Source organism: Colossoma macropomum, unplaced genomic scaffold (genome assembly GCF_904425465.1).
Source record: "Colossoma macropomum unplaced genomic scaffold, Colossoma_macropomum, whole genome shotgun sequence".
NCBI lineage: Eukaryota > Metazoa > Chordata > Actinopteri > Characiformes > Serrasalmidae > Colossoma > Colossoma macropomum.
In genome coordinates this window covers 61,936,723-62,225,080 of record NW_023494792.1, presented here as the reverse complement: position 1 = coordinate 62,225,080, position 288,358 = coordinate 61,936,723, and the positions used below count along the sequence as shown (strand labels likewise).

The window sequence follows — 288,358 nt, the reverse complement described above, 5'->3', positions numbered from 1 at the left end:
AGGTCTTTGCTATGTTATCCCAGGTGGTTGCTAAGGTGTTGCTAGGCTGTTGCCATGTTATCCCAGTTGGTCGCTAAGGTATTGCTAAGCCATGCTATGGTATCTATGGTGATTAGTAAGGTGTTGCTAGGCTAATGCTGTGCTATCCCATGTGGTTGGTAGGGTATTTCTAGGTCATGCTATGGTATCCTTGGTGATTGGTAAAGTGATGCTAGGCTAATGATATGTTATCTCATGTGCTTGCTAAGGTATTGCTAGGCCAAAGGGTGCTAAGATGTTACTAGACTGTTGCTATGATCTCCTATGTTGTTGCTAAGGTGTTGCTAGGCTGTTGTTATGTTATCCCAGGTGGTTTCTAAGATATTGATAGGTCATTGCTATGGTATCTCAGGTAGTTGCTAAGGTGTTGCTAGGCTATGCCATGGTGTCCCAGGTGGTTGCTAAGGCTTTGCCAGGGCATTGCTAAAATATGTATATTTATGTGTGCTAGTACGTATATTAGTGTAATGTCTTCCAGTCATGCCCAGTCATCAGAGATAAGTGTTCCAAACTATGATGTTTGGCTGTTATCTGGCTTCAATCTCAGATGAGGGGGCAGACAAGGGTCCTGATGAAGACAGTAGCCAAGGAGATCCATGAGAAGGGCCCAGCGCACGTCCAGAGTTGCCGCCAGGATCTGGAGTTTTCCATAATTCCGAGATCCCTGGAGGATTTGGGAGTGAAGGTTTGAGGTTGGAAGTGAGGTTTCTCCTCACTTAGGTGTTGACCATGCTATAACATCCCAGGTAGTTGTTAATGTGTTGCTAGGTCTTTACTGTAGCATACAGGGGGTTGCTAAGGTGTTGCTAGCTCTTTACTAGGGCATCCCAGGTGGTTGCTAAGGTATAGCTAGGTTAAAGCTATGTGATCCCTTATGGTGGCTAAGATATTGCTAGGTCATTGTTATGGTATCCCAGGTGGTTGCTAAGGTGTTGCTAGGCTGTTGCTATGTAATCCCAGGTGGTTGCTAAGGTGTTGCTATGTTATTCCGAGTAGTTGCTATTGCAAGGCCATGCTTTGGTATCCTTGGTGATTGGTATGGTGTTGCTAGGCTAATGCTATGTTATCCCATCTGGTTTCTAAGGTATTGCTAGGCCATTGCTATGGTATCCCAGGTGGTTGCTAAGGTGTTGCTAGGCTGGTGTATATCTAGAGGGAGAAATAAAGGGTGGGTGGGGCAGTTAGCTTTCCTTGCCTTACTGTAACTACAGAGCTGTAGCAGGTGAATAGAGAAGAACTGTAAACAAGACATGTACCCCCCCCCCAACCCCCACCCCCCACGATCTGGAGTTTTCCACCACGATAATTCCAAGCTCCCTGGAGCTTTCGGAGTTTCCACCCACCTTCCCCTCCCTCACCTCCCCCTCGCTCCCTCTAGGCAGTCAGGCAGAGGGCTAGGCAAACTAATAAGTGCAGCAAATTGGAGGAAATGGGCTTTAAAATTACATTTTATAGCAGCCCACTGAAACGTACGTCATGGACAGGGAGGCCTCCTCCATGAACCTGATATGCCGAAGCGTATCAGGTATCAGTCAGCTGTCGTTGAAGACTGTCTCTTTGTCTCTTTTATGGATGAGATAGAGGTCGTCATTTGCACAGTGTAGCGTACCTCCACTCGTCTGATGTACCATTTTCTCACAGACACGAACTGATTTTCATTGGTTTGAGAGCTAATGGGGAATTTTTGAGATCGGATGCACATTTTGGGGCTCCGGTGGAGAAAAAACAGACTATTTCCCACAAGGCATCTATGTTCTGTGAAGCTGTGGTGCAGGACTGAGAGGTGAAAAAGAGAGGGGTTGAAATTCACTAAAATCTGAAGTTACTTTATCACCATCTAGTGGTTCACCTAAGCAATGTCACCTTGCCATACTTCAGCACTTTGTGTTATGAAACATATAACCATGGGTGTTTCCACCTGTAGATCTTTTTAAACCAATAAAAGTCAATTCTGTGAACCTGAAAGAGAACCAAATGACCTCAGTGCTTTCTGTGTTCACAATGTTATCAAACTTTAAAGGGGACTCTGTTCTCTGTCTGGTTTTCTTTACTGCTGATGAGATCTTAGACCACTTGCTGGTCACCCCAGTGCTCCTTCAGAACTCAAAGCCCACCTGGGTACCACTGAATTATGAATAGAGGTTCAGGTTCACCCTGAAAGAGATCTGATTGGCTGAGCCGCATTCAAACCCATAATAAAAAGCTATTAAGCAATCACACTGTTTTTGACACTTGATTATTTTTACTGAACATTGTATTTAATTTATTGTGTATGATATATTATGCTTATTATACTGTAACCATGATAATAAATTGTCATATTTCTCTTCAAAATCTAAAAAAAATTACCAAATAAATCAGCAAATCTGCATTGTTAACATAATTTCTCTCACACACTCTTAACATGGTCGCATGAAATTTCTGTGACTTATGTCACTGCCTTAAATTTGGTCTCGGAAGAAAGTCCCCATGAGGCTAATGCTGGCCTTACACCAAACGACTTTTCAAGCGATTTCACTGTCGCAGACAAATATCCATGTCGGGATAAAATCATGAGAGGCTTGCTAGAGTTGCGTCGCACTCGCGTCATCGCGATCGTTTAGTGTAAGGTGGTCAAGATGGAGGTCTTAAGTCAGTCTTTTTGCCGTCTTGACGCTGCGACAGAATCAAGAATCATCAGAATGTACGTGTGAGTGCCTGAAATCTCTGTAAAAACGGCAAGTCTGCTCCACTTTAATACAATATTAATCATATTAACTTAAAATGTAAACTGATTGCTTTAATATTTCTGGACTTTAAGAAAGGTATTATTGAATGCTGTCGTTTTTTCCTTATTTTTTAATTTAATTTAATTTTTTTATTTATTTTTTTTGTTTTCTGTTACACTTTGTTATTTATGGTTTAGTTCATAATATCCAATCGACAATGCTGAATCGCTGCATGTTGTGTTGATGTGTAAATTTTTATGTTAAATAAAAAAGTTACTGCACATTTTACAGGTTAATTAAAGATTCTGGGTGATGATCTGCCAGAATATACAGTTCTACAGTGAACTAATCTGAGCCTCAGATCTTTACACACCCAGCCAGCATATCTTCCCATCAGTACCACTATAGAGTGGAAGGAAAAGGATTTCTTTGCTTGTATATTTCCACCAGGTGCATGATGGAAAATAATCTCAGAAGTCTAGTTGCAGTCTTGTAAATAGTGACACTGCAAGATTTCTTGTCTTTTCAAAATCATAATCTGAGAGGGTGCCAGACTTTAGTCTTTCAAAAGTCTTTTCAAAGTCTTCTAGTGTGGTTAGCATAAGATGGCGCATACTTCCACGCATACATTCGACACTGAATAACTCTCACTGAAATGATATCCACTAACGCTGAAGGACTGTACATCAGAGACTGTACTCAGCAGCACAGGAGCACCACAAAGGACTGTACTTCCCCCCTTTCTCTTCACACTGTACACTTCAGACTTTCAGTACAACTCTGAAACGCGCCACATGCAGAAGTTTCCGGATGACACTGCCATTGTGGCTTGTGTAAGGGGAGGGCCGGAGGAGGAGTACAAGACCCTGGTGAAGGACTTTGTGGAGTGGTGCTGTAGGAACAACCTGCTTCTGAACACTGCCAAGACCAAGGAGATGGTGGTGGACTTTCGCAGGGCTGGTCCACTCTCACAGCCAATCTCTATTGGAGAGGGTTAAGACCTACAGGTATCTCGGGCTGCAACTGGATGATAGGTTGGACTGGTCAGTCAACACAGACATCCTGTACAGGAAGGGGCAAAGCCGGCTCTACTTCCTGAGGAGGCTGAGGTCCTTTAACATCTGTAGGAAGCTCCTGCAGATGGTCTATCAGACAGTGGTTGCCAGCTGTCTTTTTTATGCTGTGGTGTGCTGGGGAAAAAAAGAGAGATGAGATGCGACTGGACAAGCTGGTCAGGCGTGCGGGGTCAGTGGTCGGTGTGGAACTGGACTCTGTGGGTAAGGTGGCCGAGAGAAGGACTCTGCACAAACTGCTCTCCGTTATGGACGATGATGGCCACCCACTACACACCATCATCATGGACAGGAGGAGCATGTTTAGTGGCAGGCTGCTGTCACAGAGCTGCTCAAACAACAGACTCAGGAGATCCTTTGTCCCCAGAGCCATCAGGCTCTTCAGCTCTTCCCAGTGAGGCCAGAAGAGAAGACGGAAGAGGAGAGATGAGGACTGAATCTGAATCTCATGCTAAATCATAGGTTTAGGTTTATTTTATCCATCTGAACACATGGACACCTTACTGTACATATTGCACTTTCTGTACCCCCTATCACACATCCTGCACATTTGGACACTCCACACCTGGACACTTCATTTTAGACACTTTATTTCAGTACCAGTATATGCACATGTTTATTCAGTATTGTCATAATATGCAGTTACCTACGCCTGCTTGTACATCATTATTGCACTGCCTTTTTCATCTCAGGTTATAAATCTTATTCCAGATTTTTGTATACTTGCTTCTATGAAGAAAAGGATCATAATACACTGAGAAAGTGTAAAACAGAGAAAATTCTCACATTTGTGGGTTTCTTGGTCTCTTGGTCATCTTTTTTTCCTCATAATTCTCTGTTTGGAGTCTCTGAAAAACCTCCGTTTGGAGGGTCATGTAGCCCCAACACTTCACCCTCCCCCTCTATCTCAACAAGAATCAGGACACCCTACCTCTAGACATGAACATGTAAAACGGGGTAGGGCTGAGTGGTAGGGGTGAGGGGTGAAATGGTATTGGGCCAAAGTATTCCTAAGGCCATGTAGTGATATCCATCACAGACACATGCTGGTTTTCGATGTAGTGCAGTCTGAGGGTGTGGTTTTTGGCCTTTACCCACAGAGATCACTCCAGATTCCCTGAACCTTTTGATGATACTATACACTGTGAAAGTTGTTCTCAACCCCTTAAATGGTCAGGGTCCACCGGTGGGCCCAAAATTTTATTACATGCTCCTATAACCTAAGAAAAGCTCAGTTTGCACTGAAGTGCCTGTAGTTACTTAGTATGTAATAAGCCTGAGATTTTAAGGCGTTAAGCAGTTGGATTATTTGCTGATTCATTTTACGTCAGAATGGCGAGCCTCAACCCGTCCTCACTCACCTGGATGCTCCTTTTATACCCAAGCATGATTTCATCACTGGTTTAAGATGTTTCATTAACACCTCTCGATGTCCCTAGTCTTAAATTGCTCCTGTCCCCACTTTTTTGGAACATGTTTCCAGCATCAATTTCAGAATGAGCGTATATTTACAAAAACAACAAAGCTGATTAGGTAAAACAAGACATATCTTTGTACTGTTTTCGTTTAAATCACTATTAAACAAAAGCTTTTATCTCCAAAATTGTAACTTTACAGGAGAAGGAAAAAACATTAATAACTTTGAATAGAAGTCAATGGAGCTAGATCTTTTTCAAGTAATTTTAGAGCTTTTCTATTGGTCCATTCATCATGAAATTTTAGTTTGTTGTGAACGGCAGCTGGCATTTTCAGATTCTGTAAAAAGGCACAAAACAACAAAAATGGAGATGCAAGGTTTAGTTCCCACAGCAGCGAAATACGTGTCAAAGTAGATTGACTAATCACTGCTTTGTCTCTTTTTCTTTACCCACTGTCCCAACTTTGTTGGAATTGCGGTTCATGTATTTTTCTCTACTCTGTTTGATCTTATAGGCAGCAAAGCTGAAATGGTGTCTGAACTGGTTCGGGGGTTGAAGTACTGGTTTATCTCACCTCTGCGTGTCGTGTTCTGCAGGAGGCCAGACATCATAACACTTAGTGTAAAAAGCCGCCTGCTCATATTAAAAGCCATTTGGACTGGCTGATAGCAGCTGGCCCAGATGCCTGCTGGAGAAGAACCGATCTCCAACCCCCCCAGAGGAAACTGCAGCCTAGCGAGGAGATAATTCCTATCTCGCCAGCAGACGACTCCGAGCCAAAATCTGCTGCTGCTTGCAAGCAAGTGTAATATTCTGCACCAGTGTTGTGCAGCATCACCTTACTGATGAATACAGTGAACATGGCCAGGTTTATCACAGTGAGCAACAAGCTATTTTTAATAATAACACTTTTCTGTAAATGTTAATGCACAGTTACTCCACATCAACTCTTTTAAACTCTTTTAACTCTTTTACTTTCTAACCACGTCCACCCTGCCTGCAACTGTTTCACTTGATTTTCACTTTATTATTGTCTTATTTTCATTATTTTAGTTATTTTACTTTTTACAATTTATTTATTTGTTTATTTATTATTATTCATATTCTTATTCTTGTCTTAATTATGATTATTTTATTATTATTTCAGTCTGCTAAAGCCTGAGTAGACTGATAAATCAATGTGATGATCAGTTATTAATCTCAGTGTTACTGAGCTCTGCTAAAGCCTGAGTAGACTGATAAACCAATGTGATCAGTTATTAATCTCAGCGTTACTGAGCTCTGCTAAAGCCTGAGTAGACTGATAAATCAATGTGATCAGTTATTAATCTCAGCGTTACTGAGCTCTGCTAAAGCCTGAGTAGACTGATAAATCAATGTATTTAGCCCAAACCTGGTAGTAGGTAAATACAAACAGTCTTTTAAATGATATGTTTTGATGAATTGCCCTGCGATGGACTGGCAACCAGTCCAGGGTGTATCCTGCCTTCCTCCAATGACCCCCCAGAAGGATAAGCGGTTTCCGAACATGTGTGTGTGTTTTGATGACTCATTTTAATTTCACCAGAGAAATGAACTAGCAAGTTAAAAAGCAGTCGACTTCAGAGCCGATCGGTTCATCTCTCATTTATCGCCCATTTGAGACTATAAATATGCCACTTTTAGCCTGAACCGCTTGCGGAAACTAAACCAGGGAGAGACATTAATTCCTGCATGGCTGTTCTGACAGTGCAGAGTGCTTCGCTATAAATATGACAGAAGGTTACAGACACTGACTCCAAGCTGAACACCTCCTAAGGCAGAGGGCTCCGTGATAGCTGCTCCCACAGAGACACATTACAGCAGGTTATAAACTGCAGCGCTGTTTTGATTCAAAGATGTTGATTTCGCCTCAATAACAGCGCCGATTTTGGGAGCAGCGCCAGGCAGATAACCTGTAAAGTCAATGTCTATTGTCTAATTAATGTCCCCAGTGAATGGGGCTGAATTGGGCTAAACTCAGATAAAAAGTTAAAATAGTTTCTAATCACTTACATCGAACTTTCTTTCCATTTTAGAAAGTAGAAGGATGTATTTTATTAAAAAAAAAGCAAAAAAAACTCACCTGTATGTTTCCTTTTTTCTACAGCAAACGGGTTTTGGGCATCAGGACACTAACATTACTGATACTGAGTGCTGATTGGTTGGCAAGCGGAGCAGCTCATTGGCTGAGGCATGGTTTTAAACTGCTATAACTCGTTTAAAAATATAAAACCGGTGTTTGTGCTGTTCTGTGTTCGTGAAGTAAATATAATCTTTTACATTAAAAATGTTGACGTGTTTATAAACTATGATTTTGCTCAAATGCTCCGTATTAACCCATTCACTTTGGACTCGCTCGGGAGCGCCCCCTAGAGTTTGAGAAGCCCGGAAGACACTACAGAGTGATGATTCTCCTCTCTACAAGTTCTCTGGTTGTAATAGCAGTAGATCCCTCTCTGATTTGTCCTGTCGCTGCTCCCACAGAGACACTTAACAGCGGGTTATAAACTGCAGCGCTGTTTTGATTCAAAGGTGTTGATTTTGCCTCAACAACAGCGCTGATTTTGGGAGCAGCGCCAGGCAGATGACCTATAAAGTCAAAGTCTATTGTCTAATGAACATTTCTTTTCTTTTGTGTTTCAGGCATTTAACCAGGGGCATTTTTGTGACGTCACAAGAACCAACACATTTACATTTATCTGCCTATTCAGCCTACAGCAGTTTAGCTCCACCCACTCACACTGAAGTGAAGTTATAAGGAGTACTTTATGAAACAAGCTCAGCCAATCAGAACAGAACTCATTTACATACACCGATCAGGCATAACATTATGACCACCTCCTTGTTTCTACGCTCATTGTCCATTTTATCAGCTCCACTTACTATATAGGTGCACTTTGTAGTTCTACAGTTACAGACTGTAGTCCATCTGTTTCTCTGATACTTTGTTAGCCCCCTTTTACCCTGTTCTTCAGTGGTCAGGACCCCCATGGACCCTAACAGAGCAGGTACTATTTGGGTGGTGGATCATTCTCAGCACTGCAGTAACACTGACATGGTGGTGGTGGTGTGTTAGGGTGTGTTGTGCTGGTGTGAGTGGATCACACAGCAGTGCTGCTGGAGTTTTTAAACACCTCAGTGTCACTGCTGGACTGAGAATAGTCCACCAACCAAAAATATCCAGCCAACAGCGTCCTGTGGGCAGCGTCCTGTGACCACTGATGAAGGACTAGAGGATGACCAACACAAACTGTGCAGCAGCAGATGAGCTATCGTCTCTGACTTTACATCTACAAGGTGGACTGACAAGGTAGGAGTGTCTAATAGAGTGGACAGTGAGTGGACACAGTGTTTAAAAATCTCTAGAGTTTAAAAAACCTGGAAGACATTACAGAGTGGCGGTTCTGCTCTCTACAAGCTCTCTGGTTGTAATAGCAGTAGATCCATCTCTGATTTGTCCTGTAGCGCCCCCTTTAAGCCACCACAGTAACATAACGTCACGCAGTGAGTTTGTACAGAAGGACCGAGCGTTTGAAATGCGTTGATCAAACGTTGTCATTTGCGTTTGTGTACTTACGTTGGGTGTGTTTCTGGTCTAAAGGACGCATCATACCAACCTGGGCATGCAGGGCACTGGTTACCATGGCAATAACAGCATGCTGAGTGCAGTGAGGAACACAGTAATAACTGAGTGATGAGGAATATGGTCACACACAGTGTTCGGACATGCAGGCTGTTTGACAGAGGTGCGCGCAGAGGTGTAGCACCCAAATTTGGGTCCCTGGCACAGTAGTGTGCCAAAGCTCCCTCCCAAAAAATCAAGAACAGAATAAAATGTGATAATTATGTTGTATTTCTTTATGAGCAAAACAGCTGATAAACAATAAGGTAAGCTGTGCTTGACTTAAACTTAATCTCTGTTCAAGACAATCAATGTAATTAGAGGGAAATTCAAAAGAGAAAAAGTATATTTAAGTATATTTACTCTCATTTTCACCTAAAACCCCACCTAACAGTGTGTCTTACAGGTGAGCTGCTGGGCTGAGGCTGATGATCACATCTTCTTTATCAGCTTGTTGTTACTAGCTATTCAAGCTAACTTACCTTATGACAACATCCTTACAGTTTGGCACTTTAGGCTCACCTGTTTTGCAAAATCACTACTCAGAACAGTTCTGAAGGCAGCGCAACCCCAAGGCAGAACGAACGTAATTGGCTCAGGGAATAACCAATTAAAATAACCAATAGGCGGGGCTTATCTTCAGAAATGTATCTCTGTTCCTCAGTGCTGCTAATGTGGATGCAGCGCATTGAAAGGTGTGGAATTCCATCTCTGGTGTTGGCTGGAAAAATAGCAGCTTCTAAAGCAGCGTCTTCTTTGACCCTGTGCTCCAGCTTATATCAGTGTATTTGAGACAAACTAGTAATAAAAGTAATAGTAATAATGTGCTTTCAGCGTGACGTGAATTATGAACACATGGGTCTATATATTTGACAAACCTTATAGTACAGGGTGATTCAAAAAGATTCATCTGATTTTAAAATTATTCATTTCACTTGTAAATCATTACAGATCAATGCAGTGAACTGTAAATGGTTTAAATGAGCATAAAGTTTATTATGTAATTGTAGAAGGTCTCAGTTTGAACCTCCTCCAGCTGTACAGACAACATCAACACCATAGTCAAACTCATCCCATACTGGATTGAGCATGTCGGGTGTCGCTGCACTCACGGCTCTTTCAGTGCGATTTCGGAGATCATCCAGTGTTGTGGAACCAACGCCGAACGCTCTGAGCTGTTGGAGCTTCACTGCCCACGAAAATCACACTGCACAGTTATGACGGATTCACTCTTATTGAAGTGGAGAACGCAGAACGCTTTCTGCTCAGGGGTCTCATCTCCTCTCAGACTGAAGGGAGCCATCTTCCACTGACAGTCAGAAACTCTATGACCCCCTCTTTCAATTGGATTCTGATTGGTTCCTCGGCGCCTCGCAATTGTAAAAATATGGCGCTTTGAAATCGGATGAATCTTTTTGAATCACCCTGTATATCTCTCATTTCAACTTGCTCTGTTTAACCAATCACATTCATCCCCACCTGTTGGCTGGTAACCAATTACATTCATTCTACCTCGAAGGCAGCGCTGCCTTTGAACCGTCAAGAGACTCGTCAGCAGCTGCCTCCCCTCTTTCAGCTTTCTCTCTCGCTCTCTGCTCTCCTTCAGCTCCTGAAATGCTGATTCTGGTTTCATTTTGGTTTCAGAATCGGAGAAAGTCTCTGACTGTGGGTGAAGCAGCTAAACATGGATCTTTCCCTGAATTTGTATTTGAGCATCCATTTTCCCCAAACGGACAGCGTGGGGAGTTGATCTTCAGGGACCCCCAGAATTTTGATTTTGAGGCATTCAGGGAGTCCAAGAGGCAAATTAGACCCCCTTAGACTGCTGCTGAGTGCTGATTGGTTAGCATTACTGCTACCGAGTGCTAATTGGTTAACATTACTGCTACTGAATGCTGATTGGTTAGCATTACTGCTACTGAGTTCTAATTGGTTAGCATTATTGCTACCGAGTGCTAATTGGTTAACATTACTGCTACCGAATGCTGATTGGTTAGCCTTACTGCTACTTAGCGCTGATTGGTTAGCATTACTGCTACCGAGTGCTAATTGGTTTACATTACTGCTACTGAATGCTGATTGGTTAGCATTACTGCTACTGAGTTCTAATTGGTTAGCATTATTGCTACTGAGCGCTGATTGGTGAGAAATACTGCTACTGAGTGGTGATTGGTTAGCATTACTGCTACACTGCACTGATTAATTAGTCTTACTGCTACTGAGTCCTGATTGGTTGGTATTACTGCTAATGAGTGTTAATTGGTTAGCATTACTGCTAACGAATGTTGATTGGTTAGCATTACTGCTACTAAGTGCTGATTGGTTAGCATTACTACTACTGAGTGCTGATTGGTTAGCATTACTGCTGCTAACTGGTTAGCATTATTGCTACTGACTGCTTAACTGGTTAGCATTACTATTACTGAGCACCGATTGGTTAGCATTACTGCTAATGAATGTTGATTGGTTAGTATTACTGCTACTGAGTGCTGACTGGTTAGCATTGCTGCTATTAAGGGCTGATTGGTCAGCATTACTGCTACTGAGGACTGATTAGTTAGCATTACTGCTACTGAGTGCTGATTGGTTAGCATTACTGCTAATGAATGTTGATTGGTTAGCATTACGGCTACTGGATGTTCATTGTTAGCATCAATGCTATTGATTGCTGATTGGTTAGCATTATTGCTACTGAGTGCTGATTGGTTAGCATTACTGCTGCTGAGTGGTGATTGGTTGGCATTACTGCTACTGAGTGCTGATTGGTTAGCATTACTGCTAATGAATGTTGATTGTTAGCATTACGGCTACTGGATGTTGATTGTTAGCATCAATGCTATTGATTGCTGATTGGTTAGCATTACTGCTGCTGAGTGCTAATTGGTTAACATTACTGCTACTGAATGCTGATTGGTTGGCATTACTGCTACTGAGTTCTAATTGGTTAGCATTATTGCTACCGAGTGTTAATTGGTTAACATTACTGCTACTGAATGCTGATTGGTTAGCCTTACTGCTACTGAGTTCTAATTGGTTAGCATTACTGCTACCAAGTGCTAATTGGTTAACATTACTGCTACTGAATGCTGATTGGTTAGCATTACTGCTACTGAGCGCTGATTGGTTAGAATTACTGCTACTGAGCGCTGATTGGTGAGAAATACTGCTACTGAGTGGTGATTGGTTAGCATTACTGCTACACTGCACTGATTGATTAGTCTTACTGCTACTGAGTCCTGATTGGTTGGTATTACTGCTAATGAGTGTTGATTGGTTAGCATTACTGCTACTGAGTGCTGATTGGTTAGCAACACTGCTACTGAGTGGTGATTGGTTAGCATTACTGCTACTGAGTGGTGATTAGTTAGCATTACTGCTACTGACTGCTAACTGGTTAGCATTATTGCTACTGACTGCTAACTCATTAGCATTACTGCTACTGAGTGCTGATTGATTAGCATTACTGCTACTGAGCACTGATCGGTTAGCATTACTGCTACTGAGTGCTGATTGGTTAGCATTACTGCTACTCTGCACTGATTGGTTGGTCTTAGTGCTACTGAGTCCTGATTGGTTGGTATTACTGCTAATGAGTGTTGATTGGTTAGCATTACTGCTAACGAATGTTGATTGGTTAGCATTACTGCTACTAAGTGCTGATTGGTTAGCATTACTGCTACTGAGTGGTGATTGGTTAGCATTACTGCTGCTAACTGGTTAGCATTATTGCTACTGACTGCTTAACTGGTTAGCATTACTGTTACTGAGCACCGATTGGTTAGCATTACTGCTAATAAATGTTGATTGGTTAGCATTACTGCTACTGAGTGCTGACTGGTTAGCATTGCTGCTATTAAGGGCTGATTGCTTAGCATTACTGCTACTCTGTGCTGATTGGTTAGTCTTACTGCTACTGGGTCCTGATTGGTCAGCATTACTGCTACTGAGGACTGATTGGTTAGCATTACTGCTACTGAGAGCTGATTGATTAGCATTACTGCTAATGAATGTTGATTGGTTAGCATTACGGCTACTGGATGTTAATTGTTAGCATCAATGCTATTGATTGCTGATTGGTTAGCATTATTGCTACTGAGTGCTGTTTGGTTAGCATTACTGCTGCTGAGCGCTGATTGGTTAGCATTACTGCTACTGAGTGCTGATTGGTTAGCATTACTGCTAATGAATGTTGATTGGTTAGCATTACGGCTACTGGATGTTGATTGTTAGCATCAATGCTATTGATTGCTGATTGGTTAGCATTACTGCTGCTGAGTGCTGATTGGTTAGCATTACTGCTAATGAATGTTGATTGGTTAGCATTACTGCTACTGGATGTTGATTGTTAGCATCAATGCTATTGATTGCTGATTGGTTAGCATTACTGCTACTGAGTGGTGATTGGTTGGCATTACTGCTACCAAGTGCTGATTGGTTAGCATTACTTCTACTGAGTGTGACTGGTTAGCATTACTGCTACTGTGTGCTGGTTCTATCTAGAACAATTTTCTTTACTAAAGAACCTTTACTAAAGAACTCTTGAAGATCCATCATTTTTAAAGACTGTATTTAAAGCACTGTCAGAACGTGAACAGTGTGCAGGCTGTTTTTATGGTACCGTCTGAATCACAGAGAACCGTGTGGCATTCGTGGACCGGAGTCTGCGAGGGAGCTTTTTTTCTGAGAGCAAAATAAGAGTCTCTGGTTCGCATTTCAGGCCGGCGTAGCACTGACAGGTGAAGGCCGCGGTGAACGCCTGCAGGTCCGTGAGCGAAGGCTTCCCCAGGGCCTCGTACCGTCCGGCTGGGCCGCGGCGGATGCTGAAGCTGCCGGCGCTCAGGTGTAAGTAGTGGTCTGAGTTATAGTTCTTCCTCACGCAGCGGCCCTTCCCCTGGCACAGGAAGTTACTGCAGAGCCTGGCGGCGGTGGTGAGGTTGGTGATGTAGGGGTTGATGGTGCTGTCCAGGTGGGCCGAGAAGGCTTCACACGAGGCCTGGTGAGCGGGTGTGTTTGTGAGAGAGAGAAAGACTTTAGCTGCAGTTTTGTACTTTTGCACATTGTGAAATTTCAAACTTAACGTCAGGCTGTCTCAGAGTTTCCGGTCTTGTTGTCGTGAGGCGCTCAGACTAGACGACGAGGCAAAGAGAGAGAATAACACACACAACGAGTTTGAATGAATGAACCTTTTTAGCCAACTGTGTCTGAACACATCGGAATTAGACCTCCGCATTCAACCCATCCGTGCAGTGAAACACCACATACACACTAGTGAACACACACACTAGGGGGCAGTGAGCACACTTGCCCGGAGCGGTGGGCAGCCCTATCCACAGCGCCCGGGGAGCAGTTGGGGGTTGGGTGCCTTGCTCAAGGGCACTTTAGTCACATACTGTCAGCTCAGGGGATCTAACCGGTGACCTTCTGGTCACAAGGCTGGTTCCCTAACCTCCAGCCCACATAAGAACTCAAACTTCCAGATCTCCTCAGATCACACGACACGAACAGAGCAGGGAAACACACTGGTGGTGTCGATATTAAGCCAGCCCAGTTTGTTAAGAACCTTGGCTTTCTTCTTGATTCATCTCTCACGTTTGAGTCTCACGTTAAGCTCGTCACCAAAACTGCACTTTATCATCTGCGCAACGTTGCACGCTTAAACCCTATGCTGAGTGACACTGTCGCTAAAATGTTGATCGATGCCTTCATCTTCTCTCGCACGATTACTGTAACTCACTTTTCTATGGCTTTCTGCCAAACTAATCAATCATCTTCAGTACATCCAAAACTCAGCAGTCAGGGTTTTCATCTCCACCAAGCGCTCAGCTCATATTCCTCCTGCTCTTCGACAGTTGCATTGGCTTCCTATCAGTTCTAGGATTAAGTACAAAATCCTTCTTCTTACCTTCAGAGCTACATTCCTGTCTGATCTCATTTCATTGTGTTGTCCCTCTCGTGCTCTCCGATCCTCTAATTCTGGACTCCTCACAGTTCCCTCAACTAGACTTTCTACTATTCTTAGTCTTAGACTTTCCTTTTTAGTCCTCTTTAGTCTTCTAGATTTTTTTTTTTAAGACACAGTGTAAAGCGTCCTTGGGTTTGTGAAAGGTGCTATATAAGTTGAGCTTATTATTATTATTATTATTATTATTATTATTTCCAGGCATTAGAAATAATACGCCCTGTAATAATGAAAAATGACTCACCAGTGACGGTCACTACTCAACAAGACAAGATGCTCGATGAACTGGGCAAATCTGTCAAAAACTTTTCTCTCAAAGTCCACAGATCCGTGAATGAATTCAAGTGATAGCCTAGCAAGGGCAGGCAAGGAGAGCAGAAGAGTGTTTTTAGCTACACTCACAGTTAGCCATGTTTTTCTCTTGAACCTCTCTGGACTGAAGGAGCAGTTTTTGTCCTTTGCGGACCGAATGATGTTGAAATCCTCTGGCTGGTGTGTCCCAAACGTTTAATCTCTTGTTTCTGCTCTGATGTCAGGGCACCATTTATTACATTTTCGACTCGACTCATTATATTGCCTTGTTATTTTGATTAGCTACCACAACTGATAAGGAACTATTTCTGCGTAGCAACGCCCACACCGTAAACGCCGTTACTGAACATCTGGATGTATGTAAATTTATTATGTTTCATTGGCTGCTCTCAGCAATGTGATCATCCCCACAGCTGGTTGTTGACAGTGTGTTGAATATGCGCAGAGTGTTTTTCAACTGCTCGCTTGGTTAGACGAGTGCTGACGAGCCCCACGCTCACCAAACCAAGGCTGCACTTGCTGTGAGCTTGTCAGCTGCTTCTAAACGGTGCTGCACTGTAGGAAACAAGATGCTGATTAAAGTGAGGCTGGATTTTGTGATTCACACAAACAGCTCAGTGACTGAAAAAAATGACTTACGTGCCCTGAAAACACTATTTGGCTCAGATCTCTTAAAAACACTGACCAATCGCTTTGAATTTGGGGGGAGGCCACAGCTAGGATATGTGGTGATGTGGCCAGAAGCTCATGCTGCTTGACCATCTATAACAACATACACCGATCAGGCATAACATTCTGACCACCTCCTCGTTTCTACGCTCATTGTCCATTTTATCAGCTCCACTTACTCTATAGGTGCACTTTGTAGTTCTACAGTTACAGACTGTAGTCCATCTGCTTCTCTGATACTTTGTTAGCCCCCTTTTACCCTGTTCTTCAGTGGTCAGGACCCCCATGGACCCTCACAGAGCAGGTACTATTTGGGTGGTGGATCATTCTCAGCTCTGCAGTAACACTGATGTGGTGGTGGTGTGTTAGTGTGTGTTGTGCTGGTCTGAGTGGATCAGACACAGCAGTGCTGCTGGAGTTTTTAAACACTGTGTCCACTCACTGTCCACTCTATTAGACACTCCTACCTTGTCAGTCCACCTTGTAGGTGTAAAGTCAGAGGTCATCCTCTAGTCCTTCATCAGTGGTTCCCTCAAAGCTCCAACAGTGGTTTTAAGGTCTGATTGTGAACCTTAAATAAGTGTTTCCAGGTGAAAAGTTCGTATTTGTACCTTTTCATAACCGAATGTTTTAAACAGAACAGTAAAATAAAAGCCTGGAGACGAGACGGGGTGTGTGGAGTCAGTACAGCTTAGAACATATCATTTCAGTGGATTATGGTTCAGTTATGTTCCCTGACTAAAGGTACTGAGATGGACCCTTGAGGGTTCCACCCCAGTGACGAGGGGGGAACTGCCCCAGAGACAGTTTAGCACCTTTATTTTTGAGAGTGTGTACTGAACTCTCCTTATTCAACTATGCCAATGTAAACACAGTTTTCCATTTTATGGCACCTTTAAGGCGAGACACTTCAGGTGAACTGGGTCATTTTTTTTAAATAGAGATCACAATGAATCTTTGCCAGTGGACGACTGACAGTTTGGCTTTGTTCACACAGCAGGTAAAAGTGGCCCAGATCCGATCTTTTTCTTCATGTGTGACACAGATGTGTGTCTGTGTGAACAGATAAACACACTGAATCTGACATTTTCAATTCCGATTTGAGACGCTTTCAAATGGGGTAATGAAATCCGAAACGAATCCGATATGCGGCAATGTAACTCAGTCTAAACAGCCAGATCAGAATTCATGTTACTTTTACATCAACCCAACTGGGAATTCATCATAGTTTCACGCTGCTGAGACTCATAAACATTTGGGCTGATGTTTCTGTACAAAAAATTAGAAGGCACTTATCACAACCGCTCTGAACGTTAAAATTTAAAAGTCTGAAAGCAAAGAATCCGAGGACGCGAACCAAAGAAGTGACCGCGCCCTTTTCACAGCTTGAACACATTCTGGGTGATGAGCCCAGCTGTCAGTCAGTGAAGCTTCATGTCGGCTCCTGTGATGCTGGTGAAGACGAAGCTGATCCTCCGGGAGCGACTGGCGTTCGTTGGCGGTCGTGATTGTTTACCTCTGTTCTTTAGAGCATGTGGGTCAGTTTAGGAGCTGATCTGTTCAGATTGATGTCGCATACAGATCACATTTAAAAGATAATCTGAACAGCCAAACAAAAAAATCAGATTTGGGCCACTTTTACCTGCTGTGTGAACATAGCCTTGTATTGTATTGGAAGTTTGCAAAAAATACATTTAGATATGCAAATGCGTTGTCTACTACATTTCTACTTAAATATGCATAAAGTTGCATATTTAAAAAATACAGGGTGATTCAAAAAGATTCATCCGATTTCAAAGCGCCATGTTCTTACAACCATGAGGCGCTGAGGAACCAATCACAATCCAATTGAAAGAGGGGGTCATAGAGTTTCTGACTGGCTCCCTTCAGTCTGAGAGGAGCTGAGACCCCTGAGCAGAAAGCGTTCTGCGTTCTCCACTTCAATAAGAGTGAATCCGTCATAACTGTGCAGTGTGATTTTCGTGGGCAGTGAAGCTCCAACAGCTCAGAGCGTTCGTCGTTGGTTCCACAACACTGGATGATCTCCGAAATCGCACTGAAAGAGCTGTGAGTGCAGCGACACCCGACACGCTCAATCCAGTATGGGATGAGTTTGACTATGGTGTTGATGTTGTCTGGACAGCTGGAGGAGGTTCAAACTGAGACCTTGTACAGTTACATAATAAACTTTATGCTCATTTAAACCATTTACAGTTCACTGCATTGATCTGGAATCATTTTGAAATCGGATGAATCTTTTTGAATCACCCTGTATATAGTCTATGGATGATGTAAGAAAGAAATGTTTGTTTCATCTCCTGAAGATAAACTCCAGAAAAAAACAGATTATTTTTATCTCATTGTTTTATTATAGTTTAATCAAGAAAACAAAAGGCACACATGTTATAAAATATTTCTCAGGTCATTTTGTAACATATAACCTCGAATATGAGTAATATATTAGGAGCTCCTCCTGAAGGTGGAGAAAAGCTGATTTTGAGGAAAACATTTTTGAGAATTGGGCTCAGAAAACACACAACATTTGTGTGAACGTTGTTATTAGTACAAAAGAAACAGACATATTTGGATGTTCTAGTTAGATTCTACCTTCATTAACGATGCGAACTTTTGGAAAACAAAGTTAAACACGAGTGGACATGAACTGACTAAACACACTGTAATAAACCTAAACTATGTGGCCAAACATTTGTGAAATTTCCTTTTTTTAATTGTATGTAGTGAAAGTGGCAGATCATTTCTTGTAAACAAGTAAAATGATCTGCCAATGGAATAAGGCACTTTCACAAAATAAAATTACTTAAAACAAGTAAAAACACCTAGAAATAAGTTAAATAATCTCATAATATTCTTACAAAAGTCTCATAATGAGAAATATTAGATATATTAACTACATTTAAGATGTTTTCACTTTCTGAAATGCTATTTTTGCAACGCTTTTACCAGTTTTAGGAAAATTTACAAATTTATGCTTTTTTGAACTTTTCAAATAAATAATAAAAATCCAACTAACAAAGTTTTGTTTTTTTATGTTGTTTTCTGAGTCTCTAAACCTTCTAAAATCAATGTTTTAAGGCTGTTTTCACCAGAATTAACTGAATAACAGGGTTGAATACAGACATCATATTTCCCATTAAGCTGACATAGAAGGAGAAATTTAAAAAGTTTCTAAAATGTTCAAATTATTTTCATTAAATTATTAGTTTTAAGCCATTTTTACTTCATTTTCATTTAAAAACAACTGAAGGTTAAAAGGGTTTGGGTAACAAAGCCACACAAAAAATGTGGGACACACGTTAAAATGGCTTTTTTGTTGAATTAACAGGGAAAAATAGCTCTTTTAACATTGAATTACTTGTAAATGAACCACATAACATTGTAAATATGGTGTTAGCGAAGGATTTTAATGAGTATATTTCATAGAGATGTTCAGGTTTTAGGTCACAGCATGTCTCTCTCTCTGTCCTCAATGTCAAATGACTGCCTGACTGCAGAACTGAATCCTCTACTCTTGCCGTAATTATTAGTACCCGCCATAGAATTAGCAGTGCAGCCTCACACATGAAGAGGGCTGACCAAACAGGCAATTTAACCGTCTTATCACTCAGAATGTCCCTGTTGCACCTGTGGAGAGTAATGTTATTAAAATGGCTCTCGTAAATATCAGGGCGCTCCGCAGCAGAACTGCATTAGTCAGTGATCTTATCAGCGACGATGATCAGTGTGTAGCTGAGACACGGTTAAGCTCTAATGATGCAGCAGCCCTGACTGAAACTCACTTTGCACAGAACAGCTTTTTCTACTCTGTAAGCGAAGTGAATGAAAGGGGATGGACTAGATACTAGAACAACCTAACATAGGGCACAGTTTAACAGGGACTTGCACCAATCAGGCATAACATTATGACCTCAAAACTCAACCATGGACCCCCACAGAGCAGGTACTATTTGGGTGGTGGATCATTCTCAGCACTGCAGTAACACTGACGTGGTGGTGGTGTGTTAGTGTGTGTTGTGCTGGTCTGAGTGGATCAGACACAGCAGTGCTGCTGGAGTTTTTAAACACCTCAGTGTCACTGCTGGACTGAGAATAGTCCACCAACCAAAAACATCCAGCCAACAGCGTCCTGTGGGCAGCGTCCTGTGACCACTGATGAAGGACTAGAGGATGACCAACACAAACTGTGCAGCAGCAGATGAGCTATCGTCTCTGACTTTACATCTACAAGGTGGACTGACAAGGTAGGAGTGTCTAATAGAGTGGACAGTGAGTGGACACAGTGTTTAAAAACTCCAGCAGCACCAGCGCAACACACACTAACACACCACCACGTCAGTGTTACTGCAGTGCTGAGAATGATCCACCACCCAAATAGTACCTGCTCTGTGAGGGTCCATGGGGGTCCTGACCACTGAAGAACAGGGTAAAAGGGGGCTAACAAAGTATCAGAGAAACAGATGGACTACAGTCTGTAACTGTAGAACTACAAAGTGCACCTATATAGTAAGTGGAGCTGATAAAATGGACAATGAGCGTAGAAACAAGGAGGTGGTCATAATGTTATGCCTGATCGGTGTATGTTGTTATAGATGGTCAAGCAGCATGAGCTTCTGGCCACATCACCACATATCCTAGCCGCGACCTCGCCCCTGATTGGTCAGTGTTTTTAAGAGATCTGAGCCAAATAATGTTTTCAGGGCACGCAAGTCATTTTTTTCAGTTACTGAGCTGTTTGTGTGAATCACAAAATCCAGCCTCACTTTAATCAGCATCTTGTTTCCTACAGTGCAGCACCGTTTAGAAGCAGCTGACAAGCTCACAGCAAGTGCAGCTGGGCTTCAGTCCAGCCTCCGCACTGCGGGGTTAGTTCTTATACAGCGTTCCAGCTCAGACACCTTCAGTACACAAAGACTGATCAAGTAAATTCAGTTTTTTTGTTCCAGTTTACACAGATTTTAAACTGAAACAGAGAAACTTCTGAAAACAGAGATTTTCTGCCTGATTAGAGTCTTTCAGGCGTCAGTATTTTGGTTTTAAATAAGTATTGTTACGTCCAAGTCGACTCCGCTGCTGCCCTCTACTGGTCTTTTGTGTTGTCTTTCTTTCTCTGTTTCCTGGGTGGAGCTGTTTGGATCAGCTGATCTGGTGGGACTGATGTCAGCTGACTACCAAGCGTGCTGCGATTGGTGGCTGAATGAAGATTCGCCCTTGAAAAAGTGACAGCCATGAGATGCAGTGGGCCTGCGGTGTTTTCATCATGTGGTCCATGGCGGTCTAAAGGGAAGCGGTGTCTTTTTTTGTGCTGCTCTCTTGATGTTGTTCACCTGGTTGTTTTAGAACTGTAGACCAGTTAGACTTGTAAACTGGATTTTTGTACTGGTGATTGAGATTCAGTGTTTAGCTTTTTAATACTTGTACCATATTTTGCCTATTCCTTATTACCATACCTCAGAGGTCACAACTATGTAGGGGTGGGTGCCATTTATTTTGATATATATTATTTTTCTCCTGTTTACCTGTTGAGGGAGGTGGATTAGGGAAGGTAGATTCATGGTGGCTTTAGAGGTTTTGTTTGTTATTTTGGCGTCAGCCCACCCTGAAGTCAACACCTTTGTGACTGTTTGCCTTTATAAATAATACAACCTGTTCACTTGAGTATTAAATCAGTGCACTGGTCTATATGTTTTTATGTTGCGACCCCCTTTTTCCCTAGACTAGACTAAATCCTGTGTGGACGGTAGAAGGGGGTCGTAACAGTATATTAATGAAATTGACATCATCAGATGATAAAACTGTAGTTATTCAGAAGCAATGTTCATATTTTACTGATGTGGATGTTTTTATTTGCTGTCCTAAATAAATCTGTCACTGTTTGACACACAGTCTCAGTCAGTGTTCATATATAATCTGATGTGTGTGTATCAGTTGGTCTGTCTGTCTGTCTTATAGATGATAATATATAATGCAGTTTGGTTGGAAAATATATTTGTTTCATATAACATAGAATTATATTGAAATGGCTCTGTTTGCACTGATTGATCAGACTTTTCTAACAGGTGTTAAACTGGGGCGGCATGGTGGTGCAGTGGGTAGCACTGTCGCCTCACAGCAAGAATGGCCTGGGTTCGATTCCCGGCCGGGCGACCAGGGTCGTTTCTGTGTGGAGTTTGCCTGTTCTCTCCGTGTCTGTGTGGGTTTCCTCTGGGTTCTCCGGTTTCCTCCCACAGTCCAAAAACATGCAGTCAGGCTGATTGGACGTGCTAAAATTGCCCCTAGGTGTGAGTGTGTGTGTGATTGTATATGTATATCTGTCTGCCCTGCGATGGACTCCTGCCTTCCACCCAATGACAGCTGGGATAGGCTCCAGCACCCCACCGTGACCCAGAAGGATAAGCGGTTTAGATGATGTGTGTGTGTGTGTGTGTTAAACTGACCCTCTGTCTGTTATATGTATACTTTCATTTTTCACTGATTTTGAAAAGGTAATGGGACATAAATTGCCTGGGACAAAGGGACTGACTTTGATTTTGGGAGTCACTGGGAAAAAAGGGTACCTTGTCATCGTAGTCAGCGCTGGCTCCCCACAACACAGCACCGGATGCACCCACGGCTGCACTCTCCCCTAAGGTGCTGACCAGATCTCCCTGCAGACCAGCACAACAGTAGCACGTGTGTAAGAACAGACAGTATGACTTCACCGAAGCAAAAACCACAGCTCAAGATACTAACACTGTGTAACCACAGAGCAATAAACCACACAAGTATGTAATGTATTGAAAGTATATCACAATATATTTTATTGTAATTGTATTGTGATGTTCAGGGATGCATCGATACCTATACTGGTATCAGGTATTGGGCTGATACTGTGTTCATTTACTTATACTCAGAATTAAAATTCACAGATTTAAACATCAGATACCACCTGCTACCGTGTGATGTAAGCTGAGTATACACTCCTGGGCAAAAAAATGGGCCCAGCCAAAATTTAATGTTTTTTCCTGATGATTCTGGCTGGTCAGAGTCCAGATTTAAACCTCTATAGAGAATATTTGGTCTCACATTAAACACAAACTAGCTCAGCGATGTTTTTCAGCTGTTTGAAGCCATCGATGCCGAGTGGATCAATACTCTTAAACACACACAATCACAACTGCTTCCCCATTATGGATGGAGACACATAGGCTAGCAAAACAGAGGAGAAAAAGTCCTTATATGCTGATTTTGCTCTGTTTGACTGAATAGAATTGCAAAGTATAAACGATAATACAGTGATTTTTAATCCCTTAAATGGCCAGAGCCCACCAACAGGCTCAAAGTTTTATTACACACTTCTATAACCTAAGAATAGCTCAGCCAGTTTGCATTGAAGTCCCTGTAGTTACTGAATAATAAGCCTTAGTATGTAATAAGCCTGATTTTAAGGGGCTAATTATGTAATTGTTACTGAATATTGCACTCATTTACATTAACAACTACTTCATCCTAAGTAGGTCATTTGTAATGGTATTATACTCGGTATCAGTAAGTATAAAAATATGCATTCATACTTGGTACTGAGACATTCTTAGTAATGCCCCATATTCAGTATGTGCCATGTTTCTGGCTCTTTCTGACCCCAGCAAAGGCGTGTATGCCTGTAAAACACTAGTTTACAACCTGGTCATTGGGAACCAGCCAGGTGATCCACGTTTTTGCTGTATCACAGCTCTCAGTACCAGGTAATCAGTTCTTGATTGCTGGGCTGTGTTCAAAACAGCATTCTGTGTACTGTTTACTGTATTTACACCAGCGCTGAGTCATTTCATTTGCTGTTTAACATAAAGCTGACATGTTAGAAGTTTGCCAAACCACTCACTGAGCAAACTCACCTCAAAGGAAAACTAATGGGGCTTCAGTGTTTGGCACATATACACTCACTGAGCACTTTATTAGGAACACCTTGTATCTACACTCACTGTCCATTTTATCAGCTCCACTGACCATATAGTTTCACTTTGTAGTTCTACAGTTACAGACTGTAGTCCATCTGTTTCTCTGATACTTTGTTAGCCCCCTTTTACCCTGTTCTTCAGTGGTCAGGACCCCCATGGACCCTCACAGAGCAGGTACTATTTGGGTGGTGGGTCATTCTCAGCACTGCAGTAACACTGACGTGATGTGTTATTGTGTGTTACACTGGTCTGAGTGGATCAGACACAGCAGTGCTGCTGGAGTTTTTAAACACCTCAGTGTCGCTGCTGGACTGAGAACCAAAAACAGGAGGATGACCAACACAAACTGTGCAGCAGCAGATGAGCTGTCGTCTCTGACTTTACATCTACAAGGTGGACTGACAAGGTAGGAGTGTCTAATAGAGTGGACAGTGAGTGGACACAGTGTTTAAAAACTCCAGCAGCACTGCTTTGTGTGATCCACTCGTACCAGCGCAACACACACTAACACACCACCACCACATCAGTGTCACTGCAGTGCGGTGGGGGTCCTATGGGGGTCCTGACCACTGAAGAACAAGGTAACAAAGTATGCAGAGAAACAGATGGACTACAGTCTGTAACTGTAGAGCTATATATATATATATATATATATATATATATATATATATATATATATATATATATATGCAATTCCATTATGGGATGCATTATGGGATAGTACATCATCTAGGTGTCTCTGGCATGCATGAGAAATTCATGTCAATTACATGCATACTCTGCATACTACACTGTCAGAAACAAAGGTACTGCACAGGTAAATCAAGGTTCAAACAATGTAAATACACCCTCAAAGGTACAACAGTGGTTTTCAGGTCCAGCTGTGCACCTTATAGAGGAAAGATGCATATTTGTACCTTTTCATAATCTATTGTTTCAAAACAGAACAGTGAAATGAAAAGTGTGGAGTCAGTACAACTTAAAAATGTAATCACAGTGGATTATGGTACAACTGTGTTCCCTAATTAAAGACACTGAGATGTACCCTTGAGGGTACCACCCAAGTGACAAGACGGGTACTGCCCCAGTGACAGTCTAGTATCTTTATCAGTATGTGGGTAGTATGTAGGCTATTTCAAACAAAGGCCTTGGAATAGAGAAAAACAGTGGACCATCTGGACTGAGTCGGTTTACTAACTCAGAAGAACAGTTTTTAAAACTGACCTGGCTCAGCAGCCGTTTGTTCTGGTCCGTGAAGACGGGCCGAGTATAGACATACACCGGAGCTGTGTACGTCCGTTTGGGCAAGGCTGCCACTCGCAGGGCCTCTTGTACACGATTTCGCACCATCAGCGCAGCAGAGCGGTGGTCTCCAAGTGACTCCTGCAGGTAGATAGAGGGGAACAGCGCCGTGCTCACCTCCCACAACCACAAAAGCATCTCGTTCTGCTTCTGCACCTCCTTCGAGCAGTGTCCCGTGTAGCCCGGCTGCTCCCAGCCATAGTTGTAGCAGTTGGGGAAGAGGTAAAAGCCCCAGAGGTAGCGCGGTCGCAACCGGGTGCCCAGGGTCAAAGTCTCTAGCATGTAGCTCTTGGCGGCAGACTGAAAGCGGCGCTTGGCCAGAGCGACCGCCTGCCGTAAGGTCAGGGACGGGAACTTGTGGCGGGCATAGCTGATGGACAGGGCACGGTAGATTCTCTTGGAACCCCAGTTCCTCTCCCACAGGGGCCGCCAGTCCTCCCAGTCGATGACAGCCAGGCCAGGGGAGCTCTTGGAGGGGATGTAGTGGATGATATCTGCCCTGGCTTTCTCCAGGCTGGCCTGCAGGTTGCCTCTCTGGGGGATGCCACCATTGAACTGTCTCCTGGATTCCAGGTCCACGTAAGGGTACAAGCCCAAGCGATCAGCGTAGAACAAGACGAGGAACTGATCCGGGACTTTGGCCGGGTTACTCACACTGTGGAATGAAGAAGTGTCCAGAGAGATGTTGTACCTGTTACAGACAAGGTCAGGGATGTTCCAGATCACCATGAAGGGCTGCCCATCAAAGAGGGGAGGGGCAGTGCGGGGCAGGGATTGGCTGGTGGGGATTGAGCTGAGAGTGAAAACGCCAGTAAGGGACAGTGACAGGACGGGCAGCACAAACACAGAGTCCTTGCTCATCAAGCCAGACAAGCCCATTCTTTCGCCTGTTGGAGGCAAATTGGTCAGTTTTCCATCTCAGAGGTGCACAAAACTGCTCTGAATGTAATTCTATAACAAATATGTTACTATTTTGACTTGTAGATGACCAATGAGAGACACTATGCTGGGCAATGACAGGTTTGCAGATATAACCAATTTGGTTAGGGTTAGTAACCTAACCCTAACCAATTTAATTCACTTCATTGAAATGGTAAAGACTTCAGAAAACCATAACCCTTCATAAGTGTCCACTTCAGTTTGTAACAAGGTTCTCCTCTGGGAACAACAACATAACCTCAGGCCAAATTACCAAATTACCTAATCATTGATTTCCGAAGTGAAAAAGAAGCAAAAACAACCTCTGCAACAAACGATTTTAAAACATAACACTTTTTCTGGAAAATTAATGCAAAGTTGGTTTATATTTGATTAACTTAAAAAATAAATAAATAAAACTATAATAGTGCATATCCTGAAGAAAATGCAGAGTGATTGCGCAGCTTAAGTGAATTGAGAATGGTTGCTAGGCAGTTGATAGGTAGCTGCTGTGGAATTCCAGGTGGTTGATGAGGTGTTGCTAGGTGGTTGCCATGGTATCACAGGTGGTTGCTAAGGTGTTGCTAGGTGATTGCTATGGTGACAGGTGGGTGATATGTTGTTGCTAGGCATTTGGCATGGTATCCCAGGTGGGTGCTATGCGGTTGCTATGGTATCCCAGATGGTTGCTAAGGTGTTGCTAGGTGGTTGTTACAGTATCCCAGGTGGTTGCTAAGGTGTTGCTTGGCAGTCGCTATGGTATCCAAGGACATTGCTAAGCTGTTGCTAGGTGGTTGCTATGGTATCCCAGGTGGTTGCTAGGTGGTTGCTATGGTTTCACAGATTGTTGCTGAGGTGTTGCTGGGTTGTTATGGTGTAACAGATGGTTGCTAAGATGTTGCTGGGCAGTTGCTATGGTATCCCATGCAGTTGCTAAATTGTTGCTGGGCAGTTGCCATGGTGTATGGGGTGTTTATTTAGTGTTAGCTATGTGTTGTTAAAAATGAATGGGAGTCTATGTGAAAAAAATGACACGTAGAGGAGTGCGGGTCATTATGGCTGTGGATTAGAGCTTGGGGACCTGCCCTGAGTGAGAACATGTGTTTTAGTAGCTGTCAGTCAAAAAAAAGTATATGTCTTGTTTGTGGGTGAAAATGAATGAGACTCTATGGGAGGAGCGAGGGATGAAAAACCAACACACAGAAGAGTGCAGGTCAGTATGGCTGTGAATTAGAGCTTGGGGACCTGCCCTGAGAGAGTACATGCATTTTGGTGGCTGCCGGGCAAAGAAATAACAGGGCTGGGTTTGGGCGAAAATGAATGGGACACTAAGGGAAGGAATGAGGGAAGGAAAAAATGACACATAGAGGAGTGCAGGTCAGTATGGCTGTGCAGCAGAGTTTGAAGCCCTACCCTTAGTGAGTACATGTAGTTTGGTGGCTGTAGGGCAACAAAATAATAGAGTTTTTGTGGTTGCGAAAATGAATAGGACTCTAGGGAAGAAATCGAGGGATGGAAAAAAATGACAAACTAATGTGTCAGAACAACATTGAATTCCTGCTCGAAGGCCTGCCCTGAGATAGTGTATGCGAAATGGTATCTTTCGGTCAAGCAGAATTTGGTATCTTTGGTAGATATCACAGCCGTTCTAGTCGTGATTTAGGAATTTTCACCCACTCTTCCTTACAGAACGCTTCCATTTCGGCGATATTCTTGGGAAGTCTTGCATGTACAGCGTATTTATGATCTTTCCAAAGATTTTCAGTGATGTTTGTCAGGTGACCAAGAGGGTTGTTCCAAAATCTTCATCTTGCATTTCTTGAAGTAGTTGATGGTGGATTTTGAGGTATGTTTTGGATCATTGTCCTGTTGTAGAAACCAGCTTATCTTCAGATTCAGTTTCTTGGCTGACCAGAATTTGCTGATAGTGTTGGGCAAAATACTTTCAGAAAGTAGTGATGGCTGAATACTGAGTACACTGTCCTAAATGTATTCAGTAACATATTCCATCACAATATATAAAAAGTAACATATTCAGAATATATTTAGAATACATTTTGATAAAGGACATGTGAAAAACCTTTTTATTTATTTCACACTGTTCTTCGCTGTTACTGGTTGGCAGTTTTCTTCCTGCAATTCTTCAAAATGTTAATAGGTTTCATAAAAAATTCACATAATGATTTAAGTCAAATTCAGAAATTCTCAACATTTTTCTTTTTGTCTCACCACCTGCTTCAGTCCAATTCCGGTCCCATAATCCCCCTAGTAGAAGTTTAATCATTCCTCAAAATAACTCTGTAATGCTGAGATAATTAACTGGATCATCACATTGATTTATCAGTCTACTCAGGCTTTAGCAGAGCTCAGTAACACTGAGATTAATAACCGATCACATTGATTTATCAGTCTACTCAGGCTTTAGCAGAGCTCAGTAACACTGAGATTAATAACTGATCACATTGATTTATCAGTCTACTCAGGCTTTAGCAGAGCTCAGTAACACTGAGATTAATAACTGATCACATTGATTTATCAGTCTACTCAGGCTTTAGCAGAGCTCAGTAACACTGAGATTAATAACCGATCACATTGATTTATCAGTCCACTCAGGCTTTAGCAGAGCTCAGTAACACTGAGATTAATAACTGATCACATTCATTTATCGGTCTACTCAGGCTTTAGCAGAGCCCAGTAACACTGAGATTAATAACTGATCACATTGATTTATCAGTCTACTCAGGCTTTAGCAGAGCTCAGTAACACTGAGATTAATAACCGATCACATTGATTTATCAGTCTACTCAGGCTTTAGCAGAGCTCAGTAACGCTGAGATTAATAACTGATCACATTGATTTATCAGTCTACTCAGGCTTTAGCAGAGCTCAGTAACACTGAGATTAATAACTGATCACATTGATTTATCAGTCTACTCAGGCTTTAGCAGAGCTCAGTAACACTGAGATTAATAACTGATCACATTGATTTATCAGTCTACTCAGGCTTTAGCAGAGCTCAGTAACACTGAGATTAATAACTGATCACATTGATTTATCAGTCTACTCAGGCTTTAGCAGAGCTCAGTAACACTGAGATTAATAACTGATCACATTGATTTATCAGTCGGAATAGTAGGAATTCAGGATTTGTAAAGATGCATTTAAATAAATCTGTTAAACAAGCATTGTTTATTAGATCTGTTTCTTTTACAGAGGGTAAATATTTGTTAAATTTAGTGGGAAAGTATTCTAAAAGTATTCTCCTACAAATGGAAAAAGTCACAGTACTCTGAATACTGCCTTTAAAAAAGGTCATTTGGACCGAATACAGATACTTCTGTATTCTAAATACATATTCCTAACACTTGTATTCCATTACATCCCTACAGTTAACACGGTGTTCCTTTCATCAGATGCTGCTCCTTTGTTTCTCTAAATATTCCTTTGATGATTGTGGCCAAACTTTCCATTCTTTACTTCATCAGTCCACAGCACTTGTTTCCAAAAAGCCTCTAGCTTCTCTTGAAATTGATTTCCACACAGTTCCGCTAAACTGCCGTTTTATTTACATTTCAGACCGTTTGGAGCACTTTGATGTCTTTTTATAGTCGTCTCCTGCTTTGTAGACATCAGTTAGTTTCATTTTCAGACTTTCACTCAGCTGCTTAGAGGAGCCCATGATTGTTGAGTGTTTGTACACGGTTTGAAGAGTCTGGAACTTTCATCAGCTGAACGATTCCTAATGACAGTTCTTAACCTGCCCAACCAGCCCTAACGAGTCCATTAAGGCCTAACGAGTTAATCAGGTTAATAGAAATTACAAGTATCCAAACTTTTGCACAAGCCACAGTTCTGTTTTCTAAGGTAATCAAATATGAAGTAACTGCGCATTAACGTTTACATTTGCAGAACGTTAAAATATAAAAATATAGCTGCCAAATGTGCTTACTTCTTTTCACAAACAACAAAAAAAATATTTAACATCAACTGTATCTATCTACACTGCAAAAAATAGCATCTTGTCAAGTGAAATTATCTTGATTCTAGTCGATATATAATATTTCTTATTTTAAGATGGTTGTGTGCTTATTATAAGATTATCTAACTCATTTCTAAATATTTTTATCTGCTTTAAGTAATTTTATTAAATAAAATGATCTCACTCCACTGGCAGATAATTTGTCTGGTTTAAGCTCATTTCTTACAACAAGCAAAATTATCTGCCAGTACAGTGAGAAAATTTACTTAATAAACTTACTTAAAACAGGTAAAAATGTTTGGAAATAAGTTAAATAATCTTAAAATAAGCTTACAGCAATGTTAGATGTCTCGACTAGATTTAAGATAATTTTATTTGATAAGTTACCATATTTTGCGGTGTGTTTTTTTATTATTATTGCCAAGCCTGCAAAGCTATTTTCACTGACAACAAAGTGACAGAAAAAGTGACAGTACCTGGACATCACTTCACACCACTGTCCAGCTCTGCAGCCCTGGAAAGGAAAATTCTGTGGAGATGAGAACAAAGTGAGTGAAAGGAACCCGGTGAAAACAAGCCTGTTCCTCCGAGGTGGAAGAAATGAGAGAGAGAGGGAGAGAGAGAGAGAGAGAGAGAGAGAGAGAGAGATAGAGAGAGGGAGAGAGAGAGAGGGGGAGGAGGGAGGGAGGGCGAGAGCGAGACTGACTTAGAGATGAGTAGATACAGTGAGAGCTGTTGGCCTGCATACTCCAGCTATGTATTTGTCTATGTCATGTCAGGGTCATCGTGTGCCAGGTTTGTTTTGGAGAAAGGCAGGAAGGCACACCAGGGTGTTATGTCATGGAGCATGCACTGGTCTAACCTCAAGGCTAGACTGTTTGTGGGGGGGTGAGAGTGACAATGCCAGTCATCTGCACATCCTTGCTATTCGAACATTAACACAGGAACAACATTTCTGCAAGACGCAGGGCTGGAATATAACAGAATACAAGCAAACAGAAATTAAGTATCTGTATTTACACCATGTTACATTTTGTAAAGGCAGCATTCAGAATACACTTACTTTTACAGCCCCATTTCCAAAAAAGTTGGGACGCTGTGCAGAATGTAAATAAAAATAGGATGCAATTATATGCAAATTATATAAACCATATTTTAAAGGAAAATACTACAAAAACAACATATCAAATGTTGAAACTGAGAAATTTGAATTTTTTTTGAAAAATATTTGCCCATGTTGAATTTGATGCCAACAACGCGTTCCAAAAAAGTTGGGACGGGGGCCTGTTTACCACTGTGTTTCATCACCTCTTCTTTATCAACACTCTGTAAGTGTTTGGGAACTGAGGAGACACTGCTGTAGTTTAGAAAGTGAAATATTTTCCCATTTTTGCTTAACATAGGATTGTAGTTGCTCATCAGTTCAGGGTCTCCTTTGTCGTATTTTTCACCTTATAATGTGCAAAATGTTATCAGTGGTGACAGGTCTGGACGGCAGGCAGGTCAGTTTAGCACCTGGACTCTTTTAATACAGAGCAATGCTGTTGTAATACATGCAGAATGTGGTTTGACATTGTCTTGCTGAAATAATCAAGGCCTTCCCTGAAAAAGACGTCGTCTGGATGGCAGCATATGTTGCCAAAACATGTATATATCGTTCAGCATTAATGGTGCCTTCACAGATGTGCACATCACCCATACCATGTGCACTAATGCCCCCTATACCATCATGAATACTGGCTTTTGAACTGTGCACTGATAACAAGCTGAATGGTCTTTAGCCGGAGGACACAGTGTCCATAATTTCCAAAAAGAATTTCAAATATTGATTCGTCGGACCACAGGACACTTTTCCACTTCCTCTCAGTCCATTTTAAATGAGCTCTGGCCCAGAGAAGGTGGCAGCATTCCAGGATCCTGTTTATTTTTGGTTTCTTCTTTGCATTTTGGAGTTGCAGTGATGAACTGTTTTCACAGACAGTGGTTTTCAGAAGTGTTTCTGAGCCCATGCAGTGATTTTCACTACAGAATCATGTCTGTTTTCAATGCAGTGCTGTCTGAGGGCCAAAGATCACAGCCAGCAAATACTGGTGTTTGGCCTTGACCCTTACATACAGAGATTTCTCCAGATTCTCTGAGTCTTTTAATGATATTTTGTACCGTTGATGATGAAAAGCAGAAGTTCTTTGCTATTTTATGTTGAGAAACGTTCTTCTTGAATTGTTGCACTATTTGATGGTGCAGTCTTTCACAGAGTGGTGAACCCCTCCTCATCTTTACTTCTGAAAGACTCCGCCTCTCTGAGATGCTCTTTTATACCCAATCATGTTACTGACCTGTTGCCAATCAACCACCAGGTGTTTTTTTTTATCATTACACAACTTTACAGTTGCCGCCGTCCCAACTTTTTTGGAACATGTTGCTGCCATCAAATTCAAAATGGGCAAATATTTTTCAGAAAACAATAAAATTTCTCAGTTTCAACATTTGATATGTTGTCTTTGAAGCGTTTTCAATGAAATATAGGGTTTAGATGATTTACACATCATTGCATTTTATTTTTATTTACATTTTTCACAGCGTCCCAATTTTTTGTGAATGGGGTTGTAACTGTATCTAGTTAAAGTGGGAGATCATTTTAGAGAAATAATGAAGACAATTTTGTTTAGTTCAAGAAATAATGCTTAAAACAAGTAAAATGATTTACCAATGGAATAAGACACTTTCATAAGACAAAACTACTTAAAACAAGTAAAAATGTCTATAATTAAGTTAAATAATCTTACAATATTCATACAACAGTCTAATAATGAGAAATGTTAGATATATTAACTACATTTAAGATGATTCCACTTGTTTGTACGTGCTGCTTTAGGTGCCAATGACACTCCATTTAAACGAGTTTCTCTGTCGTTGCTGCTACATAACAAGCGACAAGCCGGCACCAGTAAATAGAACTTGCACATGACGATGGTTGATGGAAACTGATTATTTTACATTTTCTTTTACAAGCTTTACAGAAATTTGCTTACAATTAGCCAAACATTTGAATGGAAAACCTCGAGTTTCTCGACCGACTATGTCACATCAGCTTCCAGAATTTGCCAATATGAAGAAAAGATAAAACAGAACTTTATTCATCCCGGAGGAATTTTTTTTTTTTATGGCAGTAGTTGCTCAGAAAAATTACAACATAAGCAAAAAAAAAATGTATAAAAAATAAATAAATTAATAGTATAATAAGTAAGCAAAAATAGAAAAAAAAGCCCAAAAAAAGTAAAGACACAATGTTGCACATGATATTGAAAGTCATATTAGCAACGATATTGAAAAATAATAAAAAGATAAAAAGTAATCATTACACCTCATATTGAGAAATAATGTTGCACATTATATTAAGAAGTAATATTCCAATGATGTTGAAAAAAGCAACATTGTGCATTATATTGATATTAACATTATTATTCTCGGTTCTGGATGTTTCAGCTGTTCTTCCTATAGAAGGAGGAGGTTTAGTTTAGTGGAATCCATTCATTCATCCACCCATGCAATGTTTCCTGAGTCACTGGCTGCCACACGTCCTCAAAGCACAATAGATCCACACTTGGCACGGTGTTCCTTTCATCAAATGCTGCTCCTTTGGGGATTGTGGCCAAATGCGTTTTTAATGTATCAGGTCTCTTCATCAGTTTCCAAAATGCCTCAGGCTGATGTGGATGTTGTTTTGCATACTTCAGATGTTGACTTTTGTGATGAGGTCTCAGGTGGGGTTTCCTTATTATGACTCATCCTTGCTATTGAAACATGAACAGACGGGCCAACATTTCTGCGAGACACAACAGGCCTCAGACTGGCACTAGAGATGTACTAGAGATATTTTTCCACCTCTGAATCTGGAGCGCTCCTCTCCCACACTGCTGACACTGACACACAGGTGTGAACAGCCGTACTGTGGCTGGCTGAGACTGAAAACATGGTGCTGTAACAGCTCTGACACGGAGAAATTCCTGAGCAGAAGACAAAACAAAACACATGAACAGAACAAAACAGGGAAGCAGTCACACCGTTAAATAACCTTCATTCATCCAGCCTTATAAATAAACACTGAGAACAAATATCATTACGTTTTGACGTATATGTGTGTGTATATATATATATATATATATATATATATATATATATATATACACACACTGTAGTCCATCTGTTTCTCTGCATACTTTGTTACTCCAGCAGCACTGCTGTGTCTGATCCACTCAGACCAGCGCAACCCACACTAACACACCACCACCACATCAGTGTTACTGCAGTGCTGAGAATGATCCACCACCCAAATAGTACCTGCTCTGTGAGGGTCCATGGGGGTCCTGACCACTGAAGAACAGGGTAAAAGGGGGCTAACAAAGTATGAGCATCTGTCACATGAACAGGAAGGTTCTTGCTGCATGAAGACCAGGAACGTTTACCTCTCACTAAGGTCTTAGCCCAGGTGCTCCCTGTCCCAGTCATGCGGAACCCACAATACTCACATTTTTCCTGCTTTCTCTCATTTAGCTCACCTGACTGAGCTCCTCAGGTGAAGAGCCTCAGGCCTGCAGGACTGACAGCAGAAGTCCTAACCAAAGCAATAAGAATGAAGCATGTAATTCCAGTCTGTACAGCCTGGGGGCGCCATTGTCTGTTCTTGAATGTTTAGGCACATCAACCAAACAAAGTGGTTAGACACAGAATAGTATGTTTTCATCCCATCCGTGTTCATATTTAATAATATTTGAGGCCTGGCACAGTGTTAGCATGTATCTATAGAGATACAGCATTGATAAACTGATATATATACAGTACAGGACAGTTTGTATATTAATATATAGTCTATTCTAATTGGAATTTTCCAAACTGGTGTTATTTCACAGGCAGGCTCTCAAGTCTTCATGCTGAATTTTGACAGTAATTTGGTGATCTTGCAAGCAAGGGACCAATAATCAATACTTTTATACATTTACACACAGCAAAACATGACAGCAAGTGAAGACATCTGAAATGTTGTCAATACATCTAATATTTCTCATCATGAGACTGTTATAGGAACACTAAGATTATTTCACTTATTTCTAGATATTTTGTACTTGTTTTAAACTCCTCAGTGTCGCTGCTGGACTGAGAATAGTCCACCAACCAGAAATATCCAGCCAACAGCGTCCTGTGGGCAGCATCCTGTGACCACTGATGAAGGACTAGAGGATGACCAACACAAACTGTGCAGCAGCAGATGAGCTATCGTCTCTGACTTTACATCTACAAGGTGGACCGACAAGGTAGGAGTGTCTAATAGAGTGGACAGTGAGTGGACACAGTGTTTAAAAACTCCAGCAGCATTGCTGTGTCTGATCCACTCAGACCAGCACAACACACACTAACACACCACCACCACGTCAGTGTTACTGCAGTCCTGAGAATGATCCACCACCCAAATAGTACCTGCTCTGTGAGGGTCCATGGGGGTCCTGACCACTGAAGAACAGGGTAACACAGTGTGCCGAGAAACAGATGGACTACGGTCTGTAACTGTAGAACTACAGAGTGAAACTATATGGTCAGTGGAATAATGTGCTCGGTGAGTGTGTGTCCATATGAAACAAATATAAGTTGGCTAAGGGAAATTCATACGTCACATACTTGAAATCCAGAGCTGCGACGTGTGCAGAGTTCACGTCTTTAGGTCAGCAGTGCTGACACCCGAGGAAGGCGAGGAAAGTCTGGATAAGCAGTTCTAATCCCGGTTCTGAGGATGTGGGAATGCTGGTTTTGCGATATAAGGTGTATACGTGGTGTTAACTGTTTATATTGAACCGCGTGGAGCTGATTCAGTAGCTGGGAGGGAGGCAGCTCTGAGTGAGGAGCTCTGGCTGTGGGCTGTGATGTCTAACAGTGGAGATCTCCTCCTTAATCTCCTCCTGGTTCAGCTTTTGGAGCTGAATTACTGCCTTCTTATCTTCTGTCCCTCTTACAGTCTGTCTGCGCTGCACTTACTCATTACCCATCAGCCCTGTGTGTGGGTGCCCTAAATGCTTGAGTGTTGCCCAGTTTAAACCCCCCACCAGACTTGAAGACAAGCAGACTTAAAGGGGAACTCCACTGATTTTTCAAAAGTTCTCCATAATTAAATGGTTAAGATGTAGACAGAGTCGTTCAGAGTGGTTTGGTGTGAAACGCTCCGTTCTAGAGAAACGTACTGAGTCAGAACTGGCAAGGCAAGTTTATTTATATAGCACCTTTCAAACACTGCTGTCATTCAAAGTGCTTAAGAGTCAGAGTTGGTTAAAAAAAGTAAAGTAAGCACAAATAGAAAAACGTAATTAAAAACAACTTTAAAAACATAATTAAAACATGATTAAACCAACAAATTTAAAAGAAAAAAATAATTAAATTAAAAATCAAATTAGAAATTGAATTATGATGGTTAAATAATCAAAATAAAAACTAAAAGTTAGATTAGGATTGAAAAAAACTGCCGTTACAGAGAAAAAGGGTCTAGAAACGCTAACAGTGTTTAAACTGAGCTGAAAGTTGCTCAGACAGGAAGGTTTTCAGGCTGGTTTAAAGTGACCAGTGTCGGGGCTCTTCTAATGCTCTCTGTCCACTGTGTCCATTTAAGAGCAGCAAAGTATCTAAACGCTGCTTCTCCATGTTTAGTCTTCACCTTCGGCAGGACTGACTGACCAGTTCCTAATGATCTGAGAGTTCTGCTCGGTCATATCGCTGCAGCAGATCAGATAAATACGCTGCTCCTGCACCATTAAGACATTTATAGAGCAGTAACAGCTCCTTAAAGTCTATTCTGGAACAGACTGGTAGCCAGTGTAAGGGTTTAATAATGGGGGGGGTCCCTCTGTTACTCCTAGTGAGACTCAGGCAGCTGCATTCTGAACCAGCTGAAGATGTTTGATTGTCTTGTTTGGGAGTCCAGTTAGGCGACCATTACAGTGATCAACCCTGCTAGAAACAAAGGTGTGGATGAGGTTCTCCAGCTCTGCTTTAGTCTGAACATCTCTGATCTTGTTGATGTTCTTAAGGTGATAAAAAGCTGATTTAGTCACTGCTTTGACATAGCTGATAAAACTGAGATCAGTCCACTAGATCTGTACTAGATCTTTAGATTTCAGAGATTTTCCAGAGAGGTTAGTCTGTGTCTCTCATTGCTATTCCCAAATAAAATAATCTCTGTTTTATGTTTATTCAGCTGCAGAAAGTTTTGTTTCATCCAGTTACTGATGAGCTCAAGGCACTTCCAGAGTGAGTCAAGGGGACCATAGTTGTTTGGGGAGAGTATCATCTGCATAGCTGTGGTAAGATACCCCATAGTCTTGTAGTATTTGGCCAAGAGGCAGCATGTATACATTAAACAAGAGTGGCCCAAGAATTGAACCCTGGGAGACACCACAGGTCACTGGCACTCTCTCAGAAATATTATTTTCAGTTTCCACAAAGTAGTGCCTTCCTTGCAAGCATGAACTGAACCATTCAGTTGTTCACAGTGGTGGTGATAGGAACCAGACGTCCACCTCTAAAAGCTCCCTCACAGAAAGTTCCTACATGAAATGGTTATGAATTCACTGCCTGATGACTGAGATGCGGTTTTATACGGAGCCCTGAAGGAGGCGGGGATAAAAACAAAAATTAATTTGAGGGAACGTTTTGCAATTTGTACCATTTATCGTGGTCACAATTTCTTAATTTGTTCCCACAATTAACAGTTTGTTTTCTCGTTTCTTTTTAATCAAGTGCATGTTTTCTTTTTAATTGTGTGATTTTTTTATTTGTGTGCAAACAAAACAAACATGTCAAGCTTGCAACAATAGTAGAACCATTCTGGTGCTATACAGAATCATTCTCAAAAAGGTTCTATATAGAACCATCTACAACACCTTCTCCATCAGTCTGAAGAACATTTCACCATGCAGAAAACCATTTAAGCGTGTAATGGATCTGTACAGCCATGTACTCATAGTTCATTCCTTAAGAAACCATTATTTTTAAGTGTGTACAGTTATGTTCCCTAACTAACTGAAGATGTACCCTTGAAGGTTCCACTGCAGTGACAGTCTCTTTCTGAGAGCGACAGATCTGACTGAGGAGAATCAGACACTGTGACTGAGTAATGTTACACGGCTTCTCCTTTTTTCCAGCTTCCATTCTTTTCAGGAGACTCACTTTCAGCTCCTCAAAGAATCTGCAGACACACCTCCAAAGTTCAGTCTTAGAAGCTGGTTGATGATTTTCTGAAGTAATCAAACACATTCAGTGGTGTTGAGGTCTGGACTCTGGGGTGGTCAGTCCATTGTTCAGCTTCTTTGTTTGATGTGTCCGTCTCCTTTTCTCAGTGAGGTTCTTCTTGATCAGCTACACATCCTTTCAGACCCACAGCGCTGAGTCGTCTTCTCACAGTGGAAGGATGGACAGAAACACCTGTGGATGTTTTCAGATCTGATCAGCTTGATTTTCTCCTCTCTCTCAGAGATGAAAGCTTTAAGTGCTGTTTATCTGATGGGGGCAGTTTTGGGGTCGACCAGCTCTTCCAGGTGATTGTTAGGAGCCTTATTTTCTCTGTAGCTTTTAATGAGTCTTTGAACTCTTTGACTTTCCTCTTCACTGTGTAAGTGGATTATCTCAGATCTGATCTCCTGAAAAATGAGGAACTTGTACTTCGTGGCTGTTTTGACTGGAAGTGAAATGAACTGAAGGTGGTCTTTTGATCAGTGCTGTGTGTCGGTCCACCTTAAATGTACGATGTCAGTCATGTTTATTCATGTCGGTGATGAGTAAATGAAGTGAATCCAGGTCTGAGTTCAGTCTGACCCACAGGTCTGTCTCTGCTGGGTTCTGGTTTATGTTTGTTTGCAGTCTTTGGCTACTCAAACCACCAAATCTGGCATCAGCCGAATCCCCTTAAACCATCACCGCATTTAATGTACACAGCAGGCTGGGAACTTTATTTATTTATTTATTTATTTATTTATTTATTTAAGGTATTTAGAGTTTATAGCGTTTATAGAGCTGCTGATCCACATGAACATTTAATTCCCTGTTTCTTACTAAGTTCTCACTTTCTTTCTCTGTCTCTCTCTTTCATCTTCCTTTCATTTATTTCTTTCTTTATTACTTTTTTCATTCATTCTTTTTATTCTTTCTTTCTTTCTTTAATACTTTCTTCATTCCTTCATTTCTTCCTTCCTACCTTTCTCTTTTTTCTTTCTCTTTTTCTTTCCCTCATTTATCTTTCTTACTTTTTTCCTTCCTTTCTTTCTTTCTCTATCTCTCTATTGTTTTCTTTCCTTAATTTTTTATCTATTTCTCAATTCATTTCTTCCTCTCTTTCTTCCTCTCTTGTTCTTTTTTCTTTCTTCTTTTCTTTCTTTCTCTCTCCCTTTCTTTCTTTCCTTTCTTTCTTTTATTCCTCCTTCCTTCATTCCTTCTCTCCTCTATATTTCTCTCTTTTTTCATTCATTTATTTGTTTCTCATTTAATTTCTTCCTTTTTCAGTTCCCTTTCTTTCTTTCTTTCTTTCTTTCTTTCGTTCTTTCTTTCTTTCTAATTTTCTTTTTTATTCCTTTTCTTTGTTTGTTTCTGTCTTTCTTTCTTATTTATTTTTTCTTTCCTTTACTTTATTTTCTTTCTTCTTTCTTTCTTTCTTTCTTTATTTTTTTATTTACTTTATTTTCTTCTTTCTTTCTTTCTTTCTTTTTTCTTTCTTTCGGTCTTTCTTTCTTTCTTTCTTTCCTTTACTTTCTTTCTTTCTTTCTTTCTTTCTTTCTTTCTTTCCTTTGTTCTTTAAAGGTGCAGTGAGATTGAGGGGGATCTGTTATCAGAGATTGAATGTGGTAATAAAGCCCTGTGTTTATCAGTGTATAATCAGCTGTAATCGTTGTGTTGTCGTTATCTCAGATTGAGCCCTTCATATCTACAGAATGAGCAGCTCCTCTTCAACAGAAGCCACTGTGAATGTATACATTTCAGATTCACACATTTAGAAGAACCAGACTTTCAGAATTCTTTAAAAACCCTACAGAGAGAATCAGGTATGAGGGCTTCAGGAAGAGGACGCTGTGCTGGTCAGGAATGTGGCTGAATGTGACTGTAAACTTCACTGTGGTTTCAAGCAGAGACGTTCACATTTCTCACACTGACACCACGTCAATCAAACACACTCAGTCTCACAAACGCAGCGGCCTCAGCGCTCTGGTCCGCTGACTTTAAAGAGGAAATACAGCTTTTTCAGAGGAACTTACAGAGTCAGAACTGTTCACAGTGGTGGTGATAGGAACGAGACATCCACCTCTAAAAGCTCCCTCACAGAAAGTTCCTACACTCCAAAACAAAGATATCTCGGCAAGTGAAAACATCTTCAATGTAGTTAATATATCTAATATTTCTCATTACGAGACTGTTGTAAGTATATTTCACTTATTTCTAGACATTTTACTTGTTTTAAGTAATTTTATCTTATTAAAAGTGTTTTATTCCTTTGACAGATCATTTTACTTATTTTAAGCATCATTTCTTGAAATAAGCAAAATTAATTTAATTATTTCTTAAAATAAGAAATTATTTGCTACTGGAATAAGACACTTTTACTACATACTTTACATTAAAACAAGTAAAAGTGTCCAGAAACAGGTGAAATAATCTTATAGTGTTCTTATACATACATACATACATACATACATCATCTAAACCGCTTATCCTTCTGGGTCGCGGTGGGGTGCTGGAGCCTATCCCAGCTGCCATTGAGCGGAAGGCAGGATACACCCTGGACAGGTCGCCAGTCCATCGCAGGGCTAGTGTTCTTAAAACTCTCTCATAATGAGAAATATTAGACATATTAACTACATTTAAGATGATTTCACTTGCTAAGATATTATTTTGAATATGAATACACTGCATGAGGCAATACGTCTGCGCGTCCGCCATGTTGGAGAGGTCAAGACCCGCTTGTGAACAGATTCGCTTGTACTGAGAGGCGAAGAGTCTCAGGATTAAATCAGCCACAACTTCCTTATTACTCAACCGATTTTCACCAAATCTGTGTAGTTATAATCCTTAGACACAGATTAATCCAGGCTGCACGGATCTGCTCTCGGTAGCTTTTATTACTTTAATAACTGATCGTGATAATTAGCCATTCGGACCAGCAGGAAAGTATTCAGGCTGCACCTGACGCTAAAAACCGAGTTTAGCGTGAGAAACACAATCAGACACATCAGCAAATCCATCAATGTGTCAATCAATTCTAATCTTAATACACAGAAAAATAAAATAAACCCCCAAACACCTAAGGACGAAGCTGAAGGTGGCGTCCTATTAAATGTATAAAACATATATCCGCGGAGCAGAGGTGCATCGGGGGACTTTCCACTGTCTTACTTGGCAACCCCTGGTTCCCATTACCAGCACTGTGAAGAGATTCAAATCAGTAAGTTTCTCCTCAATGAACTGGAGCTGGGCGATACGGCACAAATATAATATCGCGATACTTCAAGAAATTTTCACCATACACAATATATATCTCTTTTTTTTTACCATGCATCTGAACAGAGAAAACGGAGCCAATACACTCAATAATAATGGTTCCTTAAAGGTTCTTTAGTAAAGGGAATGGTTCTATTTAGAACCAAGGGTTCTATATAGATCCATCACATGCTTAAATGGTTCTCTGCATGGTGAAATGGTTCTTCAGATTGATGGAGAATGTGTTGCTTTTTGAAATCGATTCTATATAGCACCAAAAATGGTTCTTGTTATTGTTACAAGCTTGACACTGCAATAGTAGAACCCTTTTAGGTGCCATAAAAACCACATACACTCTTTAAAAAGATAGTTGTTCGAGGGTTCTTTAGTAAAGAAAATGGTTCTGTATACAACCATGAACACTCAAAGAACCCTTTGCATCATGAAAAGAACTGAAGGAGAATGTGCTGTAGACGGTTCTATATAGAACCTTTTTGAAAAGGGTTATATATTTCACCAAAAAGGGCTCTTTTATGGTCACAAGCTTGACATTGTAGCAATAGAAAAACCCTTTGGGGTACTATATGTAACTTTTTCCAAAAAGGTTCTATATAGATCAATCTACAGCACATTTTACAATAATATGAAGAACTTTCACCAGCAAAGAACCCTTTAATCATGCAAAGGGTTCTTTGTGTTTTCATCATTCTGCAACCCCATTTCCAAAAAAGTTGGGACGCTGTGCAAAATGTAAATAAAAACAATAATGTGCAAATCATTTAAACCATATGTTTCATGGAAATTAGTACAAAGACAACATATCAAATGTTGAAACCGAGAAATTGTTTTGTTTTTTGAAAAATAGTTGACCATTTTGAATTTGATGCCAACAACACATTCCAAAAAAGTTGGGATGGGGGCAACAAAAGACTGGTAAAGTTGTGTAATGCTAAAAAAACACCTGGTGGTTGATTGGCAACAGGTCAGTAACATGATTGGGTATAAAAGAGCATCTCAGAGAGGCGGAGTCTTTCAGAAGTAAAGATGAGGAGGGGTTCACCACTCTGTGAAAGACTGCACCATCAAATAGTGCAACAATTCAAGAAAAACGTTTCTCAACATAAAATAGCAAAGAACTTCTGCTTTTCATCATCTACGGTACAAAATATCATTAAAAGATTCAGAGAATCTGGAGAAATCTCTGTATCTAAGAGTCGAGGCCAAAAACCAGTATTTGCTGGCCGTGATCTTTTGGTCCTCAGACAGCACTGCATTAAAAACAGACATGATTCTGTAGTGGAAATCACTGCATGGGCTCAGAAACACTTCTGAAAAAGTCTGTGAAAACAGTTCATCACTGCATCCACAAATGCAAGTTAAAACTCTAAAACACAAAGAAGAAACCAAATATAAACAAGATCCAGAAACGCTGCCACCTTCTCTGGGCCAGAGCTCATTTAAAATGGACTGAGGGGGAAATGGAAAAGTGTCCTGTGGTCTGACGAATCAACATTTGAATTTTTTTTTGGAAATTATGGACACTGTGACCTCTGGGCTAAAGACCACTCAGCTTGTTATCAGTGCACAGTTCAAAAGCCAGTATTCATGATGGTTTAGGGGGCATTAGTGCACATGGCATGGGTGACGTGCACATCTGTGAAGGCACCATTAATGCTGAACGATATATACATGTTTTGGCAACATATGCTGCCATCCAGACGACGTCTTTTTCAGGGCAGGCCTTGATTATTTCAGCAAGACGATGTAAAACCACATTCTGCATGTATTAAAGCAGCACTGCTCTGTATTAAAAGAGTCCTGGTGCTAAGCTGACCTGCCTGCAGTCCAGATCTGTCACCACTGATAACATTTGGGGCATTATGAAATGAAAAATACGACAAAGGCGACCTTGAACTGATGAGCAGCTGAAATCCTGTATCAAGCAAGAACAGGGAAACATTTCACTTTCTAAACTACAGCAGTGTCTCCTCAGTTCCCAAACACTTACAGAGTGTTGTTAAAGAAGAGGTGATGAAACACAGTGGTAAACAGGCCCCCGTCCCAACTTTTTTGGAATGCGTTGTTGGCATCAAATTCAAAATGGGCATATCATTTTCAGAAAACAATAAAATTTCTCAGTTTCAACATTTGATATTGATATTTTCCTTTAAATATATGGTTTACATGATTTGCACATCATTGCATTCTATTTTTATTCACATTCTGCACAGCGTCCCAACTTTTTTGGAAATGTGGTTGTATATAGAACCATTTTCTTTAATAAGGAACCCTTGAAGAACCATCATTTTTAAGAGTGCATCAAAATCTGTGAACACAGTCATTTTATTCAATATTTGGCACCAAATCCAGTTAAACAGACTCATTTTGCCCTGTTTATAATGAAACATGCGGTTGGTCAGTGGCTACAAGCACTGATGATGTCACGATCCGATCATAAAAGCATATTGTATTGTGAGAATTTATCATAGTAATGATAAATATTGTCATATTGCCCCGCCCTACTGAGCCGTTTCACATCAAACCACTCTGAATGACTCTGTTTACTCCCTCACCACTGAATTATGGAGAAATTTTGAAAAATTGGTGGAATTCCCCTTTAAGGTGACAAGATAAAGTAACACAGATTCAGTGAACTGAGCTACAGGAAGGAAACTAAGATAACTTTTCCTTTAACTTCTCGTCCTTTGGCATGGTGTGCTCTCTCTCTCTCTTTTTATGGCCTCTCTTATCTGGCCGGTTCTTCAGGTTCTCTCTCTTTACCTCACGGTTCAGTCATGCATGGGCGTGGCTTACACCAGCCCAAAAACAAGAGCAGTTCTAGTGTGTCAAGTGTCAGTGACTAACAGTTCCGCCATACTTTAAACCCTGCATACGTTTCTAACATTTCCCAATCATGTAGAAGCATTTTAGGAATTCTATGACCTAGAAAACTAATATTACTATTCATAATTCCACACAGATTATAACTGGAGTAACAACATGAGCTTATATTAACAATGAGAGGCATGGATACACATATCACACTGCAAAAAATATGATATCTCAGCAACTGAAACATGCCTTAAATGTAGTTAACACACTGATCAGGCATAACATTCTGACCACCTCCTTGTTTCTACACTCATTGTCCATTTTATCAGCTCCACTTACTATATAGGTGCACTTTGTAGTTCTACAGTTACAGACTGTAGTCCATCTGTTTCTCTGATACTTTGTTAGCCCCCTTTTACCCTGTTCTTCAGTGGTCAGGACCCCCATGGACCCTCACAGAGCAGGTACTATTTGGGTGGGGGATCATTCTCAGCACTGCAGTAACACTGACGTGGTGGTGGTGTGTTAGTGTGTGTTGAGCTGGTACGAGTGGATCAGACACAGCAGTGCTGCTGGAGTTTTTAAACACTGTGTCCACTCACTGTCCACTCTATTAGACACTCCTACCTTGTCAGTCCACCTTGTAGATGTAAAGTCAGAGACGATAGCTCATCTGCTGCTGCACAGTTTGTGTTGGTCATCCTCTAGTCCTTCATCAGTGGTCACAGGACGCTGCCCACAGGACGCTGTTGGCTGGATATTTTTGGTTGGTGGACTATTCTCAGTCCAGCAGTGACACTGAGGTGTTTAAAAACTCCAGCAGCACTGCTGTGTCTGATCCACTCGTACCAGCTCAACACACACTAACACACCACCACCACGTCAGTGTTACTGCAGTGCTGAGAATGACCCACCACCCAAATAGTACCTGCTCTGTGACCTCAATAATTAGGAGACAACGTTTGGGCCATATAATGTATACTGTACTGTCTATTTAATGTATTTTTGCCTAATTAAAGGGGAACTACACCTATTTATCAAAACGTCTGCATAACTAAATGGTTAAGATGTAAACAAAGTTCATTCAGAGTGGTTTGGTGTGAAATGCTCCGTTCTACATGCTTAAAAAAGATGGTTCTTAAAGGGTTCTTTAGTAAAGAAATGGTTCTATATATAGAACCATAAACACTTAAAGAACGCTTTGCATTATTAAGTGGTTCTTTGCATCGTGAAAGATGGTTCTGTATAGAACCTTTTTGAAAAGGGATCTATATAGCAAAAAGGGTTCTTCTACTGTAACAGGCTTGACATCGTAACAATAGAAGAACCCTTTTTGGTGCTATACAGACCCATATACAACACATTCTCCATCAATCTGAAGAACCTGTTCATGACGCAAAGAACCCTGTAATCATGAGTGTTCATGGTTCTATCTGGAACCATTTTCTTTACTAAAAACCCATAAAAACCATATTTTTAAGTGTGTACAGAAGCTTATCGAGTCATAATTGTTCACAGTAGTGGTGATAGGAACCAGACGTCTGAAGAGTTTAATGATTTTAGAACAGTGGTTACTGCTGAGTTTACTTCCATCCTACACCAAACATGCTGCCTCCTCCTTACCTAACACTTAGGCATCTGATGCAGCCAACCAAGGACTTCTGAGGAAGCTTATTAGCCAGAGCAGGCGTGGCAGATTGTGGTTGGAACTAGACTCTGCAGCAAGGTAGATCTCTGGGTTGGTGACCGCTGCTCTAAAAGCTCCCTCACAGAAAGTTATTACAGGTAATGGTTAATAATATGCCGCCTGACGTCTGAGACATTGGTGTACAATAGTTCTGATGAAAGGTTTTGACCTGAAAAGTATTTTTAAAACCCATCCATAGCAGTGTGACACACACAAACCAGCTTAAGACAAAATATGCTATCAGCACCACTGTAAAGACATCTGAACCATTTCACAACAAAACCACCCTGAATCACTCTGTTTACATCTCAGTGATTGACTTATGCAGAACTTTTGAAAAGACGGTGGAATGTCCCTTTAAGGCAGGACTGAGAGACTGATTTCGAGTTCAGTCATGTCCATGTGTCACGCATTCCATCCTCACTAGCCCCGCCCAACCCCCCTCAGGCTTGATTGACATAGCCTTGTTCCTAATTCATGCACAATAAATGAGATTATGAAAGCATGAACCTTGTTTGGCAAATTTTATATATACAAAACCAGAGTCATGGCATGGGTTGCTAATTTATGGCTGGATTTTTTATGATTCTTTATCATAAAACAGAATAAAAAATGCTCTTTTGTGAAATGAAATAATTAAAACACTGCACTGAGTAACATAGATGATACATAGATTATACATACATACACATGTATGACTTTATATACCAGTCAGATTTATTTTATTATTATTATTATTATTATTATTTTATTTTTATTATTTATTTTTTATTTGTCTATTTTTTTACTTTGTTATTTATGTATTGCCCTGTCACGTGAAGATTCAATGGATTAAAAAAAAAAGTTTGATTGACATCTTCGTTATCCCGTGTTGACTCAGTTGGCCCCGCCCGTTCTCGCCGAGGCCCCGCCCACTCGCTGCATTCCTCTTCCAGAACGCAGCCTGACAGCAGCCGAACAGCTCCGAAGTGCGAACTTCTGACCGACCTTTCGGCCTCCTAACAACCGGGGCGACATCGACGGTTCTCCGGGCTGCGAGGCTAGAACATCGCCGTATCATTCCGCAATGGTGGACCGAGGCGCGGATGGAGCGGAGTTTCCCTGAGTTTGGAGTCCTGGGCCCGGCGATTCCCTCTCCCTCTCTCCCTCACTCCCTCACAGCCTGGAACAACTTCTAGCCCAGAACTTCTCGCCTGTCTCTTCTTTTCCGGCCGTGTCACATCTCAAAACAGCGACCGCAGCGATCACAGACCAATGACCGCTTGCTTTAAGGTCCAGCTCCCCCACCGCCGTGATTTCGGACCGTCCTGTAGCCGGTAGAGTCCACAAACATGAGCGGGCAGCCGCCGCAGAGGAGGGGGCCCAACAACGTCGGCTCCATCCTGCTCACCAATCAAGAAAATGACATGCTTTACAGCCACCTGGGCAAAAAATGCACTGTAAGTCCAGCCACCTTCACTCGTTTACACTGTGCCAGCTTATCACAGCGCTGTTAGGCTGGACAGCTACTTGTTTCAATTTCCCCGTTCCACCTTAAATGGTGCAGCAGTTACACTCTGGCGCCTCAGCTTCTCGCTCGAATTCGGGTTCCACCTTAAATGCTGCATCGGTGACATTCTGGCGCCTCGGCTTCTCGTTCGAATTTCGCGTACCACCTTAAATAGTGCATGTGACGTTCTGGCGCCTTAGCTTCATGTTTTACATTTTTCCGTTCCACCTTAAGTGGTGTAGCACTTGCATTCTAGCGCCTCAGCTTCTTGTTCTGATTTCGCGTTCCACCTTAAATGGTGCAGCAGTGACATTCCGTTCCACCTTAAGTGGTGTGGTGCTTGGATTCTGGCGCCTCGGCGTCTCGTTCGAATTTCGCGTTCCACCTTAAATTCTGCAGCAGTTACATTCCGGCGTCTCAGCTTCTTGTTCGAATTTTCCCGTTCCACCTTAAATGGTGAAGCAGTTACGTTCTTGTGCCTGAGGACCCAGAGTGTATCCGCTGCACCATTTAAGGTGGAACGGGAAAATTCGAACAAGACCCTGAGGCGCCAGAATCTAAGCGCTACACCATGTAAGGTGGAACGGAATGTAACTGCTGCAAAATTTAAGGTGGAACGGGGAATTCGAACACGACGCTGGCGAATAGGAAGCCGACTTTAGCGTTGTTTTGCTTTGCAGCTCTGAAAGTAGCATTAGCGTTAGCTAACTTAGCTAAGCTAACTTGGCTATTAGCGATCCCAGCTCGTCTAATGTGCTGTTTTTCCCACACTGCGAACATCACTACAGTTTATCTCATGTTTTAGGGCTGAATATCCCGTGATAAAGTTTAAGTTTGTCGGGAGATTCTGATATTCTCGAGACAGAGACAGAGACAGTAGCTAACTCGTTGGCTAACATTACCATAGCTTCAGTAGCTACCACCCTCGCTACTCTCTTAAAGGGGAACTCCACCAATTTTCCAAATTTCCTGCGTGATTAAATGATGGAAATGTAAACAGAGTCGTTCAGAGCGGTTTGGTGTGAAACGCTCCGTTCTAGAGAAACTTACAGAGTCAGAACTGTTCACAGTGGTGGTGATAGGAACCAGACGTCCACCTCTAAAAGCTCCCTCATAAGGTTATTACATGGAATGCTGCCTCATGTATGAGACGTTGCTTTACAGTAGTTTTATGATAAAGTTGTGGCCCAAAACGTATTTTTTTCAATTTATTTTAATGTATTCGTGGTGGAAGGATACAAAAAGTTTGTTCCAAGGTAAAATAGCCCCGCAAAAAAAAAAATTATTTCAGGTTTTCCACTATTTTGCCAGAAGACAGCTCAGAAGACACATGTAGGTTCACTGGTGGTTTTGGATATTAAATAAAATACCTATATTTGTGTTGTAGACTTGGCAACACCTGGTTCCTATCACCACCACTGTAAAGACATCTGAACCATTTCACACCAAACCACTCTGAACGACTGTTTACATCTAAACCACTGAATTATACAGAAACTTTGAAAAATCAGTGGAATTCCCCTTTAATTTAGTGTCTTACGCTGCCTCAGAAGCTTCTCTGACTCAAACAACTTCAAGGCCAGTGTGGTATTAAAGGGGAATTCCACTTATCGTCCAAAATATCTGTATTGTTAAATTGCTACAGTGTAAAAAAAGTCATTCAGTGTGGTTTTGATTTGAAATGTGCCGTTCTAGATAAAGATGTAGAGAGGCTCACAGTGGGCTGTGATAGGAACCTGATGTCTGAAGTGTTTTCAGCTTTAATGCATTGACACAGCTTTTAGAGTTGGTATATGACATGGTTATGAATATGAGTCATTGCTTTACAATAGTTTTGAGGAGCTTTGAGCACCTAAATATGTTTTTATAATATATGCAGAGGCAAAATAGTCCCCAAAGAAAACTGTTATTTCAGATTTATCACTATTTTTCCATCATCAGAACCTCAGAAGACTCGTGTAGGTTCACTGGTGGTTCTGGATAGTAAATAAAATGTCTATATTTGTGTTGTAGTCATGGCGACCCCTGGTTCCTATCACCACCACTGTAAAGACATCTGAACCATTTCACACCAAACCACTCTGAATGAACTTTGTGTACATCTCAACATAGTGAACCATGGCAGAGATACATATTTGGACAGTGTAGTCACTGTGGAGACATCAGGTAGTGGCAGTAAATCTCTAACAGGTTCAGTAAGTGTTGGTCACTGTAACAGACCGTGCCAGATGTGTTGGTGCTTTAATTTTTTCTAAGTTAAAGTGGATTTTCTGCATAGTGAGCCAGTCAAACCAGTCACACAGGCTCATGTCGGAAAGCGCTTCGCTGCTCTCAGTTCAGCTGCCGTGCGTTTGCTTTATGGGGGGCTGTTAATGATAGTAGTGTTGGTGTTAACACGTTTACAGTAAGTAGCTGGCAGGGCAGACCTACAATACAGATAAACCGGCAGCAGCTGGACACTGTTAAAGGGGAATTTCATTGATTTTCATTCGACTAGGGCTGCTTGATTATGGCAACAATCATATTCTTGTAATCTCATAGTCTCAGTCATTTTGCTTAATATTGAGATCAGCATTATTTAACACAGTTACTCATTGACTTTGGACGCATCATGTATTTATTATGCAAAATTAAAAAAAAAAACAACGTCTTTTAACGGTGGAACATTAAATATAATTCAATTGAAACCCCAAAAAAAGGAAAAAATAAATAAATTATATATCGCTGTTGTCGGACGAAAACCTTGTATCTCCATTTTTGTTGTTTTTCAGTTTTTGACATGTTTTGAAAACACCTCTTTACATTGTGTGTAAATTTCATGATAAATAGTCCAAAAGAAATGACCCAAAATTACTTGGAAAAACGTCTGGTTCCATTGACTTACATTGAAAGTAAAGTAGGTTTTTTCCTTCTCCTGTAAAATTTGGAGATGCGAGGTTTTCTTCCGACAACAGCGATATATATTAAAAGAATAATATAAAAATAGTTAATAAAATTAATTAAGATCAAAATAAGATCAACTATGTTGTAGTGCACTTCCACAACCTACTGAAAACTACTATACATATTAAAAATAAATAAATAAAAATAAATCAGACCAAAATAATTAGATGAGTTTGGACTTTTAAGGAGGGTTGAAATGTTGATGATGGAAAACAGTGGAAAATCTAAAATGATAAGTTTTCTCTGGGGACTATTTTGCCTCACAGCGCCCTGCATGTATCCCTCCACCGTGAATGGAGTTTAAAAAATACATTTTAATGCCAAAAGATTTTCATAAAATTTGTGAAACAGTGTCTTAGTAACCACTTTCAGTTGTTTAGTAACTTTCTGTGAGGGAGCTTTTAGAGGTGGACGTCCGGTTCCTATCACCACCACTGTGAACAGTTCTGACTCGGTAAGTTTCTCTAGAGCAGAGCTGGCTGAGGCTTCAGCAGGTAAATTTCATATTAGCAAAGGGCTGAAGTGTGTAAATCTGTAAGGTGATGTGACCAGTTTCACCTGGATAGGAGAGACACCTGTGTTCCCTAATGGCGCATCAGAAGTTTAGGCTACTTCACATAAAACAGCTGTGTGGCTTTTAGTAAAGGAGGCACTGCATCGTAAAATCGTCATTGACAACCATCAAATAGACACACGTCACTCAGCGCCGCCCTCTAAAGGCGTCATTAACAAACATCAAATAGACACACGTTGCTCAGCGCCGCCCTCTAAAGGCGTCATTAACGACCATCAAATAAACAAACGTCGCTCTGCGCCGCCCTCTAAAGGCGCCATTAACAACATCAAATAAACAAACGTCGCTCAGCGCCGCCCTCTAAAGGCATCATTAACGACCATCAAATAAACGAAGGTCGCTCAGCGCCGCCCTCTAAAGGCGTCATTAACAAACATCAAATAAACACACGTCGCTCAGCTCTGCCCTCTAAAGGCGTCATTAACAGCCATCAGATAAACAAACGTCGCTCAGCGTCGCCCTCTAAAGGCGTCATTAACAAACATCAAATAAACAAACGTCGCTCATCGCTGCCCTCTAAAGGCGCCAGTAACAAACATCAAATAAACAAACGTCGCTCAGCGCCGCCCTCTAAAGGCGTCATTAACAGCCATCAGATAAACAAACGTCGCTCAGCGCTGCCCTCTAAAGGCGTCATTAACAAACATCAAATAAACAAACGTCGCTCAGCACCGCCCTCTAAAGGCGTCATTAACAACCATCAGATGAACAAACATCACTCAGCATCGCCCTCTAAAGGCGTCATTAACAGCCATCAGATAAACAAACGTCGCTCAGCGCCGCCCTCTAAAGGCGTCATTAACAGCCATCAGATAAACAAACGCCGCTCAGCGCCGCCCTCTAAAGGCGCCATTAACAAACATCAAATAAACAAACGTCGCTCAGCGCCGCCCTCTAAAGGCGTCATTAACAAACATCAAATAAACAAACGTCGCTCATCGCTGCCCTCTAAAGGCGCCAGTAACAAACATCAAATAAACAAACGTCGCTCAGCGCCGCCCTCTAAAGGCGTCATTAACAGCCATCAGATAAACAAACGTCGCTCAGCGCTGCCCTCTAAAGGCGTCATTAACAAACATCAAATAAACAAACGTCGCTCAGCACCGCCCTCTAAAGGCGTCATTAACAACCATCAGATGAACAAACATCACTCAGCATCGCCCTCTAAAGGCGTCATTAACAGCCTTCAGATAAACAAACGTCGCTCAGCGCCGCCCTCTAAAGGCGTCATTAACAGCCATCAGATAAACAAACGTCGCTCAGTGCCGCCCTCTAAAGGCGCCATTAACAAACAGCAAATAAACAAACGTCGCTCAGCGCCGCCCTCTAAAGGCATCGTCAACAACCATCAAATAAACGAAGGTCGCTCAGCGCCGCCCTCTAAAGGTGTCATTAACAACCATCAAATAAACGAAGGTCGCTCAGCGCCGCCCTCTAAAGGCGTCATTAACAACCATCAAATAAACGAAGGTCGCTCAGCGCCGCCCTCTAAAGGCGTCATTAACAACCATCAAATAAACGAAGGTCGCTCAGCGCCGCCCTCTAAAGGCGTCATTAACAACCATCAAATAAACGAAGGTCGCTCAGCGCCGCCCTCTAAAGGCGTCATTAACAACCATCAAATAAACGAAGGTCGCTCAGCGCCGCCCTCTAAAGGCGTCATTAACAACCATCAAATAAACGAAGGTCGCTCAGCGCCGCCCTCTAAAGGCGTCATTAACAACCATCAAATAAACGAAGGTCGCTCAGCGCCGCCCTCTAAAGGCGTCATTAACAACCATCAAATAAACGAAGGTCGCTCAGCGCCGCCCTCTAAAGGCGCCATTAACCAACATCAAATAAACACACGTTGCTCAGCGCCGCCCTCTAAAGGCATCATAAACAACCATCAAATAAACAAACGTCGCTCAGCGCCGCCCTCTAAAGGCATCATAAACAACCATCAAATAAACAAACGTCGCTCAGCGCCGCCCTCTAAAGGCGCTGCCCTCTGAAGGCGCCGCCCTCTAAAGGCGCCATTAACCAACATCAAATAAACACACGTCGCTCAGCGCCGCCCTCTAAAGGTGTCCTTGACAACCATCAGAAAAACACATGTCGCTCGGCGCCGCCCTCTAAAGGCGTCCTTAACAACCATCAGATAAACACACGTCGCTCGGCGCCGCCCCTAAAGGCGTCCTTAACAACCATCAGATAAACACACGTCGCTTGGTGCCGCCCTCTAAAGGCGTCCTTAACAACATCAGATAAACAAACGTCGCTCAGCGTCGCCCTCTAAAGGCGTCATTAACAAACATCAAATAAACAAACATCACTCAGCGTCGCCCTCTAAAGGCGTCATTAACGACCATCAAATAAACAAACGCTGCTCAGCGCCGCCCTCTAAAGGTGTCCTTAACAACCATCAAATAAACGAAGGTCGCTCAGCGCCGCCCTCTAAAGGCGTCATTAACAAACATCAAATAAACAAACGTCGCTCAGCGCCGCCCTCTAAAGGTGTATTTTGCAAAAACTGTAGAATATAATCAATCAGGTGATTATGTAATAATTTACAGGCCTCCAGTGGAGCCCAAGAAAGATGTTTGCAGAAGCTGTGGGACGAACGTTCGTCGCCGTAAAGTCTTGTGTGTAATATTTAACCAGAAGTCTCTCAGCCGTTATCAGTATATGGGACACACTGTATTCCAGCACGCCGTCCTGATCGTTATTCATCCGACATGAATCTGTTTTGTTGAGCCTAATCAGCGGCTCTGATCAGATTTCCCCTGCAGCCTGTCGTTATATAATGTGTTGACAGTGAAATTAGCCTCCCGTGGGGGTTTTTTGTTAAGATTTCAGCCAAGTGTGGTTCCACCTTCACTTCACTGCTTCTGAAAAGTGACCTTTAGCTCATGTTTGCCCATAAAGGATCCGGATTGCAGTTCCTCATTCCACTGAATTACCTGCGTTGTGTTTCAGTGAGAACAGGTGAACGCTGGATTACTTCCTCCTGGTTTGAGGACAGTGGGAGTCACGCGGTCGTGTTGTGCGTTTCTGAGCACCTGCATGAAATCAGGACGTGCTCCGTTGTGCTCATTCCTGCCACCATTTTGTGTGAGCAGTGAAGTTTTGTTATCAGTAAATGAGCGACGGTAGGATTCGCTTGGTTATGGAGAGACTGACAGGACTCCTGCAGGTCTTTAGGAAGTTTTAGAACAGATTTGAAAAATTTAAGGTGATGAAATGTCAGAAAATGTCCTGTTTACACTGGAAAAATGGTATCTTGTCAAGTAAAAGAATCTTAAATATTGTCGATAAATCTAATATTATTCCTGTTGAGGTTGTTGTGAGCTTAATTTAAGATTATTTACCTTATTTCTGTACAGTTTTTACCTGTTTAAGTGATTTTATTAGCAGACAATTTTGCTCGTTTTAAGAAATGTGCTTCAAAATGTCTAGAAATAAGGAAATTAATCTTATAATAAGAGCAAAACCATCTCAAAATGGGAAATATTATATATATTGACTAGATTTAAGATCACTTCACTTGACAAGATACCATTTTTGCGGTGTATTTGCTGTTTTAAGGTATTCAGGAGTATTTTTAAAGCTCTGGCAGGTATTTCACAAAGCAGGATTTCTCAGTAAACTGGGTAACTTCGGGCAAAAGTTGAGGTTTGTTGTCATTGTGTTTCACACACTCTCAAATAATAATAAATATTACCATACAACAGATATTGTGACACAAAATAGACAATAAGTACAAATGAATCAATAGCAGTTACAAAACACAGATGCAGTGTGAAATATTGCACACACTCTCAGAAATAAAGGTGCTAAACTGTCACTGGGTCAGTTCCCCTCTAGTCACTGGGGTGGAACCCTCAAGGGTTCATCTCAGTACCTTTAGTCAGGGAACATAACTGAACCATAATCCACTGAATGATATGTTCTAAGCTGTACTGACTCCACACACCCCGTCTCGTCTCCAGGACTTTATTTTACTGTTCTGTTTAAAACATTCGGTTATGAAAAGGTACAAATACGAACTTTTCACCTGGAAACACTTATTTAAGGTTCACAATCAGACCTTAAAACCACTGTTGGAGCTTTGAGGAACATTTACACTGTTTGTACCTTGATGAACGAAAAATGTACCTGAACAGAACCTTTATTTCTAACAGTGCACATGAATTACTGAATTACACCGATCAGGCGTAACATTCTGACCACCTCCTTGTTTCTACGCTCATTGTTCATTTTATCAGCTCCACTTACTATATAGGTGCACTTTGTAGTTCTACAGTTACAGACTGTAGTCCATCTGTTTCTCTGATACTTTGTTAGCCCCCTTTTACCCTGTTCTTCAGTGGTCAGGACCCCCATGGACCCTCACAGAGCAGGTACTATTTGGGTGGTGGATCGTTCTCAGCACTGCAGTAACACTGACATGGTGGTGGTGTGTTAGTGTGTGTTGTGCTGGTGCGAGTGGATCAGACACAGCAGTGCTGCTGGAATTTTTAAACACCTCAGTGTCGCTGCTGGACTGAGAATAGTCCACCAACCAAAAAAATCCAGCCAACAGCGTCCTGTGGGCAGCGTCCTGTGACCACTGATGAAGGACTAGAGGATGACCAACACAAACTGTGCAGCAGCAGATGAGCTATCGTCTCTGACTTTACATCTACAAGGTGGACTGACAAGGTAGGAGCGTCTAATAGAGTGGACAGTGAGTGGACACAGTGTTTAAAAACTCCAGCAGCACTGCTGTGTCTGATCCACTCAGACCAGCGCAACACACACTAACACACCACCACCACTCTGTTTACTCCACTGTTGTAGAGGAGCCAGAAAGGAAAGCATGTTTTCTGAAAGTGATCTACTGGTTTAAAGAGGAATTTCACTTCTTCAAAATTTCACTGTATTTCAGAGCGGATTGGTGTGAAATGGTTGATTGAAGAGACTCAGATGTCTTTGTAGTGGTGGTGATGGGAACCAGGCGTCGTGTTACAGAAACGTCCTATTTTTTTGTCTTTGGATTCACAGATTTGTATTACAGAAGCAAATCCTTTCAGGAATTCAGGAATCTTATCTTACAGCATCTTATCTTCAGTTAGGAAATCCTAATCTACTCAAACGACATTGATAATCAACTCTCATGTCTGTTGCCTAGCAACCGTCCATACACACACAACTGAACCGTAAACACGTCATCAAAATAACATTAAAAATGTGAGTTAAGCTGCTGTTACTGCTGTAAAAAAGGTCAAACAGAACTAAAGTGTGATAAACTGTAGGTTGTGAATACTTTGAGAGCGCCCCCTGCTGTTTATCAGAGCATCGCCGCTCCCCAGTTTCAGTCTCCATTTCCCAAACGCTTTAGCCGAGCGCGCTAACGTTACTCCTCCTAATAAACAGACACACGTTCAGCTCCGTCTCCTCATTATTCACCACCATCACTGTAATATTTCATCATCAACATTAACACACGAAGGTGATCAGAGGGGCGGTGGAGATCGAGTCTGCAGCGTCTGAGATCTTTAAAACGCAGAGTTAGAAAAGAAAATCATCTCACAGTGAAAGCAGCGTTTTACAGTAGAGATAAATGGAGCTCATTATGCTGGTAGTGAACTATGCTGCTGACTCAGCTGCCTAAAAACCATAGAAACGGACCTTAAACAGAAGTGAGGACCCTGTTGGGGTTCATCCTAAAGTTAGGACAGGATTTAGGAGGTTTAGTCTAGTTAGGATGTTTGTGTGATGCTGTTTTCTTATCTGGAGTTAATGATGAGATTATGAAGGTAGGAACTGTTATGTAGTTAGTCTTTGCCCAGACTGTTCCGTCCAGCCATGAACCGTCGATTTTCCTTTTAGTTTAATTATTTTCAGTACTGTAACAGTTCCTGTTCCTTCAGGCCTGTAGCTCCGTGATCAGAGCTGGGAGTGTTGAGGGAGCCGATAAGAGAGTCTCTCAGCTCTTCTCTGCAGGAGTGACTGATCACTGTGGCATAGCAAGTGGCTTCTTTCATGGATGAGGTGGAGAATAAGAATGAGGCTGCAGCAGCAGCAGCGGTGCTACAGGAGGTGCTGTGATAGACTGACTTTTTTCTGCCGCTGCTGGCAGAACGAGCTCGTCCTCTCCGGTGTGAATGTGAGAAGCTCCTCTACTGAGCCACGCCCTTCAGTCGTCCACTCAGCCACTAAACTAGGATTATAATGTACTGCTCCTGGGGTGACACGGAATAATGACATTTCTGGGACATTAAATACTGGATAATAATCATAATAACAGCAATAATAATAACAACAATAATAATAATAACAATAAGTTCAATTTATATAACGCCTTTCTCAAATCCAAAGACTCTTTACAAAAACATCAGAAAATAACAAAATATATTATCAACAATAAATAAACAACACACACACAACACTACATTTCCAACAGCTGGGGGGCAGTCATGGGCTGGAGGTTAGGGAACCAGCTGCATGACCGGAAGGTCGCTGGTTCAATCCCCTGAGCCGACAGTACATGACTGAAGTGCCCTTGAGCAAGACACCTAACCCCCAACTGCCCCCCGGGTGCCATGGATAGGGCTGCCCACAGCTCCGGGCAAGTGTGCTCACTGCCCCCTAGTGTGTGTCTTCACTAGTGTGTATGTGGTGTTTCACTGGATGGGTTTGAATGCAGAGGTGAAATTTCCCCGTTGTGGGACTAATAAGGGTCACTTAATCTTAATCTTAAGATAGCGAGGAGGGGTTACAGTGGCCACAGTATGGAGTCTTAGCTAGCCCTAAAAGAGTCTTTAGCCGTGGGGAAAGTCTCACTCCACAACTATGGTGCGTCACACAGGAGGCGGCCCAGGAAGCCTCGAAGGACGAAAACGTCCTCAGCAATGAAGGGGGGACCATTTTCCATCCAGCTGAACACCAGCAGTCCAGGCAGCCTCATAGCTGCGATGTAGCGTCGCTTAGGCAGCCGGCCCGAGAGGCCTCGTAGTCGCAGCGTAATGCTGCTCACGCAGCCGAACACTACCGGTCCAGGCAGCCCCACAGCTGCAGTGCAGCGTCAACCGAGCAGCCGGCCCAGGGAGAGAGGTCTCATCGATCAGGTCCCCAGTCCAGAGAGCCCTATGGCCGCGATGCAGCATCACTCAAGTGGCCGGTCAAACTAATCAAGGCTGCTCACTATTCCAGACCTGTTAAGTTTATCACAGTAAGTGTCTTCCGCACCTGTTGGATGGGCTTTACCAGCCGATTCGGGGAGCATATGTACAGCGCTCTTTTAAGAATTATAGTTTCATTGAGCAAAGTGACAGATTTGATTGTTTATTCGTTTGGTATCTGTAGAACTTTCTTGCTGCTCTGTTCAGCAGCACGAACGCTGTGTGTGTGAATGACCAGCACGTGCAAGCTGTAGCAGTCTAAAACTGACCCTCTGTGTCCAAACGTAATATAAATAGAATGCAATGATGTGCAGATCATGTAAACCATATTTTTAAAGGAAAACACTACAAAGACAACATATCAAATGTTCAAACTGAGAAATTTTAATGTTTTTTGAAAAATATTTGCCAAATTTGAATTTGATGCCAACAACATGTTCCAAAAAAGTTGGGACGGGGGCCTGTTTACCACTGAGTTTCACCACCTCTTCTTTAACAACACTCTGTAAGTGTTTGGGAACTGAGGAGACACTGCTGTAGTTTAGAAAGTGAAATGTTTTCCTGTTCTTGTTTGATACAGGATTTCAGCTGCTCATCAGTTCAGGGTCTCCTTTGTTGTATTTTTCATTTAATAATGTGGCAAATATTATCAGTGGTGACAGGTCTGGACTGCAGGCAGGTCAGTTTAGCACCAGGACTCTTTTAATACGGAGCAATGCTGCTGTAATACATGCAGAATGTGGTTTGACATTGTCTCGCTGAAATAATCAAGGCCTTCCCGAAAAAGACGTCGTCTGGATGGCAGCATATGTTGCCAAAACATGTATATATCTTTCAACATTAATGTTGCCTTCACAGATGTGCACGTCACCCATGCCATGTGCACTAATGCCCCCTATACCATCATGAATACTGGATTTTGAACTGTGCACTGATAACAAGCTGAGTGGTCTTTAGTCTGGAGGACACAGTGTCCATGATTTCCAAAAAGAATTTCAAATGTTGATTCGTCAGACCACAGGACACTTTTCCACTTCCCCCTCAGTCCATTTTAAATGACATCGGGCCCCAGAGAAGGCAGCAGTGTTTTTGGATCCTGTTTATGTACAGGTTCTTAAATTGCATTTGTGGATGCAGTGATGAACTGTTTTCACAGACAGTGTTTTTCAGAAGTGTTTCTGAGCCCATGCAGTGATTTCCACTACAGAATCATGTCTGTTTTTAATGCAGTGCTGTCTGAGGGCCCAAAGATCACGGCCAGCAAATACTGGTTTTTGGCCTCGACTCTTACATACAGAGATTTCTCCAGATTCTCTGAGTCTTTTAATGATATTATGTACTGTAGATGATGAAAAGTAGAAGTTCTTTGCTATTTTATGTTGAGAAACGTTATTCTTGAATTGTTGCACTGTTTGATGGTGCAGTCTTTCACAGAGTGGTGAACCCCTCCTCATCTTTACTTCTGAAAGACTCCGCCTCTCTGAGATGCTCTTTTATACCCAATCATGTTACTGACCTGTTGCCAATCAACCACCAGGTGTTTTTTTTTTAGCATTACACAACTTTACCAGTCTTTTGTCGCCCCCGTCCCAGCTTTTTTGGAATGTGTTGTTAGCATCAAATTCAAAATGGTCAACTATTTTTCAAAAAACAATAAACTTTCTCAGTTTCAGCATTTGATTTGTTGTCTTTGTACTATTTTCAATGAAACATATGGTTTAAATGTTTTGCACAGCATCCCAACTTTTTTGGAAATGGGGTTGTAGCATGTTTCAAAAATAGTCCAAACAAAGGCACTTTACACCACTGTCTAATTTGGCTGGAGGCGAGGACGGCTGCACCCGGACTGGAACACAGAGCGAACGGAATGGAGAGACTGGAGCGAACTGGTGCTGCAGTGCCTAGATAAAAGTGAAAGAGGTGGAGACACAAACACCCACTGCATTTACAGCAATGGTCAGGGACATGATGGGACACAAGTGCCTGTAGATGATGTCATAGTATTTAACCCAGAGGTCACTTCCTCCATAAATCACTAAAGATCACTGATAAACTGAGTGATAAGAGTCTCTGAATGCAAATCTGCCCATTGTTGCTGCTGCGCTGTGAAACAGGGCTCAGCAGTGTAGACAGATTTCTACTCTGTAGTGTTAAATTTAAAGGGAATTTCCACCTATTTTTCAAAATTTCTGCATAACTCAGTGTGTGAGATGTAAACAGAGAGATTCAGAGTGGTTTGGTGTGAAATGGTTCAGATGTCTTTACAGTGGTGGTGATAGGAACCAGGGGTCGCCATGACTACAACACAAATATAGACATTTTATTTACTATCCAGAACCACCAGTGAACCTACACGAGTCTTCTGAGTTTATGTTTATATGTTTATAAATACATAAAACAAATTTTTCTTTGGGGACTACTTTGCCTTTCAGTGGCCTACCTGTATCCCTCCACCATGAATGCATTGAAATAAATTGATTTAAATACATTTTAAGCCAAAACTTTCTCACAAAACTATCATAAAACAGTGTCTCAGACTTCCGGCAGTGAATTCATAACCATTTCATGTAGTAACTTTCTGTGAGGGAGCTTTTAGAGGTGGACGTCTGGTTCCTATCACCACCACTGTGAACAGTTCTGACTCTGTAAGGTTCTCTAGAACAGAGAACCACTCTGAGCCACTCTGTTTACATCTTAACCACTTAATTATGTGGAACTTTTTGAAAAATTGGTGGAGTTTCCCTTGACGCTGACTGCAGTCATTTTCCACTGTTGTTAGATTTCGCAGTCATGTTATGCTGCAACAACCACATTGTGAATTGGGTGCGTTGGGTTAAGACAAATAAATGTAAATAAAAACAAAGCTGTAAGTTCTGACTTCTAACTTGCTACCCTAACTTATTCAGGAGGAAGTGCTGAGTAGCGTTTGTTTATTTGTTAGCTGTGTGGCTAACGGTGTTAGCATGCATGCTGGCAAAACTAGTTTTAAACCTGGTCATGAAAGCTCAGGGAGTTCACTCAGAGACTAAAACTCCTAAAACGAGCCTTTGGAAAACGGTCCCCCTCCTCCACCAAGCAACCCGGACACCTACGTCCACTCGTTTCCTGCTTGTGTCTCTTTCATCTGCCTGTTAATGGGGGCTTTGACGGTCTGTGAGGAGCCTTAAATTGGGAGCCTGTGGTCGGGAGAGCCGTTAAGACCTGCTGTGGGGCTGCATTCCTGACCGGGCTGCTGGCAAGACCGCCTGCTTGTGCAGCTCTGCTGTCTGCTCGTGTAAACTGAGCGGAACCTCAGCACGAACTTGAGGCTTTTGTCTTTCGGATCAGCTGTTTTTCTTTAAAGCACTGAGTCGTTTTTCACCAGACTGCAGAGTCCTACTTCCTACTTGCGTTGGGAGCGACTCAGCTGTTTTCACTCCGCAAGTCTCAGCAGAAGCTGCTGGTTGTGCAAAAACCATCAGCTTAATTGCTCAAACATGCTTTACCATTTAACATTATGCTGTCATTCACAAGCGGCTCACAAAGGAGTTCTTAAATCGCCAAAGTAGGGCAGAAAGATGAATCGTTTTTATATTGAAATCGCAATTTTACCCTGTTCTTCAGTGGTCAGGACCCCCATGGACCCCCACAGCGCAGGTACTATTTGGGTGGTGGATCATTCTCAGCACTGCAGTAACACTGATGTGGTGGTGGTGTGTTAGTGTGTGTTGTGCTGGTCTGAGTGGATCAGACACAGCAGTGCTGCTGGAGTTTTAAACACCTCAGTGTCACTGCTGGACTGAGAATAGTCCACCAACCAAAAATATCCAGCCAACAGCGTCCTGTGACCACTGATGAAGGACTAGAGGATGACCAACACAAACTGTGCAGCAGCAGATGAGCTATCGTCTCTGACTTTACATCTACAAGGTGGACTGACAAGGCAGGAGTGTCTAATGGAGTGGACAGTGAGTGGACACAGTGTTTAAAAACTCCAGCAGCACTGCTGTGTCTGATCCACTCACACCAGCACAACACACACTAACACACCACCACCACATCAGTGTTACTGCAGTGCTGAGAATGATCCACCACCCAAATAGTACCTGCTCTGTGAGTTTCCATGGGGGTCCTGACCACTGAAGAACAGGGTAACAAAGTATCAGAGAAACAGATGGACTACAGTCTGTAACTGTAGAACTACAAAGTGCACCTATATAGTAAGTGGAGCTGATAAAATGGACAATGAGTGTAGAAACAAGGAGGTGGTCAGAATGTTATGCCTGATGGGTGTAAATATAAAAGCAAAAAAAGAAATTAAAGACAAAGGGCTTAAATTAGCTTATTAAACTGCAGTTACACTCTTAAAGATGGTTCTTCAATGATTCTTTTGTAAAGAAAAAGGTTTGTTTTCTTTACTAAACGGAACGTGCATGAATGTGCTGTAAACGGTTCTATATAGACATTTTTAGAGAATAATGGAAAAGGGTTTTTTCTGTTGCTACAATAAAAAAACATTTTGGGTGCTAAATATGGTTCCATACAGAACGATCTCCAACACATCCTCCATCAGTGTGAAGAACCCTTTCCTGATGCAAAGGAATCTGCGTTTAATCATGCAGAGTGTTCGTGGTTTTATATAAAACCATTTTCTTTACAAAGAACCCTTGAAGAACCATCTTTTTTTAAGAGAGAAGAATGAAGAGCAAGTCTTAGAGCTCAGTCGTAGAAACGCGAGAAGAGAAATGATTTTATCCTGGATTTCAGAATCTCGGTTTTTGAATGCAGAACGTTCTCATCTCTTCTTAGAGCCGCAGTCTTCAGTGTGTTCCACTCAGATCCTCACTGTAGGTGTCTGTGCCGAATGTAGGTGTCTGACTTTGGTCCTCCTCTCTCTGCAGTCTCTGTGCTCGGCAGTGGTGCAGGTGTACGCAGCGGACAGGAACGCCTCCTGGACGAAGCGATGCTGCGGCGTGGCCTGCCTGGTGAAAGACAACCCTCTGAGATCTTACTTCATCAGGGTGTACGACATCAAAGTGAGTAGCAGGGGTGCAAATTTTGGCAAATTCTTCTGACTGACCACATAGAGGTGGGCAGTATGACGATATGATTTCCTGAGCGTGTCACAGATATGCTCTGGATAAGTTGGTCAGTGAGGCAAAGCAGGTCAGTTCAGTGTGCTTCACATGATAAAAGCAAAAGGAACATCAAAAGGAAATATAAAGTCTAGACACTCAGATCGGATTTCAAAGTGTCTTTTTAACCAGAAAATATTGTGCTTATTATTTTTAGATATTACCCAGGCCTAGTGAGACGGATCAGGACACCACACACCTGTCAAACGTGTCACTCGCAACACGACAAACAACCACGATGTGAAATCCAGAGTGACGGATGTGGCCAAATTAGCCACCTTGCTTCCTGGCTGTTTACTACGGAAGTCCGGAGAGGCCACAAGCTGTGGCTTTAATTTCCTGGATTGCGGTCTTGATTAACACTTAATTATCTTGTGGTCTCGAGATAATGTGTTGTCTTGAGATCACAACTTAATTATGTTGTGATCAAGATAACAACTATCTTGTGATCTCAAGATAACAAAGTTGTCAAGATATCGCAATTTAATTATTTTATTATCTCGAGATATCAGAAGTTATCCTGATCATGACTTATCTTGCGATCTCAAGATAACAACCTAGCTGTCTTGAGATCTCAAGATAACAAAGTTATCTTTGATCACAATCTGATTATTTTGTGATCTTGAGATATCAAGTTATCCTGAGCAATCTTACGATAATCTTGAAATAACGACCCAGAAAACTGTAGCCACAGCTTACAGCCTCTCCGGACTTCCGTAGTGAACGGCTGGGAAGCTGTAGGCTTGTACTTTAATAGTCGAATACAATAAACAATAAAAGACCAATCGTTAATTATTTATGTGGCAGTTAATTGTCAGCTAATATTTCATGATTGTGACACAATCGCTGTGTATATGAAATGTCAAATTAAAGAGGAAATCATTCAATGGACAAACAGTCGTTTACTTTTTCGTTTACGGCCAGTCAGTTATTCGGTTGATCATTTACATCTCTAACGAGTTGGCATCAGTTAAATTGAGGCCTCTGTATGAAGCACCTCTTTCATGTCGTGCAGTTTGTGATGGTTTGCATTACTTATTACTTATTTGCTAACACAAATTAGCAAATTCAAGTCAATATTTTTCTATTAGCAAAGCAAATGTTAAGCAGGGACATTCAAAACCGTTGAAACCGGTCAGACCTGCTGCTCTCAGCTCAGCTGTTTAAATCCGGTCCGTACATCTCTGAGGGAGCCGGCCGGACTTAGTCTGATAATTAGCTTCTTGTTGGATGAAAACCTCGTATCTCCAAACTGGTAACTTTCCAGGAGAAGGAAAAAACCTACTTTACTTTTAATGTAAGTCAATGGAACCAGAATTTTTTCCAAGTAATTTTGGGTTGTTTCTTTTGGTCCATTCATCATGAAATTTACACACAATGTAAAGACCAACAGGCATTTTCAAATTATGTCAAAAACTGAAAAACGAGGTTTTCTTCCGACAACAGCGAAATGGTCCTTTTAAAGGCCCCATTATAATTCAGTGTTATAACAGCAGAAGTGAACAGAACATTATGTCTACGTTTCATTTAATCTTATTTATTGCCTTCTGATCCCGTTTCCCAGCCGTGGTAGCAGATCGGAGGAACTTTCTCTCCAGGTTAGAGCTTCAGTAACTGCTCTAGAGTAAAACTTAAGCTCAGTTGTTTTACTGCAGTGAGACACACTAAAGCAAACCGAAGCATGAAGGCATTTGTTTTCGGTTCCAGGTACTCAAGCTAAACTTGGCGTGAAGTAAAATAAGCAGAAGGTGAAGAGCCGTGCAGTAGATAAAGCCAACATTCCAGTCTCTCTCTCTCTCTCTCTGTCTCTCTCTCTCTCTCTCTCTCTCTCTCTCTCTCTCTCTCTCGAGGTCCACACACTCTTCATTAATTCCAATTTCCCAACATATTTACAATCCATTTTCCTGAACAGTCCTGTCTATTTCTCAGTTCTTTTCCCAAAATAACTATCATTTGCCTTTTATTGTCACCTTTTATTATTGCCATCAGGCTGTTGATCTGTCATCAACGATATCCGATTACGCCAGCCGATCACCCAGGCCTCCGTCCCACTGTCCACTTATCAGATCACTTGAGACGGATGTTAATAGCTGGGGCCAAATTCATGAAAGCTCACTTAATACAAGGAAAAATATCTAGAAATAATAAATTTACTGATCTCACAATACTTTTAAAACAGTCTCATAATGAGAAATATTAGATATATTAACAATATTTGAGATGTTTTCACTCCAGGGCGTGTCTGTGGGCGGGCTGGGGTTGGCGACATAAGCTTTTTCCCACCCAGAAGAATCATCTGCCCATCCAATGAAAAGTTTCCCTCTCTAGTTCACTCAAAAGCTCATTGCTCATAAAATCTAAGTCAAAATTTTACAGTTTATTTTTTTTCTTGAGAAAAAACTTGCGAAGGTTCTTAAGACAAACACTGAGAAGTTCATAAGAATGTTCTTCTTAAAAAAACGTAAGAACTTCTCAGATGTTCCCTTCCTGGCTACGTTGCGTTTTACCCCGTACCGTAAATGACGCCAGATACATTTTTAATTTGTTTTAACTGTTATTTCCGTCGTTATTTAGTTTAATCCACTTAGAGGAGCAAAATGGGGGAAAAACATCAAACCAAATGTTTAAAAATTAGCAGAGAAGATCCAGAGTGAATGGAGGCAGAAACGGCCAACAGGAAAAAATCCTCCCTAAAAAAATTGTGGAGTGACGATGGAAAGCAAGGGACGAGGATGAGGAGCAGCAGGGGCGGCGTCCGTGATGAATTTAGATGCTCACCTCGTCGACTCTCACAGCCCGAGACTGTAGAGGTGTCAGTCTGTCGTAAGGTTAAGAAAACATAATATTTCCAAGAATAACACTTGTTCAGGTTTTTCTTAAGGAAATAGTTGAGAAAAGATAATAAGCGAATTCTTCAGCAGTTATTTGAAGAATAACAATATTTCGTAAGTCTTTTCCTTAAGAATGAAGTTAAGAAAACACACATCAGAATCAGAATCAAGCCTTATTGGCCCGGTTTGCTTATACATACAGGGAATTTGGTCTTGGTTACAGGAGCTCACGCCAAAAGAGTACTATATACCACCAAAAAGGGTTCTTATATTATATATTACCTATATCTATGGTTCTATACACTCTATATAGAACCATTAACACTCAAAAAAGGCTTTACATGATTAAAAGGTTCTTTGCATCATGAAAGGGTCCTTCTACAGAATAGAAAAACCCTTCTGTGGTGCTATATAGAATCCTTTTCAAAAAGGTTCTAAGTAGAGCCATGTACAGAAGGTTCTCCATCAGTATGAAGAACCCTTTCACAATACAAAGAATCCTTTAAGCATGAATGTACTCTACATGGTTCTATATAGAACTTTTTTGAAATCAGACCAACACTTACATGTAGAGCTGGGCGATATGGCCTAAAATGTTTTCACGATAAACAAAATTCATATCGTTCGATATCGATACATACCGCGATAAATGTCAAATCATTATTTCTTTCAAGTTTGAAGGCTGATTTTTGCTCCTGGGTGGTTAATCACTGTTTTAAACTATCCTTTATGGTCAGAACACGATAAACACTCAGCAAACAGTGGAACATTTCACAGATCTGTCATGGGAGAGTGGGAGAAAGTGTCTGCTGAGCTGTTTTACCAGCTGGAAAAGCATGGCTATTTTGTAATAGTCATAATTTAAGAAAGAAAACAGATTATTTTAGCTGGTGCCGAGCGCTCGGCTACCCCGCTACACACGACATCACAGTGTTCAGACACCAGCTAGACGACTGGATTTCTCTGTACTATCGTAGTAGTTTAAGGGATGAACCGCAAAATATCAACACCAGACAAACAGAGTCCGACTTTTAGGTACGTTTAAACTGAAAGCGGTGCTTTTGTGTCGTGTTTGATCTACAGTATCATCAATTCTCCATGCTGTGTGAGTGACGGAGCTGCTTCTAGTTAGCCAGCTGCTAAAAACAGCTAGCCTGGAAAGCTAGCGCTCTCCCGCTCTCCAATGCCTCACAGCTTCCTCAGTTTACTTTCGTTTAAATCAGGGCTGTAATTTACATGAACCCACTTTTTTCTTTCACTTTCGTTGCTTGTGAACGCACTAATACTAAAATACGACTGAGCGCTTTAACAGTGCTGTAGTTGTGAGGAGCAGATGTGATTTAACGCTGCTAAAGCTGTTAGGATGTTAGTAAAGAGGTGAGTTCGCTGTAGGACAGTACGGTTACACCACTGACCTCGTCACTCACACTCGGTCACAGGAGAGCAGATCGCCGGTCGGTCCACTCAAACAGGGAATGTATAACTCCGCGTTTCAGCCGTTGCTAAAGACTCATCTTACTCGTGGCCCCCTCCCTCTCTAATCATGTCGAAAAACTCGGAAGTGCGCCCTCTCCTGTAGTAGTGTCACTTTCCTTGCAGTAGAAAATGCCAAGGCTTTCGCTGAACGAGGAGGTGTGAGAATGGTGTATTATATCGAACATGTCGTATCGCTCTATCGAGGAAAAGTTATATCGCGATAATTATCATTATCGTTTTATCGCCCAGCCCTACTTACATGTGGTGAATAAAATAAAATAATAAAATACAATAAAATAAAATAACATAAAATAAAACAAAATAAAACATGCATTCCTACCATCACACACACACACACACACACACACACTCCTCCCTGTACCCTTTACATTGTGCAAAGTACGAGTCTACAGTTAAAGTGCTGAGTGCTGCTGTAACTGCAGACCCATTTTAACACTTTAACTGTAGAACATTTATGATTATCTTTCTTGAGACCCTTTCAGAAATCCGGCTCCTGGGTCTTTGACGCCCCGTAATGCTTGTCATGATTTCTGACTGTATTTTGTGTTAATATTTCCTTTCCTGTGCTGATTTTGCAGGCAGGCAAATCCCTGTTTGAGCAGGAGTTCTACACAGACTTCTCAGTGAAGTACCCCAGGTCCTACTTCATGACGTTCGCTGGAGACGTAAGTGGCCTCGGCCTCACTGTGTGTCCATGAGCTCGTGTTTGTGTGGGGGGAAATACACTTGGGTCTCCGCTGCATGTGACCGCAGCAGACCAGAAAGTATGCGGCTTTCTCATAAGAACACAGAGGGAAGTAGAACCTGATGGCGGTTCTGTGATAAAGCTGCACTTTAGAGCAGTGCACTTAATTGCATGCAAATCGATCAACGAGCCGTCGCAGGCCTTTCTCTGAAGAACAGGAGATCAAAATGAGATCCTGAGCAGATTCTGAATATGATAAACACAAACATGTACAGAAGATGGTTCCTTCAAGGGTTCTTCAGTAAAGAAAATGTTTCCAGATAGAACCATAAACACTCAAAGAACGCTTTACATGATTAAAGGGCTCTTTTTGTCATGAAATGGTTCTTCAGATGAATGGAAAATGTGCCCTTTTTAAAAAAGGGTTCTTATATTGTTACAAGTTTGACCTCTATGGTTCTGTACACTCACAGATGGGTTCTTTAGTAAAGGCAGTGGTTGTGTATAGAACTATGAACACTTAAAGAACCCTTTGCATAATTGAAAGGTTCTTTGCATCAAGAAAGGGTTCTTCTACTGTAGCAAGCTTGGTATCGTAACAACAGAAGAACGCTTTTTGGTGCTATATAGAATCCTTTTCAAAAAGGTTCTATGTATAGAACCATATACAAAAGATTCTCCATCGATGTCAAGAACACCTTTCTCAATACAAAGAATCCTTTAATGATGAATGTGCTCTACATGGTTCTATGTACAACTTTTTTGAAACGGGTTCTATATAGCACCAAAAAGTGTTCTTATATTGTTATATAGCAAGCTTGATAGCATAACAACAGAAGAACCCTTTTTGGTGCTGTATAGAATCCTTTTCAGAAAGGTTCTATATACAGAACCATACACAAGACATTATCCATCAGTCTAAAGAACCATTTCACGATGCAGTGAACCCATTAATCACGCAGAGGGTGTTTTGGGTGTTCATGGTTCTATATAGAATAATTTTCTTTAATAAAGAACCCTTGAAGAACCATCTTTTTTCATGAGAGTAACCTCATAAACAAATCCTCCTGTTACCCAGACGGTGTAATGTACAGCCTGTTGTTATGTTCTTCGTCATCTTCAATCTCATGTTTCAGATGAGTTTTGTGACAAAGGAATTCATGTGACCTTGAAAATTTATTAACTAAATAAATAATTTTGGCAAAAATAATACTGGTCAGTCTGTTGAGCGCCTGTGTGTCTTAAACACGGTACTGTGGAAAAGAAAATTGGATTTAAAAAGCTGTTTATCTGATCAGTAAATATTTGTTTGCTCAGGAAAAATGACTAATATTAAAATAAATATAAATAATAATGATATACACCAATCGGGCATAACGTTCTGACCACCTCCTTGTTTCTACGCTCATTGTCCATTTTATCAGCTCCACTTACTGTATAGGTGCACTTTGTAGTTCTACAGTTACAGACTGTAGTCCATCTGTTTCTCTGATACTTTGTTAGCCCCCTTTTACCCTGTTCTTCAATGGTCAGGACCCCCATGGACCCTCACAGAGCAGGTACTATTTGGGTGGGGGATCATTCTCAGCACTGCAGTAACACTGACGTGGTGGTGGTGTGCTAGTGTGTGTTGCGCTGGTGCGAGTGGATCAGACACAGCAGTGCTGCTGGAGTTTTTAAACACTGTGTCCACTCACTGTCCACTCTATTAGACACTCCTACCTTGTCAGTCCACCTTGTATGTGTAAAGTCAGAGACGATAGCTCATCTGCTGCTGCACAGTTTGTGTTGGTCATCCTCTAGTCCTTCATCAGTGGTCACAGGACGCTGTTGGCTGGATATTTTTGGTTGGTGGACTATTCTCAGTCCAGCAGTGACACTGAGGTGTTTAAAAACTCCAGCAGCACTGCTGTGTCTGATCCACTCGCACCAGCGCAACACACACTAGCACACCACCACCACGTCAGTGTTACTGCGGTGCTGAGAATGATCCCCCACCCAAATAGTACCTGCTCTGTGAGGGTCCATGGGGGTCCTGACCATTGAAGAACAGGGTAAAAGGGGGCTAACAAAGTATCAGAGAAACAGATGGACTACAGTCTGTAACTGTAGAACTACAAAGTGCACCTATATAGTAAGTGGAGCTGATAAAATGAACAATGAGCGTAGAAACAAGGAGGTGGTCAGAATGTTATGCCTGATTTAATGTCTGTCAGAGTGTTTGTTTATCTATTTCCTGGCCCCTCCTCCAGGAAGCCCAGTATTATTTGTGGTTATCTCAGTACGTGCTTTATCTAATCAATATTTATTTATAGGGGTGGGCGATATGACGGTATTTTATCATATAAAATTGTCACAGTACAATTTTCTGGGCGTCATCAGTACTTAAAATACCCTAACTACATGTTTTATGACAAAAGTGAGTATAATTAGGCCTGTTTAATCGGCCTTAATTTTTTAAAATTGGTTTAATTCAATTATTGAATAAAACAAAGAAATATTCATAGATATCATGTATCGTGAAAATGTCTTGAAGTATCGTGATATAATATTTTTGATATATCGCCCACCGCTACTAAATCAGGTGCTGCTGGTTTGTTCTTCACAAATGCTGATCAAAAAAAATGAATTTTTGTTGCTTTTTACTGTATGTTTATTTTTGTTTACTCTAACGATGTATGTTCATATATTCTTATATTGATTTTACCAGCACAAACATGCTTCAAACTTATAGATGGTTTTAATTAATGTAATTAGGTGCATTTTTGCACAGTACTGTATACCAGTAGGCATATTACTCTCACAATGCAGTGCGTAACAGTGTAGTTACAATAGTGCTGAGCAATATGACGATATTTATTGTTATTATGATAAATTACGCCACAGTATACTTTTCAGAGCATGTTGTAGATATCGTCTGTACCTAAAGTGGTTAAACTGCATGTTTTATTACAGAGAAAGCGTTTTTGGACCTGATTAATTGGATTTGGTGCAAAAAATATTGAGCTTTTACTGTATTTTGTTTATAATATGGTTAATTGGTCGTAATGATACTTTAGGCTACTGTGTTGGTGTATTATTTACACAGATATACATTTTTATTGCAATATCTTTGATGGTGGTTTGCTTGGCTCTAAACACAGACGTGTCAGATTGGCCTCAACTTTGCCAGTGAGGAAGAAGCCAAGCGTTTCAAAGTGGTGTCTGACGGCCTGTTGGAGAAACGACAAAGGAAAACGGGTATGTACCACTTCGCCCGTCTGTCCGCCGTCTTGTCCTTTGCAGTTAATATCTTCCTGTTTATGGCTTTATTCTGAGTAAGGCGTGTACAACAGTTGTAGGCAAAAGTTTGGGCCAAATTCCATATTTTGTAAAATATGTGAAATATGTAAACAGAACCTATACATTTTAATGCACAATTACTTTATACTAGAACTAGAATAGTCAACAATATTAAATAGTAATTTGTGGCATGGGCAAAAGTTTGGACACCCTTCCAGTTGTAAAGTCTCAGAGCTTCATTAGGCCTTAATTGACACGTTAGGCAGGTCAAGAATTACCATTAGGAATTTCCAGCTACTGACAATTCCAGAGTATAATAAATTCTGACTGTTGAAATCAAGTGCTAACACTGAACAACCTTGGGCTCCTCTGCGCAACTGGATGAGGGTCTGAAAAAGAAACTAATCGATGCCTATGAAGCAGGAGAAGACTACAAAAAGATATCAGAGCGCTTCTGAAATGTCGTTAAGAAGTGGCAGTTAAGGGGAACTGTGGAAGTCAAGGCAAGATCTTGAGCTTTCAGGTAGAGCTTCTCGTGTGCTGGGCAGAAAGGCAAAGCAAAACCCCCACATGACGACAAAGGACCTGCAGGGAGGTTTACCTGATACAGGAGTGGTCTGGATGGAAGAAAGCTACGGTCACACAGCACGTAAAAGTGGCCCAAATCTGATTTTCTCACCAAGTCTGATTTTTTTGTTTGGCTGTTCAGATTATCTTTTAAATCTGATCTGTATGCGACATCAGTCTGAACAGATCAGCTCCTAAACTGACCCACATGCTCTAAAGAACAGAGCGTCACGCTGCTTCACGGCTCATCCAGAGGTAAACAATCACGACCGCCAACGAACGCCAGTCGCTCCCGGAGGATCAGCTTCATCTTTACCAGCATCACAGGAGCCATCATGAGGCTTCACTGACTGACAGCTGGGCTCATCACCCAGAATGTGTTCAAGCCGTAAAAAGGGGCGCGGCCACTTCTTTGGTTCGCGTCCTCGGATTCTTTAAACTCTGCTTTCAGACTTTTAACTGCTCTTTGACGCTGCAGCCTCGTTCTCCTGCGGCCGCGTTCGGACATTTCTTTACAAATCTCTTTAAACATGAAGAGTTTTGGATGAGTCTTTTCTAATTTTTGGTACAGAAACATCAACCCGAATGTTTGCGTCTTAGTAGCGCAAAATTATGACGAATGTCGAGTTGGATTGACGTAAAAGAATTCCGATCTGGCTGTTCAGACCCAGAGTCGCATTGCCGCAGATCGGATACGTATCGGATTTCGGTAGCACATATAAAAGCGTCTCAAATTGGAACTGAAAATGTCAGATTTGGTGTGTTTATCTGTTCACACTGACACACAGACGCACATCTGCGTCACATACGGAGAATAAGATCAGATTTGGGCCACTTTTACCTGCTGTGTGAACAAAGTCCTGGAGAGGCCAGAGGCGTTTTGCAAACAAGTGCTGTGAACTGATGAAGTATAAATGGAACTGTTTGGCTACAATCACCAAAAGTATGTCTGGAGGAAAAAAGGAGAAGCGTCTGATGAAAGGAACACCGTTGTTGAGCCTGGTGTTCTGACAAGTAAGTGTGATACAGTCAGTCATGAAACTTAAGATGAAAAGAGTTTGGCTTCTAAAACAGGACAATGATCCAAAACACACCTCAAAATCCACCATGAATTATTTCAAGAAACTCAGACAGAAGCTTTTGGAACGGCCCTCACTGTACCCAGACTTGAACATCATCCTGAAATCTGCGAGTAGATCTTAAGATCTCAAGATGACCCAAGAGTTTTGCAAAAGTAGAGAGGGGGGGTGTGAAAATTCCTAAAACAGGAATAGAAACACTTCTAGCTGGATACAAAAAGCTGATTTCTGCCAAAGGGGGTGTTAGCCCTGACTTAGTTGGGTGTCCGACACGACACTATTACTGTTTTATTTTTGTTTTATACAACAGTTACTTCCAGCCACGCAAGCTGATTGGTTGAGAAATGTTCTAACGGTGCTGTTATTTCACCATAACATCACGGGTTTTTCACAAACACTGTATCACTCCGCTGAGACGCCGTTGCTAAGCAACGACTTTGACAGCTGTAGGAGACGCTCAAGACATTTGAACGTTTTTACTTCTTACTTTGCCACAAACAGAAAACGGAGACTTTTAAGATCAGATTTGACCGACAGCCGATTTGGTCAGACTCTGAAGATGAGACGACACTAAACTCCCAAACTGTCATCACCACTGAGCAGCTTTTCAGTCGGCAGCTGAGACAGAAGAACAGCTAAACAACCTGGAATCAGCCAGAAATGAACCCAATACCATTCGCCATAATTTGGTGAAGGAACATTAAAACATATTAAACGCCGCGTTCACGGCCCAGTTTATTAATTTATTACTTTATTTATTTAACTGTTGTATAAAAGCAATAGAACACTCGAGGAGTGTGTTATCGCCAATAACATCACCAAATCACAGCCGTGATGTTATTTCCCGATAACACACTCCCTCTTGTGCTCTATTGCTTAACATTTGCAGATGTTTTAATTTTTTTTTAATTTTAGTTTGCCATCTCTTCACTTAAATTACACATGTTTTGATTTTGATTTTTTTTTTTACGTTACATAATGCCGCTATCTGGAAAAAAAAAAGTATCTCCATTTTTGGGATGTTTAGTTTTCTGCATCATTTGAGCTCAGCAGCTCCTCTACACTGTGTGAAAATTTGATGATGATTGGACAAACAGAAATGTTCCAGAATTGCTTTGAATAAAATCTTTTGTATTCAGTTTCAGTGAAAGCAAAGAAAGTTTTTGCTGTCTCCTGTAAAGTTACCATTTTGGAAATACTTGTTTTTCTTTGAACGGTGACAATATAGTATGTTTCGCCCAAATTTTTGCGTACAACTGTATGTACACAGCATATTATTCCTCTGCTTACTCAATAAGATCTTAGAGTGTGACATTTCTGACTGGAAGTGATTTGGTTGATTAAATAAATAAGAATTAAATATTCGGGAACAGTTTACAGATGTCTACATAACACTTTCATGATATCTTACATAAACGCTTCATGACATTTTCTCATTTTTTATTCTGAACAACTATTCAGTGAAATGCCAGATTTCTGGACGGCCAAAGTAAAAATGACCTCGCGTTGCCCCTTTGGTCATTAAGTGCTTTGACACTTCTTTTTAATTATTTGTTCTTCTTAAGCATTTGTGTTTTGCACATTGTTCTATTAACTTTTTTAACTCCTACGTCTTCTAAAAATGTTATTGTGCCAAGTAGTTAGCACTGATATCCTGTAAAACATGTATGCTTTTGTAAGTGTTCATTTAAGCATTCATGAACATGTTGTGAAGTGTTTATGTAAGATGTTATGAATGTGTTATGTCGACACCTTTCGAGTGAAGTGTTACCGAATATTTATTATTCATTAATGTGAGATAAACAGATGCAAATCATAACAGTTTTTACCTTTATTTTGTTTTAACATGCTGTTAAATTCCTATCATAATCTAATCCTCCATGTCCATTACCAAATACACCGATCAGACATAATATTCTGACCACCTCCTTGTTTCTACGCTCATTGTCCATTTTATCAGCTCCACTTACTATATAGGTGCACTTTGTAGTTCTACAGTTACAGACTGTAGTCCATCTGTTTCTCTGCATACTTTGTTACCCTGTTCTTCAGTGGTCAGGACCCCCATGGACCCTCACAGAGCAGGTACTATTTGGGTGGTGGATCATTCTCAGCACTGCAGTAACACTGACGTGGTGGTGGTGTGTTAGTGTGTGTTGTGCTGGTCTGAGTGGATCAGACACAGCAGTGCTGCTGGAGTTTTTAAACACTGTGTCCACTCACTGTCCACTCTATTAGACACTCCTACCTTATCGGTCCACCATGTAGATGTAAAGTCAGAGACGATAGCTCATCTGCTGCTGCACAGTTTGTGTTGGTCATCCTCTAGTCCTTTATCAGTGGTCACAGGACACTGCCCACAGGACGCTGTTGGCTGGATATTTTTGATTGGTGGACTATTCTCAGTCCAGCAGTGACACTGAGGTGTTTAAAAACTCCAGCAGCACTGCTGTGTCTGATCCACTCAGACCAGCACAACACACACTAACACACCACCACCACGTCAGTGTTACTGCAGTGCTGAGAATGATCCACCACCCAAATAGTACCTGCTCTGTGAGGGTCCATGGGGGTCCTGACCACTGAAGAACAGGGTAAAAGGGGGCTAACAAAGTATCAGAGAAACAGATGGACTACAGTCTGTAACTGTAGAACTACAAAGTGCACCTATATAGTAAGTGGAGCTGATAAAATGCACAATGAGCGTAGAAACAAGGAGGTGGTCAGAACGTTATGCCTGACCGGTGTATTTTTCTTGTTTTGCAAATGTACTTGATGCTGCACACTTTGAGTCATTTTAGTGCTGATTGATTGCCAGAGATCCCATGATAACTCCGCCCACGCATATTTAATCACCTGCAGTAGAAGCTTAACTATCTTGTTGCCATGACGTCTAATCTATTGTCCATATTCTGAGCGCTGTGTGTATGTAAACACGGCTAATCTCGCCGCTGCTTGCTAGAAACTGACCTCCTCCTGTTTGAGCGTCTCTCGCTCTCGTCTTTGAAGTTTCTGCCAGGAAAGTCTGCGTCTGATTAACTTCTCCTGAAGCTTAAACACCTTAACCGCTTCCTCAGCGAGTCGGTCTCTGCTGTTCTCCTGACTCGGCCGGTACTGCTGGGAGAGGGCCGGACCTTCACTGTCCAGCCTCCTTCAGGGCTGCTTCTAACTGTTCTTGCATCACCTACAGCACTAATGATGATAAACAGCTGACCTTTCCAGTTTCTCTCGTTGTTCTAACTGACCACTTATGCTAATTTATGCTAATACAAACGCATTAACGGCTATTTTGGTCGCAATAAAATAATAACGGATATCTCGATTTTGTCTTCCAGAAAAAAGACGTGATCCACCCAATGGTAGGTTCCATTTTAATCAATGAGTTGACAACCTTTTGCTCCAAAAAACTGGTGTGCACACTTAAACATGATGGTTCTTCAAGGGTTCTTTAGTAAAGAAAATGATATGCAGAACCATGAACACTCAAAGAACCCTTTGCATGATTAAATGGTTCTTTGCATGGTGAAAGGGTTCTGCAGATTGATGAGGAATGTGCTGTTAAGGGTTCTATATAGTACCAAAAAGAATCAAGCTTGTTACAGTAGAAGAACCCATTTTGGTGCTGTATGGAACCCTTTTCAAAAAGGTTTTATACACTCTTAAAAAAGTTGGTTTTTCAAGGGTTCTTTAGTAAAGAAAACGGTTCTATATAGAGCCTTGAACACTTTGCATGATTAAATGGTTCTTTGCATCTTGAAACGGTTCTTCATATTGATGAAGAATGTGCTGTAAATGGTTCTATGTGTAATCTCTTTGAAAAGGGTTCTATATAGCACCAAAAAGCATTCTTCTATTATGATATCAAGCTTGCTACAATAGAAGAACCCTTTCATGATGCAAAGAACCATTTAATCATACAAAGGGTGCTTTGAATGTTCATGGTTCTTTATAGAACCACTGTCTATACTGAAGAACCCTTGAATGAACCATCTTTAAGAAGGTATAGAACCATCCACAGCGTATTTTGTATAAATCTGAAGAACATTTTACGATACAAAAGACTCTGTTAATGATTCAAAGGGTTCTTTGAGTGTTTATGGTTCTATATAGACCCATTCTCTTTTCTAAAGAACCCTTGAAGAACCATTTGTGGCACATAGACAGTCAGTTAATGTGCAGATTTCTCCCCCAGCTGTGTTTCTCTCTGAGTGCTGTAGTTAATCCTCTCAATGGAAGCAATTTTGCCACCATATGTAGCCCATATGATGTAGCTGCCCCCCCAACCCACCCACCCCCTTCAGTAGCAACACTGGCAATTACACCCTCCCCTTGTTAAGTTCCCCCTGTATCTAGCACGTTCAGACTAGCACTCTTCCTCCAACAGGACCACATGGCTAACATTACGTAGTTAAACAGGCTCCAGTAGAATGAACGTTTGGTCATCTACACACTTAAAAAGATGGATCTTCCAGAGTTCTTTAGTAAAGAAAATGGTTCTATATAGTACCATGAACACTCAAAGAACCCTTTGCCTGATTAAATGGTTCTTTGCATGGGGAGAGTGTTCTTCGGATTGATGGAGAATAGACAGTGGATGTTTATATATATGGAACCTTTTTGAAAAGGGTTCTTTTATTGTTACAAGCTTGAAGTCGTACCAATAGTAGAACCCTTTTTGATACTGTATAGAACCCTTTTTCAAAAAGGTTCTATATAGAACCATACACAACATTTATCTGTCAGTCTAAAGAACCATTTCACCCTGCGAAGAACCCTTTAAAGATGCAAAGGGTTCTTTGAGTGTTCATGGTTCTATATAGAACTATTCTCTGTACTAAAGAACCCTTGAAGAACCATTTAAGAATGTAGTGTTCCCATAGAAACATCAACAGTAAATTTTCACAGCAGGCAGGTAGAGGTTCCTCCACCTTCACACTGAAGACACTCTCTCTCTCTCTCTCTCTCTATATATATATATATATATAATTTTCCATTTATTATTATCATTATTATTATTATTATTATTATTATAATGATCAGGATGATAATAACAATAACAAAAATAATAATAATAACAATAGTAAGAAGTGCCGTCAAGTCATTTCTAATGCCTGGTCCATATGGAAACTTCTCCACGATATCCGGTCTTCTTTTACTCCGTGGAAGTACCTTTTTTTCATCATGTGTTTGTGATTAGTGAGTTATACACTCACACTGGAAGTTTTTTACACACATCCTAATAATCTGTTAATAATCCAACTAATAGCTCAATCAGAATAGAATATGTCCGTGTAAACACCTCAGAAGCAGTCAGAATAGTCTAGTCTGATTGAGGCCATCCGGAATACAGTTTCTATCCGACTGATCGAGGTGGATAATCCTGTAAATAATCCGTTAAATAGAAGAATAATACCCATGTAAACGCCTGTATCTGATTACATTCCCTATCGGAAAGTTTAAGTCCGTTCTGATCATGTTCGTCGCGTCATAGTGAGAGTTTATACCGTTCAACATGGCGGAGCAGAAACTGGTCTGCAGAGGAGACGAAGTTTCTGCTCTGATCTTTAAAAGACGGCAGTGGGACGGACGTCCAGCTTATGTGTCTCAGAACACGACGTCTTCCTCTCGGCCTCCTTTAATAAGGACATGTGAAGGACGTTTTCCTGAGTCTGACATCATTTTAGAGTACTTAAAAACACAAGCGCTGCTCACTGCTGCTCATCTCACTCTGACTGGACGTGATGCTGGTTGTCATGGTAACGTCTACACTAAGTGGTTCTGTATGCATGAGCGTCATTTTTGGATGTGATTTCTTGTAGTGAGCATGTAAACAGAGATTACTCATCAGAGTGTTGAGTAGAGTGAGAATATAAACACCACAGTCCTCATCTATAATTGGAATGTGTTCAGTCGGACTGGAGAAAATCTTTGCATGTAAACACAGATTCATCAAAACATTCCATATACAGTCGTATGCAAAAGTTTGGGCACCCCTCGTCAAATTCCATGTTTTGTTGATTTAAGTGAAAGTACGTTAACATAAAATCGTCAAGGAACGCACTTAAATGTGACGTTTCTGCGGATTTTACTGCACAATTTATATGCATAACTTTTGCACAGGCCACATTTTATGTTTTATGTTCTCCTCAACATATTAAATTCAGCTAATAAACAGTAATTGTGTGTTAAAGTGTGCAGAAGTGTGTCTCTGTGGAGGATGTGTAACTCATTTTTATTTAAAATTAACAAAACGTGGTTTAAACTGGGATATTCAAGCTTTTGCTTACAGCTGTTTATCGTCTAATTAAAATCTATTTAAATTTTATCGTGCTGACATTTGCATCTTCTACTTTGTCGGTAAAATAAATTTGCCACATTGACACAGCGTCTTTTCAGAGCGAATAAATTCCTAAAAAGCTCATCGGGTTCAAACAACATAGATTTCCATTGAATTACATGTGTTTTGAATGGTTTACCAGGATTTTCAGTGACTTTTTTTAGGCCTTCTGTTGTGTTGCAGTGAATTTCGTCTATGGGGTTTGTTATAATGTTTGCAGAGATGTGTAGATTTATAAAACATTTATTAATCTTTCTCAGATGCTTTTTAAATTATTGATCAAAACACAAAATACATCAGCTTCCCCCCGTTCGTCCGCAGCCATGCTGCTGAGCTAACGCTTTTCAGGCCTGTTTTGGGGCTGCTCTCCCCCTCAGTGGGGGGGTTTCCTGACATGCCCTCCCGCTGTCCGTGTCTGATGTGGTCTGGAAGTGCGTTCGTGACTCTCCGACCATAAATATTAGACCCCTGTGTTAATGACTGTAAGAGGATTTTCTCTCTTTCAGCTGTTAATGTAAATTCCCCCTCCAGCTACGGCGCTGAGCCTGTGCTTTAATTTAAGGGTGGATGGGGGGGATGGTGTGGGGGTAAGGGCTGGACGCTTGGAGTGGTCATGTTTTGGCCCTTTTATGGTTTGTTTATAACTGTTCATATATATATATATATATATATATATATATATATGTGTACACATACACCGATCAGGCACAACATTCTGACCACCTCCTTGTTTCTACGCTCATTGTCCATTTTATCAGCTCCACTTACTATATAGGTGCACTTTGTAGTTCTACAGTTACAGACTGTAGTCCATCTGTTTCTCTGATACTTTGTTAGCCCCCTTTTACCCTGTTCTTCAGTGGTCAGGACCCCCATGGACCCTCACAGAGCAGGTACTATTTGGGTGGTGGATCATTCTCCGCACTGCAGTAACACTGACGTGGTGGTGGTGTGTTAGTGTGTGTTGTGCTGGTGTGAGTGGATCAGACACGGCAGTGCTGCTGGAGTTTTTAAACACTGTGTCCACTCACTGTCCACTCTATTAGACGCACCTGCGTTGTTGGTCCACCTTGTAGATGTAAAGTCAGAGACGATAGCTCATCTGCTGCTGCACAGTTTGTGTTGGTCATCCTCTAGTCCTTCATCAGTGGTCACAGGACGCTGTTGGCTGGATATTTTTGGTTGGTGGACTATTCTCAGTCCAGCAGTGACACTGAGGTGTTTAAAAACTCCAGCAGCACTGCTGTGTCTGATCCACTCAGACCAGCGCAACACACACTAACACACCACCACCACGTCAGTGTTACTGCAGTGCTGAGAATGACCCACCACCCAAATAGTACCTGCTCTGTGAGGGTCCATGGGGGTCCTGACCACTGAAGAACAGGGTAAAAGGGGGCTAACAAAGTATCAGAGAAACAGATGGACTACAGTCTGTAACTGTAGAACTACAAAGTGCACCTATATAGTAAGTGGAGCTGATAAAATGCACAATGAGCGTAGAAACAAGGAGGTGGTCAGAATGTTATGCCTGATCGGTGAAAATGTCTGAGCAGTGATGTTTCGATTTGGGCTATTAAGGTTGATTTGGGGAAATTCCAGAGATCCTTTATCCTGTACGAATCGGCCAGTCAAATCACGCAAAATTATGTTACCGGACTTCCTCTGGTCAAACTAATCCCGCTCAAACAGGGCTTCACTCAGTCAAGTATCTCAGAAGCTACTTAACACAGTTACGTGGATCCACTTGGCATAACATTTTAAAGAATCTAAATTTGCAGATTTAAAGACACACTTTCCTTTGTGTAGTTTAAACCTTAAAGCTTTTTCTGGCTTTTAAATCAACTTGATAGCCATTGTGATGCAAACTGTCTGCGATTCCCAGTACTGTCATCAGCCCAGCCCAACCTGGAGAGGCTGTAAAGCCACCAGAGTAAGTTGTTCCGTTGGATAAATCTCAGTGGAGTTGGTGGACTAATCCCCCAAACTGTAAACAATCGAGGACATTACAAATACTTAACACTGCTTGGGTGGTTCTGACCGTTCTGCTGTCTAGACAGAGGCAGTGTCCTCACCACAGACTCTCATCAACTTTGAAAGAAACTCAGATTTATGGCGGATTACGGCTGCCTTGAACGGTTACGTAAAAACCAGGAGGCATCGCGTAATTTGCTGGGATTAAAGGGGACGGGACCTCACAGCTGGACAGCTGATGGAGGGGGCGGAGTCAAGCGGCAGCGCTCTGACCTAAAGCTGTACTCCAGCTGGACCGCAGCAGAGTCAGCTGAGACAGAGCACCCTCGCGGAGTCTGGAGGAGCGTATTGCTCCACGCAGAGCCGTCGAGATGATGTTCTGCACCACCTTCCTGTCCGCTCCCTCCGAGGAGCTGCTGGACGGCGGGTCGGATTTGAGTGGCTGCCTGACGCTCCTGCACTGCCTGGTGCTCCCGGAGGACGAGCTTTGCGCTTCCCTTTCGGAGCCCGCTGCCCGCCTCTCTTTGAGCCCCAGCGAGCACTCCTGTGGGCTCATGGGTAAAGTCCTGCTCAATGCCAGCTTGGGGGCCGTGGACGTTGGTGGGCCTGGCAGCCTTTTAGACCCGTGGCCGCCCGTTCGCAGGCCTCCAGAGCAAGAGGACGGAGGTAGGTCGGTCACTCAGGGATGCAGTTTCGTGAGGGCTGTTTACTTCAGTAGACCCAGCAGGTAGTCATTCTGCTGTTGGAGAACAATTTGGATGAGATGTAGAAAACCAAAAATTTAATGGTAATTGTTTTCTATAAATTAATGTTTTTTGTTTTTGTTTTCTTTGTTTGTTTGTTTGTTTGTTTTTGGGTGAATAGCACCAGCCTTTTTTCCTGACTTGAACGCCGAACATTGTGCAAATGGTATCTAGTCAAGTAAAATTATCTTAAATATAGTCAATAAATCTAATATTTCTCCTGTCGAGATTGTTCTAAGATTAATTTAAGATTATTTTCCTTATTTCTACATATTGTTCACTCGTTTTCAGTAATTTCATGAAGTAAAATTTTCTCACCATATTGGCAGATATTTTGCTTGTTTTAAGAAATGTGCCAGCAAAATTATCGGCCAGTATAGTGAGATAATTTTACTTAATAAAATTACCTAAAATAATTAAAATTGTCTAGGAATAAGGAAAATAATATAGCTAATAATATAGCTAATTTTCACGAGTCAATTCGAACTAAAATAATATTAAAACATAAAAAGGAGTGACAGGTTGTGAGTGATGCATCATTGCCAGCAGCCAAGACAGTCAGCTTTCATTTAGTTTTTGCCTGAAATTGATTAATAACATGGTTTCTGTGGACTGAGCTAAACAGGCATCTACAAATTGTATCAGAAGTGGCAATTATTGGGGTCCAAGCACTGTAAACCACTGTAGAGCCTGTAGAACACAAGTGATGGTAGTTTTTAGAACAGCCTCAATTTATATTAAATGTGGGGTCTCAAATGGAGATGTCTGCCGAATGTTGTTCACACTGACCTTTTGACCTTGGTATGGTAGGCAGTGGATTCCACCCGAAAATGTACGGAAAAATTCCATTTTGGACATAACTTTATATTTCGCTGCTTTTGCTACAAAAACCTTGTAGGAACTGCGTTTTTGTTGTTTCGCATTTTTTGACACTGTGATTAATGGAAGAATTGGTCAGACATTGTCAAAAAACCTGTTCCATTAACTCACATTTGAGGTTAAGAGAGTTTTCTTGAGGGGCAGTTGTGGGCTGGAGGTTAGTGAACCAGCCCTGTGACCGTAAGGTCACCAGTTAGATCCCCTGAGCCAACAGTATGTGACTGAGGTGCCCTTGAGCAAGACACCTAACCCCCAACTGCTCCCTGGGTGCCGTGGCTAGGGCTGCCCACCGTGCCAGGCAAGTGTGCTCACTGCCCCCTAGTGTCTGTGTTCACTAGTGTTTATGTGGTGTTTCACTGCATGGATGGGTTAAAATGCAGAGGTGAAATTTCCCTGTTGTGGGACTAATAAGGGTCAGGTAATCAAATTGTTTTCTCTCTTAAAGGTATCATTTTGGAGATATGAGGATAAGAGGTTTTGTCCTGACAGCGACAGTTTGTTGGACTAAATAATTCTCAGTATTTTAGTCTCAGTGCACCAGAATTTTCCTGTCAAAATCACTAAGATTTGCTTCTAATTCCGATGCAGCACTACAGGAAACTTGTTCCCGAACCTTTTCACTGCTTGAGTTTTTACATCTGAAATGTTCTACACACTATATAAAGATGGTTCTTCAAGGGTTCTGTAGTTCTGTTTAGAACCATGAGTTTCAAACACTTTAAAAAGAAAACATTTTTTAAAGGGTTCTTTAGTAAAGGGAATGGTTCTGTTTAGAGCTATGGGTTTTATATAGAACCTTTTCATGCTTAAGTGGTTCTTTGCATGGTGAAATTGTTCTCCAGATTGATGGAGAATGTGTTGTGTATGGTTTTATGTAGAAGCTATTTGAAAATGGTTCTATATAGTAATAAAAAGTGTATATAGCAAGAAAAAGGGTTCTGCTATTGTTACGATGTCAAGCTTGTAACTATAGAACCCTTTTTGGTGCTATATAGAACCATATACAACAAATTCCCCATCAATCTGAAGAACCATTTCACCAAGAACCACTTAAGCATACAAATTGTTCTGAATGGATTCTCTTTACTAAAGAACCATCTTTTTAAAGAATGTAGTACACAATTTCGTAAAGTTGAACTGTGATTTGAAAATTACACTCTTTCAAGTTGCGCTTTCGATATTCAAGCGATTAATTTTGCAGCTAATCCAACCTAATAGGACCATTTCCAAAATTGCATAATCTTTATGTTCTGGTTTACAGGACCCACTTTACCGATGGCAACGGTGGACATCAAGAACCCTGAGATCAACAACATTCGCTACAACAACAACGTTCAAGTCAACAGCAACCTGCACAGCAACTTCAGGAAAGACAAGGCCAAGGGCAAAAACAAGAAGAAGAAGATCTCCAAGGCTGAAATTGGCACACCCAGCAATTTCCGGTGGGTCTCTGCTTTCTGTACGCTGTCCTTTTCGTAGGGAAGTAGCAGCCTGTGAACTTCTCACATCATTTTTTCTCATGGATTGCCTCGATTTTCCTTCTGGAGCCTGTAGCGTTGCACTGAAGGGCCTCTGTCATGGAAAAATAGTATATAAACACTGTTAGTTTCAAAAAGCATCATTCTCTCCCCCAGTTCAGCTCATATATGGCAAATATGCTGCCGCCTGTTTTGAAAACATTGTTTTTGTGATGTCACAAAATCAGCTTTTACCTATATCCTCTTTATTATTATTATATCCTCCTTATTTATTTATTTATTTCATTAAATGAGGTACAGTAGGCAAGGCAAGTTTATTTATACAGCACCTTTCGTACACTGCTGTCATTCAAAGTGCTTTACAGATGAGAAAATAGTCAAATACAGTTAAAAAAAAGGTAAATAAAAGAGTAGAAATTAAGAACATGATTAAAACAATAGATTTAAAGGAGAAAAAAATTATAAGAAATAATCATAAGATAATTAAAAAAATCCAATTAAGAAAAAATTATTAAATTAAGATGTAGAGCAGCCAATGAGAAGAGAGGTCATTTACATATATTAGTCTTAAAGTCACAGTACTACAAACAGCCTGTTTAAATGTAAGAGGTTGGAAAATGATCATGTTTAAATGATATTTTTGGTACATAAAACAACGTAAACGCCCGACCCGACCTGACCCGCTTTTGGTACCAGCTATTTTGTTTTCCACTGTAGATATAGCGCCCCCTCAATGTAGATGATCATCATAGCGACACTGCACGAATCTGCCGTGACATAAAGGAGACAAATTTTAATAAGAAAGAAATCTAAAAAAGTTTTCTAACTGTAAATAACATTTAACACAAGACCTGCAACAACAACACATGATGTGGTTTCATTGAGTTCTTTTCCTTCCCGGCTTTACTCTCGTCCAAAATCCTAAATATAGGTAATAAAAATATAAAATATAAAAATAATGTCTAATGTCTCATTATAAGACTGTTGTAAGAATAGTATAAGATTATTTTACTTATTTCTATGCATTTTTGCTTGTTGTAAGTAATTTTACTTATTTCTTAAGCAAAATTATAAGAATTTATTTCTCAAAACAAGAAAAGTTCAATGTTCAGAAGAGGCTGAGAAGAGAAAGACAAAAGTCTCCTGGAAAAAAAAAAAAAACAGGAGAGTTGGGGGAAAAACCACATCAGAGTTCAGACGATGAGACGATTCTGGTTGATCAAAGGCGACGCAAGAGGCTGCGCTAACCTGGTGGCTAACATTAGCATATATGTTTAGGGTGATAATGATTCTCTCCGACCAATCAGCTCCGCAGTTTCTCCATGTCATCTTCCGGTATTGGCTCAGCTCACTTGGAACCTCAGCGGACATGATACCAAAAATAGTACCAGGTACCAGGTTTGCCAGATGGAGAACCAGAAAAGGAGAGTCGAGCCTGTCCAGAAGTTATGGCTCACTTTATATTTTCCGCTTTATTTAGGTAAAATATACCAAATAGTTAGAAATTATGCACTAAAATTTGCAGAAAAATGCCATTTTTGAGTCTGTTTCCTATTGAATAGAGTTGTGTTGGCTTATTTTCACAGAACATGTCATTTGACTGGGGGTGTTCAAACTTTTGCATACTACTGTACAAGGGGGTAAGAAAATATCGATACGCTTGAGTATCGTGATAATATGCTTTGTGATACTGTATCAATTCCCAAAAAACCCAGTATCGATTTTTATTTTAATTAATAGTTTCCATGCAAAGATTTACCTGTTTATTCTTTTAATGCTGGTAACATTTTTCTAAGGAGATTTAGACGAGGCTGAAGTCGACTTCCTGTTTGCCAGCCTCTTGTTCAAATTTTCCTGTTCCACCTTAAATGGTGCAGCAGTTGCTATCACACAGAGTGTAACTTCTGCACCATTTAAAGTGGAACGGGAAAAATTGAAGAAGAGGCTGGCGAACAGGAAGACTAACAATAATAATAATAATAATATAAAATACTATTATTTTATTATGCTTACTATACTGTGGTTTTTATTTACTTATATTACACTAATATAGGCAGATATTAATTCCATTGTTCTGATTGCACCAAAGTAGTGCTGTGATGTTGATGTTACAGCGATAAATGCAAATCCCACATTTGCATAAAAAGTAGATTTTTTTCATTTTTATTTTTTTATTTTAATGTGTATGGTGGTGTGTTTTTTATAATATGACAGTTTTTCTAAAATAATTTTTAAAAAATCACAATGTATCGCATTGCTTACAATATCACAATATATCTCAATATATTGTTATGATGTGTATCGTATCACCAGTTCACAGCCCTGCTACTGTAAGCGAACGTTGGACATGAAAAAATAAAATACATGAACATAAACGTGAGAAATGGGTGCTTTTAATGCCGCAGGTTTACGACGACTGACTTTAGCGTGATTCTTGGACGAAATGTACTGGATGATACGTATAGGATTAATAATCTGATTTACTTTCCTCCTAATCCTGAGTAATGTCTCGTATGAGTGCCCACCCTACATAATCTGGAGCCTGTGCTTCAGGAAGGGGTTACAGTCGTGTTGGTTCTTGTGTGGCGGCTCCAGCTTGATGGTGACCAGATTTGACCTTAATCTCAGCGTCGGTCTCATCGCGTGTTTGTTTTTCCCTTTCAGGCATATTGGGCACGTAGGCTGGGATCCTAACACGGGATTTGACGTGAGTATTTCTGTAATGATGTGTTTGCGATGATGCCTTTAATGCAGGGATGCTCAACCACTCGGGCCGATACTGAGTGGTCCGTATGGGGCCGGTTGTCATGTTTGAAAATCAGTCTAAACGTGTAAAATTAATAAGAAGGAAATATAAGATGTTTTCAAACGGTAAGCAGCATTAACATAAGATCTGATCTCTCGACTTTTCACTCGCCCACTCGTGAGCAACTTTTTATTTGTTTATTTATTTTTAGGATCCCCATTAGCTGCTATTGTGATAGCCGCTATTCTTCCTGGGGTCCAGTAGACAAATCACACATAACAAAAATAGTGCAGTAACAATTAACAAAACAAAACACAAGAGTAAAAAATCAAGAAAAACAAAAAAAAAAGACTGAGAGAGGAAAAAAAGGAAACTGAAAAATAAAAAATAGACAGTGTAACCATAACATAACATAGGAAAGACAATTGAAAACTGAAAAATCATACTGAAAGAAAAGATCATGTGTATATTTACAAAAACTTTATTTGACTGTATTCTGGTAAATATCTACATTCCTGCCACCTCCACCACAGTGTTGTTCCAGCTGTCAAGGACTGATCAACTTAACTGATCTCTAAATTTGTTAAATAGTGTTTTTTTTTTATCAGCTTTTTTTTATTTTACCCTCAATTTTAAGCAGTAGACCGGTAGGGAATTTAGCAAGTGAAAACATCTTAAATGTAGTTAATATATCGCGCCGGTCGGCACAAAATCTCACATCTCCATTTTTGTCCTTTTTCAGTTTTTAATATAATGTGAAAATGCCCGTTGCTCTTTATATTGTGTGTAAATTTCATGAAGAATGGACCAAAAGAAACGACCAAAAATCACTTGGAAAAAACTCTGATTCCATTGACTTACATTAAAAGTAAAGTATGTTTTTTCCTTCTCCTGTAAAGTTACCATTTTGGAGATACGAGGTTTTCATCCGACAACAGCGATATCTAGTATTTCTCATTATAAGAAATTGAGAAAATGTAGTTAATATATCTAATATTTCTCATTATGAATTGTAAGAATATTATAAGATTACTTAACTTATTTCTAGACAATTTTACATAACTTTGTAAAAAAAAAAAAGTGTCATATTCCTTTGGCAGATCATTTACTTGTTTTGTTTCTTAAAATAAGCAAAATTATCTTCATTATTTCTCAAAACAAGAAATGATCTGCCACTTTCACTACAAACAATTACTGAAAACAAGTAAAAATGTATAAAAACAGGTGGAATAATCATAGAATATTCTTACAATGAGAAATATTAGACATATTAACTACATTTAAGATTTTTTCATTTGCTAAGATATCATTTTTTGCAGTATAAAATGTGTTAATTTTATACCGCTCTGCTTGATTTCTGGTGTTAAACAAGCTGATGTTCATCTAATCTGCTGATATTTTGAACACATTTATAGCCTGACGTTAAGATCAAAAAGGGACAGAGAAATATCTTCACCTTCCTTTCGTTTGCTTCCAAAAATTAGAATACAGAGTTGGGTTACGACTGGTTTCTAGGTCAATATAGTTTTATTATATAATATATCCTTAATTGTAATCTATTTCAATCATTTTCCCCTTTTATTATATTCTGAAAAAATCCCATCTTGACTGAGTTTCGCCTCCTGGACATTGGAATTTGACCTAAAGCTACAAATCCAAAAGTTTTTTTTCCTTTTTCAAATTTTTTTTTTTTTAAGATGAACTTTTGGTTTCTGATGGGGCTCAAGTGGATGATCTGATCTACAAAGCTGTTTTTCAGGTCGTGACGCTTAAATTTTTGGTTAGCACTTAATAAATAAAAAAAGAATTAAGAAGTTTTTAAGCATTTTTTTCTTCCTGCTGCTCTTCATGCTTTCTGGTGAAAAGCACACTCTAAAAAAAGATGGTTCTTCAAGGGTTCTTTAGTGAAGGCAGTGGTTCTATATAGAACGATGAACATTCAAAGAATCATCTGCATGCTTAAATTGGTCTTTGCATGGTGACATTGTTCTTTTAGATTGATGGAGAATGTGTTGTGTATGGTTCTATATAGAACCAAAAACAGTTCTGCTCTAGTTATGATGTCAAGCTTGGCATGTAACACTCAAATTTTTGGTTCTATATTTACGCAATAGAACACAGAGGGAGTGTGTATCGCGCAATAACATCATGGCTGTGATTTGGTCGCCGTAGATCATCACAGCCGTGATGTTATTGGCGATAACACACTCCTCGAGTGTTCTACTGCTTTTATACAACAGTTAAATAAATAAAGTAATAAATTAATAAACTGGGCCGTGAACGCGGCGTTTAATATGTTTTAATGTTCGCAGTTCCTTCACCAAATTATAGTTCCTTAACGAGCAGCTTGTTGCTACGTCAGAGTAACGAGCTCCGCCCACTCGCTGCACAGCCAGCAGTTCGTTCTCCAGCTCCTTACACTAAATTCCCAAACTGTCATCACCACTGAGCAGCTTTTCAGTCGGCAGCTGAGACAGAAGAACAGCTGAACAACCTGGAATCAGCCAGAAATGAACCCAACACCATTCGCCAAACGTGTAGTCTGATCTTCAGAGTCTGACCAAATCAGACTGAGCCATAAAACTGCCACAATATCAAGTTCAGCTCAGTTTTGTCAGTTTTTGCCAGATCAGTATTAATGTTGTTTTGTTCCAGCCGGTCTGTAAAGCATCTTACAGCCCATTTAGTTTGGCGAATGGTGTTGGGTTCATTTCTGGCTGATTCCAGGTTGTTCAGCTGTTCTTCTGTCTCAGCTGCCGACTGAAAAGCTGCTCAGTGGTGATGACAGTTTGGGAATATAGTGTCGTCTCATCTTCAGAGTCTGAGCAAATCGGCTGTCGGTCAAATGTGATCTTAAAAGTGTCCATTTTCTGTTTGTGGCAAAGTAAGAAGTAAAAACGTTCAAATGTCTTGAGCGTCTCCTACAGCTGTCAAAGTCGTTGCTTCGCAACGGCGTCTCAGCGGAGTGATGCAGTGTTTGTGAAAGAAACTAACTGTTGTATAAAGAACCATTTTCAAAAAGATAGAGCCGTTATTACTCGAGTTATTATTAGAGAGTTATTACTTTAATTTTCCTGTATTATTCAAATATAATTACATAATTACCAGTGGTGAACCGTGACTGTTTGATCTAGACCTTCAGTCTAGCACTCCTATGGGATTCTAATAGCATGTTAGCACTGAGTTAATGGTGATTCACAGTAACGTTTTCAGCCGTTATAGATTAAACACTGACATTTGAAAATATATTCTAATATCAGCTAAAGGCTTTAAATAAAACAAAGAATATCTTGAATCTTTTGTAAAAAGGTTCTCTATAGCACCAAAGTAGGGTTCTTATATTGTTACAAGATTGACTTTGTAACAATAGCCAAATTCATTTTTGGTGCTGTAGAGAACCATTTTCAAAAATTTTCTGTATAGAACCGTAACACATTCCAATCTATCTGAAGAAGTTTCACCATGCAAAGAACCATTTAAGCATGACAAAGTTCTAAGTAGAACCACAGCCTTTCTTCAAGCTTGATATCATAACAATAGCAGAATGCCTTTTGGTCCTATATAGAACTATTTTCAGAAGGTTTCTACATAGAACCAAACACAACACATTCTCCGTCAATCTGAAAACAATTTTACCATGCAAAGAACAATTAAAGCATGCCATACTTCTATACAGAACTCGTGGTTCTAAGTAGAACCATTCCCCTTACTAAAGAACCCTTGAAGAGCCATCTTTTTTTTACGTGTGTAGAACTCATGGTTGTAAATAGAACCTAAAGAACTCTTTGGTGTGCTTTGAGGTGGAAAAGGTGGAGAACCCCCTGCTATAATGCGTAGCCGATGCCTCTGATGCCTCTGATGCCGCTGATGCCGCTGATGCCCGGATCCTCACATGCCGGCACATCTGTTTACCCGAAAATGATTCAGAGGAGCTTTCGTGCGGAACTCGTCCCCCATATTACACAATGAGATTTGAAGAAAGGGGAAAATGACAGATCATCGTAATCCAGTCAGTCGTCCTCCAGAAGAGGAGCTCGTATTCAGCTCGTTGAGTCACTCGCAGGGTCTTTGCTGACGTCAGATCTGTGGGGATGAATTTTGAGCAGGAGATTATTTAAAGGAGATTTGTTTCATTTTTACTCCTGGATTTCTGCAGGATGGGGTTTCAGTACCTGGATCAGTGCCAACATACAGGGATAACGTTCGCATAGCCGTCAATAAATGTCAACTTTTTGGGTGGATTTCTCCATAAATGGTCATTTTGGCTCATAGCAGGACATACATGGAGATACAAATGAAAATATTTATAACTGGAGTGCTTTTTGTGTTCAGTCATTAGCCAATGACAGCAACAACAACAACAATAATAATAAATATAGCCGCAAGCGGCAATTTGCGGGGTCCAAGCTTGCTTTGCAAGTTCGCCCAGCATTGGCCGATGGTTTTTCAAATAAAAGTTTGTTTGTTTTTGACCAAATAAAAAAATCAGTAAATAAATATAATGTGAACAAAGCAGTTTGATGTTTTTGAAAGATTAATATTCACGTTGGATGGCTGACAAAAATTTTGCGAGACTTTCTGCACTGTAAAAAATGATCTCTTAGAAGGTGAAATCATCATAAATGTAGTAATATGTCTAATTTCTCATTATTAGACTGTTGCAAGAACATTATAAGATTATTTTACTTATTTCTGCACATTTTTACTTGTTTTAGGTAGTTTTATCTTAGGAAAGTGTTTTATTCCATTGGCAGATCATTTACTTGTTTTAAGCATTATTATTATTATTATCTTCATTATTTCTCAAAACAAGAAATGATCTGCCACTGAAATCAGTTTCATAAGATAAAATTACCTAAAATATTGAAAAATGTGTAGATATAAGTTAAATAATCTTGTAATATTCTTTAACGTCTCACAATGAGAAATATTAGATACGTTAACTACATTTAAGATGTTTTCATTTTCTATGATATCATTTTTGCTGTGTGTGATGGTTATAAAAGTCTGGAATCCTGTAATCATTCTTTCTGTAGTCAGGTTTAATGTGGACATTAAGTGATCCCACTGCTGAGTCTCATTGCTTTATATGAACTGACCGGTCATGTATCATGAGTAGCCCAAACTCCGACTCCTCCACAAGATGGCAATGCAGAAACAGTCACGTTTGATCGTGTGTGCAGCCACAGCAGCAAACTAATAGATTAAACTCTCAGCTTTTCTCAAGTGACCGATAAAATATGTCAAGCAGTTTCCAGAATAATATGGTCAGTGTATAAAGTTTGGGCACCTCTAGTCAAATTCTATGTTGTTGTTGTTTATTTTCTGAGTGTAAACAAGTTAGACATCCTCTACAGAGACACACTTTCGCACATTTTAATGCACAATTACTGTTTATTTACTGAATTTAACATACTGAGGGAAAAGCCCAAAACAATTAATATGCTAAATTATGCAAATAAGCAGTAATTTTGTATTAAAATGTGCAGAAGTGTGGATCACTTATAAAATCAGCACAACATGTAATATGACCAGAGGTGCCCAAACTGCATTCGACCGTGTACACCAGGGGTCAGCAACCCAAATGTTTATAAGAGCTGTTATGTGCCTTCAACAAACATTTTATATTCATTTTACCATCTTGGCTGTAAATATGTCTCAGTATGTTATAACGACCTAGTAAAATATACAAACCTACAAATCTAATTCTGCTGTGGAGCCACAACAGGGCAGTAAAAGAGCCGCATGTTGCCGCCCCCTGATACACACAAAGCTGGTGCGACAATTTAAAATTAGGATCTGGGCCAAAATGTCCTGACTGGGTTTTCTACCATTACTCAGTATTACAAACATCATGTTTGATTATGATTAGTAAAGTTAGTAAATGAAAAGCTTTTACATGTGTTTAGGGTTTCAAACTGTATAGTTTGTATGGAGAAACAAATTTTCCTCACGTTTTTGAAATGTACCATGCCTGAACCTTCTCAGGTTAATAACCTGGACCCCGAGCTGAAGAACCTCTTTGACATGTGCGGCATTTCCGAGGCCCAGCTGAAGGACAAGGAGACGTCGAAGGTCATCTACGACTTCATTGAGAAGAAAGGAGGAGTGGAGGCTGTGAAGGATGAGCTGCGGAGACAAGGTAGGACCTTCATTCAGCCGTTTGGTTTGTGTGAAGGTGCCTAAGAAAAGTGTGTGTGTGTGTGTGTGTGTGTGTGTGTGTGTGTGTATGTATGTACATTACCGAGTCAGAATTGTTCACAGTGGTGGTGATAGGAACCAGACGTCCACCTCTAAAAGCTGATGGAGTTTGGCTTTATGTAAATTCTGGATCTCGTCTTCCAGAGATGCTCTAGATACTCAGTGCAGCTCTGGCTGTGATGCTCTGCTTTGTTTGATGTTTGTACAGCTGTTTTGTTGTTATTGGTCTGAACACCTTCAGTAAAGCTCTCAGTAAAGCTCATAGTGCTCAGCCTTCAGACTAGGGCCGCAACGAACGACTAATTCGATGGTCGAATAATCTGTCGATTACCAAAACGAATGATCAATTATTCAGATGATGAATCACTAAATTCCCAAATAACTCTTATGCAGCTGTGAGCTTTTAAATTTGTGCCGATATAAAAATGTAACACGATCAGTTGGTATTTGTAGAGTTTTAAATGTACAAAAACTCAATTGTGCCTTAAACTCAGCTCAGTAAAAAGCTTCGCTCCACACTTGAGAGACTTTTCACCATTTTTCTTTGTTTACTTGCTGTATTTTCATCTTTCCTGCTGTTTATTTGGCATGCTGTATATTTATGTTGTTTTGAAATTGGTTTTTATCAAAGTTTCAGGTTCACAAAAGTAGTGGATAAAATAGTAAATCATCGCTACTTTCTAGAACTGCTGCAGCAACTTCAGCAGCTGCAAGTCAAGTCAAATTTATTTGTATAGCGCTTTTTACAACTGATGTTGTCACAAAGCAGCTTCACAGAAATCCATTAAGGACAAAAGCTCGTACGTCAAGTGCGCACATGCATATTTATAGTATTATGGTAATATAATTTAAAAAAAAAATGAAATTTTCTAAGTATTGTTGGAAAACTTTCTTGCTTACATTTTGTTCTTTTCTTTCTCAAGCTCCTCCTCCTCCTCCTCCCTCCAGAGGTGGCCCGCCTCCTCCCCCTCCACACAGCTCAGGGCCCCCTCCCCCACCCCCTGCTCGGGGCAGAGTAGCACCACCCCCGCCTCCTCCCTCTAGAGCTCCCCACTCGGCGCCTCCTGCGCCTCCTCCTCCACCTCCTTCCAGACCCGGGATGGTTGCACCTCCGCCACCCCCAAGCAGAGGACACCAGCCAGCTCCTCCTCCGCCTCCTCCTGCGCCAGCCTCCATAGCCCCACAGACTCCGCCTCCTCCACCTCCTCCATCCTCTGGAGCACAGCCGCCTCCTCCACCTCCCCCGCCTCCGGGACCACCTCCACCTGCACCTCCTCCTCTCCCAGGGATGGACTCAGGGGATGGTCCGCCCTCTCTGGGCGGCGGCAAGTCTGCTCTCCTGGAGCAGATCCGAGAGGGGGCGCCGCTGAAGAAAGTGGACCAAGGGAACAAACCGTCGGCAAACAGCGGCGGACGAGGTGCACTCTTAGACCAAATACGGCAGGGGATCCAGCTCAAAACTGTGAGTGACGTGTTTGATTTATATATTTATGCATAATCTAGCAATATAGTCTTATTTTGTACTACGTTAGTACTGCATTTCTAGCTGCACTACATTACTCTGTGCATTACATTCATACTACACTACTCTCTCTAGCTGTACTACATGAGTACTGGACTACTGTCTTTGGCCGTACTGCATTACTACATGTACTACATTAGTACTGCGCCACTCATTTATATGCACTACCTTAGTACATGTACTACATTGGTACTTCACCATTTTCTCTAGATGCAGTACATTACTCCGAGTACTGCATTATTACTACACAACTGTCTTTATCTATACTACATGTACTACATTAGTACTGCACCACTATTTTAGCTACACTGCATCGCTACATGTACTACATTAGTACTGCGCTATTTTAGCTGCACATGTACTATTTTAGTACTACACCACTATTTTAGATTCACTATGTACTATTTTAGTACTACACCACTATTTTTAGCTGTTCTACAAGTACATTAGTACTACACCACTACTTTAGCTACACTACATGTAACACGTCAGTACTACACCACTATTTTTCTAGCTGTGCTACAAGTGCTACATTAGTACTACACAACTATTTTAGCTTCAGTACATTACTACATGTAGTACTTTAGTACTACACCTATTTTAGCTGCACTACATGTACAATATTAGTACTACACCACTATTTTAGCTGCTCTACCTGTAATATAATAGTACTATACTACTATTTCAGATTCACTACATGTACTATATTAGTACTACACCACTATTTTAGCTGCTCTACCTGTAATAGTACTATACTACTATTTCAGATTCACTACATGTACTATATTAGTACTACACCACTATTTTAGCTGCTCTACCTGTAATAGTACTATACTACTATTTCAGATTCACTACATGTACTATATTAGTACTACACCACTATTTTTTAGCTGTGCTACAAGTACTACATAAGTACTACACAACTATTTTAGCTTCAGTACATTACTACATGTAGTACTTCAGTACTACAACTATTTTAGCTGCACTACATGTACTATATTAGTACTACACCACTATTTTAGCTGCTCTACCTGTAATATAATAGTACTATACTACTATTTCAGATTCACTACATGTACTATATTAGTACTACACCACTATTTTAGCTGCTCTACCTGTAATAGTACTATACTACTATTTCAGATTCACTACATGTACTATATTAGTACTACACCACTATTTTTTAGCTGTGCTACAAGTACTACATAAGTACTACACAACTATTTTAGCTTCAGTACATTACTACATGTAGTACTTCAGTACTACAACTATTTTAGCTGCACTACATGTACTATATTAGTACTACACCACTATTTTAGCTGCTCTACCTGTAATATAATAGTACTATACTACTATTTCAGATTCTTTTCATGTACTATATTAGTACTACGCCACTATTTTTAGCTGCGCTACAAGTACCACATTAGTACTACATTAGTATTTTAGCTGCTCGACCTGTAATATATCAGTACTATACCACCATCTTCAGCTGTACTATATGTACTACTTTAGTACTACACCGCTATTTTTAGCTGGACTACATGTACTATATTAATACTACACCAGTATTTTTTGATGCAGTATGGACTGTTTTAATACGACACTGCTGTTTTAGCTGCACTACACTAGTACATGTGCTTCTTTGGTACTGCACCCCTTTTTCTAGCTGCACTACGTTACTACAGGTCCTATAGTATTACTACATGATCTTTAACTACATTACTACGTGTACTACATTAGTACTGCTATCTACACGACTCCTACATGCATTTTGTATGATGAGCAGATAAACCGTAATCATAAAATCACCAGGAGTTATTAATGTGTCATTTTTTTTAACCGTTCTCAGAAACCTGTTTAAACTCTGACTGCTGGATCGTTTGAAGATCAGTGTCAGACAGAAGTGAAAGTTAAACCTTTAACTGCCTCTTATGGATTATTACTGACTGTGTTTTTTAAATTATTATTATTTTATAGGTGTCTGATGCGGTAGATTCACCCCCGCCCCCTCCTGTCCCCTCAGCGGGAATTGTGGGAGCTCTGATGGAGGTGATGCAGAAGAGGAGCAAAGCAATCCACTCCTCAGGTGTGTTACTCACCTGAAAAGATGTCGCTCGGCACCTCCCTCTAAAAGCATCATTAACACGCATCTAATAAGCAAACATTACTCACTGCTGCCCCTAAAGGCACCAGTCAGAAATTTATTTATTTTTCAATTAATGTTTTTTAAGATTTTCCTCTTAAAAAATGTGGTTCTTCATGGGTTCTTTAGTAAAGAAATTGGTTCAATATAGAACCATGAACACTCAAAGAACCCTTTACATGATTAAAGGGTTCTTTGCATCGTGAAATAGTTCTTCAGATTGGTGGAGAATGCGCTGTATGTGGTTCTATATAGAAAAGGGTTCTATATAGCACCCAAAAGGGTTCTAGTCTTCTATTGTTACGATGTCAAGCTCATAACAAGGGAAGAACCCTTTTGGGTACTATATAGAACCATTTTCAAAAGGTTCTGTATAGAACCATGTATAGCACATTCATGCACATTTTTCATCAATCTGAAGAACCCTTTAATCATGCACTAAAGAACCCTTGAAGAACCATCTTTTTTGAGATTATTCTCAGACTTATTTGATTAATGTCCTTTATTTGTTCTCTTACTGAGGTAGGACTTTTTTCTTCTCTTCTCTGTGTACGAGAGTTCTGTGTCTTTCGCACTTGTCCCAAATACTTGAGTCCACATCCAGGACCGATTCTGGGTTCATTTGGGTTCCATACTGGGCTCATACTGGTTTGCTTTCACACACAAGAATTCCGTCTGAACATGGATCAGTTGTGCAGTTCCACGCATCACCTTTCCGCAGGTTTGCTGGACGGTCAGCAGCTTCATCTATTCACTGCTTTTTATTATTTTCCCTGGATACAAACACTGAATCGGTGAAGAGCAGCTCTTTCGGTCCACAGCCGTCCTCTCCCCGTCACCACACTCCAAAAAGGGAAGTGATGCGCTAAGTCGAAGTGGTCACGTTACAAAATGAACCGGTCTCCCAGCCCCATACGTGTAGCGGAGAGCTTCCACACGTGCAGCGGACCCACCAAAGCTCGCTGGAAGTGAAACCCAGACCATCGATTTGAGGAGGACCAGAGATCCGTTCTCGGTTCCGCCCCCGGGCTTGAAAACAGCTTTCACACTCAACCAAATGTACCAAACCCAGAGCGAGTGGTCATGGGTTTAGAAAAAAGCGCCACAAATTGTTGCAAGGGCCATATTAAAGATCTCTACACACCTGTGGGCCACAGAACGCCTGCGTTTTTATTTCATCTATAATTAATGTTCTGCTGTAACCCAAACTGGCCACTGTTTATTCAAAATACACAAAAACTTCAGCAGTAAAATACAGGCACTTCTTGTAGACCTTAAAATATCATATGAATACTTAAAATACTCAAAATGTAAACGTTTCTGGGTGCTCAGTCCTTTAAACCTACCAATTTGCTTGAACTGGTCCTCTGGGATCTTTTCTCTGCTGCAGGTTGATTAAGACTGGGGCTCAGTTTCTGAGCTGCTGAGCTGACGTTAGGTGTAAATAAAGCTAGTGTGTTTGGTGATGTGACTGGTGTGGAACTGTGTAGAGTTGAGGTGTAACTGCTGTCCCATAGACTGTTGTTGGGGTAGGAGAGTCAGAGCACACATTACGTTGCAGTGCATGCTGGGGACTGTAGTGCAGCGTACTGTGAAACGGGCTAATATGAATAGAAAATGAAAATACTGGGCCGGACAGGATTGATCTGGCCTTTGTTTGACTCAGGGGTTCTAGCTGTATCAGAGATTTCTGTTTGAACAGAGAGAGATTTTATGCAGAAGATTAAAAGCAGAATTTTTAAACGGATTATATTCAAAAGAGACTTAAGAGAGTCTGCAGTAACCCGGTCGCTCTCATTAAATGAGTCGCTCTCATTGCTCATGCAGGTTGGGGCTTTTTAAGAGTCTCTCTGGTTCTTCACTCACACAGTGTCTCTCGCTCTCGCTCTCTCTCGCTCTCCCTCCCTTTATTTGAGCCCCTGAGCGACGTCTGCCTGAGTCGCCACATGTGAGCCACCAGAGCTGCTAGAGTCACCAGAGCTCCATCTCTGTTGGCTGATCTGCAGCTCACCTGCTTGAACTGACCCTCCTGCTGCTGCTGCATAAACTCAGACTATCTAATTGACTGTTGCTCCACCTGTTTTTCCCGTTTTGTATTCTAATATTTTACACTAACGCTGTTTGCTATCTGGTGTGGTCCAGAGGAGGATGGGTTCCCCTTCTGAGTCTTGGTTCCTCTCAGTGTTTCTTCCTGTTGCTCTTAGGGAGTTTTTCCTTGCCACTGTCGCCATTGGCAACGCTCATGGGGGCTCGGACCCGGATTTTTCTTGACCTGACAGTGTGGATTTAGTGTATTTTTACTGTAGGCAGTTTAAAGTGTAACGTCTAATGTTAATCTCATCTCTCTGCAGACGACGATGACGACGACGATGACGTTGAGGACTTTGAAGAAGAAGATGAATGGGATGACTAACGACACTACACCCCCACCCCCTTTCTCAACCCACCCCCCCTTCGGCCCCAATTAAGACACTAAAATAGTTCCTGTCTCTCTAAATCTTACTCAGATTATAATGTAAATGTTCAGCTGGTTTGCTGTATATTTTTGTTGCCTTTAAGCTTTTTTTATTAATCTGTGCAATACCTCATTTCATCTGTAAAGGTTTGTCATGTTTTTTTTCTTCTCTGTAAAGTTTTTTTTTTTTTGTTCTCGTTCTCTTGGATTAACGTGCAATTTTACATCAAGTTTTCTTGATTTGTAGAGTTGAATGTTTTTTTGTTTTTTTTTTTGTTTTGTTTTTCGTTTATTTTTTCCATTATTCATCGAAGGTCTAAGGAACAAAGCTGAACGATCTTAATACTGAAACTTGCTATCGGAAGCGCGAGAACACTATTTTTTCATACCTTATTCTTCTGTAACTGACATCTTTCTTACTCGAATCCTAGTTTAGCGCCATTATTTTCTTACAGAATCAGCTTTTTTGGCGTGTTTAGCCCCCGCGGCTGATTTGTAAATTTACTCAGAGTTTAAGTCGGTTATATTTTTGCACGAACTGAAAGATTAAAATATTCCACGACGTGAGAACAGAGCATTATCGTGGTGGCATTTGCGGGGAAAAAAATGCTCAAACATGCTTTAGGATTCAATACAGCGACCCTGATTTGTTTTATCAGCCGGAGATCGAGGAGAAATATTGGTTTGTGTTTTATTTCTGACGTTCGGAGAGCGGATGGGTTATTTTAAGTCCATGTTGGAGCATTTATATGGGAAAAAAACAGAGTCGCGTCAGACATTCCTGCAGTTTGACTGCCGTACAGAGCCTTCATTCACGCTACTAATGGACGATGAGCTGTGGGAGATGCTTTACTAACCTCCTCATAGAGAAGCCAGTCAGACGTCATCACTGTTAACTGCAGGGTAAACGCCTCGGCGGGAGCGCCGGACATGTAGTCGCAGAAATATACTGTTTTTATCACTGCTGGATTATTAAGCCAGTCCGTGGATACTTAATAATTCTTTTAACGCTTATTGTTTTCTTTTTCAACTGGGGTTTAGATTTGCATCAGGACAGCGAAGCATTGGGAATTAGGTTAATTAAACTGTACACTCCAATAAATGTTATTTCCAGAACATTGGTGTGTGTAGTGATTGAATATCTCATCAGAACACTTAAAAAAAGATGGTTCTTTACCACAGAGGGTTCTGTGGTAAAGGGAATGGTTTGATTTATATATAGAACCACTGCATACTAAAATGATTCTTCACATGGTGAAATCAATCTGGTGTGTTGTTTTTGCACCAAAAAGGGTTTTTCCTATTGTTACGGTGCCAAGCTTGAACCAGGAGAAGAACCTTATTGTTGCCAAAACCAATGTAGGGTAGTACTGGGACCCAAGCCTGGCCTGAGTGGCGTTTATAGATCAGTAATAAGTGGGTAATATTACGGTAACAAGTTGTACTAACCAAAAAATTACATGCTAATATTCTAGTTGTTTCTAAATAATAAGTTAATGGTAATAAACTCGAATTATCTGCAAATAAAACATTAGTTTTCCAATAGATATTGAAATGTAAGTGATACTAAACAACTATTGAGTCATTTTATTTCCTCCCTTTTTATGTTTTTTATATTTTATATTATATTAAATGGCGTCCAGCTCTTACAACACATCTGCTTAATCAGCATATCACTGTTTAAATTATAGGGATTTATAATATTAGAGTTATTACCCCAAAAACAGTGCAGTAGCTCTGCTGTAATTATGTGCTATCAGTGAGAGATATATATATATATATATACACAGCTGTGTATTTCTTAACAGCAAGAAAATTATAATGTCATTTTTAGGTACATTTCTATAGTATTACCACATTATTATGCCTTTATTAACCGTCTATAAAGCACAGCCTGAGCACTGAAGCCCAGTGATTAGTAATTTTGAATTAGCTTCAAAAGTAACGAGCACCAAAACAATAAGCCTCTGACCTCTCGCCTCTTTGGCTTGTACGCTACGTTCTGTCCCGTTCGGGTTCCTCGAGCGCTCGCCGGCTCCTGCTGTCTCCACCCAGCGTTCACCTAAGCGGGAGGTGAAGGCAGGTGATTCTTTCCATCCAGAGAAAAAGCTCTTCCTCCCTCGAGAGGCCGCTTGGCTGCGTCAGTGCACTAAAGCTGGCTTTAATAGGTCGTTATCTCGTGCTTGCTGTATGACTGCATGTTCTACTTTTAGCACTGTTATTATCTCATCTGATCGGTGTTTCTATTGATCCCGAAAGGCCAGAGTAATACTTTTTGGAGGAAAAGCACATTTTTCTTCTTGGAAAGCTGTGTTATAAAAAAAATAGGGGATTAATTTTGGGGACGTGGGCAGATGCGTCGTTTTATTTATTTATTTCAGCGGAAAAAGTTCGTTTACGGTGATGTAACCTCTTTTCTAGAGGGATTTAGCCGACAGATTGGACAGGAGGTCTGCTCACTTCCTTTCAGCCGTTTGAACCGGTCATTTTCTTTGACCTCCGCAAGTGAGTGCATGTCTTTAAAAGGGGAACTCAAAATTCCTGCACAGACAAACAGTTGAGATGTAAACAGAATGGTTCAGAGTGGTTTGGTGTGAAACGCTCTGTTCTAGAGTCAGAACTGTTCACAGTGGTGGTGATAGGAACCAGACGTCCACCTCTAAAAGCTCCCTCACAGAAAGTTCCTACATGAAATGGTTATGAATTCACTGCCTGATGACTGAGACACTGTTTTATGATAGTTTAGAGAACTTAAACTCCATTCATGGTGGAGGGATACATGCAGGGCGCTGTGAGGCAAAATAGTCCCCAAAGAAAACTTATTATTTCAGATTTTCCACTATTTTCCATCATCAACATTCCATATAAACTCAGAAGACTCGTGTAGGTTCACTGGTGGTTCTGGATAGTAAATAAAATGTCTATATTTGTGTTGTAGTCATGGCGACCCCTGGTTCCTATCACCACCACTGTAAAGACATCTGAACCATTTCACACCAAACCACTCTGAATCTCTCTGATTACCTCTCACATTGCAAAATTATACCTTATCAAGTAAAAACATTTTAAATGTAGTTAATATGCCTAATATTCCTCATTATGAGACTGTTGTAAGAATATTATAAGATTATTTAACTTATTTCTAGACATTTCTACTTGTTTTAAGTAACTGTATCTTATGAAAGTGTCTTATTTCATTTTGTTTTAACCATTATTTCTTGAAATCAGCAAAATTATCTTCATTATTTCTCAAAACAAGAAATGATCTGCCACGTTCACCAGATACAATGACTTAAAACAAGTAAAAATGTGTAGAAACAGGTGGAATAATCTTATAATATTCTTACAACAGACTCATAATGAGAAACATAAGATACACACTGCAAAAAAACAATATCTTAACAAGAGAAATCACCTTAAATGCAGTCTAAATGTGTAATATTTCTCATTTTGAGGTGCCTGTATGAATATTATAAGATTCTTTAACTTATTTCTAGATGTTTTTACTTGTTTATAGTGATTTTATCGAGTAAAAATATCTCACTACAGTGGCAGATAATATTGCTTGTTACATAAAACAAGCTTTAAAATGAGCAAAGTTATCTGCCAACATAGTGAGATCATTTTACTTATTGGTCAAATTGGTCAAAACACAAAACAAAGTATAGAAATAGGTTAAAGAACTACATTTCAGTTGTTTTCACTTGTTAAGACTTCATTTTATGCAGTGCAAATTTAGAAAAAATCAGTGGAATTGCCCTTCAGGGAAGAGCTTCTTCATTTTGCAGTCGCTTCAGAACCAGCTGGACAACTTCAGGTTCTCTGTCAAGTTCTCTGACCGCTGAACATGACCAGAGAAGACCTGCTGAATCTGAATATGCTTCTGCTCGTATTAGCTGTTATCTCCATGTAGCCCTGTTCCTCGGGAGCAGAGAGGCCTCCCTCGCTGAGGCAGCTCTGCTCTCGTCCCAGGAGAGCGGCGTGTCTCACTGCTGCTAAAAACATTTCCCTGTTTGCCATGAACAGCTGCGAAGTGGATTTAGGCCTGGGGAACCTGTCCAAGGCACACAAACGCTCGGAGAGGGGATTAGGACTCTGATATACTCTCATATATGTATAAATAATGCTCTCCCGTTTTGGCAAAGTCATTCGGGCCATGATTTTGGCTGTGGAAGGCTAATCTGTTGACCCTTCTTTAAGCCACAGTCGCTTTGGGCCAGTCGTGTAGCTAAAGAACAAACCACAACAGTACAGAGTACAGACGGTACTTAGGTACAGGATTTACTGCAAAAAATGACCTGAGTCAGTGAAAACACCTTAAATGTAGTTAAACCTCCACTGCAGGTGTTATGACAGCAATTTAAAAAATATTCGATTCCCTTTTCTGGCATAAAATGGACCTGATTATTACATATCAAAACATTTTTTAAAAAATAATGTGTGGAGGGGTCATTTTGGGGTGTGTTGCCTTGAGGCAACATTGTGTGACAATTAGAAGAAATGATGTAGATCTGTGTTCCCTGAAGTCGTGACACCTGGCTTGTGATTGGCTAAATCCATTCCACTGTCGCACAATTTGTTGCTTCTAGGCAACAAATATATTTCTGCAGATTCTCATAACAAAAAAAATTGATAGTGAATGTTAAAAAAGAGGTTTAAAAGTTCCCACTAAGAGATAATATGACCAGGAACATGCTTTTTACTGACTTACTCAAACTCTTCCCTTTATTGTTTACCCTGTCATTGTCTTTAAATATGGATAATGTTATTGTAAAGTGAGGAAAATGGGTTTGTTGCCCTGAGGCAACATTGTGCTATAGAGGGTTAATATGTCTAATATTTTTCATAATGAGACTGTTTGAAGAATATTATAAGATTATTTAACCTATTTCTAGACATTTTTACTTGTCTTAAGTCATTTTATCTAGTAAAAATGTCTCTTTCCATTACTTGTTTTGAGAATTAATAAAGATAAGTTTGCTTATTTCAAGAAACAATGTTTAAAGCAAGTGAGTAAATTGATCTGTCAGTGGAAAAAGACACTTTCATAAGATAAAATTGCTTAAAACAAGGAAAAATATATAGAAATTAGTTAAATAATCTTATAATATTCTTATAACAGTCTTATAATGAGCAATATTAGATATATACTGCAAAAAAACAATATCTTAACAAGAGAAATCACCTTAAATGCAGTCTAAATGTCTAATATTTCTCATTTTCAGGTTGTGTGAATATTATAAGATTATTTAACTTATTTCTAGATGTTTTTTACTTGTTTATAGTAATATAGTGAGATAATTTTACTTAAGAAAATTACTATAAACAAGTAAAAAGGTCTAGAAATAAGTTAAATAATCTTTTAATACGCTTACAGCAATCTGAACATGAAGAATGGTTTTAATATAATTTCACTTGCCAAGATACATTAAACATATTTTCAGTTGCGATGATATTTTTGCAGTGAGGCGTTTCAAATTAACACAGCATAATATTCCCTTTATGCTCAGAGGAGTGATGAGACGACAACCTTCATGAAGATTTTTAATTTTTCTCACATCAAAGCACATATTTACATTTATACAGAAAGCAAAATGAAAAGAGAACAAAGAAATATAAATTGACCTTGAAATAAAGTTATGATTGATTAGTGTGCTGTGCTGTACAGATGGGGCTCGACTTAAACAGCAGTAAACCCTGCGGTCAGTGGCGTCCAGCCATTTCCACTGTGCTTCACCGTACTGCTTCCCTTATGCAGTCATACTATCACTGCACACAAAGCAGTATGACCTGTGTTCTAGACTCCCTGCTGGAACCACAGATATTTATATCTCCAGATTGCTGACAGAGTGGAGTTCCACATAGACCTCCACTCATTTTCACTTAATACTGAACGGCTTTTTCTTTAAGGCAGGCCTCAGAATCAAATGTATACATTAAAAAGATGGTTCTTCAATGGTTCTTTAATAGAGAAAATGGTTCTATATAAAACTGTACATGCTAAGATGGTTCTTTACATGGTGAAATTGTTCTTCAGATTGATGGAGAATGTGTTATTTATGGTTCTATATAGCACCAAAATGTGTTCATCTGTAATTATGATGTCAAGCTTATTACAATAGAAGAACCCTTTTCTATATAAAACCATCTTAAGCACATTTTCCATCAGTCTAAAGAACCCTTTCACCATGCAAAGTGTTCTCTGAGTGTTCATCGTTCTATAAAGAACCACATTCTTTACTAAAAAATGAACACAGAACTTTGAGTCTGTCAGTGTGCAGCAGCGCTTAGTGAAGCAGCTAACCTGAAAGCTAACTTCACTACACTGCAAAAAATCATATCTTAGCGATCAAAAACATCTTTAATGTAGTTAATATATCTAATATTTCTCATTATAAGATTCTTGTGAGAATATTATAAAATTGTTTGTTATTTCTATAAATAAAATATATGTAATTTTGTTATTCAATTAGCCATGAGTACTATATAGAACAATTTCATGCTTAAATGGTTCTTTGCATGGTGAAATGGTTCTTTAGATTGATGGAGAATGTGTTGTATGTGGTTCTAAAGAGCACCAAAGAGGGTCCTTCTGTTGTTACGATTTTAAGCTTGTAACAATTGCAGAACCCTTTTTGGTGCTATACAGAACCGTTAACTCCACATTCTACAACAGTCTGAAGAACCATTTCACCATGGAAAAAAACATTCAAGCATGAAATGTTTCTATATAAGACTTATGCTTCTAAATAGAACCGTTCTGTTTACTAAAGAACCCTTGAAGAACCCACTTTTTTAAGCATGTACTCTCAGTGTTATTGGCTGATCCTCTTGGCCTGTTAGTTCTCTGAGCCGAGAGCTAAAGTTAGTTAAACTGATCCGTGTTCTTTTACAGGATATGTTTATTGTTTTTAGACATTTTTCTTCATTTCTATGCAAACATATAAACTCACTGCAGTTCTGGGATTCTCTCCCCAAATTCTGATGAAAAATGATGAGATAATGCACAATTTATTTATGTTTTACTACCCAACTTTTTAACTACTCAAGCCTTTTCCGAAGTAAGCTACAAAAAAATACTAAAAAGAGTTTGGATATCCACATATTTGGATAGCTGCTTCCATAATCTGTAACAAATAATGCATCCTAGATTATATTAGTCATAAAAGAAAACATTTACATGGATTAATACACGTAAAATGTCTTGGCACAGCCCATAAACTGCAAAAATGATATCATAGCCAGTGAAATCATCTTAAATGTAGTTAATATATCTAATATTTCTCATTATGAGACTGTTGTAAGAATATTATAAGATTATTCCACCTGTTTCCAGACATTTTGACTTTTTTATATAACTTTATCCAGTGAAAGTGGCCGATCATTTTGCTTGTTTTGAGAAATAATGCTTAAAACAAGAAACAATCTGCCACTGGAATAAGACACTTTCACTTTAGAACAAATAAAAATGAATAGAAATATGTTAAATAATCTTACAATATGCTTACAGCTGTCTCATAATGAGAAATATTAGATATCGCTGTTGTCGGACTAAAACCTCGTATCTCCAAAATGGTAACTTTACAGGAGAAGGAAAAAACCTACTTTACTTTTAATGTAAGTCAATGGAACCAGAATTTTTTCCAAGTCATTTTGGGCCGTTTCTTTTAGTCCATTCATCATGAAATTTACACACAATATAAAGGGCAACAGGCATCTTCAAATCATGTCAAAAACTGAAAAACGAGGTTTTCTTCCCACAACAGCGATATATTAACTACATTTAATGCTAAGATACCATTTTATGCGGTTTAAACGGGATACCGTTTCAGGAAAATGTACACCTCAGCATTTTGTTATGTTTTGTTATATGTTATGTTGAATATGTTTACATTTCGCCCGTACAGCTCTGACAGGGAGCTCCAGTATGACATCAGCAGTGTGGTTCTATGTACATCTGTGATTGGAACGAAGGACTGACTGGTGTTTGCAAACTCCCGCCGTTCAGGAAAACAGTGGAAAAGTGAACGTTCTCATTATTAACATCAAGTAATCACGCTTGCACTGCCAGTGTGGAGCCACCACAGCAACACGGAGATACGAACACAGAGCTGTGGAAGGATCTCTGGAGACGATACAATCAACCTGGACATCCTTCATGTTCTTAGTCCAAAGTCTTTTGGCTTTATTACCGAAGATATTGAGGAACTCCCACCTGTAAAGAGAAAATAGGAAGCAGCTGGTCAGGTTGGCATGTTCACTCAGAAGCAGTGTTGAGGGTTACACAGTATAAAGTAATGCATTACGGTAATGTTACTCTTGAGCCTCTAACAGAACAATGTAAACCCTCTGAGCTCTGATTCATTCTCTCTATCGATGTGTGGACGTCTTCTTAAATCCCCCTCTAAAGGCTCTTCATATATCATGATCCTCATGTGTTTCATATCTAAATGCTCCGTTATCTTCATCACTACTTTCCAAAACCGCTGCAGCAGCTTCAGCAGCTGTAAACTCTCTGCACGCCGTTTCACATGAGTCTCCGATGTGGACTGAATGAGGAATGAAGGGTTTCCGGCGTGATGGTCAGTGCTTAGTGATTTCCTGAGTGTCCATTGGTCAGTTTCACACAGAATGTAGACGGACACACGAATCCACCAGCTCCACACGGTGAGAGGCAGATGACGTGTATCTCAGCCCCTCTTCATAGGCTCATAACTCCGGATGTGAGTCTCGTATGATCTCGAGATAAGATGGAATGGAAAGGGCGACTCTACAGATTCAGGAAGTGTTTGAACTGGATTTCTAAGCTGGATCATCACAAAGATACACAAACAGAGATAGAGACAGAGAATCTGATGCGGAGGTGAGGGTTAATTTCACTAAACTGAATTTTCCTCTAAATAGATTATCCGTGTTTGTTTTGCATGTGATTTGCGTGCGCATGTTTAACCCGCAGCAAACTGAGGGAATCTATTGATTCATCTAACCATATTAAATGAAACTGATGGATTAAGAACTCAAGAAAAGCAAAACCCAACCTCCCCTAAACATACTGGACATGCAGTCCGATAGTCGTGCAAATTCAGGAAAGGACAGAGGGGACATGTCCCCACCACTTGTTAACGTTACACACAATCATTTTTGTGGGGGTGTTGGATGTCAAAAAAGTATATAGCTTATATCAATGGGAAATATTATCAATAAATATCCCACACCAGTCATATTTCATTGGCATTACAAGCTACGACAGAGGGCAGCTGTGTAAGTGAACCTGAACCTCGCCAAATACAGTCTGTTAGTGTGCAGCAGCGCTTAGTGAAGCAGCTAGCCTAACAGCTAACTTTACTGCATTGCAAGAAAAAGACATCTTCAGTGTAGTCAGTATGTATAATATTTCTCATTATGAGACTGTTGTAAGAATATTATAAGATTATTTCACCTGTTTCTGTAAGTAAAATCTAATTTTTTCTTGTTTTAAGAAATTTTATCTCATTGAAAGTGTCTTATTGCATTTTACTTGAAACAAACAAAATTATCTTTATTATTTTTTGAAAGAAGTAATAGAAATAATCTTATAATATTCTTACCAAAGTCTCATAATGAGAAATATTAGATATATTAACTACATTTAAGATGTTTCCATTTGCCAAGATGTCATTTTTTGAGCCATTCATCATTTTAATCAGTAGAACTGGCTGTTTGTAAATAAAGTACTGAGTTTGTACAGCTGCTACAGATGTGTAAATTAATCCCTTTACAGTTTAAGCAGTGTAATTATTTATTTGTAATGAATTATTTCTGTGGTTTTGTCAGTGAAGTTTGTTTATGAGTCTTCACATTAATTTACACTCAACATTTTAATCCATTTTTGGTTCAGTCCCAAACTGGAGAATCTAATCTGCCAGAGAAAAAATAACGCCTTGTTTATTTAGTCCTGCCATCCTGTTGCCCAGCACTGCGAGGCATCTGTCTTATCGAGGCCGGACAAAACGAGGGCTATTTATAGTGGCATTAAGAGGGAGGAATGTGTGGGGTCAAGATCCTGTCATCTGAGGGTAACAGCCATTTTTCCATCACAGGGGCACGACGTCCACTCAGACTGTGGGTTTAATGGTGTGTTCTTTCAGCACGTGGCGCATTCCAGGGCAGGTCACTAGAACCTGCTCTGCTGTGAGCGTTCAGACGGTTTTGGAAGACGACGTTCCGCGTCGAGAAAGAAGCCCGAACAGTCGACGCAGTGCAGCAGACGAGTGGGACGCTGGAGTGCAGGACCAGCTCTCCAAGCTCCTTTATTCACACCTGCACTTTTTACGACTTGAGCAGCTTCGTTTTCTCAGAAACTGTTCAACCTTAGCAAGTTTTATAACTGTAGTGCCCTGCAACAATGTTCTAAAGTCAGATGGACCGTTTTACCAAACTAACAATTAAAAAAAAAATTCAGAGATTAGATATTTACAAGAATCACGTTCTGATCTATTTAAACCCAAGACATTAATGGAGACAGTAATAAGCTAAATATAAATACAATCATCATTTATATTGTACTTTCTATTGGGAGGAGTCTGTCTCAAACCCAAACCCCTAAATTTACACTTCTGAAAATAAAACTTAAATTCTTTTGCAGTTTTTTCCATGTTTTTTCAAGTTACCTTGAAATATTTTAGAATGTGAAATTATCATGACTTTTTAAATAAAAAAAAACGTTTTCATGTCGTACTGAAACACAGAGTTTTATTGTGTGGGTGGAGCCTTGTTTTAGCCACGCCCCTGTATTTCAGAGCAGGTAGTGAGGTGCATCCCTGTCCCTCATGGCCACATGGTGAGCAGTTAGATCCCATTGTTTTGAAGTAAATTTGTCTAAAATCTGTCCTAAAATCTGAAAATCAGTGTGGAACATTAAGAATCGTCATATTTTCTGCAGTTCAGCACTTTTTAGTGTTTTAATGTAAAATATGATGATTTTCTGTGTGAACAGCTGTTCAGAGCTGTGTTTGCTGCATTTTTGAGCTCAAAATGAGCCAAAATTGTCACTGAAACAGTCACTACTGAAACATCTGGTACAGTTTGGTAGAGTGATGATTGTTTTGGTAGAGACAAAATGGAATGTTTAATCATTAGTTTTAATAAAATAATCATAGTTAAGGTTTAGAGTCACTCAGAGCAAACGGGTTTTAGTCTAAAGTCCAAATCATATGTAGGGTTTGTACAATCATGAACATCCTGGAAAAGTCATGAAATGTAAAACGAATGTAATAATTTCCCAATAATGTAATAATGTGGCCCCAAAAATGACTCAACTTGGTCTAAAAAATGTAATAAAACCCAGTGATGTAATAACTTGTCCAATAATGTCTTAATTGATATTGTAATAATACTTTTACTGATAATTTAATACCTTATTACATTATTGTAAATGTATTATATGTGTACGTTTATCATTTTTGTTCAAATTTTAATGCAAATGGATGATGTAATACTTTTAATATGTCATGTTTTGTGTGTATGAATCATGTTTACTCCTCCCTACAGAATCTACCATCTAACGAAAGCTGAGAGGCTGTGTGTCGTGATATTCACCCGTCTGAGAGATTTGATGCTGCTCGCCCGGATGGAGGCCATGAGTTCATCGTGAGCCGAGCGCATCGGCGTGGACGGCCTGGAGTTCTCTCTGTCGGCGATGGGCCTCAGGGCGTTCTTCAGCTCCTTCAGGATGCTCTCGGTCTCGTTCTCCTTGGACGGCCTCTTCTTCCCTTTCTTGGACTTGGGCTTGCCCTGAGTCTGCTGCTGCTTCTTCTTGGCGCTGGCTTCTTGGAGCTTGATCACCTCCGCGATGTTTCGGGTGGGGGCTTTCTTCTCGGGGGTGACTTTCTGGGCTTTGGGTGGAGGTGGAGGAGGCGGAGGAGGTGGGGGTGGTGGTGGAGGAGGAGGCGGGGGAGGCGGCACAAGAGCAGGAGGGGTGCTCTTCTTCACCAGCTTCGGGGAGGACCACGGAGAACTCCGAGGAGAACCGTAAGGCGACGAGGCAGGCGTGCTCCTCTGCAGGGCGCTGGTGCGTGGGTTGATGGGAGTGGCGGCGCCTCCTTGCTGCTGACGCTGCTCCTGCATCCTCTTCTGCCTCTGTCTGTCCTGGTTGCGGGTCAGGATGCCGGTCATGCTCATGCGAGGGCCCGGCAGGTCGAACTGGTAGCCCAGCTTGAGCAGCGTGGTGTTCTCCTTCAGCAGCTTCACCATCTCCATCTCCACCTGCCCACCCAAGATGTGGCGCTGGTTGTGGAAGCGCAGCTCCGTCAGCGTGCTGTTGCGGGTGAGGGCTTGCACCAGCGCCAAGATGCCCTTCCCCGTCACAAAGTTGGACTCGATGTTCAGGTTGGTGATGTGGCAGTTCTCCCTCAGCATCTTGGCGATGGCGAAGGCCACCTGGTCGTCCGCGTGCGTGTTGGCCAAGCTGAAGATGCGCACTTGCGTGTTGGAGCGCAGAGCTTCCGCAAAGCGAATGAGGGTTTCCTGAGAGATGTTGTCGATGTTATTGAGGTTGACCTCAGCGGTTTCAGGGTCGTCGCTGAGGATCTTCTCCAGAGCCTCGTCCACCACCGTGGGGTTTCCGGACAGCTGGCTGGACTCCTGAACTCTAAAACTGGGGTCCAGCGGTGAACTTCTCCTCACAGGCTCCTCCGGTTTGAGCGTAGCGTGACCATTTTGCAGGGTGTACGGAGGAGCACGTCTCTCCACAACGTTCTCCTTTTTGGAATGTTCCTCTTGTTCTTCATCCTCCTCCTCTTCTTCTTCATCTTCATCCTCATCTTCATCCTCATCTTCATCATCATCTTCATCTTCGTCCTCCTCGTCTTCAGTCACAGGGTTCTCCACTTCACTTTCCTCCTCCTCATCTTCTGCACTTACACGGTCTTGAGATTCTCCCTTTTCGTTCTCCTCAGCAGCTTCCTTCTCCTCCTCTGATTCTGCGCTCTTACTTTCCTCTTTTTCATTATTCTCTCCATCCTGTAATCCAGAACGAGAACAAAAGAACGGAGAACATCAAATAAAAATTACAACCTTGTGCCTCGGACATAACATTGTGTTTGGTCAGGTAGGACAGCTTTTGTTTGGGAATAATTTATTGACCATACCTGAAGGTACACTCTTAAAAAGATGGTTCTTCTAGGGTTCTTTAGTAAAGACAGTGGTTCTATATAGAACCATGAACACTCAAAGAGCCACTTGCATGCTTAAAGCGTTCTTTGGATGATGAATCATTCTTCAGATTGATGGAGAATGTGTTGTGTGTTTGAAAATTGTTCTATATAGCACCAAAAAGGGTTCTTCTGTTGTTACAAGCTTAACATTATAATTACAGCAGAACACTTTTTGGCGCTATTTAGAACCATATACAACACATTCTTCACCAATCTAAAGGGCCATATCACCATGCAAAGACTCCTTTGAGTGTTCATGGTTCTCTATAGAACCATTGACTTTACTAAGGAACCCTTGAAGAACCATCTTTTTAAGAGTGTACTTCAAACATCAAAGGGTAGCTTGTAATGTGGAGTTTCCAACATCATTACACAGTGGTCTATTGATAAAATGATATATCAGTGCACACTTAAAAATAATGGTTCTTCAAGGGTTCTTTAGTAAAGAAACTGGTTCTACATAGAGCCATGAACACTCAAAGAACCCTTTGCATGATTCCAGGGTTTTTGCACTGTGAAAGGTTCGTCAGATTGATGGAGAATGTGCTGTGTATTTTACTATATAGCAGCAAAAAAGGTTCTGTTATTGTTTGGATGTCAAGACTGTAACAATAGAAGGACAATTGTTGGTGCTATATAGAACCCTCAGCACATTGAGCACATTCATCATCAATCTGAAGAACTCTGTCCTGATCCAAAGAACCCTGTAATCATGCAGAGTGTTTGTGGTTCTACATAGGATCATTGTCTTTACATCATAACAATAGAAGAACAATCTGAAGAACAATTTCACCATACAGAGAACCACTTAATCATGAAATGGTTCTATATAGAACTCACGGTTCTATATAGAACCATTCACTTTTTGAAAATAGTTCTATGTAGAGTTTTATAACGTTAATATCCAGGTTGCAACTCTTTTTGTGTATATAGAACCATATACAACACATTCTCCATCAATCTGAAGAACCTCTTCACCATACAGAGAACCACGTGATCATGAAGTGGTTTTATGTAGAACTCATGGTTCTGAAGAGAGCCATTCGCTTTTTGAAAATGGTTCTAGATAGAGTTCTTCTATTCTTCTGTGGTTCTATATTGTTAATGTCCAGCATGTAACCCTTTTTGTAGTATGTAGAACCATATACAACACATTCTCCATCAATCTAAAGAACCACTTCACCATGCAAAGAACCACTTAATCATGAAAAAGTTCTATATAGACCTCAGGTTCTAAATAGAACCTTTCGCTTTTTGAAAATGCTCATATATAGAGAGAGTTCTTCTATTCTTCTATGGTTCTATATAGAGTTCTTCCCTTGTTAATGTCCTGCTTGTAACCCTTTGTCATGCTATAAAGAACCTTTAAAAAACCATCTTTTTTAGAGTGGTCACAGTTGTCTGTTGGGGATCCACTGACCTGGGGGCTTGAGGACCCCGTCCTTTCACTCTCGAGAAGCTTGCGTGACTCGTTCTCCCAGTATTTGAGGAGAGCCTCTCGGCTGAAGGTGCCCGTGGGAGTTTTAGGCGTCTGGTCCCTCTGTCTTAGTCCGATAGGGACGTTCTCGTCTGGGTCAATATCTGCCAGCTCCTTCTCCAGCTCCTGGAGCTCCTCGGGGGTCAGCGAGGCCAGCAGCTCATCTTCGTCCAGATCCTCGTACTTGCTGAGCTCCCGCCGGTAGCCGAAGGTGCTCATGGCTTCCTTAGGGCTGTGAGGAAAGCTCTGAGAGTACAGCTGTCCTCTCTGTGGCTCCTGAGATCAGGGCTGGAGGTGACCGGTGTGGGTGACAGTGTCAGGAGGGGGTGTCTGATGGTCTACAGCGGCCAGCAGATGGACGAGCTTTTAAGAGCAGGATCAGAAGAGGCGTGCAACAAAGCTCTGGGCCGTGATGCCGTTGCTTTTTTGGGAGGTGGGAGTCAAACAGACAGAGCCGCAAAAAGAACCTGAGATCACCCGGTGGCCGCGGCGAGGCCTGTCAGCAGATCCTCGCAGCATTGTTCATGTCCAAAATAAGCCCAACCGGGCAATGAGAGAAGAGCTTGGAAATAAGCACAGCAGTTGGGCTTCGGTGACATCCAGCCAGAGCTGAATCAGTTTTAAATGAACAGCCACATATCAGCACTGTCTGACCCGGAATAAAATCTACTACCTTTCATTAAAACTTGCCTTCATTAAGGTCTTGTTTTCTGTTTAATTAGGCCCAAATTAGACTTTAATAAGTGGTTTATTCACTATACGTTAAGCTTCGTGCAAAAAATGGTATTTTTTCAAGTAAAATTATCTTAATATAGTCAATAAATCTAATATTTCTCCTGTTGAGATTGTTGTAAGCTTAAAATCATCTCAGTATACTGGCAGATCATTTTACCTGTTTTAAGAAATGAGCTTGAAACCAGCAACATTATCTGCCAGTACAGTGAGATAATTTAATTAAGCAAATAATATCTAGAAATAAATTAAATAATCTTATAATCCCATCTCAAAATGGTAAATGTTAGATATGTTGACTAGATTTAAGATCATTTCACTTGACAAGATACAATTTTTGCAGCGTTTATTCATCACTGACCTGCATTGATACATAATTAGAGGTGTTTTACATAAAAATCACTAATAATTTCACTGCAAAACAAACATTTTGTTATGCAAATTACTGAATATGAATTCTCATCTAAATTCACATTTTATTAGTGTGTAATTGGCAGGATTTGAGTATTGTAGTGTCAACCCTGCAAAAAATGGTATCTTGTCAAGTAAAATGATCTTAAACATAGTCAATAAACCTAATATTTCTAATGATTTTACCTGATTTAAGTAATTTATTATTTATTATTAGTAAGTAAAATTATCTCACTATACAGGCAGATAATTTTGCTTGTTTTAAGAAATGTGCTTGAAACCAGCAACAAGTACAGTGAGATAATTTAAATAAAATGACCTAAAACGTCAATAATCAATAGTCAAAAGTCAATAATATCTAGAAATAAGTTAAATAATCTTATAATAAGTGCACAATCATCTCAAAATGGTAGATGTTAGATATGTTGACTAGAATTTAGATCATTTCACTTGACAAGATAAAATTTTTGCAGCATTTATTCATCACTGACCTGCACTGATACATAATTAGAGGTGTTTTACATGAAAATCACTAATAATTTCATTGTAAAACAAACACTTTGTTGTGCAAACTACTGAACATTAATTATCATCTACATTCACATCTTATTAGTGTATAATTGGCAGCATTTGATTGGTGTAATGTCAAGCTTTATTTATGTCAAGTTTCGCTTTATTGCAGTTTATTACTTAAGAGCTATTAAGATTTTAATAAGTCACTAATACTTCAGAGATGTGTTGAATATTCTAAAGTGCAGTTTTAGCCCCTGAGCTCTTGTATGTAACACAGTACTGACATATTAGTGCAGTATTCAAATTTTTGGCAACCAAAACTGAAAACTTATAGAACAAGGGAACCTAAATCTTGTTTCTGTTCTAATCAGGTTAATCTTGTTCTTGCAGACAAACAGTAAACATGTACTAAGTAAACCTTTTAAATAATATTCCAATGACCAATAATGACCAATATACACCATATCGACAAAAGTATTGGGACACCTACACATCACACCTACAGGAGCTTTTATGAGTCCCATTCTAAATCCATAGACATTAATATGGAGTTGGTCCCTCTTTGCAGCTCTAACAGCTTCCACTCTTCTGGGAAGCTTCTACAAGATTCCAGAGAGAGTCTGTGGGAATTTCTGCTCATTCATCTAGAAAAGCATTTGTGAGGTCAGATGCTGATGTCGGACGAGAGGTTCTGGCTCACAATCTCCATTCTAGTTCATCCTAAAGGTGTCTGATGGGGTTGAGGTCAGGGCTCTGTGAGGGCCAGTCAAGTTCTCCCACACCAAACTCACCCATTCAGGCCTAACTGGAGCTGCTTTGTGCTCTGGGGCTCAGTCATGCTGGAACAGAAAAGGTTCTTCCCCAAACTGTTCCACAAAGTTGGAAGTGACAATTGTCCAAAATGTCTTGGTGCTGAAGCATTAAGATTTCCCTTCACTGGAACTAAGGGTTCTAGACCAACCCCTGAAAAACAACCCCATATCATCATCCCTCCTCCACCAAACTCTACAGCTGGCACAGTGCAGTCAGGCAGGTAACGTTCTCCAAACCCAGACTCGTCCATCAGACTGACCGATAGAGAAGCGTGATTGGTCACTCCACAGAATACGTTTCCACTGCTCCAGAGTCCAGTGGTGGCGCTTTACTCCACTTCATCCGACGCTTGGCATTGTGCTTGGTGATGTAAGGCTTCATGCAGCTGCTCAGCCATGGAAACCCTGCCATGAAGCTCCCGGCCCAGTTTCTGTGCTGATGTTGAGGCCAGAGGAGGTTTGAACTCTGCAGTTATTGATCAGCAGAGCGTTGGTGGCTTTTATGCTCTGTGCTCCTCAGAACTCGGAGACCTGCTCTGTAACTTTACGTGGTCTGACACTTCATGGCTGAGCTGCTGTGGTTCCTAAATGCTTCCACTGTTCAATAGTACCACTCAGAGTCGATCGTGGAAAATCTAGGAGGGAAGAAATTTAATGATCTGACTTGTTGCAATGGTGGCATCTATTACAGCACCACACTCTAATTCAGTGAGCTTCAGTTAGAACGACCTATTCTTTCACTAATGTGTGTAAAGGCAGGCTGCATGGCTAGCTGCTTGATTTTATACACCTGTGAATGAAACACCTGAATTCAGTGATTAAGAAGTGTGTCCAAAAGCATTCCCCTGACCAATCACTAGGCTGAAGTCTCAAAAAACCATGCAAAGCATGAAATAGTTCTATGTACAACTAGAACCATTGCCTTTACTAAAGAACCTTGAAGAACGATGGTTTTTAAGTGTGTAGGATATTTTTATTTATCATACTGTGGTTTTATTTTCATAGCCCACCTACTTTGGTTCTGGTATGCGGTACTTTAGTACTCTTTTGCTTAATTCATACCAAAACAGAGGATCTGGAGAGCTCTGATGTCGCTGGATGAGCACTGAGAGTCCTGGCTCTGTACTGTAAACAGCTGCCTCAGATGTGTCGGCCTGATTCATCAGTGTCGGCCAGTGCGGTTCTGTTTGCCGAGCGGTCAGATCAGCTCTAGGCCTGCAACTAAACCTCCTCTCTGACCAGGCGAGGTGAGGCATGCAGCAGAACATAATGTTCACTGCGTGTCTCTGAGCAGACTGACCGTGTTGGCTGCGCAGGAATGCGATTCTGTTTGTCTGATAACATGAGTGTCTAGCAACACCGCCAGCTCTGGACTGCTGGACAGTGAACCACAGCAGCCTCTGGTGTTGTCAGCTGCTCGTAAACACTGACGTTTGTCCAGCATGGTTGTAAATTCTTCAGCTAATCTGGGTCAGGAGCCCCAGCAGATCTCAGGAAGAAGCTGCTTCAATGCAGCATCTACTGCATCGTTAATTGACTGTACTGTTAAAGGGGAATCCCGCTGATTTTTCAAATTTTCTAAGTGGTGAAGTTCATTCAGAGTGGTTTGGTGTGAAACGCTCCGTTGTAGAGAAACTTACCGAGTCAGAACTGTTCACAGTGGTGATGATAGGAACCAGACGTCCACCTCTAAAAGCTCCCTCACAGAAAGTTCCTACATGAAATGGTTATGAATGTTTTGAGAGGATTTTGGCTTATTTTTTAACACATGCAGTCTTGATCATCTGAAAAGTGCTGTTTTAATTACAAATTACGAAATTAATAACGTTTTGGATAAAACTATCGTACACGGAAAACCAAACTCATAGTGCCAAGTGAAAAACTACTGACAAGTGTCTCTAAAGTAACTTGGTTACTGGGTAACTTTGTAAACTATGTCAGAAAATCATACAGTAGCCTATCATGGTGAATGAAGCTGGTAAACTATGGAACTATTCAATAAAGAAAATGGTCAGCATGCACGGGAATCAATTAGATTTTTCTCATAATAGATTCATATTTCCTGCTTTCCTCCTTGCAAGATTTGTCGCTCATCGCTTTTTAGAAATAGAGTCGCTCAGTAAAAAGGGCCTCAAAAGTCACTAAGTCTAGCGGCTCAGGCAGGGATGAGGCAGAGACCCATTTACCACAGAAGATTCAGTGATTGTATGAGCCCATAATTCGTATTCATATTAAATGTTCTGCCAGTAAAAAGAGACCAGTGGCTACAGAAAAAAGCCCCGTGTCTGTAGCCCCAATATCCAGACCCTAAACTCACCCCTGGGCAGCTCCAGTTCTGGACAGACAGAGACGCTGCTATCAGCGTATGCCATATGTCATATATGGAGGCAGAAAAAGTGACTCAGTGTGAAAATGATGCTCTGTTTGTGAATCTCATGGTGCTACATAGACTGTCAGTCCCGTAACTCCACCCCTGCTTTATCCCCTTGGTCATCTCGAGTCCTGAAAAGATGTTTGTGGTGATGTTGTTGACACTTGCGAGCTTCTGGTGGGGTTTTACACAGCGGTGTTCTGTAAAACTAGGCAAGAGAGTGCTAGAAGTGGTCTGTAGAGAGCATCAGCAGCGCCCTCTGCTGGCAAAAACAAGCACAATCTGAGACGTCTGCCCATCTGTTCTGCTGCAGGACTTTCCGCTGTTTTTAACTCTCAGTTAAGAACGGGGACAGTTCCAGCCGGGGACAGGCCACCAAACATGGGGACAGTCCCCAGAAAATGGGGACCTCTCATCACCCTAACCATAAATAGCATTGCTATGAAGATGTAAAGCTCAGTTAGCTCACTAAGCTGGCTTTTTAGCTGATGACAGCATGATAAGTTATGCAGATTACAGAGCTTACATCTGCAATTAAAAACATTCTGTGCAAAGATAAATATTATTGCTATCACTGAGGTTTGCGAGCTTCACTGTTAGCTCATAGTTTAGGCTTCATAACATGCAATGACAAAAAGTTTCACTGGTTTGATTAATGTTAACAGGGTGGAGGGATATGTAATATGCAGGGCATTGTGAGGCAAAATAGTCCCCAGAGAAAACTTATTTTTTCATATTTTATCATTATCAACATTACATACACAAAATTGCTGCACATTTTAAAATCAGATGTAGTGCATTTTAATATATGTAAGATCCACACAAAGGAAAAATGATATTATTTCCAATAATGCACACTCAAAACTCAAATACGGCAGGTAATAGTATATTTCATTAATACAAATCAAGCATCAATATAGGCTATGAGATATAATCATGATGTTTGTATGTTCAGTGTGATTTGGTTATCAGTTCTGATGTCCTCTGGCCCATCAGTTTCTGACCACAGGACCACTGACTGAATTTGTTTAATATACGATCATATGCAAGTTAAATTCCATGTTGTTGTTGACAACAAAGTAGCACATCTCTACAGAGAACACACTTAAACATGACATTTTTCTGCACAATTTCTATTTATTTGCTTTACTTTCTATTTTCTATTTATCTGCTTTATTTGTTTTACATATGTTTTTTTCCCAACATGATAAACTCAGTAAATAAACAGTAATTATGCATTAAAATGTACAGAACTGTGTCCTCTATAGAGGATGTGTTCACTTATTTACACCCATCAACAACAACATGCAATTTGACCAGTTTTTGCATATGAATTTCCATGGTGACTCTTTTCAACTCGGATTTTGGGTGTCATATTTTAATACCTCTCGTAGCAAAAAAAACACATTTTTAGACATTCTATGATGTAAATTATTTAAAAATCGATTTTAAAACTTTGACATTTTCAGGATCTGCTGGAATCCTGATGCAAAGCTCAGAAGACACGTGTGGGTTCACTGTTACTTTGGGATAGTAAATAAAATGGCCATATTTGCGTTGTTGTCACGGCGACCCCTGGTTCCTATGACAAACCTACGTCAAATCCAGAGTGATGAATTCACTGCTGGGATTCAAGAAGAGCTCCAAAGATTCATGATGATGAAGAGAGTTCTGAAGAGTTTGGAGGGGAGATGATGCTCCTCCATCTCTCCTGCATCCGCGTTTGAAATCTGCATCACCAGTGTAGCTAAGTAGTTACTGATGCCTACATCGTTACCACGGCAACCCATGCAGATAGACTGGTGATGTCTGGACACACAAATCCAATCTTAGTTCACTCTGACACACAAATATTAGACAATAATAGAAAATAATTGGACTAGAAAAGACAATAATATATTTACAGATTAGAAAAAAGAGCTAATAATTAAAAGTAAGACTTAACAGAAACCAACAAAACTGCTAAGAATGCTGGGAAGTTTTTTGGCCAAAAGACTCTTCAGTCTGTAGGACTGATCCAAATGAACTGATCTTGAGTAGATTCCCCTCAGTAACTAACGATGAGACAAGAAATAGCGAGTGTTTTGTATTATAACCCCATTCCAAAAAACACTGTGCAGAATGTGAATAAAAATAGGATGCAGTAATATGCAAATCATGTAAACCATATTTTTAAAGGAAAATGCTACAAAGACAACATATCAAATGTTGAAACTTTATTGTTTTTTGAAAAATATATGCTCATTTTGAATTTGATGCAAACAACACGTTCCAAAAAAGTTGGGACGGGGGCCTGTTTACCACTGTGTTTCATCACCTCTTCTTTAACAGCACTCTGTAAGCGTTTGGGAACTGAGGAGACACTGCTGTAGTTTAGAAAGTGAAATGTTTTCCTGTTCTTGTATGATACAGGATTTCAGCTGCTCATCAGTTCAGGGGCTCATTTGTTGTATTTTTCATTTCATCAAGTACCATTTGTTTTCAGTGGTGACAGGTCTGGACTGCAGGCAGGTCAGTTTAGCACCTGGACTCTTTTAATACGGAGCAATGCTGCTGTAATACATGCAAAATGTGGTTTGACATCGTCTCGCTGAATTAATCAAGGCCTTCCCTGAAAAAGACGTCGTCTGGATGGCAGCATATGTTGCCAAAACATGTATATATCATTCAGCATTAATGGTGCCTTCACAGATGTGCACGTCACCCATACCATGTGCACTAATGCCCCCTATACCATCATGAATACTGGCTTTTGAACTGTGCACTGATAACAAGCTGAGTGGTCTTTAGCCCAGAGGACAGTGTCCATGATTTCCAAAAAGAATTTCAAATGTTGATTCGTCAGACCACAGGACACTTTTCCACTTCCCCCTCAGTCCATTTTAAATGAGCTCAGGCCCAGAGAAGGTGGCAGCGTTTCTGGATCTTGTTTATATTTGGTTTCTTCTTTATGTTTTAGAGTTTTAACTTGCATTTGTGGATGCAGTGATGAACAGTTTTCACAGACAGTGGTTTTCAGAAGTGTTTCTGAGCCCATGCAGTGATTTCCACTACAGAATCATGTCTGTTTTTAATGCAGTGCTGCCTGAGGGCCCAAAGATCACGGCCAGCAAATACTGGTTTTTGGCCTCGACTCTTACATACAGAGATTTCTCCAGATTCTCTGACTCTTTTAATGATATTATGTACTGTAGATGATGAAAAGCAAAAGTTCTTTGCTATTTTACGTTGAGAAACGTTTTTCTTGAATTGTTGCACTGTTTGATGGTGCAGTCTTTCACAGAGTGGTGAACCCCTCCTCATCTTTACTTCTGAAAGACTCCGCCTCTCTGAGATGCTCTTTTATACCCAATCAGGTTACTGACATGTTGCCAATCAACCACCAGGTTTTTTTTTTTATCATTACACAACTTTACCAGCCTTTTGTTGCCCCCGTCCCAACTTTTTGTGTGGTTGGCATCCAGTTCAAAATGGGCAAATATTTTTCAAAAGCCAATAAAATTTCACAGTTTCAACATTTGATATGTTGTCTTTGTACTATTTTCAATGAAATATAGGATTTTGATGATTTGCACATCATTGCATTTTGTTTTTATTTACATTTTGCACAGCATCCTAACTTTTTTGGAAATGGCGTTGTAGTAAGTTTAACAAATTAGTAAAGTAAACCTAAAAAAGTAGTTCAATTATTGTTCAAGTGCAATTATTTTGACTTTATGTCTCAAACCACTGAATCTGTGGAATTCCTCTTTAGACCCCCCAGATTCTTGGCTCTCATGCATGCAGACAAGAAAAATGATTTTTAGTGCTAAGTTGTTTTGGCACCCAGCCTGAATCGTTTCTTGAACACTCATTATAAACTAATGACATATGAAACACAGCTATTTGATTTCATCATCAGTAACTAATTTCAGTTTGTAATATATTGTTCTAGTACAAAATAAAACACTTTCAGTGAAATAAGGACAACCTGAAAACTATACAGTAGAAAAACCACCTGCTCTTGCGTCCCTACCACTCGTCCATTCTACCATAGAGGTCATACTCCTTGTAGATCAGGTAGTTCTTCAGGGCGGGGGGGAAAGGAACAGCTCTCATGAACTCAGGGTCGTTCAGTCTTCTCAGGGTCATCTTCTCCCTGATGAGCAGCCTGCACAGGTGCTGCAGCGAGCGCGGGTTCCCTGCGACGGTAGAGATGTTCATTAGAGCTTCACTCATTGTCCATTTTATCAGCTCCACTGACCACAGTTTCACTCTGTAGTTCTATAGTTACAGACTGTAGTCCATCTGTTTCTCTGCATACTATGTTACCCTGTTCTTCAGTGGTCAGGACCCCCACAGAGCAGCTATTATCTGGGTGGTGGGTCATTCTCAGCACTGCAGTAACACTGACGTGGTGGTGGTGTGTTAGTGTGTGTTGCGCTGGTAAGAGTGGATCAGACACAGCAGTGCTGCTGGAGTTTTTAAACACTGTGTCCACTCACTGTCCACTCTATTAGACACTCCTACCTTGTCAGTCCACCTTGTAGATGTAAAGTCAGAGACGATAGCTCATCTGCTGCTGCACAGTTTGTGTTGGTCGTCCTCTAGTCTTTCATCAGTGGTCACAGGACGCTGCCCACAGGACGCTGTTGGCTGGATATTTTTGGTTGGTGGACTATTCTCAGTCCAGCAGCGACACTGAGGTGTTTAAGAACTCCAGCCGCATTGCTGTGTCTGATCCACTCATACCAGCGCAACACACACTAACATACCACCTCCACGTCAGTGTTACTGCAGTCCTGAGAATGACCCACCACCCAAATAGTACCTGCTCTGTGAGGGTCCATGGGGGTCCTGACCACTGAAGAACAGGGTAAAAGGGGGCTAACAAAGTATCAGAGAAACAGATGGACTACAGTCTGTAACTGTAGAACTACAAAGTGCACCTATATAGTAAGTGGAGCTGATAAAGTGGACAATGAGCGTAGAAACAAGGAGGTGGTCAGAATGTTGTGCCTGATCGGTGTATATATTGTGGTGGAGGGCAGCTCCATCACATGACTGTAGATGGGTTTTTGTATATATTTTTCTTTTTATGTTGTATCACCCTTTTTATTATAACTGTACTGTGTTGTGTGACTGAGACTGGCTGCTAAATATCCTTCAAGATCAATAAAGTATCATCTATCTATCTGCTTGTATGTCTATCTATCTATCTATCTATCTGGTGTCCTCAAGTTGAGTCAACTCAAGAAAAGCCATTATAGGCCCTCAATGTTGAATGAACACGGTGTGAGTGTGTCTTACTGAGGATGTCGCAGATCTCAGGCCACTCTTTATGTCTCTCCAGGATGATCTGCAGCTTGGAGCAGATGGGCACATGCCTCACGTAGTCCAGGAGGGTCCGCACCACCCGGCCCACCAGGTGCCTCAGGGAGGACACGCTGACGAATTCACAGAACTGACAGAGACAGAACAGAACATTAGGATCGGCTGCATTGTTGGACAATTAAGAACAGCTAAGGGTTTTTCACACAGCAGGAGTTTTACTAAGACTGAATAAACTAAACCCGAAGTTGGAGCTTTGATTATTATCAGTAATCAATTAATCCGCTGAGTTAAATGAACCATAACAGATGTTAAAGGACTCAAAAATACTTTACTGGAAAAAAAAATCTCAGATAGGGAAGGTTAAAAAACAGATATTACATTTTTTTTGTATTTATCTTTTTAATTTTATGATGTTTTTGTCTCAGTTTGTTTGAATTAATACTCTGAACTGCCATTTATTTGTTTTCTTTTATTATTGTTACTGAACTTTATCAACATGTGAAGCTCTTTGAGCTCATTATTATTATTAACAGTAATAACAGTAAAACCATCACTGAATTCATTCGTTTGCTTACTTTGATGCATTTATTTACAATTATATTTAAGTTGATAAAAAGTCAGGCATACACATCCATCTCCCTGTGCCTTTTGAGGTTCTTCCCAAAATTATTGATTAACAGCTCTGATATGTATGATTCATCTGAAAATCGTGAATGTCACTCAGCGGCGCCCTCTAAGGCCATCATTAACAAACACCAAATAAACGAACGTTGCTCACTGCTGCCCTCTAAAGGTGTTATAGCACCAAATCAGAAGTTAATTAACTTTGTTTTCGTAAGACCAAACGTGTCTTAATAAATGTTTTCTGTCTCATTATATTTACTTGCCTCAGACCAACTGACAAAAACGCCCAATTAAATCTTTTGTTGCATTGTAAACATAAGACTGTGAAAGCTAATAACTGTGGAAAATAATTGTGGTCAGCTTAAATAGTTGCAGTTATCTCCAATAACTGTGATCACGCAAGTATATAATAACTGTGCCGGGCCTATTTAGTGCTAACATGTCTACCATGAATCTACAAGCTGCTCAGTGTGGCTTCATAATGACTTGGCATGTTTTTCATTCAAATTATGAACCAAATTTTTGCCAGTTCATCAAGAAACTAAATTTTAATCATCACACGATTAAAGGCCTCAGCATACTTCCTGTGAAATGAAGTTCGCGAGCATTGCGTGAAGCCGAAAGGGCCTTCGCGAGCTTACAAGCCCAAATACTGCCGCCATTTAAGGTGGAATGGGAAAATATGAACAAGAAGCTGGTGAATAGAAAGCCAACAGAGTCAAGCTATACATTTTGGTGCTCTACTACTGGTTAGTACTACCGAATTGACTTAACGTCTTACATTTAGGAGGTTTTCAATGTTTATTTAACAAATGTGCGTTTCACTAAAACATTGGTGTCTCTGCCAGCGCTCAGTGTACTTCTTTTGAAACAGAGCTCCTCACAGTTGACCAGCTTTGTCTTATGGCACGCCTCTTTTTTACTGACCAATCACAGGCTTTGTTGCGCAGTGGTGGATGCAATTCGTAATTTGTATCTGTACTTTACTGAAGTTTTTCCATTTTGGGTGACTTTTTACTTTCACTCCACTACATTTCAAAGTCAAATATCTCACTTTTTACTCCACTACATTATGAGAAATCTGTCGTTCCTTTTGGTTTATGTGTGTATAAAAACGTAACACGTCAAAACGAAAGAAGCGCAAAGCAAGAACACCAATCAGGGCACAGCGCTCACTTTGTTTTGAGCTTGTTTTGTCCTGTTGGTCATACCGACCCAGTGCAGCACACGGTTCAACATCAGTGCTGCAGCGTAAAATTTTGGGAGTCTATTCAACATAAATGATGAACTAACCTAACTTTGTGTAAACAGACCACAATATAGAAATATGTACACATATGCAGTTGTGACTGACGTGTCTTTATTCTGAATTTATACAAACACTATTTAATTTTATAGTAAATTAGTTTTGTCTAGTTTATGTTTATGAACAGAGACCTACAGATGCAGTTTAATAAAGGAAACTCATTTGTGAATCTGAGTTTAAAGTTTTTATTAAACTTAAACTTGTAACTAAGTTGTAAATAAATCTTAAACTGAAACTTTGCTTGTTTGTAAAAAGTGATTTCAGAGCCACTCAGTTCTACCTGATGGAAACTGTTCGCCTTCAGTGTTTTGTGCTTTTGATCATTTTGATAGACAGGATGTGAAAAAAGCAGCTGTGTAAGAATCCAAAACAGACTGTGCCTGTTAAAATGAACCTACCGTCACTTTGCTGGATCTGCTGACCGTCTCACTCTCTAGTGTGTAACTCTGCTCCCAGATGTAGGGCATCACGGGGCAGACGTCGTGGTCACACTGAAAGCAGCTCTCTACATGGTAGCCGTTGTTGAGGAGCAGGCGCAGCATCATCTCGTCCTGCAGGCAGTACTGCAGCGCCGTGGGGAACAGCGTATCGTTAATCAACGTGAAGAAGCAGTTGACGTCTGCGCCGTAGGCCAGGAGCAGCCGCACCAGCTCGTAGCGGCTAGCCCTGACGGCCACTAGGAGGCAGCGCAGAGGGTCCAGGTCGGGATGGGCTCCAGCATTGAGCAGCATCTTTGTACAGGTGACGTCACCGTTTGAAACTGCGAAATACAGCGGGGTCTTCCTCATGTCGCCGTAGTTGTCGGAGATGTGGCTCCCCAGGAGATAGTTGACGTCAAAGCCCTTGTCAATGAGCAGCTCCAGGCAGGAGGCCTGACCTCCGTCTGCAGCCGAGTGCACCGGACTCATCCCAGACAAACGGATGGCCCTCTTAGTGGTAATGGGAACGAGCGTCTTCAGAGCCCTGAGAGTTTAAAGACCAAATATATTCAGCCATAACATTAAAACCACCACCTCGTTTCTACACTCACTGTCCATTTAATCAGCTCCACTGACCACATAGTTTCAATCTGTAGTTCTACAATTACAGACTGTAGTCCATCTGTTTCTCTGCATACTTCGTTACCCTGTTCTTCAGTGGTAAGGACCCCCATGGACCCTCACAGAGCAGGTACTATTTGGGTGGTGGATCATTCTCAGCACTGCAGTAACACTGACGTGGTGGTGGTGTGTTAGTGTGTGTTGCGCTGGTCTGAGTGGATCAGACACAGCAGTGCTGCTGGAGTTTTTAAACACCTCAGTGTCACTGCTGGACTGAGAATAGTCCACCAACCAAAAACATCCAGCCAACAGCGTCCTGTGGGCAGCGTCCTGTGACCACTGATGAGGGACTAGAGGATGACCAACACAAACTGTGCAGCAGCAGATGAGCTATCGTCTCTGACTTTACATCTACAAGGTGGACTAACAAGGTAGGAGTGTCTAATAGAGTGGACAGTGAGTGGACACAGTGTTTAAAAACTCCAGCAGCACTGCTGTGTCTGATCCACTCGTACCAGCGCAACACACACTAACACACCACCACCACGTCAGTGTCACTGCAGTGCTGAGAATGACCCACCACCCAAATAGCACCTGCTCTGTGAGGGTCACAGGGCAGACGTCGTGAACAGGGCAATAAAATATGCAGAGAAACAGATGGACTACAGTCTGTAGGTTCACTGGTGGTTCTGGATAGTAAATAAAATGTCTATATCTGTGTTGTAGTCATGGCGACCCCTGGTTCCTATCACCACCACTGTAAAGACAGCTGAGCCATTTCACACCAAACCACCCTGAATCTCTCTGATTACATCAGAAACACTGAGTTAGGCAGATATTCTCCCCTTTATTCCCCTTTAACAAAGATTTTGTTGACACTGTTGAAAGTCTTTCGTAGTTCGACCTAAGAATTACTTCATGTGGTAACAAGTAAATTAAATCAAAGTAATTTGATGAGTTGAGTAAAACTAGCTTAATTGCTTGTGACCACATGAAGTATTTTATAGGTTGAACTACAAAACATCTAACAGTGCAGAGCAGCGTTCATGGACGTCTCACTAAAACTGAAATGTATTTTTAGTCTTAGAATCAAACGAAAAAGGCCAAGTTCACATCACAGCCCTTTCACTTTCACACCCTCTTCACTGAGGGGAAGGGGGGCGGTTTCAAATACATGCTCTGTCATTTTCCTCTCTAACAAAACCAAACCAACCACAGAGCTGAGCTGAGCACCCTCAGCTACACATGGTGTGCAGAACCAATTAGACTCTAAACCCAATTAGAGCCTTAGAGTGAAGCTGTATACGATCCAGATGTCACTGTGGACGCCCTGATGGTTAGTGCTGAAAGGCCACTGCTGCTGCACTCTTCTTTAGGGGTTCTTTAGTAAAGAACATGGTTCCATATAGAACAAACAACACTTTGCATGATTTAATGGTTCTTTGCATCATGAAAGCGTTCTTCAGATTGATGGAGAATGTGCTGTAGATGGTTCTATTTAGAGGCTTTTTGAAAAGGGTTCTAAATAGCACCCAAAAGGGTTCTTCTTTTGTTACAATGTCAAGCTTATTATAATAGAAGAACCCTTTTGGGTGCTATATAGAACCACCTACAGCACACTCTCCATCAGTCTGAAGAACACTTTCATGATGCAAAGAACTCGTTAATCGTGCGAAGGGTTCTTTGCATGTTCATGGTTCTATATAGAACCATTTTCTTTACTAAAGAACCTTTGAAGAACCATCTTTTTTAGAAGTGTAGGTCACTCTCTGGTGTTTGAGGTGAGCTTATTACTGCTGTTATCCCATGTGGAAAAAAATATATTCCAAATGTGTTTATCAAGTATATTTTTGCAGTGTATGAAAATGGCCCATAAATGTATTTATTAAACATATTTTTAAAATGTATTTATTAGTTTGTGTTATTATCTGTGTTCAGTTGTGTGTAATGAAGGTTCCAGATGTAACTAAACGTTCTTCTGTGATCTGCACTGTACTTTACATTAACCATGTACGTCTGCAGTCAGACTCTCACACACAATGTATTTCACATAAACAAGATATCAGATCATAACTGCATTTTCACAGAGTATCAATACCCACAACACTCGCTTCTGTCCTGATAAAGGATCATTAGATCAGATTTAAAATGAAGAGACTGGAACACAAATTTATCTCTAAAGGTATCAGACAGTGAAGAGCATCAGACAGGATTTTGGATATTTTCATACATTTTCAAACAGATCTGATAAACACATTTACATACATTTATTTTTGTATGGTGCATTTCTGTGTGTAATATTTCCCCATACATTTTAAAATAGATGAGTTTTAAAAATTTGGTTGATGTGTATTTCAAGTATATTCAAATATACACAGATCAGTCATAACATTCTGACCACCTCCTTGTTTCTACGCTCATTGTCCATTTTATCAGCTCCACTTACTATATAGGTGCACTTTGTAGTTCTACAGTTACAGACTGTAGTCCATCTGTTTCTCTGATACTTTGTTAGCCCCCTTTTACCCTGTTCTTCAGTGGTCAGGACCCCCACAGAGCAGCTATTATCTGGGTGGTGGGTCATTCTCAGCACTGCAGTGACACTGACGTGGTGGTGGTGTGATAGTGTGTGTTGCGCTGGTGTGAGTGGATCAGACACAGCAGTGCTGCTGGAGTTTTTAAACACTGTGTCCACTCACTGTCCGCTCTATTAGACACTCCGACCTTGTCCCCTTTTACCCTGTTAGCCCCCTTTTACCCTGTTCTTCAGTGGTCAGGACCCCCATGGACCCTCACAGAGCAGGTACTATTTGGGTGGTGGGTCATTCTCAGCACTGCAGTAACACTGACGGGGTGGTGGTGTGTTAGTGTGTGTTGTGCTGATACGAGTGGATCAGACACAGCCGTGCTGCTGGAGTTTTTAAACACTGTGTCCACTCACTGTCCGCTCTATTAGACACTCCTACCTTGTCGGTCCACCTTGTAGATGTAAAGTCAGAGACGATAGCTCATCTGCTGCTGCACAGTTTGTGTTGGTCATCCTCTAGTCCTTCATCAGTGGTCACAGGACGCTGCCCACAGGACGCTGTTGGCGGGACATTTTTGGTTGGTGGACTATTCTCAGTCCAGCAGCGACACTGAGGTGTTTAAAAACTCCAGCAGCACTGCTGTGTCTGATCCACTCAGACCAGCGCAACACACACTAACACACCACCACCACGTCAGTGTTACTGCAGTCCTGAGAATGACCCACCACCCAAATAGTACCTGCTCTGTGAGGGTCTCCATGGGGGTCCTGACCACTGAAGAACAGGGTAAAAGGGGGCTAACAAAGTATCAGAGAAACAGATGGACTACAGTCTGTAACTGTAGAACTACAAAGTGCTCCTATATAGTAAGTGGAGCTGATAAAATGGACAATGAGTGTAGAAACAAGGAGGTGGTCAGAATGTTATGCCTGATCGGTGTATGTCCATATATTTTTTTCTATATGGGATTAGACTGTGCTGAAGGTGTACGGTGAGGTGGGCTCACAGGTAATGCCCCTCATACGCTGCACGGTGGATGGGGAGCTGAAAAGCCAGACTGGCCACATTGGGATCTGCGCCGTGGTTGAGGAGCAGGTGAATGCAGTCGATGTTTCCAGAGCCTGTTGCATCATATATCACGCTGTCTCCATTGGTGGCCTGTGCAGTGACATCGCCTCCTAGTGGAGAAAGAGGGAACATGACACAGCAAAGTCAGTCTGGATTCATTTCTGATCATAAACTTCACTTCACAAAATCCCTTTTCACAGCATTTCTCTGTCCTTCTTTTCGGTTCTGTTGGTCATTTCTGCATAGACCTACTCAAAAAGATGGCTCTTTGAGGTTCTTTAGTAAAGGGAATGGTTCTATCCAGAGCCATGTAGAACGATTTGCATGCTTAAATGGTTCTTTGCATGGTGAAATTGTTCTGCAGATTGATGGAGAATGTGTTGTGTATGGTTCTATATCAAACTTGTTTGAAAATGGTTCTATATAGAACCAAAAGCTATGACAATGTAACAATAGCAGAACCCTTTTTAGAGCTATATTGAACTATTTTCCAAAAGATTCTATATAAAGAACCATTTAATCATGAAATGAGTCTATAAACAGAACTAGTACTTTCACTAAAGAACATTTGAAGAACCATCTTTTTTAAGTGTGTAGTCTTGTTCCTCACCATGTTCGATGAGGATTTCCAGAATGTCAGCATGGCCAAACTCTGCGGCGATGCCCAGTGGCGTCACGCCGTGTCCGTCACAGGCAGTGACCTTCCCGCCATGCCTGAGGAGCAGCATCAAGATGTCCGTGCAGCCCACCTTGGCAGCCTCGTGAGTGGCCGTCCACTTCTTCAGACACACCTGCTCCACAAACGCTCCGCCCAAGATCAGCACCAGCACCATGTCATAGGAGCCGATCCCGACCGCTGTGGGAGAAAAACAAGAGACCATGAAGCAGATTTACTAACAATTTGGCTTTAAAAATGTTTAAAGATGTGAGGTTTTCCTGATTTACACTGATCAGGCGTAACAGTCTGACCACCTCCTTGTTTCTACACTCATTGTCCATTTTATCAGCTCCACTTACTATATAGGTGCACTTTGTAGTTCTACAGTTACAGACTGTAGTCCATCTGTTTCTCTGATACTTTGTTAGCCCCCTTTTACCCTGTTCTTCAGTGGTCAGGACCTCCATGGACCCCCACAGAGCAGGTACTATTTGGGTGGTGGGTCATTCTCAGCACTGCAGTAACACTGACGTGGTGGTGGTGTGTTAGTGCGTGTTGCGCTGGTCTGAGTGGATCAGACACAGCAGTGCTGCTGGAGTTTTTAAACACCTCAGTGTCACTGCTGGACTGAGAATAGTCCACCAACCAAAAATATCCAGCCAACAGCGTCCTGTGGGCAGCGTCCTGTGGGCAGCGTCCTGTGACCACTGATGAAGGACTAGAGGATGACCATCACAAACTGTGCAGCAGCAGATGAGCTATCGTCTCTGACTTTACATCTACAAGGTGGACTGACCAGGTAGGAGTGTCTAATAGAGTGGACAGTGAGTGGACACAGTGTTTAAAAACTCCAGCAGCACTGCTGTGTCTGATCCACTCGTACCAGCGTAACACACTAACACACCACCACCACGTCAGTGTTACTGCAGTGCTGAGAATGATCCACCACCCAAATAGTACCTGCTCTGTGAGGGTCCATGGGGGTCCTGACCACTGAAGAACAGGGTAACAAAGTATCAGAGAAACAGATGGACTACAGTCTGTAACTGTAGAACTACAAAGTGCACCTATATAGTAAGTGGAGCTGATAAAATGGACAATGAGCGCAGAAACAAGGAGGTGGTCATAATGTTATGCCTGACCAGTGTATTTTATGGAGTATTTTACCCAGGAGCAGCGGCGTTTCATTCTTGCTGTTGGTGTTGTGTGGAGAAGCGCCGTGATCCAGCAGCTTCTTCACATTCTGCACATGGCCGGCCTGGACAGCCAGAGTCAGCACCGTCTCGCCGTCTCCGGTGACCTCCTCCATGCTCAGCTCGTGGGACGCTGTCCAAGCACAGAATACTAGATTAAAGGGGAAATCCACTGATTTTTCTAAATTTCTGCATGATTGAATGTGGTAGATGTAATCAGAGAGATTCAGGGTGGTTTGGTGTGAAATGGTTCAGATGTCTTTACAGTGGTGGTGATAGGAACCAGGGGTCGCCATGACTACAACACAAATATAGACATTTTATTTACTATCCAGAACCACCAGTGAACCTACACGAGTCTTCTGAGTTTATATGGAATGTTGATGATGGAAAATAGTGGAAAATCTGGAATAATAAGTTTTCTTTGGGGACTATTTTGCCTCACAGCGCCCTGCATGTATCCCTCCACCATGAACGAAGTTTAAGTTCTCTAAACTATCGTAAAACAACGTCTCAGTCATCAGGCAGTGAATTCATAACCATTTCATATAGTAACTTTCTGTGAGGAGCTTTTAGAGGTGGACGTCTGGTTCCTATCACCACCACTGTGAACAATTCTGACTCGGTAAGTTTCTCTAGAACGGAGCTTTTCACACCAAACCACTCTGAATGACCCTGTTTACATCTTAATGATATATGATAATAATAATAATGATAATAAGCATTCATACACAAAGTAGCTCAAAGGGTTTTCCAATCAAACAGTGAAGCTGAGAAATAAAAGCAGAAAGAGCAGAAAAACAAATTAGAGTAAAATGAAAAGTTAAATTTGAACAGTATTTTAAACACAGGCTAAAGCTTATCCCCCTGCGATCTAGGAGGATAAGCGGCATAGACATTGTGTGTGTTTGTGTGTGTGTGTGTGTGTGTGTTTTCAAACTGTAAAAAACACCAAAGGTCTCTCCACTTTTAACCACAACCCGTGGTCACTTTCCTGGAGGCTACAATGACCTGTAACTGCCAAACATGCATGGGAGACCCAGCACATCACACAGTCAGCAGGTTATTTTGGGGATTCTGCAGTGCTTGAAATGAACACTTATAATGTTTCATGTGATTATGACATATGAGTCTGACCCCGCTCACCCAGAAGAACGGCGTTCAGGAGCTGGGCATTCGGCTGGACAGAGGCTCTGTGCATGGGCAGCCATCCCCGGCTGTCCGTCTCCTTAAAGGCACTTTGGTGATGATGCAACTCCCGCACAGCAGACACATCACCTGGAGGACATCACATTGTTTAAAACCACTGAAGAAATGGACACACAATCTCATTGTCTTGACCACAACATCACGGAAAGGCAAAGTCAAGCGGTTCTCTGTACTGTATGGTGCATTAAAGGGCCCATTTCATGAAAAACTCAGTGTGTAAAGTTTCAAAAAGTCTGTTCAGTTCACAGATGGAAAATACGCTGCATTTCGAAGTCGCTGATGATGTCACAAAAAACAATTCACTTAAGCTACGTTCACATTACAAGACTCATTGCTCAGATTCGATCTCTCTGACAGGATGGTTCACACTCGTTTAGGTTAGTGATTCAAATCTGTCATTAATGTGACGAACCGGCGTCCTGAAATGACCCTCATGAGCTCATCCTACTCAGTAACGTCACGTGAATGAATCACGTGCATCAGCAGCACAAACTAACGAGCAGAACGAGCTTCGCTGAGAAGATCATTAACTCTGATCAGCTCTCAGCTTCATTATTAGAGCGAGACGAAGGAGAAAAAGGTGAGATGAGCTGCTTTTCCACCGTTTACAGGCTTTAACTTCTGCTCGGCGCTGCTGCCATGGTAACGCTGAATGATGGCACAGTGGAAAACAAGCACATGAATTCCGATCTGAGCGTCACATTAAGGTCGCATGGCCACGAATCGGATATGTATCATATGAAAGTGACTCAGGTCAGATTCGAAAAGATCAGATTTGTGTCCACACAGCTCTGAAAACATCAGATCTGAGTCACATTAGGGCAGAACCTGGTAATGTGAACAGAGCCTTACATACATCAACCCATTCAGCCTATAGCAGTTTAGCCCCGCCCACTTCACGATGGAGTATAAGGAGTGTTTCAACCCAGACTGCTTTTGAATGAGGCAGCCAATCAGAACAGAGCTCATTCAGGGGGGGGGAATAAAGGAAATATGTAGGATATGGGTCTTTTAAACTGCAGTAGATTTTACAATGAAAGATGTTTTTAACAATATTTTAAAACTGCACTTTTATTTATGATTCAATGCAGTTTATTAATGATGTTTTCAGCATATTAAAAGTGCATTGCATTGTTTTTTGTGACAGGAACCAGACGTCCGCTCTAAAAGCTCCCTCACAGAAAGTTCCTACATGAAATGGTTATGAATTCACTGCCTGATGACTGAGACACTGTTTTATGATAGTTTTGAGATTAAAAAACATTTTTATTCATAAAGTAATTCATAAAATCTCATCATTTGACTACACTCTTAAAAAGACGGTTCTTCAAGGGTTCTTTAGTAAAGAAAATGGTTCTGTATAGAACCATGAACACTCAAAAAACCCTTTGCATGATTAAAGGGTTCTTTGCATGATGAAAAGCCTCTTCGGACTGATGAAGAATGTGCTGTAGATGGTTCTATATAGCACCTTTTTGAAAAGGGCTCTATATAGCACCAAAAGAGGTACAATGTAAGGCTTGTTACAATAGAAGAACCCTTTTTGGTTCTTTGCATGGTGAAATAGTTCTTCAGACAGATGGAAAATGTGCTGTACATGGTTCTATATAGAACCTTTTGCAAAAGGGTTCTAAATAGCTCCCCAAAGAGTTCTTTTATTGGTATAAGCTGGACATTGTAACAGCAGAGGAACCCTTTTGGGTGCTATTTAGAACCATTTATAAAAATGTTCTATATAGCACCATCTAAAGCACATTCTCCATCAGTCTGAAGAACCATTTCACCATGCAAAGAACATTTTAATCATGCAAAAGGTTTTTTGAGTGTTCTTGGTTCTATATAGAACCATTTTCTTCACTATAGAACCCCTGAAGAACCATCTTTTTTTAAGAATTTAAGTATCTCATAATAATAAGAAACTTTCTCATTATTAGGACTTAATATCTCATGGTTCTAACCTTTTTTTGATTAACCTAATTTTTGGCCTAAGACCTTGTTTTATTCGTTCATGGTGGAGGGATACATGCAGGGTGTTGTAAAGCAAAATAGTTCTGAAAGAAAACTTATATTTTCATATTTTTCATTAGTTTATCCTCTTCAAACATTACATATAGACTCGTGTAGGTTCACTGGTGGTTCTGGATAGTAAATAAAATGTCTATATTTGTGTTGTAGTCATGGTGACCCCTGGTTCCTATCACCACCACTGTAAAGACATCTGAACCATTTCACACCAAACCCCTCTGAATGATTCTGATTACACCTCACACACTGAGTTATGTAGAGATTCTGAGTAATGGGTGGTAACAACATGTGTAATGACAGTGACAGAACACAGCCTGTGAGGTTACCTTGCTCAATAGCGGCTAAAATCTTCAGATTTTCATCGCTCGCCGTTTCCAGGATACTTAAGTTGAGTCAGAAGAGATAAAAACAGCTGCATTAGAATTCGCAGTGACCACATTCAGCACCTGCCGAACAAACCGTGAGTGGAAAATGAACCTGAGTGAGTGAAAAGCCTTTTATACTCACCTGGAAGACGTCTGAAGCGGGAATGTACAAGCTTCCTGAAGGCTGACTCGGATGGCAAAATCGATGAGCTGCTCTTCATCCATCTCCTCAACGTCTGTCATGGTTATTTCACCGTGTTTACAAACAAAACTCTAATGTAAACAAGGCCCACGCGCTCAGAGCCGTGCTCAGCTCACTGAGGTCTGTGTTGTGTTTTTGTGTGAGTGAAAACTGCAGAGCGCCACAAAACCACTGTTTATCAGACGAGTGCTGAAGTTTATATTTAGACTTGACCCCATTTTCACCGACTGGCCGTTCTGAGAAAGAATGCAGGTCACTGTGACTGGGTTCCCGCTCGGTTCTGCCAGGGATAAACACGTGGAGAAGGCCAGAGGAACAACAGCAGTCCTGGAGACGAGGAACACTGGACTGCTCTGAAGATGAGCAGCTATGGAAGCCTGTTTACAGCACTGGAAGAAGAAATATAGACAGTTAATAAGTCATAATAATGAGAAAGTTGCTCATAGTTATGACTTAGTATCTCATAAGTTTGACTAAGTGTCCCATCATGATGACTTTATTTTCTATTTCTTTTCATTTTCTAATTATTATGACATACTAATTCATAATTATGAGATGGTGAGTCATTAATATGAGATATTAAGTCATTATTATTAAACATTAAGTCATGATTGTGATAAACATTCTCGTTATTATGACACAGCAAGTCATTTTGTGTTGAGATACCAATTCATATGCAAAATTTTGTCAATATTATGGCATATTAAGTCATTACTGTGAGATATTAGGTTATATTTGTCAGAGAAATTCTTATTATCATGAGAATATTATGAGTCTTTAGATGTAAGATTACATAGTCAAATTACAAAGTTATGAATTAAGTAATTTTTATGAGATATTACTTCATTGCTATGAAATATTAGATAGTAATGATGAGAAACACTCATTATTATGAAATATTAAGTCATTATTATGTAATAGTACATCTTAATGATGAAAAATCTCATTATTATGAGTTATTATGTAATATTGCATCATAATGATGAGAAACATTGTCATTTTGTGAGATATTTAGTCAGAATTATGAGAAACCAATTCATAAATATGCAAGATTTTGTCAATATTAACGCATATTAAGTCATTACTGTGAGATATTGGGTCATGATTGCCAGAAAAATTCATATTATTATGAGAGTATTATGAGTCTTTAGATTTAAAGACAATCAAATTACAAAATTAAGTAATTTTATGAGATATTACATCATTACTATTATATATGAGGTAATGATTATGAGAAACATTTTATCTCATTATTATGAGATATCAAGTCATTATTATGTAATATTACATCACAAAGATGAAAAACATTCTCATTATTATGAGATATTCCTCATTAAGATTAATTCATAACTTTTGTTTGTTTGTTTGTTTGTTTACTCATGTCCATTTACAGGCTCAGTTATGACTATAATAACTGTAATAACTAATAATTATAATCCTAGCGAAATTTCACACTCATTAATGTACATTTAGTAACGCCAAGTCCATTTATGGAGATAAGTATCTTGAGATAATATGATCTTGAGATGATTATGCCAAGAAAATGATCCTGAGATATTTATTTCATGATACAGTAACCATGTGGTACCTTAATGACCACCAGGAGGCAGAAGATCACCCTTTTAAAAACATACACTATGTCCTCTCGTGGGCTCCGTAGGTTACTGGTTTATGGTTAAAAACATTGAAAACAAACCGATGAACTGTATGGAGGACCAGATTTGCCAAAATGAAAAATAAATAAAATTAAAAATAAATGACTTAGTAAATTAATATATGAAGTAGAATAATGATGATAAATCTAAAAATAAATAAATATACACAACAATTAATATATTAATAAATAAAATATTATATAAATTAATATGTCTGCATTTATTTGTGTGTATTTAATAATTTTCCCTTATTTTTTGTTATTTATGTTTCTTTATTAACATTTTTTCAGTTTTTCTATTCATTTATTTCCATAACTGTTAATTTCTATATTTATTTATCTCTCTATTTATTTATTTCTCTATTTCCTTATGCTAATAAATGGGCTGTCAGTCAATGATGTCACAGCATCTCAATATTGCTATTGGTTGGTCGATGTCAGACTCTGTAGGTCGATTGCACGTGTCTTGCTCTCTCAGCAGTAGCTGAGGACCAGACAATACAGTAATGTCTGCTTACAGCAGCAGACAGTCAGAGATCTGAGAGTCTCGGCTGATCTGGCTGAAGATGCAGGTCTGGATTATTGACTCTTCCGTTGGAGGCTGTGGGGACAGTTTGGTCCATTTTGCTGCCTCTGCTTGTTTAGAGGTCGACCCTGTAGTGTTCAGAACTTTGGAGGAGGTGGTTCATCGTCTTTTTCTGCAAAATTCAGATCACAGAGACATGTGCCACATTACCCCACTTACACTATACTGCCAAAAGTATTCACTCACCCATCCAAATCACTGAATTCAGGTGTTCTAGTCAGTTCCATGGCCACAGGTGTGTAAAACCAAGCACCTAGGCCTGCAGACTGCTTCTACAGACATTAGTGAAAGAATGGGTCGCTCTCAGGAGCTCAGTGAGTTCCAGCGTGGTACTGTGATAGGATGACACCTGTGCAACAAGTCCAGTCGTGAAATTTCCTCGCTACTAAATATTCCACAGTCAACTGTCAGTGGTATTATAACAAAGTGGAAGCGATTGGAAACAACAGCAACTCAGCCACAAAGTGGTTGGCCACGTAAAATGACAGAGTGGGGTCAGCGGATGCTGAGGCGCATAGTGCGCAGAGGTCACCAACTTTCTGCGGAGTCAATCACTACAGACCTCCAAACTTCATGTGGCCTTCAGATCAGCTCAAGAACAGCGTAGAGAGCTTCATGGAATGGGTTTCCATGGCCGAGCAGCTGCATCCAAGCCTTACATCACCAAGCGCAATGCAAAGCGCTGAATGCAGTGGTGTAAAGCGCCGCCACTGGACTCCAGAGCAGTGGAGACGTGTTCTCTGGAGTGACCAATCACGCTTCTCCGTCTGGCAATCTGATGGACGAGTCTGGGTTTGATGGTTGCCAGGAGAACGGTACTTGTCTGACTGCATTGTGCCAAGTGTAAAGTTTGGTGGAGGGGGGATTATGGGGTGGGGTTGTTTTTCAGGAGTTGGGCTCGGCCCCTTAGTTCCAGTGAAAGAAACTCTTAATGCTTCAGCACCAAGAGATTTTGGACAATTTTATGCTTCCAACTTTGTGGGAACAGTTTGGGGAGTTTGGCCCCTTCCTGTTCCAACATGACTGCGCACCAGTGCACAAAGCAGCTCCATAAAGACATGGATGAGCGAGTTTGGTGTGGAAGAACTTGACTGGCCTGCACAGAGTCCTGACCTCAACCCGACAGAACACCTTTGGGATGAATTAGAGTGGAGACTGCGAGCCAGGCCTTCTCGTCCAACGTCAGTGTCTGACCTCACAAATGCGTTTCTGGAAGAACGGTCAAAAATTCCCATAAACACTCCTAAACCTTGTGGAAAGCCTTCCCAGAAGAGCTGAAGCTGTTGTAGCTGCAAAGGGTGGGCCGACATCATATTAAACCCTATGGATTAAGAATGGGACGTCACTCAAGTTCATATGCGTGTGAAGGCAGACGAGCGAATACTTTTGGCAATATAGTGTATCTGTTACCTCACTGATCCCTTTCTCTGCCACTATACACCCATTTACTGCTTTAACCTTTTCCTTTCCTTTAACTTTAGACCCATACTTTGCACAGTGTAAAGGTTACAGGTATGACTGTGTGTGTGTGTGTGTGTGTGTGTGTGTGTGTGTGTGTGAGTGAGTGATGATAGGAATGCATGTTTTATTTTTTATTTTTTTTGTATTGTATTTTTTTTAATATATTTTATGTAATATTTATTTTATTTTATTTTATTCACTACATGTAAATGTCTGTCTGATACTGTGCGCTGTGAGCTCCTGTAACCAGAACCTAATTCCTTGTATGTGTCAGCAAACCTGGCCAATAAAGCTTGATTCTGATTCTGATTCTGATTTTTATTCCGATTCTGATTCTGATTTGGACGCCCCTCTCACATACAGCCTGTGGAAGCCATGGAGGGTTATTTATCGACAGGTTTGTCTGTTCGTGCAGCTCTTTATGGAGTTGGTGAAAGAACAGTTTAATCAGCTCTTCTCCTCCTGGTCTTGATTGCTAAGCCTGAACGTGAAAAACACGCCCCCTCATTATCATATGCATGACGAAATACAGAAATAAATAAATGAATTAATGAAAAAAAGAAATAAATGAATTGATAAAAAAATAATAAAAATAAATGAATTAATGAATAAAGAGAACAATTCTTTAAAAATATAGATACGGAAAAAAATATAAAAATGACATTAATAAAACAATAATTGATTAATGAAAAAAATAATGTATTTATTTATTTATTTATTAATTAATACATGAATCAGTGAATAAAGAGAACAATTGTTAAAAACATAGATATGGAAAAAATATATAAAAATTGCATTAGTATAACAAAATAAATAATACAGAAGTAAATAAATTGAGAAATATATAACTGCAGATAACTTACAATCACAATAATAAGCAATATATACTTTATTTAGTTTTTTTTATTTATTGATTAATTTACTGAGCCATTTATTTTTTAATTTTATTTATTTTTCAATTTGGCGAATCTGGTCCAGCGAGCCGCGCTGGGTGCAGTGACTCGGTGAAGCGCAGGGGGGCAGCAGAGAGGCGCCGCTCCGCACTCGACATCATACCCCGTCGAGGGAGCGCGGCGTTAGCGGTTAGCCGTTAGCAGTCATGGCCGGAGTGGTGAAGAAGGTAGGTCGGTCGGGTCTGGAGGTCACGGAGCTTTAACGGGTTATAATATCGCTCAGATACGGATCTCAGCTCTCAGGCAGAGCTGCTGGTTCACCTCCTCCCCCTGTACAGGCTCTAGATTCGGCCACAGGGCGCAGGAGCTGCGGGAATGGAGGTGAACGGTTAGCATAGTTAACGACCAACGACCAAAACAACACAAACCAGCCGAGCTGAGCAGAGAATTCAGCCTAAATCTGATTCAGAGCGGATTAATCCGGACAAACTCACCGATACGCTGTTTAATGTTATGATATATTGATTTGCACGCGCTTAGGAAAGATGGTTCTTCAAGCGTTCTTTAGTAAAGGCGATTATGGTTCTATTCAGGAACATCAACTGTTTATAAAAACATTTGCAGGCTTAGATTAAATAGTTCCTTACGGAGCCCCGCTGGTGACATCCTGTATAAATAAAAATAATGCGTGGCCACGACTTAGTAAAGCATGGGAATGAGATCCTAATGCGTGGCCACGACTTAGTAAGGCGTGGGAATGAGATGATTAGGTTGTGGCCACGACTTAGTAAGGCGTGGGAATGAGATGATTAGGTCGTGGCCATGACTTAGTAAAGCATGGGAATGAGATCCTAATGTGTGGCCACGACTTAGTCAGGCGTGGGAATGAGATGATTAGGTCGTGGCCATGACTTAGTACATTAGGATCTCGTTCCCAGGCTTTACTAAGTCGTGGCCACACATTAGGATCTCGTTCCCACGTGTTAATAAGTCGTGGCCACACATTATTTTTATTTACACAGGATGTCGTCATCAGGGCTCCGTATTCAATTGATGGAGAAAGTGCTGTATTTTGTTCTATGTTCCACCAAAAAAGGGTTCTGCTGTTTTTTTGACGTCAGCCGTGTAAGTTAACAGTAGAAGAACCCATTTTGGTGCTACGTGGGACCATTTTCAGAAAGGTTCTTTGTAGAATGGGTTGTATATGAGTTATAGAATCTTTGTTGGATGTGTTGTATATGCATATGTCCTATAAAGACCTTCTGGTACTATATAGAACCAGTTTCAAAAAGGTTCTTTACAGAACCATATATAACACATTCTCCATCTGTCTGAAACCATCTAAAGAACCATTTAAGATTATAGTTCTATTTAGAAACATGAGCTCTTTATAGAACCATTTGCAGGCTTAAATAGTTCCTTGCATGGTGAAACGGCTCTTCAATTGATGGAGAACGTGCTGTATATTGTTCTATACACCCCCAAAAAGGGTTCTGCTGTTTTTGTATGATGTCAAGCTTGTAAGTTAACAGTAGAAGAACCCATTTTGGTGCTACATAGGACCATTTTCAGAAAGGTTCTTTGTAGAATGTGTTGTATATGCATATGTCCTATAAAGACCTTTTGGTGCTATATAGAACCACTTTTTAAAAAGGTTCTTTACAGAACCATATACATAACACATTCTCCATCTGTCTGAAGCCATGCAAAGAACCATTTAAGCATGTAAATGGTTCTTTGAGTGTTCATGGTTCTATATAGAACCACTGTCATTGCTAAACTCTTTGAAGAACCATCTTTTGTGTATAACATGTTCCTGCTGAAAAAAACAGTGTCTGCTGGTTTCTGATGGTGTCCAGTAGTCAGTTATGGTATTCTGTGTTGTCCTGATGGGTTGATATCACAGTGTGCAGGACTCTGATGGTTCTGATTCCAGAGGCATTTGATATTTTCCTAATGGGATCTAAAAGTGTCGTACAGGAAAGTGGTGGACTCACAGGAAACATTAAGCCAATTCCCATTAGAAAGCAAAACTATCAGGTTTTAATCCTAATGGTCCTAATCCTTAATCCTAATCCTAACAGGGTGTTACACCTACATAATCTAAAATGGTGAAGACTAACTTACATGTGAAAAGAAACGTTTAGGTTTCATGCAGGTCAGTTAGGTCAGTTTAACTCATTATATAGCATGAGAGGAATACAGAGAGCACTCATCTCTGTAGGGGTTGCTTAAAGGGGAATACCACCAATTTTTCAAGTTTCCTTTGTAACTCTGTGTGTGAGATGTAAACAGAGTGGTTCAGAGTGGTTTGGTGTGAAATGGTTCAGATGTCTTTACAGTGGTGGTGATAGGAACCAGGGGTTGCCATGACTACAACACAAATATAGACATTTTATTTACTATCCAGAACCACCAGTGAACCTACACGAGTCTTCTGAGCTTATATGGAATGTTGATGATGGAAAATAGAGGAAAATCTGAAATAATAAGTTTTCTTTGGGGACTATTTGACCTCAACATGTATCCCTCCACCATGAATGGAGTTTAAGTTCTCAAAACTATCATAAAACAGTGTCTCAGTCATCAGGCAGTGAATTCATAACCATTTCATGTAGGAACTTTCTGTGAGGGAGCTTTTAGAGGTGGACGTCTGGTTCCTATCACCACCACTGTGAACAGTTCTTACTCGGTAAGTTTATCTAGAACGAAGCGTTTCACACCAAACCACTCTGAACGACTCTGTTTACATCTGAACCATTTAATTATGAAGAACTTTTGAAAGATGGGTGGAATTGCCCTTCACTTGGCCTAAAGCATTAATTGTTTATTCCTTTCAGACCACGGGATTGGTGGGACTCGCTGTTTCACAAAACCCGCATCAGGTAAATGCAAAAAACAGTCTCAGTCTCTTAAGTCTGCAGTAAATGTAAGTCTGCATGATTTCACTTAAGGGCAAGTGCAGTGCAAACAAACCGTTCAGCTTTCCTGTTGTTCTACCCCCAGCGTCTTAGGGTTCTGTACACCAAGATTTTGGGTTCCCTCCAGTCGATGCCCCAGGATGCTGCCTACAGGAAGTACACAGAGCAGCTGATCACTGAGAGATTCAACCACGTCAAAACAGTAAGAAAACATCCCCTTAGATTTGTATTTATTTCAAATGTCAGGTTTCTGATTGACCATGCTGTCAGTAGGGCTGGGCGATGTGGCCTCACCTGAATACGATCAATTCCATTATATACAACAGTTAGTTCCGGCCACGCAAGCTGATTGGTTGAAAAGTGTTCTAACTGTGCTGTTATTTCACCATAACATCACAGGTTTTTCACAAACACTGTATCACTCCGCTGAGACACTGTTGCTAAGCAACGACTCTGACAGCTGTAGGAGACGCTCAAGACATTTGAACATTTTCACTTCTTACTTTGCCACAAACAGAAAATGGACACTTTTAAGATTTGACCGACAGCCGATTTGGTCAGACTCTGAAGATGAGACGACACTAAATTCCCAAACTGTCATCACCACTGAGCAGCTTTTCAGTCGGCAGCTGAGACAGAAGAACAGCTGAACAACCTGGAATCAGCCAGAAATGAACCCAACACCATTCGCCAAACTAAATGGGCTGTAAGATGCTTTACAGACTGGCTGGAACAAAACAACATTAATACTGATCTGGCAAAAACTGACAAAACTGAGCTGAACTTGATATTGCGGCAGTTTTATGGCTCAGTCTGATTTGGTCAGACTCTGAAGATCAGACTACACGTTTGGCGAATGGTGTTGGGTTCATTTCTGAACAGTTTGGGAGTTTAGTGTAAGGAGCTGGAGAACGAACTGCCGGCTGTGCAGCGAGTGGGCGGAGCTCGTTACTCTGACGTAGCAACAAGCTGCTCGTTAAGGAACTATAATTTGGTGAAGGAACTGCGAACATTAAAACATATTAAACGCCGCGTTCACGGCCCAGTTTATTAATTTATTACTGTATTTATTTAACTGTTGTATAAAAGCAATAGAACACTCGAGGAGTGTGTTATCGCCAATAACATCATTGTTATTTCACGATAACACACTCCCTCTGTGTTCTATTGCTTAAATATAATCAAATTTATAGAACGGATAGTTCAGGTCCTAATATCTGATTGGCTGAGCTGCGTTCAAAGCCGTTGTAAAATCCACAATATACCACACCTATGACTCACAACCACTGAACTCTGTATCACGGCGCCACAGCACAAAAAAAACCTGTTAATGTTGATGGAATAATCTTTGACTCTAATGCTGCTCGCATGGAGCACCGAGTGTACTGATGAACTAAGAACCCATTTTTTGTTTAAACTGAGGGGCTGACAACTTATGTTCTTAACTAGAACCAGGCTGGTCAGCTAGCTAACAGGCTGAAAGAGAGCAAACATGCTAAACAGCTCCATCATTAATATCACAGGCTTGAATTAAAACACTTACAGTATGATTAACTGTAAAACTGCAACATAAAAGCCTAAAAAACATCACTTGAATATCTTACACACTTCAAATGTGTTTAGTTGGAAGTCGCGTCAAACCCAGGCTGAATCCCAAACGGCTCCGTACTCCCTAAATAGTGTTCTAGCTATGAAAGTTTTGAAGTTCTAGCCTCTACAGCCAAACAGTGCATCATGTATCGAGTGTGGATGAGTCTGAATCCCAAATGACTGTTTCTTACCTGTATTTTGCTCTGTTGGGCTGCAGGATCCAGTATTTAAACTCCTATGTAGTGCACTATGTAGGGAGCAGGGAGCTGTTTGAGATTCAGCCCCAGTGTGAGAAGAGAAGCCGCTGGATTGGTACTAAACAAGACTCGCGGTGGTGATTTGGTGACCAGAAGTGAAGGATTTTATATTAAACAGTGCTGCGATATCATATATTCATTGTTATATAATAAAAAATTAAAAAATGAATGAAATGATCGCAAAACACCCTGATGGGCGACCAAATGTTCTCCTTGTTCAGTGGTCCATGGTTGCTTGGCAACAACACTGTACTCCAAAAGAACTACATTTGTTGGCAGAATACTTGTTTATGTTGATCATTATTAATAATTACTTAAGTTATTTTCTGAAAAAGTGTGTAATTTCATTATATTTTATGTTGGACGCCGATTTATAAAAAGCAATAAGCCACTTGAGGCCTTGAGTTACTGTGATTTTATCACAGGAAAGGGAGTTTTACTCTGACGACACCCTTCCCTGTGACAAAATCCCAGTAATGCACAGCTATTTGTGGCTTATTGCTTTATTAGAATATTCGTTGATAGCAGTAGCCTTAATCCCCTGTTCAAATACATCACTGACCATCTCGGACTACAGGAACAAAATATCAGGAAGCCTCCTGTCACTCCTGAGCTAAATATGAATATATATTATATATTAATTATATGTAATTATATGCAGTGTAGGCACAGCTTAAGGTGTTTTAAATATAATACTAAATAAATAAATACCAAATACTTGAGTTTTCTGGTTATTTGATTATTCTGGTTATTTATGCCGGTATTGATTGCAGTGAAGTGTAATTGAAATTTTCCTGCTGTGTGATGTTCTGTAAAGGAGCCAGATGTAGAGAAGCTGGAGAAGAAAATCAACTGTGGCCAGATTGAGGAGGTCATCGCACAAGTGAGTAGAGAACGGACTGCCTGGTATACATGCTGCTTAGTTCATGTTTATGAAGAAACAGTTCATCATGTCATTAATATGGGTGATAAGCTCACGTTACACTTTTTAAAATGTCCCTCGATGATGTTCCACAGGCGGAGTCGGAGCTTTTCTTGTCCAGGAAGATGTCAGAATGGAAACCATGGGAGCCGCTGATTGAAGAGGCTCCTGCAAACCAGTGGAAATGGCCAATCTGAGAGCTCATATTGAGGCTTCATTCATAATAGACCATTTATTCAGTTCCATCAATGGGCTATGTTGTCGATGTAAGTTGTATTTATGTTTTAAAATGATGAATAAACCCAATGTTTATGATTGGCCTGAGAAGTGTTCTGATTAATCTGATCCACGAACGGGGGACTCTGGAGAAGCCACTGATCTTACTGACTTGTGAGTCGTACATTTCAGCCCGAGGGGAAAAACCACAAACAAGAGTGACTAGAGAGCCAACATTAATGCAGTAAATGAATAAAACCTTTCATGTCTAACCCTACAGGCGCACTGTAATATCTTATAAATATCTAATATCAGTAATAAGATATATAATAAGAAGTAAAAACATCTTAAAAGTAGTCAAAATACCTAATATTTCCCATTATGAGATTTTTGTGAGAGGTGTGTGTATGTGTATATATACATATATATATACATATATATATATATACACACACACACACACACACATATATATATATATATATATATATATATATATATATATATATATATATGATGTGTTGTTGGAAGAAAACCTTGTATCTCTAATATGATAGCTTTACAGGAGAAGGAAAAAACCTACTTTACTTTTAATGTAAGTCAATGGAACCAGACTTTTTTCCAAGTCATTTTGGGCCGTTTCTTTTGGTCCATTCATCATCAAGTTTGCACACAATGTAAAGGGTAACAGGCATTTTCAAATTATGTCAAAAATGGAGATACAAAGTTTTTCTTCTGACAGCAGCGATATGTGTGTGTGTGTGTGTATATATATGTGTGTGTGTGTGGTGGTGATAGGAACCAGGTGTTTGTGTGTATAGAAAAGAGAGCGTTTCACACATCTGAAACTCTTAATTATGCAGACTTTGAAAAATTGCTCTTTAAGCCTTTGATTATCTTTGAGGTCAATTTCACCCTGTTTACCATCTCTGAATAAATTATTTACTTATTCTAGTAATTCTATTTATCTTTCTTGGTCCATATTTAATGACTTTCCCTAAATAGTGGAGACGACTGGGTAACCATAAAATGAACATGATCAGACATTTTCAATGTCCTGTACACGTTCTGTATACATCAGTGTTCTTTAGGGTCCGTTTGACTCCAGGCTGTTCAAGCTGCGTAAAACAAGAAATATCAACAGTTTACACACGTTTGTTTTGGGGTGTTTTGGATGATCCTGAGGTCACTGTAACATGCAATTTTATAATCTTCAAAAAACCCTTCCCTCTGCTTTAGAGCCCTAACCTAACGACCACACCTTTAGTAGCGCGAGAACCTCTGATCACACCACATGAGGGAGAATCAGAAGCAGATTTATTGGCCAAGTATGTTGACACAAGGAACTTGGTTCCAGCTGTTGGTGTCTGACTATACACAGTATACAAGCAATAAGTAGACAATAATATACAGACAATGCACCATATACAATATACACAGCACACAAGCTGTAAATAGAAATTATCTAAGCCGCTTGCCCTTCTGGGGCGCTGGAGCCTATCCCAGCGGTCATTGGGCAGAAGGCAGGAAACACCCTGGATGGGTGTAAGTAGACAATCTAAGGATAATAATATACAATGTACATATTATTTACAGACAATATACAGTATACAAGCAATATGTAGACTAATATAGCTAATAATAAACAGACAATGTACATGTCATTACAGACAATACACAATATACAGTATACACAGTATAAATGGACTATATAAGGACAATAATATACAATGTACATATTATTTACAGACAATATACAGTATACAAGCAATGTGTGGACTACATATGGCTAATAATAAACAATGCACATATTATTTACAGACAATATACAGTATACAAGCAATATGTGGACTAACATAGCTAATAATAAACAGACAATGTACACATCATTACAGACAATACACAATATACAGTATACACAGTATACAAGCAATAAATAGACAGTATAAGAACAATAATATACAGACAATGTACATATTTACAGACAAACAACAGCATTGTATATCAGGTATGGAACAGAATTTCCACCGGATATTCTGTGGAGGTTTCACTCGATGAAAGATGACAGGGTGATGATGATGATGAAGCTTCATCACTTTGACTGAAAGCTCTGTGAAAGCGCTCTCCAGAGGCCGCACACTGGAACCATTCGCGCTGCACTTGTATTCGCACGGAATTGTTTGCCAGTCTGCCCGATGTGTGCAACACGGCATTATGTCCTCTAGTCCGCGGCCCCGCAGTTAGCGCGCTGCTCTTCTTAAGATCTTGTTTTCCTGTGAAGATCAAAGCGCCGCTCGCCTCTAGTTCATCTCGGATTATTCAGACCTGCGGGATTCATTACGGAGCGGGACGCAGCCGGCTCGGACAATGCTAAGCTAAGCTAGGCTAGGCTAGGCTAGTCCGGCTTCGCTTCAGCGGCTCCGCGACTGGAACGCAACATCATCATCATCATTCTCCTCCTCCTCCTCAGTTCAGCGGCATCTTCATCACCTTCATCCAGACTCGCCGCGCAACGCCGGGTTAGACTTTTACACACCACGCACAGAGAGCTCTCCGCCTGCTGACGGCCATTAGCCTCGCAGCTAACAGCGGCTAACAGCGGCTCGGCTTCCTTAGAGCTCAGAGAAACACAGCGCTCCTCTCTGCCCTCATTACCGCGACCAGAGCTCGAACCGAACAGAGACCGACCAGAGTCCGAACCGAACAGAGACCAACCACTGTTTACTATACTGAGGCCACTAGTTACTATATTAAGGCAATGACTTCTTATTTTGAGGCCACAATTTACTATATTGAGGCCATGAGTTACTATACTGATGCCACTAGTTACTATATTAAGGCCATGACTTACTATTTTGAGACCTCAATTTACTATATTGAGGCCATGAGTTACTATACTGATGCCACTAGTTACTATATTAAGGCCATGACTTACTATTTTGAGGCCACAAATTACAATATTGAGGCCACTAGTTACTATACTGATGCCACTAGTTACTATATTAAGGCCATGACTTACTGTTTTGAGGCCACAATTTACTATATTTAGGTCACAAATTACAATATCGAGGCCACAAGTTACTATACTGTTACCACAGTTTACTATGTTGAGGCCACTAGTTACTATGTTAAGGACACAATGTACTATACTGAGTGCAAGAATTACTATTTTAGTTGCTTCTGATTGATCTTGCTCATCTGCACACTTAAAAAGATGGTTCTTTAGATGGTTCTTTGTATCATGAAAGGGTTCTTTAGATTGATGGAAAATGTGCATGAATAAGCTATATAGAACCCTTTATGAAAAGGGTTCTATATAGCACGCAAAAGCGTTCTTCAATTGGTAGAAGCTTTACACTGTTACAACAGAAGAACCCTTTTGGATGCCGTATAGAACTCTTTTTAAAGAGGTTCTATATAGAACCATCAACAGCACACTTTCCATAAATCTGACCGATTTCATGATGCAAAAAAAAAAAAAACTGAATCATGCAGAGAGTTCTTGGAGTGTTCATGGTTCTATATAGAACCGTTTTCTTTACTACCGAACCCTTGAAGAACCATCCTGTTAAGTGTGTAGATGAGTTAGACCAATCAGAAGCAAATAAACACCCATGTGCTGTGACATCACGTCTCTTAATTTATAGAAAAGAATCACAGTTTAATCACAGTTCCAGTCTTAGTCATCAATTACAATTTTCTTTCGGGATCAATGAAGTTCTATCTGTCCATCTATATAAGAATTGCAATTAGACATGTTCCCAAAATCACTGAGCCCCACATGGTGACCCCTGGTTCCTATCACCACCACTGTAAAGCAAGTCTCTATAGTTAAGAATTTCACACCAAACCACTCTAAATGACCACTGAATTATGTCGAAATTTAGAAAAATTGGTGGAATTCCTCTTTCAGCCTGACTGGGAATATTTATTTTCCTTAAACTGGCTTTCTTGATCCTGAATTTGTTAAACTTGCTTCGATCTTGGATTGCTCTGATATTGATACGAGCTCATGGAGTCTGTTTCTCTTTTGCAGGTAATCAGCCTTGAGCACCAGCAGGATGAAGACCTTCTCAATCTCACACAAGACGGCGTTCGTGGTCGATCACTGTCCCTACATGGCCGAGTCCAGCAGGCAGCAGATTGAATGTGACATGCTGACCAAGAGTCGAGGTCAGGGCGTGATCCCTTTAGCTCCCGTCTCCAAATCTCTCTGGACGTGCGCTGTGGAGTGCTCCATGGAGTATTTGCGTATTCTCTATGACATCTACCCTGCAAGGAAACTCGTAAGATACATTAGACAATGTGATTTTTCAGGGTAACTGGATGATTAACCTGTTCAGTGTGTTACGAACAGTGATTTATTCAGCTCGTACTGTTTTACAGGTGAATTACATTGTTAGCGATTCAGAATTCCACATCCTGAATAGTTGGAGACAGGAGGACCAGAACATTCAAGAGGTAAATTCTGCTCTCCGTCTGTTGGCGATACTCTGTGTTATACACTGATCAGGCGTAACGTTATGACCACCTCCTTGTTTCTACGCTCATTGTCCATTTTATCAGCTCCACTTACTATATAGGTGCACTTTGTAGTTCTACAGTTACAGACTGTAGTCCATCTGTTTCTCTGATACTTTGTTAGCCCCCTTTTACCCTGTTCTTCAGTGGTCAGGACCCCCATGGACCCTCACAGAGCAGGTACTATTTGGGTGGTGGATCATTCTCAGCACTGCTGTAACACTGACGTGGTGGTGGTGTGTTAATGTGTGTTGTGCTGGTCTGAGTGGATCGGACACAGCAGTGCTGCTGGAGTTTTTAAACACCTCAGTGTCGCTGCTGGACTGAGAATAGTCCACCAACCAAAAATATCCAGCGTCCTGTGACCACTGATGAAGGACTAGAGGATGACCAACACAAACTGTGCAGCAGCAGATGAGCTATCGTCTCTGATTTTACATCTACAAGGTGGACTGACAAGGTAGGAGTGTCTAATAGAGTGGACAGTGAGTGGACACAGTGTTTTAAAACTCCAGCAGCATTGCTGTGTCTGATCCACTCGCACCAGCACAACACACATTAACACACCACCACCACGTCAGTGTTACTGCAGTGCACCACCCAAATAGTACCTGCTCTTTGAGGGTCCATGGGGGTCCTGACCACTGAAGAACAGGGTAAAAGGGGGCTAACAAAGTATCAGAGAAACAGATGGACTACAGTCTGTAACTGTAGAACTACAGAGTGAAACTATGTGGTCAGTGGAGCTGATAAAATGGACAGTGGACCATTTTATGGTTAAAAAGAAAAAACAGCCCCCTTGCAGTACCACCACAGTCCACTGGGGGCCACAGCTCACAGGTTAAAAACCACTGATGCAGCAGATGCATTAACTAATAATCTTGTCTTTAACAGCTGATGGGAGCGCTGGCAGCTGTAGGGCCTCCCAACCCGCGTGAGGATCCAGAATGCTGCAGCATCTTGCACGGACTGGTGGCAGCAGTGGAGTCGCTCTGCAAGATTACAGAATACCAGCACGAGTCACGGACCACTCTGATGGACATGGCTGACCGAGTGGCCAACAGGGGGCGCATCATCTGTCTCACTAATGCAAAAAGGTAACGGACCCAGAGATCCTTTAGGGGTTTTGGACAATTTCAAGACTTTACACAACAGTAATTTTAAACAACTTTAAACTATGACAAACAAACTCCTGTTCTGCTCACAAACACGTGTGGTGTGGATTGAAAGTCTAGAATCTACACTTTCAATAGATTTTCTCTGCTATGATTGAGAAATAGTTAAACAGTATTTTAAAGGTTTATCTTTCCAGTTATAATGTTGAAGTTTTATGTACCAAAATCAGTCATGTTTAATTTTTATGTGACCATTTTCCTACTTCTCTTCATTCTCAGGCTGTTTTGGTTACCATGCCTTTAAAGTGATGTATGTAAATGACCCCTGTTCTGATTGGGTGCCCTGTATTGTGCCTTATTTAATAAGTACTCTGGGTTGAAACACTCTTACAGCTTCAGTGTGAATGGGCAGAGCTGAACTGCTGTAGGGGAAAAGTGGTTTAAATGAAAATGTAGTGATATCAGTGACATCAAAACAGGATGTTTTTGCAGCTTAGTTTCCGTATATTTAAATGCCTGAAAATTTAAGGTATTTGATTTTTAAACAAGTGAGGAAATACAGTTACAGTTAAATACATGAAATTAGTCCTTTAATATCAAATTAAAGCATGCCTTTGTTACTTCTCCTCCAATAACTGTGACTTCTGATGGTTAGTTTTAATTTTATAACGCAACCCCACCTGTAGGCTTTGTTTTTGTCGTGTACATAAAGCCATTCTCAGTGAAAATGCACTGTATGTGTATTGAGAGATGTGCCTGATTGTACACTGTAGATGGAATTGTTGTGTTACAGAGGTAATATTTTTGTTGACAAATTTTTCTGTACATTTCTAAGATGCTGAAATTGGCTTTCTTTGCAAAGTCCTAGGAAAATATCTGAGCACTTCAGCTGAATCTGTTTGTCCCCCTCAGTGACACACACGTGCGGATGCTGGAGGACTGTGTGCTGGAAACCATTCAGGAGCAGAACAAGCTGGCTGCTGGATCTGACAGGTGGGTCATTTTTGCATGGAATTTCTAGTGAGGAGGTCTGCTTAATAATGTCCTCTGGGTTTGTCCGACACTAGACCACACTCCTAAATGAGGCAGGTGACTGGGTTTCTATGATGCATCATTTTGTATATACAGGCAAATGCAGTGTTTACAGAACACAGAACAGAAATATTTTAACATTGCTAACATTAACATTGAGTCCAGTTATAGGACTTTCTAACAGTGCCTCATGTACATTCATGATGTCAGCAAGCATGTGCTTTATTCAGCCAATGAGCTGATCAGCTCACGAACCAGTCAGCGCTCAGTAGTAGTAACGCCAACCAATCAGCGCTCAGTAGCAGTAATGCTGACCAATCGGCGCTCAGTAGCAGTAATGCTGGCCAATCGGCGCTCAGTAGCAGTAATACCGACCAATCAGTACTCAGTAGCAGTAATATTAACCAATTAGCACTCAATAGCAGTAATGTTGACCATTTTTGCTGTAGAAAAACAGGTTTTTATATATATATTTTTAAAAAGTAATATATATTTTAATGTAATACTTATACTTTTCAAAAATCTTATATTGTTCAGTGATTCAGATGTAAATAAAAAAAAAATGTACCTTTTCATCAGTAGGTTTACAAAAATATGTTTTAGGCCAAAACCTTTCTCAAAGCTATCGTCAAACGATGTCTCAGGCATCAGTTAATGCATTCACAGCTATTTTGTGTAACTCTCTTAAAGGTAGATATTAAAGGCATAAAATGCTTCTGACGTCTGGTTCCCATTACTAGCACTGTGAACAGTTCTGATTCTCTAAACCTCAGAATGCCTCTGTTTACATCTTTACCATTTTTAATTTCTGGAGTGTTCCTGTAACTTTTTAGGCTTTAGCTCCATTCACTGAGCGCCCTCTAGTGTTACGCAGACATGTTTTAGGTTTTAGTTGCAGTCCGTTTCCATTTGCATATCCGTAACTGCCATGTGCTGCCCTTCATACAGGATTAGTGATGTTAACATTTGTGTGGGATAATCGAACATGTGAAAAAATGAAAGATCTCTATAGGATGATCTTTACTTTGTGCAGACTTATGCCCATCCAGCAGTGTGAGCTGGTGCTCGTCCATATTTACCCACAAGGAGACGACACGCTGGTATCAGACCGGCCGAAGAAGGAGGTGAGTTTAACAAATGAGATGAGATCTAAGGCTACATTCACACAGCAGGTAAAAGTGGCCCAAATCTGATCTCTTTCTTCATATCAGTGTGATCAACAAAAACACATTGGCTCTGTTCACATTACCAGGCTGAAGTGGCACAAATCTGATCTTTTGCCCTAATGTGACTCAGATCTGATGTATTCAGAGCTGTGTGGACACAAATCTGATCTTTTCAAATCCGAACTGAACTGCTTTCATATTAGGTCCTAGATTGGATACGTATCCGATTCATAGCCATATGACCTTAATGTGACGCTTGGATTGGGAATGCTTTTTTCCACTGCGCTGCACCATCATTCAGCGTTACCATGGCAACAGCGCCGAACAGAAGTTAAAGCCTGTAAACGGTGGAAAAGCAGCTCATCTCACCTTTTTCTCCTTCGTCTCGCTCTAATAATGAAGCTGAGAGCTGATCAGAGTTAATTATCTTCTCAGCGAAGCTCGTTCTGCTCGTTAGTTTGTGCTGATGATGAACGTGATTCATCCACATGACGTTACTGAGTAGGATGAGCTCATGAGGGTCATTTCAGGACGCCGGTTCGTCACATTAATGACAGATTTGAGTCACTTACCTAAACGAGTGTGAACCATCCTGTCAGAAAGATCAGATCTGAGCAAAAAATCGAATTTGAGTAACGAGGCTTGTAATGTCAATGTAGCCATTGAATCTGACATTTTCAGTTCCGATTTGAGACCCTTTCTTATGCGATACTAAAATCCGATCCGTATCCATTATGCGGCAGTGTGTTTCAGTCTGAACTGCCAGACTGGAAATCAAGCGACTTTTACGTCAGTCCAACTCGGCATTTATCATAATTTCACGCTGCTGAGACTCATAAACATTTAAGCTGCTGTTTCTGTACAAACAAAATTAGAAGACGTTTATCTAAACTGTTCTGTGTTCGAACGCGGCCGTAGGAGAACGAGGCTGCAGCGTCAGAGAAAAGTTAAGTTTGAAAGCAAAGCTTAAAGAAACCAAGAACGTGAACCAAAGAAGTGGCTGTGGCTGAATAACGTGCCCTTTTTACTGCAAGCTCAGACATGGAACTTATTAGCTCCTGTGATGCTGGAGAAGGTGAAGCTGAAACCTCCTGGAGCGGCTGTTACTGTTGACTCCATTTGGATTGTTTACCTCTGGATGAGCCACGTAAAGCGTCGTTCTTTTGCGCATGTGGGTCAGTTTAGGAGCTGATCTGTTCAGACGGATGTTGCATACAGATCACATTTAAAAGATAAAATGAACAGCCAAAGAAAAAAAACAGGATTTGGTGAGAAAATAAGATTTGGGCCACTTTTACCTGCTGTGTGAACGTAGCCTAAGTCTTGTTGATGCTTGGATCTGTGTTTAAACTCTTCATTATGGTTTGATGTACACTATATGTCCAAAAGTTTATGGACACCCTTCTTATAAGTGAATTCAGCTGTATTAAGGTGCGTTCACTGCAGACGCAGGAGTTCAAATGCACACACGGCTTGTATAATCTCCATAGAAGAGCGTTGACAATACAATGGAATGCTCTGGTGCAGCCACTCATAAGCCTAAGGTCACCATGCCCAGCACCAAGCATGGGCTAGAGGAGTATAAAGCCCCACGAGCATTGGGCTGTGGAGCAGTGGAACTGTGTTCTCTGGAGTGATGCAGCTCCATCCAGTACCTTTGGGATGAGTTAGTGATCTAGAACTGACTGTCCAACATCAGCACCTGACCTTACTAATGCTCAATCAAATGTTCACAGCAATGTTCCAACATCTAGAAGCTTTTCCAGGAGAGCAGAGACAGTTACTGCAGCAGAGGGGAACAAACTCCTGTTTAATACTCCTGATTTTGGAAGAAACATTGGGTGAGCAGGTGTCCACAAACTTTTGGTTGGACATATAGTGTGTGATTTTCCTACATCAGAGGTCTTTAATTAAAACTCAATAAGGTCCAGTTAGAGAAAATTTCCTCAAGCAAAGGTCCGAAACATCATAATGTCAAACTTGTATTATGATTCAGTGCCATATACTGTTTACTGAAGTAGCCTAGTAGGTATATCAACATCTTATACAGTCAACAACTGAATGTCAAACCAAATAAAGTACAATTCAGTCATATTTCAACATTTATGTCAGTTTTCTCTTTTTAGATCACATGTGAAATAACCTCCCTCTGACTCACTTTCTTCTCCGACTGCTGTTCCTCGCCTCGTCCCTCCCCTGTGTGAGCGTCACTCACTCGAGTCTCAGTGCTCATCGTAATACACAGATCTGATTGGCTGAGTAGCATCAAGTGATTTTTACAACGCGATTGGTCTGTGAGTTTCCTGGGCCGCTAAAGCTACCGTAAAGACTAGAAAAGCTACGCCGATTAAAATAGAACCACCCCATCCAAATTAGATAGTTCTCCATAGTTTATCGGTTACAGGTCCAGGTCCGCATAGGACAGAGTCTGGTTCCGGACTCGGACCGCGGTCTGCCTATTAGTGACCTCTGTCCTACATGTACAGCGCGAAGCTGATACTGCATGATGTTGCATGGCTTCAGGAATTTCTGAGGTTCATGTGCTGATTAGTCTTAAAGTCCCAGGTAACACAGCGTAACATACTAAAAATGTTTTGTGTGACACTGAAATTGAGTATTATATTAAATCCTACATTTTCTTTTATTTATTTTTTTCACCTGAGCTTCATAATATTTTTTATAGTGCTTGATTTTTTGGACCCAAACAGTTATTTTCTCTGTAGATGATAATTTTCCAGCCTCTCTTTATCCCTTAGAATTAAGCAGACTGTTTATGTTGCACTTGGTTTAAGACTGATTTACGTAAATGATTTAGGTTCTGTGGGACTTTAAGAACAGTAAAACACCACTTGTTGAATCATCTCCATGTCCTCATCTTTTCTATTTTCACGATCTCTGAATAAAACAACTTTTCTACCTTCTGATCTGTAACGTTTGTCTGTGTCAGATCTCGTCTGTTCTGAGCAGTGAGGTGCACAGCGTACGCGCTGGGAGACACCTGGCCTCCAAACTCAACGTGCTGGTGCAGCAGCACTTTGACCTGGCCTCCACCACCATCACCAACATCCCAATGAAGGTGAGGTCTCCCACACTTCTCCCAACTAAGATCAGTGCTTTCAGTTCATTTCCTCTTCCGATTTGTTTCCTCTGTCCTTGTTATCCTCCACTTTCTCCTCCCTGTCCTGCTCATCCGGATTGCATCCATGATGTGTTTATTTCGTTGTGTTTACTCCCTCAGTGTACTTTTCTGTTCTCGCTCACAAACTCATTCAGTTGTGCATAAGTCAGTATCTTGTCTAAGATCGAGCAGCTTATACAAACATTTATTTATGCCTAAGTGGAAAGACAGTAATGCAGCTCCTTCTGGACATTTTCATCTTATGGCTGGAAGTGATGTCACAGCCATGGCGATATTACAGCAGATAAGGAGTTTGCAAGTGTTCTCGGTAAACATGGACAGAAAATTCGGAGTTAAAATCTTCCGTTAACTGAATACAAAAGCTTTTTTGACAGAAAAATGTCATTTACATCAGGGGTGCACAACTCTGGTTCTGGCGGGGGGGGGGGTCCATCACAGTTTTGAGGTTTCCCTACTCAAACACACCCATTAAACCTGCCAATTAACAGATAAGTGTAAGCAGGTGTGGTTGAGCCGGACACCGGCCCTCCAGGACCGGAGCTGTGCACCGCTGATTTACATACACAGTTGATAACATTGTTCCATTACCTTGTATTATTTAAAGTTTTATTAGTAAAAAAATAAGATTAAACTGAAACAACTTGACTTTTCTAATTCTGACAGAATATTTGAATGTTCAAGATAATATTTTCTAGAATATTTGCTATATTTAAAATGTTTGTATGACTCAGAAATTGGGTGGTGTAGTAAACATTCAGCAATTTTGAATGGAATAAAAACAAGCTGGAGATTTTAGAGCAGCACCGTCACAGACTTGGTGCTCTCAGAAAACATGAACAGGATGTTTAGAGTCATCTCCAGTTAACTGTCAGTGTAATGAGCTGCGAAGACGCAGTGCCAAAGACCACTGCTCCACTCTTAAACATGGTTCTTTCAGGGTTCTTTAGTGAATATAGTCCATATAGGACCATGAACACTCAAAGAATCTTTTGCATGATTAAAGGGTTCTTTGCATCAAGAAAGCGTTCTTCAGAATGTGCTGTAGATGGCTCTGTTTAGAACCATTTTGAAAAGGGTTCTATATAGTAACCAAAACAGTTCTTCTGTTGTTACAAGCTTGACAACCCTTATGGGTGCTATATAGAACCCTTTTCAGAAAGAACCGTCTACGGCGCATTCTCCATCAATCTGAGGAACCGTTTAAATTATGGAAATGATTCATGATTGCATCATGAAAGGGTTCTTCAGAATGTGCTGTAGAAGCTTTTGTTTAGAACCTTTTTGAAAAGAGGTTTATATCACAAAATATCAAGCTTGTAACAATAGAAGAACCCTTTTGGGTGCTATGTGGAACCTTCTACAGCACATTCTCCATCAATTGGAAGAATGAAAAGAACCATTTGATTACGGAAAGGATTATTTGAGTGTTCGTGGTTCTATATGGAAACATTTTCTGTACTAAAGAACCCTTGAAGAACCATCTTTTTTTTTAAGATTTTACTACTACTACTACTACTAATAATAATAATAATAATAATAGTAATAATAGTAATAATAATTGTTAGTAATGATACGCTTTAAAAACCTTTTTAAAAAATTCAGAACTGATAACCAAATATGTGATGAGATGTAAAAACTCTTTTGACCGTGTTTAAAAATATTAATACTACAAAGGCTGATTCAGAATTCATATTTTGACAAATCTTATTGCCATAATTTACATACAGAGTTGCTAACATGCCTAAACGAGCACAGCCTCTAATTAAAGAGTAAATCCAGTTTAAATCCAGTCTCACTGTCAGCGCAGGGTGATCAAACACTAACCTTAGGAGTGAGTAATCACAAGCTCAGACGTCTAAACGACCTGACAAAAATATATGATATTAGTATTAACCTGCACAAATCTGTGGTCATCTGAGACTGCCGACCACACAGACCCCAACCTTTCCACCAGGTAGGTATGTTATAACATGCCCCCCCATAACCCCTCTCCTTTTCTTTAACACTTAGTTTGTCTCTGTTCTTTGATCCCTGATGACCTCATCCTTTCGTCAACCTGCATCTGTTACTGTTTTACTGTCGTGCTTCTGTCTTCATGTGTATTTTGCTGGATTTTCACATGGCTGCTGATTTCATGGTGTATTTTCTGTTTTGCTAGCCTACATTAAATGTCTGTGAGCAGGTCAGTACTCTAATATTTTCAGAGATAATTTCAGACCCCCAGGATGTGTGCCTTCCTCTGTCATCCAGCTCGCACTAATCGTCCCTCTAGATAAAAGACTGTAGACATGGTCTTAAACCAGAGGTTCTCAGTGCTGGTCCTGGAGTCCCCCTGTTCTACACTTAGTCTATCTAATCAGATAATTAACCCTCTATTGCATGAATTATTACTTAAACATGATAATGTTTTAACATGTTTTTGTTATTTAAAATTGCTTAAATAATGGAAATATTTGAAAAAACATCTATTTTTTTTTTTAAAGTGGGGTATTTGGTAAATTGTTGCCATATGGCATACCATAGCACCATAAAATCTAAAAAAATCACCATAAAATCTAATTTTTCTCTAAAAACATCTTTTTATTAAAAACAAGACCAAACAAATCCAACTTATACTTAGCAAAAACATGCGACCCAGTATTCACAAATATTGTAAATTAATACATTTTTCAGGTGGTATTTGGAATATATGGTAATAACAGCGTCATACTAAGAATTCGTGGTAATGTGATGTCATAAATTATTTGTCCTTTCAAAGTAAAAGACCCTTTTTCCACAATTAAATAGGAAAACAAAGATTTTATATTACTGCTTTTTATTAAAATTGGCAAAGTAATTGTTGCCATATGGCAACACCAACAGGGGTCAATAACAAATAAAAATGGATGTGCTTTTCAACATAGTGGCGCTCGCACCAAATCGGAAGCCTTTTATTTATTGAAACTCTCCGAAAATGTGGAAAAAAGACAGAAGAGGGAGAAGAAATGGATTGTTTAAGTACCAGTGATGATGAATTCATCATTTTCCTTTTAGGCGCTGCAACTAAACAACACACGCTGGGTTCACCCCATTCTAGAAAAAGGACAACAGCACAGGGAGCTCCGCCGCCTCACACAGGAGCTGAAGCTGTATAACAAGCGATTCCGAAGCTATTTCTTTATAACAGTGGGGGAGTTTCGAGGCTCTTTCTTTAACCCCCACGTTGCTGTAGTCGTCGTGCTGCTTGTCGTATAAGCTTTTGTGCTCCGCAACCAGCAAGAAGAGCTGTTCTGAAAAAATCAGCTTTACTTTACATGTAAATCAATGGAACCAGACTTTTTTCCCCCCAAGTCATTTTGGGCCGTTTCTTTTGGTCCATTCTTCATGAAATTTGCACACAATGTAAAGGACAACAGGTATTTTTAAATAATGGCAAAATGACAAAAATGGAGATGCGAGGTTTTCTTCTGACAGCAGCGACATGTTTGTTTGGGCTGCAGCTCTGATTGGTCAGTTTTTGTATTATCCATAAAGCGCAGAAAAATATATGCAGCGCTGCAGTCCTTCAGTTTATATACGTGTGTTTGTTTTCATTATATGCTTTTACTGGTAACTAAAATTAAAACTAATTTCTGGTTTAAAAACCTGTCGTTCAGCTCTACCCTGGACGGTGTTTAGATCAAGAAGAAATTTAAAGAAATTCTAGAATCAAAGAAACACAGTCTGTAGAGATTTTATTAAATATTATGCTGAAGATATACATGCAGTAGTCACTTTATTAGATACACCTACCTTTTATGTACTCATTGTCCACTTTATCAGCTCCACTGACCGTATAGTTTCACTTTGTAGTTCTACAGTTTCAGACTGTAGTCCATCTGTTTCTCTGATACTTTGTTAGCCCCCTTTTACCCTGTTCTTCAGTGGTCAGGACCCCCATGGACCCTCACAGAGCAGGTACTATTTGGGTGGTGGATCATTCTCAGCACTGCAGTAACACTGATGTGGTGGTGGTGTGTTAGTGTGTGTTGTGCTGGTGCGAGTGGATCAGACACAGCAGTGGAGTTTTTAAACACCTCAGTGTCACTGCTGGACCAGAAACATCCAGCCAACAGCGTCCTGTGGGCAGCGTCCTGTGGGCAGCGTCCTGTGGGCAGCGTCCTGTGACCACTGATGAAGGACTAGAGGACGACCAACACAAACTGTGCAGCAGCAGATGAGCTATCGTCTCTGACTTTACATCTACAAGGTGGACCGACAAGGTAGGAGTGTCTAATAGAGTGGACAGTGAGTGGACACAGTGTTTAAAAACTCCAGCAGCACTGCTGTGTCTGATCCACTCGCACCAGCACAACACACACTAACACACCACCACGTCAGTGTTACTGCAGTGCTGAGAATGACCCACCACCTAAATAGTACCTGCTCTGTGAGGGTCCTGTGGGGGTCCTGACCACTGAAGAACAAAGTATGCAGAGAAACAGATGGACTACAGTCTGTAACTGTAGAGCTACAGAGTGAAACTATACGGTCAGTGGAGCTGATAAAGTGGACAGTGGGTGTGGATACAGTGTAGGTGTATCTAATAAAGTGCTCAGTGTGTAAACGAGTTTGGGAAAGCGAGTCTACTGATTAGTGCGATGCTGGATGAAAAAGTAAGCACTTCCTCACTGCCTCCTCAACCTTCCCTCACGTAGCTGATCTTTTTCCCTAGAGTTGCTAGTGTCTTGCAGTGCTCTGGTTCTTTGTGCTGTGTGGACTTGTAGTCTGTTCCCTCTATCTCTCTCTATCTCATCCTCTCCCTCCTGTCTTTATTAAGCCTCAATGCCGGCCGGCCTTCATTAGACTGAACTACGTGAGCCACAAAGATTTCACCCCAGAGCTGAGAGCTGAATGAGAACAACCAACACTGAACTGTATGAGCACTTTTTCCCTGCAGATCGATAGTTTGAGGACTTTCTGGTGTCTCTAAGGATTTTACCTCCTCACTCCAGAGTGCTGTATGCTTTCTTACTCCTCAGAGTGACTGCATTTACCTTCTCTCCCTGCGTATGATGGAAAGATGCAGAAAAGATGCGAACCTCGCCTTAAGCCTTAAAGGGGAACTCCACCAATTTTTCAAAGTTTCTTCCTAATTAAATGGTTACAGTCTAAACAGAGTCATTCAGAGTGGTTTGGTGTGAAACGCTCTGTTCTAGATAAACTTACTGAGTCAGAACTGTTCACAGTGGTGGTGATAGGAACCAGACGTCCACCTCTAAAAGCTCCCTCACAGAAAGTTGTTACATGAAATGGTGATGAATTCACTGCCTGATACCCAAGACAGTGAGTGTGCTTACATGCACTCAATCTAATCATAATCGGATTTCTGCAGTTGTCTGATTGGTCAAATGGTCATTTAATCAGCATACTCGGATTTCTTAGATCGGAGTAAGGTCCAGAAATCTGATTAAAAAGAGCTGGATTTTAGCTCAGTAATCAGATTTCTCAGTGCAGGTAAACTCTTACTCTGATTTCTTTCGGATTTCTCTGAGCTTGCGTGAAAACAGATGGCGGTACTGGAAATAAGTGAGCAGCTTTGCCACGAGACGCAGCAAAACACTATTGGAGCGACACCAAAACCAAATACATGCTTGATGAAATTAAGGATTTACATATTCTTCATCTTCTACACGATCTATGTTCATATTTTCAGGTAAAGCGGCGCAATGTTTTTTAAAAAAAAAAAGCCATGGTATAAAGTTTAACATTACGTTTACATCACGTCTTCTTCTGTGAGGTTATTGGCTGGTTGTAAAGCAGAAATCTGGTCACTGTCTGACTCATGTAGACCCGGAGTTTCCCCTTTATCTGATTACTGAAGAGTATGTAAATGCATTTATCAGATTACTGACAATCAGATTTTCTGCAGTCATCAGATTCAAGATTCAAGAGTTTTATTGTCGTATGCACAGCAGAAACAGGCAGTTACACTGTGCAATGACATTCTTACTCTGCTATTCCTCCATTCACCAATATAATCTTAGAAAAATATATAAAGTATAAGAATATATTAAATACACTGAATTAGTATAAATACACTATTTACAAAAAAGTAAAAAAGTACAGTTATATGTGCAAAGTTGAAAGAAAAATTGAAGTTACAGGATTATTGAGTGCATGTAAAAACACTTGTTCTATGATAGTTTTGAGAGAAACATTTGGGCTGCAATGCATTTTTAAAAATCCATTAATGGTGGAGAGATACGTGTTTTATTTTTAGATTTACTATTATTTGACCATCAACATTACATATAAACATTCAGAAGACTCGTGTAGGTTCACTGGTGGTTCTGGATAGTAAATAAAATGTCTATATTTGTGTTGTAGTCATGGCGACCCCTGGTTCCTATCACCACCACTGTAAAGACATCTGAACCATTTCACACCAAACCACCCTGAATCTCTCTGATTATATCTGTGATTGAATTATGCATACATTTTGAAAAATTGGTGGAATTCCCCTTTAAACCAACAAACCCAAAATCACTGACCCATGGAAATGTCAAACACAGTGCTGGGGTGGGCAGTTTGTCGATATTTTATTGTTATTGTGATAAATTGTGTCCCAGTATGCTTTTCTGAGCATATCGTCGATGCCATCAGTACTTAAAGAACACTGACTACACGTTTCATTGCAAATTGAGTGTAATTTGACTGGATTTTGTAAGTGGTTTAGTGGATTTTGGTGTTTGTAAAACATTTAATAAAAATCATTGTGATTTTAAGCAGAGCACGTGAGTGAAGTGGAACCACAGACATTTCCGCTCCTCACTCAAAGCTCTTCCCTTCGCTCCAGCTCCATTTCCGGGTTCTTCGTTTTTTTGCTCTTCACTTAAACATCAGAGAAACCGCTCCGCTCCATGTTTCCTCCCTGTGATCCATTCTTAGTATCTTTATTTTATGTCTTGAATGTGTGGACTAGACAGTACACACTAGAGGTCTGTGCCAGGCTGTTTTTTCAGCTCCACTCCCGCCCACTCCCACAGAAAACCGGAATCATCTGTCAAGGCAAACTTACACCGATCAGGCATAACATTATGACCACCTCCTTGTTTCTACACTCATTGTCCATTTTATCAGCTCCACTTACTATATAGGTGCACTTTGTAGTTCTACAGTTACAGACTGTAGTCCATCTGTTTCTCTGATACTTTGTTAGCCCCCTTTTACCCTGTTCTTCAGTGGTCAGGACCCCCATGGATCCTCACAGAGCAGGTACTATTTGGGTGGTGGATCATTCTCAGCACTGCAGTAACACTGACGTGGTGGTGGTGTGTTAATGTGTGTTGCGCTGGTGCAAGTGGATCAGACACAGCAGTGCTGCTAAACACTGTGTCCACTCACTGTCCACTCTATTAGACACTCCTACCTTGTCGGTCCACCTTGTAGATGTAAAGTCAGAGACGACAGCTCATCTGCTGCTGCACAGTTTGTGTTGGTCATCCTCTAGTCCTTCATCAGTGGTCACAAGACGCTGCCCACAGGATGCTGTTGGCTGGATATTTTTGGTTGGTGGACTATTCTCAGTCCAGCAGAGACACTGAGGTGTTTAAAAACTCCAGCAGCACTGCTGTGTCTGATTCACTCGCACCAGCACAACACACACTAACACACCACCACCACGTCAGTGTTACTGCAGTGCTGAGAATGATCCACCACCCAAATAGTACCTGCTCTGTGAGGATCCATGGGGGTCCTGACCACTGAAGAACAGGGTAAAAGGGGGCTAACAAAGTATCAGAGAAACAGATGGACTACAGTCTGTAACTGTAGAACTACAAAGTGCACCTATATAGTAAGTGGAGCTGATAAAATGGACAATGAGTGCAGAAACAAGGAGATGGTCAGAATGTTATGTCTGATCGGTGTATGTCCAATATCCGACACAGTCTATTCACAAATACTGAAATAACAGGTCAGTTGTGGTCATCAGGCTCACTGTGAGTAACTTCACCAAATAACCAAATTTACTCACTGTTATGCACAGTAATATAGTTATGAAATAAAAAGTATGTACAGTTTTACACGTATCCAGGTATGCAATTTGTGAGTCCGAGGTAGATAAATGAGATGCAGGGTGCCCAGGGGATGGAATACTGATATGTACATATCCAGATTATGCAAGATATGAGATGTGCAAGATGACCATCTATATGTGCAAGTAGATTTGCTAGACTGAAGTTACAGTGAGATCAGAGTGAGTCTGTTGAGGTGTGGATGAGGAGTGGATTGTCCATGGAGATCATCATGATAATGACAGTGAGAGGTCTATAGGCCGATACACCAGCACTACTGGCTGTTCAGCAGCCTGATGGCCCGGCTGGTTCTGGACTTTATGCTTTATTCCTCCTCCCGCTTGGCAGCTGTGAGAACAGAGAGTGGCTTGGGTGGGTGGAGTCCATTAGGATCCTCCTGGTCTTCCTCAGGCAGCGGCTGGTGTATAAATCCAGGAGGTTTGGGAGCTGGACCCCGGTGATGTGCTGGGCTGTCCGCACCACCCTCTGCAGAGCTTTCCGCTCGATGGCAGTGCAGTTTCCATACCTGGAGGTGATGGAAGTGTTATAATGCTCTCCACAGCGCATGTGTAGAATGTTCTGAGGAGGCGGGGGTTCACGCTAAACCTCCTCAGCCGCCTGAGGTGGAAGAGGCGCTGTTGTGCCTCCTTGACCTCCCATATGGTGTGTTCGGTCCATGTCAGTTCCTCTGAGATGTGAACACTGAGGAACATGAAGCTGCTGACCCTCTCTACAGTGGTTCCGTTGATAGTGATGGGCGTGTGCACTTTCTTTTGTTTCCTGAAGTCCACTATGAGCTCCTTGGTCTTGTCGACATTAAGACAAGCCTAACCCTTCCAAAATAGGCCGGTGTAGCACAGAAAGTTTAACTAGTTTTTCATTTAATAACAGCCATAAATTACATAATTAATAAAGTGTGGTCGAGATTTGCACTCCCGAACGATTCCCGCTGGACCTGCCTCTATATTTTGCGGTGCAGGACTAATATTCAGTGTTGTGCGCGGGAGCGGGCAGGAAGCCAGCCCACTGCAGGCGGGAGTGGGACAAAGAACACTTGAGGAGAAATTCCACAAATGAATAAACAGCCTAAATAAAGTAGAACGATCACTAAATCATATATAAACAATATGAAGTGATAACAGTAAAAGAGTTAAAATGAATGAAGTCGCTCTAAGGACTGAGAAGCAGCCGATCACGTGAACAACGCACAGATTCTCATAGTTCACAGAGATGGTGGAGCCTTCAGTCTGACGGCCACAGCTGCCCAGCAAAACACCAAAAATAACCGCTCTGTGTTTTAATTCCTGCTCTGTGTTTAAATGGTGAATAAATGGCGTTTGGTGAAGTTACTCCCAGTGAGCCTGATGACCACGACTGACCTGTTATTTCAGCAGAGAGTAATGTGTTTGTGAATAGACTGTGTCAGATACTGGATGTAAGTTCGCCTTGACGGAACTGCGCAGGCGGGCGCAGGACAAAACATTTCTGTGGTGGGCAGGAGCGGGACAAAGGATTCCGATTCTTGACAGGAGCGGGCGGGATGGGCTGAAAAAACAGTTCCCCGCCAGACCTCTAGTGTGAATTTCTAGTATGTAGTTCTGCTGAACACTGTTGTGTGTGAGCTGTAGAGTCGCTCCTGCATCATTAATGTCAGGCACTACACAAAAAAGTAGTGGCTTGCGGGATGGAGCGATACTGGAGGGGTTCGGAGCAAGAGAATAGTTTCGGACTTTTGGAAAACCTGCTCCGACTAAAATCATGCCGCTCTGATCCTACTCCAGGCTATCCGATTCACACTCGATACCGCTCACATGCTCTGGTTGTAAGTTTATCATGATTATAATAGTATCATGTATGTGGCACCACAGGTTCTGTTTTGTCTGTTCCAACTTTTTAAATCTCTGAGAAACTAAATCTTGTGATTAGGGCTGGGCGATAAAATAACAGTAATTATCACGATATAATTTTCCTCGATAGAAATATAAGAAATGTTCGATACATGTTCAATATAATACACCATTCTCACACTCCTGCATTCTAGCGACAGCCCTGGTGGCGTTCTCTACTGCAAGGAAAGCGACACTACTCTACTGTCACCACAAGAGGGCGCGCTTCTGGGTTTTTCAACATGATTAGAGAGGGAGGGGGTTCAAGGAGTGAAACGAGTCGTCAAATATACTTTAACAACGTCTGAAACGTGGACTTATGTATTCCCTGTTTGAGTGGAGCGATCGGCGATCTGCTCTCCTGTGACCGAGTCTGAGTGAGGAGATCAGTGGCGTAACCATACTGTCCTTCAGTGACCTCACCTCTTTCCTCACATCCTAACCAGCTTTCGCAGCGTTAAATCACGTCTGCTCCACACAACTACAGCACTGTTACAGCTCTCAGTCATATTTTAATATGAGTGCATTCCCAAGCAACGAAAGGGAAAGAAAGAAGTGGTTCATGTGAGTTACAGCCCTGATTTAAACGAAAGTAAACTGATGATGCTGTGTGAGGCACTGGAGAGTGAGAGAACGCTAGCTTCCCAGGCTAGCTGTTTTAGCAGCTGGCTAACTAAAAGCAGCGCTCTGTCACTCACACAGCACGGAGAATTGATGTTACTGTAGATCAAACAGATTTCAGTTTAAACGAACATTAAAGGAGGACTCTGTCTGTCTAGTGTTAAAGAATCACACTGTTAATGCTTTTACAGTTAGCGTCAGATATATTGCGGTTCTTTCACCCCTTGAACTAGAGGTCTGCGCGGGACTTTTTTTAGTCCCGCTCCCGCCTGCCCCCATGAGATTTCATCCAGCTCCCGCCGAAAATCGGAATCATTTGAGATTCCAATGTCTGACACAGTCTAATCACACATTCATTTTCCTCTGCTGAAATAACAGGTCAGTCATGGTCATCAGGCGTAACTTCACCAAACGCTGTTAATTCCCAGTAAAGATAAAGCAGGAATTAAACCACAGAGCCGTTATTTTTGGTGTTTTGCTGGGCAGCTGTGGCCGTCAGACTGAAGGCTCCGCCATCTCTCTAACGCCTGATTGACATGCTCTGCCTCCGTGCAGCGGGAGTGAAGCGGCAGCGCGAGCGCTACAGCTCGGACACGCTGGCCTTTCATACATACAGCGTTTGAACTGCGGAGCAGCGAGACAGTTATACATTCCTGTTTCCAGACGGATAAATGGTCACTTCAGTCACTCTGCTCAACAAAAATATCATTTATAAATGTACACAGTATATTTATTTATCCTGGACAGCGTTCTGACTTGTGATTAGGCAAAGGTTCAAGCCTGTAGACCAGCTGGGAAATCTGGAATGGAATGGAATAGTATTTCATCAAGAATTACATAGAAATAGCCTTTTTAATGTTTTAATACGGTCTGTGTGAAAGCGCTGATCACTTTACACGCGCACCGAAATGAAAAGCAAGACTTTCCGTGTCGCTCACGGCACGCGGACGCAGTATATGTGAAGCAGACCTGTGAGAATCTGCATGTTGTTCATGTGATCGTTGCTCAAGAATGACCAAATACATTTTAACTGTTTTACTGTTATATTGTTTACATATGTTTTAGTGATCGTTGTACTTTATTTAGACTATTCATTAATTTGCTCCCACCTGAAGGGATCTAATTTCCGCCCGCTCCCGCAAGCAACACGGAAAATTAGAGCAGACCTCTACCTCAAACTACTGCGATACAGTAGAGAAACCCAGTCATCTGCTAGCTGGTGTTTGAATACTGTGATATGCTCTGACATGGATGTGGTAGGAGTGACGGCAGTAAGGCAGTGTGATCCATCACTGACCTACCGAGCCAGCTAATGTTTGCTGTCCCATGACAGGTTTGTGAAATGTAAAAGCGTAGTTTAACATGACAATTAACCATTTAGGAACAAAAATCTGCCTTCAAACTTAAAAAAAAAAAAAGATTTGACGTTTATTGTGATATGTATCAATATCGACTGATATCGTGATAAAAGTTTTGACCATATCGCCCAGCCCTACTTGTGATGTCATGTTTCTTTGCCATCGCCCACCCCAGCGCCATGTTTTATATAAACAAAGCTTCAGGCTTTATTGAGTGAAAAACTGTGCCCTAATGTGACGGAGATGACACTAACATAATGTAGTCTGTTTGCTTAATTTCACCTTGTGTTATTAACCCAGGTTAACCAGCATACATTTCCTGACGGGGCCAGCTTGAAGTTCAGAGGCATGGTTTAAACCAGGGGTTCTCAACCTGTTTCACCCCAGGCCCCACCTGTTTACCACTATAAAGCATAGCGGCCCACAGAAAAACTCAAATCAGCTTTTTTTAAAAAATAGTTTTCTTTTTTCCTTGATTGCTCACACTGGAAACCTGTGAATTAGGGCCTGAAAAAGATCAGATCCTTTTCATTTCAATCACAGAAACCAGTCATGGTTTAAAAAACATAACATGTAAAGAAAAATAAAACATATTTGCGGAGATGTCAAAACAGGGGAAAAAGAAGAAAAGGTAGATGTAGATGTGGGCTGTGATTTGGAGCTGCAGTCCATCACGATTTCCCTGAAAATACTCTTGTGGCTTCTTCCCACAGGAGTAACTGTTTGGTGTCGACTTGTCTCTTCAGTTTTGAGGGTTTTAGCACCTCATTTGAAATAAACAGCGTCGCTACAATCAGCAATAATCATAAACTTTTGCTTGATCTCTGCTTCTTCGTCATTAGATTATCAAGCTGGGTTTAACTACTCTGGTCGCTGATGTTTGGCCAGAAATCAAATACAGATCTTCGCTATTATTTTACGGCTCGTCTGTCGTTTTTATCAGCTGCAGCTCGAACTGCAGGAACGATGTGAGAGCAATAAGTCAGATGATAAAACAGGCAGATTATACTGATGGTATATGAGGTTTAATCTCATCTCATATAAAGACGTTATATCCCATTAAATCAAGAACAGGACTGCAGACACTAGATGGCGCTCATGAATAAGAGAGAATGGAGCCAAACGGCTAAAACGGAAAAATGAAATAAATCTAGTGATTTGTGGAGGAACTGCTACTGAGCGCTGATTGGTTAGCATTACTGCTACTGAGCGCTGATTGGTTAGCATTACTGCTACTGAGCGCTGATTGGTTAGCATTACTGCTACTGAGGGCTGATTGGTTAGCATTACTGCCACTGAGCGCTGATTGGTTAGCATTACTGCTACTGAGAGCTGATTGGTTAGCATTACTGCTACTGAGCGCTGATTGGTTAGCATTACTGCTACTGAGGGCTGATTGGTTAGCATTACTGCCACTGAGCGCTGATTGGTTAGCATTACTGCTACTGAGAGCTGATTGGTTAGCATTACTGCCACTGAGCGCTGATTGGTTAGCATTACTGCTACTGAGGGCTGATTGGTTAGCATTACTGCCACTGAGCGCTGATTGGTTAACATTACTGCTACTGAGTGCTGATTGGTTAGCATTACTGCCACTGAGCGCTGATTGGTTAGCATTACTGCTACTGAGCGCTGATTGGTTAGCATTACTGCTACTGAGCGCTGATTGGTTAGCATTACTGCTACTGAGGGCTGATTGGTTAGCATTACTGCTACTGAGAGCTGATTGGTTAGCATTACTGCCACTGAGCGCTGATTGGTTAGCATTACTGCTACTGAGGGCTGATTGGTTAGCATTACTGCCACTGAGTGCTGATTGGTTAACATTACTGCTACTGAGTGCTGATTGGTTAGCATTACTGCCACTGAGCGCTGATTGGTTAGCATTACTGCTACTGAGTGCTGATTGGTTAGCGTCACTGCTACTGAGCGCTGATTAGGTAGAATTACTGCTACAGATTGCTGATTGGTTAGCATTGCTGCTACTGAGCGCTGATTGGTTAGCGTCACTGCTACTGAGCGCTGATTAGGTAGAATTACTGCTACAGATTGCTGATTGGTTAGCATTACTGCCACTGAGCGCTGATTGGTTAGCGTCACTGCTACTGAGCGCTGATTAGGTAGAATTACTGCCACTGAGCGCTGATTGGTTAGCATTACTGCTACTGAGCGCTGATTGGTTAGCATTACTGCTACTGAGCGCTGATTTGGTTAGCATTACTGCCACTGAGCGCTGATTGGTTAGCATTACTGCTACTGAGGGCTGATTGGTTAGCATTACTGCCACTGAGCACTGATTGGTTAGCATTACTGCCACTGAGCGCTGATTGGTTAGCATTACTGCCACTGAGTGCTGATTGGTTAGCATTACTGCTACTGAGTGCTGATTGGTTAGCATTACTGCTACTGAGGGCTGATTGGTTAGCATTACTGCTACTGAGCACTGATTGGTTAGCGTTACTGCTACTGTGCGCTGATTGGTTAGCATTACTGCTAATGAGCGCTGATTGGTTAGCATTACTGCTACTGAGTGGTGATTGGTTAGCATTACTGCTACTGAGCGCTGATTGGTCAGCATTACTGCTACTGAGTGCTGATTGGTTAGCATTACTGCTACTGAGTGCTGATTGGTTAGCATTACTGCTACTGAGTGCTGATTGGTTAGCATTACTGCTACTGAGCGCTGATTGGTTAGCATTACTGCTACTGAGCGCTGATTGGTTAGCATTACTGCTACTGAGCGCTGATTGGTTAGCGTCACTGCTATTGAGCGCTGATTAGGTAGAATTACTGCTACAGATTGCTGATTGGTTAGCATTACTGCCACTGAGCGCTGATTGGTTAGCATTACTGCTACTGAGCGCTGATTGGTTAGCATTACTGCTACTGAGGGCTGATTGGTTAGCATTACTGCCACTGAGCGCTGATTGGTTAGCATTACTGCCACTGAGCACTGATTGGTTAGCATTACTGCCACTGAGCGCTGATTGGTTAGCATTACTGCTACTGAGTGCTGATTGGTTAGCATTACTGCTACTGAGTGCTGATTGGTTAGCATTACTGCTACTGAGTGCTGATTGGTTAGCATTACTGCTACTGAGCACTGATTGGTTAGCGTCACTGCTACTGAGCGCTGATTGGTTAGCATTACTGCTACTGAGCGCTGACTGGTTAGCATTATTGCTACTGAGCGCTGATTGGTTAGCATTACTGATACTGAGCACCGATTGGTTAGCGTCACTGCTACTGAGCGCTAATTGGTTAGCATTACTGCCACTGAGTGCTAATTGGTTAGCATTACTGCCACTGAGGGCTGATTGATTAGCATTACTGCTACTGAGTACTGATTTTAACAAGTTGAGAAAATTAGTAATTTTACAAACTACAGTTTTGCACAAAAGCTTCACAGTAATGTACTGATTTTGTACTCACTTGGGAGCGCCCTCTAGTGTCTGACAAACCCGGAAGACATTGAGTAGCAATTCTCTAATAGAAATTCTCTGTAAGAAGCCCCGCACCTTCAGAGATCAATGTAGCTAGAGCAGTAGCACTAGTGCTTAAGGACGTTAGTTCGCATATCAGAATGCACCAAAGTTGAGCTTGACATGAGATTTTTTCGCTCAGAAAATCTGCCTTGTGAAAACAATCACTGCAACAAATTCCATTGAAATTAATGAATTTCACTTATTAAAATTTGTCAAAAACCACAGGAGTGACTGGTTTTTTTAGGGATAAGTTGCAAATGAGGAGGTGCAGTAATACGAATTTTACCACTGTTTCTCAGTAGCCATGTTTCCATGCAGCCTAATAATCCATTAATAATCCAACTAATAGCTCAGTTGGAATAGAATACGTCCATGTTTACAACTCAGTCAGAATAGTCTAGTCTGATTGAGGCCGTTTGGAATACAGTTTCTATCCGACTGATTGAGGTGGGTAATCCTGTAAATAATCTTTTAAATAGAAGAATAATATCCGTGTAAACGCCTGTATCTGATTACATTCCCTATCGGAAAGTTTAAGTCCGTTCTGATCATGTTCGTCGCGTCACAGTGAGAGTTTATACTGTTCAACATGGCGGAGCAGAAACTGGTCTGCAGAGGAGACGAAGTTTATGCTCTGCTCTTTAAAAGACGGCGGTGGGACGGACGTCCAGCTTATGTGTCTCAGAACACGACGTCTTCCTCTCGGCCTTCTTTAATAAGGACATGTGAAGGACGTTTTCCTGAGTCTGACAGCATTTTAAAGCAATTAAAAATACAAGCACTGCTCACTGCTGCTCATCTCACTCTGACTGGACTGATGTTCGCTGCCATGGTAACGTTTACTCTAAGTGGTTCTCCACGCATGCGCATCATTTTGGATCGGATTACTTGTAGTGAGCATGTAAACGGAGATTTTCCATTGGATCGTTGAATAGAGTGAGCAGATAAACACCTCAGCCTTAATCTGGAATCGGAAAGTGTTCAATCGGATTGGCAAATGCCTTTGCATGTAAACACAGACGCGGAGTCTCCATAAAAAACTCCTTTTACACAGAATATGACTGTTTGTACCATGCTGATTCGCACAGGATAACTACAACCTGAGGTTATTTACGCAGCTTGTTTTAGAGAAGGCGCTGAAAGCTTTACTGACGCGGGAGTGCAGACAACAATCAACGGCTGTGTTTGCATGCAAAGATTTTTGCCAAACCAACTGGATTCATTCCGGTTATAGATTAAGACTGAGGTGTTTATATTCTCACTCTACTCAACAATCTGATGGAAAATCTCTGTTTACATGCTCACTACAATTTATCCAATCCAAAACTACGCACATGCATAGGGTACCAGTGTAGATGTACGAGTATCATGTGAGTCCAGTCCGAGTGAGATGAGCAGCAGTGAGCAGCGCTTGTGTTTTTAATGACTTTAAAATGATGTCAGACTCAGGAAAACGTCCCTCACATGTCCTTATTAAAGAAGGCCGAGAGGAAGACGTCGTGTTCTGAGACACATAAGCTGGACGTCCGTCCCACCGCCGTCTTTTAAAGATCAGAGCATAAACTTCGTCTCCTCTGCAGACCAGTTTCTGCTCCGCCATGTTGAACAGTATAAACTCTCACTGTGACGCGACAAACATGATCAGAACGGGCTTAAACTTTCTGATAGGGAATGTAATCAGATACAGGCGTTTACACGGATATTATTCTTCTATTTAACTGATTATTTACAGGATTACCCACCTCGATCAGTCAGATAGAAACTGTATTCCGGATGGCCTCAATCGGACTAGACTGTTCCGATTGAAGTGTATACATGGAATATTCTATTCCGATTGAACTATTAGTTGGATTATTAATAGATTATTAGGCTGCATGGAAACATGGCTAATGAAGCGTCTGTTTCGGTTTCCTGTGGCTGATACGTAACGTCACTGTCCTGCCTCACATGTAGAACATGAACAAAAAATACTTTCTGTTGATGAAGGAAATTGCGCCATCCTCATGTTATTGGATCTAAGCTCTGCTTTTGATGCGGTTGACCATGAATACTTATTGGTCGCCTAGAAAAGTGGGTGGGGTTACAGGGAGAGGCCCTGAGTTGGTTCACATCTTATCTTAAGCCCAGAACTTTTTCAGTGAATACTGCCGGCTATTTCTCTTCCTCTGCTGATGTTTCTTGTGGCGTTCCACAAGGGTCCATATTAGGGCCTCTCCTTTTTTCAGTATACATGCTGCCATTAGGTGAAATTATTAGGAAGCACAACAGCTTTACCTTCCCATTAGACCTAATGACAGTGTCTCTCAGCAGTTGTCTTGAGGACATTAAGAGGTGGATGGCTGTCAGTTTCCTCCAGCTGAATGAAGGCAAGTCAGAGGTTATTATTTTTGGTGGTCCTCGTCACATTAATGGTGTCTCCATTTGTCCCCAAGTGTCAAGACTTCTGTGAGAAATCTTGGTGTTATCTTTGACTCGGACCTCAGATTTGATAAAGAAATCAGCTCTGTGGTGAGGAGGAGCTTCTTCCAGCTCAGAAACATTGCAGAGCTTAAGCCTTTTCTCTGTTTTTCTGAGCTGGAGAAAGATATTCATGCATTCATCTCCTGTAGAATTGACTACGGCAGCTAGGTTACTGACTAGTGCCAAGAAAAGAGACCGTATTACTCCAGTCCTCGCTTCACTTCATTGGCTGCCGGTCCAGTTCAGGATACAATTCAAAGTGCTTTTATTTGTTTTTAAAGCACTTAATGTTCAGGCCACCTCGTATGTTGGCAGTATGCTCACTCCCTCTACCACACAGCGAGCTTTGAGATCATCCTGCAGAACCTGCTGGCTGTTCCTATATTGGCTTGTTTGAAGTTTAAAGGTGGTCGTGCGTTTGCAGTCTACGCTCCGAGACTATGGAACAGTCTACCTCCCACTATTCACCAAAGCACCTACAGTCGCTGTTTTTAAATCAAGACTAAAAACATATTTATACAAACTTGCAAGTCTTTTTTTATACTCATCATCTTATCTGTTTTTATTTTGCTTTTATTCTTTTACCTCTTCACTTTGTTTCTCTTTCCTATCTTATCTTATTTTTGATCTCTTACTTGTTGTGTTGTTTATGTGTGGGCTGATTTGAGGTACAGCACTTTGGTCAACGCAAGTTGTTTTAAGAGTGCTTTAGAAATAAAACGTACTTACTTACTTTCGGGAAGTTCAGCCCAGATCCGTGGAAGGAAGTTGTCGAGACAGAAGTGGATGTGTTTGTGAGTCCTGACTAACTTCTTTCATTTACATGTGTTTTCTCTGTCAAAATGAAGGAGGAGCAACATGCAAATACCTCTGCTAACTACGATGTGGAGCTTCTGCACCATCGAGATGCTCACATGGAGTTCATCAAGAGCGGTATGCACTGTTTAGGGCTGTAAAAATTCGACATTTGAAAATGCCTTGAATCCAATGAACAATGCACATTCCAGAGCGTTTAAAGCCTCTGCTGCAGCTCCTAGTGTGTTCTAGGCTAACTGGTTACCGACATCACAAACAACTACCAAACAGAGGGAAGACCATACCATTGCTGACCACAAACAAAACAGCTATTTATTCTGGCTGTAATTAGAATTGTATGGGGATATTTGCAAACATCCAACAGCTGTTTGCAGACACTGGGCAGAAATACATACTCGTGTGGAGTAACCAAAAGGCTTTTCTGAGAACCCAGCACTCTGAATGTGGACCTAATTGATAGCTCAGCAAGCTAATAATCATAGATATACATAATCAGATACTGAAAGCGGCTGCTAGTTTAGCTGCGTGGCTAAGCTGCTGCACAGCTGCTGCAGCCACTCACTCCAGATACAGACTTGTACTTTCACTATAGTCACACTGTCAGCTCAGACACTTCCTTTAACAGTGGGTGATCACTGATGTGGGGATTTTATGGAAAAGTTCTTCCCCAAGATGCTTCAGAATAGAGGTGGGCGATGTGGCAAAACGTACTACAGGAAGTTATTTAGGATACGCAGTGGGTCGCGGTATTTTTTTTCTGACATCTGATAAGTTAGAACGGACAAAGTAGTGCCACAAACTATCAAAAACTATGAATGCAATTACAATCCCATTTTCAAAGAAGTTGGGACGCTGTGCAGAACGTAAATAAAAATAGGATGCAATGATGTGCAAATCACGTAAACCATATTTTTAAAGGAAAATACTACAAAGACAACATAGCAAGTGTTGAAGCTGAGAAATTTTATTGTTTTTTGAGAAATATGTATATAGAGAAGGTGGCAGCATTTCTGGATCCTGTTCATATATGATTTCTTCTTTGCGTTTTAGAGCTTTAACTTGCATTTATGGATGCAGTGATGAACTGTTTTCACAGACAGTGGTTTTCAGAAGTGTTTCTGAGCCCATGCAGTGGTTTCCACTACAGAATCATGTCTGTTTTTAATGCAGTGCCTCCTGAGGGCCCAAAGATCACAGCCAGCTAATACTGGTTTTTGGCCTCGACTCTTACATACAGAGATTTCTCCAGATTCTCTGAATCTTTTAATGATATTATATACCATAGATGATGAAAAGCAAACGTTCTTTGTTATTTTACATTGAGAAACGTTCTTCTTGAATTGTTGCACTGTTTGATGGTGCAGTCTTTCACAGAGTGGTGAACCCCTCCTCATCTTTACTTCTGAAAGACTCCGCCTCTCTGAGATGCTCTTTTATACCCAGTGATGTTACTGACCTGTTGCCAGTCAACCACCAGGAGTTTCTTTTAGCATTACACAACTTTACCAGCCTTTTGTTGCTCCTGTCCCAACCCTCCTGGCATCAAATTCAAAAATAATAAACAATAAAATTTCTCAGTTTCAACGTTTCATATGTTGTCTTTGTAATATTTTCAATGAAATACAGGGTTTAAATGATTTGCACATCATTGCATTTTGTTTTTATTTTGCGTTTTGCACAGCGTCCCAACTTTTTTGAAAACTGGGTTGTACTTGTATTAAACAATTTTACACACTGCTCTGCACCAAATCCAGTTTAACAGGAATAATTATGCTGTTTTTAATCGAACATACAGTTGGGAAGTGACTTTCAAGTACTGATATCATCAGTATGCTCAGAAAAGCTTATAGTGATTTATTGTGATGTAATTTATCACAATAATGATAAACATTTTACTAGCTTAGAAAAGTTTTGACATTTGATGCTTTAATGTAGATTCTGTATTCTGGCCGTTTTAACCTCAAATTTGGTCGAGGATGCAAATTCGCATGTCAGAATTTATTAACTTGGAAAATCTGTAGTGTGAAGACGCTCATCGAGACGAATTCAGTAATTTCAGTCCTGAAAATTTGCTGACAAACGAAGGTGTGACCAGGCCTTTATAGTGGCTGATTTCCCAATAACACCAAATCTCACACTACATTCTTTACATATCTCCAGAAATGTCATAAGAGGAGCCGAAACCATTCTTAACTTTTAATGTTAGTCAGTACTAAATATGACAAGGTTGTTTTCTAAGTCATTTTGGGCTATTTCTATTGGTCCCTTCATTATAATATGTTCACACAAAGTAAAGGTCAGCTGACATTATTAAATTATGAAAAACAGAAATATGGAGATGTGAGATTTTGTTCTGACAGCAACAATATATTCGTTTGTATTTGAGTGTATAATCAGTGTATTTCTGATTGCGTGTGTACAGGTGATCTACACATGGCGGGCAGCACCAGCAAGGACAGTGGTCTAAAGGAGACGGTCACGCTGAAATGGTGCACTCCACGCACTAACAGTGTAGGTGGGTAAGAAGAATTCTGGGAAACGCAGTTCTCTTTGTGTCATTGTAAATGTACTGGGAGTTTGTGTTGACTTGATGTTGTGACGTTGTGTTTCAGAGTTGCATTACTGCACCGGAGCGTTTCGGATCTCTCCTGTGGACGTCAACAGCAGACCCTCCTCGTGCCTCACTAACTTCCTTCTGAACGGTTTGTTTGAGTTTATTATTGAGCTTATTAATAGTTGTTTGATCTAAATATATGTTTAACCCTTCAAAGACACAGCCTAAGGCCCCGTCCCATTTCTTATTTTTACCCCCCCCTTGAGTGTCACCCTAACCCCTTGGAACTGAGTTACAGGGTAGTGGTTGAAATCTTCCCTCTGAAATGGGACCCTCAAATCAAAAGAGCATCACTTCATTAACAGCTACCAGCGCTGCTCTGTAGGCGACCCTGCCAGTCTGCAGTGACAGCAGAGGAGGGTAAATTTCAGCTCCTCACTGCTGGGCTTTAGTTACATTTAGGGCATCATATGCCTTTAAAGAGGGGGCAATTATTTATTATCACCCACCACTAATTCTTCAGTGATATGAAGCTGAAGTCAGATATTCACCAGATTCTTGTTCGAATTTTCCCGTTCCCCCTTAAATGGAGCAGCAGTTACATTCTGGTGCTTCAGGCGTCAGAACTGCTGGACTATTTAAGGTGGAGCAGGAAAGTTAGCTAGCTAGCTACCGAGACATTAGCATCCATTAGTGATTTTTTTTTTTTATGCTTGTTATGAAGAAAACGACCATAATACACTGAAAGTACATTAACCTAAGTTAATACAGTGGTTATCGTGATTTTTTTAACAGAAAATTCTCACATTTGTGAGTTTCTTTGATCTCTTGTGCTCCATCCTGCCGGTTTCTCTTTTTATCTCATATCACTCTGTTTGGAGTCTCTGAAAAACCTCAGTTTGGAGGGCCATGTAGCCCCAACACTTCGCCCTCCCCCTCTATCTCACCAAGAATCAGGACAACCTACCCCTAGACGTGAAAACAGAGGGGTAGGGCTGAGGGGTGAAATGGGACTGTGTTCTCTTTAGAAGATATGTGAACTCATTTTCACTTAGAAAATCAACTAAACGCATTATTTGGGTGATCCAGGGCGTTCAAACTTTTGCGTATGACTGTATGTGTCAAATATAGTTTTTAAAAATTGACTTTATAACATCACACACTGTTTTGTCACTCAATAACTTTAATACAATTTTAAAAAGATGTAATTTTATCAGTTGCACACCATATAAAAATGTTTACTCTCTCAGTCGTCCAGCCGGTGACACTTTGGCCTGCAATGATCTAGAAGTCGTATTAAACAGAAGATCTAGGAAAGGAAAGGTCAGAGGGATTATGGGAAATTGCATGCAGAATATATATCCCTTTTCTTTCTTCTCGTTTCAGGTCGTTCTGTACTTTTAGAGCAGCCCCGCAAATCTGGGTCGAAGGTCATCAGTCACATGCTGAGTTGCCACGGTGGGGAGATTTTTCTGCACATGCTCAACAGCACCCGCTCCACGCTGGAGGATCCGCCTTCCATCAGTGAGGGCTGTGGGGGTCGCGTCACCGACTACCGCATCACAGTGAGTTCCCCGTCCGCCCCACGGGAGGAGAAACGAAGGAGAAATGTTATTTAAAGCTTTATAATCAAGATTTACTGAATTTTATACTGTGATTACACTAAAAACAAAAACACCCATCATCAAGAATGACCAAAAAAAGATGAAAAGGTAATTTATTGATAAATTTAGTGCAAACCACAGCAGGACAGCAGTGATCCCATATTTATGTAAACATAACTGATCTTTTAAACATGTTGGGTGATTTGATGTGAAATCCTACACTTATTAAAAAGATGATGCTTATATCACTCTGAAGAACCCTTTCATGATACAGTGAACCCTTTAATCATTGTTGTTATGATATTAAGCTTGTAACAATAGAAGAACCCTTTTGGATCCTATATAGAACCCTTTTCAAAAAGGTTCTATATAGAACCATCTGTAGCCCATTCATGCAAATTTTCCACCAATCTGAAGAACCTATTCATGATGCAAAGAACCCTTTAATCATGCAAAGTGTTCTTTGAGTGTTCATGGTTATATATAAAACCTTTTTGATCAAAGCAACGTTTTTTTTAAAAAGTGTACATCAATACCACATTTTTGTACCAACATAGATGGGATTGTTCTAGAAACATGGCTGCGCTGGTTAAACATGCTCAGTGCCGCAGATATCATTCCTACAGAAAGCTGCCTGTATGTTTAAGTGAAAATTTTAGGATCCTCACAACACAGACTCAGACTGAAAAACGACTTCGGTCTCAGGAAAAACACGAGAAAAAACACGTCTCAGCTCTCGTTTATCAGGCTCGTCGGCCGAAGTGGCTTCAGGTAGGATAAGCTAAGTGACCACAGACTCTCAGGTGGTGAGGTTTATATGACATTAGCAGTTGTCTAATAACGTAGCCAATTCTCCCTCAGATGACCTCAAATTTTAACAAAATGTGTAAAAACCTACTTGAAAGCGGCATTTTCAAGAAAATTCAATAAAAATGCACCAACTGGAAAGCAAATTTGGACATGGCACAAAAAATTCATGTATACACACACATACACACACACACACACACACACACACACTTGGTGTTCAGTTAGAGTATTTGTTAGAGTAGATGGTTCTGGTGGTTCTGGCTCAAATGTTCTGATAATTCACAAAAATTAAAAAATTAGGCCTCACAGCTCACAAAGTCTAATTTTTCCACACCCACTTCAGTGTAGAAGACCATGTTAATCAGTACATTTTTAGTCAAGTAATCAATTATTTATTTATTCATTTTTTCCAATTTTCTCCCCGGTTTAGACACATCCAATTCCACCCGCTAGTTAAGACTCCCCAAATCACGCAATACCACCAGCGCTAGGGCGGCAAAAGCTAAAGGGAACGGCACCACATCTTTTCGAACTGTCGCTAACACAACGCTGTTGAACAGCTGAACCCTAACCGCCAGTTCTCTTACGTCAGCTAACAGACGCCTGCACTGGCTAGCATTGCGCTGAGTGATGGGGGGAGACAGGAGGCCATCCTGCCCACCCAGAGGAAACAAGGCTGATTGTGCTCTCTTGTATTCCTGGCCACAGACGGCTGTAGCATCACCGGGGATCAAACTCACGATCTCCTGATGGTTAGACGGTTGCGCCACTCGGGAGCCCGAGTAACCAGTTATAATCGGGTAATCGTGACAGCCCTAAAAGTCTTCAATGCCCTTCTTCATTATTTTGTCCTTTAAAGGAGCTGATATGTTCAGTTTTCAGGAGCCGTGTGTTGGGCATCATTGCTGATCATTCAGTTTTGCGGTGGAGCTCAGGCTTGTCTCTTATCCCCTCTTATCATCTCTTTCCTCTCTGCAGGACTTCGGGGAGTTCATGAGGGAGAACCGTCTCACTCCGTTTCCAGACATGCCCGTAGATGCTGCTGGTAGAGCGCCGTTTGAACGAGCCAAAGCCCAGCTGGAGCGCCACACGCGTTACTGGCCAATGATCATTTCCCAAACTACCATCTTCAACATGCAGGCAGTGAGATACCTGTTCCTTTACTGCTAATTATTTAGAGATTATTTAGCGAATCATAATTATTCTGATTAGCACATTTGTGTCCTGTTTTTAAATAATTAAGTCGGTATGTCTTATCTCGCCACTTTGCAATGCACATCCATGATGTGTACTTAATGTGGAGTTTATCATCTTTAAATGGCAGTGGTGGACGAAGTACACAAATCATGTACTTGAGTTAAAGTACAGATACCCAAGGTAAAATATTACTGCAGTAAAAGTAGAAGTTCCTCCCTTCAGACCTCCACTTGAGTAAAAGTACTAAAGTATTTGCCTTCAAATGTACTTAAGTATCAAAAGTAAAAGCACTAAAAGATTAATTATGACTCTGATGTCCTATTATCATTTTTGTAACAAGACTCGCTTCATTAACTCATTTTAGGTGAAAATACTCCAGTGTCTCTCTTGGTAAACCAGTCTTTTAATAGAGTCATTAATTAGTGACGCTGATGTGTATTAAAATTATCATAAGCACGAAACACTGAAGGCAAACAGTTTCCATCAGGTAGAACTGAGTGGCTCTGAAATCACTTTTTACAAACAAGCAAAGTTTCAGTTTAAGATTTATTTACAAGTTTAAGTTTAATAAAAACTTTAAACTCAGATTCACAAATGAGTTTCCTTTACTAAACTGCATCTGTAGGTCTCTGTTCATAAACATAAACTAGCCAAAACTAATTTACTATAAAATGAAATGTGTTTGTATAAATTCAGAATAAAGACACGTCAGTCACAACTGCATATGAGTACATATTTCTATATTGTGGTCTGTTTACACAAAGTTAGGTTAGTTCATCATTTATGTTGAATAGACTCTCCCAAAATTTTACGCTGCTGCACTGATGTTGAACCGTGTGCTGCACTGGGTCGGTATGACCAACAGGTCAAAACAAGCTCTAAACAAAGTGAGCGCTGTGCCCTGATTGGTGTTCTTGCTTTGCGCTTCTTTTGTTTTGACATGTTATGTTTTTATACACACATAAACCAAAAGGAGCGACAGATTTCTCATAATGTAGTGGAGTAAAAAGTGAGATATTTCACTTTGAAATGTAGTGGAGTGAAAGTAAAAAGTCGGCCAAAATGGGAAAAACTTCAGTAAAGTACAGATACACAAAAACTACTTAAGTACAGCAACGGATTACATTTACTTAGTCACTGTCCACCACTGATAAATGGCTAATGTGTGAATTTTTAAACATTACAGACATTAATTGGAACCCTGTTATAAATTGTAACTTTATAATATATTTGTAAAACATATTTTACACATTTCACTTACATGTAACACATTTATGAAAAGCAGATGCAGTGTTTTAATTATTAGTATGTCATTAAGTAAATATAGATTAATAATTCGAACAGTAGTGGTTACTCATGCATAAGTAGCAATTATATAATTATTAACATCATTAACAAACAAAATTAAGTCGCTCTCTGTCGGTGCCGTCGTTATAAAGTGTTACCGGTGTTATTTGTGTTTAGTTTCTCCACTTTGTGCATCGTTATGAGCAAGAAAAGTGTCCACTGAACATGTGCGACATTGAAATGTTCACGTTTTAAACGATGATGGTGCCAGATAAGTGAAAGCGAATGCTGAATGATGAGCACTCGTGTGGTAATTATTAATGATGGTCACACTGATTGGCTCCTTTGCCTCACTTTACCTGATTTCCCCCTTTCACTGAACTCCCCCTGTGGGAAATGTGGGAAGTGACTCAGAGCCTTTGGTGGCATCACAGTGGTTCTACGTCTCTAAACTCACAATTTTGCATTTCCAAGCATGTTTGGCTACGTTCACATTACCAGGCTGAAGTGGCACAAATCCGATTTTTTGCCCTAATTTGACTCAGATCTGATGTTTTCAGGGCTGTATGGACACACAAATCTGATCTTTTGAAATCCGACCTGATTCACTTTCCTAGATCGCATACGTATCCGATTCGATCCGATTCGGAATTCATGCGTTTTTTCCCACTGCGCGTGCGCCGTCATTCTGCGTTACCATGGCAACAGTGCCGAACAGAAGTTAAAGCCTGTAAACGGTGGAAAAGCAGCTCATCTCACCTTTTTCTCCTTCGTCTCGCTCTAATAATGAAGCTGAGAGCTGATCAGAGTTAATTATCTTCTCAGCGAAGCTCGTTCTGCTCGTTAGTTTGTGCTGATGATGAACGTGATTCATCCACATGACGTTACTGAGTAGGATGAGCTCATGAGGGTCATTTCAGGACGCCGGTTCGTCACATTAATGACAGATTTGAATCACTTACCTAAATGAGAGTGAACCATTGTGTCAGAGAGATCAGATCTGAGCAACGAGGCTTGTAATGTGACCGAAGCCTTTGACTGCCTCCATTAATCACTTCCCTGCTACAGTGTTGATTTTTACAGATGTAGCGAGTGGTGGATATTCAGATTCATTTGTTTTATTATGGATTTCTGGGTTCAGACTTTCTGATCCTGCTCTATATATTTGATCAATGAAACATTCAGTACTGTGTGAAAGTCAGAGACCAAGCCTCATTTCTTTAATATAGATTAATAATTCAAACAGTAATGGTTACTAATGCATAAGTAGCAGTTATATAATTATTAACCATCATTAACAAACAAAATTAAGTTGCTCTCTGTCGGTGCCAGTCGTTATAAAATGTTACCAAAGTTGTTTATGTTTAGTTTCCCCTCTTTGTGCATCCTGATGAGCAAGAAAAGTGTCCACCGAACATGTGCGACATTGAAATGTCCACATTATAAATGATGATGGTGCCCTCATTTCTTTAATTTCCATCTTCAGGTAAAAAAGAACAGAAAATTACACAGAAGCTTCAATAACTAAATCTAGTATTGAGTGTTCAGTGTGTCTCTCTTCCCCTTTATTCCAGGGAAGAAGACTCACTTTCAGTTCCTCAAAGAATCTGCAGACACACCTCCAAAGTTCAGTCTTAGAAGCTGGTTGATCATTTTCTGAAGTAATCAAACACATTCAGTGGTGTTGAGGTCTGGACTCTGGGGTGGTCAGTCCATCGTTCAGCTTCTTTGTTTGATGTGTCCGTCTCCTTTTCTCAGTGAGGTTCTTCCTGACAGCTACACATCCTTTCAGACCCACAGCGCTGAGTCGTCTTCTCACAGTGGAAGGATGGACAGAAACACCTGTGGATGTTTTCAGATCTGAAGCAGCTTGATTTTCTCCTCTCTCTCAGAGATGAAAGCTTTAAGTGCTGTTTATCTGATGGGGGCAGTTTTGGGGTCGACCAGCTCTTCCAGGTGGTTGTTAGGAGGAACATTTTCTCTGTAGCTTTTAATCCATTTTTAAACTCCAGTTTTGGAAACTCTTGTTTTTTTTTTTCACATTAAATTTCTCCTTCCTTATGCAGGTGGATTATCTTATATCTATTATCCTCAGAAATATCTCCTTGTACTTAGAGGTAGTTTTGAGTGGAAATGAAGTAAATGAAGGGTGGTCTCTGACTTCTGTGCAGTACTGTACGTGAAGTGTGTTCATGTATGTTTCATTCTGCCTGTCTCTGTTTCAGGTGGTGCCTTTAGCAAACCTGATAGTTAAAGATAGTATGACGGAGGATGATCTTCTGACGTGCCAGAAGACCGTGTACAATCTAGTGGACATGGAAAGGAAAAACGACCCTTTACCCATTTCTACAGTGGGCTCCAGGGGCAAAGGACCTAAAAGGTGAGGACCACTAGAAGAACATATATTTATTTTATGTTTTAGATCATTAGCCACGTTTACATGCAGCCTGATTATCCATTAATAATCCGACTAATAGTTAAATCGGAATAGAATACGTCTGTGTTTACACCTCAGTCGGAATAGTCTAGTCCGATTGAGGCCATTCGGAATACAGTTTCTATCCGACTGATCGAGGTGGGTAATCCTGTAAATAATCCGTTAAATAGAAGAATAATATCCGTGTAAACGCCTGTATCTGATTACATTCCCTATCGGAAAGTTTAAGTCTGTTCTGATCATGTTCGTCACGTCATAGTGAAAGTTTATACCGTTCAACATGGCGGAGCAGAAACTGGTCTGCAGAGGAGACGGACGTCCAGCTTATGTGTCTCAGAACACGACGTCTTCCTCTCGGCCTTCTTTAATAAGGACATGTGAAGGACGTTTTCCTGAGACATCAACACCAACGTTTTATATTTATTCCATACAGTTACTGTATAATGTTAGTGTGTTTTAGATCACTGTTGAGACTCTCGACACTTTTAAATCCAGTTTTAAATCGTTCCTGTTTGAGCTGCTTTCGTCTCAGTTTAAAACACTGTTAGCGTTTCTAGCCCTTCTCCTCTGAAGGATCTGCTGTACTGTATGTTTTGTGTGTAATATTATGTTCAGTATTATGTGTTATAACATGTATATGATCTGTGTATGTTTTATGTGAGCTGTACCTGGGAGGACATCTGTGAACAGTTATTCCTGACTGTCTATGTATAGGTTAAGAACAGGTGTTGCTTCTGTAACTAATTTAGCAATGTGCCTGAGCCAGCCTATATAAACACACTGGTCCTGGTTCTAAAGAAAGAGGGGGTCTAAAAATTCTGCACCTCTGTAATGGCACTTTATTATGCGAATTTAATTTGTAATTAGATTATTACCTTAACGATTTCATTTACTTTATAAATGACTCTGTATTTTCTCTTATATAAAGCACTTTCAATGACAGCAGTGTATGAAAGGTCCTATATAAATAAACTCGCCTTGCCTATAATAAACCATAAGATCTGGGTGGAAAAATATCCTGGGGCCGTATTACTTTTTGTCTTAAGATCTGACAGGTCGAGATAAGATTTTTCACAAATTCGTATTACGAATGTTCCGAATATGTATAATGTTAGCTGCTGTTACTGATGTAAAAAAGGTCAAACAAAACTAAAGTGTGATAAATTGCAAGTAGTGAATACTGTGAGAGCGCCCCCTGCTGTTTATCAGAGTGTCTCCGCTGCCCAGTTTCAGTCTCCATTTCCCAAACGCTTTAGCCGAGCGCGCTAACGTTACTCCTCCTAATAAACAGACACACGTTCAGCTCCGTCTCCTCATTATTCACCACCATCACTGTAATATTTCATCATCAACATTAACACACGAAGGTGATCAGAGGGGCGGTGGAGATCGAGTCTGCAGCGTCTGAGATCTTTAAAACGCAGAGTTAGAAAAGAAAATCATCTCACAGTGAAAGCAGCGTTTTACAGTAGAAATAAATGGAGCTCATTATGCTGGTAGTGAACTATGCTGCTGACACAGCTGCCTAAAAACCATAGAAACGGACCTTAAACAGAAGTGAGGACCCTGTTGGGGTTCATCCTAAAGTTAGGACAGGATTTAGGAGGTTTAGTCTAGTTAGGATGTTTGTGTGATGCTGTTTTCTTATCTGGAGTTCATGATGAGATTATGAAGTTAGGAACTGTTATTCTGTAAAAGCTACTGTCCTGAATTCAGTCCGTAGTGAAGTCGTCATTCAGACTAAAGAGATCAGGTTTCAGAGTTAAGGTTTGGTGTTGATCCAGAGTATTTCTGTGCTGTAGGGATGAGCAGTATCGGATCATGTGGAACGAGCTGGAGACTCTGGTGAAAACTCACGTTGGAACCAGTGAGAGACACCAGCAAGTCCTGGAGTGCATCAGCGCCTGCCGGAGCAAACCTCCCGAAGAGGAAGAAAGGAAAAAGCGAGGGAGAAAAAGGGAAGACAAAGAGGATAAAACGGAGAAGAACGGTAAAGAGTCAGAGGAGAAAGGATGGACTCCAGACTCTGAAAGGTTAGAAGGCTTTACTGTGTAGCTGTCTTTACTGAGTCCCTTTGTTCATAGATGATGTTCTGGAATTACAATTTAAAGTGCATTTTTAAAAATTTGATAATTTTTAAGATTGTTGTTCCTCCTCCAGACTGAAGGGGGCAATAGAGCGAGAGAAAGAGGAACAGAGTGAATCTGAGGTCATCAAAGATTCTCCTGACTCTCCAGAACCGTTCAATAAGAAACCCCGGCTTGCCTCAGAGGAGATTCTGTCCTTGGAGAAATCAAAAGGTATTTCCTTGTTAATATTTTCCAGAGTGAATATAACTTTGCTGTGCCTTATACAGTGAGGAGAAACAGTGCATACATCCACTTAGAAGTTACACACATATGGTGTGTTCCATTCTGAAGGCAGCTGCCTAACTAGTCACTGCCTTCAAAGGCGGCTCTCTTGTCGGGCAGCATTTTAGCCGAAAAGGAACCTTAGCAGACATCTCGTTCGGGACAGAGCTTCAGAGCCATCATGCATCATAACTCTCACTGCGCTGTACACGTTAAACCTGTTTACTCGCAGCTACTCGTTAGCCTCAGTGATTAAGGACAGCTCCGAACCTGCAGCAGCTGTTTGGAAACCTGTGCATGAAGAACAGGCCGCTTTAAGGAGTCGTATCTGTTATATATACTCGACTCAGCGCCTCAGATAAATACAGATAATCGTACTAGTTTGTGAATCATTTCGCTTAATTCGCTGTCCTCATCCACTTTAATGAACCCGCTTTATTTCTCACACATAAAGGGTAAAAACTGCATTTTATTTTATGCATTCTCATCTGATTAATGAGCTCCTAGTCTGAAATTTAGCCGTCATCATTCACCCTGATGTGACTGTGATGAGCACAGCAATACAAAACAAGAAGAGCAGCAAAAATAAGCATTTGTGGTATTTATTTTAAAGACGTTTTATTTCTGAATTTCTACATCCTCCAGTATGTTGAAGGATTTTTCGTCGTTTAGGGAGAACGTCAGTTTACAGCGCTGGTTCCGCCGTTAGCTTCACCCAAAGAGTTACAAACGCTGCCAGTCAGGTCGCGTTAGACGAGCGAACTGCCAGAATTTCACCATAGGAATGATTGCTAAAGACCTACAAACACAAATATGTTAAATACTTTACACAAATACAACAATCAAAACAGTAAAGACAGAAGTGAAGAAAAAACATTTGTAAACTCCTCAGTCGACGAAAACCAACCGCTTCGTCTGCCGTGTTCATCTAACTAAAGCGATGGGACTCTCGGCCGGTGAGCAGATGAACAGTATTGTGGGATTGCCTTCGCTGAGAAGGATACATGCGATGCCGCCTTCAGATTTGGTCAAAATAAGGCACTTTAGAAGGCAGCTGCCTTCCGAATGAGACAGCCTTCGTCTCGGGAGCCCAAATGCTGCCTACTTAGACAGCTGCCTCCCGATTGGAACGCACCAGTAAGTCACTGCCATTGGATGGGAAGATGTCATGCATGAAGTAGCAGTCATGGTGAAGGCAAAGGAGCTTCCTAAAGTTCTTAAGAGAGAACCCTCTGAAAGAACACTTGAATGGAAAAAGCTTCAGAGTCCCAACAAAGACCTTAAACACCCCTGTCAGCATGACTGGTTCAGTCATATGCAAGTGAAAAGCTAAAAGGAACCACGACTGATCGCGCAGAATGCAGAAGGTAGGAGAGAATCCAGCAGTCACTTAAAAAGAGCCGAACAGCAGATACACAGAAAACAATAAGCAGGGAACTCCACCATAACTATCTCCGCTCCTAGACCCCACACTAAACCCCTCTGATAAAAAAGACGTTCAAAGATGCAAAGAGCTTTCAGACAAATCGGAACTGCGCTGGAACAGTGTTCCCTGATCAGACGAAGCTAAAATAGAACTCTTTGGTGATAACTCAGCACGTTTGGAGAAAGAAGATCCCCAGAAATACCCACAGTGAAGTACGAAGGTAAACAGTGCTGGATCATCATAGCTATCGAAGTAGACATGAATGGAGCGATGTAGTGGGAGATACTAGAGGAGAATTTAAACTCATCAGCCAAGAAACTGAATCTGGGGAAAAGATGGACGTTTCAACAGGACGACCCCAAACATACAGCCAGAATAACTCCGGACTGGTTAAGGTGCTGGCAGGGAGCTCATCTCCTGACATGCATCCCATTAAAAATTTGGGAGAGATATTTTTGAACTCTGTCTCAACATCATTTGGACTCTTACGCTGCAAAAAATGGCCTCTTGTCAAGTAAAATTATATTAAATATAGTCAATAAATCTAATATTTTATTGTAAGATTATTATTTCCCTCATTTATGGACATTTTTTACTTGTTTTAAGAAATGTGCTTGAAACCAGCAAAATTATCTACCAGTATAGTGAGAATTTTACTTAATCAAATTACCTAAGATGAGTAAAAATGTCTAGAAACAAGGAAAATAATCTTATAAGTGCACGACCATCAAATAGATTTAAGATCATTTCACTTGACAAGATACCATTTTTTGCAGCGTGGCTCCATCGCCACATTTGGACTCTTCTTGGTCGGATTATGGAGTCGAGTGCGATTCCTCCGTCCAAAATAAATGGAAACTAAGCTTTTTTCTGTCATAACTGAATATCAACAAAACCTTCAAACAGAATAAAACAATACTTTCTCTGCATGTTTAAATCCAATCTGTTCACTGCTGATTGAGGAACTAATTGATCTTTCTGAGATTGATAGTGTTGAATTTGTTTTTTTACAAAATTCAAACATCCCCTCAGGGCAGATCGGAGTGTTATCATTAGTATTTTTTCATTTAATAATAAAAATGGATGTATGTTGTTTGGTTTATATCCAGTTGGCTTTAGATAGTGATTCTGAATAGGTTTAGAGAAGAACTTCCCCATCATTTACCTCCAAAATTACAGTGTAAAGTTGGACTAAGAGTATAATAATAATAATAATAATAATAATAATAATAATAATGTAAAATATTGCTGCTGTCGGAAGAAAACCTCTCCATCTCCATTTTTGGCGTTTTTCAGTTTTGGACATAGTTTGAAAATACCTGTTACCCTTTATATTGTATGTAGATTTCATGAAGAATGGACCAAAAGAAACGTCCCAAAATGACCTGGGAAAAAGTCTGGTTCCATTGACTTACATTAAAAGTAAAGTAGGTTTTTCCCTTTTCCTGTAAAGTTACCATTTTGGAGATACGAGACAACAGCGATATACTATTTATATGTATATAACGTATGAAAATGAAAGTACGCTGAAATACAATCCAATTTCAGTTTTTCCCGTTTCTTTTCTTACTGTATTTTTTATTATTATTATATATATTTTTTTTTAAATCTAACTCTGGACTCTGTGTTGACTTGGATGTGTGTCCAGGTCTTGGTCCTGACTCAGACTCTCCTCTTGACTACCTCACTATTGATGAGCATCCTTGTTTTCTAGGCCCCGTCTCCCTGCTGAGCCTTTGGACCAGCAGAATCACCCAAGCCAACTCCAGAAAGCACCAGGAGTTTGCTGGACGAGTCAATTCTGTCAATAACAAAGCAGAACTGTACCAACATCTGAAGGACGAGAACGGGTTCGTTCTGTTCTCTTCACGTCTTACCGTATGACCCTAAACACTGTAACCCCGAGAGGCTATTAAATTTCTTTGTTTATCCTTTTTTCCAGGATGGACGTACATGAGAACGGGAAAGCTACCAGATGATGTGATGGGCAGGACGTTCCCCTCTGTCTTCTGTAGGATCATTGATTTCCTGAAGGGATACGATGATGATGATGATGTCACTTTGAATAAAATATGCCAGGACAGTTGCCGTGTGGCAGGTGGAGCACGGCTGTCAGAGGAAGAGCTTTTTTAACTCACAATTTTGTATAAAGAAACTGAGAACAATAAAAGGCCGACAGAGCCGATGTGTGTTTAGCCACGTTCCTCTTCAGGCTTTTTCTCAATGAAGATTCAGCCGTATTTCACTTTTTTGGTTTGGAGCTCACCCACCTTCACTCACATCAGCACATTCAGTGATGTTAAATGACCCATATCCTACGTGTTTATTATATTTTCATTTTCCCTCTGTGGTCCACTTGAGACGTTTGTCTCGGATTGTCTAACAAAAATAGTCATAATTAATTTCTGCATTTTCCAGCCTCTCCTTGTCCCTTAGAATTAAGCAAGCTGTTTTATTACTGTCCCTTTAAGACTGATATGTAAATTACCTCTGTTCTGATTGGCTGCCTCCTTCACAAAGTGCTGAAACACTCCTTATAACTTCACTGTCAGTGGGCGGAGCTTAACTGGCGTAGCCAGAACAGGAGAGCCGACATAAACGCATTGATTTTTGTTACATCACAAAAATAGAAATTCCTACTAGGTTGTTTTTGCAGTTTAGTTTCTATATACAGGTAGTTCAACATAGAACCCCCTTTTAAAAATGGTTCTCTGCATCTATATAGAACTCTTTTGAAAAGGCGTTCTATATAGATCCATATACAGTCTTAAAAACGATGGTTCTATATAGAACCTCCTTTCAAAAAATGGTTCTCTGCATCTATGTAGAACTCTTTTGAAAAGGGGTTCTATATGAAACCATATACGGTCTTTGAAAAGATGGTTCTATATAGAACCCCTTTAAATTAGCTTAAGCAGGCTTTTTTATTACTGTCCCTTTAAGACCGATGTACGTAAATGACCTCGGTTCTGATTGGCTGCATCCTTCACAGAGGATTCTCTGCTGAAACATTCTTTATAACTTCACCGTCAGTGGGCGGGGCTAAACTGCAGTAGACTGAACAGGGGGATCTACATAAATGAATTGATTTTTGTTACATCACAAAAATAGAAATTCCCAATAGGCTGTTTTTGCAGTTCAGTTTCTACATATGGACTGTATGAACTGTGAACGGTACTTTTTGAGACTTTAACAGTGTTTACATGCATCAAACTCTTATTATTAAAAAAAGAAAAAAGCTAATTCAGTTTTGCGTGAGATGGGCTCTTTACTCAAACGTTCTGGACAGCAAATAAGGGATAACTGTTACATGTTCAAACCTCCGTAAATCTAGTTACGTACAGATTTATGGTTCACTCTGCGTTTTTAATGAGGTAATTTTTTATATGATGATGTCTAAACAAATGGATGTTTTACTTATTCAGATACACTATATTTCCAAAAGTATTCACTCACCCATCCAGATCACTGAATTCTTGTGTTCCAATCACTTCCATGGCCACAGGTGTATGAAACCGAGCCCCTAGGCCTGCAGACTGCTTCTACAGACATTAGTGAAAGAATGGGTCACTCTCAGAAGCTCAGTGAACTCCAGCGTGGTACCGTGATAGGACGCCACCTGTGCAGCAAGTCCAGTCATGAAATTTCCTCACTACTAAATATTCCAGTCAACTGTCAGTGGTGTTATAACAAAGTGGAAGCGATTGGGAACGACAGTAACTCAGCCACGAAGTGGTCGGCCACGTATAATGCGTAGAGAGCTTCATGGAATGGGTTTCCATGGCCGAGCAGCTGCATCCAAGCCTTACATCACCAAGCGCAATGCTGATAAAATGGGCACTGAGCGTAGAAACAAGGAGGTGGTCATAATGTTATGCCTGATCGGTGTATATTACAATATATTTCAACGGAGCAGCGTCCGTAGCGGTCAGCGGAATACGTCCGAACTTTTGCTGTGGATCTATTTTCACCATTTGTGTGGCTTCAGGCCGCAGTGAGTCACGAGGCGAAGAACATTGGGCCTCGTTCACCATCCGTTCTTAAGAAGAAATTTCTTAAACCCACTCATGCAGTTTTGATGAAGATTCTGACTCACCAGTGGGATTTGTTCTTACCCTGATAGTAAGAGGATAGTGGACCACTGTTGGCCCACTGATGGCAAAGCTGGTGGTCCACTGACGTTTTGCTCAGCATTTTCCCGGCAGCCCACCAGTGTTTAAGCGGAGTATTAGACAAAATTCCACTTATCATTACTCATTTTCCACTCACAGTCCAATTTACTGATTTTTCCTTCCTTCCTTTCTTTAGATAGACTTTTAATTTAGTAAATAATTTTAATCCATCACACTGTCAGCAACAATATTTTCTATAAAATCATTTTATCTCAGGCCTGGTCAATAATTTTTTTCTCTCAACTGTTTTGTCATATTTGTCAGTTTATTTTCTAAAATAAAAGTCACTGTGGATTTAAAATCTGTTTGGAGAGATTAAGAACTAGTTGGAGCTTGTATACAGGACAGTAATCTGGGTGGTCCGAGGGTGGACCAGCAGTGGCAAGCAGTCAGTGAGGTGCCGACCTTATCAAGCCAGTGGACCGATATATGCTCCCTATCTGGGTAGGGAAGAACAGAATCCACACACACTCAAGAGCACAAAGGTGAGAACAGTTCTGCGCTTTAAGAACACGTCATGAATCTAACGTAGACTTTTTCTTAGGACCTTTCTCAAGAACACACTTAGGAACAGACTTAGGAATATATTAAAGAATGAGGCCCAGTGTTTTTCTTCAACTCCAACATTTAAACGCAGCACTAGAACCATCCATAGATCCAGCCTGAAGCCCAGCTGCAGTGTGCTTTTGCTAGAACTCTGCGACTGCAGCCTTCCCGTTCAAATACAGCTTTTACATGGCCAGTTCTATTGATGTGGCGGTGCATTCATCACCAAAGTACACCAAATATAAGCAAAACCCAGTGCAGCACCGGTAATGCAATATCAGTAATATCAGTAATGTTAGCACTGGAGGACGACAGACCTCCTCACTTAAAACTGAGACAGCTTCGAATAATGTACACCCTTAAACAGATGGTTCTTCAAGGGTTCTTTAGCAAAGAAAATGGTCCTATATAGAACATTTTAGAAAAGGTTTCTATATATAGCATCCAAAAGGGTTCTTTGACATTGTAACAATAGTAGAACCCTTTTGGGAGCTATATAGAACCTTTTTCAGAAAGGTTCTATATACACTCTTAAAAAGATGGCTCATCAAGGGTACTTTAGGAAAGAAAATGGTTCTTTATATTTATATATATATATATAACCTTTTTGAAAATGAAAATGAAAATCAGCGCTATGGGTCTGAAAGGATGTGTAGCTGTCAGGAAGAACCTCACTGAGAAAAGGAGACGGACACATCAAACAAAGAAGCTGAACGATGGACTGACCACCCCAGAGTCCAGACCTCAACACCACTGAATGTGTTTGATTACTTCAGAAAATGATCAACCAGCTTCTAAGACTGAACTTTGGAGGTGTGTCTGCAGATTCTTTGAGGAACTGAAAGTGAGGCTCCTGAAAAGAATGGAAGCTGGAATAAAGGTGAAGAGTGAACAAACTAAATTGTTTTATTATTATTTTATTTGTGTCATTTTCTGTTAATTTTTTTCTGCTTTTTTCCCCAAATGCTGAAAAATGAATACATTTTTGCAGTTTTTCTTGCCAAATTTTTTATGTATTTACTGATTTATTAGACAAAATATACCCTTATACTGTGAAATTTCCTAATAAATATATGGGCTATTAGAGTGCCCTCTTGTGGATAATCTTCTGCCTGCTCAATGTGAGTGAGTGAGTTACAAGCCAGGCGCTTTATATTGAAAAATATATAGCATAAATGTCATATCATGATTTTTAACTGTTGCTGAGCATCACGTGGGCGATGGGTGCTGAGAAGGGCAACCATGTTGTGGGATCTCCTCCACTCTGGAATGCTGTGCTCGCCCCAGCATTATGAAGAAAACGAGGAGAAGGAGGAGGATCAGGGAGAATCACATCAGAACCACCACCTTCTACCAGGCTGCTCCTGGTCCTCAAACGTAGCCGTCGTCACCTGCCCACTGAAATGTTCATGTCTGCATCAAGAGTTCATTGTAAGCCATGAATGTAATAAAATAAGTACTGCAGACTGAATAGACAGTTATCCAAGCATTGCTCTGTCCTTCTTACAGCGAGAGGGAGTCACAGTTTCACAGTGTCACATTACATACCTGCTACAGTTGCTAGGAAACCTGATTTCACTTCTAAGACCTGAGATCAAGGGGAATGTCAACGCTTGCAAAGCAAAAAATGATACCTTAGCAAGTGAAAACATCCTAAATGTAGTTAATATCTGATATTTCTCATTATGAAATGGTTGTAATATTATAGGATTGTTTAACTTATTTCTACACATTTTTACTTGTTTTAAGCAACTGTATCTAATAAAAGTGTCATTTCATTGGCAGATCATTTTACTTATTTCAAGAAATGATGCTTAAAACTAGTAAAATGCACTAAAATAAACTACTTATAAACCAAAATAAAACACTTTCATAAGATAAAATTACTGGGTGAGTTTACAGTCTGATGTTGAACATGATGAGAGCTTAAAAAGAAGACCACCTCCAAAAACAGCTTGTTAGAAAACTGAAACTAACATGGAACCCCCCTCAATTTTGTTTCTCACAGGAGGTCCGGGACCCGCCCTCACACTCCCTTCATTTCAAACCATGAGCAGCTGCACACAAGCCTAAGATCACTATGCGCAATGCCAAGCGTCGGCTGGAGTGGTGTAAAGCGCCGCCACTGGACTCTGGAGCAGTGGAACCGTGTTCTCTGGAGTGATGAATCAGCGTCTCTATCTGTCAGTCTGATGATGAATCTGGATTTGGTGGAGGTCAGGAGAACGTTACCTACCGGAATGCAGAGCCAACAGTACAGTTTGGTGGAGGAGGGATGATGGGCGGGGCTGTTTTTCAGGGTTTGGGCCCCTCAGTTCCAGTGAAGGGTGATGTTGATGCTGCAGCACAAAGACATTTTACACAGTTATCTGCTTCCAGCTTTGTGTCAGCAGTTTGGGGAAGAGCCTTTCCTGTTCCAGCATGACTGAGCCCCTGTGCACAAAGCAGCTCCATAAAGACATGGAGTGACCAGTTTGGTGTGGAGGAACTCCAGTGGCCCTCACAGAGCCCTGACCTCAACCCCACTGAACACCTTTGAGATGAACTAGAACGGAGATTGTGAGCCAGACCCTCTCGTCCAACATCAGTGTCTGACCTCACAAATGCTCTTTAGACTGAATGAGCACAAATTCCCACAGACTCTCTCCAACATCTTGTAGAAAGATTCCCAGAAGAGTGGACGCTGTTGTCGCTGCAAAGAGGGACCAACTACATATTAATGCTCATGGTTTTGGAATGGGGCATCCAACAAGCTCATGTATGTATGATGATCAGGTGTCCACATACTTTTGGCCAGTGTAATATTCATTTCTTTGTTTGTGCAGTCATTTGTAGACAATCAGGTGGACGGTACCAAGTATTTGACACATCTCAACATTTCCGAGGCCCCCCGAGGCCCCTGGCACTTGCCCAGTCTGTACGCAGTGTCTGGTTCTGGAGCCCAGGTGGTGGAACGAACAGTCATTCAGAGGGTTTGGTGTTAAATGTGTTTTTGTAGAGACTCAGATTTCTTGGGACTATTTTGCCCTCAGCGCTCTGCATGTATCCCTCCACCACGAATGGCTTTTAATAAAATTTTTTATGCCAAAATCTCACAATTTATCATAAAACAGTGTTTCAGTCATCAGGCAGTGAATTCATCACCATTTCATGTAGGAACTTTCTGTGAGGGAGCTTTTAGAGGTGGACGTCTGGTTCCTATCACCACCACTGTGAACAGTTCTGACTCGGTAAGTTTCTCTACACATTTAAAAATGATGGTTTCTTTAGTAAAGGAAATTGTTCTATATAGAACCATGAACACTCAAAGAACCCATTGCATGATTAAAGCGTTCTTTACATTGTGAAAAGGTTCTTCAGATTGATGGAGAACGTGCTGTAGATGGTGCCATATAGAACCTTTTGAAAAAGACTCTACATAGCACCAAAAGGGTTCTTCTATTGTAACAAGTCTAACAACAGAAGAACCCTTTTCCAAAAAGGTTCTGTACAGAACCATCTACAGCACGTTCTCCATCAATCTGAAGAACCATTTAATCATGCAAAGGGTCTTAGAGAGTTCATGGTTCTATATATAACCAAGTGTGTAGAAAGCTAGAACCACTCTGACTGACTTTAACCACTTAATTCTGCAGAAATGTTGAAGAACAAGAATGTCAATTTAAGGAAAGAACCACGCGAGAGCCATTGCACTGTTCTAAATGTTCTTTATGTTACGCTGATTGATAAACAAGTTTACATTTTGAACATATAAATAATTTCCATCTTTTTTTTTTTTGTCCAGGCGTTTAATACTCTTAAAGGAGGAAGTACCATAGTTACATTTACAATATTGGAAAAATAGAGTTGGACAATCATTTATTGTCCACAGTGATTTTGGTACCGCACGACTGACCCAGGTGATGACCGATGTTCGCCCCCAGCTTCGTCTGAACATCCTGTAGCACATGCTAATATACTTGGCAGAGTAAAGCCAAATATATATTTATACTGCTTAAGTTCAGGGGCAGTCCATGCTGCATCGTCCCCCCTTATTACACACCAATGAAGTCTCTATAACATCACTATAAAATGCTTATTACACTTACATGAAGTGCTGTAGGACTGACCGCTCCCTGCACAGGGCTTCGAACAGAGCATGCAACTAACTAAGAATAAAAATAGACATTTAGTTCATGTCAGCCATTATAATAGTTCAACAAGTGCATTAATTCTGACAATGTTAAAAATAGTTCTCTTTGCTACGCACTGATATGTCCATATTTACACTTTTCTGTATAAGTAAGGCATGCTCACCAACTCCCTCCACTCGCTTCAGATTAAAGGACTGTGTGCATGATTGTGAGAAATAAAAACACACACCGGTCAGGCATAACATTCTGACCACCTCCTTGTTTCTACGCTCATTGTCCATTTTATCAGCTCCACTTACTATATAGGTGCACTTTGTAGTTCTACAGTTACAGACTGTAGTCCATCTGTTTCTCTGATACTTTGTTAGCCCCCTTTTACCCTGTTCTTCAGTGGTCAGGACCCCCATGGACCCTCACAGAGCAGGTACTATTTGGGTGGGGGATCATTCTCAGCACTGCAGTAACACTGACGTGGTGGTGGTGTGTTAGTGTGTGTTGCGCTGGTCTGAGTGGATCAGACACAGCAGTGCTGCTGGAGTTTTTAAACACTGTGTCCACTCACTGTCCACTCTATTAGACACTCCTACCTTTTCGGTCCACCTTGTAGATGTAAAGTCAGAGACGATAGCTCATCTGCTGCTGCACAGTTTGTGTTGGTCAGCCTCTAGTCCTTCATCAGTGGTCACAGGACGCTGCCCACAGGACGCTGTTGGCTGGATATTTTTGGTTGGTGGACTATTCTCAGTCCAGCAGCGACACTGAGGTGTTTAAAAACTCCAGCAGCACTGCTGTGTCTGATCCACTCAGACCAGCGCAACACACACTAACACACCACCACCACGTCAGTGTTACTGCAGTGCTGAGAATGATCCCCCACCCAAATAGTACCTGCTCTGTGAGGGTCCATGGGGGTCCTGACCACTGAAGAACAGGGTAAAAGGGGGCTAACAAAGTATCAGAGAAACAGATGGACTACAGTCTGTAACTGTAGAACTACAAAGTGCACCTATATAGTAAGAGGAGCTGATAAAATGGACGATGAGCGTAGAAACAAGGAGGTGGTCAGAATGTTATGTCTGATCGGTGTAATCAGATGCATATACTTTTGTCCTTTATATGCTAATAACAAAATATAAAGTTTTATTCACGTACACATACTGGCAGATATTTAATATTTGTACAAATATTCAAAATACAATTCATGTGACCGCATCAAATCTGACATCAGTGGAAAGCGACATTTTAAAGGTATATTTAGCGAAATATATCATTGTTGACAGATTATTGCTTAAAAAATGATCAGCATCTGACAGATGTTTGTATTTGACCCATATTTGATGACGTCTGCAGAACAGCAGCATTAAGGTGACGCTGTGTCACTGCGCTAAAGTATGTTTTTATTCATTTTAGTCATTTTACTGCATTTGTAGCTTCACAGAAATGTTATATTTCTCTGTCATCCTGATCCAGATGGATTTAGTCCCAGTTTCTACATTTTACAAATGTCTGTGTATCGATTTCGACAGATGAGCACACAAAACGTTGTATATCAGCATCATTATATATCAGTGCATACATACTTTTTTCTTATTGTATAGACTTTAACCAAAAAATAAACTTTTTCCTAGATTGTTCAGGTGATGCAGAAAATCAGATGTGATTATTTACCATCAGCTGATTTGTTTTTTTCTGTTTTTATATCGAAATCACAATTTAAAATTTTCAAATCACAAGAGCTGACATTTTAATTTTAAGCTACACTCTTACAAAATGGTTCTTCAAGGGTTCTTCAGTCAAGGCAATGGTTTTATATAGAACCATGAACACTCAAAGAACCATCTGAATGCATATATGGTCAAATTTTTCTTATCTGATGGAAAACGGGTTCTATATAGCACCAAAAAGGGTTCCACTATTGTTACACGTTAAAGATCCCATTTTGCTAAGATATGAGTGATGTGACGTTTTAACTGCAAATCTTCATTACGGTACAGTATGACAGCGTTTTAGGGCCACTGTTAACAAAAATAAAAACAGTGGACTTTGAGAATAAAGTCAGAATATTTAGAGAAAAAAGTCATAATATTTGGAGGATAAAGTGGTCTAACTGTAGGGGGGCTGCCGTAACGCGTTGGGGTCTCAGTTGCTGTACTGTAGGGGGGCTGCCGTAACGCGTTGGGGTCTCAGTTGCTGTACTGTAGGGGGGCTGCCATAACGCGTTGGGGTCTCGGTTGCTGTACTGGCGCCGGAGCTCCACTCACTCCTGTCTCTCTGTGGATCATTTTGATCATCATTCTCACTGTCTGTGAAACTTCATGCCCTCTTTGAATGGGGGGAGATGGAGCCCCCGATAGCCGTGTAGACGACCCTGCCTGAGATTCTCCTTCAACAACACAGACAGACAGTTTCCTCCGAGTCCGTCTGGCTCTTTATTCTAGATAAACACAGTTTCCTGCTCAGCCGTTTCTTATACTAATAACAGGCTGGTGCTGATGTGCAGGAGAGACAGGGAGACTGAGTGTTTCTTTATGGGTGAATCGATATGAAAGTAGAACTCCACCAACTCACCGCCCCTCATTTAACACCAGGAGGTGCTGCTTCACTTCACACTGCCTTTGGACACAATATTGCAATTCTACGACTTTTTTCTCTAAAATTATGACTGTATTCTAGAAATATTTCGACTTTTTTCTCTAAATATTACGACTTTATTCTCGAAGTCTACTATTTTTATTTTTATTAACAGTGGCCCTAAAACACCGTCGTAGTATAGACATTTACGCATGCCAAATATTTTACATATGACATATTATTGATGTAATAGTTAAGTCTGAAAATAAAAAAAGCCTAAATTTTCAGAGCTCAGTAGATGGTCTGGTGAAATGCAGGACCCATGGAACCAACATGGCCACCAGATATGTTTATATTTTCATTGCAAGTCAAAGTGTCTCTCTTTTTGATCATATGGAGTTAAACAGCAAAAACAAACTGAAAATCTGTGTTTATACTGCGAGATTATACAATCAAGTGAAACTCAACAGACTACATTACTGCGTTATTCTTGCACTTGGTCAAATTTTCAGTAGCACTTCCTATGAATCCTGAACACTTTACTGTAGGGTTCTGTTCATAAGGCTACATGACACCTATATAAGCTTGTCATGACAGCTGACATTACCCTGCATAAATGTTTGTAAATGCTTATTCCAATAGACATCATTTGCTACGAAGGTTTTGTTTGCCAACTTTGATCACAGTTAGCTAAAGTAGCCTTTATGACAGATAACGCTTACTGGAATGAGTATTTATAAACATTTATGTAGGGTTATGTCGGTTGTCATGATAAGCTTATGAAGGTGTCATATGGCCTTATGAACAGCACCTTCCAGTAAAGTGTTACCATGATGTTAATAAGTAGAGTTACATGCATAACAGTTTATAAACCACAAAAATATGGCTTTATAAAGTTATATGTCATGCACTATAACAATATTCTGAATATGAAGTACCAACTACGATGGTTTTGATAGAGTAATTTTCAGCTAATTGATAACAACAGATATTACAATGTGTTATGAAAGCTGACCTTATGAAGCCGTATTTTCTTGCTTTAAGTGTTATGCATGTAATTATAACTACTTAAAAGAAATTATACAAGATTATGCCTGTATTATGAGGTCTAATGTATGCCATATAACACCGTATTAACGCATTCATGAAGCATTATAAATACCGGATTCATAGGAAGTGCTACCAAATTGTCTTGTACGTTGCGAGTTGTGAAAGGTTAACTGCTATATTATCAACAACACTGACATTTAAGCTCTTTTAAGTGGGGAAATTTAACCTAATAACATGAAACTATACATTCCTGTGCACAAAAAGGGCTAAAACCCAAAACAGCAAAGCATTAAACTAAACTTTCTCTTCTAAAATCTGTTGTTTTGATCAGGTTTTAATATCTATTGTTCTTTAATTTGTTACTTTTAAATGATAATTCCTTTGTATTTTCTCATTTGTAAAGCACTTTGAATGACTGCAGTGAATGAAAGGTGCTGTATAAATAAACCTGCCTTACCTAATAAAAAATCATTAGTCTATAAATTAGCAAGAATTAAACAAACAGCTGCAGAAAGTTAATATAGTTTTTCACTCTGATTTCTCTGAATGTAGGAGTTTAGTGAATAACCATGCAGACAGTCTTTTACAGAAAGAAGAGTCAGTGTTGATCCACTCAGCACTGACGGCTTCAAACAGCTAAAAAATCACTGACCAGCTGGTTTGAATTTAATGTTAGACCAAATATTCTCTATAGGGTTTGAAATCTAGACTCTGCCCAGCCAGAACCAGCAATAAAAACCATTATATTTCGGGCCCATTTTGTTTGCACAGGAGTGTAGATTAATTAGACCAACTAAAAGCAACCATGTGCTGTGAACATGACGGCACAACCGCAACTAACTGCCTGCTGAGCTACGTACAGCGTGGATATTCTTGTCTTGTACCAAAACAACAGAACCTTCCAGAACCTTCCACTCTTTAGTCCCGAAGTCCAGATCTGACAGGTCAAGATAAGGTTTTTCAGAAATTCGTATTACAGAAGCAAATCTGACCCTTATTTAGGAATCTTATCTTATCTTACAGCGTCTTATCTCCAGGAAATCCCAAACTACACTCTTAAAAATGACGGTTCTTCAAGGGTTCTTTAGTAAAGATAACAGTTCTATATAGAACCATAAACACTCAATAACCCTTTGCATGATTAAATGGTTCTTTGCATGGTGAAACGGTTCTTCAGATTGTTTGAGAATGCATTGTAGATGGTTGTATAAAGGAGCATTTTGTAAATGGTTCTATGTAGCACCAAAAAGGGTTCTCCTATTTGTTACAGTGTCAAGCTTGTACTAATAGAAGAACCATTTTTCAAAAAGGTTCTATATACAACCATCTACACCATTTCACCAGGCAGAGAACCAATTAAGCATGCAAATGGTTCTTTGATTGTTGATGGTTCTATACAGAACCATTATCTTTACTACAGAACGCTTGAAGAACCATCTTTTTCAAGGAAAGACAAAGATACACAAGTTGCAACAAACATTAAGTGAATGATGGAAATGTGTCAAAACACAACTGTTTTATCAATAAACCAAAAGTTCTGAGAGACTTTTTAAACTTTTTTAAACGTTTTAGCGCTAAAAATTTACGTCTAAGTAGCAAAAATCGCAGTTTTTTTGTTAAGCAGAGTCATTTTATCTTAGCATTTTTAAATCCAGGTTAAAAACATTTCCTCTTTCGTGTCTGTAATCGAGCTCAGAGAGTGGCACTTTGTTTATACTGCACTTTATTTTTAGCATCGCATCTTTAATTAGCTAATTTTAGTAACACTTAACGCCCTTCGTCTTTCATTTCCTTTCGTTTTTGTATTTTGCTTATATGAACTTCATTTTACTCATTTGCTTGATTTCTTTAAGCTTTGTACTTTGCATCTTTTTGGCACTTTTATCATTCTAGTGAGATCAGCTCCCTGAGACCTGATAACAAAGCTTAAATGATTTTATTACACATGGTCATGTGGTCAGTGCGTAACAGGCTGGCCTTTTACCCGGGTTTCGTTTTTTGAAGGAGAAAACAAAGATGCTTTTTCACAAACTGTATTCTGTATTTGTACAAATAAAATGAAACTTTTTGGCTCTAGTATTTTACAGTCTAATATTTTGTCATTTCTAATTATTACATTTAGTATTATCGAAAGTTTGCCTTTGTTAGATATATAACATACTTTTAAAGACACAGTGGCTCTTATTCATCAAAGTTGCATTAAAAACAGCGCGAATCAGCCTCAGTGCATGAAATCAAGCGCCAGCCTACCAGCACCTCATTTACATATTTACATGAAGCACGTCCTAATTCATGCAGATGTTTAGGTGAGACACTGGCTGTGCTTGTAGGCGGAGTTTGAAGTCAAGCAGGGAGTGCACTGCTCCCCCTACTGGCCAAACTTTATACTGTTAAAATTAGGAGCACTGGAAAGAATAAAATGTGAAATTAACATAACGTCTTAGTTTTTGAAGATGGCAGAATGATGTGATTGTGATTGTTTTCCTAAAATAGCACATTTAAACACTGTATTATTGCAGTGTGTGACACTAGCTGAGTTTCATATCGTTTATTATGTGGGCGGAGTCAGTAGCATCAAACAAAAGCACAGTGTAATATGCTTTAAAATGGAACGTGGAAGAGTTGCCGCATTTGTTTACACCAATATGCATATGAAATAAGGACGTCCACTTTAGCACTGGTTTGCCATGAGCACAGTTATTAGTGATGATATTGATGATAGTTTTGGTTTGTTAACCACAAATCAAGCATTTTTCAGGGTTGTTAACCCTTTACGCTCAAATTCCCGCACTCCTACCAGACGTGAGACATGCCACAGATTAACCTGACGAAGAACAAAACTGTCTGCACTCATTTAACGATCAGATTTGATTGTACGCAACTTTGATGAACAAGCGCCGATGCTTTAGAGTCGGTGGGACGTCAGACAGACACAGGAAACCCTTTTTTAAAGCAGACGAGTGAATCTAGTCATTACTCCAACACACTCAGCACTCAGCTTGAGTTCTGATCAGAACTTTGACATAAACTTGGTTCCAAAGATGCTGCCAGTGGAGAACGATGGGTTATTATGATCCTACATTCATGAAAACATCTCTGTTTTATTGGTGACGGTGTAAATGGCACATCGCAGTCCTTCTACATTCATTTCAGAAATTCCAGACAAAACTCATCTAATATATTTTAACTTGCAATCTGAGTATAATGCTGATTTAAAAGTGAACGTAACGCTGATAAAACATCAGCAAACTTCACTGCAGTTCAAGACAATCCTTATATGAGGGAATATCATATTCTCCTTACTATATTTACCCCTAATATAACAAATTTGGTCAAAAATGATTGATTAGACCTTTTCAGTCACTGATTTGTTAGTAAATAATACTATATAAATGAATATGCAGTTAAAATATAGGGTATGCAAATTAAATTTAGTGAGACTTGAGTAAAAAATAGGAGTGTTAGTATTGTTTTTTTGCTTTATTGGCCAAAACTAAAGAGTTGATTGCCAAAATAGTATTCCTGTACGGTCATATTGTGGTCAGTTGAGCGTTTAAGTAATGGCCATATCATTTCAGAGTAACAGTGCTGATCAGCTCATGTGTCAGGCTCCAGTCCTTGCGGTCCAAAACTCTGCAGACTTAAGCACATTATCTCGTTAAACACACCCAGCAAGGCCTGAACTGAATTCAGAGCGTTAGATGAGGGTCAACGCTGATCTCCACAGCACTTTGGCCTGAAGGTCCCCAGTTTGATGTGACTAGGCTTAATCCCTGTACGGGAAAGTGACCCTAAACCAGTCAAGCCCCATTCAGCTCATCACTGGTGGCCTGAAATATGCAAAAGTTTGAACACTTCCAGTTATTTTGTTGGTTTTCTAAGTGAAAATAAGTCAGCACATCCTCTATAATCTGAAATTTTATTGCACACTTTCTATTTATTTGTTTAACACACTAGAAAAAGAATAAAATAAAATGTGCCACAACTTTTGCACACATTTTGTGTTTTATTTTTTCCTCCCAAAATGTTAAATTGACCAAATAAACAGTAAACATGCATTAAAATGTGCAGAAGTGCGTTCTCTGTAGACCAGTCGTTCCCAACCCAGTCCACAGGGACCCCCAGATGGTCCACATTTTTGCTCAAACCTAACTCAACATGTGGACCATCTGGATGTCCCTGAGGACTGGGGGGGGGCACTGCTGTAGAGGATGTGTTAACTTATTTTCACTCAGAAAATCAACAAAACATTACATTATATGACTATGACCAGGGGCACACAAACTTCTGCACATAAGTCTGCAAGGTCTGCATTCCATTATGCCTTCAGTCTGAGCTTTACCTGGTGAAACTTTCATGAACTAGTCCTAGGATGCATGAAACGTCACTGCAACTTTACATTTAAGCAAGCATTTCAAAAATAAAGGTTGCGCGCAACACATTACATTATTTCGCTAATCAGTAGGAATGAAAGCCTGCATTCTTCATCCCGTCTCTGCTGGGGTATGACCTCATATCTCCACTTTTGTCAGGTTTTTACTTAATTGGAAAAGTGCAGCTGCTCTTAGCACCTATTATGCTTTTCTGTTTTCTTTCTCTTTCCAACATGTTATGTAGCTTTTTGTGCATGGAAACGTTCTGCAAAGTCCCAAAGCTCAGCGTTCCCTCCAGATGGAGAAACTCTCTCCCACAGAAATTATATATATATATATATATATATATATATATATATATATATATATATATATGTATATTATAAATTAATATTGTTGCTGTCCAAAGAAAAACAAGTATCTCCAACAGTAACTTTACAGGAGAGGGTAAAAACACTCTTTACTTTCAATGTAAGTTAATGGAAATATATTTTCTTCTAAGCAATTTTGGAGCATTTCTACTTCATTTTCGCCCTGCGATGGACTGGCGACCTGTCCAGGGTGTATCCTGCCTTCCGCCCAATGACAGCTGGGATAGGCTCCAGCACCCCACCGTGACCCAGAAGGATAAGCGGTTTAGATGATGTATGTATGTATTTCATTTTCACACAATGTAAAGGACGAAACTCAAATGATGTACAAAAGTAAAAATCGCAAAAATTGGAGATACGTGTATTTCTTTGGACAGCGACGATATATATTCACACCTTGACTGTGAAATACTGTGCGACAAACTAAGACAAAGTCATATGTCATATGTGAACATATGTAAAGCTCTGGACGTCACTGGTCAGGCACGTTTCTGGAAAATGAACCGAGCATCAATGCAGTGCAAGTCCACATGCTCACACATGCTCAAAGGTAGCATCACTACCAGATACTGTGTCTGTTTACCCAACACAAGCTCTATAAAATCAGCTCAGACTGATGATCACGATGAGCTGCACACAAGAGGAACCATCCAAACTCAAACCTGCCGCATCACGGACGCTGCACACTGACTGTGATTGAGCTCTAACTCAGCTATCGTTCTAATTTAGACCGACAGCTACTTAGACCTGCCTGAGTGGATTCATTCAGGACACAGCAGGAGACACAGCAGGAGACACAGCGGAGAACTGAGAAATGAATGGAATAATCAAACTAATCCAGATTTTCAGTCCAACACTTCACTCACAACAACTTCTCTCACATTCAGCAGCAACGATAATGCTATCAAAATAAGAGTCCTGTGTAATTCTACCGCAAAATGTAAGTCTATCTGATTTAATTGAATAACATATTATTATTATTTTTAGGAGTAGTAGTAGGGTGTATATGAGTGTATATATGAGTGTATATGTAATTTTATACAGTGGAAAAACATTTTTTCCCCTTCAATTTTACTTGGTGTAGGCCATCTGGCTTGTTGCTAGTGCCGGGCAATATGACAATATTTACTGTTATTGTGATAAATTACACCACAATATATCACAGAAAGCTTTTCTGAGCATATGGTGGATATCATTAGTACTTAACAAACACCCAACTGCACATTTGACTACAAAGAGAGCATAATTAGTCCTGATTAACTGGATTTAGTGCAGCACAGTGTGTGAAATGTTTAATACAAATATTTGGATATAGTTTTTATGTGGCACATCTTTGTCTATTCCAGCCTGAAAAATATCACAAAAAATGTGTATTGTGAAAACTTGAAGTATCGTGATACTGCCCAGCTCTACTAGTGCTTGAGTTTGAGACCCCTGCATTACATTATTCAGCTCAAACTTAGCATCATATATGTTATTATATAGTAAACTGTGTGAAAGTTTCACCACATAAAGCCAATATCTGAAGAGACCAGCAGTGACCCAAAGAAAGGCTACTTGAGAAAGAATGTAAATGGACTTTCAGGCCTCTGGACTGCATATAGACCTGATGGTGCAGATGGAAACAGGCTACGCCCACCTGGAAGCAAATAACAAAAGCAAGGGAAGCAAATATGGAGGTTCCACCACCTCAGTTTCTCCAGCACACGTCAAGAACCACCTTGAGAAAAAGTGTGCCAACCTCTGCAGGAGCTCATCAGCACTTTTACTCTGAGACGCCTCACACTTCCACTCCTATGATCATTTATTTGGGTTCTTTGGAACAAGCAAACATTTATTTTTGTTATTGAGACAACAACTAAAAGTTTGTGTTCCTCTCCTCCCTCAGTCACGACGACATGCTGCATCTCTCTTGTATACTGCATCAATATTATTGTTCTTGAAGCACCAGATAAACCAAGAAATCTAATAAAAGGACCCAATGAGGAGTTAAATTAGCAGCGATTGTATTTGAGGAAAGGGAATTCCTCTCACGCCTTTTGGACAGCAGACGTTTTGGCCAATAAAGTGCACACTTTCCCAAAGTTCAGACTGTTGTATCATATCTAATCGCGATCCAGCAGCAAAGAATCAAGACTTCATCTCAAACCAGAGTTCAGTACTGCGTGCAGTGCAGCACACAGTGACACATCCTCTTCAATCTCAGCACTAAAACCAGGCGAGGCGTCAAGACCGTCTTGAGAGGTGAATCCCAGCTGAGGAACATTCTAGAAATCAAACGCTGGCCTGTGGAAACTGTTTCACAGCAAAAAAAGGCTGGCAGGCAAAATCATGCAGTCCAGTTGGGCAGGCTGGGTTGAATAAAACTGACCACAAGGTGGCTCTGTTTCGTAGATGCTCGGAGGAACATCCTCCAAGGCAGGTGAACAGAAGGTTGAAGATACAGATCAATTATATTGGTATATTTTCCGTCCTGCATCTCTTTCATCCTGGATGTGACGTCGTCTATACGAGGAAAACACACCTCCAGATGGTTGTGATGAGCTAGAGAACCACAAGGAGCATTAAAGATCAGAACCCACGCAGAACGGAGTCCCGAGAGGATCTTCTTCGCATCAAACAACAGAGCTGTGACAGAACGAGAAGTGAGCGATTTGAGGTTAATGGCTTGAGATGCGGTGTCACTCATAGACGTCCACTGGCACTGGATGATCAGACGTAAATGCCCTCTGGGTTGAAGCTGGAGGTCAGCGGGCTCTGCAGGGCCCGGAAGGCGTTGGGGAGCGGGCGGGCCGACCCCAGGCGCTTCAGAGAGCTGGACTGCTCGGTCTCTGGAGGACAACAGAGCACAGAAGGTTTACATCATGCACGCTTGAGGTTTACAGCTCTACCTGTTTGACTTCACTGTGCTGTATGTATGTGTTCTCCACTACACTGCAAAACTCTAAGTGAAAACATTAAATGTAGTTAATATATCTAATATTTCTCATTATGAGACTGTTGTAAGAATATCAAAAGATTATAATAATAATTCCACATATTTCTATACATTTCTTACCTGTTTTAAGAAATTCTATCAGATCAATTTACTTATTTTGACAAATAATGAAGATTATTTTAAAGAAACAAAGTTAACAAGTAAAATAAAAATACACTTTTGTACTAAATAATATTACCTACAACAAGTAAAAATGTATAGAAATAAGTGAAATAATCTCATAATATTCTTACAACAGTCTCATAATGACGAATATTATATATATTAAGTGCATTTCATTTTTTTAATTGCCAAAATATAATTTTTTGCAGTGTAGGTGTGGGCAATATCTACTAATAATAATATAGGTAATTATATATATATAAATTGAACTGTTAAATTATCGATAATATCCACACACACACTGTTCTCTTAGCTCAGACCTTCTTTCTGTGCTATTCTGAGCTTATCCATCTTATTTCTTATGTGATCACTGTATTTCAAAATCATGGCTGAAATATCCAGAGTCATTTGTTACTGTGAAGCCAAGTAACGTCTGCTTTGCTTTACAGTAGAAAATGGTTCTATACAGAACCATGAACAGATCATTTTACTAAAGCTAAACAATCTTGCAACAATCTCAACATTAGAAATATTAGATTTACTAACTATATCTAAGATAACTGTAATTATTTTTTGCAGTGCGCGATCTTTAAACCTACTGTGTCTGTTTTCTCTGCTTTGTGGGATACGACAATTTCCAACCGCTGGTCAGAGAGGTCATTTTTAAAGACTGTACACTGTTCTGGAATATCAATGATTACTCGCCATATCCTTTTGTGCAGCTAAGCTCATGCAGATGTCAGCAGTTGTCCCCATTCTTCACAATAAGGGTCAGCAGGGAGCTTTTTTCCTGGACTAAACCGAACTGCACAGGCCCTGTGAGCGACTGTGGCCACACACAGAACACAGCAATGCACCCTGACGACTTATACACGGCAAAAAATGGTCTCTTATCAAGTAAAATTATCTTAAATATACTCAATAAATCTAATATTTCTCCCGTTGAGATTGTAATAAGATTGTTTAACTTATTTCTAGACATTTTTACTTGTTTTAAGTAATTTTATTTAGTAAAATGAGCAAAACTGGCAGATAATTTGTGCTTTAAATCAGCTAAATTATCTGCCAGTGTAGTGAGATCATTTTACTTAATAAAATGGCCTAAAACAAGTGAAAAATACCTAGAAATAAGTTCAACAATCTTACTACAATCTCAACAGGAGAAATATTAGATTTATTGAGTATATTTAAGATAATTTTACTTGATAAGATACAATTTTTTTGCAGTGCACAAACTACAAACAATGCTATATTTTCAAGTATATTTTAAATATCATCAATAAATCTAATATTTCTCCTGCTGCGATTGTTGCAAGTTTAAACTAAGATTATTTAACATATTTCTAGACATTTTGTGCTTGTTTTGAGTAATTTAAGTAAAATTATCTCACTAGATTAGCAGATAATTGTGCTTGTTGAAAGAAATGTGCTTGAAACCAGCTAAATGATCTGCCAGTACAGTGTACAGTGATCATTTTACTTGACAAAATTACCTAAAACAAGTGAAAATATCTAGAAATAAGAAAAATAATCCTATAATAAGTGCAAAACCACCTCAAAAAGGGAAATATTAGATATATCGACTAGATTTAAGATCATTTCACTTGACAAGACACCATTTTTTGCAGTGCAGCGTGTACTCGGCACCTCCTGTACTGGAACTGTTGATTCAAACCGTCAGACAAACGAGTCTTAACGTGCCTCGTCATGCACAATCCCCTGTCAAACAAGCCTTCTGGAGACAAGATACACCACTTCACACTAGTAACTCCCACCAATTTTCAATAATATGTTCAGGAAATGTATATCAGGATATTCAATCAACACTCAGAAAAGGTGTACTGAACATTCTGGATCAGAACTTGTGCTAGACGAGTAGGAGAACTGGACTATGGGTGGGAAAATGCAGCAGCACTGATTCTAACAAAAAGAACACAGAGAGCTCATATCACCCCGTTACACCCTGCACTGACCGCCTGGAGAGAGAGTTTAAAGCTCTGCTGCTGGTTTTTTAAGCTCTTAATGACCTTAAAGCTCCTGAATGTCTGTTTATGATCTCAGATCTGCAGATTCGGACCTGCTGTGGAGCTCAGTTCAGGTTTTATTAGACAGTCGAGCTCAGAGCTCACTTTTAATAAACATCTGAAAACGCAGCTCTTTAACTCAGAGCTTCAGTAAAACTCTACTCTGTTTATCTGTTTAATCTGATCTTATGTGATTTTAAATTAACACTCATAGTTTCTTCTGTCACTGTTAAGCTTTATCAGCTGTCTGTAAAGCACTGTGAGCAAAGTACTCTATAAATAAAGATATTTTCATTACTATCATTAATATAATATTATATTATCATTGTGACAAATTATGTCACAATACTCTTTTCTGAGCATATTGTGGATCATTACTTAAGTAACACATGATAACTGCACATTTCTTTCCAAAATAACCATAATTAGGCCTATTTAATTGGTTTTAGTGCAGCACAGTAAAACACTGAATAAAAATCATTTTAGTTGTAGGTTTTTTATTATTATCATTACATATCATTACAGTAATGACTATGTATTACCAGGCTGAAGTGGCACAAATCTGATTTTTTGCCCAAATGTGACTCAGATCTGATGTTTCAGAGCTGTGTGGACACAAATCTGATCTTTTCAAATCTGACCTGAGCCACTTTCGTATGTGGTCCTAAATCGGATACGTATCCGATTCGTGGCCATGCGACCTTAATGTGACGCTCAGATTGGAATTCATGTGCTTTTTTCCCACTGCACCATCATTCAGCGTTACCATGGCAACAGCGCCGAACAGACGTTAAAGCCTATAAACAGTGGAAAAGCAGCTCATCTCACCTTTTTCTCCTTCGTCTCGCTCTAATAATGAAGCTGAGAGCTGATCAGAGTTAATGATCTTCTCAGCGAAGCTCGTTCTGCTCGTTAGTTTGTGCTGCTGATGAACGTGATTCATTCACGTGACGTTACTGAGTAGGATGAGCTCATGAGGGTCATTTCAGGACGCCGGTTCACATTAATGACAGATTTAAATCACTTACCTAAACGAGTGTGAACCATCGTGTCAGAGAGATCGGATTTGAGCAAAAAATCTGATTTTTGAGGCTTGTAATGTGAACGTAGCTTGTATGTGGCACCACGGGTTCTCTTTTGTCTGTTCCAACTTCAGTAAATTAAATCTCAGTAAAACTAAATAACGTCATGCATATTGTGTACTATGAAAATGTCAAAGTATCATGATATAATATTTTTGCCATATCGTCGACCCCTGAACTGGACCATTCGCTTCATTTCTCTAGAGCAAACTACTCTGAGCTAAAAGGTCTTTTCCTTTTTTTACACCTTTATATCCTGTTTACTGTTAAAAACCCTCCAAAACAGGTTCTGCAGTCCCGTTAAAAACAGCCTTGCACCTCTGCTGGTCTCCTCTTCAGCAGGTTCTGCTGGTAGCACGGTGACTTTGGTGCCAGTCTGCTGGATAAACTGCTGAAGGTTCACCTGTCTCAGTTCCTTGGTTAACTGCTCCAGCTCCTGCTCTTTTTCCTGTGGGAAGAAAACCAATCAGACTCACATCACAAAACTACAATCCTCAAAAAAGTTAGGACAGTATGAAAAATGCTAATAAAAACAGAAAGCAGTAGTTTGTACATCAACTTTGACCTGTATTTAAATGAAAACAGTGCAAAGACAAGTTGCTTCTTGTTTTGGGTGATTCTGCTGAACTGGTTCAGAGTCAGAGCTGAAACACATTTTGGACTTTTAACTGATTTTGGACTTTAAAATCCTTTTGCTCTGAGTGACTCTAAACCTTAATGATGTTTATTTTATTAAAACTAATGATTGAACATTCCATTTTCTCACTACCAAAACAATCATAACTCTACCAAACTGTACCAAATGTGTCAGTAGTGTCTGTTTCAGTAGTGTCTGTTTCAGTAGTGACTGTTTCAGTAGTGACTGTTTCAGTAGTGACTGTCAGTAGTGTCTGTTTCAGTAGCGACTGTGTCAGTAGTGACTGTTTCAGTAGTGTCTGTTTCAGTAGTGACTGTTTCAGTAGGGACTGTGTCAGTAGTGTCTGTGTCAGTAGTGACCGTTTCAGTAGTGTCTGTTTCAGTAGTGGCTGTGTCAGTAGTGTCTGTTTCAGTAGTGTCTGTTTCAGTAGTGTCTGTTTCAGTAGTGACTGTGTCAGTAGTGTCTGTTTCAGTAGTGTCTGTCTCAGTAGTGACTGTGTCAGTAGTGTCTGTTTCAGTAGTGACTGTGTCAGTAGTGTGTTTCAGTAGTGTCTGTTTCAGTAGTGACTGTCTCAGTAGTAACTGTTTCAGTAGTGTCTGTTTCAGTAGTGACTGTGTCAGTAGTGTCTGTTTCAGTAGTGTCTGTTTCAGTAGTGACTGTGTCAGTAGTGTCTGTTTCAGTAGTGTCTGTTTCAGTAGTGACTGTGTCAGTAGAGTCTGTTTCAGTAGTGACTGTGTCAGTGGTGACCGTTTCAGTAGTGTCCGTTTCAGTAGTGACTGTTTCAGTAGTGTCTGTTTCAGTAGTGTCTGTTTCATTAGTGACTGTGTCGGTAGTGTCTGTTTCAGTAGTGACTGTTTCAGTAGTAACTGTGTCAGTAGTGACTGTTTCAGTGACAATTTTAGCTCATTTTGAGCTCAGAAACTCAGCAGTTCATGACCAGCAAACACAGCTTTGAACAGCTGTTCACACAGAAAATCATCATATTTATCATTAAAACACTAAAAAGTGCTGAACTGCAGAAAATATGACGATTCTTAATGTTCCACACTGATTTTCAGACTTTGGGACACATTTACTTCAAAACAATGGGATCTAACTGCTCACCATGTGGCCATGAGGGTCAGGGATGCAGCCTCACTTCCTGCTCTAAAATGCAGGGGCGTGGCTAAAATAAGGCTCCACCCAGAGATCGAAACTCAGCATTTTTCAATTAATAAAAAATAAACTCAGGATAAATCTAAATATTTCCATTTCCCTTTAAAAGAAGTTAACAATATCTTGTAAAAAGCAACACTGAAAAAAGTACAAATTTTTATATTTAGTATTATTTTCAGAAGTGTAAATTTAGAGGTTAGGGTTTGAGACAGACTCCAGTACACTATAGATGATGATTTTGTATATATTTAGCTTATTACTATTTCTATTCATGCCTTGGGTTTAAATAAATCACAGCACAATCCTTATAAATATCTAAGTCTGAATGCCTCATTTTTTTAAATAGCTTTTTTTTATGTGGTGCCGCAGAATCTGTTTACATACGTCAAACTCATTTCTTTCACAAAAGTGAGGAAAATCTGGTTTTCCATGATACAGACCCTTTAAATAAGTGTGCTCTTGCTACATGCTGTGATATGATTTGGCAAAATCCATCTCCATTTCATTAATCTGTCAGCTCTGCCCGGGCCTGGCCTCTTACATAATTCACTGCCTCCTCTCCTCTTCTCCACCCTTCTCTGCACTCCCAGCCACCACACCCTCCCGAAACCTCACTCCTTTCCACCTCAGCGTCAACATTCCTCCACTCCTCATGCGTATAAGAATGTTTTTCATGGTAAACTGGTCTTTTCAGCAGAGACATCATGCATATGAACAGCACAGAGTTGGTTTTCTTGGTTAATAAACCTAAAAGAGTAACACAAATATACATTACATCATCAAGGGCCACATATCCTATATTTTCTTCTATTTTATTTTTTTCCAGGGATCTACTTATAATATTTGTGCAATTTTTCTGTACCAAAAATCATTCATAATTCATTCCACATGGCCATTTTCCAGCCTCTCTTTATCCCTTAGAAATAAACAGGCTTTATCAGCTCCACTTACTATATAGGTGCACTTTGTAGTTCTACAGTTACAGACTGTAGTCCATCTGTTTCTCTGATACTTTGTTAGCCCCCTTTTACCCTGTTCTTCAGTGGTCAGGACCCCCATGGACCCTCACAGAGCAGGTACTATTTGGGTGGTGGATCATTCTCAGCACTGCAGTAACACTGACGTGGTGGTGGTGTGTTAGTGTGTGTTGCGCTGGTCTGAGTGGATCAGACACAGCAGTGCTGCTGGAGTTTTTAAACACTGTGTCCACTCACTGTCCACTCTATTAGACACTCCTACCTTGTCAGTCCACCTTGTGGATGTAAAGTCAGAGACGATAGCTCATCTGCTGCTGCACAGTTTGTGTTGGTCATCCTCTAGTCCTTCATCAGTGGTCACAGGACGCTGCCCACAGGACGCTGTGGGCTGGATATTTTTGGTTGGTGGACTATTCTCAGTCCAGCAGTGACACTGAGGTGTTTAAAAACTCCAGCAGCACTGCTGTGTCTGATCCCTGTAATACCTGGACAATTTAACGGTTAATTTAATTTTAACTTTAATGTTTAAAGTTATGGTTCACCTGTAGCCGGATGCTGGACTGTCCGAGAGAAAGCTCCACGGCTCTGCAGCTGCTCTCCAGCCTGGCTGCCTGCTGCACCTGCATCTCCAGCTCCGTCCTCACTTTCTCCATCCGTGCCCGCAGCTCCTCCTCGTCCGCCTGCCTGCTCTGCTGCAGCTCCTGCTGAAGCCGCTCGGCCTCCAGACACGCCTCCATGCACTGGATCTGCGCCAGGTACTCGGCCAGCCGCGCCTCGCACTCCTGCACGCGGTTGCGCAGCTCCTGCAGGCGCTCCCGCAGCTGCCGCTCGTTCTCCTGCTCTATCTGCAGCTCGCTCTCCCAGAACTCCTGCTCCTCCATCTCGGCCTCCATCCGGCGCACCTGCTGCTCCAGCTGCAGCAGCTCCTCCTCTTCCTCCTCCGTCAGGAGCTCCTCCCGCAGCTCCTGCTCGCAGCTCTGCAGACGCTGTTCCAGTGAGCGCAGCTTCTCCTTCTGCAGCTGCACCAGCTGGCCCAGCTCCTGCGCCACGGGGCCCGGCGTAGCACTGCGGGTCCGGCCCGGCTCTCGGCTCTTCCCGAAGATGTCCCGCAGGCCCTTGCCGCCGCCGGTGAAGGTCAGAGACTTGCGCTTGGGTTCGCGCCGCTTCAGGGAGCGGTCTGGGGCCGAGGGGCGGAGCTTGGCCAGAGGGGGCAGGCTTTGGCGGTACGGGCCGCGCTCGGGCCCAAGGGCGGAGGTTTCCGAGGTGGGTCGTTCGCACAGCGAGGGGCCGGTGCGCTGCAGCACCAGCTGCACATCGCTGGCGTACTGACCCCACTTATTCAGAGACACCACCGGGTTCTCGTGGGGGGCCAGGTACCTCTCCGTCTCGCGCCATTTCTCTATCAGCGTGTACCTCCCGGTGCGCCCTGCAACACAGAGCAAGACTTTCATTCCTTTTCATCAATAAATACAGAACATGGTGCTAAATTTAACCCAGAACAGTGGCAGCATTTTAACCCCGGGGGTCCACGACCTCGCCCACACGGCAAATTCATTTCTCTATCTTTGCACAGAAATCCAGTTCAAACACTTCCTGAATCTGTAGAGTCGCCCTTTCCATTCCATCTTATCACGAGATCATACGAGACTCACATCCGGAGTTATGAGCCTATGAAGAGGGGCTGAGATACACGTCATCTGCCTCTCACCGTGTGGAACTGGTGGATTCGTGTGTCCGTCTACATTCTGTGTGAAACTGACCAATGGACACTCAGGAAATCACTAAGTACTGACCATCACGCCGGAAACCCTTCATTCTTCATTCAGTCCACATCAGAGACTCATGTGAAACGGCGTGCAGAGAGTTTACAGCTGCTGAAGCTGCTGCAGCGGTTTTGGAAAGTAGTGATGAAGATAACGGAGCATTTAGATATGAAACATATGAGGATCATGATATATGAAGAGCCTTTAGAGGAGAGTTTAAGAAGAGATGAACAAATCGAGAAAAAAACTCAGACCCCAGAGAGTTATTAACCCATTCTTTGCGACAGGCTACGACATAATGCTCTAGAAATGTTCTAGAAAGTGGGCGTCACTTGCCGTCACTAGTAGTGGGATTAAATTCCTATTCCAGTATGGATTTTGTCATAACTATTATACCAGTCTGCCACAAATTAACACAGATATCGCAAACCGTTCCAGCGTTATCCCGTTTGGCTGAATGTCAAAGTCAGGGATGTTTCAAGTTATGAGGAGGGTCTTACTGCAGCACCATATGAGGACATCTCTGTGATGCAGACACAAGATTAGTAAGTGCTTTCAGTAAGTTTACTATTACATTAACAGTTTAGTACATCTTTAAAACTTGTGGAAAATAAGCACGTGGTTGCTCGATAGTCAACAATGCTCAATGTTCTCAGTTATATTGTGCAAGCTGGCAGCACCACGGTATCCCTGCTGAATAAAGACCATTAGAACCATTAGGATTGAAACCTATGATTAAAATATTTGCCTCCTAATGGGAATTGGCTTAATGGTTACCATCAGAGACCACTAGTTTCTGGTGAAGAATTAGAAATGTATCTGGAATCAGTCACTAGGTCACCTGTTAAACCATTAGGATCCTTCACATTATCAACCCATCAAGAAAAGCTGAAACACATTACAAACCCCCAAAAACCAACAGAGACTCTTAATCGTTTCTATTTTTTCATCAGGGACGTTAACATTATAATCCATTATTACACATTAATTCAAATAACGGTTGAGCAGATTGTATAACACTGCTGAAAACACTGCGAGACAGTACTCCATACAAATCATCAGAAGCTGTACATTCGCATATTTGTTTTTAAAGTGCTCAGTAAAAATATGTAGAAACAATATTCATGTAGAACGAGTAACGTCTTTACAAATACTGGCGTATTTTCACCATAGAGTCATATCCGCCAATGAGAGAAGCCATTCTGCGGACATAACGGCCAATGAAAGACAAGGGGGCGTTCCTGAGGTGTTCTTGTTTTACGGAAACGCCTTTCATTGCAGTTCAAAGCTATTTTAAGTTATAATGAAAACAAAGCACATCCTCCTGCTGTCTAGTCCACTGTATAAAGCAACGGCCAGTCTGGTGTTGGCATTAGTCTAATCAGAGCGACTGGGGTGGAACCCTCAAGGGTCCATCTCAGTACCTTTAGTCAGGGAACATAACTGAACCATAATCCACTGAAATGATATGTTCTAAGCTGTACTGACTCCACACACCCCGTCTCGTCTCCAGGCTTTTATTTTACTGTTCTGTTTAAAACATTCGGTTATGAAAAGGTACAAATACGAACTTTTCACCTGGAAACACTTATTTAAGGTTCACAATCAGACCTTAAAACCACTGTTGGAGCTTTGAGGGAACGTTTACACTGTTTGTACCTTGATGAACGAGAAACGTACCTGAACAGAACCTTTATTTCTAACAGTGTAACCTCAAATGTAGGTTTACTTAGGCATCGAAAATGGTTTTATTCGTATGTATGTATATGTGTATATACATACACCTGTCAGAAATCTGAATTATACCTTCATATAAATTAACGTCCCAGCGATGGACTGGCGACCTGTCCAGGGTGTATCCTGCCTTCCGCCCAATGACAGCTGGGATAGGCTCCAGCACCCCACCGCGACCCAGAAGGATAAGCGGTTTAGATGATGGATGGATGGATAAATTAACGTCACGTTAACTATCGTTGTAGGAACTTCAACGTTACAGGACAAAATCTGGAACTAACTGCTCCACCTCCAGCGTTTCTTCTGAAATTAAGGTGTTAATAGTGAGTTTGTGCTGCAGTAACAGCCTCTACTCTTCTGGAAAGCTTTACACCAGATGTTGAACATTGCTGTGAGGATCTGATTGAGCATTAGTGAGGTCAGGTACTGATGTTGGATGGTCAGTTCTGGATCACTCCAACTCATCGTATTGGATGGAGCTCCATCACTCCAGAGAACACAGTTCCACTGCTCCACAGCCCAATGCTGGGGGGCTTTATACCCCTCTAGCCCACGCTGGGCACTGGGCATGGTGACCTTAGGCTCATATGTAGCTGCTCCAGACTGTCTCATTCTACTGGTCAGTGCTTTTCTATGGAAATTATACAAACTGAACATCTGTGTCAGCAATGAAAGCCCCTTAAAGTAGCTGCCTGGATACTTTTGAACATTTAGTGTACAGTGAAGACACTGAGAATAAGACGGAGAAGACAAATGTCCAAATGTCCACAAGCATCAATGACTGGATTACTTCCAGCACTCTGCTCCGGTGAAGGAGTGACCAAGTGCCATTTCTTCCCACTGCTCGGTTAAAAGCAGTGCTGTGAGAGTTTGGGAGACAATACTGTACTTCACACGCTGTTCCAAAGACTACCCTCATAAAAACACCCGCACAAAGAGCGCTTGTTGCTAAGCGAAGAGTCATAACATGGGGTAAAGAACAGACACACAAAAGGGGGCTCCGCTACAGCGGGAGGTCAAACAGGAAACAAACGGTTCTGTGTTCAGCCTCTGATTTGGGTAAAATGTCATGGGCTCGCTCTCCACATACAGATTAAGATGTCTTACACTAAAGAGGGGTTTCCAAAGGAGGAGTCCCACCGATGGGAATGTTTAGCATGAAAGTGAGCTCAGTTTTCTTTTACAATGCCAAAAAATTAGAAAAGCTTTACTTGTACAACAACAAAACATGCAAAATCTTTCAAATATTCAAAAATACTTTACTGGAAAAGATTTTAGATACATTAGAAAGTAGGGGTGGGCAAAATAATGATACACCAATCAGGTATAACATTCTGACCACCTCCTCGTTTCTACGCTCATTGTCCATTTTATCAGCTCCACTTACTATATAGGTGCACTTTGTAGTTCTACAGTTACAGACTGTAGTCCATCTGTTTCTCTGATACTTTGTTAGCCCCCTTTTACCCTGTTCTTCAGTGGTCAGGACCCCCATGGACCCTCACAGAGCAGGTACTATTTGGGTGGTGGATCATTCTCAGCACTGCAGTAACACTGACGTGGTGGTGGTGTGTTAGTGTGTGTTGCGCTGGTCTGAGTGGATCAGACACAGCAGTGCTGCTGGAGTTTTTAAACACCTCAGTGTCGCTGCTGGACTGAGAACCAAAAACATCCAGCCAACAGTGACCTGTGGGCAGCGTCCTGTGACCACTGATGAAGGACTAGAGGATGACTAACACAAACTGTGCAGCAGCAGATGAGCTATCGTCCCTGACTTTACATCTACAAGGTGGACTGACAAGGTAGGAGTGTCTAATAGAGTGGACAGTGAGTGGACACAGTGTTTACAAACAAGGCAGTGGTCATAATGTTATGCCTGATCGGTATATTTATTGTTACTGTGATAAACTGTGGAATACACCTTTCTGAGCATATCGTGAACATCATCAGTACATGAGGAATGATAAACTGCATGCTTTATTACAAACAGAGCATAATTACTTTTGCTTAACTGGATTTTGTGCAGTGAAGTCACTGTATTCACAGTTTTTAAACTCATAGATTTAAATACGACCTAATATAGCTTCTTGTCAAAGCTTTATAAAAGCACAGAAAAAAATTAAATACTGTGATACATCATGAAAACGTCAAGTGTCAAGTATAATTTTTGCCATGCTGCACAAAGACTTCATAAAACAAACTGTGCCAGAAAAACACATAAATGTGAGCGTCAGTCAGACTCTGTTTCTTACTGTAAGAAAGCAGTAGGAGAATATTAAATATGCATTATCGTTATGCAAACTGACAACTAATCACTGCTGATTCAGTGAGAATGTACACTATATGGTCAAAAGTTTGTGGACACCCCTTGTAAATACTGAGTTCAGGTATTTCAGCCAAACCCACTGAAGACAGGCGTATAAAGTCAAGCACATAGCCGTGCAGTCTCCATAGACAAACACTGGCAGTAGAGGGTCGTACTGAAGAGCTCAGTGACTTAAATGTGGCACTGTCATAGGATGCCACCTCTGCATTTTGTGGCAGTTTCTCTGGAGAGATGAATCAGCTTCTCTATCTGTCAGTCTGATGATGAATCTGGGTTTGGTGGATGTCAGGAGAACGTTACCTACCGGACTGCAGAGCCAAAAGTACAGTTTGGTGGAGGAGGGATGATGGGCGGGGCTGTTTTTCAGAGTTTGGGCTCTCAGTTCCAGTGAAGGGTGATGTTGATGCTGCAGCACAAAGACATTTTACACAGTTATCTGCTTCCAGCTTTGTGTCAGCAGTTTGGGGAAGAGCCTTTCCTGTTCCAGCATGGCTGAGCCCCTGAGCACAAAGCAGCTCCATAAAGACAGGGAGTGACCAGTTTGGTGTGGAGGAACTCCAGTGGCCCTCACAGAGCCCTGACCTCAACCCGACTGAACACCTTTGGGATGAACTAGAAGGGAGATTGTGAGCCAGACCCTCTCGTCCAACATCAGTGTCTGACCTCACAAATGCTCTTTTGACTGAATGGACACAAATTCCCACAGACTCTCTCCAACATCTTGTAGAAAGCTTCCCAGAAGAGTGGAGGCTGTTACAACCGCAAAGGGGACCAACTCCATATTAATGCCCATGGATTTTAAATGGGACGTGCAACAAGCTCATTTAACTGTGATCATATTTATGGTCATATATTGTAGTTTTTAATCAAATAATGAAATAATTGAGTCTAATCAGTTAATTGTGACAATTTGCCACTGTCTCTGCCACTGAGTGCAGGCAGCTTTGTTGTTTGTGCACAGAAAGACAAATAGACAGAATCAGGAGAAAGAGGCAGGAAGCAGAAGAGAGTCTCCTGATAATAACACATCCATCACTCCCCACCCCAAACTCAGACCAGGACAAATGGTCTCGCTGAGCCTCTGACTGAATGGAGCTCTGATCTGCCTGAGCAGTGGAGAGGAGCAACCCTGAGGAGCTTGTGCTTGTTCGTCTACTGGAACTTCTCAGGGAGATCAGCATTCGACATGTATTCATGAACCGAAAAGCCTAAAATCTCGAGAGAGGGACGAGCAGCACCAACAGAGGCTAAGTGAAGAGCTAAAGAGCTGAAGTGATAAAGGGCTGAGAAGTCTGGCTGCAGCTTAAGCCACTGAAAAGTGGCCAGCATAGCTTTGGTTATGTGGTTTTGTTTGCTTTGTGTTTACTGGGTGTGTGAATAAAATACGGCTCCTGCAGGTGTTTCTCCTGCCTGCAGTGTCCTCCTTGAGCCTGGGGTAGCACATGCCCTGCTACAGCGAGTTTCTCAGAACTTTCACAGTGCTTTGTGTCTGTAAGTGCACTCTGATCAAGTAAATAAAGTGTCTCACCTATGGCCTGGGCCAGGGCGATCACAACCTCCTGACATGTGGTGACCTCAGTGACCCCGCAGACAATGCGCTGCACTCCGTCCACCCACACCTTCAGCTCCATGCCTCTCATCTGGGTGTCGTCATTCTTCCTGTCCACGTAGACTTATTAACATGTTTCACGCCTAATACTCTGAAAAACAAACAAACCAAACAAACACATAAGAGATACTGCAGAGTGTCACACTGTGACTTGAATGCTGGCTTGTTGTAGGTGTGTTAGCTGAGGGTTAGCATATTAGCTTGTGCCCTCAGCATTATACTGGGGCAGTTAAAAGCACAGCCTTTTTCAGATATTGGTTTTTATAAAGCTAAATGCTCTGACAAAATGAAAATAGAAGGCAGATTAGCTTAAGGCAACATTTTCAGTGGTGTAAACAGAGAGATTCAGAGTGGTTCAGATGTCTTTACAGTGGTGGTGATAGGAACCAGGGGTCGCCATGACTACAACACAAATATAGACATTTTATTTACTATCCAGAACCACCAGTGAACCTACATGAGTCTTCTGAGGTTTTGATGATGGAAAAATTGTGATAAATCTGAAATAATAAGTTTTCTTTGTGGACTATTTTGCCTCACAGCGCCCTGCATGTATCCCTCCACCATGAATGGAGTTTAAGTTCTCAAAACTATCATAAAACAGTGTCTCAGTCATCAGGCAGTGAATTCATAACCATTTCATGTAGTAATTTCTGTGAGGGAGCTTTTAGAGGTGGACGTCTGGTTCCTATCACCACCACTGTGGACAGTTCTGACTCTGACGTTTCACACCAAACCACTCTGAACCACTCTGTTTACATCTCAACCACTTAATTACGCAGAAATTTGGAGTTCTCCTTTAAGAATGCGTCCTTGGCAATGCAATCATGTTCAGGCACTCATGTCTAGCTGTAGCAAAGTATATGATATAGTGGTGGGCAATATGGGAAAAAATTGCATCACCATACTTCAAAACGTTTTCACAATATTTAGTTTTTCTAAGATTTAAACTTAAAACAATCAGAATAGAACCTGTAGTGCCACATATTAAAATTATTACAATAACAATGCAACTAAAATGACTTTTGGTCAATGTTTTACAAACTGGGCCGCACTAAATCCAATTAAACTCGCTCACAGTTAAACATATAGTTAGTCAGTGTTTTTTAAGTACTGCGATTTGCTCAGAAAAGCAGTGACATCATTTATCACAATAGCAATAAAACATCATCATACTGCGAACCCCTAATATGATATACTTATTAGATCTTAAACACGAGCAAAACTGTCGCACATTGAAGCCCTTCACTAAACTGCCAGCCTCCCTGACGTTGTGTGGCGTAACATAAGGAACAGGTGGACAGTGGTTCCGGTATTTGAATACTGGCTCCCGAATGATTAACCGAGCACTCGAGTACTCGAGCACACACGTATGCTTTACTGCACAGAGTCAGACAAATAAAACTCGTTACTGTGACTTACAGGCTGAGAGGCCAAGCCTGATTTGTGGCTCAGGCAGTGAGACTCTGGAGTCACACGCTGTGTTAAGTTACCCTTTCAAACTGCTGACAGAAGCGCAGAGCTATCATTACAGGCAGACGCTGCATTCGCCATCACTGCGGCCTCCAATAAGAGATGCAATTAAATGTGATCTAGTTATTATTACAGCGTCAAGTTAAACAAAGACCGCGCCACAAAGATTACGCAATCACTGTGGTCACCGTCAAACAGAACCGAGTGCGCTCTCCTCTGCAGTTCCCAACTCTGCATTCATCTGTTTTCGATTGTTGCCTCGTTGTTATTTCTGAAGCTGACGCTCCTTTGACATCGATTTTATGTAACTTTTTTCAGTGTTTTCGATTAGTTTGGTTAGTTTGTCAGCTGACCCCTCTCATCCTGGACATCACCTCTTCCAGCTTCTTCCCTCCGGTAGAAGATACAGGACCACCAAAACCAGCACGGCCGAATATGCTAACAGGTTTTTCCCAGAGCTGTAGCTCATTAACCACAGTGGACACTCATACTTTACACTTAAACTGACCATCAAACCTCCTCACTCCTCTGTAACGGAATGCTTAACTACACTACAGTACAAATGTTAATTTCATACAAACGTTCATATCATTCTGTAATATTCTCTGTATAATAGCACTGTATTATACCACTCAGGCCCACATATGTAGAGATATGTATTACTAGCTACGTTCTTCCAGGTGGTCACTTCTGAATGTAGGTGGGTTTTGACAGATCTGGCAAAAACTGCATTTTCTTGTTATCAGTGGTGGACAGTAACGAAGTAAATGTAATTCGTTGCTGTACTTAAGTAGTTTTTCCTGTATCTGTACTTTACTGAGGTTTTTCCATTTTGGGTGACTTTTTACTTTCACTCCACTACATTTCAAAGTCAAATATCTCACTTTTTACTCCACTACATTATGAGAAATCTGTCGTTCCTTTTGGTTTATGTGTGTATAAAAACATGTCAAAATGTAAGAAGCGCAAAGTAAGAACACCAATCAGGGCCTATTCCTACCTAAATGATGAACCAACCTAACTTTGTGTAAACAGACCACAATATAGAAATATGTACTCATATGCAGTTGAGACTGACGTGTCTTTTTTCTGAATTTATACAAACACATTTCATTTTATAGTAAATTAGTTTTGTCTAGTTTATGTTTATGAACAGAGACCTACAGATGCAGTTTAGTAAAGGAAACTCATTTGTGAATCTGAGTTTAAAGTTTTTATTAAACTTAAACTTGTAACTAAGTTCAAATAAATCTTAAACTGAAACTTTGCTTGTTTGTAAAAAGTGATTTCAGAGCCACTCAGTTCTACCTGATGGAAACTGTTTGCCTTCAGTGTTTTGTGCTTATGATAATTTTAATAGACATCAGCGTCACTAATTAATGACCTTCTATTAAAAGGCTGGTTTACCAAGAGAGACACTGGAGTATTTTCACCTAAAATGAGTTAATGAGGCGAGTCTTGTTATAAAAATGATAATAGGTCATCAGAGTCATAATTAATCTTTTAGTACTTTTACTTTTGATACTTAAGTACGTTTGAAGGCAAATCCTTTTGTACTTTTACTCCAGTGGAGGTCTAAAGGGAGGAACTTCTACTTTTACTGGAGTAATATTTTACCTTGGGTATCTCTACTTTAACTCAAGTACATGGTTTGTGTACTTCGTCCACCACTGCTTATTATGCACCTTGGATATGGAATAATCTGCAGAAAGATCTATAACTAGACATATTTACATCTTGTATATCATGTTGTATATGTATTTTATGTCATACATGTATTAATATGTTGTGAGTCTGTATGGCCGCTATCTTGGCCAGGCCAGACTGTCTGATCTCAATGGTACTACCTGGTAAAATAAAGGATAAATTAATGAATAATTATCTGCATATGTACAGATATTCACACTTGTCTTTAGCTCTATTCACACTGGCCTCATCTATTGTACTTTTTTATTAGATTTGTCTCTTAGTTTAATACTTGTTATCAGTCTGTGTTTGTCTAGTCTGTTCAGTGTGTTATATGTGATACATGTGTGACACACCAAGACAAACTCCTTGTATGTGTAACATAATAAAGTCATTCTGATTCTAATTCTGATGTGACTGGACTCATTTTTAAAAAGACAACATATATTTGAGATTCTGTCGAAAAAGCTGCAAATCAGATTTGAATCAGACTGTTATCTGCAGAGGAAAGTATTACAGAGGAAATAGGAAAGTCTGATTCTTTTAAAATCCATTTTCCTCCTTTCAGTCGTGACCAATTCCCCAAACGCAGCAGAGCAATTCAGTGTGATATGATGACGACAGCACCACCGAAACATGAGGGTGAGCGCCAGCACACGCCTGCTCCTCTGGGTAATACAGAGCCGCAGAACAGAGAGGAACCTCACTGTCCTCCTCCCTCGCTGAGAACATGGCCCACTGCCTCCTCAAAGAGCTCCAGCACGGAAAGTAAACAGCACAGCTGAGATTCAAACCTGACCTTTTTACTTAAGGCTCCCTGGGCCTCGAGCTTTTCAGTGGTTTAACTGATATTCAACACTTTAACTCTTAGCAGCTGCAGTTCTCACACATGATAACACGTATATTACGAAATTTAATATTATATATTTCTACAAAACAGCTATTTGATTAAAGAAATCTATTGACAACACCCAGCATTAATGCTTGCGTAACTGCTCAGGGCCAGTAAAACAAAAGTGGGGACAGTGGCATTTTGAAAATCACCTGTCCGGTCAGGCAATCTAACATTCAGTAATGGGGCAGTTTTGACTTCTATATGTTTGTGTTTGTATAATTTGAAAATTCTTGTGTAAAAATTTCATAAACAGCCCAAAATTACTTGGAAAAAAGTCTTGTTACATTACTTTCCATTTCAAGTTTTTTTGGTCTCCTATAAAGTTCAGACAGCAATGATTATATATATATATATATATATATATATATATATATATATATATATATATATAGGATCTTCACGAAATGGGTTTCTATGGCTGAGCAGCTGCACACAAGCCTAAGATCAAAATGCGCAATGCCAAGCATCGACTGGAGTGGAGTAAAGCGCCGCTACTGGACTCTGGAGCAGTGGAAACGTATTCTGTGGAGTGACGAATCACACATCTATATCGGTCAGTCTGATGGACAAGTCTGGGTTTGGTGAATGCCAGGAGAACGTTACCTGCCTGACTGCACTGTGCCAGCTGTAGAGTTTGGTGGAGGAGGGATGATGATATGGGGTTATTTTTCAGGGGTTGGTCTAGAACCCTTAGTTCCAGTGAAGGGAAATCTTAATGCTTTGTGGGAACAGTTTGGGGGAGAACCTTTCCTGTTCCAGCCTGACTGAGCCCCAGTGCACAAAGCAGCTCCATAAAGGCCTGACTGGGTGAGTTTGGTGTGGGAGAACTTGACTGGCCCTCACAGAGCCCTGACCTCAACCCCATCAAACACCTTTGGGATGCAAAGAGGGATCAACTCCATATTAATGCCTACGGATTTAGAATGGGATTCATAATAGCTCATGTAGGTATGATGTGCAGGAGCCCCAATACTTTTGTCCATATAGTGTACACACACACACACACACACACACACACACACACTCACACACACAATGTTAACTGCACAAATGTAACCATTTCGCCATGCAAAGAACCCTTTAAGCATGCAAATGGTTCTACATATAACTAATGGCTGTAAACAGAACCATTTCCTTTGATAAAGAACCCTTGAAGAACCATTGTTTTTAAGAGTGCAGGAAAGCAAAGTGTTGCGCAGTTTCTTAAATATTCGCTGATATGTGAAACGGAGTGCAGAGCAATATGTGTTTTATTAGGTGATAATTCTTGGAAGTGAAATGAATCATCTGAACCGGCTGAATCGTCTGAATTGGCTGAGCTGGTGGTTATTCTGAAGCTGCTTCCAGCTGGCAGCGCTAACAGCTGTGTGAGGAGCTCAGAGAGCGCTATGATGATGGAGCTGGACCTGAGACAGTAAGGAGAAGGCGAGTTAGTGTGAAGGAGAACAGAAAGAGACAGCGGCGCTCCACCAATGAGCCAATTCTAAATGAGGGTGAGTCAGTACATTCGATGCCGTTCTAGCAGAGATACGTCAGCTTCTTATTCATGGTTCTGAGAAGAGCACGTCTCCATGTTGGTAGGTGAGCTGTAACTCTGGCTGTGCTCTGATGGAGCTCGTCTCATCAGCTTTACTGCAGATACAGCCATGAAGACTGAGGCAAAAGAGCAACACAGACCAGAAAGACCACGAAAACATGACGCTTCGAATACAGTCTCCAGAAAACACTACGAGAAGATTAGTTAGATTGGTGGATCTGTATAACCTGCATTTCTCCAGAGTTCAGAACATTCCAATCCATGGGATTTTACCAAAGCCAAAAAAAGTGGCTACCAAAACTGCCAAAGCTCCTGATTAGTAAACTCATATATATGTATATGTATATATATACACACACACACACATACACATATACTCCAAAACCAAATGTTATCAGTGGTGACAGGTCTGGACTGCAGGTAGGTCAGTTTAGCACCTGGACTCTTTTAATACAGAGCAATGCTGTTGTAATACATACAGAATGTGGTTTGACATTGTCTTGTTGAAATAATAAAGGCCTTCCCTGAAAAAGACGTCGTCTGGATGGCAGCATATGTTGCCAAAACATGTATATATCATACAGCATTAATGGTGCCTTCACAGATGTGCACGTCACCCAGGCCATGTGCCCTAATGCCCCCTTATACCATCATGAATACTGGCTTTTGAACTGTGCACTGATAACAAGCTGAGTGGTCTTTAGCCCGGAGGACACAGTGTCCATGATTTCCAAAAAGAGCTCGGGCCCAGAGAAGGTGGCAGTGTTTCTGGATCCTTTTTATATTTGTTTTTTTATTTGCGTTTTAGAGTTTTAACTTGCATTTGTAAATTCAGCGACAAACTGTTTTCACAGACAGTGTTTTTTCAGAAAATGGGCATATATTGTTCAAAAACAATACAATTTCTCAGTTTCAAAATTTGATATGTTGTCTTTATACTATTTTCAATTAAACATAGGGTTTAAACGATTTGCACATCCTTGCATTTTGTTTTTATTCATATTTTGCACAGAGTCCCAACTTTTTTGGAAATTGAATGTATATATATATCACCAGCTTTTCCATTCCACCAAGTTGAAAGCTGAAAGTATAGGTGAAATGTGTCTAAGTTTCAAAGCACTTAATGACCAAAGGGATAAAGTGAGGTCATTTTTGTTTTGGCTATTCAGAAATGGGGCATTTTACTGAAAATAACAGTAACGGGGCTCCTAACAACCACCTGGAAGACCTGGTAGACACCAAAACAGCCCCATCAGATAAACAGCACTTAAAGCTTTCATCTCTGAGAGAGAGGAGAAAATCAAGCTGCTTCAGATCTGAAAACATCCACAGGTGTTTCTGTCCATCCTTCCACTGTGAGAAGACGACTCAGCGCTGTGGGTCTGAAAGGATGTGTAGCTGATCAAGAAGAACCTCACTGAGAAAAGGAGACGGACACATCAAACAAAGAAGCTGAACAATGGACTGACCACCCCAGAGTCCAGACCTCAACACCACTGAATGTGTTTGATTACTTCAGAAAATCATCAACCAGCTTCTAAGACTGAACTGTGGAGGTGTGTCTGCAGATTCTTTGAGGAGCTGAAAGTGAGTCACCTGAACAGAATGGAAGCTGGAATAAAGGTAGAGAGACTCACTGAACACTCAGATTTAAATGTGTTTTCTGTTTTTTTCCAGAAGCTGAACGTGGATGAAGGTGGTCTCTGACTTTTGCATGGTGCTGTGTGCTGGAAGAACAGCATGTCTGTGGGTTTTGTGGAGCTGGAATGTGGGCAGTAATTAAAATGAGCATTTCTGAGACTAAATGAAACCAAGCTGAGTCAGTGTCCGTAGCTGAGGTGTTAATTACACCGTTATAAGAGATTAGAGGTTTGGACCAAGACCAAACTCTTCGGAGACGTTAAAGGAATGAATGACAAGATTTTCCGGTTTGATAAATGGGGGAACGTCGGTTCAGGGAAAAGGAGGATCCTCAACAGCAAAGGCTTCAGACAGCAACTCAATAGAAGCCTGATTTAAACATTTTAGTACTTATAATTATCTGGGCAGTAACAGGTGAGGTCAGCGGAACCAGAGAGTGAAGTAACGGCCTTTTTTTGGAACCACAGAGGACATGAAGGTAGAACATAAACAAACACAAGACCACAGAGGTCAGCAGCTAAGTTTTAAACTTAGATTTACTGACCACAAGCACCCAAAACACGTTTAAAGGGTCTAGAAACCAAGCAAACGACTTAGCGCTAGGCTACGCATCAGCACAGTCACCATGACAACATGGCCAAACCTCCAAACAATCCACCTACATGGTTCTTCAAAGGTTCTTTAGTAAAGAAAATGGTTCTATATAGAACCATGAAAACTCAAAGAACCCTCTTTTGATGGAAAATAGGTTACTTATGGTTCTATATGGTCCTATATAGAACCTTTTTGAATATAGCACCAAAAAGGGTTCTTCTATTGTTACAGGCCTGACATCATAACAACAGAAGAACCCTTTTTGGTGCTATATAAAACCAAAAAGGTTCTATCTATCACCAACATAGGTTACTTATGGTTCTATATAGAATTCTCCATCAATCTGAAGAACCATTTAATGACGCAAAGAATCATTTAATCATACAAAAGGTTCTTTGAGTGTTCATGGTACTACATAGAACCATTTTCTTTACTAGAGGACCCTTGAAGAACCATCTTTTTAAGTGTGTAGAACCTTTTTGAAAATGGTTATATATAGATGGTGCCAAAAAGGGTTCTGATGTCAAGCTTGTAACAATAGAAGAACCCGTTTGGTGCTATATACAACCCTGTTCGAACAGGTTCTATGTGGAACCATCTACAGCACATTCTCCCTCAATCTGAAGAACAATTTCACGATGCAAAGAACCCTTTAATCATACAAAGGTTTCCTTGAGTGTTCATGGCTCTATACAGAACCATTTTCTTTATTAAAGAACCCTTGAAAAACCATCTTTTTTAAGAGTGTGGAACCTTTTTGTAAATGGTTCTATATAGATATTACCAAACTTGTAACAACAGCATAACCCTTTGTGGTGCTATAGAACCATCTACAACACATCTCCTATTAATCTGAAGAACCATTTCACCATGCAAAGGACGATTTAAGCATGAACTCATAGTTCTATATTGTTCTACACTGCCTTTACTAAAGAACCCTGAAGAACCCTCTCTGTAAAGTGTGTAATGTTAGATAAAATTCTACTACTTTTACAGTTTAGGTGTAAAAGACGTTCCACTCACTTGGTATTTGGATCTGAGCGAACAGGAGGGGTGTTTGGTGACTCTGGAAGGTTTCTGTGGGTTCTTATCGCACGGCTGTGAACGTTTACTCAGGCAAAACTAACGTTCCTTCAGACTAACTGTTAGAACTCCAGGCTACAGTTTCAGGCCTGCACTCCTCACGACTGTCTACGGCCCTAAAATACAACCTGCCAGCCTAAAAACTCTGCCACGGCCTCTAACACTGCATTCTGCTGTGGTTCGTGGCTTTTATAGCTTTTACGGCTTTTACAGCTGCGTGTGTGTGGACTGCTGCTGACCCCAACTCCTTAAAGGGGAACTCCACCAATTTTTCAAAAATTCTCCACAATTGAATGGTTGAGATGTAAACAGAGTCGTTCAGAGCGGTTCGGTGTGAAACGCTCCGTTCTAGAGAAACTTACTGAGTCCGAATTTTTCAAAAAGGTTCTATGTAGAACCATCTACGACACATCCTCCATCAATCTGAAGAACCATTTCATGATGCAAAGAACGCTTTAATCATGCAAAGGTTTCCTTGAGTGTTCATGGCTCTATACAGAACCATTTTCTTTACTAAAGAACCCTTGAAGAGTGTAGAGCCTTTTTGAATACGGTTCTATATACATGGCGCCAAAAAGGGTTCCGATGTCAAGGTTGTAACAATATCAGAACCTTTTTGGTGCTATATAAAACCATTTTCAAAAAGGTTCTATATAGAACCATCTACAGCACATTGTCCATCAATCTGAAGAACCCTGTCATGATGCAAAGAACCACTTAATCATGCAAAGATTGCTGCTGACCCCAACTCCTTAAAGGGGAACTTTTTCAAAAATTCTCCACAATTAAATGGTTAGGATGTAAACAGAGTCGTTCAGAGTGGTTTGGTGTGAAACGCTCTGTTCTAGATAAACTTACAGAGTCAGAACTGTTCACAGTGGTGGTGATAGGAACCAGACGTCCACCTCTAAAAGCTCCCTCACAGAAAGTTCCTACAGTAAACGGTTATGAATTCACTGCCTGATGACTGAGACACTGTTTTATGATAGTTTTGAGAACTTAAACTCCATTCATGGTGGAGGGATACATGCAGGGCGCTGTGAGGCAAAATAGTCCCCAAAGAAAACTTATTATTCCATATTTTCCACTATTTTCCATCATCAACATTCCATATAAACTCAGAAGACTCGTGTAGGTTCACTGGTGGTTCTGGATAGTAAATAAAATGTCTATATCTGTGTTGTAGTCATGGCGACCCCTGGTTCCTATCACCACCACTGTAAAGACATCTGAACCATTTCACACCAAACCACCCTGAATCTCAAACACTGAGCTGTGCAGAAATTCTGGTGGAATTCCCCTTTAAAGGGCACGGCTTGCTCCATCCGCAGTAGTGGCGAAGGAAGGTGCCCCCCCTCCCCGAAAGGTGAAACCGTTCCCCCCGCATGCCGGACTCCTTCTCCCGTTTCGGCCGGACACACTGCGACGTTAGCCCGAGCACCGTGACCGCGCCGTTACCTGCTGTGTCCGCCGAGCTGCTCTCCGCTCTCGGTCGGTCAGTCAGCGCCGCTCGCTCCGCAGCTCAGATCAGCTCCATGTTTGTTGTTTTTGTCCCGTTCAGAACTCAGAGCGCTGAAACTCGCCGAGCTCCGCGCGCAGCCGGCAGCGGCCGTTCAGCGGAAAACGCCGAGCTGTTTGGAGGGTCCAGCCGCAGTCCGGCTCGGTCCGGCTCAGCCTGCGTCCTGCTCGGCTCGGCTTCCAGAGCTCAGACAGAGTCCACTTCACAAACACACGGCAACGGAACTGGGACACCGCAAGGCATTGTGGACCGGTTTAAAGCAGCCCAGCCCGCTCCAGTAACACAGCAGAGCACAGCAGCGCTTCACTGAGGAGGAAACACAGACTATACAATACTATACTGTACTATACTATAACATACTATAACATACTATACTATACTAGACTATACTATAACATATTATGTTATATATATAATACTATACTGTACTGTACTATAACATACTATACTATACTATAACATACTATAACATATATTATATATACAATACTATACTGTACTATACTATACTATACTATATTATATATACAACACTATACTATACTATAACATACTATACTATACTAGACTATACTATAACATACTATACTATACTATACTATAACATACTATAACATATTATATTATATGTACAATACTATACTGTACTGTACTATACTATACTATACTATATTATATATACAACACTATACTATACTATAACATACTATACTATACCATATTATATATATACAATACTATACTACACTATAATATACTATACTATATTATATTATATATACAATGTTATACTATACTATATTACACTATACTATACTATGCTACACAATACTGTACTACATTATACTATACAATACTATATTATACCATACTATAATATACTATACAATATTACATTATACTACATTATACTATACTGTATTCTATACTCTATACTCCAATCCCACAGCTGAGTACTATAGAAGTCTAGTATCTCATATTAATGAGCTAGTAAGTCATGATTATGAGATACTAAGTCATTCGTCTGAGTTATTTAGTCATAATTATGAGATTAAATCTCATTATTATGGGATATTAAGTTATAATCATGAGATATGTCATAGTTATGACATACTAAGTTATAACTATGAGATGCTAAGTCATAATTATGAGAACAAAAGTCAAAATTGACATAGCAAGTCATTATTATGGGATATTAAGACATACAAGATTCTAAGTCACAATTATGAAAGATTAAGTTGTAATTATGAGGAAGTCATAATTATGATCCTAAGTCATAAATATGAGTCATTACTATGAGATGTTGTCATTATTATGATGTGCTAAGTCATAAAAATGAGATATTAAGTCATACTTATGAGATTCTAAGTCATAATTATGAGATGTTAAGTCATAATTATATTAAGCCATAATTATGAAAAAGTAAGTCATAATAATGAGATATTAAGTCATAATTATGAGATATTAAGCCATAATTATGAAAAAGTAAGTCATAATTATGAGATTGAATTCTATTATTGTGATTATGTGAAAGAAAGTCATAATTATGAGAGATTAAGCCATAATAATGACATACTTATGAGATTCTAAATCATAATTACGATAGATTAAGTCATAATTATAAAAGAAAAACCCTGTCAACGTCCTTTAGACACTCTATATTGCATTCAGTTTCACACAGGAAAGCTGTAGGTACGATTACAGAAAGTGAAAATCCAAAACTATAAACTCTGAAGATAAAATTACTTTAAACGAGTAAAAATGTTTAGAAATAAGTAAAATAATCTTAGAATACTCTTACAGCAGTCTCATAATGAGAAATACTAGATTCATTGTTTGCGCTGTGGTCTGTGTTCCATGCATTTGTCTCAGGCCATGCTGAGAACTACTAAAGGGTCAGATATGACCTGACTAGGTCTATCAAAGAGGCCAAGAGACAGTACAGATTGAAGCTGGAGGGATGCCATACCACCGCAGACCCCTGGCACTGGTGGCAAGGCCTGCAACACCTCACAGATTACCAGCAGAGGAGCAGAGGGGGTCAGAACCAGCCACACCACACGGCCAGATGAGCTGAATGAGTTCTATGCTCACTTTGAGCCCCTCAGCATCGACCCACAGAGAGGGGCTTTGGCCACGGAGAGCACACTGAACACATCGCTCACTGTCATCCCCAGGCCTGCACTCGGAGTTTGCTCATCAGAGCTGGCGGATGTGTTTGCAGACATATTGAATAGCCTCATGCAAGCTTCTGTGCCCACCTGCTTCAAGCCTACCACCATTGTGCCCCTCCCAGTGAAAAGCACCCTGACCTCCCTAAACACACAAAAATGGTCTCTTGGCAAGTCAAATTGTCTTAAATCTAGTCAGTATATGTAACATTCTTCATGTTAAAGTTGCTGTAAGCTTATTATAAGATTATTTAACTTTTTTCTAGGCTTTTTACATGTTTTGAGTAATTTTTTGTAAGTAAAATTTTCAGTATATTGGTAGATAATTTCCTTATAACAAGCAAAATTATCTGCCACTATAGTGAGAAACACTCAGAAATAGAGGCACTAAACTGTCACTGGGTCAGTACCCCTCCTGTCACTGGGGTGGAACCCTCAAGGGTCCATCTCAGTACCTTTAGTCAGGGAACATAACTGAACCATAATCCACTGAATGATATGTTCTAAGCTGTACTGACTCCACACACCCCGTCTCGTCTCCAGGCTTTTATTTTACTGTTCTGTTTAAAACATTCGGTTATGAAAAGGTACAAATACGAACTTTTCACCTGGAAACACTTATTTAAGGTTCACAATCAGACCTTAAAACCACTGTTGGAGCTTTGAGGGAACATTTACACTGTTTGTACCTTGATGAATGAAAAATGTACCTGAACAGAACCTTTATTTCTCACAGTGCTCTGCAAAAAATGATCTCTTGGCAAGTGGAAAAATCTTAAATGAAGTTAATATATCTAATATCTCTCATTATGAGACAGTTATAAGAATTTTATAAGGTTATTCCACTTGTTTGTGTACATTTTTACTTTTTAAAAATGTGAAAAGTTTAGTAATTTTATCCAGTGAAGGTGTCTAATTCCATTGGCAGATCTTTTTTCTTGTTTAGGGAAATAATAAAGATATTTTTTTGTTTTGATTAAAACAAGAAAAATGAAACAAAAAAGACACTTTCATAAGATAAAATTACTTAAAAAAGTAAAAAAAATGTCTAGAAAAATGAGAAATGAGACATATTAGATTATATTAACCTGTAACATATTTTAATTATTTTTATAAAATATAAAATACATTTATATTTTTTGTAAAATATTATTTTTTTGTAAAATAATAACAAAATATTAACATATTTTTTATTTTAATAATCTTATAATATTCGCACAAACACATCAAAATGAGACATACTAGATATTAAGACTAGATTTAAGATGATTTCTCTTGTTAAGGGATCATTTTCTTGCAGTGTGATTATTATTCCAATAGTGATGAAGTGTTTTAAAAGGACAGTCAGAACCTCGGACCCTCTGCAGAACCAGTCCGCTGACGACGCAGTCAGCACTGCCATTCACACAGCCCCCACAGACCTAAAGGGCAAGTATACCTATGTTAGAATGCAGTTTAAATGGGCTCTATATCACCAAAAGGGTTCTTATATTGTCATGATGCCAACCTTGTTACAACAGAAGAACCCATTTGGTGCTATATAGAACCCTTTTTAAAAAGGTTCCAAATAGGACCATCTACAGCACGTTCTCCATCAATCTGAAGAACACTTTTAAGATGTAAAGAACCCTTTAATCATACAAAGCATTCTTTAAAAGTTCATGGTTATATACAGAATTATTTTCTTTACCAAAGAACCCATGAAGAACCGTCTTTTTTAAGTGTGTCCTTGGCTCTTTGCACAAAACTGCACAGGTCATTTTTAAGTACTTATTCATGCCTGTCTCTGTTTATATTTTGTAAATGGAGGTTTAGCTTAGTAAGATTTTCATTGTACAGTGTAACTGTATGTTTTAGTGCACGAATGACAATAAAACTCTTAAATCTTTGATCAACATGTACAGTATATCTAATTATTATGTTCATGGGGCCCTGGGCCGCTCCTTACTTTTAGCTACACTGCAAAAAAATATATGGTAACACTTTCTATGAATGTCACCTTTGTAAGCACTTATAAACACATTCATAACATGTTATAATGCATTCATAAGGCATTATAAACATGGCTATAAATATTTATAAAAATGCATGACGTTATAGCCATGCTTATTATGCATTATGAATTGTTAACATAATACATTATAAGTACTGATCATAACAAATTATAAGAGCTCATAAGCTGTATTTGTCCGCTCTAAGTACAGTGAAGCGTACTGTACTAAAGCCTCCTCCAGTGTTCAGAGTGAGGCTTCAAGTTGAAGGATTTACTGAAACACTAAAACATTCACAGTAAAGCACATTACAGGCTTCAAATGTCAGAGTTTAAACTAGAGCTGCCATCAGTGTTTTACCCAATGTGGGAAAGGTAATGTTCACCACCGTTAGCTTGGTATTTGTCTTTACTTTACGCTCCCCAAGCTGGGACTGACGTTTTTGGCACTGACAGTATAACATGTTATTAACACTACTTATAATGCATTATATTAACAATTCATAATGTATAATAAACATGGCTATAAAGTGTAATTCATTTTTATAAATGTTCATAATCATGTTTATAATGCCGTATGAATGCATTATAACATGATATAAATGTGTTTATAGATGCTTACAAATGTGACATTCATAGAAAGTGTTACCAAATATATTTTAACAAGTGAAAACGTCTTAAATGTAGTTGATATTTCACATTATGAGATTATTATAAGACTCGTTGTGAGATGGAATAAGACACTTTCATAGGAGAAAATGACTTAAAACAAGTGAATGCCTAGAAATAGGTTAAATAATCCTATAATATTCTAAAAAAACACTCTCATAATGACAAATATTAAATATATGAACTACATTCCAGATGTTTTCACTTGCTAAGATATCATTCTTTGCAGTGCAGTGCGAAGACATCCCTGTTTGTACCTGCTTGTCGTAATAGGATGTTCATTACATGTATTTTGGAATGAAGACACTCGCCAACCACACAGTGAACAGAGGATTCTCAATGTGGTTATATGTTCTTGTTTAACTGCCTTTAAAGACACTTACTGTCTCAGTTGGAAAGGAAACAATGTGCGGGGCCTCACGAGGCAAAGCACCCCACCCCCCTTCAAAAAAAAAAAAAAATCACAATTTTAAGAAAAAGGTAAAGAAAACAAAACTTCTCTTTTGGGGTACTGAGGTTAAAGTCAACATAAATGGGCTAGTTATGAAAAAAGTAATCATTAACGACTGACTACGTCCTGAAATAAAGTAATCTAATTATTCATTACTTTACGTCTGAGTTACTCTCTAAAGCCCAAATACATCCGCACGAACAAAGACAAACCCAACAGTCCTTTCAGCTTATTATTTAGAAAGACAATCAATTTAAACGATCAATCTGAAAAGGCACGTCAGTATCCCTTCCTTTTGTCTGTATTTCTCAAATTTACCATTTGACCATGAAGTACTTTGAGTAAAAAATAAATAAATACATAAATAAATAGCAATAGATTTGTTAGACACCTACGTAGCGAGCCTGTAAGGTAGGTGGACTTTAAAGGGGAACTCCACTGATTTTTCAAATATTTTGCACAATTAAACCATTAAGATGTAATCAGAGTCGTTCAGAGTGGTTTGGTCTGAAACGCTCTGTTCTAGATAAACTTACAGAGTCAGAATTGTTCACAGTGGTGGTGATAGGAACCAGACGTCCACCTCTAAAAGCTCCCTCACAGAAAGTTACTACATGGAATGGTGATGAATTCACTGCCTTTATGATATTTTCGAGAAGATTTCGGCCTAAAAATACATTCATAGTGGAGGGATACATAAAATAAGAAAACTTTTTTTTTAGGTTCACTAGTGGTTTTGTACAGTAAATAAAAATTGTGTCGTAGTCATGGTGACTCCTGGTTCCTATCACCCCCACTTTAAAGAAAAGAGTCTCTGCAATGAGCCATTTCGCACTCTGAATCACTCTGTTTACATCCCAAACACGGAATTATAAGACATTTTGAAAAACAAAAAGGGATTCCCCTTCAAAAAGTGGCCAATGAGCAGAAGTGCAATGTTTCTTGCAGCTTGCCTCGGGACTTTTATTTTGAAAAAGGCGCTTTTTTCCTATTTGGCTAGCCTGCCAAGCCCTCATTGCTTCATAAACACAGTTAGTTAATGTAAATAGCCTCTTCGACGGCCGCACGACTGAGCTCCAATGCGCTCTTTGTCTTCTGTGCTGCGGTTTGGAGGGACAGGCGCTGATTGTGGAGCTCACTGAGCTGTGTTGGGCTGCGGTGTGAAGCTGCTGCTCCGGCAGGTCACAGCTCTGAGTTCCGCCAGGCCCCGCACGCTGCTGCTGTCTGCCCAACACCACAGGTACAAAAACACACGGCTCATCTGCGGGTGTGCGGTAGGAAACACAGGCCTTTAACATTTTTATAGCCTATAAAACCATTTCAGAAAAAAATACGATGCTGAAATTGCTTCTTCTTTTTCGAATTCTCCGGTCCACCTTAAATGGTGTAGCAGTTACACTTGGACTGCGGCGCGTCTTTGAAGCGCCGCAGCGTAACTGCTGCTCCATTTAAGGTGGAACGGAAAGTTAGTGAACATGATCATTTTTGGACGGTACAGCGCTGCTAATGAGTCAGTCTTTTGAGGTTTGGGACGTTGCAAACTTTATTCTAGGTGTACAAGTTACATATTATTGAACTTTATACGCTGTTATGTAAGAATTTGGCAGTGATGTGACGTTATCTCATCTCATCAGATCTCAAACTTACCCCCACTTTCTGCTTTGCATGGCAGTTATACACCTAAGATTAAAACCACCTCTTTGTTTCTACACTCATTGTCCACTTAATCAGCTCCACTGACCGTACAGTTTCACTTTGTAGTTCTACAGTTACAGACTGTAGTCCATCTGTTCCTCTGATACTTTGTTACCCTGTTCTTTTGGTTTTTTTGGTATGACCAGCAAACACAGCTTTGAACAGCTGTTCACACAGAAAATCATCATATTCTACATTAAAACACTAAAAAGTGCTGAACTGCAGAAAATATGATGATTCTTAAAGTTCCACACTGGTTTTCAGACTTTGGGACTCATTTACTTCAACACAATGTGATCTAACTGCTCACCACGTGGCCATGAGGGACAGGGATGCAGCCTCACTTCCTGCTCTGAAATGCAGGGGCGCTAAAATAAGGCTCCACCTACTGACCAAACATCTGTTTCGGTAGTGACACGAAAACGCGGGACAGCATTTTTAGAATAAAAATTAGTGTTTTATTTGAAAATTAAATTCATGATAAAATTGAACTGTTTCAGCTTCACTTCGAAAGAAAATATTTAAAAACAGTTTTAAAAAAATACAAAAAATGTTAGTTTTATTTTCAGAAGTGTAAATTTAGGGGTTTGGGGTTTGGGACAGACTCCTCCCAATAGAAAGTACAATATAAATGATGATTATAATAATAATTTATAATAATAATAATAATAATAATAATAATAATATAAATAAAATTAGCACTTTTCATGCCAGTGGCAGCTCAAAGTGCTTTACAGACAGGTGATAAAACATAGTTATAGAAAAGATCATTAGTACTTAGTTAGTTTTAGTTAAATGCTAATTTAAAGAGATAGGTGCTTCTTAAAAGTGAGCACTGAGCTTGACTGTCTAATAAAAGGTGGAATTGAGCTCCACAGTTTAGAAGCAGAATAACTGAACGAGTCTCTCCACGTTTTCTGTATTTTACAGAGGGTGTCTGTAGAAGGCCACTATCCGCAGATCTTAGATTACGTGCCGGAACATAAACAGACAGACACTCTGTGATGTAAGCGGTGCTTTAAGGTTGTTTTGATCTTTAAAAACTGGTAGCAGAACCTTGAAATCTATCCTGAATGATACAGGCAGCCAGTGCAGCTCTTTTAAAACAGGACTGATCTGATCTCTCTGTGTTGTTTTTGTTAGGATGCTGCTGCACTTTGTACGAGTCGTAAGGGATGTGTAGTTTTCCCTGTCAGATAAAACATTTTATGTGTATACTTTTTTGTATATGTTTTTTCTTTTTGTATTCCTGTCTCTATTAATGCTTTGGGTTTAAGTAGATCAGAATATAGTCGTTGTAAAAACTCTGAATACTTCGTTTTTTATTTATTTTTTTGCTTTTATATTTGTTTTTACTGTGGTTCCTTAGTTTGAACAAGTTTGTTAAAATGGTCCATCTATCTTTAAATTAATGAGGCTCAAAAGGAAAACCGCGAAGTTTGTTTGCAAACACAGAACATTTTAATGTAACGCGTTTCTGTAACCTGCGTTTTGTTTAGCTGCAGGTCAGAAACGGGCCGTAAAGTCATGGCGGAAGGCGGAACTGTGGAAGAAGAGAAGACGCTGATGGCGGAAGGTGAGAGCGAGACCCCCAGCGGCCCCGGAGAGAACCCCTCTACGCAGGAACCGAGGAAGAGCAGCTCTTCACGTAAAAGCTTCCGCCTGAACTACCGGCACGAGGAAGAAGTGACCCGTTCGAGGCGGGACTCCAGTGGACGCTTCGTGAACCCCTGGCCAACTTGGCAGTTCCCCTCTTACGCCACTGCCCTGCGGCTCTTCCTCATGGAGAAGAACCACAGCAACGTTCCCAGCTCAAAAGAGGTAAACATTCCAGCCTCAGACAGGTGCTGTAGGCACGTGTGGGCCTGCAGGTAACGGGGCAGGTGTGTTCTTGCACTTCAGTGGGAGGATACAGCACGTTGAGGGTAGCTCAGTTGAAGCGAATGGTTACGCCGCAACCACATTTGTTATGCTGAAGTGATTCAACATGATGTAATACCAGAGAACTTGTAGAGAGGAGAACTGCCACTCTGTAATGTCTTCTGGGTTTCTCAAACACAAGAGGGCGCTCCCGAGTGAGTCCAAAATGAATGGGTTGATATGGAGCATTTGAGCAAAATCATAGTTAATAAATGCTTAAACATTTTAATGTAAACAAATACATTCATTTCCTGAACAGCGTAAAACGTTTTAACACTGCTGTTATATTTTTAAGAGCTTTTAAACTCCAGTTATATGAGTTTAAAACGGCGCCCTCTGGTGTTTAGCACCCATGTTTTTGATATAACGGGGGAAATAAGAAGAGGCCAGGCTTCTCACAAACTGGCTCTGGTAATACTCCCCAGTGCTGGTTCGTCTTATACGTAAAATACACAAGCTGTCCCCTACCTGCTGATGGGAGCCCCCCATGGCAAGCAGGACGACATATTTAATAGAAATAGAATTTATTAGAAATGTAGAAAAGTTGTCTAAACAACTTTTTTATTTATTTTTATTGCCCCTTAAAGGGGATCCTTACTGAGTTTTCAAAATTTCTTTATAAATAAATGGTTAAGATGTAAACAAAGTCATTCAGAGTGGTTTGGTGTGAAACGCTCTGTTCTAGAGAAACTTGTGGTGGTGATAGGAACCAGACGTCCACCTCTAAAAGCTCCCTCACAGAAAGTTACTACATGAAATGGTTATGAATTCACTGCCTGATGACTGAGATTTTGTTTTACGATAGTTTTAAGATAAAGTTTTGGCGAACTGTAATTGAACCGCAGATCAATTTTGGACCAAACCTTTTCACCCCTTATAAGCAGACATTGCCTTCAGATTTGAAATGGTATGAGGTAGATTCATCTGTAAGCTGCTGAGATGTGCATCACAAGTTACGTTCTCTTCTGTTTGTTCTTTTGAAGGTGTTGGATAAGGAACTGCCAGTGCTGGAGCCGTATTTCGTCCAGAACCCGGAGCAGTGTGGGCAAGTAGGCTCGTCCCTGCGGGTGACGTGGCTTGGCCATGCCACCGTGCTGCTGGAGATTGATGGGCTGGTGGTGCTAACGGACCCCATGTTCAGCCAGAGGGCCTCCCCCATGTCATTCATGGGCCCCAAACGGTACCGGGGTCCGGCCTGCACCGTGGCGCAGCTGCCCCGCGTGGACGCCGTCCTCATCAGCCACACGCACTACGACCACCTGGACTTGAGTTCGGTGGTGGCGCTGAACTCGCGGTTCGGCGCAGAGCTGCGCTGGTTCGTTCCTCTTGGGCTGCTGGATTGGATGAGGAAGAACGGCTGCGAGAACGTCATCGAGCTGGACTGGTGGGAGGAGAACTGCGTCCCCGGCCATGATGACGTAACGTTGGTGTGCACGCCTGCGCAGCACTGGTGCAAGCGCACGCCTACAGACGACAACAGGGTGCTGTGGGGCAGCTGGACCGTGCTGGGTCCCAACAATCGGTTCTTCTTCGCAGGCGACACGGGGTACTGCTCGGTGTTTGAGGAGATTGGGAAGCGTTTCGGGCCGTTTGACCTGGCCGCCATCCCTATCGGTGCATACCTGCCCAGGTGAGGTAGAGAAATACAGGTGTAAACGGAGTGATTTAGAGTGGTTTGGTGTGAAATGGTTCAGATGTCTTTACAGTGGTGGTGATAGGAACCAGGGGTCGCCACGACTACAACACAAATATAGACATTTTATTTACTATCCAGAGCCACCAGTGAACCTACACGAGTCTTCTGAGTTTATATGGAATCTTGATGATGGTAAAATAGTGGAAAATCTGAAATAATAAGTTTTATTTGGGGACTATTTTGCCTCACAACACCCTGCATGTATCCCTCCACCATGAATAGATCTTAAAAGTACATTTTAGGCCAAAAGCTTCTGAAAACTATCATAAAACAGTGTCTCAGTCATCAGGCAGTGAATTCATAACCATTTCATGTAGTAACTTTCTATGAGGGAGCTTTTAGAGGTGGACGTCTGGTTCCTATCACCACCACTGTGAACAGTTCTGACTCGGTAAGTTTCTCTAGAACAGAGCGTTTCACACCAAACCACTGTGAATGGCACTGTAATAAGTTGAATTATGCAGGATTTTACTAAATTTAGTGGAATTCCCCTTTAAGGATGCATCAATATTGAATTTCAGGTGCAGTAACTAATAATTGAAGTGCAGAAACAGTGTGTGTGTATGTGTGTGTGTGTGTGTGTGTGTGTGTGTGTGTGTGTGTGTGTAAAATGGGTTAAAACTCAGCTCACTGATTTATGTTACATACACATGACACAGCTAAATCATACATGACAGTGACTGTAAACAGTATTATTTTATGTAAATATTTAACATTATTTAGCAGAAACTCTCCTTATCCAGAGTCACAGTCTTCTGGGACTTTGTGATCACATGTCCTTGTGTGAGCTAATAACAGGGCACAGAATAATCAGTTGTACCTACTGTAATTAAAATATTGGGGTGATGATAATACATTTTCTCTTTTATTGCCGAGTAATATGTCGACTGATGGTCTGTTGTGCACCTCTAACTGCAGTAGCAGTATGAGTGCCGTTGCAGGACTGATGCCCTGACAGTGATGGATGATTTCTTCTTTTTCCAGAGGCATTATGAAGTCACAGCATGTGGACCCAGAGGAGGCTGTTCAAATCCACATCGATGTTCAGGCCAAAAACTCGCTGGCTATTCACTGGGGGACATTCGCCCTGGCCTATGAGGTATCTCTCCATCTCTGTCTCTCCATCTCTGTCTCTCTCATGCTCTCTGTTTTTTTGAGTGCCTGTTTTTATTGAGACTTCATTGGCTCTGACTGTGCATTTTTCTCTTTGTCCTCCTGACATAAAGGGACACAAAGGTGGCTTTGTAATGATGTTATAATGGTGGTGTTACAGCGTTTGTTGCTGTACCGTGTTGAGTCTCACTTTTATATTTTATACACACACACACGTTTGTCTTGCTATACATATGAGGACGTCCATAGGTTTTTATTGATTTTTGTGTTACTGTAGCTAAATAATACTACACTTAAACCTAAACCTAACCATAACCAGCAGAATGTCCTCACTTGAGCAAAAAATTCATATACTCCTATCATAGTGAGGATATGGGGTCCTCACAAGTATAGCAATAAAAGCACACACACACACACACATGTTTATATGTATATATATAATATAGTACCTTAAGCACCCAAACACATTAAAAGACATTTAAAACCAAATCTTGGCAGTAAGTCTGTTATGCTTGTAAAAACACCATATATACTTCGAGTTCTTCAGTAAAGAAAATGGTTCCATAGGGAACCACAAACACTCAGAGAACCCATTGCCTGATCAAAGTGTTCTTTGCATCGTTAAGTGGTTCTTCAGATTGATGGAGAATGCACTACAGATGGTTCTATACAGAACCTTTCTGAAAAGGGTTCTATGTAACACCAAAAGGGGTTTTTCTTTTGTTACAATGTCAAGACTGTAACAATAGAAGAACCCTTTTTGGTGCTATATAGAACCTTTTTCAGAAAGGTTCTATATAGAACCATATAAAACTCGTTCTCCATCAATCTGAAGAACCATCTTTTCTAAGTGTGTAGAATAAATGTAAACAAACATAAATGCAGTAAAAAGCAACACGATTTTTTTGTTTACAGTAAAGTTGTTGATGTCTTGTGAACTACTTTCAAAGACAAAGTTTGCTCCCAAGCATCTCTTTGGTGTCCCAGTATTTGCGTGGATTTGGTTAATTCTGTCTCCAGCACCCATTTAACATAATGAAGCGATTAGATGAACCAGGTATTTGAGTAATAACTACAGGTAATACTGGGCTTCCTTGAGGAGAGGATTCGAATTGGTTAAGCAAACACATTGACATACATAAAACCACCACTTACTGTACTGATATTATTTGTATTTATTGTAATATTAGTGTTTTTCATGATGATTCAGAGTGGTTTGGTGTGAAATGGTTCAGATGTCTTTACAGTGGTGGTGATAGGAACCAGGGGTCGCCATGACTACAACACAAATATAGACATTTTATTTACTATCCAGAACCACCAGTGAACCTACACGAGTCTTCTGAGTTTATATGGAATGTTGATGATGGAAAATAGTGGAAAATCTGAAATAATAAGTTTTCTTTGGGGACTATTTTGCCTGACAGCGCCCTGCATGTATCCCTCCACCATGAATGGAGTTTAAGTTTTCTAAACTACCATAAAACAGTGTCTCAGTCATCAGGCAGTGAATTCATAACCATTTCATGTAGTAACTTTCTGTGAGGGAGCTTTTAGAGGTGGACGTCTGGTTCCTATCACCACCACTGTGAACAGTTCTGACTCGGTAAGTTTATCTAGAACAGAACGTTTCACACCAAACCACTCTGAACGACTCTGTTTATATCTTAACCATTTAATTATGTAGAAAATTTTGAAAAATTGGTGGAGTTCCCCTTTTACAGAATTCTGCTGTCTGCTGGTTGGTTGAAACATGTTATAACAAATAAAGCAGTATGGAGGTAATGGTCTAACACTCGCTTGCCTTTAGTCATTACTGTTTCTGACTGAAGGTTCTCTGTGTTTTCTCTGTCAGTATTATCTAGAACCTCCAGTGAGGATGCGCAATGCCATGGTGGCCCACGGACTGAACCCTGATCACTTTTTCACTCTCAGCCACGGAGAGTCTCGGCTGCTCACCCAGGACGAAGTCTTCCACTGAGAGAACAAACATGCTTCTTTCTAAAGTACCGCCAGAGAACTTGTAGAGAGGAGAACTGCCACGCTGTAATGTTATCCGGGTTTCAAACGCTAGAGGGCGCTCCTGAGCGAGTCCAAAATGAATGGGTTAAGATGGAGCATTTGAGTAAAATCATGGTTTATAAATTATTAAACATTTTTAATGTAAAGAATTCATTCATTTCCTGAACACAGAACAGCGTAAAACATTTTAACACTGCTGTTATATATTTAAGAGCTTTTAAACTCGAGTTATAGGAGTTTAAAATGGCACCTGATGTATGTCCATGACATCAGTGAGCGCCAACAGCCAATGAGCTGCTCCGCTCACCAGCCAATCGGCACTCAGTAGCAGTAATGCCCGCCTTCTGCTGCCCAAAACCCGTTTACTGTAGAAAAAAGAAAACAAACAGGTGAGTTTTCTTTGCTTTTTTAGTGAAATTCATCCTTGTACTGTCTAAAATTAAAGGAAAGTTCTGGTTCAGTGATTAGAAACTATTTTAACTTTTCGTTTTTAGCTGTTGAGCTCCATTCACTCCCCTTCATTGAGGACTCGCTCGCGGGCGCCCTCTACTGTTTTGCAGTCCTGTTCTTGATATAACAGGGGAAATAGGAAGTGGCCAGACTCCTTATAAACCTGCTGCCCCCAGAAATACATAAATATCATATATTCTGTGACTGTCTTGCAGTAATTCTGCTGTAAGTGCGATTTGGACCACTGTTTGTTTTCCTTGACAGAGAAGCTGCTTATCGGTTATCAGCTGTAGCGCTTTCTCTGTCTGGACCCCAACAGTGGGCCGAATACACTGTTCTTTTCAATCAAGGAAGCCTTTTTAACATATGCTCATATTCATTATGCCTTAAAGGGGGAACTCCATCACTTTTGTGCATAATTAACTGATAACTGTGGCCCCATTTTAGCCTAAAACGGCGTACCCAAAGTAAAAGGGGGCGCTGTTCCCACATACGTTGGGCCACAGTCATGATCTTGGTCTCATTTGAATGGAAACACCCTCACCTGTCAGAATAACTGTATGAATCACTGACACAGAATAACAGAGTCTAGAGCAGAGGAGTTTATTTCCTCCTGACTCTAAACTCTAAACTGATCTCTGACTCTTGCCGTGTTATCAGACCACCTGCTCTGGATTATGGTGTCTCTGTGGAGAGAGGCGAGGCTCTAAAGGTGAGGAACCACATATTTGATAGAGAAGATTGTAACTGCTGTGAATAACGGATCATAAAATGGTTAGCGGGATTTGAATCCTGGGATTTAAAGCTTTCTAGCGGTTTATTGCATCACTGAATTGCTGGACAACCGGATGCATAAAAATGATGTTTTAAAAAAACAGAAATGAACACTTTGATGGAAGTGTGCCGGTACCGGGACAGTGATCTAGATAAGGTTAAACGGTTAAGATGTAAACAGAGTTGTTCAGAGTGGATTGGTGTGAAACGCTCTGTTCTAGACAAAACTTACTGAGTCAAAATTGTTTACAGTGGTGGCGATAGGAACCAGACGTCCAGTAAATAAAATGTCTATAGTAGTCATGGCAACCCCTGGTTCCTATCACCACCACTGTAAAGAAATCTGAGCCGGCAAGTTTTCCTACAAACCACTCTGAATGACAGACATTTTGAAAAATTGATGGAATTCCCCTTTAATGCTACTAAGAATGTCTCACAGGCTCCGTATAGTCGTCACTGCTGGACCTGCCTTCTTTGACCAAATGCTGACTAGAACCATTGGATGTCTCAGTGCCATGTCCTACAGGCAAAATCTAGAACCCCCCCCTTTACAGGGAACTTAAATACAGCATTTTCCTGCATTTTTAGAGCACAAATTATGTTTATTTGCTGAGTTAAACATATTGAAGAAAAGTAAAACTGTTATAACTATATTATTAATTATTATTCCACGCTATATTATATTATTATAACTATTAAATGTGCCATAACTCTTGCACAGGCCACATTGTACATTTTATTTTCTACCTCAATGTGTTCAGTTCAACAAATAAGCAGTATTTTTGTATTAAAATGTGTGTCCCTGTAGAGGATGTGTTCACTGTGACTGTACACCGTGGTGACTCCGCTCGCTGTCAGGCGTCAGTACAGTTTTCTAAGACTGTTGCTGATTGATGATAAAGGGAGGGGGATAAATGGAAAACCTCCAGAATGAGGTTGCAGTTTATTACATTAGGCCAAAGCTGTAGCTTCTTATTTGCCAGTCTGAACTAACAGCTTTCCAAAGATCACGTTTTGTATACACAGCAAAAAATGATGTCTTGGCGAGTGAAAACATCTTAAATGTAGTTAATATATCTAATATTTCTCATTATGAGTCTGTTGTAAGAATATTATAAGATTATTTCACCTGTTTCTGTACATTTTTACTTGTTTTCAGTAATTGTATGTGGTGAAAGTGGCAGATCATTTCTTGTTTTGATAAATAATTAAGATAATTTTGTTTATTTCAAGAAATATTGCTTATAATAAGTAAAACGATCTGCCAGTGGACACAAAATTGCTTAAAACATGTTAAAATGTAGGACACACCAAAATATCCATATAATTACGTAAGTAATCTTTGCGGGGTTACATTCTGTACAAATGCCAAATTATGGATGGAGATGGAATCAGTTCACGATGAAAAATTAACACCCTCAGTGACGGGGTTTGGTGTTCCCACACGTTTTAATGCTGACGAGACAAACGATGGTGTGAATTCTGCACTGATTATTTTAATATTAATGTAGAGTTTTAATATTAATTTAGCTTTGCAGGGCTGGAAATGTTAAATCCTGCCTTTGTTCGTATTGCAGTGGCTGCAGTTTATTTAACGAGATATTTAATGAATGTTTAGTTTTATGTTTTGATTGAAGGAACGTCGGATAGTGTGGAGTAACTGATATCGCCTCATAATCTTCCTTTATTGCCAGAAACATGAATGTATTCTTGAAATAACCACCAGACTGTCCAAAAGCTTGTTTTTGACCTTTTTATGGTCAGTTACCACTAGGAGGTGTGTTTGGTTATAGGCTGGCCAGTGATTCACTGCTTTTTACAGTTCTCTGAATAATAACACATTTTTCAAATAAACGCACTATAAACTGTGCTCACTTCTTGTTTTTATTACCTTACATTGCACTGCAGTTATTTTCACATGCCTCAGAGAGAGAGAGAGAGAGAGAGAGAGAGAGAGAGAGAGAGAGAGATAATGCTTAAAACAAAGACAGCGGCCTAGTCCCATTTCACCCCTCGCCCCTACCACTGAGCCCTTAGCCCTCTGTTTTGTGTGTTCATGTCTAGTGGTAGGGTGTCCTGATTCTTGTTGAGATAGAGGGGGAGGGTGAAGTCTTGGAGCTACATGACCCTCCAAACAGAGAGTTTTTCAGAGACTCCAAACAGAGAGATATGAGAAAACAAGAAAAACCGGTAAGATAGAGAACAAGAGACCAATGAAACCCACAAATGTGAGAATTTTCTCTGTTAAAAAATTACGATAACCACTGTATTATCTTAGTTTAATGTTGTTTCAGTGTATTATGGTCCTTTTCTTCATAACAAGCATAAAAAAATCACTAATAGATGCTAATGTCTTGGTAGCTAGCTAGCTAACTTTCCCATTCCACCTTAAATAGCCTGAAGCGCCAGAATGTAACTGCTGCACCTTTTAAGGTGGAATGGGAAAATTCGAACAAGAAGCTGGTGAATATCTGACTTCAGCTTCATATCACTGAAGAATTAGGGGTGGGCGATAATAAATAATTGCCCCCCTCTTTGAAGATCATATGATGCCCTAAATGTAACTAAAGCCCAGCAGTGAGGAGCTGAACTTTACCCTCCTCTGCTGTCACTGCAGACTGGCAGGGTCGCCTACAGAGCAGCGCTGGTAGCTGTTAATGAAGTGATGCTCTTTTTATTTGAGGGTCCCATTTCAGAGGGAAGATTAACCACTACCCTGTAACTCAGTTCCAAGGGGTTAGGGTGACACTCGAAAAACAAGGGGTAGGGGTTAAAAGGAGAAATGGGACTGGGCCCAAGTTTGGTGAGGAGGGTAGAATTGCAGCACCATATGAGGGTGTTTCTGTGATGCAGGCACGCCCCCCCCAGGAACCCCCCTCATGTGACGTCAGGGGCAGGTGGGCTTTGGAGTAAAAGCCACAGTAACGTTGCTGAGTACACAGAACTACGACAGCGTTTTAGGGCCGCTGTTAATAAAAAATAAAAATAGTAGACTTTGAGGAATAAAGTCGTACTATTTAGAGATTAAAGACGTAAAATTACGAGAGTAAAATCACGATATTTCGAGGATAAACTGCTGTACTGGGGGGCTGCCATAACGCGTGGGGGTCTCGGTTGCTGTACTGGCGCCGGAGCTCCACTCACTCCTGTCTCTCTGTGGATCATGGAGCCCCGATAGCTGTGTAGACGACCCTGCCTGAGATTCTCCTTCATCAACACAGACAGACAGTTTCCTCCGAGTCCGTCTGGCTCTTTATTCTAGATAAACACAGTTTCCTGCTCAGCCGTTTCAGCCGGTTCTTATCCTAATAACAGGCTGGTGCTGATGTGCAGGAGAGACAGGGAGACTGAGTGTTTCTTTATGGGTGAATCGATATGAAAGTAGAACTCCACCAACTCACCGCCCCTCATTCAACACCAGGAGGTGCTGCTTTTCCTTTGCAAAGCCTTTGGCCACAATATTGCATACCTTTTCTGGTAATATCCCACTTTAATGTTGTAATTATTATCGTAATATATTATCATTGAAATATATATATATGTATGTATATATATGTATATATATAGACTTTCTTCTCAAAATATTACGATTTTATTCTACAAATGCGACTTTTGTCTCGAAATATTACGACAAAGTCTACTATTTTTATGTTTATTAGTGGCCCTAAAACACCGCGCGATGTCAGTGAGTTACTGTTACATTAACATTTCACTACGACCTTAAAACTGGTGGAGAATAAGCACAGGGTTGCTTGATAGTCAGCAATACTCAACCTTGCCAGAGTTATATTGTGTAAGCTGGCAGCACCACGGTAACCCCTGATAAATAAAGACCATTAGGATTTAAAAAAAAATGTTTTTTGCCTCCTAATGGTTACCATTAGAGACCACTAGTTTCCAAGTAGAATTAGAAGTGTATCTGGAATCAGTCACTAGGTCACCTGGTAAACCATTCCTTTACATGATCAACCCATCAAGAAAAGCCAAAACGCATTACAAACCACCAAACTCTTAATGGTTTCTCATTTAGATGTTCTCATTAGGGACGTTAATATTATAATCCGTTATTACACATTAATTTAAATAACGGCTGGTATGGAGCAGATTGCGTAGTACTGCTGAAAACACTGCTGACTGCTACCGTTATGATGGGCATTCAGACCGCAAGGTCAAGTCAGGGATCACAAAACCGCAGACAGAACTCTACAAATCACCAGAGGCTACAGATTCACGTATATTTGTTTTTAAATGCCAAATACTCATTATGCAAATATGTGGAAACAATATTAATTTAGTATCAGTAACGTCTTTATAAATATTGATGTGTTTTCCCCGTTGAGTCGTATCCACCAATGAGAGAAGCCATTCTGCAGACATATCGGCCAATGAATGATAGGGGGGCGTTCCTGATGTGGGCGTTCTTGTTGTACGGAAACGCCTTTCATTGCAGTTCGACTCTACTGGAGTTTGGTGGGGCGCTTGAAGGCACCACAGCGCTGCGTCTACGGTTTCCATGACAACAGCGAGCGGCAGCTGCCAACGACAGAAGAGGACACAAACAAACACGGCGCCATGGACGATTTTCAGACAGGAGAGGAGGTAAAATCACCACAAACCTCACTTAAAACCAGTAAAACATAACCTCGAACTTACGCTGAAAACCAAGTTTCCGTTTTTACCGTCTTAACTTTGCTTTCCGAGTGAGAACCTCGCTCGCCTCAGCTAAGCTAAGCTAACCTAACGTATACAGCGGAAGTTCCCGGATGTAACGTTAGTTTATAATACACTCTTTAATAAGAAGGTTCTTCAAGGACCTTTCGAAAATGGTTCCGTAACTGTTACAGCACCAAAAAAATGGTTCTGAACCGCTGTTGGTGCTGTGTAGAACTATATTCAACACGCTCTGCATCCGTCTGAAGAACGTTTTCACCGTTCAAAGAACCGTTTAAGCGTGAAATGCTTCTCATGATTCTAAACAGAGGCGTTCCCTCTACTGAAGAACCCTTCAAGAACCATCTTTTTAAAGTGTGTGTCTAATGTTCTGGAGCTGCTTATTTAATTCATATAAACCGATCAGGCATAACATTATGAGCACCTCCTTGTTTCTGCGCTCATTGTCCATTTTATCAGCTCCACTTACTATATAGGTGCACTTTGTAGTTCTACAGTTACAGACTGTAGTCCATCTGTTTCTCTGATACTTTGTTACCCTGTTCTTCAGTGGTCAGGACCCCCATGGACCCTCACAGAGCAGGTACTATTTGGGTGGTGGATCATTCTCAGCACTGCAGTAACACTGACGTGGTGGTGGTGTGTTAGTGTGTGTTGTGCTGGTCTGAGTGGATCAGACACAGCAGTGCTGCTGGAGTTTTTAAACAATGTGTCCACTCACTGTCCACTCTATTAGACACTCCTACCTTGTCAGTCCACCTTGTAGATGTAAAGTCAGAGACGATAGCTCATCTGCTGCTGCACAGTTTATGTTGGTCATCCTCTAGTCCTTCATCAGTGGTCACAGGACGCTGCCCACAGGACGCTGTTGGTTGGATATTTTTGGTTGGTGGACTATTTTTAGTCCAGCAGTGACACTGAGGTGTTTAAAAACTCCAGCAGCACTGCTGTGTCTGATCCACTCAGACCAGCGCAACACACACTAACACACCACCACCACGTCAGTGTTACTGCAGTGCTGAGAATGATCCACCACCCAAATAGTACCTGCTCTGTGAGGGTCCATGGGGGTCCTGACCACTGAAGAACAGGGTAAAAGGGGGCGAACAAAGTATCAGAGAAACAGATGGACTACAGTCTGTAACTGTAGAACTACAAAGTGCACCTATATAGTAAGTGGAGCTGATAAAATGGACAATGAGCGCAGAAACAAGGAGTGGTCATGATGTTATGCCTGATCGGTGTATACTTTTTTGTTTAATTAGTAATGTTATTAATTAAATGCAGATTGACTAACTTACAGTTACCCTTCTTTGCTGGATAAAATGCTGAAGAGAGTTTTTATTTCCTGGTGAATTAAAAGTTACGTGGTTCTAATTTTTTGTTCTGTTTTTCAAGACTGCCTTTGTCGTGGAAGAAGTGAGCACCATCGTCAAAGAGGTAAAGCCTTACTGCAGCTGACGAAACTGTCTTTTGCCACTTTTTGGCACTGGAACTGGCAACCAGACAACCACCTTGTGTTTTTTAAAGGGGAATTCCACCCACTTTTCCACATTTCTGCATAGTTAACTCATTTAGATGTAAACAGAGTCATTCAGAGTGGTTTGGTGTGAAACGCTCTATTCTAGAGAAACTTACACAGTCAGAATTGTTCACAGTGGTGGTGATAGGAACCAGACGTCCACCTCTAAAAGCTCCCTCACAGAAAGTTACTACATGAAATGGTTATGAATTCACTGCCTGATGTCTGAGACTGTTCTGTGATGGTTTTTAGTCTAAAATGTATTTTTAACATACGTGCGGGCTGGAACGGTGCACGTACAGCAAAATAGTCCCCAGAATTGTTTCACATCGAACCACTCTGAATGCAGAATCTGTGGAATTCCCCTTCAAATAAAACTGACTCAGTTTTATAGCTGTTATGAATTTATGATGTTTTTTATGAATTTATGTTTGTCATAAATGTCTAGGCGGTTGAAGGAGCCATTGGTGGAAACGCATATCAGCACAGCAGAGTGAACCAGTGGACCAATAATGTGGTGGAGCAGTGTCTCAGTCAGCTCAGCAAACTTGGCAAACCATTCAAATACATCGGTAAAAGCCACTGTAACATCACCAGGGTTCAACACTCACAGACGTAGGGACACAACATAATGACATTTTAAATTTAAAGAAGTATTTGAGAGAGATCATTATTTTTACACAAGCAACCCACACATCTCTCCTACAACTGGGAGCTTAAACTTAGTTTCCAGCTCCTACTGTTTATGAACAATTTAGCCGAAAGCGGAGTGAGTACAAATATTACAGCTCATCCTATTGGCAGGGTTAATTGTAACAGATGAGGCTGGTTGTAAGTCATTAAAAGTCTGATAAATTGATAGAAAACACAGTTAATCCAATACAAATATTCATCAAAAATAAATATGATTAGTGATATCATATCAACACAGCCACATATTAGATGAGGTTGTGTTAAATGTGCCAAATTTATTTTGGACTACAAAGTAGGAGAGCAAACGTTAAGTGGCGCAATAAAATGGAAATTATTTATATTAAAATCTGTAGTACGATTTTGATGAATCATAAGAGCGTATAAATAAATGAGCTGTTGTGAATGTCTGTTGGGGATGTAGAGTTCTCTGATTATTAACCACCCCCCCCCCGTGTGGAGGCTGTGCTTTAGCCTGTCGGGCTCTCACTGTGAGCTGTTTATCTGCTTATAAGCGCTGCTGTATTACACTCACCAAGGAGATTAAAATACAAACCTAATTCCAAAAAAGTTGGGACAGTATGTAAAAAGCAGTGATTTATAAATCTACTTTGAGATGTATTTGAACCAAAACAGTTCAGAGATAAATATGTATCGTTTTACCTGATCACTTTTATTGTTTTTTTGTAAATATATGCTCATTCTGAAACGGATGCCTGCAAAACACGCGTCGGGATGGGAGCAATTTAATACTAGGAACATTGTAAAATGTTCAAAAACACCTTAAACAGGTGATGAAATATACTCCTGGTGCCGCTGTGAGTGGCAGCCTTTCCAGCAGCTCTGTGTAGTGTTTTTACACTTTTCCGTACTTTTCTTTTTTCTGTACGTTTGTACTGCTAATTCAGTGACTGTTTCTGCTAAAATTTCCTTCGGTATCAATAAAGTGTCTGTCTGTCTGTCTGTCTGTCTATCTACCTATCCATCCATCCATCCAACCACCCATCCATCTAACTATTCATCCATCCATCCATCCATCCATCCGTCCAACTATCCATCCATCTATCCATCCATCCGTCCAACTATCCATCCATCTATCCATCCATCCATCCGTCCAACTATCCATCCGTCCATCCATCGATCCATCCAACTATCCATCCATCCATCCGTCCAACTGTCCATCCATCTATCCATCCGTCCATCCATCCATCCGTCCATCCATCCGTCCAACTATCCATCCATCCGTCCAACTATCCATCCATCCATCCGTCCATCCATCCATCCATCCGTCCAACTATCCATCCATCCATCCGTCCATCCATCCATCCATCCGTCCAACTATCCATCCATCCATCCGTCCAACTATCCATCCATCTATCCATCCATCCATCAACCCATCCAACTATCCATCCATCCATCCAACTATCCATCCATCCAACTATCCATCCATCTATCCATCCATCAATCCATCTATCCATCCATCCATCCATCAATCCATCCAACTATCCATCCATCCATCCATCCATCCAACTATCCATCTGTCTATCCATCTATCCATCCATCCATCAATCCATCCAACTATCCAGCCATCCATCCATCCAACTATCCATCCATCCAACTATCCATCAATCCATCCATCTATCAATCCATCCAACTATCCATCTATCTATCTATCTATCTATCTATCTATCTATCTATCTATCTATCTATCTGTCCATCCATTTATCCATTCATCCATCCATCCGAAATGGTTGGGTATAAAGGAGCGTCCAGGAAAGGCCGAGTTCTTTATGAGTGAGGATGTGTCCAGAGCACTTTGCCAAAAATGCATCAGCAAAATATCTGTGTGTGGTTTTAAGCCAGAGACTGCAAGGAACCAAAAAACCTTACATAGTGCAGCTTTACAGAGAAACTCAACAGTGCAAGATAAACTTTACACCCGGCTTTGAAAGACTCTGTGATGGTGTCTGTTTTACTACTCACCAACTTTGTCTTTATTCCTTTCACCAGTAACCTGTATCATCATGCAGAAGAACGGAGCTGGTCTGCAGACAGCCTGCTCATGTTTCTGGGACAACACCACCGACGGTACGACTCACACAACACCACAAAAAGTTAGAGTCACTGCAAACAGTGAGATCTCAGCAAGTAAAACCATCTTTAATGTAGTTAATATATCTAATATTTCTCACTATGAGACTGTTGTAAGAATTTTGTAAGATTATTTCACGTATTTCTAGATGTATTTTTACTTGTTTTAAGTAGTTTAAGTAAGTAAAATGATCTCACTACATCGGCAGAATCATTTTGTTTGGTTCAAGCATAAATCTTAAAATAAGCATAATGATCTGCCAATATGATGATCATTTTACTTTAAAAAAATTACTTAAAATAAGTAAAAAAATGTCTAGAAATAAGTTGAATAATCTTATAATAAATGTACAACAATCTCAACATAAGAAATATTAGATATACTCTGCAAAAAATTAAAACGTCTTAAATGTAGTAAATATTGCTAATATTTCTCATTAGACTGTTGAAAGAATATTATAAGACTAACTAATTTATAGACATTTCTGCTTGTTTTAAACATCATTTCTTGAAATAAGCAATTTTCAAGTAAAAATGTCTAGAAATAAGTGGAATAAACATAATATTCTTAAAATATTCTTAACATAATGAGAAATGTTAGATTTATTAACTACATTTAAGATGATTTCACTTGCTAATATATCATTTTTGCAGTGTTAACACCCTTTTGTGATTCTGAGCAACATGGAACTGTTTTTATTATATTTTGATTCTTATAAGAAAGTAATAAACATTCTCTCTCTGTTTCTGTACAGGCAGTTGTACGGTGAGGTGGGAGAACAAATCGATGTACTGCATCGTCAGCGTCTTTGGACTCGCGATTTAAACTGCAGGTGCCTGGACTGAACAGCTCTGCTACTATGGAATTTGCATTGATATTACACTGCAAAAATGATGTCTTAGCAAGTGAAAACATCTTAAATATAGTTAATATATCTGATATTTCTCATGATGAGACTGTTGTATGAATATTATAAGATTATTCCACCTGTTTCTACACATTTTTACTTAATTTTATCTAGTGAAAGTGTGTTATTCAATAGGCAGATCATTTCTGATTTAGAGAAATAGTAGAGATAATTTTGCTTATTTCAAGAAAAAAGATGTTTTTGGCTAAGATAGCATTTTTTGCAGCGTGCTCGCACATCGGAACCAAGGAAGGATTTTCTGTTACCATTAAGTTTTTTTTGTATGACTGACATTCCAAAAGCTGTTTCTAACTTGGTATAAATACATTATTTTGCAGTTTCATGCTTGTCTTGGTAATTCCAGAGCATCAGCTTTTTGGATATATTACAGTGTAAATATAAAACCGTACAGTCAGTTATAAGCAGCTGCAGCATCTTTAGTTCTTCCTTGTATGTGACTGTAGATCTAGACTGAAACTGTCATCAACTGTCATGATGGGTACTCAGGTTCTTCAGTACTGAACTTTTAGCAGCTGATGTTCTCAAATGAAACATCCATCAACATCCCAAGTACTTGGAATATATATATATATATATATATATATATATATATATATATAAAACCTTGTATCTCCAAAATGGTAACTTTACAGAAAAAGGAAAAAATCCACTTTACTTTTAATGTAAGTCAATGGAACCAGACTTTTGGTCCATTCATCATAAAGTGTAAAGGACAACAGATAGAATATATATATATATATATATATATGCGCACACACACACATTTATTTATATATATATTTCATACATATTCCATAAATTTTTCATATTTCTTTGGGTCCAAAGCACAGCTTCTGTTATAAAATTAAGCCGGTGAGGTCTCCAAATCTCTCAAACTTACATAGTAGCTAAACCAAGACTCTAATCACAGGGTGCCCAAACTTTTAGGTTATGTTTCAAACTGAGTTTTTACAAAATGTATTTTTAGAACATTACACAATATTTTGTTACTTAAAGACATTTTTTAAATTAAAATAAGACTCTAATAAAGTTCTACAGTATAAAACATGTTTGTTCTCTTGCAGGGTGAGGGTGGGGTGGGGTCAGGGTACCTTCCTGCTGAGCCAGATCCAACGTCCTCACTTTTGGCCAGACTTTAGACTTTGAGCATCCCTGGTCTACACTCTTAAACAAGATGGTTCTTCAAGGGTTCTTTAGTAAAGACAACGGTCCTATATAGAACCATGAACACTCAAAAAAACCCTCTCCATGATTAACATCATGAAAGGGTTCTTCAGATTGATGGAAAACGTGCATGAAAGTGCTATAGATGGTTCTATATAGAACCTTTTTTAAAAGGGTTCTGTATAGCACCCAAAATGGTTGCTCTATTCTTACAAGCTTGACATTATACAAAATGGAAGAACTCTTTTTGGTGCTATATAGAACCATTTTTTAAAAAAGGTTCTATACAGAACCATCTACAGCACATTCTCCATCAATCGGAAGAACGATTACACCATGTAAAGGGTTCTTTGAGTGTTCATAGTTCTATATAGGACCATTCTCTGTACAAAAGAACCATCTTTAAGAGTGTAGAACCTTTTCTGAACGAGGATCAGAAGTCCACAGTGAGCACTATCTAGAACCCATTTTTGCTACATTGCATTTTCAAACAGTCCTCATTCAAACTCATTAAAAAAGAACAGTCGTTTGGTAGTTATGACTTTTTTTTTAATATGCTGAACAGCATTTGTCTCTTTTTCCTTTTTACACCGCCATCAATCCATACACAGTAGATGACCACGTTCTAGAGTGATCAGGACAATGAAGAACACGTCCACCAGCACAATGAACAACCACATTAAAGACATCTTAGTTACAGTATCTGCTGCAGTATATTAGGCTGTTTGTCCCTTTTCCAGTACATGTTCTGGGTCAGTGAGCAGTAGTTTCGCACGACGACGTATTTAGTCACTAAATATCTTCATAAATATACAGGAGCAGAGCAGAGGCTGGAACATGTGGCAGAACTTTTCAACGACAGAACCTCGCCTCAGTGCGGACAACCATTTCATTACAACGGTCACGAATAAAATAACAGAATATTCTTAGAAGGAGGCAAAAAAATATGCACATCTCATGTTTTCAGGTACAAGACAGACAAAAAAACATAAAAAATAAACATAAACTTCGCATGGCTAGTACGCTCCCAAACGTGTTTATTAGGACACGCCCAATGTCGAAAATCAAAATTAAAGACTGCGTTTATGACTGAATAAATCAAGCTTTTTTACTAACAGCAAAACATCTGCATGCAAATATGCGCGTCAGAGTTGGCAATATAGAGTAATGCATTAACTTGTTCACTTGCTGTACAATAAATATGATGAGCAAAACTCGTTATGAGCTGCTTAGAGGAAACATTGCTTTACTATAGTGCTTATTATGCTACATCTTTAATCTGATTGCAGTGCAGGGGATCCAGTGTTTTTCACAGGGGAAAAAAAAACAAAACAATATTTTTCGTATCCACGAAAAACACATTAACCTTTTACCACACGTTTGTAACGTCCTGTGACGTTTGAGGCAAAAAAGATCTTTAATTTAATGTGCACATAAGGCTGAGGTGAGGTAAGAGCTTAAAGGGGAATTCCACCGATTTTTAAAATTTACTGCATGATTCAGAGTGGTTTGGTGTGAAATGGTTCAGATGTCTTTACAGTGGTGGTGATAGGAACCAGGGGTCGCCATGACTACAACACAAATATAGACATTTTATTTACTATCAAAAACAACAGGTAACCTACACATGCATTTAGAGTTTTTATATCAATTATTATATTATTATATTATAACATTATACACTGATCAGGCATAACATTCTGACCACCTCCTTGTTTCTACACTCATTGTCCATTTTATCAGCTCCACTTACTATATAGGTGCACTTTGTAGTTCTACAGTTACAGACTGTAGTCCATCTGTTTCTCTGATACTTTGTTAGCCCCCTTTTACCCTGTTCTTCAGTGGTCAGGACCCCCATGGACCCTCACAGAGCAGGTACTATTTGGGTGGTGGATCATTCTCAGCACTGCAGTAACACTGACGTGATGGTGGTGTGTTAGTGTGTGTTGTGCTGGTCTGAGTGGATCAGACACAGCAGTGCTGCTGGAGTTTTTAAACACTGTGTCCACTCACTGTCCACTCGATTAGACGCTCCTACCTCGTCAGTCCACCTTGTAGATGTAAAGTCAGAGACGATAGCTCATCTGCTGCTGCACAGTTTGTGTTGGTCATCCTCTAGTCCTGCATCAGTGGTCACAGGACGCTGTTGGCTGGATGTTTTTGGTTGGTGGACTATTCTCAGTCCAGCAGCGACACTGAGGTGTTTAAAAACTCCAGCAGCACTGCTGTGTCTGATCCACTCAGATCAGCACAACACAAAACCTTTCTTGCAAAACAGTGTCTCAGTCATCAGGCAGTGAATTCATAACCGTTTCATATAGTAACTTTCTGTGAGGGAGCTTTTAGAGGTGGACGTCTGGTTCCTATCACCACCACTGTGAACAGTTCTGATTCTGGAATGAACCGTTTCACACCAAACCACTCTGAACGACTCTGTTTACATCTGAACCATTTAATTAAGCAGAAATTTTGAAAACCTGGGGGAAATTCACCTTGAAGTGCGTCCCGCTTTGCGGTTCGTGACCCTGTTTATTCAGTCATAACTTGTTAAGTCTACAGTACAGTGTTTAGACAATGAAAGAAGGTGTCACACATGAGCCTCCTCTTACCTGAGCATATAGGACCAGTGTAAGCTGGGGGAAGGGGGGGTGGGGCGGTTAGCTATATTGTTTGTTTTTTTTCTTTTTACTAAGGATATGACAGGTGTACCTGTCTGGACTCCTCCAGGTGCAAAACTGCAGTGCAAACATCTCTGAAGTCGAGGTGGTGGCACCTTATGGCAACAGAGAGTGTAGCTGAGGCAAGCGCTCACGCTTCGAATCGTCCCTCTCCGTCCCGTCTCCGCTGGCCGATCAGGCTTTGCCGGCCTTCGTGTAGGTGGGGATGGTTCCACGCTGTGTCAGTCCTTCAAAGCGCTTGTAGGTGTAGTTGAGGAAAACCCAGTCTTTAGACTTGAAGTCCGGCTCTGTTACGTTTGTGACTGAAATGAGACAGAGGCATTTCTCAAACACGGCACTCAGTTAACTGCTTTTAACAGAATTACTGTTTAACCCTTGTGTGGTGTTCAGGTCTGTGGGACCCATTTTCAATGTTTACCAAAATAAAAAATGATGTGATTCATTATTATTATTATTTCAACCTCAGATTCTTGTTCTTTGCTCATTTTCTGTGAAGAACATATAAAATAACCCATTTTCAGTGTCTTCACTCTGTTCACCCCCCACACATTTATATTACACATGTGGTGTTGGGCTGAACCTGCGGGGAGTAAAAGTGTGGAGGTGCTGTGTCCTTCACTCTGTTCTCCTCCTGCATGGCCTGCTGTGTGTGTTTGTATATGTATGTGTGTGTGTGTGTGAGGGTGGACAACATGGACAGGCTGCTGACTGGCTACAGCTGCTTTTTTCATTTTAAACATCTGGTATTTTTACATAAATTGTTATGGCTGTATTTATTATAAAAAACAATAATGTGGTGGGTCCACCAGACCACTGAGTAACAAACACATCAACACCACACAAGGGTTAAAGTATACATATGTTATCATTTTTAAATACGTATCTTAAATATTGCAGATGCATCAATGAGGTATGTACATTTTACACATTTATTAGGTTAAAATCCCTTAAGTCCAGTTTTAGTTACTCTTCGTCAATACAGAGGTAAGTAGTCTCAAAAGTTGCATGCAATATGTTGCTTAAAGCTGCACTATGTATGTTTTTGTTAAAACTAAAAGTAGTGTTATTTCTGAGTGAGGAGACTAAATTATGCTGAAATATGGTGAGGATACGCTGCTGTGAGTCGTCCTGTAAAGCCTGAAATAATCATTTAAAGATCATTTTAAGAGTTTTTCACACCACGTTGGACGTCTTTACGTATTAACGTCACACACAGACTCAAAAAGAAGGTCCAGTTTGATGTTTAGGTCTCAAAAGATCTCAAAATCAACATCACACTGATGAAGATGTGATGACAATAGTAGATAATTCACTCACATCCTCAGAAGACGCTCCTTCACCAAGTTTAGACTGAGTTCTCTTTGGATTCTCGTTCAATCATCAGATGCGTCCGCTCGGGGAAGGAGGCCGAAGCACGACCCACGCTACAAAATGTTCTTCTGCACTGTGTGCAGTTACACATTTCCACCAGAGAGGGCCCCAAATCCCCAAATCTTACATAGTGCAGCTTCAATATTGCAAAGAACTGCCCACCTGAAATGGCCGCCTGACTGAAAAGATCTCTGAGCTAGACAAAGTTGCAGAGGCGGTGCTCACCTGGCTGTAAAATGTCAGACTCGGGGAAATCGTCAAAATTGGAGGTGTCATCAATGCTTTTGATCTCGATGGAGATAGCAGCAGGTCTTTCTCTGTGTGGAGAGACAGCACTCCGAGGTTAGATACACCATAAACTGGACGGCTGGGAGTCTAATGAAATCTTTACAGCTCACAGTTCGCTTGATCAACTAAACTTCTTTGAAGGAATGGTTTGGTGAAAATCAAATTTACCAATTAATCACTCACCCCAGATGTAATCGATCAGCCAAGACATGTTTGAAGTCCAAATTTTGCAGCTTTAGTAAAGGAGCAGCGAAGCTACCACTGCTAAAAACACTAGAATTCAATAGTCACCCAAATCATGTTTGTACAGATATTTCACCAAAACTTCTTTCAACCCCCTCAAACTGTATCCGACTCTTCATTAAGGTCACGCTGACCTGTCAGTGTGGTTTGGTTCATGCTTATAGCACATCAAGTCAACACATCACATCACTGTATCACCTCTCTTGTTCATAAACACTGTGCAATATATCATAACTGCTACTGTAATGATGCTCTCACTGCTGCTACTCCTAATTAGGTTTATACTCACTGTTTTGTAAACAACCTCATACCACTTAGTGCAACACCTGCTCTCAACAGATCTGTCTTATATGCTGTGTAAATATGCAAATAGATACACTTTTATTATACTGTCTTTTTTATTTCTATTTTTATTTCTGCCTAATATTTGTAAGTTTATGTGCGATTATATGTCTTGCTACTGTAACACTGCAATTTCCCTTCCGGGATCAATAAAGTCTTTTTCTTTCTATCTGTCTATCAATCTGTCTATCTATCTGTCTGTCTGTCTGTCTCTCTATCTATCCATCCATCCATCCATCCATCCACCTACCTACAAGTCTCCCTCACCTTAATGAAGGATGCAGTTAGAGTGGGTTGAGATTTGGTGTTATATTTTTTTATAATGTATCATTATTTGAGCTGTTTGGGTGACTATTGAGTTCTAGTGTTTGTTAGCAAATTTAGCCCTAAACTGAAGAAGCAAAATTTGGACTCTAAACATGTCTTGACTAATCGACCACATGTGGACTAAGAGGAAAACAGTTGATTTGATTTTTCACCGAACCCGTACTTTACCTCTTAAAGGTTCGTTCTATGCACAAACCCAACATAACAGCTGAAATCAGGCAATGATTATGGAGATAATAACAACTTTGCAATACTGATATTACAGTAAGCACATCTGATATTCCCCAAATAGGTTTAATAGAATGGAACTCTATCTGATATTTTTACATAAACTGTTACGGCTGTATTGATTTAAAAGACCTGTAAGCTGTAAGTGTACGCAGGGCTGGACGTACCTGATGTGCTCCCAGTCGACTGACTCAAAGAAAGGGTGACTCTTTATTTCCTCCACACTCACAGCCCCGATCCTGTTTTCTGCGTCTGTGCAGTACCTGTAATACAAACACACAAAGCAACACGTCAGGAACCTTTACCAACTATCAGAAACACTAGATGGCGCCTGTAAGCAAGAGAGTCCTCAATTAATAGAGGAGAATGGAGCTAAAAGACTTAATATAAAATATAGAGGAATATAATAAACATAAATATTATATATCCCAGAATATAATAAATATAATTAGAATATATACAGGAATCCAGTCAGACTTTGGACTTGCTCGGGAGCGCCCTCTGGCATCTCACAAACCCTGAAGACCAAACTGAATGGACGTTCTCCTCGCTAGACATTCTCCAATACTCTACACCAGAGGCTCCCAAACTCCACTCAGCCTGAAACTCTTTTATTTGATTCTAGTTAACTTGTTATGTGATTTTGCTCTGTTTTGGTTTTAATAAAATTAGTTTTATTTATTTATCAACTTTAACTTTTTAGTGACTATGTATTTATTGCTTTACGTTTTCCATTCTTGTTTTTATTTTATTAGTTATTTTTATTAGTTATTGTATTTACCTCTGTTGTAAATTGTCAGGAATCCTCAAAGGTACAGTAACGGTCTTAAGGCTCAATGGTATGTCTTAAGTGAGTTTTAAAAGGTACATTACTGTCACTTTCTCAGATTAATGGTGCATATTTGTACCTTTTCATAACTGTTTCAAGATAGTAAAATACAGTAAAAAGCCTGGAGTCATGGTGGAGAATATGGAATCAATGCAACTTTAAAAAAATACATAACTGCAACTGAATATGATACAATTATGGACCCTAAATGAAATGTGTTTGGATCATTAACACACACATACATACACACACACACACACATATAGAGACACACACACATACACATACACACGCACGCACGCACGCACATACATACACGCACATATAGAGACACACATACACACGCATGCACATACATACATACATACATACACACACACGTACATACATACACACACACACACACACACACACACATATACAGAGACACACACACACACATAGACACACACACACGCACATACATACACAGACACACACACATGCACGCACACATATAGACACACACACGCACACATAGAGACACACACAAACACACACATACATACACACACACACACACGCACACACACAGACACAAACACACACATACATACACACACACTCATGCACATACATACACACACATAGAGACACACACATACACATACGCACATACATACACACACATAGAGACACACATACACACACGCATGCATGCACATACACACACACACACACACACACACATACACACATACACACACAGAGACACACACACACACATAGAGAGACACACATACACATATACATACACACACGCACATACACACATAGAGACACACATACATACACACACATATAGAGACACACATACACACACACGCACATACACACACACACACACATACATACACACACATAGAGACACACACACACACACACGCATGCACATACATACACATATAGAGACACACACACATACACGCACATACATACATACACACATAGACACACACACACGCACATATAGACACACACAGAGACACACAGACACACGCACATATAGACACACACACAGACACACACACACACGCACATTCACACACACATAGAGAGACACACACACATTCAAAAATATACATGTACACATACACATAAAAAAAGAAAAACTGTCCAAAGAAAAATATGTATCTCTAAGACAGTAACTTTACAGGAGAAGTTTAATATTTAGAAGTGATTTAGGACTTTGAATCAATTTTATTGGTCCATTCATCATGAAATTTCCACATAATGGAAGGAGCAGCTGCTCAAAAAACGTAAAAAAAAAGTTGTGTGTTTTTCTTTGGACAGCAACAATAAATAAAATAAATAAAAACAGATACTGCTATAGGTAACATGCCGCACAGACTCAGACGCTCACAGAGATAAAATACAAAGGAGGCTTCACTGTCCAAGGTCGTGGTCATAAAGCATGCATGGGTCAATTCCAGAAAACAGATGAGAGACAAAATCACAAACATAACACGAGGCAAACTGTCCGAAAAGGGGAAGGCAGAAACGTGGTCAAAAACACAGGCAGAGGGTCAAAGTCCAAAATCCAAAATCAGGCAAACAATCCGAAGGGCTGGGCAAAGAGGCAAAGGTCAAACACGATGTACACACACAGGAATACACGCTCAGTAGATCACAGGAATGGACGCGATACCTCACAACTTCCCTCTCCTAAAGCCCGGGCCTATATACTACACTAGTTTAGTCATATGATCAAAACACAGGTGACGGTCATTAGTATTCGGGACAGCGAGAGCGCGGATAGGAGCGCACAGTCATGTGAGGAGTCAGGTGACCTCCTGGACGGTTCTGGGAGTTTGAGTCCGGGTGAATATCGTTGTTTGTCAGCTGTTTGGAAGTCCGAATCCAACGAGGCACTCGGAGGATGCGCGAAACTACACATGTAGCACCATATTTGATTTGTGTTAGTTAAATTGGCAACTGATTCAAAATTAAACGTTTTTAAATGAGCCATCCAGCCAATTAAAGAGCAAATAATGATGTTTATAGTGCAAGTGTGGCTAATTAAGAAGTGCTGGAAATGTGTTTGTGTTCATTTACCCCCCACAGTGTGAGCTTCAGATAAAAATACGCAAATAAAAATCAGCCAAAATCAGGCAAATGAGGCTGTAAAGAAATCAGAATTGGATATAAAAAAATCATAGTTTACATGTTTATAAGCAGTGGTGGACAGTAACGAAGTAAATGTAATTCGTTTCTGTACTTAAGTAGTTTTTCCTGTATCTGTACTTTACTGCAGTTTTTCCATTTTGGGTGACTTTTTACTTTCACTCCACCACATTTCAAAGTCAGATATCTCACTTTTTACTCCACTACATTATGAGAAATCTGTCGTTCCTTTTGGTTTATGTGTGAATAAAAACGTAACGTCAAAATAAAAGAAGCGCAAAGCAAGAACACCAATCAGGGCACAGCGGTCACTTTGTTTTGAGCTTGTTTTGACCTGTTGGTCATACCGACCCAGTGCAGCACACGGTTCAACATCAGTGCAGCAGCGTAAAATTTTAGGAGAGTCTATTCAACATAAATGATGAACTAACCTAACTTTGTGTAAACAGACCACAATATAGAAATATGTACTCATATGCAGTTGTGACTGACGTGTCTTTTTTCTGAATTTATACAAACACATTTCATTTTATAGTAAATTAGTTTTGGCTAGTTTATGTTTATGAACAGAGACCTACAGATGCAGTTTAGTAAAGGAAACTCATTTGTGAATCTGAGTTTAAAGTTTTTATTAAACTTAAACTTGTAACTAAGTTCAAATAAATCTTAAACTGAAACTTTGCTTGTTTGTAAAAAGTGATTTCAGAGCCACTCAGTTCTACCTGATGGAAACTGTTTGCCTTCAGTGTTTTGTGCTTATGATAATTTTAATAGACATCAGCGTCACTAATTAATGACATTCTATTAAAAGACTGGTTTACCAAGAGAGACACTGGAGTGTTTTCACCTAAAACGAGTTAATGAAGCGAGTCTTGTTACAAAAATGATAATAGGACATCAGAGCCATAATTAATCTTTTAGTACGTTCACTTTTGATACTTAAGTACATTTGAAGGCAAATACTTTTGTACTTTTACTCAAGTGGAGGTCTAAAGGGAGGAACTTCTACTTTTACTGCAGTAATATTTTACCTTGGGTGTCTCTACTTTAACTCAAGTACATGGTTTGTGTACTTCGTCCACCACTGTTTATACGTCTCTTTGTTGCTGAAACCATGCAGGATCTTAAAGAGCAAAACTGAGCACAGATTAAAAATTGATTATTGTTGTGTTTGAAGACAAACACTGGCTTGAAGTGAGGAACACTGAGTGTTGAGCGACCTCACACGAGTCTCTGAGTGCTGAAGGGACTGTGTTTGGGACGACGCTTCCTTAAGGAAATATGAAGTTTGCTGGAATGTTATTAATCACTTAACACACTTAAAATATGTTAGGAGCGATACGAAACAATTTTGTTTCATCTAAATATTATTAATGTTATTTTTCAGTATTTGTTTTTGTCTGTGATTCGGGGCAGACAGTGGTCATTCCAAAGGAAGTGGGCAGGGGGAGCAGAAAACACAAGACTTTCTCCCAGAATTCACTGCAAACAGTTCTCATTGTTTTAGCACCTCTCATATCTCAGCACAGCACCACTAATCTGGGAAAGAGAAGGCTCGTTCCTCTGAAACACACGAAGGACCTTCCTACTTTTTTCTTGCGTTTCATTTTTTACCAACATTTGTGTGGTTTTATGTACCAAAATACTCACAATTTTTCATTTTGTGGATTATTCTGTATTATACAATGTCTGAACTCTAATAATAATAATATTTTTTATTTTATTTTTAATAATAATTTTTCATACACAAAGCACCTCAAAGTGCTTAAGAACCGAAAAGTAAAATTAAGTAATAAAAGCAAAAACACAGCAAAAGTAGAAAAAGGAACATAAAGAATAAAACTAAAATGACCAAAAAATAAAATGAGCTAAGTAAACTAACTACTTGTGAACTAGACTTAAAAGTAGAAAAGGAACAAAATAAGGAAAACTAAAATGATTGAAAAATAAAATGGTGACGAGCAAATAAATGATAACATTATTTTAAGTTAAAACGTGGTTAAAAAGATGTTTTTGAATGTTTTTTTTTAATGTGTACAGAACCTGACTGTAAGAGGTGAAGAGTTCCACAGTTAGAGCATAAAAACAGAAGGAAGCTCAACTCTTTTCTTATGACTGTGTTTAATTTGTGTAATTTTATGTGGCCAGTTATTCATCAGTTTTTAAATTTTTATTGTAGTTTCATTTATAATGTCGTGTTTTCTTTTTACTTTTCATTGTTTTTGTGTTTTAGCTGCACTGTTAGTTTGTGTTTCTACCATTAAATTGGCTTCTGTTTTGACTCTTGCCAAACTGTACAGCACTTCAGCGTCGGCTCTTTTTAAATGTGCTCTAGAAATAAACTTTCTAATTGACTTGACTCTGTTTCTGTAGTTTACACTGGGTGTTTGGCCAGAACCTGCCGATCTGAGGTCACCTATTAGAACGTAAAGCACCTGTGAACCTCACTGAATGTCTGTCACTTTGAGGCCACTTAGGGCTTTAATAACTAATAAAAGAATTTTAAAATCGATCCTAGAAGATACAGGCAGGCGTGATATGAGCTCTGAGGGTGTCTAAGGGGTGGAATATCACGGTACAGTACAACAAAAACAGTGAAATGGCAAAGGGCAGTGTAACTAATAGTTCACACGAGACACGATGCCAATTTCTCTCATTGGTGATACACACTGATCAGACATTCTGACCACCTCCTTGTTTCTACGCTCATTGTCCATTTTATCAGCTCCACTTACTATATAGGTGCACTTTGTAGTTCTACAGTTACAGACTGTATTCCATCTGTTTCTCTGATACTTTGTTAGCCCCCTTTTACCCTGTTCTTCAGTGGTCAGGACCCCCATGGACCCTCACAGAGCAGGTACTATTTGGGTGGTGGATCATTCTCAGCACTGCAGTAACACTGACGTAGTGGTGGTGTGTTAGTGTGTGTTGCGCTGGTCTGAGTGGATTAGACACAGCAGTGCTGCTGGAGTTTTTAAACATTGTGTCCACTCACTGTCCACTAGGGGTGCGGGAAAAACTCGATTCTTCGATGTATCGCGATGCGGACGTGAACGATTCTGAATCGATTCATAAATGTCAAAAATCGATTTTCTAAATATTTAATTTATAACGTAATGTTGACAGAACGCAAAAGGCGGAACTGGAAGTGGGTAAGTGCAGCGCCCGGACAGTCTGTGCCGGCACGTAACAAAAACACTACTGGATGAGTGAGAAATCTGACCGGCTCCCTCTGCATTAAAGCCAGGTTAGGTCAGGAGTCACAACACAAATGATAAGAAGAGCCATTTTGTCCTTTCAGCAAAGTCAAACCACCTTGGGAGCCACAACATTTAATGTCCAGTATGTCTCAGTGTGTGTTAATGTCCTAGTAAAGGCTAAACAATATAAATGAAAACGCAGATTTACTTCGCTCTACTTTAAGCTTTAGCTTTAGCCGCTTTCCTCCATCTCCACCAGAAAACTTTTCTTCAAAACTAGAAGAGTTTCTTGTAAAATGTCTCAGCGTCCGGCTGTTTTACGAGGCTGAAGTCGCTTCTCATTCGCCAGCTTCTCCTTCTAATTTTCCCGTTCCACCTTAAATTCTGCCTTAGGCGCCGAATGTAACTGCTTCACCATTTAAGGTGGAACGGGAAAATTCGAAAGGGAAGCGAGTTCATTTTCGCAACTTTTTAGTGTTTGACAGTCTCTCAGCAGATTTAACCCACCGCGCTGCTTATAAATGTGAATAAGTCTCCAAATGTTCGTCTTAGTCTGTTTTGTCGTTCGCTACTGGCGAGGCCAGACCTCGGGGCTGTGTGACCTGCTGTCTGCTGTCTGTTCTCCGCCGTTGAGAACCAGGGCTTTCACGCTATGCTGCACACTTTGGAGCCGAGATTCAGCGTCCAGTCTCCCCCCCAACCCCACCCCCCCATGCAACAGATGCAACACCTTACAGGAGATATCAAATGAAACATATCTCTAGCTATACCTGTAATATCTGTAACTCTGCACCTGGTACATTTATGCATATGTCCTGGGAATGTTCTGAAATAGGAGATATATAAACCTCCACAGTAGATATATTATCTAAAGTACTTGATCTCAGCGATCCACTGTCGCCACATTTATGTCTTTTAAACAACGACTCAACACTTCACTTTCCTTTGATTCAGCGAAGGATGGTGGTGGCAGGTTTAACAGCTACCAAGAAAACTGTCTTGCAATTTTGGATTGACCCTCAGCTTTCAGCTACGAAATTCTGGATAGTTTTAAAAATATAGTTTGGATGGAAAATCTTACAGCAAAGCTCAACAAGGCAAAACAGTTAACAATAAGAAACTGGGAGAATTTATACGACTCTATTCAAGAATTTTAGTTTCCACTTAAATTATGTAATGTTGTTTAGTTGTCAAGTTGTTTATGTATTGCCTTTGTTTTATTTTTGATTTGTGTGTATACCTAAAAATGTACTTCCCCTCCCCCTTACCTTTCCCCTTACCATTACTTTCATATTTCATAAGCTACATTCTAAAGGTGGGGGTCGTATGAGAGCTGTAACTGTCTTCTTTCCAGTCAAATAGATGCGTTATGTAATTTTAGCCCCTTATAATAAAAGAAGCTGAACTCAATTTTTTTTTTCTACTGAAAGTCGACCCATTTTTCCACAAATCTGGGCTATAAACTATAAACAGACGGCGTCTCTTCAGTGATCTGCTCTGTAAACATTATTTTTATAAAATAATACAAAGAGCGTCTAAGATTTTTGTCTTTCAGCAGTAAATTGTAAGCATATAGCAACATGTGTATGAGCATAAAACACATGTTCTGTTAATTTGAGGGGAGCTTTTACAAAAAAAATAAATTAATTAAAAATGTACATTTATTTTATGCAGTTACTGAATAATTTGCCTTACAATTTGGTTATGGAAATTCAGATGGACAAACCAAAATATACCCTGGAGAATAAGAGGTTAAACAGTGCAGCTACTGCAGATTTTTAAATTATAAAAATACAAACTCCACTATTAAACAAGCACATGAGTCTTTACTATGATCAAATTATTATAAAGTTTAGAACGTTTTATAATTATTATTACAACAACATACGACCATTATTGTTAATGTTTTGTCTGTTCTGTTTAAGCTGCTTCCATGTTGACTGTAGTTTCCCACCCGGAAGTCTGACAAACCCTTATATTTACAAACACTCTGATTTGGTCTGTCAAAGCTCGGGCAGAACGCTACTCAGGACTGTACCGTCAGGGCTAAGTGCTGTATAAAGTGAGTTGTGGGAATCTTTATATTACACCAAGTGCAATTTCCTTTTATGTTAATTGCAAGTTTCCATATAAACCAGGTTTAAAACTGACTGCCCCAATCAAACCTTTCCTATATGTAAACTCACAAGTTGTACATGTTCACCTTAAATGTTACACGCGTGAATGATTATAGTTCACTAAAATGACAATTAAATCTAAAACTGAAACAAACTTGCTTGTTAACTGTAATTAAAAAATAAAAAAACACTTTTTAAAAATAAAGTCAAAACTAACATCCACTGCAAAATGAACTAAAAAGAAATAAAATTATTACGAAAAAAAGCTTAGTTTTTGTTTTTGCAGAGTGTCAACGAGAGTTTATAAGTGTTTTTCTGTGTTCGGCCGTCTTTAAGGAAACACCTGCTATCACAGCGTTTGTGATAACACTAAAAACTAAAACTGAAACTAAAACTCAGCCATTACTTTTCAGAAAATAAAAACTCAAACTATTAAGACACCCTTAAAGTTTTAAACACTGTTAGCACTACTGCACTTCTGTCCTGTGACAGCTCTTTATTACCATAAATTAACTTTTAATATGTTTATTTAAAACTTTTCTATTAAATCTACTGTGTTAATCAGGGTTTAATCATGATTTAATGTATATTCTCCCAAATCTACTTATTTTCAATGTGAATTATCTTTGTATTTTCTCATTTTAAAGCACCTTGAATGACCGCAGTGTATGAAAGGAGCTGTGTGTGAAACTTGCTGTGGCTTAAAACTGAAATCAAGAAACTAAATAAAAATAAAAGCTAATTTAAATTTCAAAACCCTGACGCACACATGACCAAACATGCCTGTGTGTGTGGGCACCAGTGACGTTTCTAACCTGAGGATCAGGTCTTTAGCTTTCTCCGAGATGGGGACCTCAGGGGGGAAGATCAGAGTTTCTCGCCAGTTCATGACTTTCCTGTACGTTTCCTGCGGCGTCTCAGAGCAGAAGGGTGGGTAGCCTGGGACAGGAAGACAGAACAAAACCTCTTTTAACTCCAACTGAATGTGGTGAAAGGGCACATTTTACCCAGCCTCTACAGCCAGGCTGAAAACACGCAAACTCAACTTCATCTGACTCCACTGAAAGAGCTCCACGCGGAAGAGTCACTCCATAACCTGTAATCTCTCTTTTTAGAACTCCTGTCAAACATTCAATAAACATGCATATCTCATTATGCTGAGTTTAATGTAACTGATGCACAATAAAGTTTATTATACAATATTAGTTCCGGCCACGCAAGCTGATTGGTTGAGAAGCGTTCTAACTGTGCTGTTATTTCACCATAACATCACGTTTTGTTCACAAATTCTGTATCACTCCGCTGAGACAACGTTGCTAAGCAACGACTTTGACAGCTGTAGGAGACGCTCAAGACATCTGAACGTTTTTACTTCTTACTTTGCACAAACAGAAAATGGACACTTTTAAGATCACATTTGACCGACAGCTGATTTGGTCAGACTCTGAAGATGAGCCGACACTAAATTCCCAAACTGTCATCACCACTGAGCAGCTTTTCAGTCGGCAGCTGAGACAGAAGAACAGCTGAACAACCTGGAATCAGCCAGAAATGAACCCAACACCATTCGCCAAACGTGTAGTCTGATCTTCAGAGTCTGACCAAATCAGACTGAGCCATAAAACTGCTGCAATATCAGGTTCAGCTCAGTTTTGTCAATTTTTGCCAAATCAGTATTAATGTTGTTTTGTTCCAGCCAGTCTGTAAAGCATCTTACAGCCCATTTAGTTTGGCGAATGGTGTTGGGTTCATTTCTGGCTGATTCCAGGTTGTTTAGCTGTTCTTCTGTCACAGCTGCCGACTGAAAAGCTGCTCAGTGGTGATGACAGTTTGGGAGTTTAGTGTAAGGAGCTGGAGAACGAACTGCTGGCTGTGCAGCGAGTGGGCGGAGCTCGTTACTCTGACGTAGCAACAAGCTGCTCGTTAAGGAACTATAATTTGGTGAAGGAACTGCGAACATTAAAACATATTAAACGCCGCGTTCACGGCCCAGTTTATTAATTTATTACTTTATTTATTTAACTGTTGTATAAAAGCAATAGAACACTCGAGGAGTGTGTTATCGCCAATAACATCACGGCTGTGATGATCTACGGCGACCAAATCACAGCCGTGATGTTATTTCGCGATAACACACTCCCTCTCGGGTTCTGTTGCTTAAATCTAAGCTCTAACCTGCACTGTTTATACAATCAGAAGAGCCTGCTACCTCCACGGGATCCATACATTTAATAAAAGTCGATGAGCTGAGGCAATAAACTGCATTGCAGAGTAATGTTGCAGCTCTATTTACTCATCTACTTATTTTTTATTTTGAAGTAACAACAATCAAATCTTGTAACCTTCTACAAACCTCAATTCCAAAAAAGTTGGGACAGTATGTGAAACGCAAATTACAAACAAACCGCAGTGATTTGTACATCCATTTTAACCTGTAATACAACAGCACAAGATATTCAATGTTTCATCTTATCAACTTCATTGTTTTTGTAAATCTATGCTCATTCTGAAATTGATGCCTGCATTACGTTCCAAAAAGGTTGGGACACAATTTAAGACTAGTGAAATCTGAAATCAGGTGATACAAACATATTGGGGTATAAAAGGAGCATCCAGGAAAGGCTGAGTCCTTCATGAGCGAGGATGCGTTGAGGTTCGCCACTTTGCCAAAACTACGTCGGCCACAAATCCAACTGTTTAAGAACACTGGGCCTCATTCACCAATGATCCTCCTAAGTCTGTTCTTAAATGTGTTCTTAAGAAAGGCCCTACGTCAGATTCATGACGTGTTCTTAAAGCGCAGGACTGTTCTCACCTTTGAGCTCTTGAGTGTGTGTAGATTCTGTTCTTACCCGAGAACAAAACTCAAATAAGAGAACATTGGTGAGTCAGAGTCTTCGTAAAAACTGCATTAGTGGGTTTAAGAAGAAACTTCTACTTAAGAACAGTTGAATGAGGCCCATTGTTCCTCGACAAGCAGCTGTAATGATTTTAGGTATTTCAAGATTCAGGGAATCGGGAGAAATCTCTGCGCGTAAAGGGCAAGGCTGAAAACCACAACGAAATGCCTGTGACCTTCAACCTCTCAGACGGCACTGCATTAAAACTGGCACGTTTTTGTGAAGGAGAATACTTCAAAACGTTGTTAATAAACACTGTTCGTCGCTGCATCCACAAATGCATGGTCAAGACTGTACTATTCACAGCGGAAACCATATATCAGCAACGTTCAGAGACGCCACCAACCTCTCTGGGCTCAAGCTCATCTGAAATGGACCGATGCTCAGTGGAAACGTATATCATGGTCTGATGAGTCAACCTTTCAGATTGTTTATGGAAATAATGGGTTTCATGTTCTCTGGAGCATCCAGACAGTTACCAGCGTGAAAGTTCAAAATCCAGCGTCTGCCATGGTGTTGGGGGAAGAAAACCTCGTATCTCCTTTTTTGTCGTTTTTCAGTTTTTGACATAATTTTAAAAAATGCCTGTTGTTCTTTACACTGTGTGTAAATTTCACAATAAATGGACCAAAAGAAACAACCCAAAAAATCTTGGAAAAAATTCTGGTTCCATTGACTTACATTAACAGTAAAGCATGTTTTTTCTTTCTCCTGTAAAGTTGCTATTTTGGAGATACGAGGTTTTCTTCTGAAAGCAGCGATACGCTGCCTTTCAGTCGCCGTCTTTTTCAGGGACGTCCATGATTATTTTAACATGACAACACCAAGAAACATTCTGCACGTGTTACAACAGCATGGCTGTGTGATCAGAAAGCACAGGTGCTAGACTGACCTACCTGTAGTCTAGAACTGACTCCTATTGAAAATGTGTGGCACATTATGAAGTGCAAAATACAACAACAAAGGCCTCGTACAGCTGCACAGCTGAAAACTTGTATAACAGAAGAAAGGCAAAAAATTCCACTTTCAAAACTAGATCAGTTTGTCTCCTCAGTCCCCAAATGTTTATGAGTGCTGTCAGAAGGAAAGGCGATGTAACACAGTTGAAAAACATGCTCTTGTCCCAAGTTCCTTGTTGCTTCCACTGAATTTGGGATGAACATATATTTACAAAAACTCAATATAGTTCATAAGGTAAAACATCAAATATGGTGATTTGTGCTGTTTTCAATACAGGTCAAACAGAATTTATCACATATAATCTCCCATTTTTTGGGAAATGAGGTTTGTATTAGCTAGTCTACTGCATGGCTCTCATTCCACTGATATGAGCGTATATGTGTTTATACCTATTAGCATCTCATACATAATGACCCCCAGAGACCACCAGTCGCACAGCTTATTGTATCCTGTCTGCATGAAGACCTCAGGGGCGATGTAGTCCGGCGTGCCGACGGTGGAGTACGCCTGTGAGGATGGATTGGACAATTAGTAACGTCTCTTTAACAGTCATGTTGACGTTGCTGTCTTAGTCCAGCATGAAGGCTAACTAACATACGCACACCTACCAGCTGTCGTCTGTTCTTCTTCCACGTTTCAGCTTTCCTTTTTGAGTTCATATTCTGAAAGGCTTATAATAAAAACACAACAGTTTTACCGGTGTTTCAAACTTTTCAGACTGCAGTGCTTCTTAAAGGGGGGAATTCTTTAAAATTTCTACATAATTAAATGGTTGAAATGTAAACAGAGTCATTCAGAGCGGTTTGGTGTGAAACGCTCTGTTCTAGAGAAACTTCCCGAGTCAGAACTGTTCACAGTGGTGGTGATAGGAACCAGACGTCCACCTCTAAAAGCTCCCTCACAGAAAGTTCCTACATGAAATGGTTATGAATTCACTGCCTGATTACTGAGACACTGTTTTATGATAGTTTAGAAAACTTAAACTCCATTCATGGTGGAGGGATACATGCAGGGCGCTGTGAGGCAAAATAGTCCCCAAAGAAAACTTATTATTTCAGATTTTCCACTATTTTCCATCATCAACATTCCATATAAGCTCAGAAGACTCGTGTAGGTTCACTGGTGGTTCTGGATAGTAAATAAAATGTCTATATTTGTGTTGTAGTCATGGCGACCCCTGGTTCCCATCACCACCACTGTAAAGACATCTGAACCATTTCACACCAAACCACTCTGAATCACTCTGTTTCACACTAAATTATGCAGAATTTCTATTAAAAAAAGAAGAAAAAAAAAAAAATCAGCAGAATTCCCAACCAGCCACTTATTTGTCTCAGGTTGTTGTTCAAGTTAATAAATGCTACATGTGAGTGAAAATGTCCACTTAAGACTTTAATACACAAATCTATGACTTTTTCAATGTATTTAATGCACACTGAGGCCTTGCTTATGGTTCAAACGTGTGCATGGTGCTTAAACAAATGCCAATATGTGTAAATTGATATTAAAAGTTTGTAGGAGGGGTAAAACTTACAGAAGTCACTTGGGGGGTTGTGAGTAAGGTTTCTGTAAAACTCGGTGCGGTGGGCCTTCTTCAAGCCTGTGCACAGGCCAAAGTCGGACAGCTTGACGTGGCCCTAAAACAGGAGTCTGTTATGACTTACAATTACGATGTAGACAAGAAAATGAATGTGTAACAGTTTCTGAAGCTGCTTTACAGGACAGAACATATGAATACCAACACGACCCATTTTACAATGTGCGACATTAATGAACAGTAGCGGTTAGTATACACCAACTGGCCACCGTTCACCCTGTTCTTTAGTGGTCAGGACCCCCACAGGACCCTCACAGAGCAGGTACTATTTGGGTGGTGGATCATTCTCAGCACTGCAGTAACACTGACGTGGTGGTGGTGTGTTAGTGTGTGTTGCGCTGGTCTGAGTGGATCAGACACAGCAGTGCTGCTGGAGTTTTTAAACACCTCAGTGTCACTGCTGGACTGAGAATAGTCCACCAACCAAAAATATCCAGCCAACAGCGTCCTGTGGGCAGCGTCCTGTGACCACTGATGAAGGACTAGAGGATGACCAACACAAACTGTGCAGCAGCAGATGAGCTATCGTCTCTGACTTTACATCTACAAGGTGGACTGACAAGGTCGGAGTGTCTAATAGAGTGGACAGTGAGTGGACACAGTGTTTAAAAACTCCAGCAGCACTGCTGTGTCTGATCCACTCAGACCAGCGCAACACACACTAACACACCACCACCACGTCAGTGTTACTGCAGTGCTGAGAATGATCCACCACTCAGATGATACCTTCTCTGTGGGGGTCCTGACCACTGAAGAACAGGGTGACAAAGTATCAGAGAAACAGATGGACTACAGTCTGTAACTGTAGAACTACAAAGTGCACCTATATGGTCAGTGGAGTGGATAGAATGGATAAAGAGTGTAAAAGGTGTACATACTTGTTGAAGTGGCCTTAGACTGTTTGTACACACATAGATAGATGCACATATTTACAGCTGATGCTTATTGGTTGCCTTCTAGATGTGCATCATAACTGCGGTCACATTACAAGATTTTGGAGCAAAACTTCTGACCTGGCTAGAACCTTGTTTTTGGCTCTCTTAGTGGTCAAAGGTCCTAAATCAGCCACAGTGGAGCACATCATTAAACTTTCAAAGACAAAAGAGCTCTTTCACAAGTTTCACAGTGTTTTTGTGGCTGAAAGCATACAGATTCAACTTCAGCTTGTTTTGGAAATTGAAATTTGGCCAAAAAACGTCTTTTACTCCACCGGTGGTTCCAAAACACACTTCGTCACATTCTTCTTAACTTTCATATTTCATAAGCTACATTCTAAAGGTGGGGGTCGTATGAGAGCTGTAACTGTCTTCTTTCCAGTCAAATAGATGGGTGATGTCATTTTAAACCCTTATAATAAAAGAAGCTGAACTCGTTTTTTTTGTCTACTGAAAGTCGACCCATTTTTCCACAAATCTGGGCTATAAACTATAAACAGATGGCGTCTCTTCAGTGATCTGCTCTGTAAACATTATTTTTATAAAATAATACAAAGAGCGTCTAAGATTTTTGTCTTTCAGCAGTAAATTGTAAGCATATGACATTATGTTTATGATCATAACACATTTTGTGTTAATTTGAGAGGAGCTTTTACAAAAAAAAAAAACACCAACACTTTACATTTGATTTATGCAGCTCTGAATAATTTGCCTTAAGATTTGGGCATAAAAATTCAGATGGAAAAACCAAAATATACCCTGGAGAATATCTGGTTAAAGCAAAATGAACATTATCGCTCTGTTTTCTTACGTCTGTATCGTATTGAGGTGCAAAAACAAACAAACAAAGCATATTTTATGGTGAAATTTGTACCCGTGAATCGAGCAGCAGGTTGTCTGGTTTGATGTCTCGGTGTATGAAGCCCAGCTGGTGAATGGAGTCAATAGCCAGCACTGTCTCTGCTATATAGAACTGAGTGGCCTCCTCTGAAAGAGTGTCCTTCTTCATAAGCAGAGTCATCATGTCTCCTAACCAAACAGAGACAGTATACATCAGTCGACCGGTCATAATCATTAGGAAGGAATGTCTGTGGATGAACTTTGAGCATTCATACGAAGTCAGCTGAGGTAAAGATACAGTCGTCTTGTTAAACTTAACCTGGTGCTCAATGGAGGAATTAACTCTGACACAAGCACCTTTAGCCAGGTACCTTTCCAAAATGTTTATAGTTCAAGAACAGAGATGTAAACAAAGTAATTCAGAGTGGGCTGAAGTGAAATGGTGAATGGTAAAATGTACCAGCTTGGATTTCCTTACAATAGTGATGAAAGGAAGCAGGAGTCAAAATGTCTGATCTCGTAATGCAACTATAGTCATTTTATTTGCTATCCAACATGGCCAATGAACCCATAGGCGTCTTCTGGAGAAGGTCTGGCTGCAGACATGCACTCCCAGCCTGACGTGCACCGCCAGCCTGTTGATGACGTCAGTGCTGCTCTGCCACGACGGAGTTTTTGTCGGTTTTTTGAGGAAAAACAGCGAAACACGAACTGCTGGGTAACAAGAGCTACACTGAACATATATTAACGTTGCTATACTGATAATAAGGTAATCAAATATGGAAACTTTCAAAATTAAACCTTCCACAAGGATCAGATATGACTGTCGGGTTTATTCGCAGAAAAAACTAACAGGCTACTGAAACTCATGAAAGGCCCGCTGAGGACGAAGAACCGCTTATCAAAAACTGTAATATTGATTAAATAGGACTTATTAAGGATTCTAGAAGGTTGTGATGTACAGTCAGCGTAGTACCGATTACTTTCGCTGTCTCGTCAATGTCGTCACAACCTCCTAGAAAGTTGTCAGACAACGTTCTTAACTTTCTGAGGAATTACATCTCAACGTTGTGACAATGTAGAGAGCACCAAGCAGACGACGCTGTGGGCACCAAAACAGTTCGTTGTCACAGTGTAACTGTTTGCAGGGCCGTTAGGAATAAAACCTGATGGTTTTGCTTCCTAACGGGAATTGGCTTGATGGTTGCCGTTAGAGGCCATTAGGAGATGATCAGATGTGTGGAATCAGTCAAAACACCTGATTAAACAATCAGAATCCTTTACACTGTGATATCAACCCATCAGGAAAACACAGAATACCATTAGCCACTACTGAAAACCACCAGGAACCAACAGACACTTTTAATGGTTTCTATGATTTTTAACAGGGAGGTATGTTAAATGTAACTCTCTAGCTGAGTTATGGAGGTAAAATGGATTAAGTGATGATGTCGCTAAGCAGCAGCAGCCAAAAGTTACCGTGCCGTTGAGCCGCTTCTGCCACTGTGGCGGAGAGTGCATGTGCACGTGAGAGACTTTGCAGACTCTACTGGTTTTCTGAGTTTTTATATGTAATGTTGATGATGGTAAAACAGTGATAAATCAGAAAATAATAAGTCCTTTATTGGGACTATTTTGACCTCCATCATGAATTATTAAAAATACTAAAGATCAATATTTAAAAAATGTTTTCAGCCAAAACCTTCCCTCAGGTGTTTTTCAGATTTTCCACTATTTTCCATCATCAACATCCCATATAAACTCAGAAGACTCGTGTAGGTTCACTGGTGGTTCTGGACAGTAAATAAAATGTCTATATTTGTGTTGTAGCCATGGCGACCCCTGGTTCCTATCACCACCACTGTAAAGACATCTGAACCATTTCACACCAAACCGCTCTGAATCTCTCTGTTTACATCTCACACACTGAGTTATGCAGAATATTTGAAAAAAATCAGCAGAACTCCCCATTAAAACTACTTTCAACCAACCACTTATTTGTCTCAGGTTACTGTTCAAGTTGGTAAATGCTAATGTGAAAGTGAAAATGACGCTGTCATTCATCACTCTGTACTCACCTCCAGGCAGAAACTCCATGATGAGATACAGATTCCTTTTGTCCTGGAAACTGTAGAACATCTTCACTACCCATGCTCCATCTGCCTCCACAAGAATATCCCTCTCCGCCCTGATATGCGCCACCTACACAGGTTGAAACCATGTTTTGAAGGTGTTTTGAACTGGGGGTGGGCAATATGACGATATTGTATCACTATCATGACCACTTCTGTTATCATGATACACATTATTCATTTCTGAGCATATTCTGGATATAATCTGTACTTAAAGAACACTGATCGACCGCACATCTCAACAAAATGTAATGTTTACATTGTTAATTCATCACCTTTCCCATGTGTAATATAATCAATGCTTCATGTGCGATTCAGGTAAAATATCCTTACAGCATAAATATTTTTTGCTTTTTTATTTTTTTTATTTATAATTGTTTATATTGTTATTTTTTGTGAATATAGTTTACGTGAAGGAAAGAGTTTATATTTTTTATCTTTAGCATATGTATCGCTGTTGTCGGAAAAAAACCTTGTATGTCCTAAATGGTAACTTTACAGGAGAAGGAAAAAACTTACTGCACTTTTAATGTAAGTCAATGGAACCAGAATTTTTTCAAAGTCATTTTGGGCCGTTTCTTTTAGTCCATTCATCTTGAAATTTACACACAATGTAAAGAGCAACAGGTATTCTCAAATTATGTCAAAAACTGAAAAACAAAAATGGAGATACAAGGTTTTCTTCCAACAGCAGCGATATATTGTCCATATCCCATGTGTCAAACACAAGGCCTGCAGGCCAGATCAGGCCCAGAACACAATCCTGTCCGGTCCGCAAAAGTATTTTAATTTTCTATTAATATTGGCCTGTTTCACAATGCGCTGCACTACAGTCCCCAGCATGCACTGCAACGTGCTCTAACTCTCCCACCCCAACAACAGTCTATGGGACAGCGGTTACACCTCAATTCTACACAATTCTACACCAGTCATGTCACCAAAATGCATTTCAGCCACAGTTCAGCCAATATAAACACTTAACGTCAGCTCAGCAGCTCAGAAACTGAGCCCAAGCCTTAATGAACCTGCAGTAAAGAAAGGATGTCAGGTGTGTAGTTCCAGCGAATAGGTAGGTTTAAAAGGCCGAGCTCCTGGGGACTTTTAATGCTGAATATTTCAAATGTCCATGTAATTTTTCAAGATCTACTTCAAGCGTTTATATTTTACTGTTGAAGTTTTTGCATATTTTGAATAAACAATGGCCAGTTTGGGTTACAGCACAACATTAACTAACAATTAAATGAAAACTTTTTTTTCTGGCCACAGATTTGATGAGATTTTTTAATACGGCCCCGTTAGTGGTTGAGTTTGACACCCCTGATCTATATAATAACAAGTACCAAACTGTAACCTTGTTAAGTCATTAATAAGGTTAATTACCTTCTTATTTCTCTTCTTGTTACTCTTTTCTTGAGTGCCTTGATCTCCCTTTGCTGCTGTGGCACTGTGAATTTTCCCTGCTGTGGGACTAATAAAGGATTATCTTATCTTATCTTCAAAGCATAATTAGTCCTGTTTATTGTGTGAACTGCGGAATAAAAATCAACGTATCCAGTTTTGATCGCAGTTTTTAACTGCGACACTACTAGCAGATTTGGTCTGTGTCAAAATACAGAGTGATTCAAAAAGATTAATCCAATTTCAAAATGATTTATTTCACTTGTAAATCATTACAGATCAGTGCAGTGAACTGTAAATGGTTTAAATGAGCATAAAGTTTATTATGTAACTGTACAAGGTCTCAGTATGAACCTCCTCCAGCTGTACAGACAACATCAACACCATAGTCAAACTCATCCCATACTGGATTGAGCGCGTCGGGTGTCGCTGCACTCGCGGCTCTTTCAGTGCGATTTCAGAGATCATCCAGTGTTGTGGAACCAACGCCGAACGCTCTGAGCTGTTGGAGCTTCACTGCCCACGAAAATCACACTGCACAGTTATGACGGATTCACTCTTATTGAAGTGGAGAACGCAGAACGCTTTCTGCTCAGGGGTCTCAACTCCTCTCAGACTGAAGGGAGCCATCTTCCACTGACGGTCAGAAACTCTATGACCCCCTCTTTCAATTGGATTGTGATTGGTTTCACGGTTGTAAAAATATGGCGCTTTGAAAACGGATAAATCTTTTTGGATCACCCTGTACTGAGATGCGTACTGTGTATCGTGATATACATTTTTTCCATATCACCCACCCCAGTTCCATTATAAACTGTCTTGCATTACTATTTGGGTAAACGGGGTACCTGTTCCTTCTCTAGCATGTCTGCTTTCCTCAGGATCTTCATGGCATAGATGTGACCAGTGTCCTTTTTCTGCACCAGACGCACCTGATGACAAAGCAGGAAACCAAGCAAGAAAAGACAAAATCACAGCTGTCATCACGCTGTTCACTCAAACAGGTTTAATTAAGGTTAAAAGATGGTTGATGTGAGGTAAAGGTAGGACGGTTTTATTGTATTTCTGGACATATATGTTATACTGTACTTTAATAACAGCACTTTCAGCCAGTAACCCCAGGCTATAACACTGACCTCTCCGAAGGCGCCCCTTCCGATGACTTTGAGCGACTCGAAGTCGTCAAGCCCCAGTCGAGTTCGCTTCAGCCTCAGGAACTCCGTCTCCTTGCGAGCATGCTGGGAGCGCCGCATGATCTTCTACAGTATCAGCACACACACACACACACACATACACACACACACACACAGCCATTTACAACAAGAATTAATCAAAATAAGTCATCAATCTAAACATAAACCCGCAACTTACACCGATCAGGCATAACATTCTGACCACCTCCTTGTTTCTACGCTCATTGTCCATTTTATCAGCTCCACTTACTATATAGGTGCACTTTGTAGTTCTACAGTTACAGACTGTAGTCCATCTGTTTCTCTGATACTTTGTTAGCCCCCTTTTACCCTGTACTTCAGTGGTCAGGACCCCCATGGACCCTCACAGAGCAGGTACTATTTGGGTGGTGGATCATTCTCAGCACTGCAGTAACACTGACGTGGTGGTGGTGTGTTAGTGTGTGTTGTGCTGGTGCGAGTGGATCAGACACAGCAGTGCTCTCAGCATATCACAATGCTTTTAACATCACAGTAATATCGTATCGTGATAATATTGTATCGTGAGGCCTTTGGTGATTCCCACCCCTAAAGAAGTGTAACATTTAGCTGCCACACAATGTACAGAACCCCTGGACTGAGCCCAGAACAAATGATAATCAGGCTTCCTTGTAAGTGTGAAAACATAAACCTGCAGCTCACCTCTTCATCAGGTAAGCCCTCCTCATCCATCACCTTCTCCAGCTTCTTTTGTCTGCAAAACAAGTCGCATTTATGTTACAACTTAGCTGAACAGTATTATGCGACTAATGTGAGGCCTATTTGACTAAAAGGCTTGTGGAAGTAACTAATATTAAAAACTAGAGCTGCATCGATAATTTCCTGCTACTGAGAGAAGCCAGTAGATGGAGCTTAACGGAAACAGCAACACTCTGGCGGTGTGGGATTATTACGGTAAGTAATATGCCAGTATTTCAGGGTAAAGCATTTAAATACATCACAATATTAATTAAGCATTTAAAGCTTTAACACTACATGGTCTTAAATTCTGGAGTTAATGTAGAACTGCTAATTCACCCTTTAACCCTGAAGATCAGCGCAGACTGCTGGTCACCATAGCAACACAGACAACAGCCTCGCCCAGCTAGTAGCCAACGAAACGGCAAAGAGAGAGATTTAAGACGAACATTGATAATTTAGAGATGAATGGACTTATGTGTGTTTATAATCACTCCAGCTGGTTTCCTGATATGTTTAATCTGCAACCAGAAACTGAAACACTAAAAAGTCGTGAAGCTGAAGTCGCTTCTCATTCGCCAGCTTCCTGTTAGAATTTTCCTGTTCCACCTTAAATGGTGCAGCAGTTACATTATGGCACCTCAGGCACCATTTAAGGTGGAACAGGAAAATTCTAACAGGAAGCTGGCGAATGAGAAGCGACTTCTGCCTCGTAAGAAGTTGAACATTTTACAAGAAACTGTTCCACTTTTGTGGGAAAGTTTCCTGCCAGAGATGCGAGAAAAGCAGGTATAGCTGAGCTGCGTTTTTACTTATATTTTTATCCTATACTAGTACATCAGCACATACTGAGACACATTTACAGCCAAGATGGTACAATGGACATTAAATGTTGTGGCTTTTAAGGTGGTTTGATTTTTGCCAAAAGGACAAAATGGCTCATCTTAACATTCGGGTTGCGACCTCTGGTCTAACTCTACAGGCAGCTCACAAGCTCTGTGTTATTAGGTTCAATTTCCCCTCTTAAAACTTGAGACAACGTCTTTGATAATGCAGCCTATTGTTTAAAAAAATTGTAGATCTTGCCATTTGAAATTTGCAATTTCAATATAAAAATGATGAATCGTTCAGCTCTAGGCTGACATCAATCAGGTAATATGCCGGTCAGCTCTGGCTGAACATCCTGACTGGGTCATTAAACGTAAACGGGGCTGAGTATGGAGTGGTGGAACCATTACCTCATCTCCCTCTCCTCGTGCTGCGTGAGGAGGGTGCTGTAGAAGTTCTCCAGGGTCAGTTTGGCCACG

The 288,358-nt window shown here is 40.4% G+C and overlaps 10 protein-coding genes across 16 annotated transcripts in view; 5 read left to right on the top strand and 5 right to left on the bottom strand.

The window, feature by feature from the left end:
• Positions 1–13,490: 13,490 nt before the first annotated feature.
• LOC118811259 (hyaluronidase PH-20-like) lies at positions 13,491–25,954 on the bottom strand. The gene is made up of 3 exons (XM_036575416.1): positions 24,998–25,954; positions 22,394–22,483; positions 13,491–13,874 (listed from the first exon to the last, which is right to left on the bottom strand). The coding sequence occupies exons 1-3, from the start codon at positions 25,952–25,954 to the stop codon at positions 13,491–13,493; spliced, it is 1,431 nt and encodes a 476-aa protein (XP_036431309.1).
• A 20,944-nt stretch (positions 25,955–46,898) lies between these two features.
• waslb (WASP like actin nucleation promoting factor b) lies at positions 46,899–100,793 on the top strand. Of its 2 annotated transcripts, XM_036577772.1 has the most exons (11): positions 46,901–47,432; positions 63,025–63,159; positions 68,165–68,251; positions 71,415–71,511; positions 76,535–76,558; positions 84,394–84,574; positions 87,275–87,317; positions 93,345–93,498; positions 94,481–95,019; positions 97,057–97,165; positions 99,574–100,793. In XM_036577772.1, exons 1-11 carry the CDS (start codon positions 47,325–47,327, stop codon positions 99,633–99,635), a joined length of 1,539 nt encoding a protein of 512 aa, XP_036433665.1. In that variant the 5' UTR covers positions 46,901–47,324; the 3' UTR covers positions 99,636–100,793. The 2 variants fall into 2 exon arrangements, with proteins under 2 accessions (XP_036433666.1, XP_036433665.1); XM_036577773.1 differs by lacking the exon at positions 76,535–76,558 and having other exon boundaries at positions 46,899–47,432.
• Positions 100,794–107,389: 6,596 nt separating this feature from the next.
• lmod2b (leiomodin 2 (cardiac) b) lies at positions 107,390–114,908 on the bottom strand. The gene is made up of 3 exons (XM_036577771.1): positions 114,291–114,908; positions 111,255–112,676; positions 107,390–107,892 (listed from the first exon to the last, which is right to left on the bottom strand). The coding sequence occupies exons 1-3, from the start codon at positions 114,564–114,566 to the stop codon at positions 107,866–107,868; spliced, it is 1,725 nt and encodes a 574-aa protein (XP_036433664.1). The 5' UTR covers positions 114,567–114,908; the 3' UTR covers positions 107,390–107,865.
• A 5,939-nt stretch (positions 114,909–120,847) lies between these two features.
• Positions 120,848–136,838, bottom strand: asb15b (ankyrin repeat and SOCS box containing 15b). Of its 2 annotated transcripts, XM_036577770.1 has the most exons (10): positions 136,658–136,838; positions 136,477–136,532; positions 134,063–134,194; positions 132,891–133,049; positions 131,676–131,921; positions 131,004–131,175; positions 126,828–127,392; positions 124,476–124,629; positions 123,157–123,367; positions 120,848–120,995 (listed from the first exon to the last, which is right to left on the bottom strand). In XM_036577770.1, the coding sequence occupies exons 1-9, from the start codon at positions 136,756–136,758 to the stop codon at positions 123,198–123,200; spliced, it is 1,755 nt and encodes a 584-aa protein (XP_036433663.1). In that variant the 5' UTR covers positions 136,759–136,838; the 3' UTR covers positions 120,848–120,995; positions 123,157–123,197. The 2 variants fall into 2 exon arrangements, with proteins under 2 accessions (XP_036433663.1, XP_036433662.1); XM_036577769.1 differs by lacking the exon at positions 120,848–120,995 and having other exon boundaries at positions 122,956–123,367.
• A 4,611-nt stretch (positions 136,839–141,449) lies between these two features.
• ndufa5 (NADH:ubiquinone oxidoreductase subunit A5) lies at positions 141,450–147,321 on the top strand. Its single transcript, XM_036577768.1, has 5 exons — positions 141,450–141,538; positions 144,152–144,196; positions 144,318–144,434; positions 146,897–146,962; positions 147,097–147,321. Exons 1-5 carry the CDS (start codon positions 141,518–141,520, stop codon positions 147,196–147,198), a joined length of 351 nt encoding a protein of 116 aa, XP_036433661.1. The 5' UTR covers positions 141,450–141,517; the 3' UTR covers positions 147,199–147,321.
• A 2,092-nt stretch (positions 147,322–149,413) lies between these two features.
• ints13 (integrator complex subunit 13) lies at positions 149,414–192,713 on the top strand. 2 transcript variants are annotated; one of them, XM_036577766.1, is made up of 18 exons: positions 149,414–149,736; positions 151,254–151,503; positions 151,604–151,678; positions 152,633–152,835; positions 153,766–153,846; positions 154,919–155,009; positions 157,999–158,127; positions 160,349–160,372; positions 176,885–176,969; positions 179,275–179,367; positions 179,465–179,554; positions 180,793–180,971; positions 182,799–182,963; positions 186,530–186,684; positions 188,544–188,774; positions 188,902–189,041; positions 192,233–192,368; positions 192,461–192,713. In XM_036577766.1, the coding sequence occupies exons 2-18, from the start codon at positions 151,279–151,281 to the stop codon at positions 192,495–192,497; spliced, it is 2,139 nt and encodes a 712-aa protein (XP_036433659.1). In that variant the 5' UTR covers positions 149,414–149,736; positions 151,254–151,278; the 3' UTR covers positions 192,498–192,713. The 2 variants fall into 2 exon arrangements, with proteins under 2 accessions (XP_036433659.1, XP_036433660.1); XM_036577767.1 differs by lacking the exon at positions 160,349–160,372.
• A 15,308-nt stretch (positions 192,714–208,021) lies between these two features.
• Positions 208,022–234,728, bottom strand: rassf8b (Ras association domain family member 8b). Its single transcript, XM_036577765.1, has 5 exons — positions 234,509–234,728; positions 224,061–224,232; positions 217,252–218,135; positions 214,259–214,388; positions 208,022–210,565 (listed from the first exon to the last, which is right to left on the bottom strand). The coding sequence occupies exons 2-5, from the start codon at positions 224,170–224,172 to the stop codon at positions 210,447–210,449; spliced, it is 1,245 nt and encodes a 414-aa protein (XP_036433658.1). The 5' UTR covers positions 224,173–224,232; positions 234,509–234,728; the 3' UTR covers positions 208,022–210,446.
• Positions 234,729–240,840: 6,112 nt separating this feature from the next.
• Positions 240,841–251,390, top strand: napepld (N-acyl phosphatidylethanolamine phospholipase D). Of its 2 annotated transcripts, none has more exons than XM_036577764.1 (5): positions 240,841–241,090; positions 243,051–243,366; positions 244,449–245,095; positions 246,146–246,260; positions 248,130–251,390. In XM_036577764.1, exons 2-5 carry the CDS (start codon positions 243,073–243,075, stop codon positions 248,253–248,255), a joined length of 1,182 nt encoding a protein of 393 aa, XP_036433657.1. In that variant the 5' UTR covers positions 240,841–241,090; positions 243,051–243,072; the 3' UTR covers positions 248,256–251,390. The 2 variants fall into 2 exon arrangements, with proteins under 2 accessions (XP_036433657.1, XP_036433656.1); XM_036577763.1 differs by having other exon boundaries at positions 240,842–241,090; positions 243,045–243,366.
• Positions 251,391–253,961: 2,571 nt separating this feature from the next.
• dynlt1 (dynein, light chain, Tctex-type 1) lies at positions 253,962–260,706 on the top strand. Of its 2 annotated transcripts, XM_036577762.1 has the most exons (6): positions 253,962–254,119; positions 255,590–255,631; positions 256,162–256,285; positions 258,414–258,491; positions 259,250–259,327; positions 260,488–260,706. In XM_036577762.1, exons 1-5 carry the CDS (start codon positions 254,093–254,095, stop codon positions 259,318–259,320), a joined length of 342 nt encoding a protein of 113 aa, XP_036433655.1. In that variant the 5' UTR covers positions 253,962–254,092; the 3' UTR covers positions 259,321–259,327; positions 260,488–260,706. The 2 variants fall into 2 exon arrangements, with proteins under 2 accessions (XP_036433655.1, XP_036433654.1); XM_036577761.1 differs by lacking the exon at positions 260,488–260,706 and having other exon boundaries at positions 259,250–259,436.
• A 2,237-nt stretch (positions 260,707–262,943) lies between these two features.
• Positions 262,944–288,358, bottom strand: part of stk38l (serine/threonine kinase 38 like) — a 28,061-nt gene continuing 2,646 nt past the window's right edge. Inside the window, exons 1-13 of one of the 2 annotated variants that reach the window (XM_036577760.1) lie at positions 288,290–288,358; positions 287,016–287,067; positions 286,278–286,400; positions 285,990–286,073; positions 283,690–283,813; positions 281,646–281,800; positions 279,774–279,876; positions 278,848–278,909; positions 278,629–278,746; positions 275,195–275,318; positions 266,235–266,330; positions 264,865–264,956; positions 262,944–263,570 (exon numbers count right to left, since the gene is read on the bottom strand). The exon at positions 288,290–288,358 is cut by the window's right edge and continues 71 nt beyond it. In XM_036577760.1, the coding sequence (XP_036433653.1) occupies positions 263,443–263,570; positions 264,865–264,956; positions 266,235–266,330; positions 275,195–275,318; positions 278,629–278,746; positions 278,848–278,909; positions 279,774–279,876; positions 281,646–281,800; positions 283,690–283,813; positions 285,990–286,073; positions 286,278–286,400; positions 287,016–287,067; positions 288,290–288,358 (1,330 nt within the window). In that variant the 3' untranslated portion in view covers positions 262,944–263,442. The remainder of the gene's footprint in view (positions 263,571–264,864; positions 264,957–266,234; positions 266,331–275,194; positions 275,319–278,628; positions 278,747–278,847; positions 278,910–279,773; positions 279,877–281,645; positions 281,801–283,689; positions 283,814–285,989; positions 286,074–286,277; positions 286,401–287,015; positions 287,068–288,289) is intronic. The other variant, XM_036577759.1, reaches the window with a different exon arrangement.

What these genes read in the sequence shown, in the direction of transcription:
- LOC118811259 (XM_036575416.1), bottom strand. Translation starts at nt 25,954, where the DNA reads ATGGGCTTGTCTGGCTTGATGAGCAAGGACTCTGTGTTTGTGCTGCCC. An exon ending in ACAAACGGCTGCTGAGCCAG is followed by an intron (nt 22,484 to 24,997) that starts GTCAGTTTTAAA and finishes GCTGGTCTGCAG; the next exon opens with GGAGATCTGGTCAGCACCTT. An exon ending in GCGCTGACTACGATGACAAG is followed by an intron (nt 13,875 to 22,393) that starts GTACCCTTTTTT and finishes CCCGCTCACCAG; the next exon opens with GCCTCGTGTGAAGCCTTCTC.
- waslb (XM_036577772.1), top strand. Translation starts at nt 47,325, where the DNA reads ATGAGCGGGCAGCCGCCGCAGAGGAGGGGGCCCAACAACGTCGGCTCC. An exon ending in GAAACGACAAAGGAAAACGG is followed by an intron (nt 71,512 to 76,534) that starts GTATGTACCACT and finishes TTTGTCTTCCAG; the next exon opens with AAAAAAGACGTGATCCACCC. An exon ending in GGCACACCCAGCAATTTCCG is followed by an intron (nt 84,575 to 87,274) that starts GTGGGTCTCTGC and finishes TTTCCCTTTCAG; the next exon opens with GCATATTGGGCACGTAGGCT.
- lmod2b (XM_036577771.1), bottom strand. Translation starts at nt 114,566, where the DNA reads ATGAGCACCTTCGGCTACCGGCGGGAGCTCAGCAAGTACGAGGATCTG. An exon ending in CGGGGTCCTCAAGCCCCCAG is followed by an intron (nt 112,677 to 114,290) that starts GTCAGTGGATCC and finishes TCTGGATTACAG; the next exon opens with GATGGAGAGAATAATGAAAA. An exon ending in GCATCAAATCTCTCAGACGG is followed by an intron (nt 107,893 to 111,254) that starts GTGAATATCACG and finishes TTCTCTTTACAG; the next exon opens with GTGGGAGTTCCTCAATATCT.
- asb15b (XM_036577770.1), bottom strand. Translation starts at nt 136,758, where the DNA reads ATGACAGACGTTGAGGAGATGGATGAAGAGCAGCTCATCGATTTTGCC. An exon ending in CCGCTTCAGACGTCTTCCAG is followed by an intron (nt 136,533 to 136,657) that starts GTGAGTATAAAA and finishes ACTCAACTTAAG; the next exon opens with TATCCTGGAAACGGCGAGCG. An exon ending in TTTAGCCGCTATTGAGCAAG is followed by an intron (nt 134,195 to 136,476) that starts GTAACCTCACAG and finishes GATGTCCTCCAG; the next exon opens with GTGATGTGTCTGCTGTGCGG.
- ndufa5 (XM_036577768.1), top strand. Translation starts at nt 141,518, where the DNA reads ATGGCCGGAGTGGTGAAGAAG. An exon ending in GATTCAACCACGTCAAAACA is followed by an intron (nt 144,435 to 146,896) that starts GTAAGAAAACAT and finishes TGTTCTGTAAAG; the next exon opens with GAGCCAGATGTAGAGAAGCT. An exon ending in TTGAGGAGGTCATCGCACAA is followed by an intron (nt 146,963 to 147,096) that starts GTGAGTAGAGAA and finishes GATGTTCCACAG; the next exon opens with GCGGAGTCGGAGCTTTTCTT.
- ints13 (XM_036577766.1), top strand. Translation starts at nt 151,279, where the DNA reads ATGAAGACCTTCTCAATCTCACACAAGACGGCGTTCGTGGTCGATCAC. An exon ending in AGGGGCAAAGGACCTAAAAG is followed by an intron (nt 186,685 to 188,543) that starts GTGAGGACCACT and finishes TCTGTGCTGTAG; the next exon opens with GGATGAGCAGTATCGGATCA. An exon ending in TGGACTCCAGACTCTGAAAG is followed by an intron (nt 188,775 to 188,901) that starts GTTAGAAGGCTT and finishes TTCCTCCTCCAG; the next exon opens with ACTGAAGGGGGCAATAGAGC.
- rassf8b (XM_036577765.1), bottom strand. Translation starts at nt 224,172, where the DNA reads ATGAGAGGCATGGAGCTGAAGGTGTGGGTGGACGGAGTGCAGCGCATT. An exon ending in CGCCCTGGCCCAGGCCATAG is followed by an intron (nt 218,136 to 224,060) that starts GTGAGACACTTT and finishes TCTGTGTTGCAG; the next exon opens with GGCGCACCGGGAGGTACACG. An exon ending in TGAAGAGGAGACCAGCAGAG is followed by an intron (nt 210,566 to 214,258) that starts GTGCAAGGCTGT and finishes GTTGTCCTCCAG; the next exon opens with AGACCGAGCAGTCCAGCTCT.
- napepld (XM_036577764.1), top strand. Translation starts at nt 243,073, where the DNA reads ATGGCGGAAGGCGGAACTGTGGAAGAAGAGAAGACGCTGATGGCGGAA. An exon ending in ATCGGTGCATACCTGCCCAG is followed by an intron (nt 245,096 to 246,145) that starts GTGAGGTAGAGA and finishes TTCTTTTTCCAG; the next exon opens with AGGCATTATGAAGTCACAGC. An exon ending in CATTCGCCCTGGCCTATGAG is followed by an intron (nt 246,261 to 248,129) that starts GTATCTCTCCAT and finishes TTTCTCTGTCAG; the next exon opens with TATTATCTAGAACCTCCAGT.
- dynlt1 (XM_036577762.1), top strand. Translation starts at nt 254,093, where the DNA reads ATGGACGATTTTCAGACAGGAGAGGAG. An exon ending in ATTTTCAGACAGGAGAGGAG is followed by an intron (nt 254,120 to 255,589) that starts GTAAAATCACCA and finishes CTGTTTTTCAAG; the next exon opens with ACTGCCTTTGTCGTGGAAGA. An exon ending in CAAACCATTCAAATACATCG is followed by an intron (nt 256,286 to 258,413) that starts GTAAAAGCCACT and finishes TCCTTTCACCAG; the next exon opens with TAACCTGTATCATCATGCAG.